Raw genomic sequence first — 278,399 nt, forward strand, 5'->3', positions numbered from 1 at the left:
TTCTTTCTGCAGTTACTGCTTTTGAAGAATTAGCCTGAGAGAAGGAAGGAAAGCACCTGGAAGGGTTTTTATCCTCTGAGGATGGCTTGTAAGTCCTGTGTCTTTGAGGACTAGAATGAGTATCTCATGAGGTGAGTGTAGGAAGGATCAGATTACTCTTGGAAGAGGTTTTCAGTTTTGGATTCTTTGCTCTGAGTTTTATGGATTTTTTTAACTTCTTTTTGCTTGTGTTTGGAAAGGAGATGTTATATTCTTGTTTGGATTTCTTTCCTTATCTTGGGGAGAGGGAAAATAATTATCCAATTAGATGACTTTGAGGATACAGCAAGATAATGCAAAATCATGTAATACAGGAAGTATTCATTCTTGTTGCTGGAAAGTAAGACCACCCCCGTTAAATGACACATGCTTGGAAACTGGGTTCTAGAGAGCGTTACTGGAGAAGGCAATGGCACCCCACTCCAGTACTCTTGCCTGGAAAATCCCATGGACAGAGGAGCCTGGTAGGCTGCAGTCCATGGGGTCGCTAACTGAGTCAGACAGGACTGAGAGACTTCACTTTCACTTTTCACTTTCATGCACTGGAGAAGGAAATGGCAACCCACTCCAGTGTTCTTGCCTGGAGAATCCCAGGGACGGGGGAGCCTGGTGGGCTGCCGTCTGTGGGGTTGCACAGAGTCAGACACGACTGAAGCGATTTAGCAGCAGCAGAGAGGGTTACTGATACTACAGAGGTAGATCAAAATCGGACTGGTCATCGCAAGTAGGAGGGTAAGACTGAGTGCCACCACTCGCTGGGGCTTTGTTTTCATGCTGGTGAGAAGGAAAACTAGTGAGTCCCAGGCTTTTCTATGCAGTCCTGCAGGCCCCTAGGCTCCCCCTCCTCTGTTCTGTTTACAAAATGGAGAGAAGAGTTCAAGGGTCAAACAAAACATGGGTAATGTGAATGATGTTAGAAAGATAACCACCGAGGTCTGTGATAACGAGCAATTGTGTGATCTCTGTTTCTCTGTAGATTAATTAATGATACTTGCCTTCTCTGCTGTTGAGCTCCTGGGAGAAAAACCATCATGTCCAAACATAATTTGGTTGGGCTCTTGTAAGCTCACAAGTCAGATTTAGTAGATTTACATCTTGGCTCCATCACACACATACAAATGACTATAGGCAATTTACTTGGCATTTTCAAGCCTGTTTACTCATAATAAGAATAATAACGTGGAATAATGAAAATAAGGAAACCTGTAAATGGACTAAGTGCTCAAAAGGCACAAACTTACCCAATTTCTTCGACTGCAAACACGCTTTAGTCCAGTGGGTGGTGGTCACGCGCAGCCACTGAGCAGAAATGGTCTGCGCGTGCACGCTGCAAACCTGGCGCCGAGAGCGCGCGGGAATGGGAGGAACGGGGAGGTGCATCCGCCTGAGTGGCAGTCAGCAGAGGCAGGTGGGGGCGGGACCGCTGGAGAGAACTGCACGTGCACAGACACATGTGTATTGGCCTCCAGGCCGAATGCAGAGGGGACATCTCTTATTAATGTCTTATTAAAAGGGTAGAAGCAAAGCAGGACCATGAAATCTGGGAGAACTTAGTCATCCACTTCTCCGTTACCTTCAAACAGAAATTCCAGCCTGAAATCCGTTTTAGAGGGAAAATACACCTATTACAATGGACCGGAGCTATGACGACTATCCAGCCTTTCCGGTTTGAGCCCAAACTATCCCTGAATGTGTAATCTTCATTGTAACTGACTATCACACATGAAAGCCAGTCCTGCCTGGGTTTACTCTGGGCACTCATGCAGCTGGGACCTTCTCACCTGTAGGCCCTGCCAGCACTTCCAGCAGTCATCACTAGAGCAGTTTTGACACGGTCGTACTGCTGTTTTTTATTTTTTGGCTGTGCTGGGTCTTTGTTGCTGCTTAAGGGCTTTCTCTAGGGCCATGCAGGGCAGGGGGTTGCGGGGGGGGGGGGGGGGGGGGCGGTTACTCTCTAGTTGTGGTACACAGGCTTCTCATTATGGTGACTGCTCTTGTTGCCAAGCACGGGCTTTAGAACACGCGGGCTCAGTAGTTGTGGTGCACAGGTTTAGTCCTCCCCCTGCCTCGTGGTGAAGGGAATGGCAACCCACTCCAGTATTCTTGCCTGGAGAATCCCATGGACAGAGGAGCCTGGCAGGCTACAGTTCACAGGATCGCAGAGTCGGACATGACTTAGTGACTAAAGCACCACCACCACCACCACCTGCCTCGTGGAACATGGGGTGGGATCCCTAGTGGATCAGAGATCGAACTCGCATCCCTGGGTGGCTTTAGCTTCCCTAGGAACCTACTGCTGGAGTGGTTACATTCTAGTGGGAAAGGCCAGGTTTGCTGCTAAACATTCTACAGCATACAGGCCAGCCTCCTATAGGAAGATTATCCAACCAAAGATATCAACAGTGCTGAAGTTGAGAAATCCTCTTCCAGAGTGACAGCAACACCTCAATGATTAAGTCTGAATATTCTGAACCACCAGAAATCATCTGGAAGTGACAGCTTTTGCACAGCTTCCTGGTGAAAACTGAGAAACTACAAGAAACTATTAACCACTCTAATGCTTCAATCAAGTATCAGCTGGACACCTACCAAGAACCACACTTTCTTTAAACTGGAATATGAATATATGTATTCTTTATTAGGATGCTCACAAGAATGACACATTAGCACTGTCCTTCTGATGGGACAGAGAATACACATCTGACCCACATCACAGCAGGAGACAGGCCCAGGTAACAGCTCTCAGAGCTGGTACAAGGGTCCACTGAAGAAATTGCCTTTCAGCAAAGCGAGGATGCTTCCTTGGATTCCATCATCTCTGCTGCAGCTTCCAGTCAGTCCTCTGTGATGGGCCCAGAATCCTTCATTCCAGAACCTCTTGCCATGCCTTCAAGACCTAGGTCAACTGGCCCATGTCTCACTCACCCGGGCACCTCTGGAATTTGGCAGCATGTCTCTTTGGTATGCTGCTGCCTGCCACCCTCAGGGGGCAAAGGTGGGAGGTGGGGGGGGGGGATACAATATTACCAAAAGCAAACAGCAGGGGTACATCAGCAACTGACACTTCGATTGTTGGGTACCCAACAACCTCACAGAACATGTGCTTCCTCCCCAAATGATACATAATGCCCTGCAGAGCAAAGGAGACCCCTCAATGATTCAGACACGCATGCAACGATCCTGTACACCAGGAACAAGGGGTACAAGCAGACAAGTTACGCCATCATGCCCTGCACAGTAGGAAGCAGGCACCTGAAAGCTGGAACCAATTCTCTAGGTCAGCTCTTCCCTGCCTTTAAGTGGTGTCATCCAGCCTGTTTCTACCTGTTCTGGGCCTTAGTTCACTTTCCAAAAAGGAGGATAAGATGGCAGAGAGGAAGGGGAGATTAGGGGAGGGGCTGACAACCTATAAAACAAGACAACAATACAAAAATCCAAAAACCAGACTGAGCATTAAAATATTTTATAACAATAGAAGGTAGCTGGAAACACTACATGCTAACAGACAATATGATACATAACTCGGGGTGGGATGGGGGTAGGGGTAGGAGGAGTCAGCCAGGAGTGTGGCCAAGGCCACTTGTTTAGACTAAGAGCCTTTCGATGGACTGCTGGATGGACTGGATCTGCTGCTTCAGTTGTGAGCCCTCTTTGATGGTGACGGAGCAGGCGATGACAGGCCTGGAGACCCCACAGGCTCGCCCCAGAGCCTGCTTGGAGCGCACAAACACATAGGGCACGTTCTTGTCCTCACACAGCAGCGGGAGGTGCAGGATGATCTCCAAGGGCTCTGCATCTGCAGCCATCACGATGAACTCAGAGATGCCTCTGTTGAGGGTTTTGGTGGCTGCAGAGAGAAGGACATGAAGTCAACAGGTGATGGGCGCTGGGGCAGGGAAGCCACAACAAAGTAACTTCCAAGGAAAAGAAACAGGTGCAAGAAAAATGGGCTAAAATGTCCAGGTCTAGGCAATTCTCTGTCCCACAGTGGCCTTCGGAAGAGATAGGGAGCCAAGCACCAAATCCCCAATGCCTTCCTCAAACTCTGTATCAAATCCATCAGTTCTGTCAAAATGCACTCTAAATCCTAAAAAGAGCGCTTCTTTTCCTGTCCTCTGATACCACATTCTTCACGTCACCACTATCTCTTGCCTGGGTGACGGGAACAGCTTTCACCCAAGCTTCAGCAGCATGAAGCAATGCAGTGCAGCACTTCTCCAAGCCTGTGACCAAGGATCAGGAGTTTCCATCCAAATCTGCCATGATCAATACTTTGGGAAGTTCACACCACATGCAACTCACCAAGCAAGTTCAACACCCCACAGCATTGTTCAAATCCTTATTCCTTATTTTGTAATTTTATTTAACTTAGTTTTATTTCTGGCCATTCTGGGTCTTCCTTGCTGCTTGGCCTTTTCTCCAGTTGTGGCAAGCAGGGGCTACTCCTAGTAGTGGTGTGCGGGCTTCTCACTGCAGCGCCTTCTCTTGCTGTGGAGCACAGGCTCAGTAGTCATGGCACACAGGCTTAGATGCTCAGCTGCGTGTGGGATCTCCCCAGATCAGGGTTCTAACTGTGTCTCCTGCATTGGTGAGTGGATTCTTTACCACTGAGCTACCGGTGAAAACCCCTCAAATGCTTATTCCTGACTGCTTATTCTCTGTGACCCAGTGCTAGCCCATAGGCTACACACACTGCTGCTCTTAAGTCCCCATGGTGGGCCTAATCAAAAGCATCCAGCCCTCTTTCCACCTTGGAAATCTAGTCCAGACCCTGGACAGGGACAGTGCTGTTAACACTCTTCCCGGACTATCCTCTGGTTGCCTTACCCTCATTGGCTCCTTTTCGAAGCTGCTTGTAGTTACATGACTGCTGAACGAGGTCCAATAGTTTCTTGGTGAGGTGGGCATCTGCAAGAGGGTAGGCCTTCGGATTGACGTCAGCCTCGGTCTGTTGGGGGGAAATCAGAGCATGAGTCAAACTGAACCAGAAGTTGTTCCAGACAAGTCACAAAGTACTTCAGCCCAAAACTGAGAGGGACAACAGGGAGCTTCCCTACGTCCCCTCCCCCAAACATACACATTTAATTTACTAAATCTAAACAAGTATAATTTACAGAAACCCAGCACAAAGCTCTATTTCCTTTATATTTGAATCTTCAGTTTTCAGTAAAAATCCTAGTTTCCAAAACATCAAAGTATTTTCTCATTTATTCTACCCTGCAATTCACATAAAATGGTTTCAGAGTTGCTATACCAATACTACCTCCATCAACTATAAACCCACCAAGGTCAAAATTTCCTTTTAATCTTACAATATATCCAACTAAAACCATCTAGTCAGAGTACTATATTCAAAAGTTATTCAAACTATATTTTACCTTGTGGCTATCAATCTGATATACAATTAAGGTTCCTTTGTATTTAGTTTGCTTAAAAAATTCTTAGGGCATGGCAACCCACTCCAGTATTCTTGCCTGGAGAATCCCTATAGACTGGGGAGCCTGGCCGGCTACAGTCCACTGGGTCGCAAAAGAGTCGGACACGACTGAGCGACTAAGCACACTGCCTCTCTTAAAGAACAAACCATCTATGATCAAGCAGTCTTGGGGGAAAAGAGGAAAGCTAGCAGAAAAGCTGATCAAGCCTTCCATCCCACCTTTTTTTGCCCGCAGGGCATGCGTAGATCCTAGTTTCCTGATCAGAGATGGAAACTGCGCCCCCTGCAGTGGAAGCGCAGACCCTTCGCCTGGACCACTGGGGAAGTCCCAGCCTTTGATTCTAATACTGCTACCAAATCTAGGTCCAGAACTCAGGTCTGGCTGCTCGAAAGCCAATTCTCCAGAGATAAGTGCTGGTAGGAAAGGAAAGGTTGCTTTACTTTGGAGGCCTGCGGCAACCAGGTGAAAAAGGCAAGGACAACCCACTTCAGTACTCTTGCTTGGAAAAATGCCATGGACGGAGGAGCCTTGTAGACTGCAGTCCATGGGGTCGCACAGAGTCAGACACGACCGAAGTGACTTAGCAGCAGCAGCGGCAACCAGGGGAGAACAATACTATATATTTGATATTAACGAATTATTAAATTTGGGGGTATTGTAGTGGCATGGAAGTTGTTGAAATTTCTCATTTTACAAAAGCATGCTCTAATACCTATAGATAAAATGCAACCCCACAGGATCCATTGCAAAATAACACACATAGAAAACAAACTCGGTGGTGCCTCGCCTATTCCATTCCTCCTACCCTAATTTTCACATCTCGACTTTAACTATTTTTATTCATTTCTCATTTGCTTTCCCTCTGATTCTTTTTACAAATATGTATTTTATTACATACATAACCTGGGTGCAGCCCACATTACCATCCCTGAGCATAAAGCAGTTCACCCGCAGTGATGCGGTCTAACCCTGGGTTTGGAAGCTGGACCGCGGCACGCAGCTTGCGGCACGCCGCACCGCGGTTCGAGGTGGTGACCCATGGGCAACGGCCCAGTGGATATACTCACCATATTAAGCCCGCCTTGATCGTCTCCTGCCTGATCCCCCAAGAGCTTAGAAGCGACCCCCAGCCCAGGAACTGGAAGTGAAGTCAGAGGAAGTGACGTCGACACCCCGCTCGCACCCGGAAGCCCGGTCCCACACACCAACACAACGCACTGGGTCAACCTGTCACGGTCCCAGGGTGATGAGAAATTAGGAGAAGTTCGAGATGTTTCACGAAGTGGGAAAGATCCCTAATTATTTGCTCTTCTTCATACACCCAGGTGGCTCAGTGGTTAAGAATCCGCCTGCAATGCAGGAGACTCAAGAGATGCGGGTTCAACCCCTGGGTCAGGAAGATTCCCTGGAGGAGGAAATGGCAAGCCACTCTAGTATTCTTGCCTGGAAAATCCCATGGACAGAGGAGCCTGGTGGGCTATACTTCATGGGGTAACAAAGAGTTCTACATGGCCAAGCGACTTTAACAGCGACTGAGCAAACACATACATCCTAGAATCAGCTTTTTCAAATTCTACCAAGGGAAAAGAAAAAAAGAAAAGAAAGAAAAAGAAAAGGTCTGCTGGGACAGCATTGATTTGTACATTTAAAATAATCCCAATTAGGATAAAACACCTTTAAGATACAGAATCTGTCAAACCAGTTAAGCATATATATTTACTTAACTGTTTAGTGCTTTTAAATAAAGCTTTATAATTTCTCCAAAAGCCTTAACATCTTTTAGATTTACTCAGATATTTCATTTTAAGAAAATTCACTCTATTCCTTAATAATTTAAGAACTTTTTATAAATGAATTGGCACTGAATTCTATATTTTTGTACAAGATGGATGAGTTAAGACTTTTCTCCTTTATTTTTAAAGTTTTTCTAGTGTTGGTTGCACAAGGTTGTAAATATAAGAACACCCACTGAGTTATACACTTACTTTTTTCCTACTACACACTTGTTTTTAAAATTGATGCATAATTGACCTATATTATTGTTAGTTCCAGGCGCACAACACTGTTATTTGATATTTTTGTACATTACAAAATGATCACCACTGACTTAAAGAGTGGAACTTTATGGTACGAAATTATCTCAATAAAGCTATTTTTTAAAGTAGGTGTAGTGGCTCAGATGCCACAATGCAGGAGGCCAGGGTTCAATCTCTGAGTCAGCAAGATCACTTGGAGAATGGGATCTCTACCCACTCTAGTATTCTTGCCTAGAGAATTCCTTGGACAGAGGAGGCTGGTGGACCACAGTCCATGGAGTTGCAGAGTCAGATAGGACTCAGCAACTAACACTTAAAGTTTTTCCATGTTAAAAAACTTTAGTTAAAAAAAGAAAAAACTTTAGTTTTTCTTACTGAGTTATAATTAACATACAATATTAACTTTGTTTCTTTACTATTATTCAGCCCTCCTACTTTAATTCATTTTGATTCTATTTTTTTCAGGTACTTGTTCCTCTAAGTTTCTGTATTTATAGATATCACATTGCTCATATCCTTTCTTTTTAAAAGTCTGCAGATTATGTCTCCTTCAAATTTATTCCTTACTTATAACTTTTTGCTTATTTTCTTGATTAATCTCATCAGAGGGGACTTTTCAAATACTCTTCTGATTTTGTCCACCCTACAACAAAATATATTTTCTATTTCAGTAATTTCTGCTTTTCTTTCACGTTATTTTGTCCTTTTGATCTTTCCCTAGCTTTTTAATCCCCCCCCCCCCCCCATATCTTAGGTTCCAATACTTTAGTTGTACCGTACATACTCTGATATTTGGTATTTCCATTATTGTTCTGTTCTGTTTTCAAATTTCCCTTATTATTTTCAATTTGACCCATGAGTTCTTTTAAAATGCCAGATATTTTTACTGTAGCTTCCGATCACCCATCTCTGGGAACTAGGATTGTCATCTCTTAATAAACATCAAAAGCATAAAAGGGGGAGACTTCAGGAGATCCACTACGATCATCCGGCCCCATCACTTCATGGCAAACAAATGGGGAAACAATGGAAACAGTAACAGACTTTATTTTCTTGGGCTCCAAAATCGCTGCAGATGGTGACTGCAGCCATGAAAGTAAAAGACGCTTGCTCCTTGGAAGAAAGTGAAGTGAAAGTCACTCAGTTGTGTTGACTCTTTGTGATCCCATACAGTCCACGGAATTCTCTAGGTCAGAATACTGGAGTGGGTAGTCTTTCCCCTCTCCAGGGAATCTTCCCAACCCAAGGATCAAAGCCAGGTCTCCCACATTGCAGGCAGATTCTGAAAAGCTATGACTAACCTAGACAGCATATTAAAAAGCAGAGACATTACTTTGCCAACAAAGGTCTGTCTAGTTAAAGCTATGGTTTCTCCAGTAGTCATGTATGGATGTGAGAGTTGGACCATAAAGAAAGTTGAGCTCCGAGGAATCGATGCTGTTAAACTGTGGTGTTGGAGAAGGCTCTTGAGTCCCTTGGACTGCAAGGAGATCAAACCAGTCAATCCTAAAGAAAATCAGTCCTGAATATTCATCGGAAAGATCGATGCTGAAACTCCAATACTTTGGCCACCTGATGTGAAGAACTGACTCATTGGAAAAGATCCTGGTGCTGGGGAAGATTGAAGGCAGGAGGAGAAGGGGACGACAGAGGATGAGATGGTTGGATAGCATCACCAACTGGATGGATAAGAGTTTGAGCAAGCTCTGGAAGTTGGTGATGGACAGGGAAGCCTGACCTGTTTCAAGTCCATGGGGGTAGCAAAGAGCTGGATGCCACTGAACTGAACTCAACTATGATCAAAGAGGAGTCACTTTAATGGTTTAATAATAGTCAACAACAATGACAACAAAAGTTCCACTCAATTTTAAAACCAAACCACCGACCTTATAAATAGCAACTGAAAGTTGCTTAGGGTGTATTTATTCACCTTTTAATTTTTCCAAGGGTTAATTAAATGACTGAATAAATGAAATCTTACTATTAGACAACTTTAACCCGTAGCTTTATGTCTTTGTTCTCCTCATACAACAAACAGCCAAAACCTGCAAGTTTTGGTTTGACAACAAATAGTGCATGCTCACTCTCTCCATACCAGCCGTAAAGGCAATTAAATGCATTATTAAACTGAGACCACCTGATGCCAAAACTTTCCAAGAAACTCCGAAAGATGAACACTAGTTTAGAAGTTTCAAGTTCCAGACTCAGCAACATACCAACCTCAAAATAGGGGTGGGGCAGCAAGGAAGATATCCATTGTGATCCAAGAACCGTTAAAAGGATTAAACCTCATTATGAAAGTCGAAGTGTTTTTGCAAACTCTTCCCTCCTTACTAAGTGCCGATCAAAACTAGGTACCAAGTCACACGATCTGATTAAAAAGTTAGAGACCATCAAGAGTTTTAGAGGATCCCCGCACGTGGTGCTACCAGAACTTTTGATTTCTGAGGTTACCGCCTCGCAGGAGGAATCGTTCCTGCATTCCAGACTAGGGTTCCCCCAAACGCCAAAGGCCCCTTTAATCCCTGGCATACGTAACTTGCGACAAGCACTAGGCGCAGACCCATGCAGATATCCTTCTCCTGAACCTCAGCAATGGGAAAGGGGAGCTGGGGAGGTTGATTCAAACCCAGGGTTCCACATCACCCTCTAGCGACCCCTCCAAAAGAAATATAAAGCCAATAAAATCAAATTTTCTCATCCGACTTTCTACTCTGTCCCACGTGGGTTGGTCCCTTTCTCCCAGGCCGGGCTATGCCCTCTCCGCTCACCGGAGGCCTTCTGCCAGGAGCACTAACTGCTGACAGACGCTCCATCACAGAATCCGGGACTCACCTCTAGCGTTCTAACCTCGGGCCGGGAGAAAAGACAGTGCTTGGGGCTATTCGGCCGTCCGAGCTCAAACGCTTCGCCGGGCCGGCGACACCGCGCATGTTCTAAGTCGACAAGCTAGTGAGAGAACTGAACGCCGAGTCTCCCACTTCCTGGCTTTTCAACCAGGCGCACGCACTCACCATAGCTGCGGTTCAGTGGTCCCGTCCCTCCTCCAGAAGCACAGGCGACGTCGGAAAAGAACTTTCGGCCGCGAAAAGTCGCAGGGAAGAAGTGGAAATGGCCGCTCGGGGCCGGAAGCGGAAATGACGCCAGAAAGAGGGCGGTTCTCCCCTTAAAGGGCACCAGCGCGGAACTACTTCAGTTCTGGGGGAGGGATCGCCTTTGCCGTAGTTTTAGTATCGTTCAATTACCAGTTATTGGCAGAAACAGTGAGTTCAATATCCAAAAAATAACACACCAAAACAAAGAATTTCAGTGGTGTCATTCCATTGCTAGTTTACTTTGTAGCACATTTATGTGATTTTATTATCATTTTTTTTTACTCTACCTGGTAGTAAGGGAATGGTATGGATATAGTAATTGGTAATCCTAAATGTTTTCCTTCATATTCAGATATCTTTGTTAAATTTTCTAATGAAGTGTGGAGTCCACCAGAAGTGGAATCCACTGAGTAGGGAATTCAGTGGAGTAGGGAATTCTTCTTCCGGTTTGGGGATGGAGGTTGAGTTTCTGGCAGGTTGGGTTTGGAGATGTCTAGGACATACATTCCCTGCGCTGCCCCAAAGTTCCACTATTTAAAGCTAGACTCATGCCTCATTACCTGTAAGACAAGAGGTCCTCCTGGATCCCTCACCACCTCCAAAAAGTTCTCCTGGATCTTTACAGCCCTAACTGGTCTCTCTTCCCAAGATGCCAGGCGTGTCTTGGGACCATTTGGATCTAGCCAAAACTCGGCCAAAGGGGTCAGTTCCAGGTATTTCGTTTGGAAACCTAGAAGTAGAGATCCAGCAGGGCACTTGGGAATCATGAAGTGCAGCTGTTTAACTTCACAGATACTGAGGCCCAGAGTGGGTAAGTTGCTTGTCCGCAGTCACAGAATGACACAATGGCAGAAGCCAGAACCCGACCCTGGGATTTTTGGCTTTCAGCTTGGGTTGCTTCCACCGCATCTGGTTACTATGCTTGAAAAGCCAGATGGATGGGTTTGAAGTGGCTCCAGGGCCGAACTTTTATTACATGAAAAATCCCATCAGACTTCATTCATGCAAATCTATGACTTGTCAAATAAAAAAATTTGTCTCCAAATTAAGAAATTCCCAATGATGACTCCTGTTAAAGAGCAGAACCTGTGATTTGGACCCTGCTCCTCATCTTCCTTGGATGCAGTTTTATATTTCCGTGTTTGTTTTTAATATTTATTTGGCTGCACCAGATCTTAGTTGGGGCTTTCCTTGTGGCTCAGCTGGTAAAGATCTGCCTGAAATGTGGGAGACTTGGGTTTGATCCCTGGGTTGGGAAGATTCCCCTGGAGAAGGGTAAAGCTACCCATTCCAGTATTCTGGCCTGGAGAATTCAGTCCATGGGGTTGCAAAGAGTCAGACGTGACTAGCGACTTTCATTTCACTTCAGGTCTTAGTTGTGATATGCGGGATCTTCAGTTGTAACATTTGAGATCTAGTTCCCTGACCAGGGATCAACCCGGCACCACCTCTCTCCCCCCATATTGGGAGCACAGAGTCTTAGCCACTGGATTACCAGGGAAGTCCCCATATTTGTATATTAATTGAACCTATCAACTACTACTGGAGAAGAGTCTTGAGAGTCCTTTGGACAGCATGGAGATCAAACCAGTCAATCCTAAAAGAAATCAGTCCTAAATATTCATTGGAAGGACTGATACTGAAGCTGAAGGTCCAATACTTTGGCCACCTGATGTGAAGAGCTGACTCATTGGAAAAGACCCTGATCCTGGGAAAGATTGAAGGCAGGAGGAGAAGGGGACGACAGAGGATGAGATGGTTGGATGGCATCATCCATTCAATGGACATGAGTTTCAGCAAACTCTGGGAAATAGCAAAGGACAGGGAAGCCTGGCATGCTGCAGTCCATGGGGTCACAAACAGTCAGACACAACTGAGCGACTGACCAACAACAACAATCAGCTACCACTGTTGGGGAATGTATTATTTCTATTTACAGTCATAGGTGTCATTATCATTTGCTTCTTTGATGTTTTGCTTTATCACAATTTCAGGTGGTTATTTGGCCTACCTGGCATCTTGGACCATTATATCCCAGATCTCCTAGTAATGACTGATAGGAGCTTGGTGTTTTTATGACTGTGAGTAGTGAGACAGTAAACTCAACCTAATTAATTCTGTTTCCCAACTGTATAAAATCAACTCGTTTTCCATGTTCTCATAGGACTAGCCCACCCTTTTGTAGTTTGCTCTTTCCCTTACTATTAAGTTAGTAAATGTTAACATATGTTCAGAATCAATTTGTCTTAGAAATTTGTCTTTTACCACAGTTCTGGGCTTAAAACCCTAAATGCTTGTCATGGCTTATGAGGCCTCTCTCCACTGGTTCTTCCCTTCTCATCCTCATGTTGCAGCCCCCTCCACCTTCTTTCTATATCCTGAGCACACCCCAGTCTCCCCAAGCCCATCCTTCACCCTCTATCAGGAGTGATGTGCTGTGCTCATCGCCTGTTCAGTGAAGACTCCTTGATCACCCAGACCAGGTAATTGCCCCTGCTGGATGGACCCAGAAGCGCCTGCAATTCCCTCTGTAGCCCTCACTGACTCTGTCTTTATTCAGTGTTTGCCGTTCCAAACACACAGAGTGCTTTATGAGAGCAGGGCTTGAAGCTGCGTTGGACACTTTGGATATCTATCTTTTGGCACTGTGTGTGATCCAAAGGGTGTCCTCCTTTCACTGAAGGATCTTTGGTGACAAGCAAGCCGAAAGGAATTTGGAAAAAGACTCTGTAATGGCCAAACTTAGGTCACACCTCCACTCCTTGGCTGTCCTGAGCCTGTGAAAAAGAATCATATATAACCTATGGTAACGTTTAGCCAAGATGCATCGTGTGGTATACTGGGGTTTTCTTGTGTTTTTTAAAATTTCATTTATTTATTTAAGGCTGTGCTGGGTCTTCATTACTGCCTTGGGCTTTCTCTAGTTGTGGCGAGCAGGAAGCTACTCTCTAGTTGCAGTGTGCAGGCTTCTCATTGCGGTGACTTCTCTTGTTGCAGAGCATGGCCTCCAGGACATGCAGGCTTCAGTAGTTGCAGTGCAAGAGCTTAGTTGCCCCATGACATGTGAAATCTTCCCAGACCACGGATCGTGGAATCAGTGTCTCCTGCCTTGGCTGGCAGATTCCTAACCACTGGACTATGAGGGAAGTCCTGGGTTCTTAGAATAGACAGAGACTTTCCAAATGGTTGGTAAATAGGTGACACCCTTCTACTGTAACCCCAGGGTTTTGTGTGTGCATGCTCAGTTATGTCTGATTCTTTGTAACTCCTTGGACTATAGTCCATCAGGTTCCTCTGTCCATGTGATTTTCCAGGCAAGGATTCTGGAGTGGGTTGCCATTTCCTCCTCCAGGAGATCTTCCTGACCCAGGGATCAAACCCTCATCTCTTGGGTCTCCTGCATTGATAGGCAGATTCTTTACCACTGCACCACCTGGGAAGCCCCAGGGACTGCTTACAATCCAGCAATTAAAGAGTTAAGGCCTGGCCCATTCTGATTGGCTGGTGACCCTGCCTGCTGTGTTATTCAATATTTTGAGCATAACCTTTGGATGAAAGTCTTCAGGATAGCATTTATATTCCTATCAACACTGATCCTGAGTTGGGAAAGTAATCTCCCAACAAAAAATCAGGATATGCTGGGTGGATAAACAAGATACACACATGTTCAATAGGGTGTTCATTCAGTGTTTGATATTGGATACCTGAAGGACAAATGGATGAAAGTATCCCGTAGGAAGAAAGAAATCCAACAGACTGCAGTTTCCATCCCTCCATCAACATGGGGGGAGCATAATCTCTTCACTCCAGAGGGCAAGGTGTTTGAGTTCTTCCTTTTAAGTCCTTTTGGGCGGTTCCCCAATGTTGTCCTCATCTGTACTATGGACATATTAGCCAGCTCTGATGTCACGTGCAGCAGCTGGAGCTGAGGCCGCAGCATCAAAAGCCTTTGTGAGGTGGCCTTAGTGACAGGGGTTCTGAGGCAGGGGCTACCCCACCCCGCAGTGGCTAGGTCAGCTGTATCAGCCCTGCCCTCCAACTCCAGAACACCACCTGCCTGACCTAAACCGCGTCATGTTGCTGCCCCTCCTGGGCGCCTGTGCTGTCGTGGGCCCGTTCTGGGGTCCCGAGTGGGAGCCAGTGCGGGGCCTGCTCTCTGAAGATCGCAGCTGCAGGGACCCTCGGTGCTGTGGTAACCTGCTTGTCCTCTGCCTCTTTCTGATCTGGCAGGTCCGGCACTACTGGCATCAGGTCACCAGGACCCACCACAGCGTGAGGAAGTTCCTCAAGGTGAGGGGGTCCCACCCACCTCTTTCCCTCCACACCATGATTGTGTCAGTCATTTGTTACAGGGACCCTGTTCTATGCCCTGTGTACCGGAGATGGATTCAGACTGAACTCTGATGAACTCAGAAAGAGCATTTTCTTGCCTCAAAAAAGAGCATTTTCTTGCCTCAAAGCCAGCAGTCACCCTGGACTTCTCTCTCCCTCATGCCACGTGTTCAATCCACCTGCAAGTCCTATGGGCTTTACTTGCAAACCATATGTCAAATCTGATCATTTCTCAAACCCTCACCATATTCTTCGGGACTATAGGTACCACCTTCTGCCTGGTCCCTGCCTCCTGTCTCAACCAACCATGGAGCTCAGTGGTCCATGCAGCCAAGAGAATGAACTTCTGTCTCTCTTAAAAATTTGTCATCCAAGGATAATGCGTATAAGCAGATTATAAGTGTGAATTTTTATTTTTTTAAATTTTATTTAAAAAATTTATCATCTTAACTACTTAATATATATATGTATATTGTATATACTTAAATGTACATATATTGTATATTTATTTATTTTGGGCTGCATTGTGTCTTAGTTGTGGCATGCGGGATCTTTCATTGTGGTGTGCAGGCTCTTCATTGTGGTGCTTGATTTTCTCTCTAGTTGTGATGCTGGGGCTCAACAGCCCCCCAGGCTCAGTAGTTGTGACAAGCAGGCTTAGTTGCCCTGCGGCATGTGGGAATCTTAGTTCCCACAACCAGGGATCAAACCTGAGTCCCCTGCATTGGAAGGTGGATTCTTAACCACTGGACCACCAGGGAAGTCTTAGATTATAAGTGTGTAGATCAATGAATTTTTGCAAACTGAACACATACAGGTGCAGCATTAGATTAAGAAAACAGACCACTACCAGCAGCTCAGAAGCTTGCAGACACCACTCTGCTGATTTCTAAAAGCATTAGACTGGTTTTGCCCATATGGCATCATGCAGTAAATATTCCTTTGCACCTGGTTTAGGCCTAACATTATGTTCATGAGCAAGAACAAACTTTTCAAAACAGATCATAACACTTTGCCACTCAAGACTTTGCAATGACTCATGGATATACTTCCAGTCAAACTCAGAACAAAAGCTAACTCCTAACCACACTCCAAGGCTTGGAATAATCTGTTCTGCATTTCTCCCTGACCTCATCTCTTTGTGCTGTCTTCCTCACTCACTCGTTCCATTCTGACTACACTGGCTTCCTAGCTGTTCTTTTACAAATGACCCTGTTCCATCCTCAGGGCCTTTGCATGAATGTTTCCTCACCTACAAGATTCTTTCTTCAGATGTCACTTGGTTTGTCCCTTGCTTCATCCAGGTCTCCAGTCAAACATCACCTCCTCTGAGAGGATTCTCTGACCAGGAAGCTAACCCCATCCCTACTCTTGCTCTTATTTCCATTAGAACACTTTTTGATACCTAACATGTTGTATACTTGGTTATTGTGTCTTCCAAGTCTGGAAGACAGCTCCCAACAAAGACTTTGTGTCTTGTCCATGCTGGTACATCCAGGACCTAGAACAGTGCATGGCCTGGAATAAACTCTTTCTCTATCTTTCTTGAGTATTTTCTCTTCTGTAAGTTTAATTAACTTTGCTGTGCTGGGTCTTGGTTGCTGCGTGAGGACTTAAGAGTGGGGATTACTCTCTGGTCGTGTTGTGTGGGCTTCTCATTGTGGTGGCTTGTTTTGCTTCAGAGCACAGGCTCTAGGCACGCGGGCTTCAGAAGCTGTGGTGCGCAGGCTCAGTTTCAGCTCATGGTCTCTACAAAGCAGGCTCAGCAGTTGTAGCATAACAGCTTAGCTGTTCCTGCAGCATGTGGGATCTTCCCAGACCAGGGATCGAACCCACATCCTCTGCACTGGCAGGCAGATTCCTATCCTCTGTACCACCAGGGAAGTGTAAACGAATACTTTCTTGAATGAATATTTTCCTTAAGAGAAGTGACTCCCCATTTCCTGAACCCCAGCACCATCATCTGGATAATGAGGATTACAATCCTGATCTGTGAGGATTAGATGAGATAATGTGAATGCAAAGATTTTTACTTCTCTGTTCTTACCTACAGGTGCCACCACAGAAGTGGGCAGTGCCCTCCATGAGACATGACACTTGTTTCAGGCTGGCCCCTAAATTCTTTCTCAGTCCTGGCAAGTTCAGGGGCTTGGATGCTCATGCCCGACAATGGGCCCAAAGTAAGAGCAGGGAATACTGGAGGAGCCTCGAGGAATCATGGACCCAACATCTGCTCTCTTGTCAGCGCCCATGTCAAGGTGTACTGTGGGATGCCTACACCTCTTCTGATCGTATCTTTTGCACCACCTCCTTTTCCAGCACCAGTATGCTACCTCGGGACAGTTCTTGGGAAGTATGGCAGGTACCCTGGTGTTGTAGTGATGGTCAGACTGACCTGATTTGTAGGCCACGGCCCCCTGCCTTGGACAGGTGCCAAAGGATGGAGCAGCTGTTGGTCCATCCCCAGGAAGAACTGGCACCACTGGAGTATATTGTCAACATGAGATGCCACCCCACCTCCATGACCCCTGTCCCAAACCTCCCTTCAGCTCAGAGCTTGCCGTTCTGTTCCAGAGAGTTCCTAGCAGTTCCTTCCAACCAACAAGTGGGAATGCCCACTTGGAAATCCTGGGGCTGCCCACATGAGGTCTGCGCACCAGGAACGGAAAACCTGACATTAAGTAGAGAGGCCAGTAGAGAGACCCAGGCTCCAGGGTGCGCAAACCAGAAAGAGAGCAGAGGGGATAATGCTTGGGAAATTCAGGCACCTGGAAGGCAACTGCCAATAAACTTTGGGATGGAGGACATGGCAGAGAGTAAGGTCCTGGACTGGGGCAGCCAGAGACTAGTAATAAGTAAGGCTGTTGGAGAGATCTTGACACCATGGTGGGAGAACCAGGACCAGGTGCAAGTTGAAAGTAGGGTTGAAATTCAAGAACTATGGAAGAGAAGTCCGGGGGAGACTGGAGGTGAGAATCTTCCTGAAACCCAGGTGTGTAGAGGAGAGAAAGTAGAACAGTTAAGATGTAAAATTGATGCAGAGACCCAAACACCAATGTGGGAAACTCAGGATAGGAAAAGGGATAAGGATGCTATAGAGACCCAGTCTTTTGAGAACAAGAAAGAGGCCAGAGGAGAGGATGAAGAAAAGAATGAGGCCCAAGTGTTGAGGAAGCAAGGCCAAACTGGAAGTGAGGATGGTGAGGATACCCAGCTCCCAGGGTGGGGAAAACAAGACCAGATTACAGGTGATACTAGTACAGAAATTCAGGCAGAAGAGAGGAGAAAAGAAGACCAGGGTGGAGGTGAGAATGCTGTGCAAATCCAGATATCTGGGAAGGAGAACTTGGGAGAAGTGAAAAATGAGGATGGCATAGAGACCCAGGCCCTGGGGTGGGGAAAGCAGGAATGGGTTCAAAATGAGAATGTTACAGAGATCCAGACACCAGGGTGGGAGAAGCGGGATCAAGATGGAAGTGAGAAAGCTGGGAAGATCCAAGTATGTAGGGCAGAGATCCAGAAACAACTAAGACATGAACTTCAAGTGGGGTGGAGTAATCAAGGCATAAAAAGAGGTGACGATGCTGGGGAAAGTCAGATATCTAGAAGGAACAACCTCAGGGAGATAAGAGAGGAGGATTGGGTGGTGATCCGGGCACAATGTTGGGGAGACCAGAAACCAGTAGCAAGTGAAATTGACAGAGAATTTAAGACACCATGTTGGGGGAGTGAGGACCAGATTGGAGGTGAGCATAGAGCAGAAATCCAGGCACTGGAGAAGAGAGACCAGGGAAAGGACAGAGATGATGATACAAACACCCTGGCCCCAGAGGCAGAGAACCAGAGACAAATAAGAGGTGTAACTTGGGCAGAGACTCATCCATCAGGGATGAGGAACCAGGAGCAGTTTGGAGATGAGACTAGAACAGATATCCAGGCAACGGGGAAGAAAAACCTGGGAGAGGTTAAAGGTGAAGATAGTAAGGAGACTCAGGAACTTAGGGAAGAAAACCAGTACCAGTTAAACAGTGAAATTAATGGAAATATTCACATACCAAAGTGGAAGAATCAGGAACATATTAGAAGCAAGGATGGTAAAAATACCCAGGCATCTGAGGCAGAGAACTGGGGAGAATTAGCAAGTAAAATTGATGTGGAAACTAATTCAGCACAATGGAAGAAAGAGGAGCAGGTTGGAGGTGAGAATGGTGCAGAAATTCAAGCTCCAGAAAAGAGAAACCAGAGAGAAGCTGGAGGTGAGGATGGTATAGAGACCTGGACACCTGGAGAAGAGAACCAGAGTCAGTTAAGAGATGACACTGATGAAAAGACTCATTTGTCAGACAGGAAGAACCACCAGCAGATGGGAGGTGAGAATGAAACAGAAATTCAGACACCAGAGAATACAGACCAGAGAGAACCTGGAGGTGAGGATGATGTAGAAACCCAGAGACTTGAGAGAGAGAATGAAGGACAATTAGATGGTGAAACTGGATTGAGCCACCCACCAGGGGGAAGGAACTGGGAGCAGACTAGAGGAATGGACAACCCAGAAGATCCAACAATGGAGAAGAAAAGCCAGAGAGAGGTTGGAAGCAAGAGTGGTAGAAATATTCAGAGACTTGGGGGAGGGAAGCAGACACTGTTAAAAAGCAAGGTTAATGAAAACTCCTGCCCACCAGAGTGGAAAAACCAGGAGCAGACTGGAGGTGAGAATGGTGCAGAAATTCAAATACAAGGGAAGAGTAACCTGAGAGGGATCACAGGTGATGATGGTAAAGAGACCCAGGCTCATGGTGGAGAATATCAGGGAGAGTTAAGAAGTGAAACCGATGAGGAGATCCAGATACAAGGGCAAGGAAACCAGAGCAAGTGTGAAGAGGATGCTGCAGAAATCGGGGATGTAGGAAGCCAGAGAAAGTGCAGAGCTGAGGATGCTGGAAGTCTTCGAGTGCCAAGGCAAGGAAACAAAGGCCAGGTCAGAGGAAAGGATGCTGCTGAATGCCCTCTCCGAGTTGACTGTTTTGGGGGTGAAGGGCCCCCAGCCCTCACTGGTTCTGACTATGGGGCCATGGATCAGGAACAGGCTATGACTGCTGCTCCCCATCCTGAGATGAAGGCTCTCCCCGACCAGAGCGAACTCTTTCTGCTTGCCAGTGGAGAGGGGGAGCATTTGGCCGGCCAGAGCACGGCCACTACTGCGAAGCCCAGAGTCGATGTCGTCCCAGCTTCCCGGCAAGCCAGACCTAAACCCCAGAGAAGCCGACAGAGGGACAGAAGAGTGGATCCAGGGAAGACCAATGACCGGACTGGACAGCTCCGGAACCCACACTCTTTGGCTGCTCCCCTGAGCTTGCCCTCTGCCTGCCCCTCTGTCTCATGTGGCCACGCCCCGCCAGCCGCCACAGCTCCATTGGGTGGTCCCACTGCCCTCACTGTCCTGCCCAAGTGGCCAGTCCTCAAGAAGAGTCAGCGACAGCTCCTGGAGTCCCTTATGCGGCGGAAGATCGCCCACCTGAAGTGGGGCCTCCCGCAGCGGATCCTAGAGTCCTACTTGCACTTTAATGTCTTAGGACCACGCCCACTGCCTCTTGCTGGGCAGAGGCTCCCTGGGTTGCACATGGCCTGTGAGTTGCAGGGGCAGCAGGAAAGTGAGGCCCAGGGCTCCAGGCCAGGCCTTAAGTCCCAGAAGGTTCGGCCCCCCGAAGGGAAAAGCTCAAAACCTGCTACACAGGCCAGAGCCCTGGAGAAGCCTAGACCGTGTGGGTCGGAGCCAATAGGTGGTTCTATCCCTCCTGTAAAGCCCAAGAGAGTTAGGCCACCAGGGGGCGCTAGAGAATCGCAGGATGTCCAGAAAGCGGCTCCTCCCAGGGTGGAGCTCACGGCTTCCAGAAACCGCAGGCCTGCTGCAGAATCTAGCAGCTGGTGTGGCCAAGAAAGGGTCCAAGAAACTTCCAGTGAAAACAGCAGGGGGAGGAAGATGGTCAGGCTGGGGATCTCGCGGATGGCAGAGAGGGCTTCCCGCAGAGTGAGGGTCTCATACCCCAGGGCAGGCTATGACCACTGGAGAAGGGAACACTCATCTCAGAAGCCCCTCAGAGTCCAGGGTCAGCAGCTCTCACAGAGAAGAGGGAGCCTGGGACCTGAGGAACGCAGAGGGGCTGGGCAGCAGCCTTCCTCCTGTTCCACAGACACCTTCAGCTTCAAGAGGAGTCTCCACTCTGCTGCGGCAAGGCTGAGCATGACCTTTTTGAACAAGAGCTCCCGGTCCCCACACTTGGCCAAGGCCCAGCACTCAGCCCCCAACCTGAGTGTGAGGGATCCTGGTCCTACCCTGCTCCCCAGAGTGGGTGACCCACATGCCAGGGAGGGCAACATCAGAGTTCACACTCCTCTGAAGAGGGACCTTCAGCCACCAGGTCACTGCGGTGCTGGGGCTCCTCTTCTCAAGACAGAAGAACTGGAGGAAATTGAGAACCCACATGGGGCCCTATGGAATCCACCAGCCCCCAGAAAGTCTGGTTTCATGAAATATTTGAGGGATTTTCTGCTCCAGCATGGCTTTAGGAAGTAGGCTGAGGGCACAGAGTCTTCAAAACACATCCAGAGAAGGCATGAGAGTGGCCTACTAACCCCTAAAGGGGATGATAAAATAACCTCTAATAAAATTGGTTATTTAATCCCTGTGAGGGTTCTGCTTTCTTTGATACATGTTTTATAAGTGCCTCTTTTCGGGATGGGATACCATATGGGTGGGATAGCTACTCTATGGTTTAGAAGGTTTGGGGAATGTGGGTCAGCCCAATGCCGCCTCCTAAACACCTGCCCTCTCCAGGTCCTCAGAGGAGGGTTTACTGAAATTTCTATCATGGTTCTGTCCTGTCCTACTGCTGCTAAATTGCTTCAGTAGTGTCCAACTCTTCATAACCCTGGGGAATGTAGCCTACCAGGCTCCTCTGTCCATGGGATTCTCCAGTCAAGAATACTGGAGTGGGTTGCCATTTCCTTCTCCAGGGGATCTTCCCAACCCAGATATCAAACCCACATCTCTTATGTCTCCTGCATTGGCAGGAGGGTTCTTTACCTCTAGCACCACCTGGGAAGCCCTGCCCTGTCCTCAGTTTAGTTCAATTTAGTTGCTCATTCATGTCTGACTCTTTGTGACCCCATGGACTGCAGCACACCAGGCTTCCCTGTCCATCACCAACTCCCAGAGTTTACTCAAACTCATGTCCATTGAGTCAGTGATGCCATCCAACCATCTCATCCTCTCTTGTCCCCTTCTCCTCCTGCCTTCAATCTTTCCCAGCATCAGAATCTTTTCCAATGAGTCAGTTCTTCACATCAGGTGGCCAAAGTATTGGAGTTTCAGCTTCATCATCAGTCCTTCCAATAAGTACCCAGGACTGATCTCTTTTAGGATGGACTGTTTGGATCTCCGTGCAGTCTAAGGCACTCTCAAGAGTCTTCTCCAACACCACAGTTCAAAAGCATCAATTCTTTGGCACTCAGCTTTCTTTATAGTCCAATTCTCACATCCATACATGACCTGTGGAAAAACCATAGCCTTGACTAGACGGACCTTTGTTGGCAAAGTAATGTCTCTGCTTTTTATATGCCACCTAGGTTGGTCATAGCTTTTCTTCCAAGGAGTAAGCATCTTTTAATTTCATGGCTGCAGTCACCATCTGCAGTGATTTTGGAGCCCCCAAAAATAAAGTCTCTCACTGTTCCACTATTTCCCCATCTATTTGCCATGAAGTGATGGGACCAGATGCCATGATCTTAGTTTTCTGAATGTTGAGCTTTAAGTCAACTTTTTCACTCTCTTCTTTCACTTTCATCAAGAGGCACTTTAGTTCTTCGCTTTCTGCCACAAGGGTGGTGTCATCTGCATATCTGAGGTTATTGGTATTTCTCCCTCCTGGCAATCTTGATTCCAGCTTGTGCTTCATCCAGCCCAGTGTTTCTCATGATGTACTCTGCATATAGGTTAAATAAGCAGGGTGGCAATATACAGCCTTGATGTACTTCTTTCCCTATTTGGAACCAGTCTGTTGTTCCATGTCCAGTTCTAAATGTTGCTTCCTAACCTGCATACAGGTTTCTCAAGAGGCAGGTCAGGTGATCTGGTATTCCCATCTCTTTAAGAATTTTCCACAGTTTGTGGTGATCCAGACAGTCAAAGGCTTTGGCATAGTCATGTCCTGTCCTATTATAAGTTAATTCTGATTGAGGTAGGATGCTCAAACAGCCTTTGCTGCTTGAGGAAGGGGTGGTACTTTGCACTGGACTATTATTCAGGTCCTTTTGAAGGACCTGAGGGAAGAGAGCTTGATCACCGAGTAGCTGCCCTTCTGGGATTCTGCTGTCCATGTATAGATTTCATGGAGAAAACATTTATACCTCTTCAGTTCTCAAACACTGGTTCTCAAGTCATTAGAAGCTGGAAAAAACAAGGAACTGTTTGCCTGCTAGTGCCTAGGACTTGCCAGGTGGTGCTAGTGGTAAAGATCCCACCTGCAATGCAGGAGATATAAGAGATGTGCGTTCAATTCCTGGATCAGGAAGATCCCCTGGAGGAGGAAATGGCATTCCACTCCAGTATTCTTGCCTGGAGAATCCTATGGACAGAAGAGCCTGGCGGCCTATGGCCCATAGGGTCGCAAAGAGTCAGACAGGACTGAGCACGCAGTGTAGTCCTGCTGACTTATGGCCTCCAGAATTGAGAGAATAAATTTCTGTTGTTTCAAGCCACCAAGTTTGTGGCAATTTGTTATAGTAGCCATAGAAAACTCATATACCCCAATATTTAGCAGCATAAGGTGACATTAAACATTTTTTTTGGCCACACCATGCAGCACACAGGATCTTAGTTCTCCAAACAGGGATCAAACCCACGCCCCTGCATTGAAGTCCAGAGTCTTAACCACTGGACCACCAGGAAAGTCCACAGGAGCATTTGTTAACTCAGTTTCTGTGAATCAGGAATCCAGGCACAGTTTAGCAAGATGACCTTGACTCAAAGTATCACTTATGTCCTTCAATGCTAACAGCTTGCTGGGCATTTTGGTGCTAATGAAATTGACCGATTTGGCTAATATATTTAATAAACCAATTTTTCTTCTTCAGGATTCCTTCTGGGCTCACAGAACTGCAGGTACTGTGCAGCTTTCTGTGAGGATATTTTTTTTTTCCTGTGAGGATATTTTAAGGGGATCACCTTAGAATCTCTGAGAGAAAGATATCACCTTAGATTGTTTGAGAGAAAGGTATCATGTAAATTTAAAATAATAGTGCTGACAGTTTTTCGATAAAAATCATCAAGATCATTTAAGTTTTTAATAGCACAAATAGATTGTTTCCTTTCCTTCCTTTTTCAAGGCTAATAACAGCGCCTTTATAAATGCTTTTCAACCTTCGGCGTGGTGAAGCCACAAGTTACAAGAGTAAACATCATCTTTTAGGATTTGAAATAGCTCAACTGGAATTCCATCACCTCCACCAGCTTTGTTCATAGTGATGCTTCCTAAGGCCCACTTGACTTTGCATTCCAGGATGTCTGGCTCTAGGTTGGTGATCACACCATTATGATTATCTGGCTCATGAAGATCTTTTTTGTATAGATCTGTGTATTCTTGCCACCTCTTTTTAATATCTTCTGCTTCTGTTAGATCCATACCATTTCTGTCCTTTATTGTGCCCATCTTTGCATGAAATGTTCCCTTGGTATCTCTAATTTTCTTGAAGAGATCTCTAGACTTTCCCATTCTACTGTTTTCCTCTATTACTTTGCCAACAAAGGTCCATCTAGTCAAAGCTATGGTTTTTCCAGTAGTCATGTATGGATATGAGAGTTGGACTATAAAGAAAGCTGAGTGTCGAAGAATTGATGCTTTTGAACTGTGGTGTTGGAGAAGACTCTTGAGAGTGCCTTGGACTGCAAGGAGATCCAACCAGTCCATCCTAAAGGAGATCAGTCCTGAATATTCATTGGAAGGACTGATCTTGAAGCTGAAACTCCAATACTTTGGCCACCTAATGTGAAGAACTGACTCATCTGAAAAGATCCTGATGCTGGGAAAGATTGAAGGCAGGAGGAGAAGGGGACGACAGAGGATGAGATGGTTGGATGGCATCATCACCGACTCGATGGACATGAGTTTGAGTAAACTCTGGGAGTTGGTGATGGACAGGGAGGTCTGGAGTGTTGAAGTCCATGAGGTCGCAGAGAGTCAGACACGACTGAGTGACTGAACTGAACTGAACTGATGAGAGCAAACAGCTTTGAGCTTAGACGTACAAAGTGAGTCCTGAGGCCCTTCACTTGCCTTTAGGTGCCGCTGCTCGCCTGAACTGCCAGGTACTCGGTTTACGCAGGCGCATTACCCTCCTCCTCGTGCGCCTGCGCCGAGCTCTGCCAAGTGCGCTTGCGCATAAACTTGGCGGGAAAAGTGCTGTCGCCGTAGAACGCCAGTCGAGGGATGGCTATGAGGGAGGCGGCGGCCGGCCTTTCCGGGCCCGGGAGGGACGAAGAGGCGGCGCTGCTCTTCGAGAAGGCCCATTACCGGCACGACTCGCGCTGGCTACTGCCCGTGTCCCCACGCTGCTGTCTGGCCTGCGCGCTGGAGCTGCTGCCGGAGCCTGGCGTGTCGGTGCGAACTGGGTCCCAGCCCTAACCTCACCAACAAGGCCCTCCCCTCAACGGAACAGCTCGCTTGAACCTGACGCACCTCTAGGGAAACTAAGCCGGGCCCCCGTATGGTTAAATCTGGCTCCTACACAGGCCCGCCCCTCACCCTGCCCCGCGGGCCGCCCAGCAGCCTCTTTCGTAATGAGGCCCTGACCTTGGCTCAGCGCCTCGTGTGGGCCTACGCTCTCCGCACTAAATCCAGGGCTCTCGCCCCCCCCCCCCCCGCCCCCAAGACTCATTGGCACGCGTTCCCAGCTTTCTTTTTGCCCTCCTCTCAGCTGTCCTGCCCTTTGCTGACCCTCTCTCCCCTTCTCCAGGGTCCAGCCTTCGCTCAGGCTGCCTCCCGCTCGAGCACTCCTGCAGCCTGTGGGCCGGGCGCACACACCATGGGGCCTTATTCCCTTCAGCTTTCTGAGGGAAATGTGAGGCGGGGGCGCCTTTGCCTTTGGCAGCAGGAACAAGAGTGGATGTTATGGGCGGGTGGGAGTGGGCTGAGGGGAGGGCCTTTCTGAGAGGCAGAGCTGGCTGGAGCGTGACCTGCCCTCTCCCTCAGTGTCTGCCCACCTGTGCTGTGAGTTTTTTGTCCATGGACAGTTTCAAGTAGAGTTCGGGAGATAATTTGTTTTTCAGATTCACAGGAGGGGAATTCTTACCGTGGAGTGGGTGGGGAATCAGCTAGTTTAGCGGTTCTCTAGGTTTTGCTCTGGGGATACCTTTCCACTTTTTAAAAGTGTTGAGGACCCCAGAGAGCTTTTGTTTATTTACTGTGCTGAAAGTAACAAAGTTTAAGATACTCATCTAAAAATAATAGTAAATCCATTACATATTAATGCAATTCTTTTTATTTTGACAAAAAATAGTAATATCCCATTTACCATTTTGACTCTTTTAAATGTACAGTTCTGTGGCATACATGATTTTCAAAATGAAAATAACTACTTTCAAAACAAAGCAGATAATGGAAGGAATGTCTGTTTCACATTTTTGCAAATTTGCTTAATGTCTGATTTAATAGAAGACGACTGGATTTCTGCATTTTATCTGTTGTGACATATCTCCTTGGAAAAACTACTCTACACTCAGTAGAGTAAGTGAAAGAGTCAAATAGCATCTTAGTATTATATGGAAATAATTTTCATCTTGTGGATCCTCTGAAAGGATTTTGGGCACCTCAGGGTCCAAAGACTATACTCTGAGAACCTATGGACTAGCTGATAACATCTGTAATCTCACTGAGGCTAAAGTTCTGAGACTGCCATTCTTGGACAGTGAGAGATACAGAGATGAATAAGACAGTAAGGTATGGGAGAAAATAATAGAACACATTTCTGGGAATTTAGAAGCTGGACATGCTTATGGTAAGTGCTGTTTGGTGGGATGAGTGAAATTAAGGAAGTTTTTTTAAGAGGAGGAAGCATTTGAATTATACTTGAAAAGATGGGTGATATTTGGGTCAGAGGAAATGGGGGAGCTTTTTCCAGGAGGTGGGATTAGCAAGGATGAGTTCGGGGAGGTCATCATAATGTGTTTGAAGGGCAGTTGAGGGAGGCACCCAGGGTTGAGATCAGTTCCTTTTAGAGTTTGAATCCAAGCTAAGGCTTGGATTTAATCTAGCAGGTGAAGGAATGTCATTGAAATTTTTTGAATAACTCATTTAGGTCACTGGCTCAATGAATTATGTGGGAGGAACTGGTGAAGTTCGAAAATGAGGGACTTGTAATAGCACAGGTTAGAGGCAGTAAGAGATGCAACTTCACCTTTTATTGAACGTACTTGTCTTAGCTTCAGTTTTCACCGGTTGAAGGGGTAATGTAGTCAGTTTTTCCTGTGTTCATGTTTTATCCTCAGTACACCCTTTTTTTGATCTATCTTTTGTTACTGTCTTGAACACTTTGCACAGCTGCTACCCAGTTCCCTGTATAGGGAGGCAAGTTGAGTGTGAAGATTTATGTCTGCACTGAATGGAAGGATGCGTTTTTCTCTACCTACTTCAGTGAGACTTATGAAGGGTCCCCAGTATCATTCTCATAGACTGTGGAAAAGAGCCTTGGATAAGACCTGGTTGGATACTTAGATTTGAGTCCTTGGCAAAGTCTCTGACTCTGTTTTCTCATCTCCAAAACAGCAATAGTAGTACTTTTTTCTGCTTGCTTTACCAACTCAATTAGGCTTAAATGAGCTAGTATACAAAAGAGTGATTTGTGAACAGTAAAGTGCTCTGTAACTATAGTGTATTAGAAACCTTAGTTCTGGTATCATTCTTTGTTTGATGAATTCCTGTGTATAAATGATGCCTCTTTTCATACTCCATAGTTCAGATGATCCCATTGGTATAATCTTATAATTATATTTGGAAATTATACTTGTTTGGGTTCAGAACAACTGAGACTTGGTTGCTATTGAATATTTTCTTCATCTGCCCCAAGTTGGTGCGCAAGAAGCATGTGCTGTCCGGCTTCCGAGATGCTCTCATGAAGCATGCCTCCCTGGTTGTGCAGCTGGTGGCTCAGGATCAGAGAGTCTGTATCCACTTCATAAGCATGCTTTTCGGTGAGACTAAAAAGGAAACCTAGAGTGAATTTTGCCTGTATACCTTGTACATTTGTTTTTGGGGTCTTGGAATGATAGTTTGCACTGTTTGCAATGTAGAAGTTTAACTCACTAGCAAATTATTTTGTTACAATGGTGAAGAAATGGTTCCCTTCCAAGATACATGATGCATTGTAACTGGCTTTACCATAGCTCAGGTGTTATTAACAGTGTGAAGGTGGATGTGTTCTTTTAAAAAGTCCAGACTGTCTGGTCTTTGAACAGATCTGTCTGGTCAGATCTGGAGTCTGCTGATCTGAGTGTGACCTTGATTGAGTGGGTTCTTTTCTGTACCTTTAGTTTCTTCATGTATAAAATAAGATGAATTAAAAAGTCCCTTCTTTTAATACAATTATAGTGTCCTTTGGAATGAGCCCTTTCAGGGAGGAAGGGAGCCAACTCAAATTGGATGCTTTTCTCTGCTAGAGGCTTCTCAGGCTTTCAACTGCCAAAACTGTCTTTTAAGGGAGAGAGGATGATCCCCAAGGCTCAGGCAGGCCTTAGCTAACAGCTGGTAGAACTGGGATTTTACCCCAGGTCTGTTACAGACTCCAGAACACACAGTTTTTATACTGTGCCACACTGACTATTTTTATCCTTTTAAAGCCAGAGTGCTGTTATTGAAAATCTGGGGTTTGGTGCTGAGGATAGAATTTAGCTGGGACATTGCTTAAAGCTGCTATTAGTCTTAGAATTCATGGTGTGCCTTTCTGTTTCTGTTAACCATCCCCCTCTTCCTTCTGCTCCAAGGACTGTTATGTAATGTAGAGGATGGGAGCATAACAGACCTCTGTATTGAAGGTAAGGTAAAACTCTGTGTTCTCAGCATTTGAAGCTGGGAATATTACCCTGAATTGCAGTTCTGACTATTTGAGACCTGGATGAAATGTTCCATTTTACAGACAGATAAAGAAAACTCAGTTTTTAATCATTGATTCTGCATTTTTTTTTCTTGGCACCTACTCTGTGTCAAGTACTGTATTAGACACTAGTGATATATCTGACATAATTCCTACCATGTAAAAGTTTACAATCTGGAGGAGAGGTTGGTTGGTAAATAGCAAAGGCTGATGAGTGCTGTTACAAAGACACATACAAACTCTGCTTTTTTTACATTAGTGTTGGGTGATTGGAAGTTGTCTGCACATAGATGGTATTTAAAGCTGTGGAAGTGTCTGAATTTACCTGTAAGACTCAAGAAGAAGGAAGACAAGAGCATTGGGATGAAAGGATTCTTGCAGAAAGAACAAGAACTGTATTAGTTAGAATCTAGTGAGGAAACACAAACCACTCAAGTTATTTGAACAGAAAAAAGAACTTTAAAGAATTATTAACTAGGTAACTAAAGGCAAAAAGAGAACCAAGTTTTCACCAAGGTAGCAATTTCTGAAAACAGCTGCCACTCCTGGGACTAGGGAAGCAAAGGGAGAGATTGAAATTATTAAAATTTACAAGTTTGGAGGAAGGACCCCATATATGAAACTCAGACCACTGAGGAGAGGATGCTGCTTGGCTGCTGCTGGGTCCATGACCATAGAGTTAGCAGCTGTAACTGCTAGCAGTTGTAACAAATAAGTCAATATGATCTGTGTGTACTTTTGACCATCTCTCAGTATAGAGAATGTGGATAAACAGATGTCTCACTTGAAGTTCTGACCACTGGCATGGGTGGGGAGATTTCCCTTTGCCATTTTCCTCAAGCCTTCCCTGTTGTTATTGTTTAGTCGCTAAGTCGTGTCTGACTCTTTGCGACCCCATAGACTGAAGCCTGCCAGGCTCCTCTGTCCATGGGATTGTCCAGGCAAGAATACTGGAGTGGGGTGCCATTTCCTCCTCCAGGGGATCATCCTGACCCAGGGATTGAACCCATGTCTCTTGTTTGGCAGGTAGAGTCTTTACCGCTGAAAATGAAAGTGAAAGTCACTCAGTTCTGTCTGACTCTTTGCGACCCCATGGATGATACACTCCCTGGAATTCTCCAGGCCAGAATGCTGGAATGGGTAGCCCTTTCTTTCTCAAGGGGCTCTTCCCAACCCAGGGATCAAACCCAGGTCTCCCAAATTGCAGGCGGATTCTTTACCAGCTGAGCCACAAGGGAAGTCCCAAGGCCACTCTAGAGTGGAGCTATAATCCTAAAGCCATCTGCATCTGGTAGATGCCAGCGTAGCTTGGAATCCTCTGTAAACTTCATGAGGTGGTGAGCACTAGATGGAGATTGCAAAACTAGACGGAGAAGGACTTGCTCCTTCCTCACTATTTCCTGTTTTCTTCCTGCCTTCTTTCTGTTTCTGTCAGTGTTCTAGAATGCTTCTTCACTCTGGGAGTGGTAGAGCCTTCCCTCAGCAGCAGCCAAATCTAGTTTGCCACTTCCCCCACACTTGCAGAGCGAGCCTCTTCTCCACTCCTCATCAAAGACACCAGCAGAAGCACACAAATGATTGTATAGCAGGATAGGTTTGGGGTTGAGTGGTAATATTATTGTGAATTATCAGCACAAGAATTAACTCGTAACTCTTTTTTAGTATATGAAGTAGCAAATTCTAAGGAAGGAAAAAAGTGGAAATAATATAATGGTAGTAGTTTTCAACCTTGGTTTCACAATAGACTTACCTGGGAAACTTAAAAAATATCCAAATGCTTAGACTCTTTCTCTAGAAATTCTGATTTAATTGATCTGGGATGGAATTGAGCAGTAGTTTTTATTTTTTTTAAAGCTTCCTAGATTATTCTAATGTATTGCCTTGTTGTGAACCATTGATGAAAAAACAGTTAAGAATGGAGGAGATAGAATAGACTAATGCCAATTAACACAAGCAGATGACTTTGATTAGACTTCTGGGCCTGGGGTTGTCTTCTGGTAAGTAATGCTATTGTGTCTGTTCAGTCCTTATCCAGCTTACGACTCAGCTGAAGTTGGAGCAAACCATTCATTGCCTGCTGGATGAATGTCACAAAGAGGTCAGTAAGTATCCGTGGGTTCTTGAGTACCTCTTGGAATCCTCAGATGTCAGAGCTGGGTCAGCCCTTCTTTTGATAGATTGGAAGATTGAATCTGGAGAGGAAAAGGGACTTGCCTGAGGTCACTGAATCAGTGGCAGAACCAGAGCTGGGGCCTGGGTCTTCTGCTCCAGTACTCTTTGTAGCTTCCTCCCTTTCACTTTTAGTCTCCCAAAGGCTACCTCCATGTTGGTGAAATCCATTTTCTGGCATAATCATCCCATGGCCATTCTCTATATCCTCCTAAATATGAACAGATTTCCTTGATAAATTTATTAAGGAAATATGTTCACTATGTCTTGGCTTAGTATTTTTGTTTGGTTTAAGTTGTATACAGTATTTTGTACTGAAGGCATTTGTTTTATCAACATCTAAAGTAAGCACTGAATAGTTACATTTAACCTGCTTTCTTCAATGTAGTCAAAGATATCAGTTAAACAAGCAGTTTTTGCTTTGTGTTTAAGATACAGGAATAATATCAGAATCACTTTTTTCTGCAAGAGAAAGACAGATGTTTATTTAACATTAAGAGCATTACCATTAAGCATTAAGAGCAACGTTTAATTAGAAAGTGTTAAATTACCATGTCATTATAATTACTCTGCATATGATTAATGTATAAGATTATATTTATAAATATCAACACATCATTATGGTGATGCCCCTTTCTATACTGTAGGCACTGTGTTGGTGCTTCACATGCAATATCTCATTCATTCTTCTTGACAACCCAGTGAAGTTGGTACTATTACTAATTTCCATCAGAAGAGTTAAGAATCTTACTTAAGGTGCTATAGCTAGTCAATAGAAAAGGTGAAATAAATACTATTGACTCTCCCTGAAAAGCATCAAGCATGCATGCATGCTCAGTTGCTTCAGTCATGTCTGACTCTGAGACCCTATGGATGATAGCCCATCAGGCTCCTCTGTCCATGGTATTCTCCAGGCAAGAATCCTGGAGTGGGTTGCCATGCCCTCCCCCAGGGGTCTTTCCATCTCAGGGATCAAACTCGTGTCTCCTGCATTGCAGGCAGCTTCTTTACCCCTGAGCCACCAGGGAAGCCCCAGGCATCAAGCATAGTACCTGACAAATAGAATGTTCAGTAATAGTAGCTATAATAATGATAATAATAATAATTTTTTACAATGAACTAGAATTCCATTTTTATGATGTGTCCAACTTTCACCCCTCCAGTTTCTGGCTCCATAGGGGGCAAAGTATGCTAATTTTAATTTAGTTTAACAAACATGTACTGAGCTATGTATTGAGGATTCTAAGAGAAATCTGACTTGGTCCCTTTCCTCCGGGGTTTCCCAGTCCAATAGGGGCAGTTGATACTTAGCTAAAGAGGCTGGTTACTAACTGTTGTGAGAGACACAGGCAGTACAGGCTTTGGTGTAGATAGGGCAAGATGAACTTTGGTGGGATCTGTTCTCATCCTAACTTATAGAATGGAATGTGTTCACCTTCTGTAGCTGTGTAGCATGCCCTCCATGCGAGGCAGCCTGGCCACACTGACTCTTCTTGGCAAGTTGGTAGATGCTGTCCCTGCTCTGGCAGACAAACTTGTGATGAAGCACGGTGAGTAACCTCTGGGGAAGAGCTGCTGCTACACTTTCAAGAGCTGCTTTGGTCACACTTCCATCTGGGAGGTCCATTCACTGTGTACACCTGGAAAGACATTACTTTCCTTCTGTAAGGAAGTTTCCCCATCTGCAAAATATGCTTTATATTGGCTAATTGGGGAAAAAAAGTGTTGCTCAACTCTGGTCTTGGGCTGTTTCTATTTATTATTATTATTTTTTTTCTATTTATTATTTTAACACAAAAGAATTAAGTATCTACTATGAGTCTTTCAGATGGGAGGAGGAATTAATTCTGGAATATAAAAGCATTTCTTTCTATCAGTAACAAAATAAGTATCTCATAGAGGATTTCTCCAAGGGTAAATCACTTAACTTCTTTATGCCTTAGTTTTCTCTTTTAGGTTCCCAGAAATCATGTATTGTGGGGGATTATAGGGGATTACTATGACTACCCCATTCAGGGCAGTAGTTTGGAGTGTCATCTAGCAGTTGACATTGTGAGGTTCCCCTGATCCCTTGGTTGTTTTCTGGGTAGGTGACCTGATGGAGCATCTGTTGAGAGGTTTAGTGTACCCCAATGAGGGGGTGCAGGCTTCTGTCTGCTACCTTTATGGGAAGCTGTACTCCTCCCCAGTTGCTGCTGAGATGCTTTTGGGCCATTTCCGGGAGAAGCTGTGTCCTCTCTTCCTTTCCACCATGGATGGTGCCCAGACAAAGGAGCTACAGATCAACTGCTTGGGTAAGATGTGAGACTGGAGAGAAAAGAGAAACCTTTTGAGATTTTTTTTTTTTTTTTAGGATTTGAGATGCAGACTCATTAGCGGTGGCAAGGTTTGCTGTTTTGCACGAGGTAGAAGTCATGGATTTGGGAGATAAGAGGCACAGACTGTGAAAGATGCCTCATGTTGGTGTGGTATCTTAAGAACGTCACCTTTGGAAGGAGAAGAGAAAAAGTGGGACAGCAGTTTTTTTGCCTCTGGGCTTTATTGCCTGCCCTGGTGCATCCTATACTTGCTGCCAAATTAATCTTCATACTGCATAGCTTGCGTCCCTTCAGTTTCCTATTTGGAAAATCATCTATGGCTTCCTCTGGCCTCCAGGGTAAAGTCCAAGTTTCTCTTGTTATTTGAGGCTCAGTGTACCCTTTCAACCTCTCCTGTTAACTTCCTTACATAAATACACAAAATCTATCAAATGCTTTTGAGCAGGGAGCGTTTGTATTTTAGATAGAGCAAATGGGCACTGTGATTGGTGGTTGGGTGCAGACCTGTTTCAGAGCAGGAGCTACAGGGAAAAGCATAGTCTGGGCAACAACAATTTCTTTTCACAATTTGGGCCAAGAGATCTGTTTTGAACAGCTCAGCCATACATAGAGAGTGTTCATTCTGAGCCAGGACCCCTTCTGGGTTTCTACAGATGATTAAACCCACGCTCTATTCTGAAGAAATTCATAGTCCATTGTGGAGGGCAGATGTGGACAATTAAAATTAACTGTGGTGTGCGCTGTCATGGAGATTGCAAAGGAAAAGGTGGGATTCTATTCAAAGTAGTACTCGAAGTCCTAGCCAGAATGATTAGGCAAGAAAAAGAAATTAAAGGCAGAAGTAAAGGAAGGAAGTAGTAAGAGTGTCTCTGTTTTCAGATGATATTACCTGATAGATAGAAACCCCTAAAAACTATGCTGAAAGAAAAGTGAAGTCGCTCAGTTGTGTGTGACTCTTTGTGACCCCCTGGACTGTAGCCTACGAGGCTCCTCTGGCCATGGGATTTTCCAGGCAAGAATACTGGAGTGGGTTGCCATTTCTTCCTCCAGGAGATCTTCCCGACCCAGGGATTGAACCCGGGTCTCCCACATTGTAGGTAGACGCTTTACTGTCTGAACCACCAGGGAAGTCCAAAAATCTACACTAAAAACTGTTAAAACTAATAAATGAATTTAGTCAAACTGTAGGATACAAAATCAGTTGAATTTCTATATGTTAGCACAAACTATCTCAAAAATAAATTAAGAAAACAGTCCCATCTACAGTAGCGTTAAAAATAATAAAATGCTTAGGAACATCTATGGAGAGATGAAGAAACTTCTAGCAGATGTCTGAGGAGCCACCTTAGGTGTGTCGTGGTACCCGTGCTGCTCTTGCCTTACTTCCCCACCCCTTTGTTGTCTAGGTTTGCTAAAGCAGCTGCTGAAGTATGATCTCTTTGTGTCCATGATCATGAACAAGTCTGCGCTGGTGGAAAATACTGAGAGTGTTGAGGGGCCACCAGGAGAGACCGCACTGCCTTTGGTGCTCAAAAAGGTAGTTGTCCTGTGACTCCTGGTCTCTGGGTTCAGTAACCCAGGAACCTGAATCTCCTGGGGCTTTTTCCTTATCCTTCTACCTAGGATTTCCTAAGTACTTTCTCACTGGCCAAAACAACATGCTATTAGAAGATTCAACGTTGGTTTTCTTTCAGTTATGAATCTTTATGTTTGTATCCTCCCCTTGAAATCTGGGTTGTCTGAGAGTGGAGAATACACGCAGCCGTGGAAACAAAGCCATCTCAGTTGTCTGGGGGGTTATTCAAGCTTCTCAGCTTGGTACGTGGAGTCCTCTTTCTCTGGGCCCAGCTTATCCCTTCATCCTTACTTGCCTGTCTCTTCTACCTCACAACCCAGCACTCCAGCCATATGCAACTTCTCCCTGGTCCTGTATATGCTAGGACCTCCTGTCTCTGTGCCTGTGCAGATGCTCTTCCCCTTTGCCTTTAAAGCCTTTTCCTTCTCCTTGGTCTGATTCAGCCTTCAAGGCCTATAGAGCTCCTCTGTCCCCTGGCTCCTTTAGGTAGAATGTGCCCTCTTCACAGTGCTTACCTCGCCATGTTGTGGTGGATCAACTGGGAGCTTCTTTGATCTGACTGAGGATCAAAGGACCTGAGTCTGACTGTCTCTGTCCACAGTGCTCAGCACAGGGCTTGACAGAGCTGTTTATCCTCATCTGATACCAGGGATATCATTCATTGACCAGACTGTGGGTCTCCTTCTGTAAAAAGGAGGAGGTACCTTGGTTAGAAACGGGAAAGGGACAATTGGGATTAGGTAAGGTAGGAATCAAAAAACCAGAGCAAACTGCCCCTCCTAACCTCCCTGGGACACCTCTGGAATGGTCCATGCAGGGCCTTTGAACTCTCAAGAGCAAGTCTTGTGTCTTTGAACCACAAAATCTCATAGTGGGTTAATTTCTGTGTTCACTTAATTGCTGTGTCCTGGAGTTTTTGGTGGTGTCTAGTTAGAACATTGCTCTTGGACTCAGCAGGAGCACAAGGTCTTATGTCCTCACAGTGCACCAAGGCAACATGAGGGTGGCAGGGACAGAGATTAGAAAGCACCTCCCTAGGGAGAGAGCTTCGTGGAGACAGGAATCTTGGTTTAGAGGTCCTGTCCTCCATCCATACGTGGAGACTGTTCCTCTCTTGGCCATTTTGGATGATTAGTGTTTTATTTACTACAAGAATCAGCAAGGTTGGAACTAGGGCAAGATGAGAAGGAACTTGCTTTAGGTGCAAAACTTAAGGGGGTGCTAAAAACTCAGCAATCATAAAAAAAAAAAAAAGAATAAAAAAACCTCAGCAATCAAGATAAATAGTATTTTAATGCAATATTTAAAAAAAATCAAAGTTAATGCAAAAAATTAATGATGAACAAAATATCAAAATTTTAAATAAAGACTGGTCTGTATTCTTCTATTTCCATTCTTTTTTTTTTTTTTTGATCAGTCTAATCCCAACACAATACATTTTAAGCAAGGAATCATTGCTTTGCTTAATGGTTAAATATCATTTTTGTAAGGCACTTTTTAAATACTGTAACAGCTCTGAAACTAGAGACATTTTTACCATTAATGGTATGTCATAGTTTAATTATAGCTCTTCTTCTTTCTTAGTGGTTTGCCTTTTTCACTAGGCATGACTGAAATACATGTCATTTTCTATATAAAAGAGAACAAGATAAAGATTAATATCTAGAAACTGCTTTACATGCAAATGCATTTTAAAGTCTAACGTAACTGGGATGGGTTTAAGTTTGTAGTCCTCAAGAAATGTGCAGCTTGGTCCTTTTCCTTTGAAGCTCTAAAACCATGCAATCCCTCCTCTGTCTGGTGCTATGTTTTGCTCGTCATTTCCCCCCAGAAGGCCAGTTTCTTTTACACTTAAAATCTATGGTTGCATTTAACTCTTTCCTTGATTTCTGAAAGTGTTGTTTAGTTCAGTTCTGTTGCTCAGTCATGTCTGACTCTCTGCGACCCCATGGAAGTGTTTTAGGGACTCCTAATAGCTATGGTGTCTAGTAGGAGTTTGGATGTTATTCAGAGTTCGGTGGAAATTCATTGAAATATTTTAATTAGAGGAGTAACCTGATTTAAAATTTTGATGAGGGAGGCATCTCAGTTGTGGAAAGACTCCTAGATTTGGATGTGGCTGACCTGAGTGTCTGCCTGAGCTTTGCCACTTACAAGCTGGCATAAGGCAACTTAATTTTAATGAGCTTTCGTTACTTCCTCTGTGTGTTGAGGGTCCCGAAGACCACTCTAGTTCAGTGATTCACTAGGAAGACTCACAGGATTCAGTGTACAGTTATATCCACAGCTGTGATATATTACAGCAAAAGAATACCAAGCAAAATCAGCAAAGGGAAAGGTATATGAGATGAGGTCTAGGGGAAAACCAGGCACAAGCTTCCAAGAGTCCTCTCCTAGTGGGGTCACACCAGATACACTTTATTCCTCCAGGTATGAACTGTGACAGCATGTATGAAATGTTTAGCAGGAAAGCTCTTTAGAGTCTCAGTGCCCAAGGTTTTAATTGGTAGCTATCTGATTATGTAGGTACCTTCTGCCTAGCACATACCAAAATCCCAGATTCCCAGAAAGAAAGCAGGTGTGCAGCATAAACTGCATTGCTTGAACAAATGGTTTAGTCACAATGCACCACTCTTATCAGTTCTGGGAGAATTGGGAATCCTCCTGAAATTCAGCTTCCCAGACTCAGTGAGTGGCCAGCGTTGCAGGCAGGACTTTCTAAGGGTACAGTCTCAGGTCTGCAGTGTTAGCTCTTTTCTGCACACTCTGTAAAGCGAGGCTCATAGTAGAATCTTGCCTTGTCACGTCCCAGGCTTGTTGCAAACATCAAAACTGGACAAGGACTGTGAAAATTTTGTCATGAAGGCCAGAGCATTCTTGGGGACAGGTTTAGTGTTGTTGGAATGCCACTGTGTTCTTTTGTTCTATTTCACACCTGCTGCTGTTCATAGAGACTCTTCTCCATAATCCATAGCTGCTCTCCTTGAGTATCATGGTTACACCTGGTGCCAGTGGTGTGGGAGGGATTCAGAGACAATCATGCTCTTGCCCTGAGGCACCCAGGTGCCTCCCTCTGACCCTGTCTGTGTTGTGACTGTGGCACATTTTGCTGCCTGTTTCTCCAGCTTCTTCTCTCCAGAGATGAGACTCTGCAGGTGGCCAGTGCCCAATGTATAACTGCAGTATTAGTCCACTCACCAGCGAAGCACGCCCTGGCCTTCATCCACGCCGACATCCCAGGTGGGAGTCCTCTTCTAACTTTCTCCTCTGAGAACCCCAGAATTCTGACTGGAGACTCTCATGTAGCAGCGGCAGCAGCAGTTTTGTTGGGATTCTTTGTTATGCGTACTGAAAGGATTGGCTGGGGGCATGTTCATTATATATGACGAGTCTAGGAAATACACCTCAGGAAATCTGAATCCTCTTTCTACAGATTTCTAATTGACCTTGAGCAATTTGTTACTGATTTTTAGACCAGTCTAGAAATAAACCATCTAAAAATAAACACCTAGTGTGGGGTGGTAGAAAGACCTGTAGAAAAAAAAGGAACTAATGTGTCTTGACAGTTTGTTATGAGCCAGGAAATATGCCCTGAGGTGCATTGTAAATGTTGCCACATTTAGGTCCTCGTCTTTGCTATTTTATGAATAAGGAAATTGAACTAGAGAAGGGAAATAGCTGGTTTAAATCGACAAGGCTCGGCATTGGCAGAGAAGGAATAAAAAATCAAGGCTCTCTGGCTCTAAAATTTCTTCTCTCTGCATCATGTTGCTGCCCATCCTGAGAATTATGGGACCTAAATTCTAGTCCCTCTTCTACCACCAGCTGTCTCTCTCTGGACCTCAGTTTCCCCATCTATAAAAAGAAGAAGTTAGACAATAAGCCAGAGGGCATTTTCCAGGTTTTTCTGTGAATTAATGATCATGTCTTATGGTGAGGGTATATGAACAGATGAAGTGACAGGTTTGAGATGCTTAATAAATCTAAACCCTAGTATTAGTTGAGGGAGCAATATCACACAGTTTTCATATTGCTTCCTCCTTCTCTCCCTGGCCAGAGTTCCTCTTTGAGCATCTTTCCTCTTCCAGTGAAGTGCTTATCTGGTCCTGCTACAACTGTTTGATACTCCTGGCAGAAGAGCCACTCTTCTTTTCCAAGTGCCACACGGTGTACGGTTGGTACTGTGGATCCTGTACTAGCTCTGGCTCAGGTGGACAGCACCTTGAAGTTAGATGGCAGCAGCAGTGATAGGCGGGTTGGCTTATATTTTGGAGGAAAGTGCTGGTCTGGTCATTCCCATAAGTGCCAACTTGTCACCAGATTTCGCAGGCAAGCAGTGATATCCAAACAGTTCTGATCTCCATTAATTGGTGGAAGTGTCTGTTTAGCGAGAAAAGGACACTCCTATCAGCCACGAGATGAATTCCTGTTGTACCTTACTCAGCCTTGGAGCAGTCTTTTCCTGTGCCCCAGAAGTCTCCCCGTCTGATTAGTCCCCCAACTTTGATTTATCCTTTCAAAGTTTTTTGAAACTATCCCTTCTTCTTTCTTGGTGATACCATCCTTGTCTAGGACTTTTTATATCACATCTAGATTTTTAGACTGGGCACATTCAATTATTCATAGTCTGTGTTCCTATGCTATGCCAGGCATCAGGCTGGGAGCTAGAGATTTAGAGATACATATAACGTGGTCCCTGTCCTCTGGAAGGGGAGGGAGATATAAACAAGGTGGTTAGGGTTATGCTAGAGGGGATGGACAAGAGGTGTAGGAGGCCAGGGGATGCCCATAGCTCTGCCTGAGTAGACCAGAGAAGGCCTGGAGAGTGGAGGTCCGAGCTGATTCTTTGAGGAGAAATAGGAGTGTATGTAGTAGAGAAGATGTAGTAGCCCATCCAGTAGGCACTGACGAAATACCTCGAATGCAGGGCCTGTGTTATGGGTTGTGCTAGGTTTGGGGAGACAGAGGTGAATCAGACAAGGGCCTGCCCTCAAAGATCTCACAGCCCCGCCCCATCAGCTCAACTTGTCAGGACTGCTCCAGGAGGGCTGCCAGCAACTGTGTGCTGTCCAGAACCTCTTCCCTCTCCTGGGAAGGCAGGAAGGAGACTACTGGGCCCTGATCCCTGGCCTCTGCCGTGTCTTTTTGAGGTAGGGATCGAGTCGGTGGTGAGGAGCCTACAGGGCAGCCTGAGGATGAACAACACCGAGCTGCACAAGCAGGGCCTGCTGCTCTTTGCTGAGATCCTGACTCGGTGAGCTACGGGGCAGAGCATCAAGCCTGCAGGGGCCAGACTGGAGAAACAAAGAACTGGAGGTATTTATTCCTGGTGGGGTCAATGACAGGAGTTCACACGCTTATTCTTCATTTACAATTTCTCAGGCAGCCAGAAGAGATCAAGCTGTTCACAAGCTCAGCCATGTGCAGAGATGCTGGCTATGCCCTCCGAGAGGCAGTGAGCAGCCCTGTGCTGGAGGTGGCCGCTGAGGCACTGAAGGCCATTTCTGCCTTTCTGAGGTGAGAGACCCAAACAGACTGAACTTTGCACCTCTGCATGTACCCAAAGGCCTGTCAAGGCCAGAGCAGCTTCCAGGGCATACTTGTCCTTTAGGTCAGGGAAATTTCATTGAATTATTTCTTTGCATTATTCTGCTTGCTCTGTTCTGCCTTTATGGAACTGCCATTTGGATGTTGGGCATCCTGGATTGGTCATCTGGTTTTTTTCTTTTGTTTCTTTTCTTTGTCTGACAGTTTTTCTATCTTTTTGTCATTATGTACTAGTTTCCAGGAGATTTTCTTGACTTTATTTTTCAACTCTACTATTGAGTATTTTACTTCTACTTTCATATTTTAATTTGGAAGAGTTCCTTCCAATTCTTTGCATGTCTTTTAAAATAGGATTTTATTCTGTATTTATTTTGTGGATATAACTTTTTAAAACTCAGTCTTTTTTTTAAGTCTGGACTTTGCCCCCACTTCCTTTCTACTAATTTTTCCTTATGCCTAAAATACTGTTCCCCGTAAATCTTTGCATGACTGGCCTCTTTCCATCATTGAGGTCTCATTCAGAGTGTCCTTTCCTAACTGACCCATTTGGCTATTGCAGCACCTACTTGACAGTTCTTGTTTATTCATCTGTTTTGTGTGTTCTCCACAATATAACATAATCTCCAAGAATTAAGAGATCATGTCATTTTTTTAAAAACTGCTATATGCCTCACTCCTAATAGATAGTCAGTATATGAATGATATTAAAAGGGATGGTGAGACTAAATGATCCTAGGGTCAAAATGGGAAATAATTCCTTAGTAAGATGCTTGATCTTGAAAAAACCAGTGGAGGAAACCCATATTTATTTATATAGAAAATTTTACTTTGTTTCTACATTCTCCCTTTTAAAATCTAACAAAGTAATACATTTAAGCAATAAAAAATAAAACATGCACAAGGTTTATAAAGAAAAGAAAGAGTCCTTGGTCCCTACTTTCTAAAGGAAACTAATTTTAACTCATTTTGGTTTTAGTTCTAGTGACTTATTTCCCTCACTCTAAACAATATGAGTGCAATGCTATTTCTTTGTCCATTTAGAACATTTCATTGACTTGCCAATAGGAAAGACCAAGACTTAGCTATTTTGTCTTCTCTACATTTCCTTGACGTTTTTGTTAGTTAATATTTTGTTTTCAAACTTTTAAATAATATACTTAAAACTTGTATTTCTTGTTCCCTCAACTTGAAGCAGTATCTCTTGACACCCTACTTGGTTAGCTGAGTATAGTAGCACCCCAACTCTTCCTTACCTTTCTCCTCCTTACCTTCTACTACTCAATATCAGCTGTATCTTTAATTTTGTATTGTACTTTTAATTTATATTGTAAAGGTTGTTAACATTTATAGTCTCATCTGTAACCATATTTAAGTCTTTGTCCCTTGCATAAAACTGCTTCTAAAATTTGAAAGAAAGAATAGCATTTACATTATAATGGCTTCAGTTTGTCTCTTTTCCCTTTTTGTCCTTATCTGGATTTGAATCTCTAAATTTGGGGCATGAATCCTAACAAGAGTGAGATGAGTTGAACCAACAGGGTAACAAAGGCCTAGAGTAAGAGCAAGAGTCAATCAGAAGTTCCCAGGCAGAGCTGCAAGCCTCCCAGCAGCTCAGTGTTACGGGGGACTGATAGCACCTTTCAAGCAGGAGACAGTGTTTGAGCTGTGCTACGAGAGCTTCCCTGGTGGCTCAGATGGTAAAGAATCTGCTTGCTGTGCAGGAGAACCAGTTTTGATCCCTGGGTTGGGAAGATCCTCTGGAGAAGGGAATGGCTACCCACTCCAGTATTCTTGCCGGGAGAATCCCATGGACAGAGGAGCCTGGTGGGCTACAGTCCAAGGGGTTACAGTTACAAGGGGTTACATGTTAATAACCTTATATTATTGACTTTATAAATGTTAGCTTTATTATGTATACTAATATATGCATACATAAGGGATGAGGGAGAGAGATTTGTGGAAGGACTGTTGCTGCTAAGTCGCTTCAGTCGTGTCTGACTTTGTGCAACCCCACAGACGGCAGCCCACCAGGCTCTGCCGTCCCTGGGATTCTCCAGGTAAGAACACTGGAGTGGGTTGCCATTTCTGTGGAAGGACTAGGATTGGTCAAAACATGTGGGTGGGAAAATTTAGGGATTACTGAGGGTACAGTAGTCAGTCTGACTAGCAGGTTGTGTGAAGGTAAGTAGTACTTGAAGAAGCCAGAAAGCTGGTTGGATCAGAATTGTGGAAAATTATGGGTAGGGAGCTTATTAGGTTATTAAGCTTATTAATATAAGTTTATATTTATAAGGTTAATATATAAGGTTATTAATTATAAGGTTATTAATCCTTAGATGCTTTTATTTTTGACTTTAATTTTCCTGAATGTTTACTGAGGTGGTCCCTCTGAGGTGGAGTAATTCAGAAGGTCTCTGGGAAGCCCAACCAGAAGGAATGAGGAGTGAGAACTGTTGAAAGAATTTAAAGATGGCAGAGCCAGAGCTTGGCTATCAATGTAGGATAGAAAGTTAGAGCTTCCATTCAATACTGTTCACTAATTGTAACAGATGTGCCACACTAATGCAGTGTGTTAATAGTAGGGGAAACTGCAGTAGGGCTGGGGGAGTATGGGAACACTGCACTATCTACTGTATTTGTTTTTGTAAATCTAAAACTGTTATAAAAAATAAAGTCTAAAAAAGAAAAAAAAAAAAAAGTACGAACTTCCAGAAGGGAAAGGGGAAATCAAGCCTTCACTATATACAGTTAACTGAGCAGTTAGAAGGCCCAACAGATTGCTCTCAGAGTTCAAAAACAGCCCAGAGATGAGGTTTAACATAGGTTTCTCCTTAGTTACTGCACTGGGTTGAATTAGCATCCCTTTAAAACTCATGCCCTTGTTTGGAAATAGGGCCTTTGTAGATACAATTGAGTTAAGATGAGGCCATACAGTGTGGGCTCCTGAATCCAGTGGCTGATGCCCTTAGAAGAAGGGAGTTTGGACACAGACACACACAGAGGGCCATGTGAAGACTGAGGCAGAAATTGGAATCATGCATCTACAAGCCAGGGAATGATAAGGATTGCCAGCAACCACCAGAAGCTAAGAAGCAAGGCAGGATTCTTCCCTAGAGCCTTTGAAGGGTCTGACACCTTGACTGCAGACTTCTAGCCCCCAGAATGTAAGAATAAATTTCTGTTGTTTTAAGCAACACAGTTTATGGTAACTTATCATAGCATTTCTAGGAAATCAGTACAGCAAACTATACCCTGTCAAGTAGTCAGTCATTCATTCCTTTAAATTTTTTTTTTAATTTAGCATCAATTTACAATGCATCTAGCTCTGTTAGGTAAAGTGAAAAGGCAGAATTGGCCCCTGGCCTTTTGGAGCTCACATTTAGACTAGTCATGACTCTTGCCTCTTCTGAGTCTATAGAAATATGAGAGTTCAAATGTACCGTAAGTGTTACTTTTCACATTGTTTCACATTCTCATATTGATTGATTCGCCAAACATAGTTTCCAGTCTCTGTTTATAATCTCCAAGAATGGGGAGCTCACTTCCTCCTAGATACTCCTGTCTACCTCTAGAGATTTTTTCAGCTCTAAAAAAATTTTATTGAAGTATAGTTAATTTACAGTGTTGTATGCCTCTATAGCATTTTGACTCTTAGTTCTTACTTATATTCATTCCTTAAATAAAATCTGGGTCCTTGATAACATTTACCTATTGATCATGACTTTCCTCATCAAGGTAACAGAAATCAAATTTGATTTCTCTTCTCTAAGAGAGCTTGGGATAGGGTGGGGAGGGAGGAGGGAGGAGGGTTCACATGTATACCTGTGGCCGATTCGTGTTGATGTATGGCAAAAACCATCATGATATTATTTAGTAATTACCTTCAATTAAAATAATTAATTGAAAAAATAAGAGCTTATCAGTTATTTGAGAACAGTGGCCATATACATCTCTTGATACACCTTCTGTTCTAGGTAATACGTCTTTAACTGGGAGGCCCTTTTCAGTGAGAAAACCCTCTCTATGCTTAATAACAATAACCATAGTCATGTGTGTGCGTGCATGTGTGCTAAGTTGCTTCAGTCGTGTCTGACTCTGTGCGACCCTATGGACTGTAGCCCGCCAGGCTCCTCTGTCCATGGGGATTCTCCAGACAAGAATACTGGAGTGGGTTGTTATGCTCTCCTCCAGGGGATCTTCCTGAACCAGGGATTGAATCCACATCTCTTACATCTCCTGCACTGGCAAGTAGGTTCTTTACCACTGGTGCCACCTGGGAAGCCCAGGCTTTGTTATAGCTGTCATTTATAAGGACTTACTATCTAGTAAGCACTGTCCTGAGTTCTTGGCATGCATTATCCAATTTGATCCTTAGCATAATTCTATGAGGACAGTACTGTTACCTTTCACTTACTAGATGAGGAAACTGTGGGCTGGAGAGGACGAGGAATGTGCATAAAGTCATGCAGCAGATAAGTGCTGGAGCTGGGATTTTTGTCAGATCAGTTCCTGGACCCATGTTCGGATCCACCACATGCCCCCTCATTGCCTGAGAACCTGAGGCTATCTTGGGGTACCCTGACCTCACCGTAGGCCTACCTTTGTCTCCCTGCATGCAGGAAGGATCATCAGAGTGCGCTACCTGTTCTGTACAAGGAGCTGAAGGCCTTGGTCAAAGCCATGCTGAGCCGGTGTGCAGATCTGTCCCAGACGCCGCTGAACTGGAGGCCCCTGGTCAGTACACAGCAGCTGCTGCTTCTGGAGATCATACTATTCTATGTTTTTAGAAGATAATTAGTACATTGCATTATCTTTATATGCCACTTTGTAGCTTTTTCTTATGCACACACACCTACAACGAGATGTTATTTTTTTACCGTAACTTCAGAGCTGTGAGGCTTAATAATTGTTATCCTCATTAGGAAACCGAAGCTACAGGGGTTAAACAGTTTTTCTCTTAGGTCCAAAGCTAGCAAGGACTTGAGTTTGGTTAGTAAATCCCTGGGCCTACTACATACTTTGTCTTTTATATCATCTAAACAGGTATGGTAAACCCAAAATTATTTAAATTATTTAAATAATTATTTAAATTACAGTAAACTCACAAAATTATTTAAGACTGGATTCACTAGAATCTTAGAATCTGATGAGTGTGCAGTGTGTCATAGTTGTTGGCTTTTAGTGGTCCATAGGCTTAAAATATCAGAGGAAATATTATTAATACAGTCCTTTATGTCTTCTAGATTAACTTTGGAAACTAAGCTCTTTTGCACATGATACAGCGGGGGAATTTGTATGTTTTGGAGCAACTAATATGGGCATTACAGCCATTAGGCTATTGTCCACTAGCCTATGACAACTTTCTGTGTATAATAGAACAAGAACCAGTCCTGTGTTTCACAGGGAGACAAGGGGTTAAGGTTCCCCTTTGTACCATTTTTTAAAGGAGCTACTAGATGTCTGAATTTTTGAGGATATCCCTAACCCCTGGGAAGTGTTAGGTATGTGGGAATGCCAGACTCCAGTGTAGAGGAAGAGGTCTGTAGTCCTCTAAGCAAAGACTGGAACACAGATTAGGTACTTGAGCAGTAGGTTCCCCTCTTTTCTTCTCACCTCAGGGCCATGCCTCCAACAGAAATTCAGAGAGGGCCATTCTTCGAAGAGGGAAGTTCCTCTTGAGCACTCTGGAGGGATTTAGAAATGCCTGCAGGTGAGGAGCTCTTTGCGGTCTGATGAGGTAGTAGTATGGAGGATGGGTGCAGAAAGGAATGGACAAAGGGTGAAGTTCTAGAAGCAACACTTGATTTCTGATGCTTTGCTGCATAATGAGAGGACTTTGGCTGGGGTAGAGAATGGGAATGTGTGTGAGTTTGGAGTGAGTATGTGGAGGAGGTCTCTAAAGGTTCCCTTCTGGTGAAGTTTTTGTTACTGTGCAATGAAGTTGTATCTCATTCAGCTTTGTGCCTTGTCCCAAGTAACCTAGCGCTATATGTGTTCACTGACTGCTTGCTGGATTAATTCAGTTCTCATCAACAAACATTTGTTGTACCTACTGTGTGCCAGCCCTGATGTTAGATCGTGAAAGTAGAAAGATAAGTCAGATCAACTCTTGCCCAAAAGGAGTTCACAGTCTCTTGGGAACTGAGACAGTTTTGTGTATGTGTGTGGAATCCATTACATTGTCACAACCCTGGGGAAGGCGTTCCAAACAGAGAGAGCAGCACATGTAAAGGCAAAGACATGTGAAGCAGCAGACAGCATGGTATGTTGAGGGAAGTATTAACACATATAGTCGGGTGGAGTGTCATGTGTTATGGGAGAGAGGGCAGGGAGCTTGAAGCTGGAGCAGGGGCCCAAGACCAGGTTCTCCCTCACTGAGGCCTCTGGAGTTTTCTCCAGGTCTGTTGGTAGGGATGCTTGCCCTGAGCCCTGAACTCAGAAATCCCTCTAGGAGGATGAATCTGACCTTGTTGCATAGGCAGTAGTAAATACACTCATATTTATTTCTCAGGTTGGCTATGGAATTCCAGAGGGAGCCTTCAGCCCAGGAGAATCCATTCACAGCTCCCAGTGCTGAGAAAGAAGACACCTTGGAGGCCTTCTCAGAATTTCTCCTCAGTGCCTGTGACTCCCTGTGTATCCCTATGGTGATGGTGGGTTGGGCAGCAAGGATCTTGGGGAGGAGAAAGATGTGAAAGCAAGCCAGGCTAAGAGGCACAGGACAGTTACTCAACACTCAGCTAAACCTTCTGAGGGTCTTAGCAGTGTTTTTCTTGCAGCTACTTTTCCTTTGGTTTTAAAATCACAGTACAGTGTTTTGTTGTAAACGATAGATTAATAGATGCCTCTTAAAAAGTAGAAAGCAGTAGTAATAAAATAATAAATAGGTAATGTTTCAGTTCAGTTCAGTCGCTCTTTAGTCATGAGCAACCCCATGAACTGCAGCATGCCAGGCCTCCCTGTCCATCACCAACTCCCGGAGCTCACTCAAACTCATGTCCATCGAGTTGGTGATGCCATCCAACCATCTCATCCTCTGTCGTCCCCTTCTCCTCCCGCCTTCAATCTTTCCCAGCATCACCGTCTTTTCCAGTGAGTCAGTTCTTTGCATCAGGTGACCAAAGTATTGGAACTTCAGCTTCAGCATATGTCCTTCCTGTGAATATTCAGGACTGATTTCCTTTAGGATTGACTGGTTGGATCTCCTTGCAGTCCAAGGGACTCTTAAGAGTCTTCTCCAGCAACACAGATCAAAAGCATCAATTCTTTGGCACATGTTAATGAAGTGATAAATGCCTTATATTCAGAACTTAACCCTCCCATTGACTCTGTGAAATAGGTCCTATAATTTCCCCCAATTTAAAGGTGATTTTTCTATGACTGTAAAGCAAGTATATGACAGTGCTGAGGTTTGAACCCATGTATTTTGTCTGCTTAGTAAAAATGGCAACCCACTCCAATGTTCTTGCCTAAAAATTCCCATGGACAGAGGAGCCTGGTGGGCTGTGGCCCAGGGAGGTCACAAAACAGTTGGACATGACTGAGTGACTAAGCATGCAAAGAGCAACAGTCAATGTGATTTAGGCTTCAGTAAGTAGCACATATGTGAGTTCTGTAACAGGAGAGATGGCTACTCTCAAGAGACCTGGTTTTGAGCTGACTTGAGAAAAAGATGGTAGGAAGATCAGGGCCCATAGTGTTGACTGCCCAGATGACCTTGGGTGAGTCTTGTCCTGTTTGAGTCTTGGACATCCTATGAACAGTCCATTAGTTGGGAAAGGAAACCTCCAAAACGCCCGCTGGAAACAGTAGGTGGCAGCAGGGGAGCGTCTGGCTATGGCAGGAGAGCGCCTCTTCCTTGAAGAAGCCTTTGAGCCGGCATGCCGGGGTCTTCAGGAGGCTAACTCTGGGGCCGTGGGTTACAGCCCTGACTGGCACACACTAACAGTAATAGTCGGGCCGTTCACTCTGGTTTCTTCCCCTGCTCTGCCTTCCTCCTAGATTTATGAAGTGTTAGAGCTAGATCTAGAATTAGATCATAGATTTATTGTTATTCTTGCTTTCTACTTTTTGGTATTTTATACATTTTCTTTAATGAACTTGTATTACTTTTCTAGTTGGAAAAAAACTTGGTTTGAAAACCAAATGAAAAGTATCTGTAAGAACCACATCCCTGAGGCCCTGGCTATTTATACATGAGGAACCGAAACAGTGAAAGGGGCGGGGGTGACTGACCCAGGGCACATAGCAACCTTGTGCAAAACTTGAAATAGAACCCAAGTTTCTCTACTCTGTCTACCACATCAGGCTGCCTCGTGATGTGGTCACATGAAAAATAAACATGAAGCAAGTTTGTGAGCCATATTATTATATGTTAGAAAAATGAATGTCATTCATATCACTATAATGCATAGTTTAGAAGGTGCTTTTTACACATGAGATGTCATTTGTTTCTGCGAGGTAGGACTTTTGGTTATTCCTGGTTTACTCTTCGGTAGATGCCCAGAGTGGTAGTGGATCTTGCATAGTTTATTAAGTGGCAGATGTAAGCCTTGGATGTAACCTTGTGACTTGAGGTCTCTGAGCTTTTTTTGTGTCCATCAGATGAAAGGATTTAGTCTGTCACTGCTAGATGATGCAGTTTTTGCTGATGCTCTTTCTCCTTCAGAGGTTCTTTCTTCCTAGTGGACTGTGCACTCCCTCTTGGTTCTTTGCAGAGGTACTCGGAGCAGGCCACTCACCCAGCTGTGATGGAGGTTTTCCTCTCGGTTCTGCACAGCCTTTTTGTCATCGTCCCTCACATGAAAGAGAAATTCTCCAAGAAGCTCGGTAGGCCGCAAGCAAGTGTGGAAGTTGGAAGGGAGGCTGGCACTTTAGGCAGTTGCTCAGGGTACTCAGGGAGAGTACAACCTGTGGGTGGAGGGTTACTCATTCATTCAGAATCAGCATCCACACTCTGCCTAGTGTTGAGTGGAAGGATATATCACCCAGCAATCAAAAGTCTTTAAAGCCAGTTCTCAAATTAATCGATACATCTCTGAGTCAAGAAGGTTCCAGTTCAGAGCCATGGGTTAAACTGTTGTCTCAGAAAGTTGCTGTGAAACTCTGAGGGGTTAATTCCCTACCAGAAGCCCTAGGATAGAATACATATTATTCCCAACATGAACTGGGGCAGTGGGAACTGTTGTCTAGAATCCTGCTCTTACAGGGGCCTGGGATGAGCAGGACAGTGGTCACTTTTGACAGAGATCTTCAGAGCAGGGTGGAGTGGGAGAGGGGAGACTGGGAGAGTCAGGCAGTGCAGAGGACTGGGCCAGGTCCACCAGCTAATGCAGAATGTTCATCAGAAGAGAAGGTGAACTTTTATTCAGAACTTGCTCTAAGCTAAATGTTTGTTAGATCTTCTATATACATGTATCTTACTTAGTTTCACAGCAGGCTTTGAGGTATAGATATCGAAACTGAATCTCAGAGAAGGTAAGTAAGTGTCTCAGGGTCACGTTACTAGTTAGCAATGGAGCATATTTGAACTGAGGTCTATGTGACTCCAAAACTAGTACCACTCTCTTGGTAATCTCTGTAACAAGCCTGGCCTAAACCACTCTCTGCTTTCTTCCCAATTCTCGCAAGCTGCTTCATCCTTCATACGACTGGCCCTGGAACTGAAGGCTAGGTTCTGCAGTGGCCTGAGGTATGTATTGTCCCAAGGGGCCAAGTGTCCTTCTTGACTGGACAAGTGGAAATTTCTGACTGGTGTGGTTTAGTAATAGGACCATGGAGGGATTGACACAGTGTCAGAATTGTTCAGCATCTGATGATACAAGCTGGATGGGCTTCTCTAGCTTTTACTTATCTGGTTCTGATAAGACTCTCATTTCATGTGATACTCGAAGGGCACCTTTTAGCATCAAAACTGGAGGGGCTCTTAGAGATCATTTGTCTAACCCCTCATTTTACAGACCAGGAAGCTGAGGCCCTCACAGGGTAACTGATGCTGCTTCCATCAAGAGAGTCATGTCCTGGTTGCTTCCAGCCCAGCAATTCCAGAGGAGAGGCTCTCTTATACAGAGTAGAGAGGTTGCTGCTTCAATCTCTCTCATTAGGTTTCTGGAGCAGCCTTCCCATTTCTGACTTGCTACCTGTTTCTGCATTTGCTTGGCAGATTCTACTTATTTCTGCCTACAGTCTTCAAGGTAACCTCAGTGTAGTACCTAGCCCTCCTTCCATATCTCTGGATAGAACAACTGATGTTCAGGAGAGAATACAGGGATCCACCTGGGTTCAGATTCAGTTTTGGATGTTTGTAATTCTCCTGAATCACCCATTTTTGGTTCAACAGCTTCCCCTTTTCTAGTACTTGCTAGCCCCTTCCTGACCCAGGAGCACATTTTGTTCATATGCTTTTATTAATTTCGAGCTTAGTAGCTCACCTTGACTTATTTTTTTCAGGAAATTTTTCGTGCATACCTATATGGGCCAAGTAACTAAGTTACACCTGTGGGCAGCAGGTTCCATATTTATTTTTCACAGCCACCTCCAGACCTTCGACCTTCTCTACCAGGGCCATGGTTAGAATTTCCTTGGGCTCTGGTACAAAGCAGTGGTGCCTCAATACCTGGCAAAGATGATGCTGTCCCAACCAGAGTAGCAATGTCCTCTCTCTTGTTCTGTCTTCCTTTCCTCCCACTAAGTCACTCAGCCCTGAACCAGGTGTGTTCCAGTTTCCTGTACTACATGTGCATCAACCTCCTCTCAGCTCCAGAGAAGACAGGACCACCTTCCCAAGAAGGTATGATGCTGTAGTTTGACCTCTCATGAGGTCCATGGTGGTATCTTAGTGTCTGGATGTCTTGCTGATTGGTTGAGTCATAAGTCAGTACAGTAATAAGAAATCTTTGCCTGAAGCTACCCAGAAGAACCATGGAATCATGGAACAATGGAACTATAAGCTGCTTCCTAGGGAGGGAGGTGAGATAATAGATCAGCTCTCTGCCTATCCAGGTGTGGTCTGGCCTGCACAGGGAATAGCGTGATGACTTCTGCCCTGGTGGCAGCCACGTCACAGCAGCCTCCTGTGCTCACCAGCACCAGTCCCCTGCTGCTGGCCAGTTCTCTCTTTTGTCTGAATAGGAAGAGCCCCACTCTGCCTCCTCAGACCCTGAGACCCAGATATCTTGTCATATCTCAGAGCACCAGAAAGAGCAGCCAACCTTACTTACATGCAGACTGCATCTTTCTTTTACATATCAGGAGAAAGGGAAGGTGGGTGTGTGAGGCTCAAGGATATAAATTTTGTTATGATCACAATGATCATAGTGTGCTTTAGTGGAAAAAGCAATAAGCTAAAACCTGACCTGATTGCTGCCACATCTCAGTGGCACATTCCATCTCACTCTCTACTTGGCTGTAGGCCCATTGCATTGGCAAGATGGACCCTTTCATGTGACCTCTAACTTGGCCCCCTGCTTTCAGTCTCTCATCCTTCAACCAGTCCTCACCAACTGCTGGAGGGTCTATCCGAAAACCAAGTCAACATCTCAACTCCCCAAGTCAACATCTCAATTCCCCTGGCCTTTAGCAGTCATCTCCAAACAGCAGTCTATCAGGCGTTATTTAACAGGGATGGAGTTTTCTCTGGTCTGTCTGTGGTGAAATTTGGAAAGTAAGGGTAATGTAGTGAATTTTCCATGAAGTTGAGTTTATTCAAAACTTAAGCTCTGAGGTCCTTTTCTTTCATATTCTTTCAGTATTCGAATGTTCTTTCTTTTTAAGAATCAGAGCTTTCATAAGAAATGTAGGAATCTGCTCTCAGGTTAATATCCACATTCTATATTCCTCATTCAAGGTCTTTCACAGCCTACCTACAAATTACATCACACAGTTCCTAAACCCGTGACACTCCACATCTTTTCACTGATGGTCCAGTCACACCGAACTCCTTACCACCCCCTAAACACGATGTCCTCTTATGCCTCCAGGCTGCTGAACACCTTGCTTCCTGGCTTGGCAAGCCTCTTCTCTCCTTTCTCTGCCTGATTTCTGTTCACACTTCATGGTTCCCTCCTCTTTGAGTTTGCCCTCCCCATTGCAGGTGGCATGAGTCACTCTCTCTTCCACACTTGAACATGGCACTGATCACATGTCCTGCAATTATCTGTCTCATTATCTATTTTTTTCCCACCAGCTGCCAGCTACAGGAGGTAGGGCCCGTGTGTCACAGCCTAGCCTAGAATAGCCACTCAGTGGACATTGTCAAGTGGACAAATGTATCCAAGTCCTTCTACATGTTACCTTCAGTCTCTCCTGGGAGACTAAGAGAGGGAGAAGAGACTGATTGCCTTTTATCCTGTGTGTGTCCTTGTTGTCCTGTGCAGTACTCTGTATGTACAGACACGCATGTGACCATTACCTGCTCTCTTCTGTCCTTTGTGTGATTTTCTCCGGCCTGTTCCCTCCCCAGAACTCTCTGCAGTGTCTGAGCTCCTGCAGCATGGGCTGCCCCAGATAAGCAGCAGGGGCCCTGAAAGCCTTGCTCTCCTGTCAGATCGCCAGTACGTGGAGGAAGCTGCTCGCCAGAGACAGTACTGCATCCTGCTCCTCTTCTACCTGGCCTACATTCACGAGGACAGGTCAGTGCTCAGAGCTGGCGACTGACAATTGGTTCTGGAATCTACATCTGTAGCCAGGTTCAGTTCAATAACTCTTTATAGAGGCATCCTCTCCAGGCCTGGTGCTGAGCACTGGGGACATGGAGATAAGTGAGAAATGGCATGTATTCCTGAGGGGCTCACATTTTGGAGAGATGGGTAGTCTCAGGAGTGAAAGACAGAGCCTCGAATGCTGATGAGAATTCCTTGATATCCCTGAGGGTGTTGTTTATGCACCAAAAAACAAAAATGTTTTTTGTTGTTACCAAAGTAAACTATGGTTTTAAGAATTACTATACAATTTATTAAAATTTAAAATCAAAGTACTATTTTTCATTAAGCTTTTAAAAAATTATTGAGGTAAAGTTTACATAGCTAAGTTAACCATTTTAAAGAGGACAACTTGGTGGCATTTTTAACATTCACAGTGTTGTGCAACCACCATCTCTGTCTAGTGCCAAAACATTTCCATCACTCCAAAGTAAAGCCTCTCATCCTTTAAGCAGTCACTCCCCATTCCTTCTGCTCAGCTTCTAGCAACTAACAGTATGCATTCTGTCTCTGTGGACTTATCTATTCTGAACATTTCTGGTAGATGTGGTCATACGTTTGTGACCTTTTGTCCCTGCTCCTTCCACTGAGCATAATGTTTTCAAGATTCATCCAGTAAGCATGTTTGCATCTGGCATTGGTACTTCATTCTTTTTCATGGCTGAATAATATACCACTGTGTGTATACACCACAGTTTGTTTATTCCTTCATTCATTGATGGGCATTTGGGCTATTTCCACCTTTTGGCTATTGTGAATAGTAATGCTGTGAATATGTGTGTACATGTATTTGTTTGAGTACTTGTTTACTATTCCTTTTCTGTATATACCAGGTTTAGAATTGAGGAGTCATATGGTAATACTATGGGTAACATTTTGAGGAACTTCCAAACTGTTTTCCAGAGGAGCTGCAGCCCTACCAGCAGTGTTTGAGCAAGGGTTCCAGTTTATCCATATCCTTGTCAAGATTTGTCCATCTTTTTTGATTATGTCCATACTACTGGTTATGAAGTAGTTTTTGCATTGTGGTTTTCATTCAGTTCAATTCGGTCGCTCAGTCATGTCCGACTCTTTGTGACCCCATGAACCGCAGCACGCCAGGCCTCCCTGTCCATCATCAAATCCCGGAGCTTGCTCAAACTCATGTCGATTGAGTTGGTGATGCCATCCAGCCATCTTATCCTCTGCCATCCCCTTCTCCTCCTGCCTTCAATCTTTCCCAGCATCAGGCAGCCAAAGTATTGGAGCTTCAGCTTCAGCATCAGTTGTTCCAGTGATCAAGGTTGACTTCCTTTAGGATGGAGTGGTTGGATCTCCTTGCAGTCCAGGGGACTCTCAAGAGTCTTCTTCAACACCACGGTTCAAAAGCATCAGTTCTTCAGTACTTAGACTTCTTTATAGTCCAACTCTTACATCCGTACATGACTACTGGAAAAACCATAGTTTTGATTATACCGGCCTTTGTTGGCAAAGTAATGTCTTTGCTTTGTAATACACTGTCTAGGTTTGTCATAGCTTTTCTTCCAAGGAGCAAGTGTCTTTTAATTTAAATTTTGATTAAATCTAATTAAAGAAATTTTGGGGGGATGAAATTTGTCTATTTTTTCTGTTTTCATTTGATGTTGAGCATCTTTTCATGTACTTTTTGGCCATTTGTATATCTTCTTTGAAGAAATGTCTATTCAAATCTTTTGTCTAGTTTTGATTCAGATTGTTTGGGCTTTTTTGTTGTTGAGTTTTAGGAGTTATCTATATATTCTGGATATTAGTTACTTATTAGATTTGCAAATAATTTCCACCATTCTGTGGGTTGCCTTTTTACTCTGTTGATAGTGGTTTGGGATGCACAGACTTTTAAAACTTTCATAAAGTCCAGTTTATTTTTTCTTTTATTGCCTGTGTTTTTGGTGTCATAACCAATAATTCATTGCCAAATTCAATGTCATGAAACTTTTGCCTTATGTTTTGTACTAAAAATTTTTTTATAGGTTTAGGTCTCTCATTTAAATGTGTTTCTATTTGGGGCTAATTTTTTTCTATCATGTTAGGTAAGATTCTAATTTCATTCTTTTGCATGTGGAAATCCAGTTTTCCCAGTGCCATTTGTTGAAAAGACTGTCCTTTCCCCATTGAATGGCGTTGGCACCCTTGTTGAAAATCATTTGACCATGTGTATGATGGTACAATACTATTAATTAAACTTTACTCAGATTTTACCAGTTTTCCTGTACTGTCCCTTTTCTGTTCTAGGATACAATCCAGAATACCCCATTGCATTTAGTATTACCTATTTTAAAATGTTTATCAGAGTCTTAATCTGATAGGTGAGACATACCCATGGTAGAAAATTTAAAAAGTATAAAAGGATATGTAGTAAAGTTGGTCTCCTCATTCCCATCTTCCTTGCATGTACAAGTGTAGAAGTCTCCCTTCCCCAGAAAGGAGCCCATTGAGCACACAAATGTTTAGTGATAAATATGAGAAGAGACGGGTGAACTGGCTGTCAAAGCAGGGCCTCCTAAACCCCCAAAGTAGCACCCTTCTTTTTAACACTGCTGGTCCAGCTACCTGATGCTTTACCTTCTAGGTGTGAGTGAGGAGTCTCTGTCCTCTAACAGATCCTTGCACAGAGCAGAACTACATGCTGTGCATGTGTGACAGTGCTTTGTTAAGTATGTACAGCATCCTTTTTGTGCAAGATGTCATTAGGCTGTGGACATGTTGGGACAGATGGGCAGAGGGACGGTGTGGCAAGGCAGGACAGCCATCTCTGCCTTTTTCACTCAGACTGTCCTTGGTTGACAGGTTTGTCTCAAAGACGAAGTTGTTCGTGGCTGTGCAAAGCTTCCTCCTGTCTCTGCAGGACCAGGGTGAACACCCTCCACTCGTCGTCTTCAGAGCATCTATCTATCTACTTGCAATCTGCCAGGACAAAGATGGTGCCTTAGATGAGGTATGGACCAAAACACCTGGGGCTTTTCCTCCTCCTGCTCCTCTTCATCATGGTTCCTTGGAAGACTATTTTGATGTGTGTATAGAGACGCTGGGTGACAGAGAGACAGTGTGTGCTGGGGGACTAGAGGGAGACGCAGTGCTGACACTTACGGAGCTCATGTAACTTAGCCAGTTCTCTCAACAGTTCTGGGAGGCAGAGATTACTATTTCTGTTTTATCGATAAGAAAATCAAGTGCTCGCTTCGGCAGCACATATACTAAAATTGGAATGATACAGAGAAGATTAGCATGGCCCCTGCGCAAGGATGACACGCAAATTTGTGAAGTGGTCCATATTTTTGGAATATTACTCAGCCATTAAAAAGAATTCATTTGAATCAGTTCTAATGAGATGGATGAAACTGGAGCCCCTTATACAGAGTGAAGTAAGCCAGAAAGATAAAAACCAATACAGTATACTAACACATATATATGAAATTTAGAAAGATGGTAACGATAACCCTATATGCAAGACAGAAAAAGAGACACAGATGTACAGAACAGACTTTTGGACTCTGTGGGAGAAGGCGAGGGTGGGATGTTCAGATAGAACAGCATTGAAACAAGTATACTATCAAGGGTGAAACAGATCACCAGCCCAGGCTGGATGCATGAGACAAGTGCTCAGGGCTGGTGCACTGGGAAGACCCAGAGGGATGGGATGGAGAGGGAGGTGGGAGGGGGGATCGGGATGGGTAATACATGTAAATCCATGGCTGATTCATGTCAATGTATGACAAAACCCACTACAATATTGTAAAGTAATTAGCCTCCAACTAATAAAAATAAATGGAAAAAAAAAAAAGAAAATCAAGATGTAAGGACTTCCCCCATGTCCAGTGGTCAAGACTCCATGCTTCCACTGCAGAGGGCATAGGTTTGATCCCTAGTCAGAGAAGAAGGATCCTGCATGCTGTGGACCTAAGCTAATTAGGTCCTAATTAACCTAAGTTATAAAGATCAATTTGGTTAAAGGCTGTTTTCTTAGTACCACCCCTGGTTTGTGCAGGAGGAAAAAGTTGTGAGGTGTCTACAGATAACAGTTTATGAAATAAAATGTATTGCTGGGACCTACATCATTGTTAATCAGGCTGGTCTTGGATTACTTTGATGAGGTTATATGTTACAGGTTTTCTCCCTCCAGCTTCTTTGTAAACTCTTAGGGCTGGAGCAATCATTTCACAATATACACATTTATCAGATAATGATGTTGTATCCCTTAAACTTGAAAGTCCCTCAGTCGTGTCTGACTCTTTGTGACCCCATGGACTATACAGTCCATGGAATTCTCCAGGCTGGAATTCTGGAGTAGGTAGCTGTTCCCTTCTCCAGGGGAATCTTTCCAACCCAGGGATCAAACCCATTTCTTGCACATTGCAGGTGGATTCTTTACCAGCTGAGCCACAAGGGAAGCCCATACCTGAGCCATCAGGGAAACCTTAAACTTATGCAATGTTATATGTTAATTTTGTCTCAATAAAACTAGGAAAAAAGAAGACTTATTAGTGTTTAAATGGCAATACTCCCCAAATTATTCTATAGATTCAACATAATCTTGATCAAAATTCTAGTTGCCTTCTTTTTTTTTTCTTGTCTTGAAATGGACAAGCTGATCCTAAAATTTATTTGGAAATGCAAGGGACCCAAAATAGCCAAAACAATCTTGAAAAAGATCAGGTTTGGAGGACTCACACTTCTTCATTTCAAACTTACTACAAAGATAGAGTAATCAAGACAGTGTGGTTCTAAATATGTCTAGGAGAGACATCCAGATCAACTGAATAGAGTTGACAGTCCAAAAATAAACCCATAGGGAATTCCCTGTCTGTTCAGTGGTTAGAACTCAGCACTTTCACTGCCAGGACCTGGGTTCCATCCCTGGTGGGAGAATTAAGGTCCCTCAGGTCAAAAACCCAAACAAACAAAAACCCCCCAAATAAACCCATATATTTTTATAAGGACAACAAGACAATTCAGCAAAGGAAAGAACTGTCTTTTTAATAAATGGTGTTGGAATCAGCTGCATATCTACATGCAACAGAATGGAGTTGGACCCTTAGCTCATATCATACACAGAAATGAACTCAAAATGGATGAAAGACCCAAGTGAAGTCAAAACTATGAAGCATAAAATCCTGAGAGTAACATGCTCAGGAATTTGAGCTTTGTTATATGTGCAACAGGGAAGAGAGAGGTTTAATAAATGGTTTAACACACCTACCCTTTGCTTTCTCTGTGCCAAGCCCTGTGCCAGGCCACAGATTAATCTGCTGCATTCCCTGCCCTCAGGCAGCTGAAGTCTAGTGTGGTAGGTAGACACATACACTCTGACAGTTGTGACATACTGTGCTAAATGTCATTATAGAGTGGGGTTTCTCAGCCACAGCACTGGTAACATTTTGCACAGTCTTTTCTGTGGGAGGCTGTTCTGTGCATTGTAGGATATTTAGTGGGATTTCTGCTCTCTCACACTAGACGCCACTTGCACTCCCCCAATCAAGACAATCAATAATCTAGACAGTCTGGACATTTTTAAATGTCCCTTGAGGAGTGAAATCACCCTGAGTTGAGGGCCACTGTTACAAGGTAAGCACGATGAGATTTTCTTTTTTTTTTTTCATTTATTTTTATTAGTTGGAGGCTAATTACTTTACAATATTGTAGTGGTTTTTGTCATACATTGACATGAATCAGCCATGGATTTACATGTATTACCCATCCCGATCCCCCCTCCCACCTCCCTCTCCACCCAATTCCTCTGGGTCTTCCCAGTGCACCAGGCCTGAGCACTTGTCTCATGCATCCAGCCTGGGCTGGTGATCTGTTTCACCCTAGATAATATACATGTTTTGATGCTGTTCTCTCGAAACATCCCACCCTCGCCTTCTCCCACAGAGTCCAAAAGTCTGTTCTGTACATCTGTGTCTCTTTTTCTGTTTTGCATATAGGGTTATCATTACCATCTTTCTAAATTTCATATATATGTGTTAGTATACTGTATTGGTTTTTATCTTTCTGGCTTACTTCACTCTGTATAAGGGGCTCCAGTTTCATCCATCTCATTAGAACTGATTCAAATGAATTCTTTTTAATGGCTGAGTAATATTCCATGGTGTATATGTACCACAGCTTGCTTACCCATTCGTCTGCTGATGGGCATCTAGGTTGCTTCCATGTCCTGGCTATGATAAACAGTGCTACGATGAACATTGGGGTGCACGTGAGGTTTTCTTTTTGCTGGAGGGTGCCAGTGAAAATATCCTGGACCCCTGAGAAGCCAGTACATTTTTTTCCCAGTTACATCTTGGCTCTCTCTATTTGTTGGGGATTGGAATCTCTTGGGCCCTCTGTAAGGTGCATTTAGCCTCTTTATTCTTTGCCTCCAGGCTGTGGTTGGCGCCATCAGAAAATTCCTAGAGGACACCCCAGACCTGCACCGAGTCTACACCCACCATCCGCTCCTGCTTAGGTTGTTCCTGCTGTATCCAGAGCTGATGAGGAGGTTTGGGCACCGTGTCCTGGAACTTTGGTTCTCCTGGGAAGAGAGCAGCTGTGAGGAGCTGGACGGTGTCCCATCTGCTGGGCAGCCCACCCTTCCCGCCAGCGTAGCAGCCCTGTTTCACATGCTTAGGAGCAGCCCCAGCATCCTACTCATTTTGCTAGTAGGTGACCACTTGCTCCTTTCTACAGTCAGAGGAGATGGGCCCTCTCTCTCTGGGAGCTGGTTTCCTGAGGTCAGGAGGTACCCACAGCTGCTTCTGCCTGCCTCTGGACTTATCACTATTTCCATGCTAGTAGGAGGTCTTTTCAGCTGGCAGGTGCCTGGTAAATCCATACCCTTTCCTAAGTCTGATGGATGTCTGCTCACTCAGAGATATGTGCCTCTCTAATCCCCAGGGGATATACCTCTGAAATGCTGACCTTTGTCACCATTCCCTCTCGCCTGCCTGTCTTAAGTATGCTCTGTTAGCAAGGGTTTGATGTCACAGGGGACCCCTGGGGCATGTAGTGGCAGATATCTGATTGGCAAAGGGACTCAGCCTCTTTTCTGTCATAACTCTCAAGATAATGTTACATGTGTAACACTCTCCCTTGGGCATACCCAGAATTTTTTTTATCATGAGTTTATTGCCTATTCCAATGATTTTTTTGTGTAAGACATTCCTATAATTTCTGTCAGTTTCATCAGTTAGATAAGGAAGCTGCTTGTTTGCAGTTTCTCACACACTGGCTTTATTCCATCTATTTTTCTTTATTATTATAGAGATAACTGCTATTATTATATATATATATATACATATATATATATACATATATATATATATACACACACATATATATATATATTTAAAGTAAATTATTTACATAGTTGACAATTTGTATTTAGTGACCAATTAATGTGACTAGTGGCAGGTCCCAAACTGACAATGTGGTTTAGAACCCCTGCCTTCAAAACCAGTTCACTTACTTGCCCCCTGTCCCTTAGTCCTAGAAGAATGACACAGCCCTTTAGAGGTGACTGGGTGTTCTTTTGATATTCTTATCATCAATAAATATGATTCCCTGATTTTATTGGAGTGACTATGGTGGAAATGGGACTTCCCTGGTGGCTCAGATGGTAAAGCGTCTGCCTACAATGCGGGAGACCCAGGTTCAATCCCTGGGTCGGGAAGATCTCCTAGAGAAGGATATGGCAACCCACTCCAGTATTCTTGCCTGGAAAACCCCATGGACGGAGAAGCCTGGTAGGCTATGGTCAGTCCGTGGGGTCGCAAAGAGTCGGACACAACTGAGTGACTTCACTTTTCACTTTTATGGTGGAAATAACACCTGCGTATTGTATATCTCACTTCCTTAAGTTACCTACTTCTGTCCATATCCACACTCACACGTACACTCCCCCACTCAGACTTAAATCTTCACCCTCTGTCCCTGAGATCTGTCATTCTGTGAAATCTCACATGTGTTGATTTGATAGGGGCCACATTCATGCTTTGGCTCAAATTCTTCCTTGGATGAGGAAGAAAGGGGAATAAGGAATGGGTTAAAAAATAAGCCATTAGTGCATAAGGAAAGATGGGACACAGGGTAGCAATGGACAGAGCTAAGATGCTGGATTTTCTTTGCCAGATAAAGTATTCAGGGTTAGTTCCTCACACATAAGTATTTATAAACCTTTGCTTACCTGTTGAGTTAGGGATCTGAACAGATCTAAGTTTCTCAAAAAAGAAAAAATTCAGATCTTCTGAGGAAGATACTAATCATAGTATCTTATTTTTTTCTTTTTAAACAGATTAAGAAATAGTTTTAGAGAGATTTGCCCAAGGTCACAAGAGCTAAGATTAAAACCCAGATTTTGATTCCCTGTAATTTTTTCCAGTAAACTGAGCTAAATCTCACGATAAGAGAGAAACCAACCCTGACTCAGGGTTTCATCTAATTAGGAGAGCTGTTTGTTTGAGCACAGGAAAGAATTAGATCTAGTTCCTGGCCCATGGGCCAGTGAGGGACTCAGATACAACAAACCCCTAACAACTAGAAGAAGTCTTCTCTGAGCTTTGGTTTCCTCATGTCTAAAATGGAGATAACATGGGGATAAATGAAAGAATATATAGGAGCACTTGTGGTATGCTGTACACAGTAGACTATCATTTACTGATTCCTGACCGACTCTGAACCAGATAAAGAATCTTAATCTCAGAAAGGCTTACTGAGGGCCTTCCCTTGTGGTCCATTGGTTAAGAATCTGCCTTCCAATGCAAGGGATGCAGGTTTGAACCCTGCTTGAGCAGCTAAAAATCCCACATTCCACCTGACAACTAAGCCTGGAAAGACCTGATACAGCCAAATAAATAAACAGTTTTTAAAAAAAGAAGGAAGACTTATTGAATACTGAAGGTCATATAGCTAACAAAGGTCATGAAAATGACCGGAGCCTAAATTAATGAGTTTTTTACGAAACTAGATCCTAGAAACATCAGTGTTAAGAAAGAAGAGCAAGGAACAACTTTGTTGTTTTGTTCATGTGTATAATTCCTACCATTGCTTCCCAGCTTCTAGCTGCAGGAGGGGAAAGAGTCTAAAAATATGTGTTGGTACCAATTTCTGTTTCTGATATGGGTAATTAACAGCTGAAAACAAAGCTGTTAATTGCCACTCTTACCAACGGGTGGTCTTTCACGTGGGTTGTTTATATGTAAAAAGCAGTGATGTCATAGAAGCTCTGTTTGTTCCCTGCTTGGGCCATGTGCCTCTGGTTGACCCAGTCCCAGAGAGTTCTGGATGACTCTGGACAGGAGAGGCTTCAGAGTGGGCCATGCTCCACCCAGAGCCTCCTCACTAACCCACATGATGGGGTGCACCCCTTCCCCTGGCATTTATCACAGCTGCCAAATATCTAATAGCCCCCCTCCTTTGGCACTTTTAACATTCACTAACTTAGGTTTCTTTTTTTTTTTTTTTTCTATAACTTAGGTTTCTAAGAGACCAGCTTTGGCAGTCAGGCAGCCATGTGCTGGTGAAGGAGCAGAACTAGGAAACTGGTTTGGCTGTGGGTCCTGTGACCTTAGACAAATCACACCTCATCTGGCTTCAGCCTCATACTCTATAAAGTAAAAAGGTTGATGGAAATGAACTGAGATTCCCTTTAGCCTTCTTATTCTGAGATCCTCTCCTTCCAGAGGTGTCTTCTGAGTCTCTGTGTGTATGTGTATGTGCGTGCTCAGTCATGTCCAACTCTTTGCAACCCCACGGAATGTAGCCCAACAAGCTCCTCTGTCCATGGAATTTTCTAGGCAATAATACTGGAGTGGGTTGCCATTTCCTACTCCAGGGGATCTTCCCAACCAAGTCCCTACAAGGTAACAAAGATGAAGCCAACCTCATCCCTGCCTTTCCTTAAATCATAGTGGCTATAGAATTTATAATGCCCCTGCTTTCTTGACAGGCAAACTAGTTAATCTGCCCCAGTTTACTGATTTGAAAAACTGGAAGAGTTATGAAGATACAGATAATGTATAGACAAACATGTAACTACAGTTTAAACACAGAACAATACCTGACATTATTAGGTCCTAACTGAGTGATTGCTATTGATGTTGTCAATAAAAATTAATCAACAGTCTATCTCAGAAGGAAATGGCATATTTATTTGAGCCAACCCGAGAATTATAACCTGGTAGACAGTCTTTCAGAAATCTCTGAGGGGAATTCCCTGGCAGTCAGGTGGTTAGGACTCAGTGCTTCCAGTATAGGGAGCACAGGTTCCATGCCTGGTCCATTAACTAAGATCTTGAAAACCATGTGGTGTGGCCAAAAAAGTAAATTAAGAAAGTAAAATAAAAAGCTCTGAGGACTGTTCTGCCCATAAGAGGTCAAAGCACAGTGATTTAAGTTTTTGAGACAAATGGTTAAATGACATATTATTGATCGTTTACACAATTTAAATCTATACATACAAAGGTAGTAGTGGATCACAGGTCATCATGGTCCCTTGCAGAATTAGGAAGGAAATTATCTCCTAAAGACTTATGAGTTGTGACCGTTGATGAGATTGAGAAAGAATGGTATCTCCTCAGGAGGTCTGGTTAATTCAGATGCACAATACACACTAAAAGGGGAGGAAGAGGCCCAAGCTAGCAAAGAAAAATTTTATGTTTAAATGTTTCTCATTGTGCCATAAAATATGAATTATTTCATCAGTATTATAGTTGTTTCTCTGGCAGCTGTGGGGGTTTTTAGAGAGCCAAGTACAGACGCCCCTGTGCTACCCAGTGATCAGCACGTCTGGGTTTGTCTGGCCGGTTGCCTGTAATCATGGATCTGTGTGTCAGGAGCTAGGAGTCTGTGTGTGATACTGGTTTTGTGGCACCCAGCCCCCTCTGCCCTGCCCAGAGGAACTGGCCTGTTTGAGCTGGAAGGTGCAGGAGCTCTCAGTGGGATAGTCTCTGGTGTAGCTTCTGCTGACTTCCCCTTTAACATATACTCATTAACTCTGAAAGCAAATAAAAAGCAATGTTCTTTCCCGCCTTCTGAAACCAAGGCCTTTACTCCTTGGGGCAGAAATAGCCAGATGCCATGGTGGAGACAGGGCCTGATTTGGTCCTTGCTTCTCTTCCTGTGTCCTGAATCTGTCCTAACCCATCCTGTCCTTGCCCTGTGACATCTCCACCCCCACCCCCTTCTCCCTTAAGGCACACTCAGGTCCCATTGGAGTTGGGAGTGTGTTAGTCACTTAGTCGTATCTGACTCTTTGTGATCCAAGTCCTACCCTTGGGACTGTAGCCTGCCAAGCTCCTCTATCCATGGGATTCTCCCGGCAATGATACTGAAGTGGGTAGCCATTCCCTTCTCCAGGGGAATCTTCCTGACCCAGGGTCTTCTGCACTGTAGGCAGATTCTTTACCATCTGAGCCACCAGGGATTCAAATCCTAACTGTGCCACTTACTGTTTATGTGAGCTTTGGCACATCACACAATCTCTCTGAGCCTCTGTTTTCTCCCATTTAGGATGGATTTATTTGACAGGATGATGCATGGTAGGTCCTGGGTGAGTGCTTCCTTCCCCAGGTTCTGTGACAGCATTATTTGGGGCCCTTCTCCAGCCCCTCTTCTTCACTGTTCAACTGTCCCCAACTATAATGCCCTTTGAGCTCTGGCTTCCTTCTCTCCTGCTCAGGACCTCATCTGTTCCAGTCCCATGGACATAGCCCGCAAGGTACTGATCGTCCTAAAGACCTTTCTGAGGAGGAATGAAGATGTCCAAGTGGGCGGTCTCATCAGAGGCCACTTCCTGATGATCCTACAGCATCTGCTGGTGGAGCATGGGTCCTCCCCCTCAGGAGGTCAGCCTGTAGCTGCTGGGGGCATGTTAGACCTGAAGGAAGGTCACTGAGGAGTGGGCCTCTCTACTGTGATGAGGTCTGCTCTGGGAGAGAGAATCTGAGTTTTCTCTGCAAAAGACAAGTCAGGCCAGTGGGGCATCAAGCAAGAAACTTTTATCTTCTTCCTCTTGTGGGAGAGTGGGTGTTCAGCATACTTGTGTGTGTGTATGTGTGTGTGTTGTGTGTGTGGTTTGAGTGTGCTTATGTTTCATGTCTGCATGGGTGGGTGTGTTTGATGCATGTATGCATATCCCTACCCTGCGCAGCATGTGCTCAGAGAATTTGTCACAAGAATGGCAGTCCCCAGTTGGGAAGAAAGAAGCGGTAAATGTTGGGGAGCTGAGGGAGGCAGCAACAGCCAGCAGGGGCAAAGGGAGGGAGTGGATCTGTGATGGATTGGAAGCTCCTGTTGAGATCCAAAAGGATGGTTTCCAAATCTGGAATGGGACTCCCTGGAGTCACAAAAGCTTGATATTTGGTACAGTGTGAAAGGCTGGGATTAGTTTGGTTTTTCCCCTACTCTTAGAAAGTTGAACTTTTAAATTTTCAAGCAATTAAGAGGAAGTGGGTGGAGAATTATGGCTCACTTGGTCCAGTTCTGTTGAGGGCGGGGGTTTGGAGGCATGTTTAAGGGGATCTCAGTTCAGTTCAGTTCAGTCGCTCAGTCGTGTCCAACTCTTTGCGACCCCATGAACTGCAGCACACCAGGCCTCCCTGTCCATCACCAACTCCCGGAGTTTACCCCAACTCATGTCCATTGAGTTGGTGATGCCATCCGACCATCTCATCCTCTCTTGTCCCCTTCTCCTCCTGCCCTCAATCTTTCCCAGCATCAGGGTCTTTTCCAGTGAGTCAGCTCTTCGCATCAGGTGGCCAAAGTACTGGAGTTTCAGCTTCAACATCAGTCCTTCCAATGAACACTCAGGACTGATCTCCTTTAGGATGGACTGGTTGGATCTCCTTGCAGTCTAAGGCACTCTCAAGAGTCTTCTCCAACACCACAGTTCAAAAGCATCCATTCTTTGGTGCTCAGTTTTCTTTATAGTCCAACTCTCACATCCATGCGTGACTACTGGAAAAACCATAGCCTTGACTAGACAGACTTTTGTTGACAAAGTAATGTCTCTGCGTTTTGATATGCTGTCTAGGTTGGTCATCACTTTCCTTCCAAGGAGTAAGCGTCTTTTAATTTCATGGCTGCAATCACCATCTGCAGTGATTTTGGAGCCCAAAAAAATAGCGTCAGCCACTGTTTCCACTGTTTCCCCATCTATTTGTCATGAAGTGATGGGACCAGATGCCATGATCTTAGTTTTCTGAATGTTAAGCTTTAAGCCAACTTTTTCACTCTCCTCTTTCACTTTCATCAAGAGGGTCTTTAGTTCTTCTTCACTTTCTGCCATAAGGTTGGTGTCATCTGCATATCTGAGGTTATTAATATTTCTCCTGGCAATCTTGATTCCAGCTTGTGCTTCTTCCAGCCCAGCGTTTCTCATGATATACTCTGCATATAAGTTAAATAAGCAGGGTGACAATATACAGCCTTGACGTACTCCTTTTCCTATTTGGAACCAGTCTGTTGTTCCATGTCCAGTTGGCCTGCATACAGGTTTCTCAAGAGGCTGGTCAGGTGGTCTCGTATTCCCATCTCTTTCAGAATTTCCCACAGTTTATTGTGATCCACACAGTCAGAGTCTTTGGCATAGTCAATAAAACAGAAATAGATGTTTTTCTGGAACTCTCTTGCTTTTTTGATGATCCAGCGGATGTTGGCAATTTGATCTCTGGTTCCTCTGCCTTTTCTAAAACCAGCTTGAACACCTGGAAGTTCACGTATTGCTGAAGCCTGGCTTGGAGAATTTTGAGCATTACTGTATTAGTGTGTGAGATGAGTGCAATTGTGCAGTAGTTTGAGCATTCTTTGGCATTGCCTTTCTTTGGGATTGGAATGAAAACTGACCTTTTCCAGTCCTGTGGCCACTGCTGAGTTTTCCAAATTTGCTGACATATTGAGTGCAGCACTTTCACAGCATCATCTTTTAGGATCTGAAACAGCTCAACTGGAATTCCATCACCTCCACTAGCTTTGTTCGTAGTGATGCTTCCTAAGGCCCACTTGACTTCACATTCCAGGATGTCTGGATCTAGATGAGTGATTACACCATCGTGATTATCTGGGTCGTAAAGATCTTTTTTGTATAGTTCTTCTGTGTATTCTTGCCACCTCTTCTTAATATCTTCTCTTCTGTTAAGGGGATCTGGAGGAGCTGAATCCTTCCTTTTCAGGGAAGAAGCCACACCTAACTGATAATAGTGTTTAAGGATCATGAGATTTCTTGAAAACCCATAGTGGAAAGACTGTGAGCCTTGGATTCAGATTTGGGTTCAAGTCCTGGCCCTGCCAGTCACTGTGGGACCTGGGAGATGTCAGTTAGCCTCTCTGGGCCTCAGTTTTCTTAAGTGTAAAATAGAAATGACAGTCCCCACTTCCCATGATTTTAAAGAGGATTAAGTGAAATAATGAATTCTCTTATCCAACCCAGAGTTGGCACTCAGTCTGTCAGTCGCCCCTTTTCCAAATAAAGAAGACAGGAAATAGGGGTGAATCCCAAAGAACTATTTACCACTGGTCGGGTGGTGGTGGTGATCTGTCTGTCAGTCCCCCTGACCAGCTCTTCTTGTTCCTAACAGCCTCCGGGAACCTGCCTTTGCTGTTGAGCCTCCTCTCATTAGTGCAGCTGAGGAATGAGTCAGAGCAAGAACTGGACAGCATGGCCATGAAGCTGCTTCACCAAGGTGCTTGGGACAGTGCCTGAGGGCCCAGGGCTGGGCAGGCTGTGGGTCGACCCTCATAGTGCTGGCCTTGGTCTTTTCTTCCACCCTTTCACCTTTTGGAAGAAGCTGGTGGGTCAGTTTATTCCTGTGGGCTTCTCTCTCTTTTTTTGAGTAGAGAAGGGTTTATTGCAGGGCCATGCAAGAATGGGGACTCATGCCCCCCACAAACCGAGACCCCCCGAAGTTGAATGATTTCAACAAAGCATTTTTAAAGGCAATGTGAGGGATGAGAGTTGCAGGGTATATGATCAGCCCATGCACAGTTCTCTGACTGGTTGATCTCCTATGGGCTTCTTGATAAAGGACCTTACAGATCTTCTGCTCGTCCTCTGGGAATGTTTGGAGAACAAAAACCAAAACAAGTCACTGTGACAAGCTCCAGAATCAAGAAGGCCTGATTTTTGATCTCAGCTTAATCACTAGTTATGCAACCTTGGGCAACCTCTAGCCTTTGTGAGCCTTTGGTTCCTCATAAGTAAGATAACAGTGTGTACTGATTTAGGGTTGATGTAAGGAGTAATTTTAAATGTAGAATGCCACGGGGTGCTTGGCACAGAGTAGGCCTTCAGAGGGTACTGTCTATATATCCTTCATTTTTCCTGGCACAAGCTCTGTTCTCCACCTCACCCTGCAGCTGACTCAGGATCTGATGATCCAGTTCACAGATCTCTAGGCCTTTTCCCTCCCTGCACCCCAAACCTTATTAGGATCTTTTATTGCTCGTTGATGCAGCCATCAGTTCATAGGCAGCACCCTCAGGAAGATTTGTTGAGGAAAGTTTGAAATTAATAGGAAAAATGGTGTGTCTCTAGTCCCTGTGGAGTGTCATGTCCTCTGGCCACAGGGGAGCATGGTTTTTTCCCTGCCTGGAGCCCAGATCTCCTCATGAGAAGATCAGTGTCCAGCCTGGCCTGGTGCTGGTCATTGCCTGCCTGTCTTATCAGGTGACACTCAGCCAGGAGGGAGGTTTGTGTGTGACAAAAACAGCTGTCAAAAGGGCCTCTAACAGGGAGACATGACAGACTGAAATATATACATGAAATGAGTATGTATTTACATATAACCCTTGAATAGTTTTATTTGCGAGCATTGAGAGTAGAGGACTGTGGTTCAAGGGTGGGGCTGTGGTTGGGAGGGGCCTAGCTGTCTAGGCCCCTCATGAGCCATGTAAAGTCAAGTGTGATATGGCTGCTAGAAAAGTGAGTGAGGACTTAGGTAGGTTTATATCTAGGATGGTGGGGGCAGAGGAGCAAGGGCTGGTACTTCCCAGGAGGAAGGGGTTGTGCTCTGTAGACGTCTACTCCACAGTGTTGAAACTGCTCTGGTGAGGCAGGTGGAGTATGAGGAGGCGCTTAACCTTGCCTTGAGAGATTAAGGGAGAATTCACGAGGGAGGTGAAGTCTGAGCTGAATCTTGATTGCTGAATCGGAGGAAAGGTGTTAGCTAGATGGAGTGGTATGAGAGAGAGAATGTGGCAAGTTTAGGGAACTGCTCGTCGATAGCTACAGACCTCCCCTGGGAAGGTGGTGAGTGCCTATTGCTGAAAGAATTCAGAGACTGAATCATCTTTCTGCTGATGGTGGCAAGTTGGCCTACATAACCTCTGCAGACTCTGCAACCTGGAGCCTGGCTGGCACAAGTGCTGTCAGAGGCTGCCTTTTGACCTCCTAAACTTGTGCAGTCTGTTCATACATGCAGCTGTGGGCTGCTTGCCTGATGTTCATTCCGATGGAGAGTGTGAACATGTCTTTGGGTTTTTCACTGCTTCTTTCCATTGGCAATAACATCAGGGACACCTGGTTTGTTCTTGATCCCCAAGACTGACATCTGAAATTAGCCAGTTGAGGGCCATTAGCTTTAAGACGTGTGAGTGCTGGGGCTCCCAAGGACTCTGATCTCTTGCAGTGAGCAAGCTGTGTGGGACATGCAGCCCCGCTGACTCGGACATCCTGCAGCCCTCCTTCAACTTCCTGTACTGCAGCCTTCACCAGACCACGCTGGGCAGTCAGAGAAGAGGTGCTGGGGCCCAGGCTGGCACAGTGAAGAGGAAGGGAGGGTGCTGGGCAGTGTCTGGGGCTCTTGCTGCCCTCAGTTCTTCCATCTTAAAAAAATAAATAAATAAGGGTGTGTGTGGCTGGAACGGATGGTCATAAGGTCCTTTCTGGTTCCAATAACCTTTGGTTTCAAAATGAAGCTGGGACCTCTAGGGCCTCCAGGTGACCCTTTTGTTCATTCACAGTGCATATGTGAAGCACCTTCTGGGTACTAATTGAGCACCACCTGCTCTGCCCAACCCTCTGCAGCTGCTGCAGTGCTTCTGAGCAGCACGGCCCTGATAGAGCTTCTGGAGAAGATGCTGGCGCTGACCTGGGCTGAAGAGGGCTCTCCCAGGACCGGGCTCCTCTGCTCCGCCTGGCTCCTCACTGCCTCCTTCTCTGCCCAGCAGCACCAAGGCAGTCTTCAGGTTAGTCTCTAACTGCTGTAGCTTTGGGGCATGGGTGTCACTCAAAGGAGCAATGAAGATCTGAGTTCTGGTCTCAGCTCTGTGGCTTATTACCTATGTAACCTTAGTGAAGTATTTATCTCTTTGAGCTTCAGTTTCCTTGCCTACAAAACAGGAGAGTAACATGCAAGGCTGTTGTCAGGTTGATTTACATTGATCCATTTAGCACACATGGATCACCTACATGCCAGGCGGTACTTTAGGAACAGAGGAATAAAAAATGAATACAGTATACACCCCACACTTAGGGAACTTGTGTTGTAATCTTTAAGCAAAGCTTTGAAAGGTAAGTAAGACTGTGCCAGGCGAGGGGAAGAGGATGCTAGGCAAAGAGAATGAGATGAGCACAGGCCTGAAGCTGCACAAGTTTAAGACATGATTTATGTATTTGAAGAGTGGTGAGGTATCACATGCCAGGGTGTAGGGAGTGGACTGTCCAGCTGAACGGGAAGGCAGAATCCAGCCATGATCTTGAAGTGGTGGGTGGCAAGCTGTGATGTGCCATATACATAGAGCTGTCATGTGACTGTTAGAGAAGGTGATGAGGGGAACAGAAGCGCCATGGACTTATCCACAGAACACCTTTCCTCTCAGCCCCTCCCCCTTGTATGACCTTGGCATCCTAGTGCCCTGCATGGGCTCCTCTGTGGGCTGCTCCACTTTTGAGTGCTTCCCTTAAGGCTGGCTACTCCTGGTGGATGTAAACCATAGCCTACCCCTCGAGGAATCCTCTCACTGTGCCCAGCTTTTTGCCAACCTAATGCCAGGCAAACACTCACTGGTATAGAATTGAAGTGAGTCTTAAAATTTTGGCTTCTATTCAGTAAACTGGCAGATCTGCACTATAGCAGATCCTCAGGTAGTTGCTAGTGGGGTCAATTTGGGACAGGACCCTCTCCTGCTTTTCTCTATTGGGCCCACCCCTGCCCCTGCAGCCACCTGCCTGGATGGAAGCCTGTACCACGTCATCAGTTCTGCCCTGGCCCTCAGCTCACACCCAGCCAGTCACCTAACTGCCTCTGCTCCAGGTCCTCCCTTCTGCTCTCGTTCAGGCCTGATCATTCGTCCTCAACATCAAGGCAGCCTGTTCACATTCTGCTGGTCCCAGCCTCTCCGTTCCCCTGCCTCTATATCCCCACAGCACAGTCTGTCCACACTTTCCCTCTGCCCACTATCCTTCAGCACCTTTCTGTTTTCTTCATGGCTGCTGAGACCCTACCTACTAGGCCCCCCCTGCAGCCTTACTTCCTGTCATTCTGCCCTCCTCTTCAGAGCACATGCTTGCTCTTCTCCCAGTTCACTGTGCTCTTTCACATTTCCATACCTTGTTTTGTTTGTTTCTGGTTGATTTTTAGTAGCTGTTATTTTTCAGACAGCTTTAGATTTACAAAAAAATTGAGCAGATAGCACAGAACTTGCACACAGCTTCCCCTACTAACAGATTAGTATAGCATCTGAATATCTTTATACAAGTTGGTTCTGCTTAGAACCTGCCAATTCCATCAGCCAACAAGCATTTTTGAGGAAATGCTTTGTGCAAAACGGTGATAGATCCAAGTGGAGGAGAAGCTGCCTAAAGGCAGCTCATGTTCTGGGTAAGGAGAGCAGAGCACACTCACAGCTTTGAACCTGTTGCCTAAACTAACCCCTCACTTTGGTCACTGCTTTGACGTCAAGGAGCACATTCACAGTACTGATCCTCAGCTATTCTTCACAATGGCTCTGGCAGGAGTGAAAGCAGGTGGTACTGTTCACGTTTCACAGGTGAAGGATGTAAGACAGGCTGAGAGGTGCAGGGCAGTGGCTTGTCCACAGCCACTCAGCTGGCAAGTGGCAGAGCCAGAATTTTGAATCTGGGCCATCTGACTCCAGGTCTGAGTTAGGTAGATGGTGGGCTGAGGTGGAGATGGACTTACAGATAAGGCCAGGATCAGTTCCTCCCTGGTGCAGATGCTCTCTGTGGATGGGGGAAATTTGGGAGAAGCAGGGTTCTCCAGGTCTGGGCTTGATTTTCCTCCTCAAGCTCCTGAATCCAGGTGAGGTTCACAAGACCCTGTGTGGCCCTCTCTGTCCTTCTGGGTATGTGTATGAAGGTACACGAGATATTGTGGCAGGTTATTTTCTCCTCAGGCTCCCAGAAAGTGGGGGTTATGCCTTTACCCCATGCTCTGCCAGGTTCATCAGACATTGTCCGTGGAACTGGACCAAGTACTGAAGGCCCTCAGCATCCCGAAGAAAAAGGCTGCACTGCTGTCAGGTGTGGGGCCAAGGGCCTACAGCAGGGAGAAGAAAAACCTTTCCCCTAGATCCTGAGATGGGACCACCCCACCCAGACCAGACTGTGGTCACCCCACTATATCTCCATGGTCTTCCCCCTGTAACAGAGCTGGGCACAGGGAGGTGGGGAATGAGACAGGAACTGGGTGTAAGGATTTTCCTACTTTCAGCTGCCATATTACGCTTCCTGCGGACAGCCCTGCAACAAAACTTCTCCTCTGCCCTGGTTGCCCTACTGCCCTCAGGGGCCCAGTCACTGCCAGCCCCTGAGGACACTGTCCTATCTCCACTGGGAACATCACAAGTGCTGTCCCTGGTCATCGGACTGCAGAACCTTCTGGTGCAGGTAAGGCCCTTGCCAAGTGCGACCCTGGCAGTGGAGCCTGGTTCTCCCAGGATGACAGCAGGAAGGGGTAGCTGCCTGTCAAGACCCTGGTATTCCCACCAAGGCCTGGAGAGTAGCTTGACTGGTTTTAAAGTTACAGTGACAGAAACAAAACTCAAATTGTCTCATAACTGAGAAGTCCAAGGGCCAAAACAGGCTTTAGGCACATCTGGGATCCCAGAGGCTCAGAGAGTGTCATCAGAGCTCTGTCTGTCTTATCTCCTGGCTCTGCGTTTCTCTCAGCTTTCTTCTCATGGGATGGTAGGATAACCTAGAGCAGCTCTTGGCTTATATCCTGTCAGAAAGAAAGTTTCTATATCTCAGTAGCCCCCAGAATTGAATCTCATGAGCCTGGCTTGGTAATGTGCTAGTCACTCTGCTTGAAACATGGGGTGTTCTGATTGGCCTGACTTGTGCCTCTCCTGGAGGATGGGGCATATGGTCAGCTCTCCATAACTCACATGGACTGAACATAAGAGAGGAGTGTTTCTGCAAAATAAAATTGTTCTCAGAAGAAGGAGGAATGGATCCTGGACAAGCAAAAAGTGGCCAATCTTGAGTACCTGGGAAAAAGTTGGAAGTTCCCAACTCTTAACTGGTTAAGAGTTAATTTTTGATTGGAGAAGGAGAAAGGACACAAGGCCTAGACTTGGGGGTTGTTAGGGAGAATGTTTCCCCTGTTCTGCATTTCATTAAGATAGTCACCACTTTTTTGTGCTAACTCAGTGCCAAGCACTCGTTAGATACTCTGTACCCATATCTCATCAAACCCTCTTAGCAACCCAAGTAATCTTTTTATCCCCACTTAGCAAAATTAAGTAACCTTGGCCAGGATCCTGTAGATGGTAAGTAGTCAAGCAAGGATTCAAATCCAGATCTGCCTCATAACTTAACCTCCAGGTTGCTGTGTTCCAAAGGATAGCATGAGGAGAACATAGGATTTTTTTGGTTAGTTTGTTACATTAAAAAAAATCAGTCTTACTGAGATATAACTTACATGTAGTAAAATTCACTGATTTAAGTGTAATTAGATGAGTTTTGACAAATATATACAGTTTTGTGAACACCACCACAATCACGGTATAGGTCTCCAGCACCACAAAAAGCTCCCGTGTATTGCTTTGTAGTCAGTCCCCTCCCCATCCCTGACCCTTGGCAAACACTGATCTGCTTGCTGGCACTACAGCTGTACCATTTCTAGAATTCCATGTAAATGAAATCATAGATTATGTTGCCTGTGTGTCTGTCTTCTTCAACTTAGCTTAATGCTTCTGAGGTTCACTCATGCTGCTGTGTGTACCAGTGCTTTGTTTCTATGTACGGGTGAGTAGCGGCCTATTACCTGGCTCTCCCACAGTCTGTTTATCCATTTACCTGCTGCTTCCTGGTGGCTCATAGGGTGAAGAGTCTGGCTGCAGTGTGGGAGACCTTCAGTCTCTGGGTCGGGAAGATCCCCTGGAGAAGGAAATGGCAACCTACTTCAGTATTTGTGCCTGGAAAATTCCACGGATGGAGAAGCCTAGCGGGCTACAGTCCACAGGGCCACAAAGAGTTGGACATGACTGAGCGACAAACACAACACTGATAGCTATTTGGGACTTCCAGACTTTTGGTTATTTTGAATAAAGACTGAAGTACAAGTCTTTGTGTAAATATCCATTTTTACTTCTCTTGGGTAAAATACCTAGGAGTGGGATTGCTGGGTCAAATGACATATTAGTTTTCTGTTGCTGTGTATCTACACACCACAAATGTAATAGCTTAACACAGCACCCACTTGTTATCTGACAATTCTTTATGCTGGAAGTCTGGGTGGGCTTAACCAGGTTCTTCACTTAAGAGTCTCACAAGGCTGAAATCAAGTTATTGCTCAGGCTGGGTGCTTATCTGGGAGATCAAGGAAAGAAACACTTCTTTCTTAGTTTGATGTGGGGGGAGCTCTTTCATCTCTTTAAGGTTGCCCCTATTCTGTCTTACATGGCCCCTGTATCCTCTAACCAGCCAGTGCATGTTGAGTCCTTCTCCTACTTCCAGTCTCTCTGGTTCTTCTGCCACTAGCCAAAGAAAACTCTGCTTTTAGAGAAACTGGTGTGATCAGATTGGACCAACCCAAACAATCTCCCTTTTGCCATATAATGTAACCTAATCACAGGAGTAACATCTGGGAGCAAAGGTCATGGGACCATCTTAAAATTCTGCCTACAACATATGGTAAGCGTATGTCTATAAGAAACCATCAAACTATTTTCCAAAGCGGCTACACCATTTCGCCTTCCCATTAGGAGTGCACGAGAGTTCTATTTGCTTCACATTCTTGCCAATACTTAGTATTTATTGTCAGTCACAGTTAGCTATTGGTGAGCATGTGGTGTTATCTCAAGGTGATTTTAATTTGCATTTCCTTAATGACTAATGATAATAAGCTCTTTTCATGTGCTTATTAGAGCATAAAATTTTGTTTGGTAAAAGCTTCTGCTTTAAGAAAAAACCTACCCATGCTGACTTAGATAAACTGCGGGGCTCTTATAGCATCTGTAATTTGTGAATTGCTTAAAGGGTCCCAGGGCCCACTCTTTTCTGGAACAGAACAGTCTGTCAAATGTTGGTAAATCATCAGTATACACACTGTGATTTGTGTGTGAGTGAGAGATGAAACCAACCAACGTCTTGATTTTCTACAGAGTCACAATCCCCAATCTGAAATCCTGAAATCCAATTGTTTTGAAAACCAAATGTTTTTTTCTTGGTTGGCAGCAAAATTCATTAATAGTGAAATCTGATGTGTACGTCTGTGGGTTTTGTTGTTTTTTTGCAGAAGGACCCTCTGTTGTCCCACGCCTGTGTCGGCTGCCTGGAGGCCTTGCTTGACTACCTGCATGCTCGGAGCCCAGACTTTGGTACAAACCCTCCCTCTTCTCTGATGTTCTCATGGGGGTGGTTGGAGGGAGCCAGCACCTGCCATGACACCCTCCCACCCCAAACTCCCATCCCCTGTTCTGTGATTCATACCCTTCTTTTTTGGTTTGCGGGATGTCAATTCCCCTACCAGGGACTGAACCTGAGTCATGGCAGTGAAAGCCCAGAATCCTAACGCTAGGCCACCAGGGAGCTCCCTGATTCACATTCATCTTGTTTAATTCTTTTAACAATACTGCAAGGGCACTGCTATGTCCATTATACAGATGAGGACACTGAAGTTCAGGGATGTCAAGCAACTTGCCCCACATAGCTCTTGCATGGCAGAGCTCCTCCCACATATAATGGGATATATGGTCTCCCTGTGCCATGCAGCGTGGGTGGATAGAAGCCCAGGAAAAAAGAAACCCCTGGAGTCAGCTTGTTCAATGCCCTGCCTCTAGTGGAGCAACCCGTTTTTTGAGCCAATAGGAGAAAGTTTTCTTTATCAGTGTTCCACGGCCTTCAGAAAAGCAGCATTAACAACACGATGACTGGTGTTTCCCATAGCCCTCCATGTGGCCTGCCAGCCCTGGAATCGGTTTTTGATGTTTACTCTCTTGGAAGCTGGAGAGAATTCCTTCCTCAAACCTGAAATCTTGAGACTTATGACCCTGGTAAGTATAGAATGGATGTCTTGTGGTCTGAAGAGTGTCATCCTCCAAGAAGGTAGAGGGGCTGGGTGGGCCTTCACCCTACAAGAAGCCTGCTTAGAGAATTCCTCTAAATGCCCACATCTTCTCAGCCCAGAAGACCTGGGCATTCTTTCTTATTCACTCACTAATGAAACATTGACCAGGGCCTGCCCACCACATGCCAGGTCCTGTGCTAGCTACTAAAGATGTCAATGAGCCAACTGTTCTTTCTTAAGGGTCCCTCAGTCTAGAGAAGGAGATAGACAATGAAACTAAGACTTAAAATATGATGTTATTAATGGAAGAGTAGAAAATAATGCTAAGTGCCTAGAACACAGTAGGTATCCACTGAATACACAACAAGGCAGTGAGCCCGTGAATGATAGTGAAACAGATCAATGAATAAGTCAATGGTTGGTGTGGGAACCCAGAGAAAAGTAAATTTTTTGTTGCTGTTGCACTGGGTCTTCATTGCTGCACGTGGGCTTACTCTAGTTGCAGCGAGTGGGGCTACTCTTCCTTTAAGTGCATGATCTTCTCATGGCGGTGACTTCTCTTGTTGCAGAGCGCAGCACAGGCTCTAGGCACACAGGCTTCAATAGTTGCGCCATGGGGACTCTAGAGTGGTGGCTCAGTAGTTGTGGCACACAGGCTTAGTTGCTCCACGGCATGTGGAATCTTCTCAGACCAGTGATCAAACCTGTGTTCCCTGAATTGGCAGGCAGATTCTTATCAGTGAGCCAACAGGGAAGTCCCGATAAAAGAATAATTGTTTCTGCCAGAGCTGGGAGGGACAGTTAATACTTGTTGGTGCTCAGTCACTCAGTCATGTCCGACTCTTTGCTACCCCATGGACAGCAGTATGCCAGTCTTCCCTGTTCTTCACCATCTCCCAGAGCTTGCTCAAACTCATGTCCATTGAGTCAGTGATGCCATCCAACCATCTCGTCCTCTGTTGTCCCTTTCTCTTCCCGCCTTCAATCTTTCCTAGCATCAGGGTCTTTTCCAATGAGTCAGTTCTTTGCATCAGGTGGCCAAAGTACTGGAGCTTCAGCTTCAGCATCAGTCCTTCCAATGAATATTCAGGACTGATTTCCTTTAGGATGAACTGGTTGGATCTCCTTGCAGTCCAAGGGACTCTCAAGAGAGAGTCTTCTCCAACACCACAGTTCAAAATCATCATTCTTTGGCACTCAACCTTTATGGTCCAACTCTCACATCCATATATGACTACTGGAAAAACCAGAGCTTTGACTAGACAGACCTTTGTTGGCAAAGTAATGTCTATGCTTTTTAATATGCTATCTAGGTTGGTCATAGCTTTTCTTCCAAGGAGCAAGTGTCTTTTAATTTCATTGCTGCAGTTACTATCTGCAGTGATCTTTGGAGCCCAAGCAAATAAAGCCTGTCACTGTTTCCATTGTTTACCCATCTACTTGCCATGAAGTGATGGGACAGGATGCCATGATATTAGTTTTTTGAATGTTGGGTTTTAAACCAGCTTTTTCACTCTCCTCTTTCACTTTCATTAAGAGGCTCTTTAGTTCCTCTTCACTTTCTGCCATAAGGTTGGTGTCATCTGCATATCTGAGGTTATTGATATTTCTCCCAGCAGTCTTTGATTCCAGCTTGTGCTTCATCCAGCCCAGCTTTTCTCATGATGTACTCTGCATATAAGTTAAATATGCAGGGTGACAATATACAGCCTTGATGTACTCTTTTCTCAATTTAGAACCAGTCTGTTGTTCCATGTCTGGTTCTAACTGTTGCTTCTTGACCTGCATATAGATTTCTCAGGGGGCAGGTTAAGGTGATCTGGTATTCCCATCTCTTTAAGAATTTTCCACAGCTTGTTGTGATCCATACACTCAAGGGCTTTAGCAGAGGGAGGGAGAGTTAATGCCTATCTATCTTTAATAAAATTAAAGAACCATTCAGTGGTGAAGGTAACATTTTAGCCGAGACTTGAAGGATTAATTGAGAAAGAGAAGGAAAAGTATTACGGGTACTGAGGTGAGAACTGCAGGTATACAAGGACATGGTGGCGGGTTGGTGTGACCACACGTAGTCTAATGTTGAGAGGCAAGGCTGAGGGGCAGGGAGTTGGAGACTGAGGGGTCAGCAGGGCCAGCTCTCAACGTTTAGCAGTCCTCATTACTTCACTGTCCCAAGACACAACCCCACCTGTGTGTACCAGTGCTGAGCTCCTTGAAGGCAGAGTTTTGTGGGCTTCAAATCTATGTCCCCAGCCCACTGCTGGGCATGGCAGGGATACAGGAAGTATTTGTGAATGGAGGAGATGCCGAGTCACTGCATTCTTGGCTTCTCTCCCTGGCCCAGTTTGTGCGGTTCCGGAGCAGCAGCATCCTTTCTCAGGAGGTGGGTCATGTTCTGCAAGGCGCAGCTTCAACCGACCTCTCTACCTTCCCTGCCTCCACACTCCAGGCTCTGCATGGCTTCTTCCTGCAGGTGAGTGGGGAGGGGATGCCATTTAGCCACTGTGAGGCCAAACCCTCTATACCATCTTCTCTTGGGGCGGGGTGGGAGGGGGGAGCTCTAACCACAACAGCCAATGGGAGGTCAGGAGTGCAGGGGGTGGAGGGCAGAGAGGGCCTGTATGGAGTGGGCACTGAGAAAGCCTGTCTTTCTTACCCTCTTTTTTCTCCAGGTCCAGAGCATGGGCCTCCTGACTGACCACAGCATGGCCCAGACCCTGCAGGCCTCCTTGGAGAGTCTTTCCCTCAGGGCCTCCCTGGCCCAGCCACCCCTACAGGACATGCTGTATCCTTTCTTGCATCTTGGAGCTTTGGCCTGGGCATGGTCACCCAGGCTATGGGAGGCCACAGCATCATGCTTCAGAGTAGAGAAGTACCCTGTCTACAGCCCTGTTCTCTTAAGGCAAGCAGGGGTCGGTGAGAATAATTAACAGTGGGAGCAGTGACAATGACTTGTTCTGTTTGTTAAGTTCCTACCAAGGACCAGTCATGTTACATGCGCTGTATCAAATCCTCACAATAGCTAGGAGTGTTAATGCAGTAGTAACTTAGATCAGAGAGGTTAAATGACATGCCTGGATCCACACTGATAGCATCAGGATTTGACCCCAGATTTGACCATCTCCAAAGTCATATCACCAAACTCAGAGGGAGTGACCCCTTCCCCAGGAGCTTTGGAGAAAGTTGCCCAAGCCCAGTTGGCACAGATGCTGCCCTGAGTGTAACATGGGGGATGGTGCTGGGTGACTGGCAGGTCCCCGAGAAAGCCAGGGGCTGTGGCAGTGGTCACCTGCCCTCTGAGGGGTTGCTCTGGTGGTGCTCCAGAGACACTTGGTCTGGAGGTGCGTGTGCTGGGGTGGGAGTGCCTCCTCACAGACTCTCCTCCTTCCCCTTTCCATGGAACGGTTCCCTCCTTGATATATAGTGACTACTGAGCTCAGGTATTCAGGTCCCAAATTTAGAGTCCATCCCATTATTCTCAGGAGCACCTCTGCTCTTGTCTGTTTTTGCCCCAGAAGCGTGGTTCTCCCATGGTTGGCCCTACCTCCTTGCTGTTCTCCTCTCATGGTTGTTGCCAGCTGCCTGGGAGGGGTGTCTGTATCCCTGTCCCACATCAGAGACTGACCCTCCGGCCGGATGCCTAGAAGCAGAGAGAACTGAGACCTGGAGAAGACAGTCAGGGCACAGTGGTTTGGAGGAAATGGATGACAACTGCAGCCATTCATCTGGGGCCATTTACTCTGTCATTGAAACAGAGTCAGGAAATAAAGTGATACACTCAGATGCCTGTGTGGGCTCTCCAAAAACATTTCACTTTGCACTTACCTGGGCTCCCTCCAGCTGGTTCCTCAGCCAGGATGGGTGGCCTCCTCAGGGAGAGAGGGGGTGGACTTGTTCTGGTTACACCAGCATGTCGCGTCAGTTGAAGACATCAGTTAGGCCATCTTTGGGGCAGGAGAGGCAGAGAGAGGCCACATGTTTGGTGCTGCTGTGATGCAGGTGCTCTGGGATCAGTTTATCTACTGCTTTACCTCACGTGAAAGTGGAGAGAGGTACAATTTCCAGGCAAGGAAAGTGGGCAGGTCAGAACTTTCTCAGCCTTCCTAACTAAAGGAAGCTGTTCGGCTCATCTCCTTCCTGGTTGAAGCAGGTCCCCTGTGTGCCTTTCGCTCCTGGCTCTCCTCGGAGCGTATATTTGTGCACCCATGTATGCAGTTCTTCCAAGGTCTGCTCTCCACAACTGTCCACTCCTGTTCTGCGTCAGCTCACCTGGAGTGTCAGCTCCCTTACCAACTGTCTGCCCGGGCTCTCTCGGAAACTCAGCCACTGTTCATTGGTGCCAAATAGTAATAGAAACTTGGAGACAGAGTTTTGGGTGAAGTAGAAAAGAGTAGCTTTTATTGCTTTGCCAGGCAAAAGGAGCCACACTGGGCTAATGCCCTCAAGACTGTGTGATTCACCCTGGAGGGGGGTAGTGAGGAATTTTATAGTCTTCAAGGGGCAGGGCATGATCCATGGACAGTTCTCAGATCGGTTGGCATCAAGATGAAGTTTCAAGTATCATCAATTTTCTGGTTTCAGCTAGTCAAGGGCCTGTGGTTCTTGTGGGCAGCAGTTTTCATTTGGTTGGGGGGGGGTGGTGGTGGTGGTGGTGTGTTTCCTATAAAAACAATTTAGGAATGTGTGTCAGACCTTTATATCTTCCAGGGAACTGGGAGTTGGGTGATTCTGCTATGTGGCAGAATTCTAGTCTAAACTGTTACCAGTTCCCTAGTCTAACAGCTATTCTTTGTTTCTACAGCTTCACCTTTCCCAATCATTAACGCTAGAGTCAGCCTTTTACTTCAAAAGACAAGGATACGGGGTTGTACACGGTTTCGGAGCTCTCCTCGGGTCTGTCTGTACTGACGCTGTACAAAATCAGAGACCAGGGAAGAACCCAACGAGCTTGGTTTAGAATTTCGTGGGTCGAAGCGCGAGCAGGGGATGTCCCAGCTCTGCACTGCACATTACTTAGAAAAAGGGGTTAGTCACGACCCACTAAACTGATTTTGACAAATGCAGTTTGAAAAACACTTAGCTGACAAAACAGTTTCAGGGAGGGCGCTAGGAAGACCGTCCGACAGGGATCACGGCGTCAGTGTGCTGACGCGCCCTTTCAGGCTATTTTCTCCAAACCAACCTTGACACACCAGTGCGCCGGCGGACCGGCAAGGTGGGCGGCACCGGAATCCCACAGACCTCAAGCCGGGCAGATGCCTGCGCTTTCTGGGCGGAGCCGGAAGTGAGGTCAAGGAGCGACAGTCGCGGCCTACGCTCATTGGTCAGGGATGGCACGGTGGGCGGGGGCAGTAATCGGCGGTCCCAGTGCTGCTACTCGCGGGCATTCTTTGAGGATCCACGACTCTGCTGGTTGCCAGTCAGACTCTGTCTGATTCCTGCCCTCCCTCGCCCGCCTGGCCCGGTAGGTAGGGCGAGGGCCGTGGGCAAGCAGACCGCTTTGGAGAGCGGGGGGAGGAACCGAGGGCCCAGAACTGGCTGCAGGGGGTAGGGTGTGGGATTCGCGGACCTCATTGGAAAGACTTTCTCCTTTAGGAGCTCTAAAGACACGGGTGGCATCCCTGGTCTGCAAGCCCGAGTGGCCCGCTCAGAACACACCACCAAGTCACCTCTCTCATTTCCCACTTCTTCCCCTCTTCAGTCATTACCGGCCATCTGATAGTCCCTGATTCCCAAGTTTCACCTTAACCAGAGTTTGGTTCCCTTGAGTCTGGAGTATGACGGTGGAATGTAGGGCTCTGGTTGAGCTTGAACTATTTCCTCACATTCTGTAGGCTTCAGTTGTCTGATCTGCACGGGACAGAGTTGGTTCTCTGATTGACCTCTGTGAGCGGTCACTGTCCATAACTGAGCATCTCTCCCCTGGGGCAGGTGTCCTGGTAGAACAGTGGCCAGCTCTGAGATAGCCTGTTCATTAAGACTCTTAGCTTAACTGGAAAATCTGTGAGTGATCTATAAGTGATTTGGGCAGTCACCTCATTTTTCTGTGCATTCATCTCCACGTTGGTAAAATTGGGCAGCTGTCATCTGAGTAGATGCCTCCTCTGACTGCTGTTTTTAATGTCACACTTTGCTGACTCCCTCTTATCCTTCTGTGCTTGTTTTACAACTTTGTTGGTTGTCTCTTAACCCTACTAGAGATAGAAGTACCATTGTGCGGGGAATGTTGTTCCTGCTGTATTCCTGGCTCCAGAACATTCAAGGAACATGAAAGTTACTCAGTAAATAGTTGGGGAATGTTGCCTAGATAGGAACATGTGTTGCTTGTGGTGCCTAGGAGAGTAACAGCCGTCTTACCCCAGGACTGCCTTGCCTCCTTTCCCACCCAGCACCCCTTCTTCCTTTCTGATGACAGAAGTCAGGAAAAGCAGGAAACCCTACAGGTTTCATGTTTTTGACTGCCGGGCCTCCTGGAAGGCCAGGGTGGGGGAACTGAGGGGGAATAATGTTGACCCTCCTTCCTCAGGCACAGTGCCTCACCCAGGTCTTTGTCTCTGCAGCAGGGAGATGACCTCCTTATCCTTTTGCAGTGAGGAAGATGAAGATCAGAGAGGCTGAGCAATTTGCCTTCTGTAGGTCACGAAGTCAGGCAGAGCCAGGGCTCCAGTGCAGGGTTCCAGACCTGTTCTCTAAGCATCCCTGCTGTGCTGACATTTATCTTTCTTCCTCCCATCATCCCATGTCGTCACCGTGTGTCTCTTGGTCCCTGGCCCTGGGCTAGGGACTGGGGCTTCAGTGATTCTGAAAGCTGGGTTCTTGGTATTTGGAGGCTGTGTCATGTCAGGGGAAGTTGCTTTTCAGTTCACTTTCTGTTTTATGTAACACCAAGCTCTGGGTCTCACCTTCTTTCACTGGGTTACTCTCTTAGCTCCAGAGTCTTGGATATGGACCTTCTTCAGTTCCTGACCTCCCTGTCTGTCCTGCTATTGTCTGGAACAGGAGTCACAGACACCCTGAGGACCTCCCTGGACCCGAGCCTGGAGATCTGTATCCTTTGGGGTTGGAGGTATTTTAGAGGGATCTATAAAGAAGGTCTCTCTATACCCACAGTTGCTTGGGGGATTCCAGGGTAGAGCAGGACCTGCCCCCCTCAACCAATAGAAATCGGGGAGAAAAAGTAATGTGTTCTAACCAGATCTTGATCAAGTCAGTTCTATTCTGAGCCTCAGTTTCCCCATACAAATTGAGAAGGCAAGGCATATATTTCAGTACCATGAGGACCCTGAGGATTTTGCATGTACCTACCACTTTCTGTGTGAGACCCTGGGCGGAGACCAAATCCTGGCATTTTGGGCTATCTGCTAAAAAACCGGGCCTTGAAAGAGTGGAAACTCATAGAGAGGGGTGGGAAGGCACCCCAGGCAGAGTGTACAGTGTGAGCAGAGAAGCGGAGGTTCTGGGAACAATGAAGGGTTGTGGGAGATGGTGGAAAGACCACAGGGATGGGATGGGAGGGCAGAAGCCAGGTCCTGAGGGTTGTATTCAGGCTGTTGGGTGTGGAATCCTCTGTGAAATAATTATACGTTGTGGGATTTGTATGCTTCTCAGACAGCTTATTCATTCCCTGGGAAGTCCCAGCCATGTGCATCTATGCCCCTTGTAGAGACTTGCTGGCCAGGAATGGGCCCTCTGGATCAGGACCACTGGATTATCCAGGCAGGAGAATTGGTGCCAGCTCCTTAACTTAATGGTGCTCAGACAAGAAGATGTTTGAGGTGAAGCGGCGGGAGCAGCTGTTGGCACTGAAAAACCTGGCACAGCTGAACGATGTCCACCAGCAGTACAAGATCCTGGATGTCATGCTCAAGGGGCTCTTTAAGGTGCACACAGGCAGGGGGCAGCTCATGGTAGGCCTGGTCTTTGATCTGGGCACTGATGGATGAGTAGGAATTCCCTATGGGGATGGTGTTCAGTGAAGGGGAAGTGAATCCACAGAAGATTTGAAGTAGGGCATCAGTAAACAGGGCTGGGGCTGGTCTGGGAAGACCTTGGCAAAGCCACTCAGCCCAGGCGGGCTTCCCTCAGGTGCTGGAGGACTCCCGGACAGTGCTCACTGCTGCAGGTGTGCTCCCAGATGGGCCCTTCCCCCAGGACGAGAAACTGAAGGATGGTATGGTCTTCCCCGCTGCAACCTTGATCTTCTCCAGCTGCTCCTTCCCTCTTGTTCTTGTCACTCTTCTTTTCCTCTCTGGAAGTGCTCTCTTGCAGCACCTTCAAGGAGTCTCTTGGGTGGTTGGGCACTCAGTATAAGATTCTCCGAGTGTTTCTGGGCTCGTTTCAGAGCCAGTTTCTGTGTCCCTGATAGACATACATTATGTAGTGCTGTCCTGTGCTTGGGGCCGGGGAATCAGGGAGGAGCCTTTGCCTACTTCCAGTCCAGCAGTCCTTGCCATCACCACCCTGACCCTTCTGGTAGAGATGGCAAGGATTGTTCCCATTTATAGAAGAAAAAAACTGAGATCTATTGAAGTGACTGGCCCATGGGAGCAGTTACCAGCACTCTTTACTGCTATTCTAAAAGCCTCAACCTCCTTAAATCCTTTTTGAGACAAGGTGGGACCAACATAAATAAAAGAATATTCTGTATCCTTTCATCTCCTCTTCCAGGAATTTCTCTCCAGTGGTAATGTCTTCCCATTAGCTGGTTACATTCTAACAATAAAGTATGTTAGGTCACACTGTCTGAGCCAGGACAGAAGTAGCCTTTACATATTGAATGCTGGGCAGATACCAGCTCTAATCTCCACTGTAACTGAGGAAGGCACCATCACCTCCAGTTTCCAGGTGAAAGAGGACAGGTGGTTTGCCTGGCTCTTACCTATAAACCTAGTGAATTCCTGAGTTCTTTGTGATTCAGGATTATTCTGCAGCCCAGAGGTCCCTGCCCAACTTGTCTCAGACCCAGGCGAGCATATCTTTGGAGGGGTCCCTTTCTCTCTCTGTGTGACCTGGCCAGTGCTGATAAGGACGTGGGCCTTATCTATGGGGGTCACTCAAACAGGGCCCCCCACCCCAGGGCTGGGTGTATAGTTACTATTCTTTATGCTAGCCTGTCAGGGGAACCTGCCACCTTAATGGACACTAAACTCAAACTGATCTATTGACTAAAAGATACTGGTGGAAAAACTGACCAAAATCAAATAAGGTCTATGGATTAGTTAATAGTATTGTATCAGTGTTAATTTTCTGGCTTAGATGGTTTGTACAATGGTTATGTAAGGATGATAACATTAGAGGAAGCCGAGTGAAGGAATTTTTTGGTGTATTATGTAAGTCTAAAATAATTTCAAAATAAGAGCTTAAGCATTTAAAATAAAATTGGACATATACTAAAAAGAAAACAAGCCCTGATGTGTTCCCTGGCCATCCTAACAGAACTGACCCCTCACAGACACTAGTTAACACCAGAGCCCAGCTCTGGACATTATGGTACCAAGTTGGGGAGGTTAGGCCCAGCAAAGCCTCATGGGATGCACATGCCTCCATCTGCGCAGTGGCACCCCTGTGGTCCCCACGGCAAGCAAGTCTTCTGAGCTGCGAGGTACGGGGGAGGAAGCATGTCCTTTGGAGTCAGACAGACCTGGGTTTGCTGCTCACTACCTGTCAGCTTCCGTGTCCCATGTGTGAAATGGGAATTACAGCCACATCTCCGTCTGAAGGTAGTTTTGATGATTCAGTGACATAAACCCCTCAGCACGAGTTGCACGCATGGTCAGCAGCCTGTATGCAGCAACTCTGCGCCCTTCTCCGGCTCGTGGGCTCACTGCTGCCCTTTGGAGGGTGTGCAGAGCCGGCCGCGAGGCTGCAGGGGGCCGTCTCCACCAGCCACTCACCAGGGTCCTCTGCCAGCTTTCTCCCAGGTGGTGGAGAACACGGCCTTCTTCGGTGACGTGGTGCTGCGCTTCCCAAGGATCGTGCACCACTATTTTGACCACAACTCCAACTGGAACCTCCTCATCCGCTGGGGCATCAGCTTCTGCAACCAGTCGGGCGTCTTTGACCAGGGCCCCCACTCACCTATCCTCAGCCTGGTAAGGACTGGGGCGGAGGAGGTCTGGGAGCCCTCTATGTGGTTGTACTATGAGCCACCATGAGCCTGCTTCAGTGGGGCCTGAATGTCCCCTTGGTTGCACTTTCTGTGATAAGCCTCGGGCCACCTTGAGGTACCATTTCAAGGGGTTCTCTGCTGACCTTGGTGCCTGGGGGTCATCACCTGGCCCACATCTGTCCCAGTCTTGGAGGGAATGGCCTGCAGGTGAGCAAGATGCGGGAGAAGGCAGAGGATGACTAGCTTTTCCTCGTCCGCAGATGGCCCAGGAGCTGGGGATCAGCGAGAAACACTCTGACTTCCAGAACCCATTTAAAGTAGACCGCACAGAGGTGAGCTGCTGGGGCCTGTGGCCCTGTCTGCACTGCGTCTGCCAGGCCCTGGGAGGCCAGGGGCTGCAGCACCTAGAGTGGAGTGTGAGGGCTTTGGACTTGGAGCCAGAAGTACCTGGGTCTGGGTCTAATCTACCCTGGTACCTTTGGGCAAGCTGCTGGCCCTGTCTTAGCCTCAGCTTCCTCTCTGTCCATGCTGGGTGAACCTCAGCTATGAAGGGCAGTCAGGGGCTATAAACACATCCATCCCAGTGCACAGTAGGCACTGTTCACTCCAGGTGAATGGTAGGGAAGCCATGGGAGGTTAGGCCCTGCTTCTCTGCCCGTGAGCCTCTGAGCACCCAGCCTGCCTTCTGTCCCTCATTTCTGCACATGTTCTCATCCTAGAGCTGAAGTGGGCTTTAAGGGCTGGAGGCTGCTGGGGGAGCAGGACAGACAGCAGAGGGGCGGGTGAGGTCAGAGTGGCCGGGCAGGAAGGACTGGAGGACTGGCCTCCGCAGAGGACAAGCTCTCCCCAGGCATCAGGGGGTACAGCTGAAGGTCTAGGATTTTGCTGCTGTTTCATGGATGCTGACAGGTTAGAGACATCAGAGTTCATTACAGTGAAAGCAGTTGCTGTTGACCTGGTCATGCGGGTTTCCCTTATTTCCCAAGTCTTGGTTGGGGGAGAGGGGTGAAACAGAGGGGTTCAGACAGATGTCAGTGGGTTTGCATCAAGTTGAGGAACACCAAGCTTGGGAAATCCACCACCTTTATACTGACCAGAAGCAAACCTGGTCTTTGTTTGTAGACAGATATCACCTCATCCTTCAAGGTTGCTTTCTGTAAGCACGACCTGAGAAATGACCCAGGTACAGAGGGGTCAGGTGTACCCAGCAAGAATGTGTAGGGACGCTCAGGGCCATAGAGAGGATTCCGCACACACACACCACCCCCCCACCACCACCACACATACACACAGTCCCTCCATCAGCCCTGTGTGTCTTGGCTTAGCTCACATTTCTACATGAATGCCTTATTCCGTATGATAATCTGATCAGTAGAGACTAGGACCACATTTGTTTAGTTTGTCTCAGACTGCTGTCAGTAGGACTGTAACTAGCAAGATGAGGCTACCTGCAGTGTTGATCTTAACCATATGCTCCAGGGTCCTGAACTCAACCAGCTCTGATAAGTCCTAGGGGATCAGTAGATCTTATATTAGAAAATCAGGATGTCATTTGAGACCAATCTATTATCTCTCACCATGCACACAAGAGTTTAGACTGAGCTGCTGATCTTCATTGTCGTTGCTAGTGGCTACTGGGGCCAGTTTGTGTGTGTGTTCAGTTGCTCAGTTGTGTCTGCCTCTTTGCAACCCCATGGACTGTAGCATGCCAGGCTCCTCTGAGCATAGGATTTTCCAGACAGGAATACTGGAGTGGGTTGCCATTTCCTTCTCCAGGGGATCTTCCCAACCCAGGGATTGAACCTGCATCTCCTGAGTCTCCTGCATTGCAGGCAGAATCTTTACCACTGAGCCATCAGGGAAGCATGATCCTGGGGCCAGTAGGTCGACCCAATGCCATCTGCGTCTGCATTGGAGAGGCGTTCCATGGTCCACTGTCTCCCACTTGATTTGGGTCACCATTGCGTTCTTTGACTGAGCTAAACAATGGGGGCAGTGTTACCATGGAGTTGCTCAGTTGCCTCAGTTGCCCTATGTGGTATAACCCAAGGTTGATAAGGGATGAGGACAGGCGGAAGGATTATTACCAAGGTTGGACTGAAGCAAGGTTGTACTGGCCTGTGTGTCTGCACAAGGTTACTTCGGGAGCTGCCTTTGATGGCAGCAGGCAGAGCCACATAGTTCAGCAGTGACCTCGTCTGTGTGGATTTTCCTGTCACGTGGTTGAGAATGACACGCTGGACAGTTGGTCTGACTCAGCTGCAGCTGCCACTTGGCCTGCACGGGCCCTCGATTGTTTGGCCAGGCGGCAGTGCTGGCTGTAAGGGACAAAGAGGATTAATTGTTCCACATGCCTCCTGGGGTCTAAGGCAGTCCCTTCCTAGAATATTGCTGCAAAATCAACATGTCACACCCCAGGACCTATAATTTCACTTTTCTCCAGTTACTCCCTACTTTCACCTAGACTTTTTGTGTGAAAGGGTTAGAAGTGAGTGGAACAAGAGCATTTTTTGCAAAGTTTTCACAGACACCTATCTCCCATCTTGGCCCACATGGGCCACTACAAGGGGACTTGGCAAGGAGTGTACTTAGCCAAGTGGTCATTATTATTTTTGCGGGGGAGGGGAGCGTGCCATGTAGCATGCGAGATCTTAGTTCCCTGACCAGGGATCGAACCCATGCCCCCTGCAGTGAAAGTGTGGAGTCTTAACCACTGGATTGCTGGGGAAGTCCCCCAAGTGATCATTATTCTGATGATCTTGGGCCATAGTGTTCCATCCAGGATCTCTAGGTGGTTGAATTGGAGATTCAGAGTCCTCTGCTTTATGTCAGTCCATGGTGGCGGGTGTACTGCCATATCTAGTACAGTGACACATATAGGTGGCAGTGCCAGTCAACTGGGCAGTGTCGGCTCGATCAGGAGTTTGATGCTGGTTAGTCTCATCAGAGAATTGGCTATGGGCATCTAAACGAGTGACCCAGACTGTCCTGTTGTCAGCCATGGTTTGTTTCCACAGTTCATGGCACCCGAGAGGGATGGCCGTGTGTGACCTGCCAGTTTGCAGCCTGCTCATCTGCCAGACCAGATGGCTAGGATGCTGACAATAGTCAGTAAGAATACAGCATGCCTGGTCACTAGAAATACCATCTAGGCAAGAGTCACAGCTTTTAATTCAGATTGTTGTCTTACTGGGCTTTATGACAGTTGGTCTCCCAGCATCATCCTTGGGGCTGGATGGCTGCTGCTGCCCATAGAAAACACCCCCAGGTTGGTGATTTGCTGGGAGGATTGAGTCATTGGTTAATGCTCCTCATGTGTCATTGTCCTCAAGGCTCTGATTTATTACAGTGCAAGGATACACATAAAATCAGCAGTAAAAAAAGGTAAAAGACTCCTGGGGTGAAGTCTAAGGGAACCTGGACACAAGCTTCGACGTGTCTCTCCCAGTGGAGTCACATGGGGCACACTTTATTCCCCCAGCAACAGGTTATGAAAACATGTGTGAGAAGTCTATTAGGAGAGCCCGTTAAAGCCGCAGCACCCAGAGTTTTTACCAGGGACTGGTCACGTATGCACCCTCTGCCTGCTACTGCTGCTAAGTCACTTCAGTCGTGTCCGACTCTGTGTGACCCCATAGACTGCAGCCCTCCAGGCTCCCCCGTCCCTGGGATTCTCCAGGCAAGAATACTGGAGTGGGTTGCCATTTCCTTCTCTAATGCATGAAAGTGAAAAATGAAAGCAAAGTCACTCAGTTGTGTCCGACTGTTAGCGACCTCATGGACGGCAGCCCACCAGGCTCCCCTGTCCATAGGATTTTCCAGGCAAGAGTTCTGGAGTAGGGTGCCATTGCCTTCACCCTCTGCCTAACACATACCAAAATTCCGGACTCCTGAAGGGAAGCACGTGTTTGTGGCATAAACCACACTTTTGTACAGTTTAGGTGCAGAAAGTGAAAGTGAAGTCACTCAGTCATGTCTGACTCTTTGCGACCCCATGGACTGTAGCCTACCAGGCTTTTTCATCCATGGGGTTTTCCAGGCAAAAATACTAAAGGGGGTTGCCATTTCCTTCTCCAGGAGATCTTCCCAACCCAGGGATTGAACCTGGGTCTCCTGCATTGTAGGCAGTCACTTTACCATCTGAGCCACCAGGGCGCCACTCTTATCAGTCAGGGTGATGGAAATCCCTCCCAGAATCCTGGTTCCGAGACACCAGCCAAGGGCCGGTCTTAGACGCAGGCCCTCCAAAGAAGAGCAGTCAGGCCAGCTTGGTTAAGAGCACCATTAGCGCTTCATTCAGGTGAACAATCAGTGTAGTTCCTGAGTAATCTCTGACTCTTGAGGGCCCTGTTGAACTAGTGGCTTTGCTTCAGGTGACGGAGTGGGTGATATGGTTTTTCACACTAGCATAGCTGCCTCCCCTTCATGTGAAACCAAGATGACACACCCTGCACGGTGGCTTGCTGCCACCACAACCCTAATAAACAGCCTGGATAAGAGCAGCAGGGCTGATTCTTGGTGTACCCAGCAGGGACATGCAGGCAGGCTTCAGGCCATGGCAGGTCGCCTTTCCCAGCGCTGGCTCTCATGGAGATGTTTTCCTGCTGTGATGCTGGCTCTCCTTGTCCTGCAGATCATGAAATGAATGCGTCTCCTGCAGGAGGTGGGCCTCAGACAGAATAGGCTCCAAGAGGTATGATTTAGCATCATCGTAATGTGCTCTGCTTGGATATAGGCGCAGAAGCAACACACTTCCCTTCTCATCAGCTGGGGATGGTGCCAAGGTTTTACTCACTTTTCAGTATCCAGTGTAGACCCCTCTGCCAGTAAGGTTCAGAGATGCCCTTTTCTTTAAAGGTCATCTGTGCTCTATTGCGCAGCACCGGCCCCTCGCAGAACCTGTATTGTAGGGATCCTGGGAGGCCAGCCCCTGCCCCGACTCCAAATACCCCAGTCATGCCTGGCTCCCAGCCTGGTGCAGGGTGGATGGGCTGGGGGACCAGAATTCCTGTCCATGAAGTCCACGCTGGACTCAATCCTGGCCTCCTGGGCCCCTGGAGGCTGGACAGAGTGGGCGAGGTAAGATAGGAGAGCCCCATCAAGTTCTCTGGGGCCCAGGGCCTATCCTGGCAGTTTCTTTGAGGTTTCCACTTGGGGAGGCCAGCAACAGCCCAGGTTTGCTTAGCTCCCCCCATGCACTGCCTCCATACCAGTGGGTGTTCTGGGAGGGCCCCTTCTTATGATACTAGAGCCAGCTTGTATCAGGCTTTGGGCTGGCCACTGTCCCCATCCAGAGGGAGCTGGCCCTATCCCTGCTATTCAGATGCTCACAGACTGCTGGGGAGGGTAGCAGAGGAGCACAGTCCCAGTCGAGCGTGATCACTGGAACCAGTAGAAGACGGAAGCGTCATGAGCCACGGGACCCATGAGAGGAAGCCTATGGAAGCAGGTGGCTGAGGCTCTGGAATAAGTAAGAGTTGCCGGGTGGACCAGCTCAGGGAAGACCTTCCAGGGAGAGGGACTGGCTTGCATGAAGGCTCAGAGGCAGAGTGCATGCCTTCATTCAACGTTTAGTGAGCATCTGCTGATCCCAGCCACCAGAGAAGCTCTCCGGCTCTGCCCACCTGGGAAAGGCATTCTGGTTGAAGGAGACAGTCAATAAAAAATACATGGTAGGTGGTGACAAGGGCAATGGAGGAAAAGGCAGAGGCACGTGGTTAAGGAATTTCAGGGATAAGGTGAGGATATCATTGCTGTTTCATGTGACTTTGACACAGGAGGTTCTAACTGCAAAGACCTGAAAGCAGCAAGTGAGCCAGCCCTATCTCTGGGGGGAAGAACTTTCCAGGCTGGAGGGCAGCGAGTGCAAAGGCCCTGAGTTGGAAGCATATTTGGAAGGGCAGGAGCTTGGGAAAGGGAGGTCAGAGTCGTAGGCCAAATCGTAAGATCCTTGCAGGTCTTCTCCAGGGCTTTGGCATTTCCTCCGGGACACAGAGGAGCAGGGCGAGGGGCTCTGACTTAGCCCTTTAAGGGGTCAGCCTGGCAGCTGCGTGGCAAACAGTGTGAGGACCAGGGTGGAGACAGATCCTGGTGAGCCCGCTGTGCTGGTCCATTTGGAGTTAACAGTGGCTTGAACCAGGGTGACAATACTGGGGCTGTTGGGAATGCTGAGATTTTGGTTCTGTTTTGAAGGTAGAGCCAGTAAAATTTACTAAGGAAGCAAATATGGAGCTAAAGAGGCATTAAGGATGACTTGACAATTTTGGAAGAATGGGGCTGCTATTTTCCACCAGATGGGCAAAGTGGTGGGGTGAGGTTGAGGGCTGGATTGGGGATCAACGCCTTGTTTCTAGACCTAATGGGCATCTGAATGAAGATGTCAAGGAGGTAACTGATTTTGACTTGACTGATGTCAAGGAGGAGGACTAGATTTCAGGGGAGAGCTTATTAAAGCCAGAGCTACAAATGTGGGAGTTGTGCCAATGACAGACCGTGTCCCATCACTCCAGGGGGCAGGGGGACGGGGCAGATAGAGCGGTGGTCTGAGGACCAAGGCCTGGGATATGCCTGCAGTTAGAGATGGGAGAGTGAGGAGGAGCTCACAGAGCACCCCAAGAGGGATCAGTCAGTGGAGTAGTATCAGACCCAAGAGGGAATCAGTTCCCTGAGGCCGCGTGACAGGAAGGAGGGAGTGGACGTGCCATCGGATGCCCCTGGAGGGCCAGGAAGGTGGGGCTGAGAATTGGCTGCGGGACTTAGCAGCATGGAGACCGGCCCTCAGAGAGCTGGGTAAAAGCTCTTTTGGTCAAGTGGTGGGGATAAAAGGCTGAGTTTCAAGAGAACAATTTGAAAGGAAGTAGACTCCCATCAAATACAGGTGACCCTTTTGAAAAATTACTTTTTTTTTTAATATTAGTTTCAGGTGTGCAGCATAATGATTCAGTATTTTTACAGGTTCTACTCCATTAAAAGTTATTACAAGATAGAGGCTGTAATTCTCTGGGCTGTACAGTATATCCTTGTTACCTATTGTAAAGAGATGTGTTTTCAAGGGGAGCAGACCCAACAGGAGACTAGCTGGAGGAGGGTGTGGGTTCCAGGGGAAATCTTAGTCGGATGGGAAAGACCACACCATGTTTGCATGTTGAGGGGACCCACCCATGGTGAGCGTGGGGAAGAACCCCTGGTGCAGGGGTAGGAGAGTCGCTGGGGCCTTATCCCTGAGGACGTGAGGAGGGAAAGAGAGGCGAGCTGGTGCCTGAGGGAGGGGTGGACTCGCCTGGAAGAGCAGTGTGGGCACAGCAGCGTGGGTCCGTGGGTATGGCGGCGAGGGCTGGAGGAAGCTGTCTCCTTAGCATCTCCATTCTCTGTGAAACAGGAAGCGAGGTCACGGTCTGCGAGTGAGGAGGGGAGGAGAGATGGAGGCTCGAGGAGAGGGTCTGTCTAGGAGAGCAGGACAGGCAGTGGACCAGGGCAACATCCTGGGTTGCCAGGCAGCAGGGAGGGCCCGCTGGAGGTCAGCATCCGAATTTAAAGTAGGCATTAGCTAGGCCCAGCCGGGAGGAAAGCCAGGAAAGGACTAGGCATTGTTTCTCTGCTGACCCAACCTGTTGGGGCTGGAGGGGCCAGGATCTCTTGACTGGTCCTTCCCCAGCCAGAGCCAGAGGATGGGGTCCTCTGTGGCCCAAGGGGTCTCCTGGCTCCTCCTTGCTTCCCAGGAGGATCCGAAGTAATTGGTAGGGATAGGAGGCAGTGTGATCGGGGAAGCATGGGGCAGGGAGCTTAGGAGGCTTGGGGGCTAGTCCCAACTGGGACTAGCTGTGTGACCTGTGCAGATCATTTACCCTCTCTGGGCTGCACTTCTCTGACTTCACCCCATCTTCCAGACTTGTGGTTCAATCTAACACAGTAGGTGGATTACTCCACAAGGTGGAGCTCCTAGTTTGTTTTTAACGTCTGCCTTGACCAAACATCAGATTTACCATATGAACAAGTAAAAGGGGCATGTTTCCCAACAGAGTTACCTGAGTTGTGGATATTACTGTATTTCATACTCTAACATGATTCATTCATTCATTTAAAAAATACATATTAAGCGCCACCTGTTGGCCCATCAGACCGCATTGGGGGCTTGTGTCACAGTGAGCGGCACCCCACTATCCACCTGTCCTCGGGGAGAGTGTGATCCAGTGGGGGCAACAAGCACGAAGCAGGTGTCACAGAGGCAGGTGGTCGCAGGGGAGAAGCACTGAGGAGGAACCGGAGGAGACAGCCCCAGCCGGGAGAATCAGGGCAGGAGTCACCCCAGGGATGGGGACCGCTGAACTGCAGCTACTGTGACAAACAGGGTGGGGGCCGGGAAGAGGGTTCTGGGCCTGGGGCACAGCATGTGCAGAGAGCTGGAAGTGGGCACAAAGGAACCCAGGAGCCAGAAGTGAGGAGGGAGGAGGGGTGGGCAGGGTGCGCCTGCAGATAGAGCTGTGTGGAGAGTCAAGGACGGGTTTCAGCAGGAGTCCAATTTACATTTTGAAAATATCTGACTGCAGTGAGGAGAATAGCTTCAGAGGGACAAAGTGGGTATGGAGAGACCCTGAGAGGTGCCGAGGTTTATCAGGAAAGGTGTTGGGGGTTGGTGATGGGGTTAACGATATGATAGGTGAGACAGAAGAGACGGGTTTGAGACTTAGGAGTTAAAATGGGCCAGACCTTGGCACTGGACTGTGAGGGGTTTCAACCTGCAGCTGGGGAGTTGGGGGGCGGGTGGGGGCGATGCTTTGTCTTTGCACTACTTGCTGACTGGGATGTGGGACTCTGCTCATGAGGACACGGACTCTGGAAGGGTTTTGGGGAGATGGAGCCATGCTGAGTTCGGGGCACATGTGCACACATGTGGAGGTGTCAGACAGGCCTTTAGATAGGGAGATGCAAATCTGAGGGGTGACGGACTGTAGAGGTGCGACAGAAGCCCTGGGTTCAGAAGAACCGGTCTGGAGAGTCGGGGAGGAAGAGCTGAGGGCCTGGGGGTTGCCCCGGCCAAAGTCCCATTCTCCTCCCGCCCAGCACGCCCTGTGTTTCTGTCTTCTCACTGTGCACCACCCTGCACCCACTAGGGAAGCCACAAGCCTGGGCATCGCTGTCATATTCTTTCCATCTCTTTCCGGGTCTGGCAGTTTAACCTCTGATCCAGCTGCTTCCTATATACTCCCTTGCCTATAACTTGCAGCTTGTCCGCAAGCAGTAGGACCCCTGTTGTCTTACTCTCGCTGACTGTCCCCCTAGTTCAGGGCTCTGGGGGCCCGAGGTGGTCTTGGGCACTCAGCCTCCTTCACCCTGAGTGCAGTCTGTTGCTTGTTTCTCAAACGCGCCATGCAGGTTCGACGCCTGTCCTTCTTGGAGTGTCCTCTTCCCTCACCCTGTTCACTTGGCAAGCTCCTGCTTAATCTTTTGAGACCCACTCAGCAGTTTCTCCCGAGCCTATTTACTAGCTGCATGTCTGTGGGCTCCCCCGAGGCCAGGGCCTGTGTCTCAGTGACCTTCCTGTGCCCACAGCAGCCTAGCTCAGAGCACACACTTCGCTGCCAGCCGACCTAACAGATGGCTCTGCTTTTCCCCTCAGTTCATCTCTAGCACTGACCCTTTCCAGAAGGCCCTGAGGGAAGAGGAGAAACGCCGGAAGAAAGAAGAGAAGCGGAAAGAGATCCGAAAAGGCCCTCGGATCTCAAGATCACAGTCTGAGTTATAGCCCTGGAGCGGCCCAGGGCTCACGGGACCAGGAGGCGGCCAATTGGGAGGAAAAGGAGAGTGCAGAAGCTTGACTGATGGTGAGCACTGGCGTCTTCAGAGAGGAGGCCAGAGTCTGCTTGGCCCCTTGGGGCTGGCTCCGAGCCCCCGCTGAAGGGACTGAGCCACAGAGGGCTGGACTTCCTCCCAGGGACCTCCCTGGAGGGGTGCCAAGGGAGCTTCCAGAGGGCGCTGTGCTGCAGACCTAACCCTGTGGAGATGCTGGGGGAAGCAGAAGGGATCCTGGGCTGGACTCCCCCCGCCACCACCGTGGGTTAGGACCGCTGGCCGGCTGGTGGCCGCTCCTCATGGGGAGGCAGCAGAACTAGGCTCTGAGCCATGTGCAGAGAAGTCATGCCTGCTGCTGGCCCTGCTGTGTCACTGAGATGCCAGGCACAGGTTCCAGCCCCCTGCAGAGACAAGAAAAGCCAGCAAATGCTCTGGGCTGACCAAGGCTGGTTTGGGCCCCAGGGAGATGTGAGCCTCTCCACGGAGCAGGTGAGGGGGGCCTGGGCAGGGGGGTCAGGGGCCCTCAGCTCTAGAGACCATCTTAGAGAATGTTCTGCCTACTCAGGAGGAGCCTCAGGCCCTGGCAGGGCAGCAAAGCAGAGGCTTGGCTTCAGCCTCCTATTCCCTTCACAGCACCGTCCTTGATGAGGGGTCAGTGTTGGGAAGGGACCACAAGTGTCCTTCCTGGGAGGGTGTTTAGCTCAAGACAGTCTTGGAGCAGTCTGATCTCTGTCCTTAGGTATCGAGGGATAGTCATTGAGCAGGCCCAGGGAAGAATCAACTTGTACTCTCTGGCAGTGCAGGGTGCCCCTGGGCCTCTTGGGGGCGCTGTTGGGGGACAGGCTGCAGCTCTGCAGGAGGCTCTACTTTGTTGTGGAAGGGCTGCTCCCTGGATGGATAGGCCGGACAGCAAGCTCCCTGTGTCAGGAGGCCTGTAAGCAGAGACCAGGGCCAAGGGGGCCGGGAGCTGCAGAGGGACTCAGGCCCTGAGTAGGCAGCCGCCCTTCAGTCATGCCCCTCCCAGGCAGAGAAGGGAGGGGCTCTGGGGGGGAATTCTAGCTCAGTCTCTTGACTTTGCCAAGCCAGGGGAGAGACACACAGCTGTCCCCAATATCCCACCACTAACAGAGCCCAAGGGAGACCCAGGTTCTTAGCCCATCAGACTTGCTGAGTGACCCTGGCCCACCCCTTCCCTGTGCTGCGGCTTCACTGGTGTAATGAATTTGATAATGCCTGAACCCTCTGCCCAGCCCTAAACTGCTTCTCTGATGTTGGGGCCTGGCTTCTTAGTGACAGGAGCCCTTCTCTGATGGTTCTTCATTCATCCCAGAGATGTGGTGAGCACCCACTGTATGCACAGCCAGAGAGAGAGGGACCCAGTCTTAGCCAGTCTTCACCTCTGCCATATTTTAGCACCTTTAGCTTCTGGGACTCTTCCTTCTATACCTTCACTTCTCTCCATCTCAGTTAATGCCTTCCTCTCTACTCGCCAATGAGCCCACATTTTCCCTTCTAACACCTTGAAAGGTAGAAACAGAACCACTCTGCCCTCCTCCCTGGGCAGGTCTAGCTGGGAGCTGAGGGAGCAGCTGCAGAGTGGGAGGCACTTTGCCAACTTACCTGACCTGGTGCTCAGGCAGCCCTCTGCAGTAGCTTACTGAGGCTCTGGGATGGAAGGGCATTGAAGCCAAAGTGAAAGTACGTGATGTGGTGTGCCAGCAGACTACCCCATGGTGTGGGAGCCCTGCGAGAGCCACTGAATGATAGAGTTGAAGGTGGCACTGTCCAGCTCAGCACCTGGCCAGAGCAGGGCAGCAGGGTTTGGTTTTCTGTTTCAAGGTGAGACTTCTATCATCTATATCAACTCTCCTGCATGTAAACAATGAAAAGAACATTCATGTCTCCCCCACTCCCCCAATAAGGTACTTTGCTGTACATACTGATTATAAAATGTAATTTTAAGTAACACTGAAATGCCAAGAAGTATGATTCACCCTAATCTCACCACTCCGTAACCATAACTGATGCTCACCTGTTGGACCTTCCATCCTTTTCGCCCTCATGTGCACACAGATCACATGTAACTTTTCGGTTATCAATACAGCAGCTGCCTTGTATGAGCTCTGTGTCAGGCCTTATTCATGTGCCGGCTTGCAGCAGCTCCTCCTGCCTCAGGGCCTTTGTCTGTATTGTGTGTTCCCCTAGCTATACCAGATGCAGTTGTCACCACAGAATTTTAGGTTTCCTCTTAAATATCAATGTATGTTTTCTTCAACAGACTGGAAGCTCTCAGAGGGCAGGAACTGTCTCTTTGCCTGCCACAGAGATGTTCAATAAATACTGTCAAATGAGTGTGCAAGTGATCTCACTTCATCTTCACCACTCCAAAGGGGCACTGTTCCCCTGGTTTTTTAGAGATGACAAAAATGAGAAGGGAAAAAAAAAAAAAAAAAAAAAACCCAGAAGTTATTTAACCAGCCCAAAGTCACAGGGTTCATAAGTGGATCCATTATGTCCATATGGTTACCTCCACCCAACCTCTGAACTCGATTTTAAGTTTTGACCACCAAGCAACTGCTGTCTCACCGACTAGTGAGACAGCTTTTCCCTTTTAACAATATATTGTGAAAGTCTTTTGTCAATAGATACACGTTTAGGAAACGATGCCATGGTATTACATTGTGTGGATGTAATGTATTCATCAGGTCCTTATTGGGCTTCCCAGTGTTTCCAGGTTACAGGGGATTCCGTGATGAACACGGAACACTGGAACACTGGAACACTGATGAACATGGAGCACTGTACTTCTATTCCTTAGTATAAATTCCTAGAAACCTGCACATTTGTTTACGTCGTAACCAGCTGCGAGGTGGGGAAGTGAGGTGGTTGAAGAAGTGGGAATCCATGGGTGGGTTGCGCCTCAGAATCTCTGCGGAACTCTTCGTCAAAATGTCGTGTTCGCACCGCACCCCAGAAGGCCTGTGGTGGTTCCGGGGCACTGGCACTATCTTAAAGGACTGCAGGAGATTCGGAGGTACCCAGGAGAGACCGCTGGAGTAAACACGTGGTCGCGGCAGGTGCAACGGCGCAGAGTTTGTAAAACAAACGCTCCTCACTCGGGCAGTTCGCGAGTCTCTGTAGAAAGGCTTGGAAGGAACGCGATTAGAGAGCATCTCCAAACTCCTCGGGGGCGAGGGGGGGTGGGTGGTGGGCAGTGTTGGGGGTCCAGTTTTGATTCTGCCCGCCCCAGTGGGCTGGGCAGCGAGGCGGGGGTCGGGGGAGAGGAGGCTGACAGCTGGGAGGATGACGTAATGTGCTCTCGGCCCGCTCCGGGAGGTGCCGAGCGGACGCGGGGCTGACGGCGTTAACCCTTCCACCCCTAGCAGGTGGACCGAGTTAGCTCGCGGAGCCGAACCAAGAGAAAAGAGAACGGTTCCTTTAAACTTGGGGGGAAAGGGGGTTGGTCTCAGGACCCGGGGGGCCTCTCTCTTCGCATTCACTTAAGAGCCGCCAGAGGCGGGGCCTCGCTATGCAAATCAGAGCTGCTGATCGTCGACGCGCCATCACCCCACGCGCCGGCCCGCGCGCCGATTGGCCACGACCAGCCTGGTCCCATTGACAACAAACAAGGGAGTGCGCGGCTCGGGGGGCGGGGCCACGGAGGGCGCGGACTGGGGGCGGGGCAGAGCCGCCCCGCCCCCCTCCCGCGCGGCGCAAACATGGCGGCGGCTGGCACCGGCCGCTGAGGCGGTAACCCGGCGGGGGCTGTTGGGTGTCATGGGCGGCGACGGCGGCACCGCCCCCGCGTCTCCCTAAGCGGGACGGCAGAGGAGGCGTGGGGCTGGGGAGGGGTGGTCTTCTGCGCCGAGCCGGGCGATGGACGGGAGCGGCGAGCTGGGCGGTCTGGAGACCATGGAGACGCTGACGGAGCTGGGCGACGAGCTGACCCTGGGGGACATCGACGGTGAGTGGTGGGTGGGGTGGGGTGGGGTGGGTGGGAGTGCGGGGGGCCGGGGGCGCGCGCGGGGAGGAAGGGGTTACGGCGGCGCGCGCGGGTGCGCGTGCGCCCACCTTCTCCTCACACACAGCCCGCCACCGGGCAGCCCCGTCTCACGCGGGAGGAACCGGCGCGCGCGGTCGCCGCGGCGGTCCGCGACCCTTCCGGGTGCTGCGGGCTTCAGCCCCGCCCGGGGCTCGGCTCCCGCAGGCCGCGCGGGAGCTGCTCCGGGGGCGCCTCGTGTCCGGAAGCCCAGCGAGGGTCGCGGGGTTGGGGGGGGGGGGTGCCTGACGGGAGCGGCCCGCGGAGAGCGCGCGGCCGCTGCCTCCGTCTCGCGCCGTCCGAGGTCCGGCTTTGCCTGCCAGTCCAAGCGGCTCCGCGTCGCATCTGTCACTCCCCGCCGGGCCGCGTGGCCGACCCTGGGAAATTCCCGCGGCCGGGCCCCCAGGCTCCGCGTCCTCCCGCTCCGTGGTCTTCCCGGGGTTGAACCGCGGCCGAATTCTCCCGGCGCTTGGGAAAACTTAAGGGGGCAGCGAGAAGCTTAGTCGCTGATGAAGCGAGCGGTGGCGGCGGAGTGTTGGAAGCATCTCCCCGCTCTAGAGACCCAGGCGCTCCTGCTGTCGCGCTGCAAAGGGACTTGAGCCGCAGGAATTTTGGGTTGTGCTCCCCCTGACTCCCTCGGGGACGGGTTGGGGAGCGGGTGGCCTTTGTTCCGGCCACCTTCACAGCGGAGAGGAAGAGCTGTAGGAGACCAGGGGATCATTTTGTGATCACGGAACCCAAAGTTTGGAGGTCAGAGACTTACCCAAGGTCACCCAAGCTGGTTACAGCACACAGTTACTGGGGCAGTGTTGCCGTCGCTGCAAACAGTCTTTTCACCTGATCTTTGGGGGTGAGAAGTCCAATGAGTGGATTAGTCCTGTCCTAGTAATAATAATAACGCCCAGCAGTTGGGCTCTTCTGATAGTCTAGGCCCCAAACACTTAACATTGTTTCACTGGTTCCTCACTACAATCCCTGAGATAGATATTCTTACTGCTCTGGTTTTATAGGGGACCGAAGTCAGGAGATATTAACTTGTCTCAGGTCACTCCCTCTAGATTCTCCAGAACCCATGCTCTTAATCAGTAAGTGACTCAGGTGCATTGTGCTCTGGAGTTAACAAAGTGCTTTCTTGTGCCAGGATCTTACTACAGCCTTGCAGGCAGGTATGAAGGCTTCGTCTCATTATACAGATGAAGACACCAAGGCAGTAGAGGATTCTCTTCCAGGGGAAGAGACAGTGGCAGCAGCTAATTGAAAAGGATCCATTTCTTATTTTGCTTCTGTAACAACCCTGTGGCCTGACCTTGTTTTCCTATTTTGGTCATCCAGGCAGTGTGGTAAGACTCTTAAATGAAGCCCTAAATCTAACCACAGACTTTTTCTGTTGGATGCTCCCAAATACAGAGGTGTGTTGACAAATGGAGGGAGGGAGGTTCTTGGAACTTAACAAGGACAGCTAACATGTCATGAGCACTTGTGTGCCAGGCACTGTGTTAAGCAGTTAGTGCGCATCAATGTTCTCAATCCTTAACAAGTTCCATCAAGTAGACAGTGCTTGTTATACTACATTAATCCCTTTTTTATAGATCCTGAAACTGAGGCTCAAGGCAGTTGATTAACTTACCCAGGCTTACACAGCAGTAAGGAATATGTGTAACTGCCTACCAGCAGCCTCACACAAAGATATTTGTGTGGATTTTGCATTCCCATTCCGAAACTGATCCCTGTTTGTTTTCATTTATAAATTTATAATGTGTTAAAGTGTGTGTGTGCATGCTGAGTTGCTTCAGTCGTGTCTGACTCTGTGACCCTATGAACTATAGCCTGCCAGGCTCCTCTGTCCATGGGATTTTTCCAGGCAAGAATACTGGAGTATGTAGCCATGCTCTTCTCCAGGGTATCTTCCCGACCAAGAGATCAAACCCACATCTCCTGTGTCTCCTAGATTGCAGACGGATTCTTTACTGCTGAGCCACTGGGGAAGTCCACTGGGTTGAACTACCTGGTGGTTAAGTAGTAACCTTATCCCTATAGATTGTTGAGTAAAATGAACATTCTGGGAACTCCTGCAGTGGTTAAGTGGCTTCACAGGGCTCCATGTTAGATTTGGGGTAAAGTGGTTCCCTGTCTTCATTGATCAACAAGTATTCACATGCCAGCTGTAGTTTCTGAGCTATAGGGAACCTGAGAAGATAGGGAAAATAGAATTTTATGGCTTTGTGGAGCTTGAGATAAATGATGATAAAACTGTAGTGTGTGTGTGTGTGTGTGTGTGTGTGTGTGGTGTGCACGCATGCCCAGTTCTATACAACTCTTTGCAACCCCTTGGACTATAGCCCACCAGGGTCCTCTGTCCATGGAATTCTCTAGGCAGGAGTACTGGAGTAGGTTGACATTTCCTCCTCCAGGGGATCTTCCCGACCCAGGGATTGAACCTGCATCTCCTTTGTCTCCTGCATTGGTAGGCAGACTCTTTACCACTGTGCCACTTGGTAAGCATACTGAGTGTAGAAGAGCTCAGTTATATAGGGCAGTTAGTGAAAGTCAGTGAGTGTGGATGGAGCTTGATAAATACTGGCTTACCAGGAACCACACCAAAGAGATGGCCCTAGACTCAGGTCTTAGAGCAAAGTTGAGCAGGCTGAAGACCAGTGGTCTGCAGGTATCCTTGAATGCTCACCCATACACCCCCCTCCAGAACATCAACCCTATGAGGGCCAGGACCTTTGTTTTGTTTCTTTCACCTAGAATTAAATATTTGTGGAATGTTTGAATGAGTCCAAGGACTTCCAGCTACGCAGGAGTCGAATAATTAATATTAGGCTCAGCCCTTGGTGTTGGATCAGATCAGGGCTAGATGCTTCTGGGAGCTAGTCAGCTGAAGAAGAGACTCTGTGGGTATGAACACATATTTTTTTTTGTTTGTGTGTGGTGGGGTAGAGAGGGTATCTACCACCTAGAGAACTCATGCCTGCCTCAAGGAGACAGCCATCTGGGTGTGTGATGCCGATCCTAAGAGAGTGACGGGATGGGGAGAGGAAGTAGCCATTGTGCAAGGTGCTGGACATGACAGGACTTGGCCTCAGTGAAACTTGGTCCTGAAGATAGAGCAGAGGTGGAATTTAAGTTCCCATTTAGGCTTTGATGTAGGGCATTGGGAGGGTTCAGAAGCTAGCAGGAAGAGCTGGTTTGGGGAGATGATGAAAATTTGTCTTTAAATGGACTGAAATTGAGGTGCTAGTAGGAATAGAGAGACGTACTCAGGAGAACATCAAAACTGGGGGTGGAGATTGAAGACTAGTCACTCAGATTGATGAGTTGAGGACAGAGGTGAGAGGAAAAGATGGAACTGGACAGGTGAGGGAAGTATAATAACCTAAGAGGAAGTGAGCTTTTTGAGGAACAGTGGATGATGGAGACAGGGCTTTAGAAGACAGCAAGGATGACAAGGCTCTGAAAGGACTCGTGGGATTTGGCAATTAGGAGATCCACTGGATGAAGTGATTGGGTGAAGTGGTCTAAGGCTAGGAAAACGAGGACATAGTCAGGAGGGCAAGTGGGGCAGCGGTTCTCAATGGAGAAGGTTGGAGAAGCTTTTCAGCAAGCTAGTTTACGTTCTGTCCTTGTGAATTGGCCTGTTCTGGACATTTCTTGTGAAGGGAATCATACACTGAGTGGCCTTCTTCACTTAGTATAAGATTGAGGCTCATCTGTGTTGCACCAGTGTTCCCTTATATGGATACTCCGTGTTTTATCGATTCATCACTTGTCGGACATTTAGGTTGTTTCCACATTTTGGCTATTCTAAATGAAGCTGCTGTGAGCATTCGTGTACAGATTTTTCTGTGGGCATGTTTTCTTTTCTCTTGGGTAGATCCTCTACAGTTTTTGTCACTGTTTGTTTTTTCCTAGGGTTTATAATAGCCCCATTTATTCACTTGCTTACTTTCCATGTTCCCATAACTAACTTAGTCCTAAATCTTGTGACAGAAGCTCAGTTTGGTAGTCAGTTCTTTTTATTCCCCTTGTTGATGTCTCTTCTGAAACTTTCCCTCTTTTTGCTGTGTCTGATGGTTGGTTGAGGTCTATTGTTCCTCGTTTATACTGGAGCTACCCTTGACTATCAGCTGGGGTCAGGGGCATGTTGAAGCCTTATTCCCTTATTTTTTTGGTATGTGTTTTTTTTTTACTCCCTTGTTTTGATGGAGCACATCCTCCAGTACCTCCCTAAGAAAGAGTACATTAGAAGTAAATTTGAGGGGAACCTTACCTCTCTAAAAATATCTTTATCCTAATCTCTCCAATTTGATAGTTTGGGTGAGTTTAGAATTTCAGGTTGAAGGCATTGCCTCGTTGTTTGCTCGCTTTCAGTAGTTGGGCATCTGATACCATTTTGACTCCTACCCTCTCTGTGTGACCTGTTTTCCCTGGAAGATTGTGGGCTCTTGTCTTTATCCATGGTGCTCTGAACTCCACAAGGATGTCCGCTGATGTGACTGAGCGGTCGGTCTGTGCCTGCTCGGTGGGCTCTGAAGGGCTCGCAGAGTCAGATACCTGCCTGCATGCGGCCCCCCTGCTGGCCACCCAGCCTGCCCCCCGTTGGCCGAGAAACCTGCGGTTCCTGAGCCTTTGGGTGGCATTGTCTCTCGGGCCTCTGCTGGCTTCTCCCGGCAGACAGTTCCGTCTTGGGCAGAGTCCCTGGACACTACCTGGCACTAAAGAGGCACTCTGTAAAGGTGTGTCTAATGAGGAAAGGAAAGCGCTTCAGGTTCAAGGTGTTGGGTGGGCCCCTAGCCTGGTGTCCACATCACTGGGAAGGTTGGAGTGGCCAGCCTGGGGTGGGGGAGGAGGTGAGGAGAGGGGTAGAAACTGACTCCATGTCTCTCCAGTGAGTCATGCTTTGGAAAAACTGCTCAGAGGTGGAGCCTCCATCTACCTCTTACCCCATTTTCAAGATGTAAGCTTTGTCTTGACCCTGAAGTATGTATCACTGGTGCTAGTATCTGGGTTGAAAGAGCTGCTGTTGCTCTTAGCTTGTTTATTTTCTATGAGTTTTTAGCTCCTGGTTTCATCCAGTTCCATTTCCTGGGATACATCTTCTGGGCTTGCTCACACCTCCGATCCAGTCTCCCTGGGTTTCTCCTCCTTCCTGGGTCTGTTTGGTCTCGCCCTTGACAAATGTTGTCATGCTCACTCCGGGCCTGTGGCCCAGTGTTCTGATCGCTGCCTGCCTCTCAGTCTTTTCTGTCATCCTCATACTCAGCCCAGACATGGCTTTTTTTAAAAAGTGAATTTTTCCTTCGGTATCGAATAGATCTTTTCTTTCCTTAATTTCATAATTAATAAAGGAACTTCTTAAGCAACTTTATTAAAATAGTGCCCCCTGAATATCAAATTGTCTCCCCTGCTGGGTTTGTGTATGAACTTTATATTAAAGTGCACATGAAACATTATAGCATTTTCACTTACAGGTTGCTGTACATGGAAACAGTTGAGGTGTAATTGTCACGTGATCCAGTGTAATTCATCTGAGGAAGCAAACGCCTATTCAGGCCCCTGTGGAACATTTTCATCATTTGCAGTTTTTTCATTAACCTCAGCACTGTTGCTCTGAACACAGATGAGCAAATCACTTTGGAGTTAGTTCATTGGTGTGTTTTTCTTATCAAGGACTCTTCAAGTCAAGAGCTGGGTGATAGCTCTTACACACTGCCAGCTGTAGCCCTTTCATTTAAAAAAAAAAAAAAAAACTTTTTCAATATGATAAATTACTGTGGTGATTGGAACTTACCACTTGGAAAATATTTTTTTAATGATACATTCATAAAGCAAAATGAAAAATATGAGAGGGATACTATGGAAAGTCATCATCTACTTAGGGTCCATAACCCCCAGGTTATTCATTTTTTCCTTTCCTTTACATCCTTCAAAACTTAATGCCGATAGAAGCAAATAGAATGTATGGATTTTCACTTTTGCTCCCCTTTTTATTTTTCACAAATAGCTAGCACGCTATAAGTTTTTGTTGTTTTTCTGCCAGTGTTGATGTTAGAGATCCTTCCAGTCTTCTTCACTGTTGCATGATTTCCCATTATATAGATGAACTGTAACTCATCTGCCCAGTCCCTTTTTGGTGGACATTTGAGGGTGTTTTCCAGTCTTACTATGAAAAATGTGCTGGTGTGAATAGCTCTGTAAATTCATCATTTCACACATGTGCAAGCATGTGTGCGTGCTCAGTCGTGTCTGACTCTTTGAGACCCTCTGGACTATAGCCCACCAGGTTCCTTTGTTGGTGGGATTCTCCAGGCATGAATACTGGACTGGGTCACTGGTTCTTCCCCAGGGAATCTTCCCAACCCAGGGATTGAACCCGGATCTCCAGTGTCTCCTGCATTGGCAGGCAGATTCTTTACCACTGAGCCACTTGAGAAATCCATGTGCAGGTGTAGGCGCAGGATGAATGACTGGAGGTGGGGTTGCTGGCTCAAGGTGTGGTGGTGATAGCTACATCACAGTTGCTGCCAGAATCAAAAGAGATAAAACATGAAAGGAAGGGGCAGGAAGTAACATCCTCTTCTGACTCCTTTGTGGTTTCGATAGGTCCTGTCCAATGCTCTCCACGCTGGATGGACCAGTTTACTCCCCCACCACGGTGGAGCAGAAGGCCTGTCCTCCTTAGCTTCCAGCTAGAGTCTGAAACTCTGGTCCCTTTATTCTGCCTCTCTCTATGCTAGTTTAGGGCTGATGCCACGCAGCCCCCCCAACAATGCACAGATAACAGGCTCCTTTGTCCTGGCCTCCTGGTTCCTCATTTGCCTTTCCTGTACTTGAGACCACTGGACAGTCAGTGAGCAGCCACCAACTTCCTGAGCAGTCCCTTCGTGTGCTTCTGATGTTCCCTTTGCTTGCCCAGAACCCTAGTGGTTGCAACTCTCTTACTCCTCTGCTCCACTTGGTTTCTTGGAGTGATCCTTCTTCGGGTTGGCTTGCTCTCCGTACGTTTAGAATTGCTCTAAAGGTACAGCAGTTCCTTATTTTCAGCCCTCCTCTGCCTTGGGGGACTTGATAAATGACTTCTTGTTTTACATTGTGTCATCAGGACTCTCTTCTGTCCGAGTTCTCTTTATTCAGTGTGTTGGTGGCAGCCCTGTCTGCTGCCAAAAGTGTGACTCCTCTATCCTTGCATAAAAGTTCTTTGGGACTCTGTATTCCTATAATGTTCTTCGTTCTAATTCTCTTATGACTACTTTTCACCAAAATCTGCAGATATTTTAGGAAATGCCCTTTGGTTATGAATAGCCTCACCTCTCACAACACTTTCCTTTGAACTGTTAAAAGTCAACGGGGGTGGTTTTTCTGAGCTAGACGGGTGGACTTTCTGTGATTATTTGTTGGGCAGAACCGAAATTGACATGCAATAACTGTTTCCCATCATGTGATTCTTCCTACAGACGTACACCATATTTGATAATGAATATGGGACCATTTCATCTTGATCTTACAGAGGTACTGTCATTTATCCTGAGGTGCATCAGGATTTACCTAGTTCTCTAGGTAAATGTGACTGTCTTATTCTTTAATTATTGACTCTCTCTGCAGTCGCCACTTCTTTTCCATCCTTCATCAGGTTTTGAAATTACACTGTAGGCAGCATCCACTATGTGCTCAGCACAGTGTCTGGTTAGCTCTGCAGTCGAGACCGTTTCAGAGGGCCTGTGTTGTGCTGGGCTCTGGCTATAGCCCTGTCAGGGTGAGCAAGGTCCTTGCCTTCACACCGTGTGTATGGCCTTTTACCTACACTGTCTTTTTGCTTTTAATTCTTTCTCCAGTTGCATGGTATGTTACAGATGAAGACACTGAGGCCCAGATCAGAGCTAGTAAGTTGTAAACTGGTGACCTCAGTCCAACTCCAAAATCCATGTACTTTTCCTCCCCCTCATGCCAAATCCCCATCTGATGTAGGGGGCTTCAGATTTGTGAATACTAGGTGGGTGGTGGGCTGGGGCTGGAGAGACCAGCCTCCTCTGCTCAGGTTTCCCTTCAGTCCACATGTGTTTATCAGGAAGGGTCTGCCCTGTGCTGGACGCTTCAAGTGGCTTCCGTGGATCCCACAGCACTTATCTAAGCCTTCTGTCCTGCTGCAGAGCAGGGACTGGGGCTGTCTGTGTCACAGGTGCTCTGAGACTTGCCTGAAGCTACAGCACATGCATGGAAGAGGGCAGGGAGTATAACATTCTCTTTGACTCTTATCTGAGAGTGAACAAGTAGCTCCAAGTTGCAAGTGGACTCTTAGGACCAAGGGCCCTTTTTTTAGAATACAGTTTTAAAATGTTTATTTTTTCCTTTTGAAAGGGCTTCTGTAGGTGTGGTGGGTGGACACAAAGGAGCAGTCACAGAACAAGGTCAAGTGTTCCATCTCTGGACCACAAGCCTCATGGGTTAAACTTTGTTGACATGATGGAATTTTTTAAAGAGTAGCAGGATCCCAGAGCGAGGCCTCAAAGGAAGGATCTCTGGGGAAACCTCTGTTTAGAAACTAATCCTCAACCATTGAATGGCTTGGAAGCTGGAAAACAGAGCTCTTTCTGCATCTCTCAGGCCTTCGGAATTGCTAATGAACACATGTCTAAATGTCCCTTATAATGTGGCTTCTGCATCTGTCCCTTGGAATTGGTCTGTTGGGTTCAGGGACTAGATTGGATCAGTGATGAAATTCTGGCTGCTGAACCAGATGTGGAACTGCCTTGTTAAACTGGAGTCTTCTTGGGTTAGGTCCTCATCATCCCATAGCAACTCATGGAAATACTGCTTCTTCCTAAGTGTAAACATTCCTGCGAGGCCTAACACGTTACAAAAGTCCCTTTGATACATTTGTCTTCCTGACAGTGCTGGGAGGTGCTTGATTTTATTCCCATTTTGCAGATTAAGATGTAGAGATAGATAAAATGATTTGCCCGAGATTTACTGCTCTGATGAAGTGGCGTTAGTAGTCAACTTGGGCCTTCTGAATTGAGCTCATACTCTTCCCTACTCTGTGGGAATGAATTGGGAGATGCCTTTACTCCGGAAGCCTGTCTGGGAACCCCTGTTCTGGTCAGAAGTTGTTTTAAATTTTTTTAATTTAATTTAAGAAATTTATTCATCCCACTTCTGCCTGAGTATCCACTATGTTCCTAGCTCTGTGCTACGTATCTGTGCTCTGTGCTGGGTCCCACACAAGCTAGCATATCACTAGACTCAGGTATTAGAGATGAATGAACAAGTCTCAACTTTCAGGGAGCTGACATCTAAGCAGCCAGTCACAATACAGAGCAAAATGCAACAGAGACCGGAACAGAGAAACAAAATCCCAAGTTTTTGAAACACTAAGGAAGGGGAGTAGGAAAATCTTCACAGAGACTGGCATTTGAGCTGAGTTGTGAAGGATGAGTGAATAGCATTTTAGAACAGAGAATTCGGAAAGGCAGGGTGTCAGGAATAATTTGATACGTTTGGGAATATGTGATTCATTGTGGCCAGAACATAGTGTAGGACCGAGGGTCTCAAACTTTAATGTGCCAGGGCCCCACCAGGGTACACCCCCAAAGATTCCAGTGTGGAAGGTAAGATCTGGGGTAGAGTTCAGGAGGGGCACCGGCCAGGGGAGCAGGCGCAGTAGTGTCCCAGGCTGAGCAGACGGCCGCTTCGTAAGGCTTGCCCACCATGCTCAGGCAGTTTGCAGGCTGTCCTCTTGATAGCTTGTTTTGTGGCCTTCCTCAGACGTAGCTTTGATCAGGCCCCTCTCCTGCTCCCATGTGCTGTCAGTTGGCAGGCTTGGCGATGAGCCCCAGAAGCTGGCTTTGAGTAGCTCAAGTAGAAAAGGAGTTTATTGGCAGGACAGTGCGTGGACTAATCAGAGAAGCAGGAGAGCCAGACCGGGAGCGTGGGCCAGAGCCAAGGGCAGCTCAGCAACAGAGTCCTGCTAAGGAGAGGCCAGAGCAGCCTGTTTAGGACCCGCCGCCTCGGTGGCCTCTGCTTGTCCCTGTTTCCTAGAGTCACGTTCCTGGTGGGCGCATGCATTCCTCAGAGCCGCCTGGCAGGAAACCTTACTGCTGAGAACCCAGCTTGGGTTCTCCAGAAGGAAGATCAGCGTGCATGGGAGGTTCGGCTTGAAGGATGGCAGACAGAGCAGAAATGGCAGACGTCCGCGGTGTTTTCTGTGCCATGGCAGGCGGCTTCAGTGAGGCCCTTCACAGCTCAAGTGTGGGCAGCTCCGTGTCTCCACTCTGTTTCACGTGCTCTGCCGAAGCTCCTTCCAGAACATTTCTTGGTGCTATGCTTTTGCTCATACCGTTCCCTTTGCCTGCAGCACCTACCCATGCCTCTCTCTAAGTCACAAACGTCTCTTCGCCCTTCGAGGCTCTGCTTTCCTTGCCTGCCAGGACAAGTCAGCCCTTTCTCTGCTTTCTGACAGCCCTTCCTCTGTGAGGCACCTGTCTGTTCACCCTTGTCACAGTTTCTGGGTTGCTTGAGTTTCTTCCCTGTGAGCTTGCTGGGTGGGAAGGGACCTGGCACTTTGGAGTCTGTGCTGTATGCGGGTTCCCCGAGCTCCCAGCACCGCAGTGCACAGTGGGTATGAACATGCTGGCTGGTGATTTGTATCAGGGGTTAGTAACCTGCTTTGGAAGTATTATTTTTGTCCTTAGTCTGAGGGAGATTTGGGGGTGTGGTAATGATTTGGGGGAGGGTAGGTTGATGAGTCACAGGTCTTTCACTTTTGCCTGAATGACTTTTTTAAAATTAATTTTTCTTGGAGTATGGTTGCTTTACTGAATGTTTTAAGGACTGGGAAAGGCTGAGATCCCAGCTTTGGAACTTTGCCCCCCAGGAGGACAGTTAAGTGGAAGAAGTGGCTTTTGCCAGACTTCGTGGACACTCGGTCACCTGACACTGTGCAGCGCCACCCCCCGAACAGGCTTGTGCAGGGCTGTTCCTGAGAGTCTTCCTCTCTGCCTGTTGTTCAACCTTCAGTCTCTGTGTTGCGGGAGAGAGAGAGACAGCAGTGCGATGAAGGGGCAGGAGGTGCAGGACACCTGGCACGACATGCTTTTCCTTCCCGAGCTGGGGTTGTTTGTTCCCTTTCGAGAACAAGGCTCTGTCTGGTGACATCCACACAGTAACAGAAGCAAATCATCAGTCCAGGGTGGTGGCTGAGAACTTGACTCTTCAGTCCCAGCTCCATCACCTGCTGACGAGTGACCCTGGACAAATTCCTTAACCTCTCTGTGCCTAGTGTTCATTGTGTGTAAAGTGGAGGTGATGAAGGCACCTATCTCAAAGTGTTGGGAAGATGAGGTGATGAAATCCATGTCAAGTGCTTAACGTAATTGCTACCACGTGGTAAGAGCTCAGGAAATGTGAACAATTGCTATACTATTTTTATTATTACTGCTAGTCATTGACTTAAGTTTTTTCTTAATTGTTGTTCTCAAAATCTATTCTTGATCTGTTTCTAAAAGCATGCATTTCAAAGGAATAAAGAAACAAGATAGACAGCCTTTCAAATGTGGGCAGTCAACAGATCTGATGCCTCTGATATGGTCTTGGGTAAGACCTGGGTTCCCAGCTGGGACCCAGGGTGGAGCTCTCCCATGGGTGGGGACAGTTGCTGTGAGGTGGGACAGTCCCAGGGGTGGAGGTCTCCTGAGAGGAAGCCCCCCCAGCGTGCTTGTTGGGGTGACGTCTGGAGCAGGATGGAGCCTTTGTGGACTCACCTGCCTAAGACCCCTCATTGGACTTGGGCTTATTTCTTCCAGTGTAACAACCCCCACCACCATCACCACTTTCAAGCACTTCTGTGCCAGACACTGTTTTAAGTGCTGTGCATATATTAACTCATTTAAAAGAATGCTTAAAGCTACCTCACAGGGTGATTTGAATTGTATACCATGATGAGTGGAAGTTTGCGCAAGCAAGGTGTTAAAAGCAGACACAACTGGGTGACACTGCCAATGAAGTTCATTTCTAGTAAAAAAAAAAAAAAGGCAAAAGATCACATTTAACCTTTGTCTCTAAGTGCTCACACACAAGCATGAGATGAATTGCAGTAAAAATCAACAACAGAAGCTTTTTAGGAAATGTACTCTGACAGTGTCCTCCTGCATCATGGACCTTTTATCCATGGACCCAGCACACAGCACCTGGCCCTGGCAGGTGCTCACACAGGGTTTCTCCGCCAGAACACGTGCCTCTTGATGTGTTCAGTTTTGTGTCTGGCTGGCATGCTGTACACTCAGTTAATGTGTGTTGAATGCAGATCTTAAGGGATGTGTCTTATTGGTTTGTTCTTTATTTGAAGAAAGAGGGGTGTTCTGGAAAGGAGCATCTTGTCAAGGCAGAGGGTCTTATCTGGAGAAAGATTTACTACTTTGGAAGGAAAGTATGCTGGCAAAATACAGTCAGGCAAAAATCTCTATCCTCTACTCCCCCATGAGTCAGTTACATGAGTGTTACCCTGAGCTGGATCTTCTTTCATTAAAATTGAACTTAGTATTGGGAGTCATGAGGCGGGTTACATTAAGTGCCCCCTTTCTACCCACACCCAGATTGCCCCCAGACTTTATTGTTGCTACAGGTCCATCTTGCATCTTTCTCCCTGGTTGTAAAATCCAAGAAATGTTTGTTTTGTGGGGGGAAATAGAGTGCATGGAAGAGATATGCAGACCTCAGTACAGATATAAATTCAGATCTTGTAGCTTATATGAAGGGCTTAAGCAAATAGTTTAACTTCCCTGAACCTCAGCTTTTGTGACCTGTAAAGTAGAATAGTAATACTAGCATCGAGGTTTGTGTGAAGTAGTAAGTAGGTATTAGTGACAGCTATTATTATGTTGTCCACATAGAATCAATAGGAAGTGAATTTAATTTCAGTCATAACCACCTTCTCTGCATTTGAATAAAATATAAATATGATTTCTAGTTAGAAAATAAGTTTATTAGCTTTTTCACTGAGTCGTTTTTGCTTTTAAACATCAATAGTGTGACTGCTGGCTTTTATTCAAAGATTAAATTGGTCCAACTAATAAAAATAATTGGAAAAAAAAACAATGATTAAATTGGAAGATAACCTACAAATAACCCTTTTTCAAATGTTAGATTAAAAAAGAAACTGAAAAAGTCAAAGACATTTTAGTATGTGCTGATCATATCCCTGTATGTTAATATATATCCATTGGAGTTTGGATTGTTCCCATATTTATAAGTAGAGAAACTGAATCTCGGAGAGATCAGTTATTTTCCCAGAGGCAGCACAATTACATTATGAGAGTTCCAACCAGCCTTCTGATTTTCACACAGAAAGCCCTCTTTGAATTTAAACTTGGGAATCCCCATTCTCTTTGGTCTTCCAGTTAATTCTTGGTTTAACTTTTCAACATCCTGCTTTTCTTTTTTAGTATGATTGTTTGCCACGCTCCCTTCACACAACCCCTGAGATAGGTGGCCTGTTTCCTAGTTTTCGTACATAACTGGAACTTTCCTTTGGGGACTTCCCTGGCGGTCCAGTGGTTATGACTCCACATTTCCACTGCAAGGTGTACATTTTCAATCCCTGGTCAGGGAACTAAGCCCTCATGCTGTGTGGCACGGCCAAAAATTTAAAAAAAAAAACCAAACTTCCCTTTAATCGATTTTCAGAAGTCTCTTCCTCTGTTGATAAAGTTACTCTAACTTTTGTTTTAGCTGTTTAGATATTCTCCTCTCAAGTCAGAACTCAGCCCTACGTCTTTGCTCAGAATGATTCTTAATGAACATATGGTGTCTGGGGACTCTGGGCAGGCCAGCAGCCCCCTATATAAACCAGAGTGAGCAGGGTTGAGCTGCAGGGCTCCCCTTCCTAGAGCATTGCTGGACTGCTGACTGTAGCTTTTCCTTCTTTAAGAAGGAGAGAGACCAAGTTCATTACCATGAGCTGCAGACCCCTTCAGGATTTGGTCCTGACCACCTGCCCAGCCTGGAGCCCTCCCGCTGCCCACCATGCAGCTCCAGGCCTCTGAGCCGTGATTTACAAGATTCCCTGGGCCTAGAATTCCCCCGGTATCCTGGTCAGCCTTCATTCCAGCTTCTTGAGGAAGCTGCTTGACTGGCTGGAGTCAGTGATTTTATCACATCCCCTGTGTTGTCCTCGTCTGCTGTGACTGTCACCACCAGATCTGTCACTCTCACTAACTCCTTGAGGTCTAGGGGTGTTTTGTCATCTCTGCGCCAGCACACAGTGGGTGTTCAACACATTTAAAACCTTGCATTTATATACCTACTTCACCAAAAGTGGAAGCTTTGTGGAAATTGCAGAAATTTGTCTAGATTTTCCTGAGTAACCCAAATTTCAAAAACATCTTGTCCCATCATGAGGCGGTGTCCTTTCCGCTTTTGGTTCAGAAAGCATGTTTGCTGTTTTTATAGAGTGCATGAAGGTTGCATGTGAGGGCATCTCAGTGAATTGATATCAAGTCTTTTAACTACCGGAGCGCTGTGAGCCTGGAGAGGCCCAGGGAGTAGAAGGTTTTGTCTAGGTGCTTGTGGAGCACAAGATCTAAGGAAAGTATTAAAAAATATGTCTTACTGGATGTAATATGACAAAATAAACTTTTTAATGTTAGAAGCATACTCTTATGCCAGTATATCATTAGTATGTACTAAAGATTTATGAAGATTACTGAGGAAAAGAGCAGGATGACAAAGGTGGATTCAAGGAGAGTGCAAGAAACTGATACTCACATAGTAGGAAAGAAGTAAGATTGCAAATTTAGATACATATCTGGTTAATGTCCTGCAGGGCAATAAAGAAGGTTATCTTTTTCTCCAGACAAGCCATTTGCAACTTGTTTATTTTCTACATGTGAACATCTCAGAATGTTTGCCTGATGAGTAGTAAAGAGGAAGTCAGACCACTTTGTGTTTCTGGAGAGCATCAGATGACCTTTAGGTAGACAGGTAGGACTTTAGAGACACTGTACTTTTTTTTCCCCCACTTATCTTCAAGTTTTGGACAATTTTTTTTTTTTTAAACAAATCACAGCTGGGTTCAGGAGCTAAAAGATGGCTAGACCTGAGGTAGAAAAGTGTCCTTGGTGAAAGAAATTGTAAGTCGTTTTGAAATGGAATTGTGCAATTAAAAGGAAGAAGGCTGTAACAAGCAGAAAGGGTGAGGCAGGTGATCGCATTCGGAGAAAGAGCCCCTCCTCCCCTCCCAAAGGCTTGTGCCGACAAGGAAGGGAGTGGGTACTTTTCCAGGGTGAATGACGAGCTAAAGTGAGTGGGAAGTGAAATCCCTTGGAGTCGGAGGGAGCCATTGGTGGGAACCTATGAAGCTCCTGCTAGAGAAGTTTGATTTGCTTTGAAAGATTGTTGGCCCAACAAGATACTCAGGACGATTGTCACCAGGTGGAAGGCTGTGGTTGAACTCAAGGCAGTGGGGAGCAAAGAGATAACCCTGTGATACTGTGGAAGGAGACCTGCCAGAAATTCATAGTGAACTCACTACAGAGGAAAGAAGAAAAGAGCAACTGAAGGTCTTTCGATTGGAACTCAAGAGCTGGCTCGGGTTCTGTTGGCCCAGAGACAATGGCACCGGTCAGCTGAGCCGGGTCTTCTGGGGCTGCCCCTGATGCCCAGCCTGGGCAGGTGGCGAGAGAGCCAGGGCAGACCAGAGGCCGTCCGATAATGACTTGCCTTCCCTTTGTGTTTTCTCTCTTAATCCTTCAATGTATTATTTTGTTATGTAATACTCGATATGTGCAGAGGAGTGTGTGACACATTTGTGTGTGTTATGAAACACAAGCATTTGAGAACCTCCACCTTCCTCTGTGGTTTCTTTGCCAGTAAAGAGTTCACTCATCCCTCGCTTAAAATATAGGATACCTGGGTCACCCGCTTGTCATCCTGTGTCATTCAGCACCTCCTCCAGCCTCCCTCTTCCCCAGGACTGTGACCCAGGATTCCCCTGAAGTACATGATTCTAACCCTGTGCTCTGAGCTTCTTAGCAAATGAATGTGCCTCCCTGTGTTTGAGTGGATCAAATTTTTTTTTTTTTCAGTTGAGAGATCTCTAGAATAATTTTATCTGTAGAGCTGCCATAGCATATAATTTCAAAGAATATCTTGAGGATATTTCATTTCTTGAGTACTTATTTTCAAGAAATTTCATAAGTGGTCACATTTTCTATGGAAATATTGACTCCAAGTCACTAGATTTGGAGGGTACTTGTTGTCAGATCACACATTTACACAAAATAATAGTTGTACAAATAAAACCTTATTAATTTCTCTAACAGTCCTAATATTCCCTTGGGTGGGGCAGGAGCTCATTCTGCTAGTTGTCATCTCTCAGTTATTGTAGTTTAAACTCTCAATTTTTCACAATTCAGTCTTTTTTCTTTTCCCACCTCCCTTTGGGTCTTAAATGCGGCATCAAGGGAAGAGTTCTGTGGCATATGACCCAAATCCTTAGAGAGTCTCTTCTTGAATTATCAGTGGGTTTTGCCACGGGTGACTTGTCTCTTCTGATTCCTGGGCTGATATTTGTTGAGGTGCAACGGGACCTGCCTTGCTTTCTGAATTGTCTTTCAGGGTCTAATTGTTGGCCCCTGCTGGAGAGCACACTCAGGCTTTCTTGTCACATGTTCAAGCCATTGCCACACATCTCTGAACCACAGGGGAATTTTGGTATTCTCCAGAAAACAGAAGATCTTCAGATTTACTGTGTGCAAATGCTATCTTTCCAGTGCACATTTAATAAGACACCATGGATTCATGAGGCTTTTAGAGAAATGCCCTACCCTAATTGCCGCACCTGTAAAATAGACTCATTCATCCTTCTCCTGATGTTATCAGATTCTCTGATAACTCTGTGTGCTCAGTCTCTTAATCGTGTCTGACTCTTTGCAACCCCATGGACTGTAGCCTGCCAGGCTCCTCTTTCCATGGAATTTTCCAGGCAAGAATACTGGAGTATTGCCATGTCTTACTCCAAAGTGGATCGATTTTTAAGGCGGCAGTTTGCCTGTTGTAGCTGTCCCTCTGTTCCTTCTGGTATTGTTTACACTTTAGGGCTTCTACGTTGAGGGGAGTGGTCGCCAGCCTAGCTCCTTTACTGCTCCTCCAGGTGACCTGAATGGGGATCATAGATGTTTCAGGTCCTGAGAAGCAAGGGTGATCACAAATAGCAAAATGGTGGACAAATGAAAAGTTGCCTTACCACTGACCTTTAGGTTTGATAGGGGTCTACATTGGACTTTTTTTTTTTTTAAGATTCTTTAATTAGGGAAAAAAAAAATCCTAGGAGGGGAGACAGGTTCATCAGCTTGAAAGCAGGATATGTTTTGGGGATTAGATTTTGTGTTTACCTTCTTCTCCCCCACTGGTTATGTCCTCGTTCCACATACATCACACGCCATGCTTCTGTTGGGCAGGTCTAATGTAAAAGATGAACAAAAGAAAGTGAAGAAGGTTTAGGTCAATATCCTTATGAAGTTGGGGATGAGGAACAGAAACCAGGTAATTTTACTACACAGGATTAAAATTGTTCTGCTGTAATGCAACATACACATTACTAAAAAGTACTGCACTATGCAGAATTCCACAGTAAAAACCACAGAGCTTATGGGGAAAGTGGGGTTAGGTTCTCAACACTCAGAAATTTCGTAGGAGACCAGAAAATACAGAGAAAAAATGAATAGGCATTCTGGAAAAAAAAAGATAGGGAGGTACAAACTACCATGTATAAAATAAACGAACCACAGGGATATATTTATTTATTGTGCAGCACAGGAACAATAGCCAATATTTTATAATAACCTTAAATAGAGTATATATAGTTTATAAAGATTTTGAATCATTGTGTTGTAAAACTGAAACTAACATTTTGTTAATCAACTATAGCCCAATAAAAAAATTAAAATTTAAATGCTAAAAATAAATAAGATAGCAACCCCTAAAACGGTTTTACAGATGTTAAGTGGCTTGGAGATACAGCACTCTACCTTGAAAAAGACCTGAGGTTTGCTTGTGGAAGTGGGTGTTGGAAAGTTATAGCTCATGAGTTACTGTGAATTGATAGAAGAAGGGCTATCTGAAGTCCAGTGGAAATTCTGACCCCAGATGTGGATGGTTATAACTCATAATACATGCAAGTGACCTGACGAAGCTGTTAGATGTTTGAGGTGTGTACATTTTTTGTTTTTCTCTGTGGCTCATTTCAGCTGGGTGTGGTTTTATGCATTTTTTTAGTGTTTCTTTAATGCATAAGTAAACACAAAATTTATGCCCAAATTATTCCCTAATATATCCAGTTCTGAGTTTTCCAAAAATAAAATAAAGTCAAAGCAAAACTATCAGAAACCACTATGTGTACATGTACTAGCGAATACTAAGTGCCAGGCACTGTGCTATAGATTCTGTGGATTATCTCTCAACAACATGATGAGCTCAGTATACTTGTTAGCCACATTCTATAGGTGAGAAGACTGTGACTCAGAGAGGTAAAACTTACCCCAGGTTACAGGGCTAGGACAAGGTGACTCTCCTGACTGTGCCATTCTCTTTTCCTGAGCAAAAACAAATAAACCAACAAAGCGGGGCAAATATTTAAGGAAGAGCAAAATCCATAATATGTAAAAGTTTTTCAAATCAGTAAAAAGAGACAAATAGCCCAGTAGAAAAATGAACAAAGGTCAAGAGCAGGCAGTTTGCAAAGAAGGAATACAAATGGCCAGTGAAATGGGGGAATGACATTTAACCTCATTTAATACTCATTCTTGTCAATCAGAACAATTAGTTGTTTTTTTCCCACTATCAAATGGACAGAAATAAATGTGGGAAAACACTGGTAGGAATATAGATTGTTATAACCTTTCTGAAGTATATATAGAATAGCTGTCTTTTGACTCAGCCATCTAATTTCTAGAACTTTATCTTAAGAAAATAAATAATCAGATAAGTGGGAAAAGATCCTTGTTCAAGATTTTTGTAAGAGTTGTTCATCATGCCAAAAAGATGAAAGCATTCATTCATCATCACCAAGTGATTAACCAAGTGGTTAAATCCTGGTACATTAATACAATATAATACAATTCAGCACAGCACAACACAATGCAGTATGAATGTAGGACTCTCAAAAAGGATGATATTCTGTCCGTAATGGTTGACACTACATACTCTTTGTGTTTTATTAAGCAAAAGAAACAGGGACAAAATAGCATCTTCCCAGTGTGATCCCATTTTTGTAAAACCATCCCACATGTGTGCATGCTTGTGTTTGCAAGCAAACCTTGAATGGGAAGAAGCCTAGAAAGATACACATCAAAACATTGATGGTAGATGTCTCTGGGTGATGGAATTGCTGGATGATTTTTTTTTTTCATTTAATTTTTTTCTAAATTTCTCTGTAGTGAATATGTTACTTTTATGGTTTAAAAAAGAAAATTATTTTATTTATTTATTTTTAAGAAAATTATTTTAAAACATTGTCTAGGGACTTCCCTGGCCACCCAGGGGTTAAGACTTTGCTGTCCCATGCAGGGGTTGCAGGTTCCACTCCTGGTCAGAGAGCTAAGATCCCACATGCCTCATGGCCAAAAAACCAAAACATAAAGCAGAAGCAACATTGTAACAAATTCAGTAAAGACTTTAAAAGTTGTCCACATCTAAAAAAAAATCTTTAAGAAAACATTGTCTAATCCAAGATCCATAATAAATACAAAATATAAGAATAAATGACCTTTAAAAAAAAAAAAGAATGACCTTTGTAAAACAGTTCTAGCACCTAACAGGGCTCAGTAACAAACACCCGCAGAAAGGATTTTTGACCAGCTGCAGTATTGGAAATGATGTTACCCCATTTGGAACTTCAGATTCTTTATTTCTGACTGAAATAAATCTGATTGGATTTCAGGTTACCTCATTCTCAGGTAGATGCCATTGGATCGAGCCAGACACAGTGGCTTATGTTACCTCCAGGTCCCAGGCCCTGTAAAGTACATGTGAACTTGGGGTCTCTTCAGATGAAACCTGGGACTGTCAGGCACAGGTGACAGCCGAGGCCTCTAATTTTGGTTACATGATCAGAACCCACATGTCGTTTCTTGGGGCCCAGCTTACTTTATCAGGCAACTTGAATCTTAGTTTATGAAGCAGCTAAACACAGGAGGGTAGCTTGGTGGGGAAGGTGACTGACAGGAGCGCCCCTGCACCCTACTCAGTGAGCTGGGGTTTGCACGCCTCAGGCGGTGGCCCAGCTCCAAGGAAGCCCGTGTCTGGTCCTCCATGTCTTGCCCAGCTGCATTTTCAAAGCTCCATAAAAATACCCAGACTTCCCAGTGGCTCAGTGGGAAAGAATCCACCTGCCAATGCAGGAGACACGGATTTGATCCCCAGCCTGGGAAGATCCCACTAAGCCCGTGAGCCACAGCTATTGAGCCTGTGCTCCGCAACAAGAGAAGCCACTGCTGTGAGAAGCCCATGCACTGCCACTAGAGAAAAGCCTCACAGCAAAGAAGACCCAGCACGGCCAAAAAGAGAGAAGATTATTTATACAGAAAACAACAAACTGCCTTCTCTTAGGCCTCTCTTTTCCAGGTTTTGTGGCTCTTTGTGGACATGGGAGCCTGCGTGACGTGGCACACGAGTGATGGGAGCAGGGAGGCGCCAGGAGCTGCGGGGCGCTCCCAGGGGGTAGCCCCGGGGTACGGAGCAGATCTGCACCTGCGCGGCCTCCCCTTCTGTCCCTGCAGCCAGCTGGGTCTGGGGAGGCCCAGCGCGCCTGCTGCGGCAGTGGCTCCCAAAGCCTTTTCCTTACTTCTTTCTTCAAGTGCTTAGTCTCAACAGCCCCTCTGTGCCCCTCAGCCCAGTGCCCGTCTGCCTGGCTGGAAATAGCTCTGCTGGAGCTCATCATATGTGGGTTGAGAAGGATTTTTTTTTTTTTAATTTAAGCAGTCACATTCCATCTGCCTACACACACCCTGCTTTGTGAGCTAAGCTGTGTGACCTCTGCACGTTACTTTTCCCCAGCCAGCCCAAGTGTCCCCCCACAAAAGTTTCTGGAGAGCACTCGACAGGGAGCCAAGCACCTGTGTACTAGGGCTTCTGATCCCACTGATAGCGATCTTTGTAAGGATCAGCCTCTCACCAAGCACTTTGCATACATTATCTTATTAATCCTTACCACAAAGAAGCCAAGTCTTCTTGTGGCAGCCTCTTGTGAGGAAACGGGGATGTGGAAAGAAGTGACTTGCCCATGATCACACAGCAGATTAGATTGGAGATCCACCTGGTGTCAAAGCCTGTGCCCATCTGCCCTCTGGCCTCTTTAGCCCTCCTTCACTTTCCATGGATTAGGACAGTTAGTGGAGGAGTAAGAGTCTTATGGCTCACAAAGTAGTCCTCTGTTGATTCCCCAGATATTATGGGAAGGGTCAACAAATTATTAGGTTTCTCTTAATCACTTTCTTAAAGCATTTTAAGAAATTGTGCTTGGAACGTGTCAGCACTGAATCATTTTGTTTAAATTTTGTGCTGAATTTGGGGATATTTCAATAATCATGTATGAGAAATTGGAATTAGTTGGTGCAAGTTAGTTATCTGTGGTATTCTGCCCACTCCTCCCTCCCACAGGTGACGGGCTGAGTGGGGACGGAGCCGAGTTTTGAGGTGTTGGTAAATAACACCACTGTGTAGTCATTTAATCTTGTGAGGTGCTGTTTTGCCAGCAGGTTGAACTGACTGAACACTAAATGTGCTGAACTGCTAGGTCACACTAGAAATCCCTGGGTAGCTTTCTGCTTGCCTATCATAGACTCTTCATAGCCTAAATTCTCACACGCATGATGAGCACATGCACACACACAGTTAGAGACCTGGGAAGGGCTTGCTGGTGGAGGTTTGGAGAATGGTTGGAGATAGTGCTTAAGGGCTTTTGTTTGTTTTTCTTTTTTCTTTGTGTGACCAGATCAGAGCCTCCTGCCACCTTGAGAGTTTGAGAGGAGGATGCCACAGTTTAGGAACAAGCAGTAGTTTCTTGGGAATATATTGGAAAGGAAAAGGGAGAGGATGTGGACCGGGTAGAGGACTGTAGATCTGAAAATACCTCGGACACTGTTGAGGCTCCAGACTCCCATTGGGAAGCAGCCCTATGGGGTGGGAAGGAGTCATGAGAGACGAGTTGCTGGTCGTGGATTAAATTCGGTTTGGGTAAACCTTTGGGAGGATGAACCAGAGGAAGAGGCCCTGGAAGCAAGCTTGAGCCCTCAGGGCTGGGAATTTAGGGTACCAGGTACTTAAGAGCATGATCTAGAAGGGGGGCATGGTCTCTATTGGACACATGCCCTTAGCCCCACAGACTCCTTGCCCAAAGGGAAGGGGCACAGCCAGAGAAGTCCAGGGCCCGGGTTGTTCTGCCCTGACCTTCTGATGGTACAGTGGAAGAAACTTGAAGGTGGGAGGCCAAGAACTGGTTCTAATCCTTGCTGTGCCCTGATGTGCTATGTGACCTTGGCCGAGTGATTTCCTTGTTCTCGACCTAGTGTAAGATCATTCCTTCAGGGCCATCACCTTTGTCGTCCTTGCAGGTTCCATTGCCCAGGATGGCGGGAAGGCCTAGAGCCTGCCTGTGGTGAGGAGAGTCAGGTCTGGCCAACTCCTGCTCTGCTGTGGGGAGCAGTGCTGGCCGGGACTGAAGGTGGCCTCCCAGTGCAAGGCTGCTGAGCCCCAAAGACTTAGGGCGGCGACTCCCCCAGCTGTAAAATGGGGCCAGCAGTCCCCTCCAAAGGCAGCACTCACCCAGCACAGAGGCGGCTCCTATTAGACCTGATGCAGACAATGAGGAAAGGGGGCAGGGTGAGCCTGGAGGTGGTGAGGAGGGAGAAGAACAGGAGCCAAGTGAAGTCCTGTAGCGCTAGCCCATGGTCGGCCATGTTGGCCCCGTTGAGTCCCCACGCGAGAGAGAGGTCACCCGTCTCTGCCCTGGTCTTGGGAAAGCTGTTGGATTTTCTCACGCCTCAGTTGTTGTTCAGCTGCTAAGTCATGTCCCAGTCTTTGTGACCCCGAGGACTGCAGCACGCCAGGCCTCCCTGTTCCTTCCCATCGCCTGGAGTTTGCCCAAGTTCTCATGCCTCAGGTTCTTAAGCAAATTTAAAAGTTAATCAACATCTTGTTTGTTTATGATGCCAAATACTTTTCAAGTTTCTTTAATTTTTTAGATCCAAAGCTATACACAAACAGGTACAACCTAGACATTTTATCACACGTTTACCCACTAGACGTTTTGGACGTCAGTAAAATTCCCCCTCTCCGTGTGTTCACAGAGATGCTGCAGTTTGTCAGCAATCAAGTGGGCGAATTCCCTGACTTGTTCTCAGAGCCGCTCTGCGGCTCCTTCCCCGGCGGTGGCAGTGGCAGTGGCAGTGGCGGTGGCGGCGGCGGCGGCGGCGGGGGCAGCAGCAGCGGTGGTGGAGTTGGGAGCGGGGACCCCTCCGGGCAGCGGCCTTTCAGTCAGGTCCCGCTGCCGGCCTTCTCCCCCTCGGCCACCTCCCCGCAGGCTGCGACCCTCCAGGTCAAGGCGCCCGCCGCCTCGGGTCCCACCCAGCCAAGGGCGGCCCCGGTTCTTCAGCCCCGCCCCCAGCCGCAGCCCCCGCCCCCTGCCCCGTTGCCGCCTCAGACTGTCATGATCACCCCGTCCTTCAGCACCGCTCCGCAGACGAGGATCATCCAGCAGCCCGTCATCTACCAGAATGCAGCTACCAGCTTTCAAGGTGACTCGAGAACTCAGATGCCATAGCCTTTAGTGGGTTCAAAAGTTTTCTGGCCAGTCTGCAGGCACTGCGGAGGCAGATCGTGAAGAGTTCTGCCTCCCTGGGGATGACAGAATCTTCCTGATCTGGCCCAGTCTGAATGAGGTTTTGGTTAACTGAGCCTCGTGGTGCAGGATCAGGTTCCCGCTCTTCAGATACCTTAATGTCTGTTGGGCCTGCTTCAAGGATTCGTGGTCAGAGACTCCTGACAGGCACAGTAGGCTCAGGGGTATCCTGAGAACTAGAGGTGGAGATTTGCATGAAATGGGTCTTGAAACTTAACCCAGGCCCCAGGAGGATCACAGCTCCTGTAGGTTGAGAACCCGGTATCCAGCCAACATCTGAGCATCCACCACGGAGAGGCACGCACCTTTGACGTAGGCACCCTGTCTCTCGAAGTGGTGGGCCTCGGCTGTGTGCGGAGTGAACCAGCAACTTTCTGCGCTGTGTCTGCGCTTGCAGTGTCCCAGCCCCTTTTCTTGGGATTTTTCTCTGACCCTCTGGGGAGCCCAGGGTGGGATTAGTCCTGCTGTACTAATTTATTTCACAGGATCTGCCAGCTCTTCAGCGGGCTTCAGGGATTTCGGGTCTGGGGAAAGGTGACAGAGCAAAATCCAAAACAGTCATCCTAAGGTACACTTTCCATCCATTTCCTGGGAGCCAATGAAGCCCTGGGAGTTGGTTCTAACATCTGTTAACTCGCTCACTGGGGGCAGCCATTTGCTGTTTAGCCCCCCTTACCTCCACTCCAGCACCTGGAGTAATGAAATAGCTTCTACTCATTAGCTCAGAAATTGAGGCAGCCCTCACGGGATCTTCTTGTCCACTTGACCAGCTTGTGGACGGCTTTCCATATCCTCTCCAGAAGCAGGCAGGAAGCTGGGGTCCTTCTGAGGCACTCGGTTACAGCGCAGCTACAGTGACAGAATGCATTCCTTGTCTATGTGACTTTTCTTCTCTCTTTCCAAGTCCTTCAGCCGCAAGTTCAGAGCCTAGTGACCTCCTCCCAGGTGCAGCCAGTCACCATCCAGCAGCAGGTGCAGACGGTGCAGGCCCAGCGGGTGCTGACGCAGACGGCCAATGGCACGCTGCAGACCCTGGCCCCGGCCACGGTGCAGACAGTGGCTGCGCCCCAGGTGCAGCAGGTCCCGGTAGGTGGCTGGCAGGAGTTCTGGGAGGCCATGGTAGGGGCTCTCAGCCAGTCTGTGATGGAGGATGGGGTCTACATACCAAGCAGGGCCAGCAGGGTGTGAGGGAGCCACTGGTGGGGGCAGGTTGGGGCCACTGAACCTTACGAAGCACCCGTGAGACCCAGCAGAGATAACATATGTAGGTGGACACTGGCACTCATATAAACTCAGTAAATGCTGGTGTATTAACTTATTTGCACATGTAGTGAGTATAAAACTGAAAACAGATGTGCTAAAATGTTTTTAAGACATGCAACAAGGTGGACTGTATTTCTAACTAATGAAGTAATTTATCTTAAAAAAAAAAAATCCAGGTTTACCATTTTTGCTTCTCAGCCATGTTCCTGGCATTCCTAAGTTTGTCCATAATCAGATCTCTTTCCCCTCCACAGTCCCTCCGCACCACGTCTTCTTCTCACTAGCTAGGCTCCTGGCACTGCTCGCATTGAAGCCTTTCAGCCTTCCATCCCAACACCCTCTTTGTTGTTGTTAGTTAGTCGCTGAGTGGTAGCCGACTCTTGTGACCCCCATGGACCGTGGCCTGCCAGCCTCCTCTGTCCATGGGATTTCCCAGGCAAGAATACTGGAGTGGGTTGCCATTTCTTTCTCAGTGGGATCTTCCCGACCCAGGGATCTAGCCACGTCTTCTGCTTGGCAGGCAGATCCTTTACCACTGAGCCACTTGAGAAGCGAAGCCCCAAACCCTCTTTAGCTGTGCTCTTTCTCTCCCTCAACCCAGTAGTCAAGCTACATTCTCAGTTTTATGAAAATTTTATCATTCTTGTCTGGAGGGTCTTTGCAGCAAGAAGTAACGCAAAATAGAAAAATAGCACTGCCAGGACTTCCTTGGTGGTCCAATGGTTAGGACTTTACACGTCCACTGCAAGGGGTGTGGGTTCCATCCCTGGTCTGAGAACTTAAGATCTCATATGCTGGATGGTGCAGCCAAAAGAGGGAAAAAAAGAAATACAGTGCTACCTTCCTTTTCCTTTTCTTCGTTTTCCATGCAGGTCCTGGTACAGCCTCAGATCATCAAGACAGACTCCCTTGTCCTGACCACACTGAAGACAGATGGCAGCCCTGTGATGGCCGCGGTCCAGAACCCCGCCCTCACTGCCCTCACCACCCCCATCCAGACAGCTGCCCTGCAAGTTCCGGTAAGAGCTGTGCCCCCTCTTTCTTGGGGGTATTAGGCCTCAGAGATGTTAACAAAACCTCCAGACACTGAATGGATGCAGAAACTCTATGGAATGTGTCAGTCAAATTGCAAAATCACCTCTTTTTAGTTTTTTTTTTCCCCTTGAGAAGTACCAGCACTGAGTGTTATGTGGGAGTCCTAGGGTTTATGAGGAGCAAGGGAGGGACCGCAGAGGAGCTGCAGGTCCACCCAGGACCATCTGCCTCTTAGGTCCTGCTGATGGAGGTTTAGCTTCTGAAGGACCCTAGGCAGGGAAGGGCTTCAAGGTGGGGCATGGAATATCCCTCACTTAAGGTGTAGGGTCTTGGTCACTGTCTGCATCTTGTGACCAGAGAGTCTGACAGAAAAAAGTGATCAGAAATCAAAAGTAAGCATTATTCATAAAAGCCAAGAATCAGAAACAACCCAGCTATCCATCCAAAAAGAACTATTGATACATACAGCTACGTGGCTGACCTTCAGAAATAGTATGCTTAGCAAAAGATGCTGATCGCAAAGAATTCATGCTCATGTTTCCAGTGTATGAAGTTTAAGAAGACAGTGATAGAAGTCAGAGCAGTGATTACGAAGACAGGGAAGGAGCGTACGGGAACTTTCTTGGGAAATAGAAAGGGTCTGTGTCTTCGTCAGGGTTACGTTGGTTACATACACTGTTCCATTAAGTTGTACACTTGAAATGTGTGCTTTTGACCGTGTGCAAATTATTTCTTGATGACTCATACATTTGAGAAGCGTTTTATCTGCTCATTGGCCATTTGGATATTGAAGCCGTTTGTTGAAGAAAGTAAAACTAAAATTAGTGACAATAGAAACAGAGGAGGAAAAGCAGATCTGAGGGGAAAACAGGGGGATGCCTCCATAGTTGGTGTGTTTATTTAATATAATGGCTCTGATTGTCACTTCTGCCCTTGAGGTTTTTGATGGTCAAATTGTATAAGGAAACCCAATAAGTTAGTTCTCTGTCATGTGAGAAGAAAACATGTGTCACACACAGGAGAAAGTTTTGTGGTTGGTGCAGCATTGTACACGAGCTCAGAAGCAGCTGATGGGTTGAAAGCGAAGCAGAAACTGTAGACATTTTCTGGCATCCTTAAACCAAAGGTTGGCATTGATCCACACTAATGCTGTTGTGGCACAGGCTAATCAGCAGTGACTCTGAAAGGGCACAGTGACCAAGATACTGTGGCTCCAGGGCTTCCAGACTTGATTATCCCAAGCAAGGCGTCAGACCACACAAAGCATTTTCAAGTGATGCCACATGGCCAGGGCCAGTGGGTTCGTGACCTGAGGTTGCTTTCCTTAATGCTAACCAGGCAGTCATTCTGACCTTGTGTCTGTTCTAGACCCTGGTGGGCAGCAATGGGACCATTCTGACCACAATGCCTGTGATGATGGGACAAGAGAAAGTGCCCATTAAGCAGGTCCCCGGGGGAGTCAAGCAGCTCGAGCCTCCCAAGGAAGGAGAAAGGCGGACGACACACAACATCATCGAGAAGCGGTATCGCTCCTCCATCAATGACAAAATCATTGAGTTAAAGGACTTGGTCATGGGGACTGATGCCAAGGTGGGTGCCAAGCAGAATGTTGTCTCATGCCCCATCATCTCCCCTCCGTCTGTCTTTGCTCTGGGAATTTAGGGAAGACCCAGGCCCAAGTGAGTGAATGCAGGAATAGATAAAGGTGCTTTCTTATTAAAGCATCTTGATGTTTTGAAATTCTACAACGTTTAGCTGTTGGGAGTTGGTCAGGCAGCAGCTTGTGTGGCCCTTTGACTCTGCTCTGCAGTGGTGGCTACTCACTGCCCCCCACAAGCACCACCACCACGCCACAAGCTCCTGCTGCTCACTGATGGCCAAGCACAGGACCGCGTGCACCTCTTAGTCAGCTGATGGCAGTTTTGGCAAGTGTTTAATCATATTCAGGGATGACTAGCAATATTTTAACCTTTTAGGGAGGAGATAAAATGTAGATTGGGTCTTTGACCAAGAACAAATAAGAGGAAATTGATTTTTCATGTACTTCTGGTGTTTCAATTAATGTATCTTTTGGCTTTGGCATGTAGATTTTAAAATCTATTATCTGTTTATCTTTACCTCTATTTACAAAGAAAATACAGTTTTCTTGGTAGCTTACAAATCTGAAAGGTACTGATATACTTTTATTTAAGATAACCATCCAACAGTGCTCTGGTTTTTTGTTTGTTGTTTATTTTCCTTAAAGTTTGTTTTGGTGCAAGGATTATTATAGGAAGTAGGAATAACAGCTAATATTTAATGCTACTATGTGCCAGGCCAGAGACTAAGCCCTTTATACATATTATCTCTTTTAACCCTCATGGCAAGCCTATGACTCATATACTGTCATTATCCCTATTTCACAGAGGAGGAAAAGTGAGGTTCAGAGATGTTGAGTAACTTACCCTGGGTTGCACAGCTAGTTAGTGGAAGAATCAGGGTCTGAACCCAGCAAGGACCTCCCACTCCAGAGCCTGAGCTCTGGGCCTCTGCTGCCTTCACTGTGCAGGCTGGTCTGATGCTCCTGTGTTTCTCACCCGTCTTCCTTCCCAGATGCACAAGTCTGGCGTTCTGAGGAAGGCCATCGACTACATCAAATACTTGCAGCAGGTCAATCATAAACTGCGCCAGGAGAACATGGTGCTGAAACTGGCAAATCAGAAGAACAGTGAGTGTGCTCCTTATAGCAGAAGTCCTGTGTTGGGCACTGGGGAGGGTCCATGGGTGTGTGTGCTTCATGGGTGAAGTAGGAGCAGGGGCTGTGTGTCCCTCCTAGCCCCGCCCTGGCCCAGGTCAAGTGTTGTAAAATGGACCGTTTGCCAGGTAGCGTTTTCTTTACAGAGCTCCTCAAGGGCATCAACCTGGGCAGCCTGGTGGACAATGACGTGGACCTGAAGATCGATGACTTTAATCAGAATGTCCTTCTGATGTCACCTCCGGCCTCCGACTCAGGGTCCCAGGCCGGCTTCTCCCCCTACTCCATCGACTCAGAGCCAGGAAGCCCTCTATTGGATGATGCAAAGGTAATGAGCTTTTGAAATCCCCTGACTCTGGGAATCTCTCCCATCTCCTGTAAGTTAATAGTGGGGAGATTGCAGACAGAGGTCCAGGCCAGGTGTTCAGAGGCCTCGGGCTGGAGAGGAGCAAGAATTCTGTGAAATTAGGCACATGCTGAAAACTAAAGAAAAAGAAGACTGACTCTGTGTGGGGAGACAGCCCCTGATTTTATTGGTCTTTGCTGAATGGGCCCATCAGAGAGGAATAAGGGCTGAATCCAGAATGGGGACACACAGCAGCTGTCACGCGGACCTAGGAGTTGCTGGAGGCGCCTCATTGCTTTCCTTGCTTGTAATGAGCCTGGCAAGACCGCTTTGTGAGGTTGATCAGTTGGGTTAGGATGAAGCTGCCTCTGGGTCCTCTTCAGGAGATGATTACAATTTGCAGCCTTAACAGATAACATTCCTACCAAGGGCCTTTAATTGTGGAAGAAAGCCCCTGGCAATTGTTGTTTAATGGAGTTAGTTAGAAGAGAATTAAGCCTAATGATTTTCCTAGGACCCTGTGGAGACCACTGGGTTTTGTACTGTATTTTGACACTGGCAGTTTCTGGCTTCAAAAGCACAAAGTTTCCTTCTACCATAAGTTGTTGATCAGACTATTTATTGCAGTGCAGCATCTGCTTAATTTTATTAAGGAAGCTGTATTTTTGAAATATTTTATAAGTGTGGTTCTGTTTGGAAACACAAATCCATATGACATATACCTTAAATTGGATAAGTGTCTGAATCGTCAGAAGAAATTTTCAAGTGGCTTAAAAATATTGAAGAGGAATGACGTGGTATGTAATACAGTGGGAGTCAGGGGAGATCCGACTCTAGTCTGGTTCCCCAGGCCGGCAGAGCGTCTGCCTCCAGTTCTTCTGTAAAATGGGGAGAAAACAATGTTGTGGGTTTAGAATAGGTAAGCTTCTGAAAATAGATTCATACTAAAGTATGGTCTTTAATCAACTTGGAGGTATAAGTTATATGTGATAAAATACACCTGTTTTACTGTATTGTACAATATGTGCTTTCATAAATATATACACTTATGTAACTCACAATAATCATGATATAGAGGAAAGAACTGAAAGTATTTTTTCTAAGATCAAGTGGAAGACAAGAATGCCCAGAGGAATTCCCTGGTGGTCCAGTAACTAGGACTCGACGCTTTCACTGCCAGTGGCCCAGGTTTGGTCACTGGTCGATGAACTAAGATACCATAAGCAGCACTGCATGGCCAAAAAAAAAAGACAAAGATGCCCGCTCTTGCCACTTTATTCAACATAGAATTGGAAATCCTAAAAAAGAAATTAAAAGGAATCCAAATTGAAAAGGAAGAAGTAAAACTGTCACTGTTTGCAGATGACATGATACTATGAAAATTCTAAAGATGCCACCAAAAAACTACTAGATTAATAAGTTTAGCAAGATTGCAGGATATAAAATTAATATACAGAAATTGGTTGAATTTCTGTACTAACAAAGTACCAGAAAGAGAAATTAAGAAAACGATCTCATTTGCAGTTGCATTGAAAAGAATAACGTATCTAGGAATAAATCTGAGTAAGTAGCTAAAAGACCTTTACTAAAAAAAACTGTAAGACACTGATGAAAGAAACCTATAATGGTGATGGACACAGACGGAACGATATACCGTGCTCGTGGACTGGAAGAATTCATACTGCTAAAATGACCATACTCCTCAGGACGGTCTGCAGATTCAGTGCAATCACTATCAAAATACCAATGACATTTTTCACAGAACTAGGAAAAAGAATCCTAAAATTTATATGGCAACACACAGGACCCCAAGTAGCCAAAACAGGCTTGAGAAAGAACAGTAGAGCTGGAGGTAGCAGGTTCCCTGATTTCAGTAATCAAAACACTATGATATTGGCACAAAACAGACACTTAGATCCATGGAGCAGAATAAAAAGCCCAGAAATAAACCTACTTAGGTGTTCAGTCAATCCGTGACAAAGGAAGCAAGGATATATAAAGGGGGGAAATGACAGCTTCATTAGTAAGTGCCGCTGGGAAAACAGGACAGCTCCATGCAAGAGAATCAGATGTACTACTTTCTCACACCATCTACAAAAATAAACTCAGAACAGATTAAGGACTTAAATGTAAGACCTGAAACCATAAAACTCCTAGAAGAAAACACGCAGTATGCTCTTTGTTACTCATCTCAGCAAGGTTTTTTTGAGTATGTCTCCTCAGGCAAGGGAAACAAAAGCAAAAGTAAACAAATGGGACTACAGCAAACTAAAAAGCTTTTCCAGCAAAAGAAAATATCAGCAAGATAAAAGGGCCACCTACTGAATGGAAGATGGTATTTGTCTGATGAGGAGTTAATATCCAAAATATGCAAAGAACTTATAGGACTCAAAATCAGAAGAATAAACAATTTAAGAATAAACCTAGGACATGAACATTTTTCCAGAGAAGACATACAAATGGCCAACAGGCACATGAAAAGGTGTTCAGCATCAGTAATCACCAGGAAAATGCAAATCAGAACCACAGTGAGGTACCACCTCGCATCTGTCAGAATGGCTATTACCAAAAAGACAACAAATAAGTGTTGGTGAGAATGTGGAGAAGAGAACCCTAGTGTGTTGGTGGGAATGTAAACTGGTGCAGCCACTATGGAAAGCTTCCGTGGTGGCTCAGACAGTGAAGAATCTGCCTGCAGTGTGGGAGACCCGGGTTCATCCCTGGAGAAGGAAATGGCAACCCACTCCAGTGTTCTTGCTTGGAGAATCCCATGGACAGAGGAGCCTGGTGGGCTACAAGCCATGGGCCCGAAAAGAGTTGGACACCACTGAGTGACTAACACACACACCATGGAAAGCAGTATGGAGGGAGGTTCCTTAAAAAAAGGTTTAAAGTAGAACTACCACCCAATTTAGCAGTTCCCCTTCTGGGTATTTTCTGAAGAAAACAGAAATACCAATTTGAAAAGATATATGTACCCTTGTGTTTATTGCAGCCTTATTCACAATAGTTAAGTTATGAAAGCCACCTAAGTGCCTATAAATAGATGGTTGGGTAAAGAAGATGTGGTATATATGCAATGAAATATTAGCCATTAAAAAGAATAAAATCTTACCATTTGTGACACTGTGGATGGACCTAGAGGGTATTATACTAAAGTGAAATCAGTCAGACAGAGAATGACAAGTGTTGGCGAGGATATGGAGAAAAGGGAACCCTCACCCAGCTGTTGTGGGAATGTAGTTGGTGCAGCCACTATGGAAAGTAATATGGAGGTTCCTCAAAAAGTTTAAAAGAGAACTACCATCCAATTCAGCAGTTCCTCTTCTGGCTGTTTTTCTGAAGAAAAAGCCATAAAAAAGAATGAAATTTTGTGACAACCCATATGATCCTAGAGGCTATTATGCTAAGTGAAATGAGTCAGACAGAGAAAGCTAACCACACATAATTTCACTTGTATGTGGAATCTTAAAAAAAAAAAAAGGGCAAAACAGAAGCAGATGCTTAACAAATGGGTAATTGCCAGAGTGGAGGGTTTTGGAAGAGGAGGAGACTTAGAGATACAGACTTTCAGATAAAAAATAAATGAGTCAGAGGGAGGAGCTTTACAACATGGGGAAAATAGTCAGTAATGTTGTGATAATTTTGTCTGGTGACAGATGGCAGCTAGATTTATTGTAGAGATAGTGTCATGTATGAAAATAATCCAGGCTCTGTGTTGTGCACCTGGAGCCAACATAGTATTTGTAGGTCAGTTATACTTTAATTAAAAAATAATAATAAATGAATAAGTCCTTTATAGTTTAAAAAAAATGATACAGAACATATTTATCTCCTGTGAACGTACACCTTTGCAGGAAGTTCACCCATGTCTCTCCAGGCTCAGATTTAACTTCTGATGTTGCCTTTGGTTGCTTTAGATCAGCTTGCCTGTTGTGGAATTACACAGAAGCAGAATCCCTCAGGGTGTTCTCTTTTGTGTCGGAGCACTGTGGTGCTCCGGTATGTAGAACGTGTTCTTCTCCCAGGTGGCAAGGGGGCAAAGGCTCCCCGTGCCTGAGCAGCAGTGGGAGAGGCATGAACCTCTTAGTTCCAGCCTGAGTTTATTCCCATCCAGCTTCATGGTCTTGAATTGAAATCTCAGAGTCCCGATTCCGATATATATAAAGTAAAATGCTATAAAAACCCACACAAGTCTTCCTTCTCACCTCGCCGCCCCCTGTTTTGAAGGTCAAAGATGAGCCAGACTCTCCTCCCGTCTCGCTGGGCATGGTGGACCGCTCTCGCATCCTGCTGTGTGTCCTCACCTTCCTCTGCCTCTCCTTTAACCCCCTGACCGCTCTGCTGCAGTGGGGAGGGGCCCACGAGGCAGACCAGCACCCGCACTCAGGCCCTGGCCGCAGCATGCTGTCGCTTGAGTCAGGTAGGTGGAGGGCGCCTCCTGCCACCTGTGCACGAGTGGGCTGCTGTGGCAGGAGAAGGCCCTGCCCGCAACCCGCTCGGCTTGTCACCAGGTCCCAAAAGGCTTTCGAAGGGGGCCTCTGCCTGCTTGCTTCTGATAGCAACTGGCATCAGTTGCATGCACAAGTAACAGGGCAAACCTAAGTTCAGTCAGAAATAGCAAAACAAATCAGGACCCTGCTTGGCTGTAATTGGGGTTTTGGAGGTATGCCTGTTTGGAGGAGGATGTGGTCTACTGCCAGAGTCTTTAAACCAGCTGCCGAGCCCTGCCTTGGCCAACAAAGATTTGTGTGGCATCCTGCCCCACGGTGACAAGGGCTCCAGGGCTCCTATTGAGGCTGTGGAATTGTCCCAGATTTTCTAGGCGTGGATTAATTGCATGTATTTATTCGTGCCCTAGGCACTTAGACATTGTTACTAAATGAAACAATCACATTTGTTCCAAACTTGAGGGAGGAGGCTGCTTCCTGTCACCCCGAGCGGTGGGTCAGGTGCCCCGTAGTTCCCCCAGGGCTGCCCTCCGTGGGGGGGCCCTCCCTTCTGGGCTCAGCTGAGCCGCTCCTCCTTAGGCTCCAGGGGCTGGCTCGACTGGATGATGCCGACGCTCCTCCTGTGGCTGGTGAACGGTGTGATCGTACTGAGCGTCTTTGTGAAGCTGCTGGTTCACGGGGAGCCAGTGATCCGGCCGCACTCGCGCTCCTCAGTCACCTTCTGGAGGCACCGGAAGCAGGCAGACCTGGACCTTGCCCGGGTGAGTCTGCGCACCAGCTCAGAGACTGTCATGCTCAGAGCGTGGGCATCCTCTGTCCCTCTTCTTTAGGGTCCTCTCTTCTCAAAGGTACAGGAGGGAAGGTTCAGGTGTCATACCCATTGCATGATGGGAAAGAAGAGTGTTGACCCCAGTTTCCCAAGTGTGGCCTCCAGGAATGAGAAAAACACAGACAGGGTCTTCAATACAGGGCAGTAGACTATCCACTAGGCCCTCTCAGATTGGCAGAGACATGTTCAGATCCTCGGTCAGAGTAATTTGACTGCATATTTGTCTTAAACTGTGGTTCTCAAACTTCAGGGTCATCAGGACCACCCTGAGGGCCCACCCCAGAGGTTCTGAGTCGGTAGCGGGTAAGGGATGGGATGGAAAACCAGGAATTCACATTTCTAACAAGATCCCAGGGACTGATGATGCTCCTGGTCTCTGGAGACCACACTTTGAGAACCGAAAAGCCTAAAAGATCACATGGTTCATCGTCTCCATCCATGTTATCATCTTATGTATGAAAGGTACTGTGGGAAATTCTGCATAGAATATTTGCTTAAAGATAGAATGCGGTACAATCCCAATTTAGCAAAAAGGCTGGGAGGAAGTATATCAGAATGGGAGCAGTCATTCTAGGGGATAAGATTCCAGGTGATTTCTTTGTACTTTTCTGTAGCTTTCTGAGTTTCCCAGATTTTTCTTCACTAAGCATGCATTACTCTGATAACCTGGGGGTCTGAAGAGAAAGTAAGAGTTTTCACTAAAGCTAAACTAAACGGCTGCCCCAAGGCCGGCGAACATTACACCTTCTCACTTCCTGCCAGGGGGACTTTGCGGCGGCTGCGGCCAATCTGCAGACCTGCCTGTCGGTGCTGGGCCGGGCCCTGCCCACCTCCCGCCTGGACCTGGCCTGTAGCCTCTCCTGGAACGTGATCCGCTACAGCCTGCAGAAGCTGCGCCTGGTGCGCTGGCTGCTCAAGAAGGTCTTCCAGCACCGGCGGGCTGCCCCAGCCACTGCTGCGGGCTTCGAGGAGGAAGCGAAGACCAGCGCCCGGGACGCAGCCCTGGCCTACCACAGGCTGCACCAGCTGCACATCACAGGTGAGGGCTGGCAGCCGCGGCCTGGCCTGCCTCCCAGTGCCCTGCGCCATTGCCCCACCTGGGCTCAGTTTGGCAGTTTTCTGCCCCAGATGAACAAAGTCCTCTTTACAACACTTGTTGAGGATGGTTAGACCAACCTTCCACCCACGGCCATGGCTGTGAAGATTGCAGTTCATCATTGTGCGTGCTTAGTCACTCAGTCGTGTCTGACTCTTAGCGACCCCATGGACTGTAGCCCACCAGGCTCCTCTGTCCATGGGATTCTGCAGGCAAGAATACTGGAGTGAGTTGCCATACCCTCCTCCAGGGGATCTTCCCAACTGTGGGATCGAACCCTGATCTCCCGCATTGCAGGCAAATTTTTTACCATCTGAGCCACCAGGGAAGTCTTTCATCATTATAAGACACGTGTTTTTTTCACTTTAACATCTCTGCACCAGGCTGTGTCCTTTACACATTGAGTGTCATGGTTGAGTTGGCAGTGCTTTCTCCTTGGTGGTGCTTAAGTTAATGGAGAAACTTAAAATTGATGGCGTCTTAGAATCAGTGAAACATGATCCTTTATTTCATTCCATGAAGTCCTGCTGTAATAGAGAAGCAGATTGGTCAGCAGGTGGATTACAGTTCAGTGTGGTTTAGGGGTCACAGGAGAGTTGGGTTTCAGCTGGGAGGGGAGGGGTCCCTGTTAGGTAGGGCCCTGGAAGGCTTCATGTCAAATCTTGGCTTTGCATGGAAGGAGGCGTTGGAGCTCACCAGCTCTGCAGAGGGGATATGCCTTCCGGGCCGGGGGATGTGTTCCCAAGGAGAGGCTCCGCTGTGTGAGGGGAGGGTGACAGGAGCCAGCGCAGTGGGGGCAACAGCATTGTCAGGCCTGTGCTCTGAAGCCGAGAAGATTCGCTCCAATGAAGAGGCTATCTTTGGGAGGCGTTGTGGGAGCCGGTGCAGGTGCTGAGAGGACACACAGAGAGGAAGGAGCAGGTGGGGTTGACAGGCCTTGGGGACTCATTGCCTGGGAAGGGTAAGGGGCTTCCCTGGTTTCTTGCTTGAGAGTTGGGGTGAATCATGTTGCCACCAATAAAGGTGGGGAGAACAGGAGACACACAGCTTTCTCGGGAGGAGGTGAGACATCCATCTCGGGACCCTTGCCCACGAGACACTGAGGAGGGCTCTTCAGTGGTTGGGGGCCGCACCAGATCTGCCATCCACGGAAAGGAGCTAGGTCTCTGGTTTGCGGGTGAAGATGAAAGCCATGGGTGCTGATGAGAGGGCTTGTGATGAAAGGGCCCCTCCAGGGCATGTGGGAGGAGACCCACACAGAAAGGACAGGGAGTGGGGCAGAGGCTGACCTAAGAGGTGATCAGGCAGGAGAGGCCGAGAGGCTTGGTGTGTGGGGAGGAAAGGGTTCAAGAAGCGAGGTTGCTGCTGGGATGTGGGTAAGACGAGGGCAGAGAGCAGCCGTGGGTGCAGTGACAGGAAGGCCATAAGCAGCCTGGTGGCTGGGGGAGCTTCACCCGGGGGTGGGGCGCTCCCAGGCCCCAGGGGGATGGAGGTGAGACACTGGGGCAGCCGTGGGGCTGGAACACCTGTGGCCTTGTAGAGCTCTCACAGTGGGGCCCCATGTGCAGACCTTCCCTGCTTCCCTGTCCAACCTGAGCCTCTGGGGATGGAACAGGCTCCATCCAGGTCTCTGATCCGGAAGCTGCATCTGTTGAGGAGAATTCCAGCTGGGATATTTCACACCGCTCATCCCCCACACTCAACCCAGCACTCGGCAGGCCTGGCCCCGAGCAGGGCCCCGAGAGGACAGAGTGACCGAGAGACTACATGGTCCCCACACTGCCTTCCCCGCAAAGGAGAAAGCCCAGTTGGTGGTTCCTCCTGGGAAGACCACAGTACCTAAATGTCTGTGCCAAATGAATTCTGGGGCCTGATATGAGACCAGAGAGGTTGGGTGGGGTTGGGAGGCCTGGCTGGCCACCCCCACAAGGGTCAACCTGCTCCCCGCCCCCAAAAAAAAAACAAGGCAACTGCTTGTGCTGGCCACCTTCCCTTGCTGTAGTGAGGACCAAGGCAGGTGTCAGTATGAGAGCCTCAGAGCCTTGACAGTGTCCTGGGGTCTGGTCCCAACCTCAGGGTCACCGCGGGTGAGCCGTATGGCTCTCACGGGAGAGTGCAGTAAGCATCTCCTGGCTTTCCACCTCCCTGCCAAGATGTGTCCAGCCGTCATGGCTCAGTTTTGTGTAACTTCCTTCCCTCAAAAGGGTGTGTGTTTATAGACTGGGATCTTACTGAAGCAAGATAAATTCAGATTCAGCTTTTACTTTTTTAACCTTTCTTGCACCATTTGGAAACGTGGGACTGTATTAGCGGAACACGGCCATGCTGTTGACACTGTTTGGGAAAATGCTGCATCCAGCCCCCCAGGATCCTGTCCACTCACCCGCAGTCCTGACCACTTCTGTTACCCAGGGCTGGGGCCGCGGGCCAGGCGTTTGACCTGTGCTTTCTCTTGTCCTCAACCACCTGTGAGGTAGAAGGGAGCACAGAGCTACTGGGTCGCAGGGCTGGCGCCCCATCCAGGGCTGCCTGATCACAGAGTCCACCAGCTTCCTTGCCATGGTTCTGTCCTTGTTCTGATGGTGCTGGAGGAGGCAGGAGAAAGCATGGGTTGAGGGCCTCTGTCAACATCATCATCCCGTTTCTGCCGCCATAGGCAAGCTTCCCGTGGGATCTGCCTGTTCTGACGTACACATGGCCTTGTGTGCGGTGAACCTGGCTGAATGTGCCGAGGAGAAGATCCCGCCGAGCACACTGGTGGAGATCCACCTGACCGCTGCCATGGGGCTCAAGACCAGGTGTGGAGGCAAGCTGGGCTTCCTGGCGGTGAGTGTCCTTCATTTCCCTCCCTTGGACCTTCTCAGAGCACCCTTCCCAGCCAAGTGAGTGAGTGAGTGAAAGTTGCTCAGTCATGTCCAATTCTTTGCGACCCCATGGACAGTAACCCTCCAGGCTCCTCTGTCCCTGAAATTCTTCAGGCAAGACTTCTGGAGTGGGTTGCCACTCTCTTCTTCAGGGGATCTTCCTGACCCAGGGATTGGTCCTGCATCTCCTGCATTGCAGGCCGATTCTTTACTGTCTGAGCCACCAGGCAAGCCCTTCCCAGCCAGGAGCCAAGATGTAAAACTTGGTGTGGGCCCTGCCCTCAGTTGCTGGCCACCTTCAGGGGTAGATGTACACTCAGTGGGTCATTCCACAGATACTTGGCAGTAAATAAAATAGACAAGAATTCCCCCCCCCGCCCCCCGAGCCATTTTAAGTGGAACGAGGCATTCTAGTGCCCTGAGTGTTGCTTCAGTGATAAGAGTGACCTTGTATTCAAGAGGCTAATATGTGACTCTTCTGCTTAGAATCTGCTGGTCCTGTCTCCTGATTCTGTTATTAACTGAGAAGCATTCTGTTTGGTACCTTGTGTTGATCACAGCTCTGTGGGTCTAGAAGTGGAAAACACTGTATGTCTTGTGAGGGGCTTGCGTCAGACTCCGGGTGGAGACCATGGTTTCCTCCAGTGTGCCTGGCACAGGGCCAGCCTCGGGCACTCTCAACTGGATAAATCACAGACTGTGTTGCCAACTCGTTCACAGCCTCTGCTGACCTCAGGCTTTCTCTTCCTCTAGCAGACACAAGCATGTCTTATTCAGTGTCGGCTTTGGGTTGGCTGCCTAGCACATCAGCTGTGTTCAGCATAGAATGATCTTATCCCCCCATCCATGTCCATATCTTTTAATAGCACTGATGCGCTAAGAATGAGCAGGAATGTACCCTGTGCTGACACTGATGTGCTTGAAGTGTGTCACCATAATCTGGGTGACAGAGGACACGGGAGAGGAAGACCGTGTTTCCAAGACCTGTTCATTCAGCAAAGGTTGCTGAGGCCAGGCACTCCCCGGGGAGGACGTGCAGTGGCAAGCAGGACTCTCGCCCTGCCAGGGGTGCTCACAGTTGGACAGGAACCCAGATCAGGCCCAGGTCTTTGGGTCAGCAAGATGAGGTGGGGTCTGGATGGCTGCCTGGAGAGCATGCTGAGCTCCCGACCCTGTCTTAGAGGAAGTCAAGGCCTCTCTGGGCTGGGAGCCGTCCTAGTGCCTTGGACAGCTTCAGCACATTTGTCACTTCTCTGCCCCTCAAGAAGTTTTGAAGGCATAATCAAAATACAACATACACACAGAAAAATGTGTCCATTTTAACTTAGCAACTTGATACATTTTCACACAGTGAACTTATCCACTTAACAGCCACCCAGATCAAGAAGTTGTGTGTTCCTGCCACCCCCAGAGGCCTTCACCCATGCTGCCTGCCCCAGAGGTGACCGTCGTTCTGGATTCCCTCACTGTAGTTTAACCTCCCTGCTGTTTGTTGTTCCTGGAAGCTTTTTATTAAAGTACAATATGCCTGTAGAAAAGGATGCAAATTATAAATACACAGGTCAGTGACTTCACAAAATGAACACACCCTTATAACCAACAGACAGATCTGGAAACAGAACATGACCCAGACCCCAGAAGCCTTTCTTGGGGCCCTTGCCATCAGCAAACTGCCACTCCCCACCCCAAGCCCCCCAGCCAGGTAACCGCCATCTTGATGACCTCAGATGTTTTGCGTCTGTAAACTTCATATGAGGAGAGCCACACGTGTGTCCTGTAGCTGTCTGCCCTCTTCCGCTCAGTGCCATGTGTGAGGTTCATTTATGTTGTGTGGTTCCAGATTGCCCGTTCTCGTCACTGCCATGGGAGTCCACTGTATGACTGAACACTTCCAGTGGACTTGGGGGCTGTCTCCTGTTTTGGTTACTGTGAATAGTGCTGCTGTGACCATTCCTGTTCCTCTCAGTGGGCGTGTGCCTGCATCTCTGGTCTGGCGCTGCTAGCTCAGAGGTTTTCATATGCTCAGCTTCAGTATCCACAGCCTGGTGGTTTTCCAAAGTGGATGAACCAGTTTTCACTTCACCAGCAGTGTAGAGAGCTTCAGTTCTGTACCCTCAGCAGACACAGGATAGTTTTGTGTTTCTAGTCCTTCTGGTGGTATCTCATAGTTTTCATTCACAGCTCCCAGGTGGTTAACGCTGTGAGCCCCTTTCATGGGCCATCTGTATGGTCTCCATTGTGAACACCCTGTTCAAGTCTTCTACCTGTTTTTCATTTGTGATGTCCGTCTTTCTGTTGGTTCGAGGAGCTCTCTGCTCGGATCCTCTGTTGGAGGTGTGCTTTGCGTGTGTCTCCTCCCACTCTGTAGCTTGCTTGTTCTCTCATAAGCACAAGTTCTTAATGTTCATGAAATCTAGTCTGTTCTTTTCCTTAACAGATATATCATGTCCTCTTTAATATTCCTTTATCCTACCTCAGTGTCATGAAAATACTCTACTAGGTGTCTGATAGACCCGTTAGTTTTAAATGTCACACATGGGTCCATAATCCACTTGGAACTGGTTTTTCTATGAGTTGGAGGCAGAGATGCTATCTACTTTCTTTTTCACATGTCTGTCTCCCTGTCTCACAATCTGTTGTTAAAATGACTGGCTGCTCACCGCTGCGCTCAGTGGCCCCTTTTGCATAAATTAAATGTCTGCGTGTGAGGACTCTGCTTCTGGACCCTCCGGTCAGTTCTGTTGTGCACCACCAATATCACACAACCCTGGTGACCATATATCTAATACATCTGAAAGTGTTGGTCCTCCAGCTCTAGTGACTAGTGTCTGCTGTTTACCTTCCCGTAAACATTTTAGGATCATTTCCATCAGCCCGGAAATCCCAGCGGGGTTTTGATTGTCCTTGTTGCTAAGATGCAGCTGCTCTGTGAGAGGGATTTGTCCGTTTGAGGAAGGCATGTGTGTAGCAGCTGAGGATGGGGGAGATGGTCCCCCAGTGAGTGCCCCACCTCCCCGAAAACATTGTGTGTGCCTAACAAGCAGTGAGCAGTTTTTTGTTACCACTGTTGTTTTGTTTTTTTTGCCACACAGCACAGCATGTGGGATCTTATGTTTTTGTTTTTCTCTTTTCTTCTGGACTGTACCACGCATCCTTTTCTTTTGGTTTCAGGTAACCATCTCCAGGTTCCCCTGAGAGAGCCAGCCTCCTTGGTCCATGTCCTTTGAGTGGCACTTTGGCAGGGCTATTTCTGACCCTGGCATTCAAATCTTCTGAGACCGTCACGTTAGCTGATGGTGCTCAGAGCCCAGTAAAGGTCAGAACTGTCAGGCTGAACCAGCAGAGGAAGCAGCCTCCTGGGTTGTGAAGGCAAGGCTGCCGTGTGACGGGTGAGGCCCAGCCCAGCAGCCGCTCCTCCTCTAGGCTCCCTGCACTGTGCTCTTCTCTCTCCCCTCCATCTTTCTCTGCTGAATTTCTCATTCAGATTGTACTCTATCAAGTGGTTTTAGTGGGTTTTAGAATAAAGATTTGTTGTTGTTCACTCACTATGTTGTATCCAACTCTTTGTGACCCCGTGGACTGTAGCATGCCAGGCTCCTCTGTCCTCCACTGTCTACCGGGATTTGCTCAAATTCATGTCCATTGAATCAGCAGTGCTAACTATCTTATCTTCTGCTGTCCCCCTTCTCCTTTTGCCCTCAGCCTTTCCCAGCATCAAGGTCTTTTCCAGTGAGTCAGCTCTTCACAACAGGTGGCCAAAGTATTGGAGCTTCAGCATCAGTCCTTCCAGTGAATATTTAGGGGTGATTTCCTTTAGGATTGACTGGTTGGATCTCCTTGCAGTCAAAAAAAATGACACAATTTCTGAAAACATGGATGGACATCATTGTCCCTGCAGGTTTATCCCTGGGCACTGGAGTGATGTTATCTTATGGGCAGAAGAGGGGCTTCGGAAGCAGGAGCTCTCTAGTAAAGAGGCTTTCAGAGTCTTTTCCTCACGAGACCAATGTTCTCATCAAGGGCTCACCCAGGGATGGCAGTGGCGGGGGGGGGGGGGGGTCTCTCTCTCTCTTTTTTTTCAATATTCATTCATTTATGTGCTTGGCTGTGTTGGGTCTCAGTTGTGGCACATAGGATCTTCATCACTGCACGTGGACTCTCTAGTTGCAGCGTGCAGGCTCAGTAGTTGGCAGCACATGAGCTCAGTTGCTGCACAGAATATGGGATCTTAGTTCCCCAAACAGGGATCAAACCCGCGTCCACCTGCACTGTAAGACGGCTTCTTAACCACTGGACCACCAGGGAGGACCCTAGGGGGTTCTCTGGAGGGTGGACAAAGCCCTTGCCGGACCAGCCTTGAGGGAGGGGGATCACGCAGGCCTGCTTGTGTCCTGGACAAGCCTCAGGGCGGCCCTCTCACTCTGGTGCTTCCTAGACTGATAGCGACCGTAAATGACAGTCGCCGGCCACTTGCCGGGTGCCTGTTCTAAACTCTTCACACTTGGAGGTGAAAGAGATGAAAATGAGTCAAAGCAGAACACAGTTTTACCTAAAAATACTCTGAAGATATGTAATTAAAATGGTAGATGAGAAAAAGTCTCAGGACCCAGGGGGCCGCCTGGCTGGAATGCAGGGTTGGACAGGGTTGAGGGCGGGCGTGCTGTGGGGGGGCAGGGGGGCCTGGGAGAGCCTGGCTCAGCTCAGCAGGTTGGATGCCAGCACGGCCAAGAACAAGATTCAGGTCGGGTTGGGCAGACCCAGCAGGACAGGGTACAGCCGAGTCCCCAAGGGTGCCTTGAGCCCCTAACCCCTTCCCTCTGGGGTTTGTCATTGAGCCTGGCAGGTTCCCCTGGAGCCGTCGCCCTGGTTTCTGTGGGGGTGTCTACTTGCAGGCATGAAGGGTCCCAGCCCTCCTGCTGGCCACCCTTCCCTAGCCTGCCTCCACCGCGGTGGCACTTTCTGATGGCCTCTGGCTGGCCGCAGCTGGTGTCCACCAGCCCAGTGTCACAGTGGTCCTTGTCCTTCCACAGAGCTACTTCCTCAGCCGCGCCCAAAGCCTGTGTGGCCCCGAGCGCAGCGCCGTCCCCGACTCGCTGCGCTGGCTCTGCCATCCCCTGGGCCAGAAGTTTTTCATGGAACGGAGCTGGTCAGTGAAGTCGGCTGCCAAGGAGAGTCTGTACTGTGCACAGAGGAACCCAGGTGAGAATGCCTTGGCCCCGGGGGGCCCCCGGTGCTGCCCCCAGACATGTGGAGACACAGGGTGCCTCGGCCGTGAGTTCCTTACACTCAGGAGGCTGTGAGCCTGGTCGCCAGCGAAGCTGGGTTTGCAGCTCGCCACTGGGCCACTCAGCCTTTGATCCTGACATCAGTCACCCCGCCACACATCTCCAAGGGTGACTGAGCGCCAGCCGGAATCTTGCCCTTGTGCCGGGCGCTGTGGAGACTCAGCGGGTGTGGAGGAGCTGCTCACTGGCCCTGGTCTCCCGCTCCCCCGCAGAAAACAGACAGACATAGACGGAGCAGTTAGGGAACAACAGGCGACAGACGGTTGTCAAGTGCTCAGGGTGGTGGCAGAGACAGCGCTCCGGGCGGCAGGGGAAGAGGCTGGCTGGCTGGCCCTCGGTTTCTGACAGTGATCAGAGTCGACTAGCCCAGCCTCGGAGCGGGCGGGAGAGGCCGGTCAGGTTGCCCCAGGCTTGAGCAGCCAGCGGCTTTGTGCTGCCTGCACTTTCCCTCTCTCTGAACTGGGAGTGTGGGGAGTCAGACGTGGTCGGCAGGTTCAGGGGTATGTGTCAAGCATCTTGTGAAGAAGGCAGGGTCCACTGTCGTTTCTTCTCAGTAATTCTGTTGTTCAAAGTAAAAATGACGCACGACCCCAGAGAGGAAGGGCAAAAGCAGAAGCCATCATCAGTCTCGGATGCATGGCCAGGCTGCTGTGTCCGCAGCGGAGGCTGCCCCTGGCTCTCACGCCTCTGGTGGCTCTGGTTCTAGGCCTTGTCACCCAGAATATATTCCCAAGTGTCCTGCCTCCCCGTCCTTGTCAAGTTGAAACCCACACGTCTGTGGTGTATGCATGAGGGGAAGGGCCTGGTGACACCCTGTTTGGGGCCTGCCAGTCGGGGGACTTGGTGACAGGCAGCTGTCATTGCCAAGCATTGCCAGGCCTCTTGTTTAATCAGCTTGGCCAGACAACTTCTGGCCACAGGTCTTGTGTGAAAGCTGTAAGCGGGAGCTGGCTCTTCCTCAGCCTGTCAGGTAGGGGCCTCGGTGGCCGTGCTCCTGAGCCGTGGGAGAAGGGGTGGCCTCTGAGACTTGGGGTGGCTGTCCATCTTCCCGGTTTCTGTTTGCTGACGAGGGTCGTGGCCACCACCTTACTGCTCCCAGCCTTGAATGAAAGGACTGACTCTTGTGCCAGGAGACACAGCACCCCTCCTGCCCCCAGCTGGAGCCAGTCCAGGACTCATGTAGTCTTGGACTTGACCACCCTCCCCCTGCCCACCCCCCCGCTTCTGACTGTTCAGCAAGCAGTTCTGGGGTTTGGTTGGGGAGGTTTGGCCCCATTCAGTGGGTCCCTCCCCCACACTCTGTTTTCTCTGTAGGACAAACTGAGCTCATACGTGAGCCCCACTCACCCCTCTCCTGGCTTTCTCCTCTCTTAGCCGACCCCATCGCCCAGGTGCACCAGGCCTTCTGTAAGAACCTGCTAGAGCGAGCTGTAGAGTCCTTGGTAAAACCTCAGGCCAAGAAGAAAGCTGCAGACCAGGAAGAGGAGAGCTGGTACGGACCTTGGATATGCACCCCCCCACCCCGCCCCTGCCTCAGGCTACCCCCCTGGGTAGCACAGATGGAGCTCTGAGATCCACCTCCCTTAAGGAAACGAGCCCCAGTGTGGCCACTGCAGGGAAATCCAGTGACTCTTTGATGTTGATGTCTCAAGCCTGGCAGCCCCATGAGAGCCCTCTGTGGGCTCAGAGCTGGCTTCTTTGCTTCTTGCTGCCCCACCAAGTATATCACTTCCCCCTTTTCTCCTTTCTACCTGTCTCTTCACTGAGTGGAGTCAGTTTTTGGAGCAGGTTGGGGATTTGATTTTTTTTGCTTTGCCCTTTGGCAGGGGGAGGGTGGCCTGTAGAATGAAGCATGGGAAGCTCAGCAGAAGGCAGACACCTCTGGCCCAAACATCTTGGGGACCCAGACTTGTACTGAGAGGTCAGGTGGTATCTTATTCTTATGGAGTCACCGAGCACAGTCTCCTTCACAGAGTCAGACCTGAGAGGCAGACAGGTGCCAGCATCACTCTCATTCAAGGCCCAGGTCCTGACGAGAGTCCACCTGGGCAGAGAGGTGATCTCCTGCCTGGGGGATCAGAAAACTTCTGGGCAGAGACCATGGTTGAATTGGGTCTTGAAAGGCAAGGGATGAAAGAGAAACCTTGCTCTTCCTGCAGTGTCAGAAACAATGTCAGGGTAGCCTGGGGTGAGCCGGAGTGGTTGGTGGGGCAGTGTTCGGGGTGTGCCTGGCCCTGTGGGTCTCAGAGCTAGGGGCTGACCAGCCAGGCCATGAGTGAGGTCCTTGTATACATTCTGATGTGCGTGGGACCCTTTCTTTTCTTTGCAGTGAATTCTCCAGTGCTCTCGAGTACCTGAAATTACTTAACTCTTTTGTGGACTCCGTGGGGATTGTGACCCCCCCCTTCTCCAGCAGCTCCGTGCTCAAGTCGGCCCTTGGTAAGCACCTTGCAGGCAGCTCCACGGGCCTCAGGTTGCTTGATTTAGTTCTTCACAGCCCTTGTGTCTGGGGGGTCCAGGGTTAGTTATGAGTCTGCCATTCAAGAACCTTCCCTGGCTCTGAGGTGTGTATCTGCAGTCCCCACATCACCCCCATCCACAGTTCCCCTCGCTGGGCTGTGTTTTGGGGACAGGAAATCACGATGCTACTAGAAGTGGGACGATGAGTGAGTCTGTGATGCTGCCTGGGCCCTGGCTGGCCAGGACAGGTCAGGAATGCTCCCAGATGCTCAGAATGGGCAGCAAGTGGTCCAGGCCCGGGGGCTGATGGGGGGACTCACCTTTCAGTACACAGTGGTCCCTGGGGCTGCTCTTGGGTCCGACACTCTCTGCCAGAGAGGCCTTTCATCCGGTGTCCGTACTGCTCCGGCACCCACTGCCTCGGGTGGCCACACAACTGCTGACTGAACTGGCAGCAGGACATTCTTTGCTTCCGTCTCTAAACTGCCATTCAGATGACAACACGAGAGCTGCCGCCTCTTGTGTGGCTGAGGCTGCAGGAGAGAGCGTGGAGCTCCCTCTGACGGCTCTCCCCACGGAGGGCAGGATCCCAGGGAAGCAGCCTCCCCATCACAACCTCTGACCTCATGGCGTGTCTCATTTCCAAGTTGAGAAAACAGTGCGCTCTTAGGCATTTCATGTGCAGGTTCACTGAGAAACTAGGCCTGAGAGAGGAAAACACTAGAAAGATTTTACCCGCATCGTTACTATACATATTCTGGAAACACTGTTTTTCACAACTGTTGGAAGTTTGGGTTGTTTCCAGTTTCTTCCTTAAAAAATAACACCACAGTGAATGTCTTTTTTTTCTCCATTTAGGCTCATTTCTTTGTGATGGATTTTCAAAAATGAGATTCCTAGGTTAATAGGAATGAACATTTTTAAGGCTGTTAAGGCAGATTGCCAAACATGTTCTGAGATGGGGCTGGTGGGTGTGAGAGGGCAGCCCACAGGCCCCAGCCTGTCGTCGGGAGGGGGCGACAGGAACGGGGGCTGTAGTTTCTGCAGTGCTCGAGCGGTGTTTGGTTCTATTTGCCTCTAGGCCCAGACGTCGTCTGTCGGTGGTGGACATCCGCCATCACCATGGCCGTCAGCTGGCTCCAGGGAGATGACGCCGCTGTGCGCGCTCACTTTACTGAAGTGGAGCGAGTCCCCCAGGCCCTGGAAGTGACAGAGTGCGTAGCCCTCCTTGACCTCTTGCCCGCTTCTCTCCAGGGGAGCCCCCGGTGCCAGCGGTGCCAGGCTCCCTGGGTTAGTGGGGGCAGGGAGCGGGTCTGTGTGGCCATCAGCGTGAAAGGTCAGGCAGCCTGGGGACAGCATGACAGATGGAGAGATGAAGCGAGGGGGCAAGGGCGCCGCGGAGACTCCAGACATGGCGGTGTGTGTGTGTGTCTGTGTGTGTGTCTGTGTCTCCAGATGTGGCGAGGTGTGTGAGTGTGTGTGTGTGTCTCCAAACATGGCGAGGTATGTGTGTGTGTGTGTGTGTGTCTCCAGACATGGTGAGGTATGTGTGTGTGTGTGTCTGTGTCTGTGTCTCCAGACATGGCGAGGTGTGTGTGTGTGTGTCTGTGTCTGTCTCCAGACGTGGTGAGGTGTGTGTGTCTGTGTCTCCAGACATGGCGAGGTGTGTGTGTGTGTGTCTGTGTGTGTGTCTCCAGACGTGGCGAGGTGTGTGTGTGTGTGTGTGTGTGTGTGTGTGTGTCTCCAGACATGGTGAGGTATATGTGTGTGTGTCTGTGTCTCCAGACGTGGTGAGGTGTGTGTGTGTGTGTGTGTGTCTCCAGACGTGGTGAGGTATGTGTGTGTCTGTGTCTCCAGACGTGGCGAGGTGTGTGTGTGTGTCTGTGTCTGTGTCTTCAGACGTGGCGAGGTGTGTGTGTGTCTCCAGACGTGGCGAGGTGTGTGTGTGTGTGTGTGTCTGTCTGTCTGTCTGTGTCTGTGTCTTCAGACGTGGTGAGGTGTGTGTGTGTCTCCAGACATGGCGAGGGGTGTGTGTGTGTGTCTCCAGACGTGGCGAGGTGTGTGTGTGTGTCTTCAGACGTGGCGAGGTGTGTGTGTGTGTCTTCAGACGTGGCGAGGTGTGTGTGTGTGTCTTTCTGTCTATCTGTCTTTCCCCATGCTCCCAGGGCTCCTCACATGGGCTGATGGGCAGGGAGAGCTGGTGGCTCCTTCTACTACAGAAGGTCCTGGTGGAGCCCGGCAGGCCAGCGCTGGCTTCTGAGGCCCGGGGATCCTCTCATATGCCAGCACTGAGTCCCATTTCCTCTTGACCACCCTCCACCCACCAGCCATATCACTAAAAAGGCCTTTAGCACAAGGCATCACCAGAGAGCTTTTGACATTCCTCCTGGGGACTCACGCCTGCCTCTTGGGGGCATTTGGCCTGTAGTGGCAGGCAGCCTGCCAACACCCTGGCTGCTTCTGACTGGATCTGAGTGTCCCTGACATCTTCTGCCGCTTGAAGAAATTGTGAAATGGCCCAAGGCAGGAAGGCCTCACTGGGGCTTTCCTTAGAGCCAAGGCTGTCGCATTTCCCGCCAAGCGGGCACTTACCCGGGAGAGCAGGAGGGAGCCGAGGAAAGCAGGTTTAGGCAGCTTCACCACTCCCAATTTCATTTAAGTAACCCCCTTTTAAACTCTGACCAGTGAACGCCTACCCAGGGTGTGTTGTCTTCCAGCTGACGCACCCAAGCAGACTGAGGCCCAGCAGGAAACCGTCTAAAGTCATCTCACTTCTAAGAACAGGCCCTGGGGTGCAGCTAAAACCCCTGCAGGCATTCCCTCCCCCCCAAATTCAGCCACCCTGGGGCCCCTTTGCTCTTTGGTTGTGGTGATGCTGTGGGATGCCCCCCCACCCCAGCCTCCCCACTCTCTCCTTGATCTGCTCCATGAAATGAGGCTGTTTCTCCAGAGTTTAGCACGCGGCCTGTGCACCTTAGCGAGTGGGTGCAGATAACAGGGCCGATATCATATGTCCCCACAGGGAGCGGCGAGTGGTACTGTGGCTCTGTAGAGATGAGTAAACTGACGCACGGATTGTTTTTTTTTTTGTTTGTTTGTTTTTGTTTTTTAACTTAGTGCTCTTCTACTTTTTTTTTTAACTTTTTATCTTGTGTTGGAGTATAGCAGATTAACAGTGTTATGATAGTTTCAGGTGAACAGCAGAGGGACACAGACATGTACCATCTTCCCCCTGAGGCACAGATTATTTAAGTGACCATCTTGGGTGACTGCTGGTGGTGGGGCCGGGGTCTCTGATCCCTTCCCCTTGGTCACATGCCACATTTGGGGGTCTCCTGCACCCCTCCACGATTCCATCATCCACTCAACAAGTGCTTAGCTGAGGGCGTACTTGGTGTCGGTTGAGTTCTAGGTTCTGGGAGGCCACAGTGAATGAGACAGTGAGTTATGGCCATGAGCAAATAGATAGTGGCCCGCCCCACTCAGCTCTCCACTCTGGGAGCTGTGGCCTGTGCCGGGGGCCAGTCTCGGCTCCCAGGAAGCAGGCAGCCCATCATGGGAAGGCGTTCTGGGCCAGAGGCAGGTCAGTCTGCAGGAGTTCACACAGCTCCTGTTGAGGGCAGGAGGCTCACAAACCGACAGCCGGTGTCGGGGGAGCAGGGGGCCTGAGTCAGGGGGCAGCAAGAGGAGGCTTGCAGGGGGCCGGGCAGGAGAAGGCGGACCAGAGGGCCAGCGGGTGAAACAGGTCTTGGGAACAAGTGGGGAATGGGTATTCCAGGCAAAGGCAGCCGCGTCAGCAGAGGTGAGGAGTGAGGAAGGGAGCAGAGATGAGCTCCGGTTCCCTGGAGCCTGGAGCTGGGTCAGAGGCTGAGAAGAGCCTCGTTCAGCGCCTGCTCTCCTCCACTCCCCTCACTTCCTCCTGCAGCCATGCTCCCGCCTGGATGCTCTCACATGTGTCAGACACTCAGGGCCTTTGCACCTGCCTTGCCTCTTTCCAGAACCCTCCTCCCTAGAAATCCACACGCCTGCTTCCCTCGGGTTCCTTTTGCACCAGTGTCACCTTTTCCGTGAGAACGTCCTTGATCATCCTTTATAAAATTCCATGCCCTGGCTCTAGGTGACTTTCCTTCATGGCCCTCGCAGCGCCTGGCTTTACACAGTCAGTATCTAATGTGTTGATCATCCGACTCCCTCACTAGGAGTGTGCACATTTCTGGAGTGAAGAAGATGCTTAGGGCCAGGGAGCCTCCCTCACTTAGGGCCGGCATTTCCAGTCTGGAGCTGGGACCTAGAACCATTATGGCGGCCTTTGGTCCAGCAGACCCACATGTCACAACAATGTGGGGATGGCAGTGACTGGCTTGGGCTCCCAGCCTTCATTCTGCCCAGGTGATGTGTGCTGACCTCTTGCCTCTCACCTCTGTCACCACCCAGGAGCCCCCTGGTGAAGGCCATCTTCCACACCTGCAGAGCCATGCACGCCTCGCTCTCCGGGAAGGCAGATGGGCAGCAGAGTTCCTTCTGCCACTGCGAGAGGGCCAGTGGCCACTTGTGGAGCAGCCTCAACGTCAGTGGGGCCACCTGTGACCCCGACCTCAACCATGTGAGTGGGGGCGTATCTGGCCCCGGGGATGGTGCTCATCTCTGCTGGGAGAGAGCACTCTGACCTGCCGTGAGCCCACCCGGCCTGTGGGGCTGCGCGAAAGGCAGGCCAGGTAGCAGCCCCTCCCCCAGAGCCTGGCCCGGTGGTCCCGGGGTTTTCCTTTCAGTACTTGGGACCAGCATGTTCCCATCTGGGTCCCGGGTCCTGCGGCCCCTCAGCTCGGTCAGCCCCAGGTGGCCCTCAGCTGGCCAGGGCACGCATCTGCTCCGGCCCCCACCCCTCGCGTGCACACCCTGGAGCGGGCGGCTGTGGTGCATTGTAGTTGCATTGCATGTTCTGGTGGTACCCGTGCAATGTTTCCACAGTGCATCACAGAGGCCTGCCCGGCCCTCGAGAGACTCCCCCGTGCCTTGTTAGAGGGACTGTGTCACTGCTGGGGCACGAGGCAGGGCTGTCCGGGGTCCGGGGCAGGGGAGGGGAGGCGTCGTCTGCTCACCAGGAGGAGCCTGGTTCACTCCGGAAAGGGAGGCCGGAGGTGTGTCCTGAGGGTCGGACTCCGAGGCCCTCACTAGGGTTGGTCTGGCACCTTTGGCTGAGGTCGTCCCTGGACCTGGACCCCGCGGTGAACCCGAGATGACATGCCAGCCCTGCAGGACAGGTGCGCCCACAGGGCCCGAGGCTCGCTCTGGGTGGTTCCTCTGCTGGGCCCAGTAGTGTTTGTCTTCATGGAGATGCAGATGAGTGTGAGGAGGAGAGAGAGGCTGCAGACACCTGTGTGGGAAAGTGCGCCTGGAAGAAGGGGCCCCCACAGAGGCTAGCGTCCCTCAGAGGGCAGAATTCAGCCCCAGGCTGCTACCTCACCTCTCAGAAATGCTACCTTTGGTCGAGGAGAAGGGTCTCATCCATGTTGTCCACCAGTGCTGTCAGCAGCCAAAAAACCACTGTAGCCGAGGGTCAGGCAACATACAGGTGTGAGGCAGGGTCAGGGGTGGGGGGTGTGGGGCAGCACCCTGGAGAAGGGGACGCCAGGCTGGATGAGATGGGAACGGCCTGGAGGGGTCCATCGGCGCCTGAGGGCGGCACATGAGCCACCTTGAGAATCACTTTCCCTGGCACTGAGGGTGAGCTGGGCCACGCCAGCTTGGGCTGAGGCCAGTGCTCCTTTGTGACTCTCCTTTGTGACCCTGCAGCCCTGTGTGGTCCCCATTTTGTGGGTGGGGAAACAGGCTCAGAGGTGAGGTCATGTGTCAGGGCCACGTAGCTATGGACAGGAATCCGTGAAAGACTAGACCAGTAGATCCAAACCCCAGCATTGAGCTTCTCTGCAGGTCTGCCTTCTTGGGTTCCTGTCTCCCCCGCCCACCACAGAGGCCACTAGGACCAGACCTGGGCCCCATCTGTGGAAGCGAGCCTCTGATCCCTGCTCCTCCATCTCCAGGCTCTGTCTGATTGCCCTGCAAGGACAGGGCCTCTAGACTACCCATGGGCTCCCGGAGGTGGGAGGGGCTCCCGGAGGTGGGAGGGGCTCCCAGAGGTGGGAGGGGCTCCCAGAGGTGGGAGAGGCCGGCGACTTCATGTCAGAACCACCCCGGTTTTATTCCTGCCCTCCCCACTGTCTCCTCCATGAGGCGCTGCCCCTTTCTGAGCCTCGGCTTCCTCACCCGCTCGATAGAAGAGCAGATCTCCCTACAGGGGCCATGGGAGGAACTAGATGACATGAACTGAAGCTCACATCCTGGCGGTTCTCTTGCTCCCTGATTTTCTGGGGCTCCCCTTTCATCCCAGAGCTGCCAGGTGTCTGGTTGGGGAAGACCTGGTGGGTGCAGGGACCCTTGCCCTGATGACCAGCCAGTCACCTTCTCCTTCCTCATGGCCCACCCCGCAGGTGGTCCAGCTGCTGACCTGTGACCTGCTCCTGTCGCTGCGGACAGCGCTGTGGCAGAAGCAGGCCGGAGCCAGCCAGGCCCTGGGGGAGACCTACCATGCATCAGGCGCCGAGCTGGCTGGCTTCCAGCGGGACCTGGGCAGCCTGCGCAGGCTGGCACACAGCTTCCGCCCGGCCTACCGCAAGGTAAGGCCCAGCCTGCTGCCAGGGAGGGTGGATCGAAGCGCCAGAACCCAGCCCAGCTCTGGCGTGGGGTCGTGGATTCGGCTGACATGTCAGGTCCTGGGCTGGGTGCCGTTCATCCCTTTGGCTCGTGCTATGTGTGCCCAACCCTGGAGCGTGGCAGTGAGCAGTCCACATGGCACAGACAGGCCAGCAGAGAGCTCGCCTTACCAGTTAACACGAGGGAGCGAGAAGGGGCCCCTAGTCTGTGTGAGGAGGGGTGGGACGGCCACGAGGGAGCGTGGTGGGTGTCAGGATCCCCTAGAAATGTGTTTAATGCTTTTTCTGGGCCACTGGGGCTTTAGTTCTGTGCTTGAGAACTCACCACGTAACATCCCCTTGGCAATGAGGGCAGTTGTATAACCCACTTAGTGGACTCAAATTGTTCCCATGTTTACCTTTATTGCTAATCAGGAGTAATACAACTCAACATATTTTCCCTGAATTGTTTTCCAAAAATTCAAGTGAGAAGGCCAGTGTTAGGGGTGGGGAAGGGCTGTATTTGAAAACGTGCAAAAAAGAAGGGTTTGGGGTACAGCTGCCCTCACCCTCAAGTGCTCTGGGACCCTCATGGGGTTGCACCGTGCCCCCTGTGTGCAGCGAGCCAGGACAGACACTGCAGACGAAATAGTCATGTGAGAACCACCCCCTTCACGGTGGAAAAGAGGAAGTGCACCCAGGGGCGGCGGCCTCCCCACAGGCCTCCTCAGAAAACCCTGCCTCTCCCTTCCCCGCCTCCACCCTGGCCTTCCAGGGCAGCACCACCCTCCTCACACCCTGAGGTGTTGGGGTGTAAAAGAAACTAGAGACCTAGGGAGACCCCTTCTGCCCTCCCCGTCCTCGTCGGTGACTCCTGTTGACAGAAGAGCCGCAGGTCTTCCTCCTGGAGACCTTCTGAACTCTGAAGAAGAGATCGTTTCTGAAGAAACCAAAGGACACAGGGCCCCAAGCCGCCTCGAGCTGTTCCCCTGCCTCTCCTCTGTCCTGTTTTCAGGCTGGAGGCAGCCTCCAGCATCGTGAGGGTCCACCCCGCCTACTTGTCCTCACACCCCGGAGCGCACATCGGTGCTCTCCGTCACCGTCCGCAGAGGTGGCCCTTAGCCTCCCTCTCGGTGTGCGCTCTCGCTCCAGCCCCACCAGCTGGCCTGTGCTGTTCCCCTTTCCTGCCAGGCGTGTGTCCGGGGTCAGAGTGAGGACGGGAGAGGTTGTTTTCAAAGGGTGAGCAGGGCAGGGTGTCGTGAAGAGGAGAAGGGGTGTGGTCAGGGGGCAGATGTGATGCTGCAGGGAGGGATGCCCCCAAGGACAGACAGGTGAGGACGCCGGGCTTGTGTCCCTGGGCCCGCCAGGTGTTCCTGCATGAAGCCACCGTGCGCCTGATGGCCGGAGCCAGCCCTACCCGCACCCACCGGCTGCTGGAGCACAGTCTGCGCCGGCGCACGGCTCAGAACGCCAAGCACGGTGAGCCGGCGCCGGCACCCGGGCGGGCCGCTCGGGGCGGGGGGGGGGGGGGGGGGCAGCCCGAGGCTTGATTTGGTGGGGAGCCAGGGCGGCTCCGAGAGGCGTTGTGGGGCTGGACTGGCCTCGGTCAGGTTGTTGTGGGTCCAGCCTCTCCAGAGTGAGAAGGGGATGGTGGGGGTGTTGTCCCAGCGTGGGAGCTGGGCCCCATCTCAGCCCCATCACAGGATGATAGAGTAATGTGTGTGGCGCCCGCCAGGGCCAGCTCATCTGTCTGTTGAGCTGAACCTCCCCTGCCTGGGGGTGGGGGACTTAGATACACAAGTTCTTACCGAGCCCTGGGGACAGCACCGCGTTGTAGCGGGCTCTCAGCAGGTATGTGTGTCTCCTGGTTCCCACAGGAGAGGCGGACGCCTGGCCCGGGCAGCGAGAGCGGGCCACTGCCATCCTCCTAGCCTGCCGCCACCTCCCCCTCTCCTTCTTGTCCTCCCCGGGCCAGCGGGCCGTGCTGCTGGCCGAGGCTGCCCGCACCCTGGAGAAGGTGGGCGACCGGCGCTCATGCAACGACTGCCAGCAGATGATTGTCAAGCTGGGAGGCGGCACCGCCATTGCCGCCTCCTGACCACGGGGCTCTGCCCACCTCGGCTACCGCCTCCCTTGGTCACTCTCCAGCTCCTTCTGTCTCTGAGTCTTCTGTCTCTGAGTCTCTCCCTCCTCCCTCTCTCTCTCCCCCTCCTCCCTCTCTCCCCCTCCTGCTCTCTCAGTCTCTCCCTCCTCTGTCTCTCCTTCCTCCCTCTGTCTCTCTCCCTCCTCCCTCTCTCTCTCTCTCTCCTCTGTCTCTGAGTCTCTCCCTCCTCCCTCTGTCTCTCCCTCTTTGTCTCTCAGTCTCTGCCTCATCCTCTGTCTCTTGTGTCTCTCTCCCCTTCCCTGTGGGAGCTGAGGGACAAACCTTGGCTTTGGAGTGGTCACCTGCCGAGGCTTCTGGACCACCTCTGGCTAGTGGGCCCCTGGGAGCTGCTGCGGAGAGAGGCCCCCAGCCCAGGCCCCAGTGGGCCAGAGCAGGGAAAGATAGGGCAGGCAGGAAATGGGGGTTCCCTGACTTGAAAGTGGCAGGGGGAGCTCCCAGGCTGCCCAGTCCCACCTCTAGCCCTCCCAGGACTCTTCTTTCTTCTGAAAATCTCCCCACTCCCTTTTCCTGCTTCCTTGTTTTTTTTTTTTTTTTATCAGGCTTTCCCTCTGCGGGACATAGGTCTCTGGGCACCATGCGCTCCACCCGTGGCACTGTGCCCAGTACGCCCCCCTTTTATATGAATGTTTTTATATCTGTGTGCTTGGAGTTGCCGTGATGCAAGGCTGAGTTGCTGTGGCATCTTTATTTCTCTCCCTGAGTCCGCGTCCCCTCCCTGTATCTGACAAAGCGAGTTCATTGTTTTCTCCTCATTACACAGGACAGCCAGGGGAGGAGCGAGCCCAGCCCTGGGGAGGTGGGTGGGAGGCAGGGGGCAGGCTTGGGGATGGGTGAAATTGTGTTGGCATTATTTTTTAATTTTTTTAAAAAATAAATGGTCTTACTTAATTGTCCTGTTCCTTCCCACTCCCTGGGATGTCAGCCCAGTCTCAGGGTATGCCCCCAGGGGGGCTGGGAGAGAGAAAGTCACCCACCAGGACTGAGGACCAGGAGCCTTCAGTGTGGGTTCTCCGCTCTCTTGGGCTCCCTCCCACCCCAACTCCTACCTCCACGGTCTATTTTTATCCCTAATTCTTGACCTGAACATAAGCCAGGCTGGCGGGGACCAGACCCCAACCCGTCCCCAGACAAGCCCCTTTTTGAGATGGGCACAGTGTTGCCCACGGTGGGTACTAGGATCAAAGCCCCCTTCCTTGAGGGGGGGTCCTGTGAGGAAGAGTGGCCCCACTTTTCCGGATGCCCAGGCTTGGCATCTACCTGAGGCCATTTCTCCTGGGGCCTGAGGGCTGCCTGGCACCCGGGGCCTGCGGGGAGGCCAAGAGGGGCTGCCCTCCTCCCTCCCTGTGCCTCTCACCCCCTTGGGCTGGTTGGGGCAGAAAGTGGGCAGGGGCCCCAGCACAGACTGAGGGTACATACAGCAAGGGCTCCCCTCATGCCGAGAGCAGGCTTCACCCACGAGCTCGGACCTCACCCAATTTTTCTCTTCTGCCCCCACCTTAATTTATGGCCCCTGCCCCCTGGGTGAGCCAGCCTTTGTGTCATGTGTATATATCGTGCCTTTTCTCATGATGGTTTCAGGGGGGGAGGGGGTGGGTTTTTCACTGAAAAGTGGGCGATGCCTGTGGCTTCCTTGATATGGAATCATTCACTGTGTCCTGGATGTAGGTTATTGAATAAACAGATTGGTACCACCCGGCGTGAAGCGTGTGGGGTCTGTGGCGTGACTGCTGGGGTGACCGGCCAGGCGGCTGCATGGCTCGGCCTCCAGTGGGTCCGGAACCAGGGGTCGTCTCTCCCCCTTTGCCAAGAGGTCCCAGGGGCTTTGGGCTGACAGACCTTCCTTGCCTGCCCATGCTCCTGGCCCCGTCCTCCCAGCGCCAGCTCTCTGGCTCACACTGCAGGACTGGGACAGACCTGGGCGAAAAGGGGTGTTGGTGGTGGTGTTGCTGGGGTCAGAGGTCACCGAATGCAGGACACAGTGCTGGCAGCTTAGCAGACGGCAGCAGTTCTTTGGGATTTGGGGTGCTAAGCCCTCCTGGGTTCACCCCTGAGAAGCCTCTCCTCAGTTGGGTTTCCCCATCTCCTTGGAGGCAGAGAGCTTCTGAGATGTGGCTTGCAGGTCACATCTGAGTCCAGCTCCTGTGCTTCCCAGCCAGGTCCCCTTGGAAGTGCGGGTGGCAGGGGTCGGGGGGCGTCCCTTCAGCCTCATGAGCCTGTGTGCAGACAGCCAACCCCTGCCTGTGGCGCACATGAAGTACCAGTTTGTAGGGAGGGCTGGGGAGGGGCCAGGCCGCAAGGAGTGCGGGGGCTGTGTGGGCAGGCGGGTCAGCAAGGCCCATGGGGATGAGTCTGGGGGCCGAAGTGCGTGGTCCATAACCCAGCCCCTGGCTGAGAAATGGGCCAGGGCCCTTGAGCCATCTAAGCCACTCCCTTCTCTGAAGGACATACAGAAGGCCACTGTCCCAAAGGCCAGAACAGCCTGTGGGGGTGAGGGGTGGGGGGGGCTGCTGTAGTTGGTCCTTGTCCACAGTTACTAGAGTAGCATTTCCAGTGGAGGCCTGGCCTCCTAGGATGGAGATCCAGGGCCCCTTGGGACTGAACAAGCAACGAGGGCATGCCCACCTCCCAGCCCAGAGTCTCCAGGGCCTGTGTCACCAGGGTGGGTGGCTGTGGGTGGCTGATGTGTGCCCAGGAACCCAATCCTCTTGTGAGTCTCTACGGGATCCGTGACTCAGCACCCACCCCCCTCCCCCAGCTCCATACAGCTGCAGGATCCTCTTGGGGGCACCCCACCCCCGCCCTGGGTTGAGGGTGTGAGAGCCACCTTCCCTGTGAGCCATGGGGGTCCCCACTGCAGGCGTAACCATGGACCCTGGGCTCTGTTCTGACCTGGCGCTTCTGGGCTTTGGTTTTCTCAAGAGAATGTAAGAAAGGGCAAGGTGGACCCTCCTACAGGTGAAGAGCTGGAGGGTTTGGGGGCCTCAGGGCAGCCCAGCCAGCAGGAGGAAGGCCGGAGACTGGCTGGGAGCATGGGGCGCCTCTGCCAACACACACTGCCATTCCACCACCAGATCCACGTGCCGGCAGAATACGGAAGAGTCCTAAACTGCCGTCAGTTGGGTGACCTTGGCATGGTACTGAGGTCTCAGGACCTCAGTTTCCTCATCTGTCCAGCCACATGCTCATGGGGCTTTAGTGAGGATTAAATAGAAGAAATAGCAAATGGCAGCCATTGTTATTAAAACAGTACACCATGCCTAAGATATCCAGTGAGGGGCATAACCCAGCCCTCAACCTTCCACTAGTGCCTGGCACAGAGGAACTTAATGCACGCAGGGTGTTGGCAGTGCCCTGGGCCACAGCCAAGAAAAGGGGGGAGAGCTGGCAGTGCCAAGCCTGAGGGGGGGCAAGCACCCTGGTGGGGGCACTGCCAAGGCTCTGGGTCCAGCAGCCCTATCCCCGTTTCCCCCAGAACAGCCACTGGGAGCAGGCTCCCCCATCCTGAGTACCAGCTGTCTCCCGGCCCACTGCCCACGCCCATCAGGGGGGTGGCCCTGGGCCAAGCTGGCCAAGTGGCCTGCAGCCCAGGGGCCGGCCCAGGGCCAGACAATGTCAGTGAGGATCAGCCAGGCTCAGCAAAGTCAAGCAGGTGACTGGCTGGAGGGGCTCTCCTCCGTCCAGGGGCATGGACCCTCGGGGGCCCACCAGCTCTCTCTCCTGTGCCAACCTCCAAGATGGCTGGGGCCTAGCTGCCCCCTCTCCCATGGCGGCTCCTGGTGTGGACATTCCAGCTGGCTTTCAGCCCTGACCACCCTCACCAGCTACTGCTCCCCAGCTCCCAGAGCGCTTGCCCACCAGCTCTCAGTCCTCTGCCCTTGCACATGCTGTGCCCTCTGCTGGCACTGCCGTCTGTCCAGTCAATGACCAACACCTCCACCATCAGTGCCTCTCAGAGCCAAGCTGGGGCCCCTTTATTCTCAGGGATGGGAGTCACAGAAAAGGGTTTACTTACACAAGGAGCCCCCAGGACAGAACCACTGGCCTTACCCAGTGGACCTCAGCCCTGCAAGACTCCAAGGCTTCTCCTGGTTCAGTCTGGGCAGGCAGAAGGGCTGGACTTCAAGGCTGGCACCCTTCCTTCTACGGACTGGGCCCACCCGATCAGGCCCGTGGCAAGTCTCCCAGGCAGAAGAGGGCTCCCGGCGCTGCAACGCCTCCGAGAGAATCGGCAGCCCCTTCTTCACACGGTGACCTCAGCTTTGCTGTTGGTGCTCAGGTGCCGGGGTCCGCGGACCGCGCTGCCGTAAAGGCCAGGGGCCTGCGGGCTGAAGGCCTCGGGCAGCTTCTCCACGCTGAACTGGCTCCGGGGCGCGTGGCCCGGCCGTCGCGGCGCGGGGGAAGCATGAACCGCCAGGTGGCCGCGGGTAGCTGCCCGGACGGGGCGGCCGGCGGTCCAGGCCTTGTAGTGGCCCGATGGGGTGGAGCCGGCAGGGGGACGCGTAGCCCGGGGGGGCCCAGGGGCAGGCGTCGAGCAGCTCAGGCAAGTCCTCGGGAGGCCTCCGGGCTCGCACCGGGAGGGTCAGCGGGGCGGGTTCCGTGGCGGGAAAACGCTGGTAGAAGTCTGGCGCGGAGGCCTCTGCGGGTCCAGAGAGCCTTGAGTCGGGGTCGGGGCCGACCTAGACCTCGGGGCGTGGCCAGGGCCCAGGGGCGGGGTCAGGACTAGGGGCGTGACCAGGTCCCCGGGGGCGGGGCCTCAGCGCCTCCCGGCTCAGATCCACTCAGGCTACGCTCCCGCCCCAGACCCGCGGCCTGATCAGAGAGGGGTGCGGTGCTGCGGCGGCGCGGCAACCGATCGGCGAGGGGGCGATGCGGTCGCTGGCTGGAGCGCCGGGAACTTTAGAACTGGGACGCCGAACTATGCAATCCAGACGCTTGCACCTCCGCGGGTGCAGTGGGCCCGGCGCTCCCCGCACAAACCCGGCCTCTCACCTGCGGCCTTGAGCGCGGCTGCCTTGAGGGTGGCGTACTTGGCGAAGTCGGGCTGCAGCGTCAAGTTGCCGCCGCCCTGCAGCCGGGGTGCGCGTGGGGGCCCCGCAGTCACCGAACCCAGGGGCACGTTGTTGGGGCGTTTCTTATCTGGAAGGAGGAGATGAGACTCGGCTCGCTGACTGTAAGACATCCCGCACCTCTTTGCAGCCCACTCCCCAAGGGCAATTAATGATAACTTGTGAGATGACTTAGGAACTTATTCCTCCTCTGTCTCCTGACGGCAGAATCTACAGTACCTCGGACAGGGCCTGGCTCAGAATAAACGTGAATAATAGCACCCAGCCCTGAGGGGGTGCTCATCTAACGGATGACTTGCCAGCTTGTTCGATCGGAGCGTGGCGCTGGGGCTCAGAATCACTTCTCCCAGAGAGGAATAGAATGTTTGAGGATTGGAACCCCTAGTGGGGGGAGGGGAGGTGCTGTCAAGCCTGTGTCACCAGCAGGAGTCCAAGAAGGAGGCACCAGCTGGAAAAAGGCCCATGAGAGGCCACAGACACAGGCCAGTCAGACCCCAGGGCTCTGAGCCAGAGCCCAGGACCAGGCAGAGCCAGAGTCTGAACTGGGCATCCCTGAATCTGGACTCTTCTTCACAGAGTCCTAGAGGCTGGAGGTTGCAGGACCCCGGGAGGGACGCTGTGCACCACAAGGAGCTGACTAGTTGCCTCACAGAAGCTGACTAGTCCCCTCACAGAGGCGGGAAGCTCACTTCCATCTGGGAAATGGCGCACAGCCTCAGCGCCTGGGTCCCCTGCTCCCAGGCCCTCCTGACAAGACAGCTCTGTGCTGTGGATCAACAAAGGCCGGTCCACCAGCCGCCTCACCTGTGCTGTTGTGGGGGGAGCCCCGGGGAAGGCCATCACCCATCTGCACCTGGACACAGCTACCCAGAGGTGGGCCCAGAGGTGGAGGCAGTGGCTCCTGGGGGCCGGGCTGCTTCAGGAGTTCTGTCAGTGTCCTGTGGGGAGAGAGTGGTGACAGGCAGCCTGTTTCCCTGTCAGCCAGGTCTGGCCCATCAGAGGCAGCCCCCGCCATGACTTCTCACTGTGTGGCCCTGGGCAGCTCTTTCAACCCCTCTGGCCTCCCTTCTCCCCAGTGATTAACCTCAAACATCTAGTTTCCCCTCCCAGGCATGACCCTGTAACCCCAACATAGCCGACTCTCAGAGCAGGTCAGGAAACTAATGTGGTCATGTGTAATCAGGACCACTTTATTTTCCAAAGGCTCCCCCCCTCCCCTTTCTGGAGTCTACTCCCCAAGACCCTTCATGTTGCGCCCCCTCTCTCAACACAAGCATCTGGGCGTCTCTGGTTCCTGGACTTTGTGCTACTCCTTCTCCGTCTCCTCTGGGAAAACTCCTACTCATTCTTCAAAGCCCACCAGAATCCTTCCTCTACCAGGAAGCCTTTTTTTTTCACCTGCCTGCCTTCCTCCCCTCTTGCCGCAGAGGTTTCTGCTGTGTTCCAGGACTTAGCTGCCAGCACAAGCAGGGAGGATGGACAGTGCGGGGAAGGAGGAGCCAGGAGACCCCGCAGTGCCAGCCCGGCACCAAAGGCTGTGTGACCTTGGTACCGGGACACCCAGCCCCCACCCAGCTGTGACGGGATCTGACTGAGCCTTCCCCACAGACAGCCAAACCCAGCCTTCAGCCCAGCTGCCTTCAGAGTCCAGAACCCATGATTTTCTCCTCGCTGGGGCCTCAAATGACAGATTCATGCTGAAGCCTACGGAGATGGGACACCTGGGCTGGGCGCAGTTGGCTGCAATGTGGCAGGAGCTGAAGGTCTCCTAGCGGCCGCCCGAGCTGATCCGCGTGCCCTGCTCCTCCTTGGCTGCTCACCCCTGTGGTCTCACCTCTGAGCACCCACCAGCCAGCTCTCCCAAATACCTGAGCGATTTTCATGCCTCTGAGCCTTTGCACAAACTTTCTCCAGAGACAGACTCAGACTCCCCACCAAGCCGTCTGAGAAACCTTCCCTGACCAGCAAGCTCAACAAAGCAGAATTAAGTGTGTGACTTGAGGGGAGGAAGGCAGGGGCTCAGAGCACACCCACACACAAGCTCCAGGTCTCCCCAAAAAAGAAGTGGAGTCAGGGCACATAGGAGCCTAAAGCCCAGACAGAAAAAGGCACTGGCCCACGTGACACAGCACATCAGGGGTGGCCCGGCTCTTCCCAAAGCATCACTAGACCTGCTTCCTGGTCCCCTGAGGACAAAGTGGGTCCCGGGTGACTGTGTCCCTAGGCTGCCACAGCTGTTCCCCTCCACCATCATGGCCCCCAGGTCCTGCTGCCCCGCTCGGACCAAGGACAGGCCCTGTCCTCTCCCCCTCACCCAGCTCCAGGAGGCTCCAAGCTCAGGAGGCCCAGGCCCTGCTCCGGAAGCATCCAGCACCCAGGGTGAGAGGCACCACATCGCACGCGGCACAGGGCTGAAGCCAGGGTTCCAGTCCCGGTTCCAGCCTACAGCTGCCTTACAGCAGGTGGGCTGTGTGGTCTGGAGGTGAGGGGTCCCACAGAGTGCCAAGGAAGCCCTCCTGTCTCTGAGGGAAGTCTAGGAGCGGGGCGGCATTAACACCTAGCCCGCCCAGGCACGGGGGCCTCTCTCTGCGATCACTTCTAAGTACCAGCCTGTCGCACACTGTGTCCACAGCCCACACACCCAAGGAAGCCGGGCCTGGATGAGTGAGAGAGGAGGGCACAGGCCCCAGGACATGGGGTGACTGGGGGCATGTGAGTGTGTGTTGGGGTATGGGGTGTGGGTGAGGGTTTCAGGTTTGGGACACGGAATCCCAGAGTCCCTTTCCCAGCTGAGGTAGGGAACCTGGGTCCTGTGACCCCCACTTAACACAAAACTCAGAACTCAGCACCTGTCCAGACCGCAGCCAAAATGAACCTGTACCGCTCCCAATTCGGATCCCCTTCTAGCCAGGGGGCACTGAGTGGGGTGAGATGGGGAGGTCTTCTAAGAACACTAGGGAAATAAGGTCAGGCCTGAGTCACAGCTTTGGGGGTGGGGTGAGGGGTGGGGAGTGGGAAGGGAAGCAGGAGGGGAGAGATTCAAGGGAGCCACAGAAAATGTCCCTTCCCTGGGGACCTGAGATGCCCGATGCTACGTCAGTGCACAACGCCCAACCCCAGCGCTAGTTGGGCTCGGGCCCCAGGCCCCCTCCCCTAAGCACGGATTTTGTGCCCTCTGTCGAACGATCTGCCCTCCCCCCAACTCCGGAGGAGGCGGGAGCCGTGGGGGAAGGCGGCTCAGCACCCAGCTCCCGCAGGAAGGTCAAGGGGAGACGGCGCGGTATCAGCTGTCTCCCTCCGTGAAGGGGGGATGGGGGGAGAAACAGACCTGGAGACAGTCAGAAGCGGGGAGGCAAAACCTGGAGGAGGGGGCTGTTGAGAGGACCGGAGGTCCCAGAGGGTCAGGAAGAACGAAGGATCGCAATGGGGAGCCCACCCGGCAGGCTGGCCGTCCAGGGGGTGAGGAGGGGGTCCCGGGCCTCGGCCCCGGGCCGCGCGCGCTCACCTGGTCACGGTGCGCCGCGCGCGGGGGCTGTGCGCCCTCTCCAGGCCCAGGCGCGCCCCGATGCCCGCTAGCACCAGCAGCGCGGCGACGCCGCACACCGCGTAGACGGCCGTGTGGCTGCGTTCGCGGCTCGGGTCCCGGGGCGCGGCGGCGTCGCGGGCGCGCGCGGGCGGCCGGCCAGTCTGCACCCAGGCAGGCGTGTCGTAGTTGGAGCAGCGGCTCTGGTCCAGGCGCCGCGGCCCGTCGTGGCAGCAGAAGCGGTAGCCGCACGTGCCGCAGCAGAAGTTGTAGGCGCCCGAGCTGCAGTTGAAGGGCGGGTCCCACTGGCCCATCACGTCGTAGTAGCCGCGGCAGCGGTCGCCCCCGGCTGGGGCCGCTGTGCCCGGAGCCGCCGGCTCCTGCGCCTCGGGGGCCCCCGCGCGGCCCGACGGCGGCCGCGCCAGCAGCAGCGCCAGCCAGAGCCCAAGCCCGAGCCCCGGCAGCCCGCGGCGGCCGCGCAGCCCCAGCACCCCGGCCCGCTCCATCGGGCCCGCGCCTTCGGCTACAGCACCCGGCGCATGGCGGCGCGCCGCGGCTCCGTCCCGCCGCGCTCCGGGCCCGCTGGTCCGCGCCCGCTGGGATCGCACCCGCCTCGCCGCCCTGCCGCTGGCTCCTGGAGGACACCGTCTGTGTCGTCAGCCTCCCGCGAGGACCCCAGGTCCTGGGGCGGGGTTCGGTCTGGGCCTCGCGGGGCCGCGTCTCCGGTGGGCGCGTACTCTTCGGAGGCTCACCTCGGACCCGAGCCGGCCAGTCGGCGCCCTGGGACTGCCCCCACCCCGGGCCGGGCGGCGGGTCCTCGCCTGCGCGCGGTCCCGTCCGGCGGGTGTGCGGGTCCCGGGCCTAGCGGGGGCGGCGGGCCGCCGGATACCACTGCCTTCCCGCCGCCCTCTCCGCGCTGCCCGCGCTCTGGCTGCGGCTCCGGCTCCGCGCGGGCTCGGGCGGGCGGGGGAGGGAGGGAGCGGGGGAAGGAGGGCAGGCGGGAGGGAGGCAGGGCTGGGGGAGGAGCACGGCCGCGGCGGCGGGAGGGCGGGGGCGCGGCGGGCCCCGCACCGGCGGAGCGCCCCACCGAGACCCTCCCCGAAGGCCCGCCGCGAGCGGTCCTCGGAACGGGCGCTCCAGGGCACTCAGCTCAAGGCTCTCGGTACTGTTTCTTCGGACTCTAGGCCCGCCGCGGGAGCGCTTGTGTTTACAGGTGCGGGGACTGAAGGGACCGGGCAGCCCTGGCGGGTCGCTGTTGTACCCCATCCTCCCCGTGCCCTCTGCCAGTTCCGATCCAGACACAAGTGTGGCTTAAGGCAGGGCCATTCCCTTCTGCGCGCCTCGATTTTCTGGCTGTTAAATGGGAAGGAAACTTCCAGCAGAGCCGCAGCAGAGGGCCAAGTTTAGGTTCCCTCCAGGCCGCCTCGGATTCAGTGTTAACCCTGGGACACGAACCTGGGTCCCAGAACTTCCTGGAAGCTGGACTGAAGTCCTGCGGTGACCACACGCCTATGAGCGATGGACATGGCCTAGTCCGGCGCTCCCTGGATCTCTCCTGCCATTCCAGGTGAGAAAGGGAGGAGATTGGTTTAGCCGCAGGGACTCCACTTGGGGCAGAGCCCTGGTCAGACCCTTCGCCCTGGTCCCCACTGGACCCTCAGGTCCTTTCTCAAGCCTGGGGGGTAGGGGTAGGGCCCGGGAGGGAACCTACTCAAAGCACTACTCAGTTATGATTTTGAAGTTGGTTTTAACTGCAGAATGTGATCCGAGCAACCCAGCTGAGGTGCCTTGCTTTTCCCTGCCTCAGTTTCTCATTTTAACATCAGAAACTGTCTCTTCTGGCAGGGAGGGGTCAATATGGGGCCTCCCACTGTCTAGATGAGAGCACCGACTGAGTGGGCCAGTTCCCTGGTGTCCCAGCAGTACAGACTTCTGCTACATCTGCTGAATGAATGAAGTGACTCTAGCCTCGAGTTTCAGATGAAGAATTTGAGCTCCTTGGGTCCTTCCTGCTCCCCCTTGCATCCTGTCTTCACTCAGTAACTGGGATCAGCTTATAAAAATGGAGGAGGTGGAGGCAGGAAGGAGACAGATTTACATTTAAAGGAGGATCAGGTTTTCTGTTGATGAGATGAGGGGCTGACAGGCTAATTTCAGGGCTAAGACAGGAAGGAGGGTGACCTCCCTACAAAGCCCTCCCCCATTCCTTATGCCCTGGCCAAAAACAGACTGTTCCTTTCTCCTCCACCCACAAACATGCTTTGGATCCAGCCCAGAAGACCCTACCCTACTAAAAGGGTTTATTACAATTTTAGAGAAAAAAGGAAATAGATGAACAAAGGAATAAAATGAAATTGCCTTAGTCCCATTACCAGGGAAAACTGATGCTTTACAAACTGCTTTGTAACTGGTTTTTCATTTACTCTTTGCTGTCAAACCTTCCGTATATTATTCTGCTTTAGGACTTCGTGTTTTCTGGTGCATCCTTTGCTGCTTTCTTAGCTGGTATTCCTAGAAATGGAATCCATGGCACAGACTGCCTAGTTTGTATCTATGCCCCCAGCACACACTGCCAAGCAGCCCTCTGGGTCACTGAGTCTCGGTGGGTGACTGCGTCTGCCCTCTTTCCCGCCCTATTGCTGGGCACTAGATTTCAAGAGGCTTGTCACTGCTCCCCGGGACTGTGACCTCTTCCTGAGTAACATGACCCTGTTGGACCCAGAGCAAGTCTTCCAATGCTCTACTCCTCCCTGGGCCCCTCTCCTGCACCTACTCTCTTGGCATCATTGGATGCCCTGCTCAGCTTCCACCCCAAATTGACTGCAATCAGGATATAAGTCTCCATTTATCCAATGAAGGAGCTGGATTCCAGGCACCCCGCTACCATAGCCTCAAGGGACTGATGTCCAACCTCCAACTCCTCCCCACACCCATGGTTTCCTCCCCATCTCAGTCTGGCTTAGGGGTCAGCGAGGAACCATAGATGCCCACATCTACTGGGTCCGTGCCAGGCACTCAATGCCCTCTCCATGTGAACATTCAGCCTTGGGATGGAGGATGACCCAGAGAGGGCAAATGCAAAGAGAGACCACAGCTGACCGGCGGAGCCTGGGGTCTGACCGTCCACTCAGCTGACACCATCCCCCAGGTGCCCAGCCATGTGCTGGGCAAGGGGATCTAGAAATGGAGCAGTCCAGTTAAGGGGGGAACCCCTTGTCCAAGCTGCCCTCCCTGGACCCTGGGATATCTCTCCATGACAAGGCACCAGAGCACCGGCCCCTCATCTCCACTGCCCGCCGCCCCCAAGCCTGTATCACCAAAAGTCATCCATTGATCCAGGCTTAAAATAACCCCTGGCATCTGCAGCGAGCCCCACGCGGCGGGCAGAGGAGCCGACTCTCCGTTCATGAAGGGCACCTGCCCTGCCCCCAGCTCTGAGAGCTGGAATCTGGAGTGTGTGGGTGTCTGAGTGTGCTCGAGAACATGAGTGAGAGTGTACACGTCTGGGGCTGGCATGACTGTGAGGGCCTTCACTGCACGTGGGCATGTGTGTATGTGTGTGGCAGTATGAATGTGCCTGTGCACAACCCTCCCTGTTGAGTCCTCACCTGGTGCCCAGGTTTGGCTGGGCAGGGCTCAGGGTCCTGAGAGGAGAGATCCGGGATATACATTAAGAACCTGGCCTGTGCCTCAGCCTCTGGATTCTAGGTGGTAGGTAACCAGTCTGCCCAACCTTCCTAGAGAGAAACCCAAGACCCCAGGAAGGGGAATGACTTGGCACACAGCCTGCAAGGGCCGGAGTCTGGCCTGGAACCTGCACTGTGTGCCCCAAACCTACCTTCTGACCAGTTCAGTACAGAGAAAGCAGCTGGAGGCCCCCGGCCCAGAGGCCCGGCAGTACCCCCAATGCCTAACACCTGGCACATCAACTCCTCCATGAAACCCTGGGCCCTCCCACAGGTTGTTTCTCCCTGGAATGCCTTTCCAGCCCCTCACACTGAGAACTCCTATTTATTCTTCACTTTGGATCCAGACTAATATGAGTTGGAATTCTGGCTCTAATAAGACTGATCAACATTTCTGGGCCTCAGTTTTCTCATCTGCAAGATGGGCTGCTAGTTCTTCCGCAGGGCTGCAGGGAGCGGCCAACAAGGTCTCCGGTTGAAAAACATCGGAGTCTGCAGCCTTTTGGGAGCCCCCACCACAGCTGTGCTAAGAAGACGGTTATTCCACCGTGGGTGCCCTCCGTGATGAGTCATTGCCAAGCCCATCTTGCTCCCATTTCGTCTATGGTGGAAGGTTACCCAGGATGCAGATATTGCAGGGGACCATGGATTCCCTGCTAGTGCAGATGCTGAAGAATGTACCTTGGGGGGGAGGTCTGCAGGGGAGGACCCGAGGCTTTGTGTCCCTGAGAGGCAGTTCGTGACTCAGGCTCCAGCTGCCTGTGGGAGGGACGGGACGCGCCCGGGCTCCTGAGGTCTCGAGGGAGCGGGGGGTTTGGAGGTGGGGACTGGCGCTGGGTGCTGGAGCTCAGCTTCCCTTCGCAAACCCATGTGCACGCAACGAAGGTGCAAGTCTGGAGCTGCCCACCGTGACCTTAGGCCCAGAGAGGACATGTGTTCGGCGGAGGCCATAGCGCGCGTCCACCCCGCACAGGTGCTCTCTAACACTGCCAGCATGCCGGTTCCTAGGACAGAGCTCCGAGGTCAGCTCCGAGCGCGGAGCGCCGAGCCGGAGGAGGGGGACCGAGCGGGGTAGGCCACCTCTTCCGAAAGTCGGGGACAAGCCCCTGCATTTGGACCCCTTCCGGCTCGGGTCGCGGTCCTCGGGCCTCGTTTGAGGACGGGGACCCCGCGTGAGCGCGGCGGTCCGGAGTTTGGAGTCTACAATTATCTCGGTACCTTGCTCCTACAAGACCTGCCTTTTTCCCTGCAGGTGGGCCTCGGACCCACCCCTTCTACCAGCTCCTGGCCCCGCCCCCTTCCTGATACCCCGAGGCTTGGAGTTCCTCAGTCCCACCTCCCTCCTTGACCCCGCCCTCGCCACGCCTCTAGCCCTGGCCCCACCCCCTCCGTCCCGCAGCCCCGCCTTCCGGTGCCCGAAGGCAGGCGGTCCAGGTGCCCCGGGTCTCGCTGACCGCAGGAGCCGCCGACATAGACTTTCACCTGCGCCGGAGTTGCAGGCACCGTCCTGGATCCATGTAGGACGCCCGGGGCTGGTCCTCAGATTCTCTGCGCTCAGGGGAGTGAAGAGATGCTCAAGAAGCCCGGTGGGCCCCGGAAACCCATGCAGAGTCCCCCGAAGAGTACGGGCCAGAACACAGATGTCTGTGTCCTCCTGGCTTCTTCTCGACTCTCCTTGTGACCCTTGGCAGTTGTTCCTACCACCCATCCCCCTGCAAGCCCCCTTCCCCACCCCCAGTTTAGGATCAGACAGCTGGGGAGCCAGCAGATAGGGGAGAAAGGTCAGATTTCGGTTCTGCGCAACAGAGAATTTGGCCTGAGTCATCCACAACAGAGAAGATGGGAGTGGGCTCCCACTTTGTGCCCAGGGGAGGTCTATAGGGTCTGGAGGTGACAGAAAGGGTGAGACCAAGCGATGGGGCTGATGGAGCGCCGTGCTCCCAGAGGTGGGTGCCCCTGGGTGCCACAAGGTGGGAGTGGCCACAGGGAAGGTTCTGACAGCCTCACCTGGCACCTAGCAGCCATGAGCCCAAGTCTCCAGCCCCTCCCCCTGCCCCGACTTCTCTGCACCTTTGCACACAGCTTCCTGGGCCAGGAATGCCCTTTGTCTGCTATGTTCCAGCAAGACAGCTCTGCAGGCCTCGGGGCATATCTCCTACTCTCCAAAGCACTCTACATGCTGAATTAACATACATACACACACCCGCATCCCCTTTACCGCGCCCCCCTTACCCCTCTCCACCCACCACCGCACCTACTGGGGGCATTCCCTGGCTCTGGCCGGGATCACCCTGTCCTGTGGTCGTGTCCTGCTCTCTCTCTCCCACTGGAATAGGACCTAACGGCGGGGTCTGAGGCTGATCTCCTGGCACTGACCAGCATGGTTCTGGCACAATGCAGGCCTGCTGGGAACTGGGATCAACAGGGCAGTAAACAGATGACAAAGGGAGATGGGAGTGGTAACCCCTGAGACCAGAGCCTCAGGCCAGCTCTGGGAAACTCACATGGGCTGGGGGGGTGGGGATGAATTTCTGAGGGTTGGGGGGCTCTGGGCAGAAAAGTGTCTGCATCCCAGAGAAAGAAGTCAATAGAGGCATTCATGAGGTGGAGCCCCTACTTGCCACATGGCCTCTTTAATCTTGGACAGTTGGTTGCCCCTCGGGTTCCATTTTGCATGTGGCAAACAGGCCCCAAGAGATGCCACAGCTTCTAAAAGCAAGAGCTGTGTGGGACCATCTCTGCCGGGACAGAGGGAGGTTAGGGGTCACGTTCCTCCTCCTGGCCTCACCAGCTGGGCCTCCCCACCCCCACCTTGAGCCAGGAGCCAGGGCTGTCAGGCAGGAAGTGAGAGGTGCCTGCAGGAAGCCCCAGGAGGAACTGAGACTTCAGCCAGCCCCGCCCCCACCTGCAGGGCCCTGGGGACCTTGGGGACACCTGACTTTGCACCAGGAAAATCTGGCCAGAAACAGGCTAGGGGGAGGAAGGCTACTTCCCTGGGTTCCGATCCCAACAAGCAGCTTTCCCAGTCTATCTTGGATCCTTCTTACTGCAGAAAGAGATCAGTTGGGGAGGGAAATCTTTGAGTCGAGGTGAAAATAAAGAGCAAAGCCTGGAACCAATGCCTGGGGTCTGCAGCTCCCTGGTCTGCTCCTGGAACCTTCTGGCCAGCAGGTGCCCAGGTCTAGCCCAGCTCCACCACTGCGGATTGTATCTTGGGCCAGATCCCTCGACCTCTCTGGGCCTCTTCTTTCCTATCTGCAAAATGAGTCATATAATCCCTGCTCAGGGACAAGAACTGGTCCAGATTTTCAGGAAAGCAGTTTGACCAAAAGGGCTCTAAAAAAGGTCAAGGCCTTTTTAAAGCAACAACTCTCCTTCCAGGAAACAGTCTGTGTTCTCATCTGTGAACTGGAGGTGAGGAGTGGGGATGCTCTAGGTTTCCTTCCAGTCCTTGGAGGGCCACAGGCCCGGAGGAGAGCTTTGCACCCAACCCCCACCTCCATTTTTCAGAAAAGGAAACAGACTGGACCAGGGGTTCAGTGGGGACACAGCGGTGCCAGAGGTTTGCATGTCTGGGCCCCAGGGGGCTGCGCCCACTTGTGTCGCCGCCAAGGCCCACCCCCCTGGCTGTGGTAGCAAAGGTGGGGAGGGGATGGGGGTGGCCGAGAACAGCTCAGGCTCCCCCAACTCTGAGATGCAGAGAAATGGAAAGTTGGGCCCATTCTGGGCCTGCCCCTGACCCTCCTGCCTACAGCCCTTACCCTGACCTCACCTCAGCCACCTGGTGGCCGGGGGGATGGGGGGAGGCATCTGAGATGTGTTCAGGATGGAGAGAAGAGACTCAGAAGTGGCTGTCCGGGTTCTGGGGGCACCAAACGTTGCTGGCCACTGACTATCTTCTGAGCTGGGAAAGGGCTGGGCCGGAAGTGCAGGTGTCTACTGGGCAGCTCTGATGGGCAGGTCAGGGACAGATGGACAGAGAGCAACTGATGCATAGAATAGAACACGGTCAAGGTGGGGATCCTCTGGCAGTCCAGGGATTACGACTCCAAGCTCTCACTGACAAGGGCCTGGGTTCCATCTCTGGTCAGGGAACTAAGATCCCACAAGGTGTGCAGCATGGCCCAAAAAAGAGAAAAGAATATGGTCAAGAACATACAAGGAGGACAACATGGTACTCAGCATACCATCTTCTGACTTCCCAGTCCCTTGCCCCTTCCAAGGGTGCTAAGCTGTGACAAATTCCAAGGATACAGTCCAGGGTCGAATCCAGGTCAGGAGGATCTAATGCTCCTGATCACAGGAGGTTGGGCAGGAAAGCCAGTGGCTGACTGAATGCACAGCATGGTCTAGAACTGGGAGCCAGGGTCTTGGTTCCAGGCCCCAGGGCTGGGGGCACCATGGTCAGAGGAGCAGTTCTGCTGGGGTGGTGGATGCCTGACTAGGGGAGGACAGGCCACAGAGTGAAGGGCACTCAAAGGACACCGGGTCCAGCTGGTTCAAGGCCACAGGCCTGCTCTGCCTCCTAAGTAAGGAGCCTCCTGCTGGTCCTGGCCCTGCCCTGGATATAGCTCCGGGTGCCCCGGAGGCCGCTCGGACTCCAGCTGGGCTCATGCGGACACGCTGTCCACATGCCATCGTGTGCAATTGCAGTCCAGCCCCACAGGCTCTAGACTTCCTCCCAAGTGTGAGCCTGGGGCTCTGGAAGCTGCCACCAGGGCGAAAACAGCATCACAGATCTTAACAGATTGGGCCAAGCTCAGGGGTGACCCTAGGATACAGATACCCACGAACCAGCACAATTCAGGCTATTTCTTAAACTCATCTTGCACTAAATCCCAAAGCAAACCGGTCAGGATCAGTTGGTTACTCACTGCTGCCATTTGTATTGGTTTAAAAGCGGGACAGCTCCGAGAGCAAGTATTGAATACAACCCAGCTACAAATAAAGCATCCTCCTACTCAATGCTTTCCTAGATTCATTCTGGTTTATGGTGGTTTCCCCAAGCTTAAAGAAAAACTCAGTACTCAGAGTCTCCCAACCACTCAAAAAGCACAGAACCCAGCTATGACCTTTAAGGACAACGAGAGGTGGTATGAATTTATTTTGTGTGTTTGTGCTCACTCAGTCATGTCCGAGTCTTAGCGGCCCCATGGAATGTAACCCGCCAGGCTCCTCTGTCCATGGGATTCTCCAGGCAAGAGTACTGGAGTGGGTTGCCATTTCTTCCTCCAGGGGATCTTCCCAACCCAGGGATCAAACCCACCTCTCTTAATGTCTCCTGCATTGGCAGGAAGATTCTTTACCGCTAGCGCCGCCTGGGCAGCCCAGTATGAGTTTAAGCCAAATGCTAACATGCCATACAATGCCACGCAGTCCAAGCCCTGTGGTCTGGGTGCCTATAGCTCTGCAGGGTTAGCTGGGGAGCAGGTGGGCTCCCAGAAAGGACAGTGGGCACCGGGGTGAAGAACTGAATTCAACCTCCAAGTCTGGCTGGTGGCCCATAGAGAGGGCGGGGGCCACCTGCTGCCCTCCTCAGTCACTACTGTAGCTCAGGGCCGGCTGTCTTGGTGGTCACCAGTTCAGTGGAACCCAGCTCTGTGGCTGGCACAGGGACGCTGTGGGCAGGTGGGGTGGCCGCCGGGTCTTCACTGGGCGGAAGCCAGATGGGTGCCAAGGCATCCAGGGTTCCGGGGGAGAGTGTGGTGTCAACGTCCAGGGGCTCTGGGGAGGCGGCGGGGGGGGGGGGGGTGTTTGTGGGTGGCGCAGGGTCAGGATCGGCTCACAGCCGTCCCCACCCCCTGTTCTGGAAGCCTCCCTGGAGGGACAGCCATCTGACTGATGGGAGAGAAGTCAGTTGATAAAGCCCCACTGGTGGGATGGGGAGGGGTGGCACGTGATGGGCCCTCAGGACGGGAAGTTTCTAGAGCTGGCTGGCAAAATGCCAGTGCTGACAGAGGGCAAGGAGAGGTGGGAACCGGTCTGGCTGTCCCAGAGAGAGGGCAGAACAGGCCACCCCCCTCACCCCAAACCGGGCTCCCCAGCCTTGTGTCTCTTCCTCACACAGGTCTGGGGCGCTAGAGCTGTGTCCCCCGCCCTGGACTGAGGGGTCTCTGGCAGGACTATTTCTCTCCACTCAGCCTTACCTCCTTCAGACCATCCCTACTCCTTCACCCAGCCCCCCTTGGACCCCTCAAGGGCCATGTCTCCCCTCCGACGTCCCCCAGCCCTCTCGGGTCCCCTAGACGAGGAACTTACTGTCTGGGTCTCCGTCCGGGGCCTCTGGGACCTCCGGGGCCTCGGGAGTCTCAGGGGCCATCGCCGTGCCCAGCCTCCGTCGCCGGCGGCGCTTCCAGGTCACCAGCCCGAGCAGGGCCAGGGCCAGCGCCAGGCCCAGCAGCGCGGGGGCTCCGAAGAGCAGCGCCGGGAGCGGCAGCGCCGCCTCGGCCTCCGCGGGGGTCCCCGGGCCCGCCGACTCCTGCGGCTGCAGCGCCGTCCCAGGCGCCAGGCTGCTCGGGCCGCCTGCTGGAGGGGACGGGCATGGGGAGCAGGGGGTGGTGGGGAGGGGGGCGTGGGGAGGGGGAGGGCCGGAGGAAGGTGAGGCTGGGCCGCGGAGGGTGGGGACGGCCGGGCGGGGCAGCGCAGGCCGAGGGGGCGAGAGGGGGCCGTGAGGGCCACGCGCCGACGGCTGGTCCCCCCTCCTGGCCCCCGGCTCACATTCCCCACCCCACCTCGCCAGTTAACCCGAGGCCCCTGCCCCCTCCCCACGTCCTGGGCGGCGGCGGGTGGGGGGTGGGGAGGGCATGCCTGCGACTCCTGGCATCACCCTCCTTCCCGCTCCAGGGCTGCCCCGCGCGCGCGCCATGCGTCGGCGCGGCTCGACTCTTACCCGGTCTAGGCTCCGTCGTCCGGAGGAGACTGCAGGCCACACAGTTGCGGACCAGCGGGTCGAAGCACTGGGTCTGCAAGCACTGCGTGGGTGCCGGCCGGTCCTTGCCCCGCATGCTTCTCCGCCCTCGCTGCACGCTGCCAAAGCCTCTAGCCTTCTGCGCGCACCCCGCCGCCCTCCGGGCCGACTCTGGCCTCTGCGGCCCCGCGGGGAGGAAACCGGGCGGGGCGCCACCCACTCCGCCCCAGCCCGCCCTCCTGCCTGCTGGAGTGGGACCTCTCTTAGCCCGTGGCCCAGCACCCCAGACCTTCTCTCTGTGGTTTCTCCATTCAACCATCACCCCTAGACAGCCACTGGGCGGGCCCTTTTCTGGGCAGTGAAATCAGGTTGGGACTGAGACCCAGGGCTTTATCTTGGGGCACAGAGGATGGGCCCCTTAAGCAGGACACAGAGCTCTGGGGTGGCCTCCTCCGTCCTGCCCCCCAATGGCCAGCCTGTGGTCCCAGGCCATCCTCACTGGCCCTCTTCCCCTTCCTGCCTCCTTCTCCGGGGAGCCCTCCTGTCCTTCTCAGGCAGCGCTGGTCAGTTCATCAAACACAACCGGAGTGCCCACACTGTCCCAGGCCCCCTGGGGACTCCCGCACTGGGAGGTGGTGATGGGGGAGGCAGTGCCTCTCGGCCACAGCATCCCTGAAGATGATCCCCACCGAGGGGACGGGGAAGCTTTGTGGACAGGGAAGCTTTGTGGACAGGACGAGCAGGTGTTCGCTAGATGGAGTGAGATCCACTGGAGCAGGCAGTGTAAACAAAGGCCTTTGGCCAAATCCGAAGGCCAGGTAATGCTGGGACTGGGGGCGGGACTGGGGCTTTAACTGAGAGAAGCCAAGACCCTGGCTGCAAGGGCACTGGGGAGCCATGGAGGGCTTTCAGCAGGAAGTGTCCCAGTCAGACCTGCCTGTTAAGCACTGGCTGGAATGGAGTGCGCGGATGGGGTAGATCCAGGCACACCTCGATCTCTAGCTCTTAAGCAAGAGGGAGACTCAGACCAACCGATAAACAGATAGACAGACCAAGGCCCAGGAGGCAGTATGCAGGCCACCCACATCGACTTCTTTTCCCCAGGGCTGGGTGTGTTCAGGCCTGCTCGCCCCTGTGTCTCATCAGGGCCCCTCCTGTCTGACTCTACTCCCTAGTGTTTGGGGCTGCCCCTCCTGTCTCTCACCTGTGTCTCTCGGACCGAGTCTCAGGCAGACACACCAGCCCCCTTGGCCTTCCTGGACAGATGCTGGACCCCCTACCTGGAGCGGCCGGGGGAACGGGGCCAGCAGAGAGCCTCAGGAAGGAGCATGGACGTGGTGCCCTCGTGGTGGGCCGTACCAGACCCCTAAGCACTCAGGGCTGGAGGTGCACAGAGAAAAGAGTAACTTTCCGGGGGGCAGGGAGGGGGCTCAGGGCCAGGAGTAGCTCTTTAGCGGCTCAAGCAGGAGGGAAATCTTTCAGACAGAAGGTGGGACAGACTAGTTCACAAGCAAGAGAGGGGCAAGGGGAAGCTTGCCTTGGGGACTGGCTTGGCCGCTGCCTTGGGGGCCCAAGGCTGCGGATGGGCTGGGCCAGGCCTTGAGCCACAGGCCCTGGGGGGTGAGGAGCCTCAGGAGGTGTTGGAGTGGGTGAGATTCTCTGAGCTGTGCCTTCAAAGGGACCCTCTGCCCGCTGCTGTGGAGTTGCAGCCTGGCCAGGGTGGGCAGCACAGTGAGGAGCCTGGCACCACAGCCCAGGGCTGGGGAACGAGCCAGCAGTTGTTTCGGAGGAAAGAGGGACGTGATGGAATGAGGGGAGCAGGGCTAGCCCCCTCCCAGGTTTCTGGCTCCGGAAACCCTGAGATGGCCGGCCTTGAGGAGCCCGGGGCCCACTGCCTCTCTGTCCCCTGCCCACGGGCCAGCAACTCCGTGGCAGGAAGGTGTAGGCGGTGGGGCAACTGCAAAGGAGAAGTGGGTCTGGGGCGGGGGTGTGGGTGTGAGTGTGGGTGTGTGTTGAAGGGGTGGGGGAGCCAGGAGCCTGCACAGGAGCCAGGGCAAGGCAAGCCCTCCTAGGGGCAGAGGGGCGGGGGCAAGACTAGAAGACTGGGTCCCCCTCCCCACCCCATCACCACTGATGCCGCTATTACCTGTTAGCCGTGGGAAGGCCGAGCCCTTAGTAGCACCAGGCATGTCTTCTAACCTGTGTGTGTGTGTTTGCGCACGCGCGCTCAGTCCGTCTCTTGGGGATCCCATGGACTGTAGCCCACCAGGCTCCTCTGTCCTTGGGATTTCCCAAGCAAGAATGCTGGAGTGGGTCGCCATGCCCTCCTCCATCCAGGGACTCTTCCCGACCCAGGGATCGAACCTGCATCTCCTGTGTCTCCTGCCTTGGCAGGTTTGCTCTTTACTTCTGCGCCACTTGGGCAGCCCCTTCTTTGAAGCTGGGTGCCGGACAATTGGGCAGAGGGAGCTGAGTCTCAGGAAACTTGGGGAGAACCTACGCCTAGGGGATGGGAGGCCCGGGTCTGGGGTCGTGTACACAAGCTTCCCCTGCACGGACGGCCCTGGGCCTCTGTCTTACTGCGGCTGCTCTGACCCTGGCAGAGAGCAGGGGAGGTGACCAGCAGGGCCTCGGGCCGTTAGGGGACAGTGGCGCCTGGTGGTGCAGGCCTCCTGGAAGGAAAGAGGTCCTCGTTGGACACACAGGCTTCCCGGGCGCCTCCTGCATGCCCGCAGAGGCAGGGGCTGAGGACAGGCAGATGGAGCCTGCGAGGGCCTGACTCCAAACCTTTTCACTTGTGCTTCCTAAATAGGGAAGCGGGGAGACCTTGAATCTCTGTTTGGATGACTTAGGGGTTAAGAAATTTCGGGACTTTCCTGGTGGGCCAGAGGTTGAAACTCTGAGCTTCCACTGTAGGGGGCATGGGGTTGAATTTCTGTTCAGGGAATTAAGATCCTACATGCTATGTACTGCCACAAAAAAAAAAAAAAAAAGAAAGGCGAGAGAGCGAAATTTCACCATCAGACCATATGGTAGAAGTTTATTCCTCAATTATTTTTTCATATCCTCTGAAGTCAAATTTATTACTTTTTAAAATTCACCTTCTGTATCACTTTTTAACTGTGAAATATGACCAAGAGGGTGGAGTTAAGTTTCTAAAATCAAATGTGGTTCAAGCAAATGTCCCCTGTGCTCTCCATAGCTTTTACTTTAACTTGTATCATTACTCTATGCATGCGCAAGTAGAAAATTAGGGACTTTGTTGCTGAAAAACCCTTCTAATTGAATCTATTAGTGTTCTCAAGTTTTCATTCACTGAGTTTTGTTTTGTTTTTTAAATATGATTAATTTGAGTCTGTCAGGGAAAACGGAGTCTCCTTTGATCTGTGTCCCCCAAAATACCCCCCAAAACACCCTCCCCATGGTTCTGACACAGGTGCTGTCATGATGTCATTTTTTTTCAGATGGGGAAATAGGGGCTGTGAGGGGCAGAGGGATGACCCTGTACCTCCGGGGCGGGGGGGCTGACTGGGGTTATGTGTCCTGTGCCCTGCAAGCCTCAAGGACAGGGTGGGGAAGTGAGGACGTTCTGCCTGGTGGACAAGCTCAGTGTCAGGGGGGTGGAGAGGAGAGGCCCCAGGGGCAGAGAGGCCCAGCCCCCAGATCTGGATGTGAAAGAGCTCTGAGACCTGGGATGCCTGTGTTCTTTACCTAAAAATTAGTTTTATTTGTAATTTTGTGAGTAATATCTGAACATGTTCTCATGAAAAAAACCCTCACACAATACTGACGTGGATGAGTAAGAAGGGCATTTCTCTGCCGTTCCCCAGAGGGGGTCCGTTTTCACTTTGTTGAAGTCTTTCATCCCAGTCTTATTTTTATGCCTTTACATTCTCGTCTACGCGCATTGAGAAAATCAGGTTTTGTGTTTCATAGAGAGGGGCCACGGGCTGTGAACTGACCTGTCGGTCTGAGTGCTTGTGTTGGCTCTCTCATCTTCTTTTTGGGGGCCAAGCCACATGACATACAAGATCTTAGTTCCCTGACCAGGGTTCCAATCTAGGTCCTGGCAGTGAAGGCGTGGAGCCCTAACCGCTGGACCACCAGGGAATTCTCTCTCATTTTGTCACAGCGGCCAGCGCCCCCTGAGTCGAGATTCCCTTTGCCTTTTTTTCTTTATTTTTTGGCTGCACCGCGTCTTCACTGCTGTGAGAGAGCTCTCTCTAGTTGCGGTGTGTGAGCTTCTCATTGCGGCGGCTTCTCTTTTTTGTGGAGTGAGGGCTCAGTACTTGTGGGATGCAGGCTTAGTTATTGCTCCGCAGGTAGAATCTTCCTGGACCAGGGATTGAATCCATGTCTCTTGCCTTGACGGGGAGATTCCTATCCACTGTGCTACGGGAAGCCCTCCTTTGCCTTTCTCATGTATTGGGTTGGCTAAAAAGTTAGTTCAGATTTTTCATAAGATGTTATGGAAAAATCCGAACTAAACTTTTGGCCAACGGATGTCATTTTAGCTCTGACATCCAGGACACTGCCAGAAGGTCTCCTTTCCTACCAGGAAGAGTGGGAAGGGTGTGATGTGGGGCCTCTAGACACAGGGAAGTGTTGGGAGAGGCAGGGAGGTCAGTTCAAAGTCCTAGTGAGGCCAGAAGTCCCTCTCCCCTTGAATCCAAGTTACACAAGGTGAGGCCGTGGAACAGGGGGACAGAGGTGGGAGTGCTCCCTGAGGATGTCTGTCCGGGAGGCAGTTAGGAAGTCCTCACCCAGGCTCTCGGGCCCCTCAGCCTATCCTCAAGGCCCCATCCCTCCCCCAGCCACCAGCTCACACAGGTGCAGTGCAGGGCTTCCTGACCAGGGCAGCCCCAGCAATCTCTCAGCCTGGCCCCTGGCTGGGGGGTGTGGGCCCTCCACGTGAGGTCCGAAAGGAGACCCGGCCCCTCAGCCTCACAGTGAGAGGCGTCCCCCACCCTCTGGGGCCAGGCCTCCAGGTGTGTAAGGTGGGCAGAGGTGCCGAGACTTGGGGGATGGGGTGGATGGGGAGCAGGATCTCCCCCCAAGGGGCCAGCTGTCCCCAGGCCTCATTCAGGGCACCAGCCAGGAGGCACCGGGGACGTACCGTGGGTCAGGCAGTGTTCTAGGTTCTGGGGCGACAGCAGGGAACCAGAGACGTAGGCCCAACACAAACCACAGAGGAGGTGGGGAGGTGAGACGTGCTGGGGAGGAAACGTCAGGAGCGCAGGGCGACAGGGAGTGGCCGGAGCCTTGGGAAAGGCCCGGTGCGGCCTTGGAACAGGAGGACAGAGGTGCGAGTGACCCTGAGGATGTCTGGGGAGGAGTGGGCGAGGCCCAGGGACCCACCGGCCGCAGCAACCAGGGAGACGGGAGCGTGCACGCCCACCATGGCCTGGCCCTGCACCCCGATCCTTCCTTTGCAGAGAACAAAGCAAGCCCAGGAGGAGGGATGAGTTCAGGCAGCCCCTCGGGCCTGAGCCGTCCTGCCCCCTCCCCTCCAGACCACTTCTGTTGGTTGATGACATCGACGGTGGGTGGGGGAGGGGGGTCTAGTCCAGCACGGAAGAGGACCAAGTGCGGGGGTCCCCTCTGAGCCTGGCCGGGGAAGGCTGTTACCCAGACCAAGCACCCGCTACATGTTAGCTCCCAGAGCCCCCCAGATGTCTTTGGCACCCCCCCACCCGACACCACATGGGTCACGGGCACCAGGGATGGCCACCCGCTCTCCCGCCCAGAGTGGCTGTTCAGGGACCCCACCCCCATCCCTAGGGTCACACTCGAGTGGGCCTCACAGCTTTGGGGTGCAGCAGGCTCTGCAGCCCCCCCGCCCCCGCCTCCCCCGGCCTTGCCCCATGTCTGTGAGAAGTCCTTTCACAATGATTCTCTGCTTGCACGCTTGCAGCCCCAGGGGAGGCTGAGCGGCGCAGGGGCAGTGGGGGAGGGCTTAGGTGAGCAGGCGTCTTCTGGAAAGGGTCCCTTTGAGCTGGAGTCCGGCCCGGTACCAGGTGTGTGTGGGCAGGGACACCCCACGGCGGGGCTTTAGTTCAGTTACCTCCTGCGCTCACCTCGCACTCCACACCCCTGGGCACAGCCAGCCAACCACCCACCCCGTCCACCCCCAAGACCACCATCTGCGGAGGACGTGGAGGGCCAGACCCCGGCAGGTGCTGTGCCCGGCCCTTGGGTTTCTCTGAGCCTCTCGAGGACCTCGCCAGGCCGCGGGACCCGGGGATGGGAAGTGAGCTGCCCCAGGTCATGCTGCAGGGTGGCCGCAGACCCTGAGGCAGTGGGACGCAAAGGCCGGGTCCTTTCCCAGTGCATCACTTCCCCTCTGTGGCCAGGCTGCCCTGTCTCAGCCACAGCCCCAGGCCGCCCCTGCCTTCTTTGCTCGCTGAGGGGTGGCAGAGATGCAGGTGCCAGGCTCGGAGCCCCCTCCTGGGTGGGGAGGGGAAATAGCGTCAGCCCAGGGCCGGGATGCCTGGGTCTGGGCCGCCTTCTACAGAGCGCCTGAGCCCCTCGGGCCTGGGCTCAAGGGCTGCCTGCAACCAGGTGCCCTGAAGACCCAAAGAAATTTGTGCCCCTGAGCAAGCCCTGCCCCTCTGGCAGCCTCAATGTCTCACCCACACGGCGGGGGCCCCGACGCCCCCTCCCTCCCCTTTGGGCTCTCAGGGAGCATGGTGCCTCGGGCTGCCCACTGCCTTGGGCCTGCTGCCCAGGGGTCGATGCCCACCATCAGTAACCACCTCCGACGTGACCGCCCCATGACTGTGGCCAGCCTGAGGAGTCTTCCACTAGCTTTATTTTTTTGTTTAACATCACAGCTTCTCCCTCTCGGTCGTCATGAGTGGCTGGGAAGAGGCACTTAGCCTGGGAAGAGAGGTCAGTTAGCCTGACCCCAGGCTACAGACGAGGAAACGCAGGCTCATCGAGCATGAGGGGCCTGCCTGCGAGCGTGTGACCCGTCAGCAGTCAAGGGCAGCCTTTCCCATCTCCCGCCCCGGCACCAGGCACCTGTGCCAGGCACCACAGGGGCGTTGAGACAGGCCTTCCGTCACTTCCCTCTGTCACACCAGCTCCCGGGTCCGGGGGCTCGGCTCCGCTGTGAGGCAGAGGCGGGGTTCCAGGGTTCTGGGGCCCCACTGAGCTCGCTGGAGCCGTGAGAGCACGGTGCTCCCCCAGCGCTTGGAAGGCTCCCAGGCCCGCGGCTGGAAAATGTGGTGCCATCTCTCTTGTTAAATGGCACCAGGTGGCGAAAAAAATGTGGCACAGGGACGAGAGGGAGCGAGCGAGCCCCGTGCTGACTGGGGGCGGGGCGGGGGCTCGGAGAAGGACCCCATCTGACGCCAGCCCAGATGTGGCAGGCAGGGCGTGCCCTCACCCCTGCTCGCTCCTGCTCGGACACCTCAGCCCGTCGCCCTCCTCTCCCCTCCCTTTATGGCCCAGGCTTCCGAGGGGCTGCAGACAAGGCCGGTTTCTAGGACCCCAGGTCCTTCCGGGAAGCTGACCTCCTGGGCCTCAGCTGATCCTGTCCATCCCTGCAGAGACCTCCACCCTGACCTCGGCACAGAAGGGGGCCTCCCTCCCCAAATGCTGAGGGAGTTCTTGGCTCAAGCCCCAGGCTCCTACCCTGCTCCCCGCCCTCCCCTCCACGAGGCCTGCCCCTGAGCTAACGGGGCCCCAGCCAGTGGGAACGGCACTTCAGGAGACCGTCTTTCCACACGGGCCGCTTTCTCCCGCACAAGGCCTGCGTGTCCATCGTTTCTGGGTTCTTACTGCCCAGCGGAGATGACCAAACCCCTGTTCAACGACTGGGCACACAAGAGAACCACCAGAGAGAAAAAGCAGAGAACTGCGGCCAGGGGTGGGCTCTGCCTGATTACCTGTGTGACTGTGGATATGCCTCTGATGACAGCACTCTCGGTTTCGTTAAATGTGAAATGGGGAAACACTGTCAACTTCACACAGGTCTGCGGGGAGGGCAGGCGGCAGGAGTGACTGTGTGAGAAGCGCTCTGTAAAGCGTGAAGCTCTGCGGAGGTCGGGTGACGTCTGAGACCTGAACCGAAATCGCCACTGCTGAGGTTCTCGGTGGGGGCAGCCTGGAAGACCAGCCAGGCCTCGGCAAACCTTACCGAGTGAGCACGGGGTGGAGAGGAGCCCAGGCAGAGGAGAAAGGTGGGCCCCATCCTCATGACGCCTGCACCGAGTTTCAGGTTGGCCCATCCGTCAGTGAAGCGCGTGAGCTGTGGCTGCCATGGTGACGTCAAAGCAGAGGCCCTGCGGCATTGGCAGTGCCAGGGCATCAAGCAGGGCCCATCCTGAGGCCTGAGGATGGAGGGGGTGCTGGGAGGGCGCTGGCACGCTCCAAGGGAACCAGGATCTGGCTGTCTTCCTCTCCCACCAGACCTCCTCCTCACCCATGCTCCCACGGGAGTGTCCAGCCAGCTACAGGGGCACGGCTGCAGCTCATACCTGGCTGCCAGGAATTCTGCAGCCTCATCTCAGCATGGCCACAGATTCTAATTAGACCCCGAGGAGAAAGAAAGCAGCCGTCATCGCAGTTTCTTGCGGCCAGCCCAGAAACCAGCCTTCGGTCAGGTTCTCTAGCTTGACTTCGTGGTGTAATACCTGGATGTGCACCAGTTTTGTAACTTAGCTCTGTGTGATTTCACATAATAGTTCAAGTAACTGTTCGTGGAGTGCTTATCTGGTGCCGTGCAAGCATTCACACATTTATTATGAGATACATGGAGCACCCAAACAAGCACAGGAGTAATACAATACACCTCAGGCACTTCACCTTTACCACCATGTCACTCAACCCTTACGACGCCAGCAAGGTAAGCTGAACAATCTCCATCTAACACCTGGAGAAACTGAGGCTCCGCAGGTCCTGTAAGAATGGCAAGGCCAGGATGTGGAGTCGGACTGGGCTCATAGAGTTCAAGCTCCCACTGCCCAACTCTTTTAAAAATATTTATTTATTTATTTGGCTGCACCGGGTCTTAGTCGAGGCATGAAGGATCTTTAGTTGCAACATGTGGGATCTAGTTGCCTGACCAGGGGTCGAATCCGGGCCCCTAGCATTGGGAGTGCAGTCTTGGCCACGGGACCACCAGGGAAGTCCTTACCCGCTCTGACTCTTTAATTGTTTGGAGTCAGTTGCCTCATCTACAAAATCAAAGTGGTGGATGAGTTCAGTGACGTTCTTTCAGCCACGGACCCTTTGTTCAAACAAAGTCTTGAGAGGTAACAAGTCAGATCAACGAAGACCTGGGGCTCTGCTGGGGTGGGCATGAGAGGGGTAGGGGGCTGGAGTCCCACCAGCTGGACTGCTCCCCGCCGCCCCCCAGCACTTCCTGTTGAAACTCGAGGACTTTAGGCCCTGAGGGAACTGCCCACTGACCCAGGCCTGCCAAGCCCTGGCACGGTCTCCAGCAACAGTGACTGCTGGCCCGGGCACCCAGCTGCGGGGGAGGGCGGCCGGGGGCCTCACAGGTCCTCCAGGGAGGGGTTCTCGGAGCCCCTCAGCAGGGACAGCAGGTTCAGGGCCGAGACGCCGGGCACATGGCCCGCGCAGATCTGCAGCAGGCGGACCAGGCGCTGCGCCATGGTGGCGCGGAAGTCTTCTATCTGCAGAGGAGACAGGACCGCGGTGAGGCGGTGGCCAGAGGGGAGCTGGGGGCTGAGACGTGGGGACAGCTCTGGGCACCGCTGCCCTCAGGGCCATGCCCCATCTGCGCCACACCTCAGCTTATGGAAACCCTTCAGACGCCCTCCAGGGGTACCAGAGATGCTGACCCTACTCCAGAAGAAACGAAGGCTCAGCAGGCGGGGCTGGCAAGGTCAGGGACGCCGTCCAGAGGCCCGGTGAGCGACTGTCGAGCTGGGGTCTGAACCAGGTTTAGTCCCAACCAATGCTGGGGCGGCACCCACTGGGATCTCTCTGAGACGAGCACGCCCAGGTTGGAAAGGAGGGGTGGGGAGAGTGGCCCTCACGGAGGACAGGGACGTGCCATCAACAGACGGTCCCTACACCAGGGCCACGGAAGGGTTAGTGGGCCCAGAAGAGCCGTGGAATTAGGCAGAGGTAATCAGACTGTGCGAAGGCCCCAGCTGGTGAGATGCTCCAGAAAGGAAGAAGAATAAACAGTGATGCTCAGATGGCCTCCCAGCTCCTCCTCCTTCTCCTGTTCCTTCTCTAACTGGGGAAAGGGCGCCACCATCCGCCCAGTCACCCAAGCTAGAGCCGGGCCGCCTGAAGACCCCTTCTCTCATTCCACCTTGTGACTCCTGGGTTCCAAGTCCAGAGGCGACCAGTCCTCACACACCGGCCTCCTTCTCAGTGGGTACTCTTAGTGGAGTTTGAGGCAGCTGCTCCCTCCCTGGCAGGCCTTTTCTCCGGCTCCCAGGACCCACCCCCACCAGCTAGTCCTCCCACCTCTCAGGCCACTCCCTCCTTTGTTCAACACCTCACTGCTGGGGTGGGGGTGGGGGGGCAGGGGCGGGGCTTCTCAGGCTGAAAACTCCAGAGTTGACCCTGACTCTTCTTCCTCTCCTGTCTCACAGGCAGGCCATCTGCACACCTGTCAGCCCCACCCTGGAAACACCCAGCATCAGAGACCATCCCAGCTCCCCCTTCCCCGGCCACCACAGAGCCCAGACCACTCTGAACTCTTCCAGACACAGTCCCCAGGCCCCTCTCCCTATTCCTGCCCTTGCATCCCTCCAGTCTACTCTCCTCCAGACAGGCGGAGGGGCCCCGTTCAAAACCCAAGTCGGGCTGCGGCCCTCCCTGGCCCCACACCCCTCCGCTGCCCCAGTCTAACAGTGAAAGCCACCACGCCTTTACTGCGACCCACAGAGCCCTGCTGATCTGGCCCCAATGTCAGTGCCGCGCTCTGCTCCAGGCGCCATGGCTCCCCGTGGGCCTTGAACATGGCAGGCAGCGTCCAAACTCAGGGCCTCTGCACTTGCAGTTTCTCCAGCCCCGTGGGCTTCTCCACCAGGAGGCTCCATGGCACCTCCCTTCACATCTTCACTTAAAGGTCAGATTTTCAGGGAGTCCCTGCACCCCCTATTTAATCCTGTTGCTTTACCACCACCTGACATGTCACATCTCCATGCCCTAACACACCACGCTTTCTACTTCCCATGTTTCCTTCACTAGAACAGAATTGGGAGTGTTAACACTGCTTTGCACTACACTGACTCCCTAGAGCCTAGAACAACACTGGACAGGCCGTAGGTTATGTTAAGAAACATAACCTATTCCTGTTCCTATTCAAGGAGTCCTCTGGGTGTTGCGGCTGTGGCCTCTGAGTGGTCCCTCCAAACTGCCGCTGCTCTCCCAAGGGCTCCACGGCCTGCTTCCTGCAGCCTCGTCCCCGGGCCTCCCGCCTCTGGCCGGGCCTCCTCCCATCCACACACCCTACTCCAGAGACGTGGCCCCCAGACATCTGAGCCCATTGTGACTGCCCCGACGCCCGACGGGAAGAATGGCTGGATTCACTGCCTGGCTTCCAAAGCCCTGCGGATCCTCCTGCCGCAGCAGGCGTGACGTGTCGGTCTATTTCCCTCCGTTCTGAGGGGCAGGGCCAATGTCGAGGTATCTGGTCCTCAGGGACTTGCACAGAGCCTAGTAGCGGAGCTGGGAAATAACTGCACCGGGCGAATCCTGCACCTCCCTGGGCGTGTTTCCTGCCCTGTAAAACCGGGCCAGTGTTTCCCGCCATGCAAAGGCCTCAAAACACAATGAGGCTCCAGCTCATGAAGTTGGGGAGAGGACCCTGGACAGGACTGCACAGGTACCAGGCCCGCTGGCTGTCCAAACACTGGGTGCCTTGGATGAGAGGATGCCAAGCCCAGGTTCTCAGCCCGCCGGCTCCAGGCTGGAAATAGAAAGTCAGCCATAGACCTTTTTCCAGTGGCTCAGATGGGAAAGAATCTGCCTGCCAAAGCAGGAGACCCAAGTTCGACCCCTGGGTTGGGAAGATCCCCTGGAGCAGGGCATGGCAATTCACTCCAGTATTCTTGCCTGGAGAATCCCATGGACAGAGGAGCCTGGCAGGCTACAGTCCATGGGGTCGCAGAGAGTCGGACACCACTGAGCAACCAACATTCTCGGGCTAGAGGACAACGTAGGACCTGGTACAGCCTGCCACCTCCTGGCCACGCGCAGAACTGCACCACCACGCGCCACGCAGCCAGCCTGCTCAGCCAGGAGAGTCAGCGGCACACCAGCCTGGCTCTTCTGCTGACTTGCCAGCCGTGTGACTGTGAGCAAAGCCGGGTACCTCAGGGTGCCTCGGGTCCTACCTGTGAGATCAGAGCCTTGTTAGGGTCCGGGTTCTTAAAATAGTCGTGATCAGAGGTGAAACACAAATCTGTGACAGAGCAGTGTGCGCATTAAGCGACGCACTGGGTGAGAAGACCGAGGTCTAACAGCTTCTGCAGAATCGCAGCAGTCATGAGGTCCGACCCATCCCCATGGGACGTGCCAGTGTCTGGCGCTCCTGTGGCTAACAGTCAGAGACTCTGCTAACACTACTGTCGCCTCCCATCTACATTCATAATGCTAAATTCCTTCTAGAGGGTAGTGGGAAAAAAAGTAATTTTTTTCTTGTCCAAAGCCACAACTCCCCTGAATTCTTCTCTCTTCGGACCAGAGGGGTCCATAGACCCCAGAGTCAGCACCTCTGGTCTAGATGGTAATGATGGAACACACGCTGACTCACCTCCCTCTGCACCACATCACTTGGCCTTTGGGGACAGGCGTGAGACCCAGAACAGAAACACAAATCTTTAAAATGAACCTCAAAACCAATAAACATAACCTATATGGGCAAAGAATCGGAAAAAGAATGGATACATGTATAACTGAATCACTTTGCTGTCCACCTGAAATGAACACAACACTGTAAATCAATATACTCCAGTGTACAATAAAAACAACAAAAAAATAGAACCCTAAACCACCTGAGCAGGTTTGGTGTGCAGGTGGGGCAGCCCAGGACCCAGGAGCCCTTAGCAGACCCCCAGAGAGGGGATAGAATCAGCTCTTGCTGAGAACCCTTTAGCAAAATGTCTTCAGGCGCCACACTGCACAGAGAGGCTGAAGGGCAAAACTCATCAGCAAAGCAGAAATCTGTGTGTTGCCCTCACAGCTAGGATTCACCTCGTGAGAAACCCCGAGAGAAGCGAGTCAGGGCAGGACCAACATCACATATATCCAGTCAGCCATCTATCCACCCCCCAACCTCCATCCTTGCTGCCTGCTGGACCCCCTGCCCTGGGCTGGGACCCGACAAGGTCTGCAATCCAGGCAGCTAAGAGGGAACGGACGGCATCCTGACTGCTGGTTAATGACAGACAGGATGCCTGGCCTCACAGCACTTACACCCCTGCGGAAAAGCGAGACATTCACAGGGACCCATAGACACACACACAAGACTTAGCCATGAGTACAAAGAAAAATGTCAAAGCAAGAGGTGATGGCACCCGGTGTACAAATGGAACTCAAGATGTGTCACCCCACTTTACAGGGATGCACCCAAGGCTTACGATGACCCAACCAAGGACAGAGACTGGAAAAGCCAGGATTCTAGCGAGGATCTGGTCTCCACATCAGGAGCCCCTTCACTCAGGTTCTCATGATCCTCCAAGAAGCACCCTGCCATGCCCTCTGTGCTCTGACTGTGCCAGCCCGCGGCCCGCGTGTGCAGGTCCTTACCTCCAGGTCACAGAAGAGCAGGGGGCTCCGGTAGGTGTGGGCCAGCCTCACCACGGTGTTCCGGTGGATGCTGCAGTGGCTGTCCCGCCCAGCTGCAAGGAAGCCACGCCGGTCACCTCCACTTTCCTGGCTGTGATGAAGGGAGCACTGCGCCCAGGAGGTCACGTCCCCTCTCTGGGCCACAGTTTCTACCTTCTTTGGGTGACAGGCCTGTTGTACCTTCTTTTCAGGGCAGTCAAGATCATCAGATCAGAAAACAGGCTGAAGAGACTTGATAAGAGTCGGACTAAACACATGAAGTTTCCTCATCTAGGAAATGAGGATCGTAACAGCACCTTCTCCGCTGAGTTACTACAGTCAGTGAACGAATACACAGATGGGGCCTGGCGTTCACTTCTCCACCAAAGCTTATTGAGAACAATGTGAGTCAGGAGCTCACATGCAGCTGGTGGAGGGGGCAGACACATCATCAGCGTCGGCAGAAGGGTGAGGAGTCTGACAGAGGCCTGCATGGACACCCCGAGGGCCCAGACTGCAGGGCTGGTCAGGAAGGTGTCCCCCAGGGGGCAGAAAATTGGGGTCAGCCACATAAAAAAGGAAAAAAGTATTTATGAGAAGCCACATGGTACAATCATTAAAGGCATGGGCCCTGGAATATGACCAGCTAACTATGAACTCTGCTCTACTACTGTCTAGCTGTGGGGCCTTGGACGAGTTACCTAACCTCATGAGCAGCTTCCTTCTCTGTAAAAGAGAGACAATCTTACCTACCTCAATAGTACTTCTTGTGAAAATTAAGCGATACAGAAACAAAGAACTTAGAAAAGAGTCTGGTCTATAGTGAGTGCTCAATATAGGTTAGCTATTTTTTAAGATTTTTTTTTCTTTTTGATGTGGATCATTTTTAAAGTTTCTATTGAATTTGTTACAGTATTGCTCCTGTCTTATGTTTTGATTTTTTGGCCAGATGGCATGTGGGATCTTAGCTGCCTGACCAGGGACTGAAGCCTTACCCCCTGCATTGGAAGGCGAAGTCTTACCCACTCGAATGCCAGGGAAGTCCCCGAGGTTAGCTACCATTATTTCCACTGCTAATATTAGAGTCTTGGAGAACTATCTGAAGAGTAACAGGAGATGAGCCGCCAGGCACCCCAGGGCAATGATCTCAGCAGAATTAACCTGGCAGAACAATCAGCTCCGACTTACTTTATGGAGACAGACAGCAGTCAAATTCCAAAGCCCACGGTCTCCCCATCACCCAGGCTGCCTCTGCACGGAGTCCACCACGGGCCCACCCACGGCAGCAGGCAGGGGAGGCACTCACCTCCCGTGGCGAGGAAGGTTACCTTCCCCAGGAAGAAGGCTGCGTCCAGGTGGCACAGGGACTCCTCCACATTCTGCAGGCTGGGGCGGCCAGGCCAGGGCAAGAAAACAAGCAGAAGACATACCTTACAACAGAGAAGGCAGAAGCAGCCCCCGCGCCTCTGATCACAGAGAGGCCAGGGCATAAGACAAGGGTGATGGGAGACGGCCCTGGAGGAACACTTTGTCCTTTTGTAGCTTTAAACTTCTTCTAATTATACAGTGAGTCAAGTTTGTGAAATGATCAAATAGTAAATAGTGGTGTATAAGTAAAAAGTAAAACTCCCCGTCTCCAGCACCACCTCTAGTTTTAACTCCCCAGAGATGACGCCACAATAGTTTGGGGTGTAATTCTTCTGGAATTTTCTTCATGTGCAAATACAGGCAGTGATATGTATAAGCAGCTAGTTGGGTCTAATTGAGTTTGATGTCTCTGTTACAGTCTTTGGAATGACCACACCATACCCCAAACTAACTGCTTGCCCTGTGGTGGACATTTAAATGGTCTCCAGTTTTTCACCATCACAAAGAACGCTGCATGAATATTGTTTCCTACATCTCCTACTAAGCAGATGTTTCTGTAGAACAGATGCTAGAAGTGGAAGGGCTGGGTCACAGTATGTGTCTTTTTTTTTTTTTAAGTATGTATCTTTTTAAAGTGTGGATAACTATTGCTGAATTGCCTTTCAGTAAGATGACAGCGATTTTAAGTCATATCAGTTGTATGAAAACACTCTCTTCCTCCAAACAAGGGCACCTTGACCTGCTGGGTTGAGGCCTTCACTCACTGGTATCCAGGGAGTGATTGAAAGACTCTGTTGTCTTCCAGGCCAAAGGCCATCTCGGTCTGGCTTCGTGAATGAACAAGGCCTGAGACCAATGGCCCTATTGCTCAGACGGTTCGTCGGTGTCCCTTCTGGTGAACAGAGAGACCTCACCCGAAGAGCAGCAGCCCTGTGAGCCAGGGCGCCCGCGGCAGGTCTCAGCCCTTTCTTGCCCCACCCGGGCCTAAGTCCCTGCTGACTGGTTCCCAGAGGTCAGGTCGTGCGGTCTGGACTCGATCCCGGTGTCTGGTGTCTCCGTCCCCCGGTTCTCAGGCGTTTCCACCACAGCCTTCCCTTAACCCCACCACAGGACCAGGTAGGTGTCTGCCCTGGTTTCTGTGCTGGACCCTGTGTCCTGTTCTTAGCCAGCTGTCCCCAGGAAGGAGAGGGGAGACCTTCCACCTGTATTCCCTAGATTGGCTACAGTCCTGACCCCAGGGTAGCCAGCACTGTGGGGAGGCCAGGCCAGGCCACCAGCATCAACATCACCCATGCTGCCACTGCCCCGGCCCAGAGTGGACTGGGCTCTGAGCCGGCCCAGGCCTGGACGGTCCTCCACACATGCTGTGCTCCTCTTGTCTGTACACCAGCCCTCCACCTGGGACATCCTGCTTACCGTCATCCCTGCCTGGCTAACTCCTCCTCATCCCTCAAGTGTTTTGTGTGTTATTTTAACTGACTGAGTGTCACGTGTGGCTTCTGCGCTCTTAGTTCCCGGACCAGGGATTGAACCCAGGCCCCCACAGTGAAAGTGCTGCGTCTTAACCACTGAATCACCAGGGAATTCCTTCCGGCATCTATGTAGATGTCACCTCCAGGAAGCCAGGAAGTCTAGCTTGACCTGGGTCCTAAGAGTCAGAGGTCTTGTTCGGGCTCTCACAACCCCAGGATTCCCCTTTGACAGTACACATCACAGGTACTCTAATTGTCTGTTCAAGTCGATTCCTCCCCAAATGGACCTTGAGAACAAGGTCCGTTTCACTCACATCTGTGCTGCTGTCAGGGAGGCAGAGTGGGCCTCAGAGAGCATTAGATAAATGACAGATGACACCGCTGGCATTTGTCAGTGTCTTTTAAACATTTTGCTTTGGCACTGGCTCCTCCCTCCTCACCCTCTAGGTTGCCCCCAGGCGGCCTCTCCCTGTCTCCTCTCCTTCCCAAGTGAGGCCACCGTCCCAGCACAATCCTGAACCGCATCTGGGCACTGACAGCCCCATCCCCTGGCTCTCACCTGTGTTTGCTGTGAAGGTTGACCACAAACACAATCAAGTCAATTCGGGGCCGATTCACGCTGCAGGGCAGAGGGAGGGACCTTGCTAAGTGGCTGAAAAACAAGAGATCGCAGAATTCAAGATACACGTACCCACATCATAATGACTGTTCACACACTACCCTTTGTAGGGAAAGAGGCTGTCAAAAGCTCCTCCCCTATTCACCTGAAGCTTTTGTGTGTGTGTGTTTTAAAAATATTTATTTATTTGACTATGCCAAGTCTTAGTTGTGGCACATGGGATCTTCGATCTTTGTTGCTACATGTGGGATCTTTGCAACCTGCAGGAATTTTTTTTTTCTTAGTTGTGGCTTGTGGGATCTAGTCCCCCAACAGGGATCAAACCCGATCCCCCTGCATTAGGAGCATGGAGACTTAGCCACTGCACCACCAGGGAAGCCCCTACAGGAAGCTTTTGTGGGCAAGACTCCTCAAGTGAACACAGGGGCAGGGCAGAGCTGATCTTATTCAGATTACACCTGCTTTACTCTCCCTGCCAGAAAGTTTAGTAACTCCCTTGGCAAAAGGGGATTTTGGATATAAGATGGCTTCTAGCCATCTACATTGAATGCTGGGAGGGAGGCCAGGCTCAGAAGGGGAGAGGAAGGTGTTAGACTATGAATTTAGGGGTTAAGACCGAAGCCCTTTGGAGTGAGATAGAAGTGGGTTTAAATTCCAGCCTGCCAACTATCAGCTGTGTGACGTTGGGCAAGTCACCCTCAACACTCTTGTGTGTACTTGGTCTCAGATTGTTAAATACCCACCTGAAGGGTTTTTGTTTTTTTTTAACCCTTTATTTCTGCCCACTTCCATTTATTCCTATTACTCATCTGCCCCACCCTTCAGCTTCTAATTCAAGAATACCAAAAAGTTTACAAAACATAACAAAAGTTAAAACACACACACACACTCCTAGAAGTTCAGTTACCTAAAAATTACTACTATTAATGTTAGAACATTTTTCTAAATATCTTTCCATGTACAAATGTATACACATTCAGACACTAGAATACAATAGATGGAATCTAAAAATAGGATAATAGTATTTCCTTTTTTGGTAATGATTTCCATCTTGCTCAAGGAAGGCGATTTTGTCCACATTTTCCTTTTACTCTGATGCTAATTAATTATTTTTTTATCTTTTCCTATTTCTGAGCTACGGGATTGAGATTATCAGTGATGGGGTTTGGTGTTCTATAGCCTAAGAGCCTGGTAAGACGGGTAGGGCACAGGTGGATCTATGAACAACCTTTATTTCGAGGGAAAGATGATGTTCTCTCTAGGAAGGGGCAATTCCAGTTCCCATAAAGGAAATACACTCTAGATTTAGATCATTCAACTTAGACCCCTGGAGCTTGTCTTTCAATCAGGGAGAATGACACCCACATATATTCAGTCACGTGACTCCTGCCAACAGCTGTTTCTACTCCCTATCAGTTAGAAAAAGGAAAGCAAAATACACTTTAGTCACCTTTTCTCCAAATTTGGGGAGTATATGAGTAACTAAATATTCTGGGCCAAGTACTGCTCAAGGCAATGGGGCTTCTTCACCAGTCAGCAAAAGTCAAAGTCCCTGCCCTCAGGGGGCTAACCTTGGGGTGCCTCAGGGTGGCAGACTGGAAACAAGAAAACAAACACGTGAACAAGGGAATTTTTTAAAACAAGCTGTGGCCAGTTTTATTAAAGAAAAATTGTACATGATTTACTTTTCACCAGTCTGTTCTGGCATGCTTCTAATTATATCAGAATCACCTGGATCAATGACAGCCAGTGTGCATACTCTGTAGTACTTTCCACATGCTGTGCCCAGTTCAATGTTATTGCCACTGGAGTGATGGATACCAGTTTTGGCCAACATGGCATAATATGAAAATTTCTTTATAGTGACAAGTGCTAGAGGGAAACAGAAAAGCTGGCGAGACAGAGAAGTGACAGAGGATGCTTTACACGGGAACAGATAACGGGTCAGGACGGAGACTCCGAGCGGTGGGTCAAAACTCGCCCCACCTGCACCGGCCTCTCTGGCCTTCCGCTCCACCCCCACCCACTCCACCCACCTCCCCCCTCCCTTGAGCCCAGGCCAGCGATCGGACATCTGCAGCGCAGGCTACTTACACCTTCAGCTCCGAGGTGCAGTCCTCCTTGAGCATCGAATCGGCCAGTTGCTGCAGAAGAGCATCCTCCGTGCCCACTAGCTGCCCAGAGAGAGAAGGCGGCCAATGGATCCCTGGATACAGCAGCCCCGTCGCTGGGCCCGGAGGGCCGCGACCCCAGGATTCTGGCTGTAGCGCGCGAGGCACTCTTTACCGAGAGGACTACGGCAGGCACGGGTGAGGGTCTGAGGTTTGCACTCGCTCCGGCTCCATTCACTACCTGCCCACCCAGGATCCTCCCTGGGACAGCCTCGTTTCTACCGGAGGCCTGGCCCGGATACGGGGGGAAAAGCACATCTTGGACCGCCTGCATCTACCCTGCGCGCGGGCGCCCGGCCCAGCCGCTCCACCAATCAGAAACTCAGAAAGAGCCCGCCGCGCACTTATTGGTGGAGACATGGGCAGCTAACTCTGACTGGTTCAGAGAGGCGCTCTCCCACCCACCACACTCCCGCCGGAGCAGCCCAGGCCAGAATCTGAGAGGGCCGCAGAAGGCCTGGCTGCTGAGGCGCGGCCCAGGAGGAAAGGTGGGCGCGGGAATCGGGGCTGCTAACGCCTACCAAGATGGTGGCCGTGTTCAGGCCTGGCAGCTTGTCCAGCGGCCGTAACGCAGACATCCCCGGTAACTGACAACTGCCGCTCGCTGGGTGCGCGCAGGGCTTTCAAACCTTCTTCTGGCCCGCCCCTTATGCGTAAGAGCGGGTGACGTGACACTGTCTGGGCGGAGCTTCGTGTGGGGTGGGGCCGAGCAGGGCCTTCTTAAAGGAGACACTACAGCTTTTTCTTCTCTTTTAAAATTTTTTTTATCTTTTATTGGGGGATAGCCGATTAACTGGAGAAGGCAATGGCAACCCACTCCAGTACTCTTGCCTGGAAAATCCCATGGACGGAGGAGCCTGGTAGGCTGCAGTCCATGGGGTCACTAGGAGTTGGACGCGACTGAGCGACTTCACTTTCACTTTTCACTTTCATGCATTGGAGAAGGAAATGGCAACCCACTCCAGTGTTCTTGCCTGGAGAATCCCAGGGACGGGGGAGCCTGGTGGGCTGCCGTCTATGGGGTTGCACAGAGCCGGACACGACTGAAGCGTCTTAGCAGCAGCAGCAGCAGCCAATTAACAAACCATGTTGTGGTAGTTTCAGGTGAACAGCGAAGGGACTCAGCCATACAAACACACGTTTCCATTCCTGTCCCTCCAAACCCTGCTCCTCTCCAGGCTGCCATTTCACACTGAGCAGAGTTCCACGTGCCAGACAGTAGGTCCTTTCTAAGGGGAAGTTTTCCACGGCTGGCCCCAGGCACCAAAGGTGCTGCCTGCGAGACAGGACTTTAATTTTACTCCTGGGAGAAAGACGGTCTTCAGTGATTTGTTTACTCATTTTTCCTTCACTCATGATCATTCCAGGCGCTCTTGTTGTTCAGTCGCTCAGTCAGTGCAGTTCAGTTGCTCAGTCGTGTCCGACTCTCTTTGAGACCCCATGGACTGCAGCACGCCAGGCCTCCCTGTCCATCACTAACTCCCGGAGTTTACTCCAACTCATGTCAGTTGTGTGATGCCATCCAACCATCTCGTCCTCTGTCGTCCCCTTCTCCTCCCACCTTCAATCTTTTCCAGCATCAGGGTCTTTTCAAATGAGTCAGTTCTTCACATCAGGTGGCCAAAGTATTGGAGTTTCAGCTTCAGCATCAGTCCTTCCAATGAATATTCAGGACTGTTCAGTCATTAAATCATTTTTAACTCTTTGCGACCCCATGGGCTGCAGCATGCCAGGCTTCCCTGTCCTTCACAGTCTTTTGGAGCTTGCTCAAACTCATGTCCATTGAGTTGGTGATGCCATCCAAATGTCTCATCCTCTGCTGCCTCCTTCTCCTCTTGCCCTCAGTTTTTCCCAGCATCAGGGTCTTTTCCCATGAGGCAGGTGGCCAAAGTAGTGGAGCTTCAGCTTCAACTTCAGTCTTTCCAATGAATATTCATGGTTGATTTCCTTTAGGATTGACAGGTTTGATCTCCTTGCTGTCCAAGGGACTCTCAAGAGTCTTCTCCAACACCACAGTTCAAAAGCGTTGATTCTTCAGCCCTCAGCCTTTTTTATGGTTCCAACTCTCACATCCATACATGACTATAGGAAAAACCATAACTTTGACTACATGGACCTTTCCTGATAAGTGGTATCTCTGCTTTTTAATATGCTAAGTTTGTCGCCTCCTGCTCAGTTGACTCATTCCTTGCAGCTGCTCAGAACAAAATCTTGGGTCATTCTTGGCTCCTTTTCTCTGCACCTCACAGCCAATTTCTGGTTCTGTTCTTAAAATGCATCCAGAAGCTGACCGTTTCTCACCACTTCCACCCCTCAATCGAAAAGACGCTGGCATGTCTCACTGGGTCTACCGTAATAGACTTCTTACAGGCTCCCTCTGTCCACACCGATCTCCGGGGCCACTGGCTGTTCTCATACAGCAATCAGAGTCTTCCTTTTGAAGGAGAAATCAGAGCAGCCCACTTCTCTGGTCCAAACCCACTGGTAGTCCCCCTCACTCAGAGTACATTGCGAACGCCTTGCATGACTCTTGAGGCTCTGTGTGTTTTGGCCCTTGATGGACTCCCCAGCCTCATCTTCTGCCTTTCTCTCTTTAAAACCTGCTCCCGGGGGCTTCCCTGCTGGCTCAACTAGTAAAAAATCCACCTGCAATGCGGAAGACCTGGGTTCTATCCTTGGGTTGGTAAGATCCCCTGGAGAAGGGAAAGGCCACCCTCTCCAGTATTCTGGCGTAGAGAATTCCATGGACTGTATAGTTCATGGGGTCGCAGAGTTGGACAGGACTGAGTGACTTTCACTTCATTCACCAGGACCTTTGCCTCTGTGGTTCTGACTGAAATGCACTTCCAAATAGTCACTTGGCTTGTTTCCTCACTTTATTCATGTATCTGCATCAACGTCACTTGATCAGAGGAGGCTTTCTGAACGACCTCATCTAAAATAGCTAGCATGGAACTTCCCTGGTGGTCCAGTGATGATGACTGGGCTCCCAAAGCAGGCGGCCTGGGTTTGATCTCTGCTCAGGGAGCTAGAGCCTGCATGCCGAGACTAAATATTCTGCATGCCTCAGTGAAGATCCTGTGTTCCGCAACAGAGACCCGGCACAAATAAGTAGAAAATAAAAATAAAATAAAGTAGCAAGCCCTGGGATTTCCCTGGTGGTCGAGTGGTTAAGACTCTGAACTTCCAATGCAGGGGTCCTGGCTTTGATCCCTGCTTGGGTAACTAAGATCCCACGTGCTGTTCAGCTCAGAAAAAAAAAAAGTATATATATATATATATATATATATATCGAGAGAGAGAGAGAGAGCAAGCCCTCCCATAATTTCTCTCTCATCTTTTCTGCTCAGTTTTCTCAAAAGCACTTCACATATTGCTTACAACTGTACAGCATCTGAGATTTTGCAAACTAATAAACGGTTTCTATTTATTACTGTTTAGCAATAGTCTTTTCATGGATGCTGCAGGAGACATGGAACTCCTGGACAAGGGACAAGGGACATTATTATTACTCATGGTAAAAGCAGTCGCCGATACTTTATTTTTGTGTCATTTTCCCCCCATGTCCCCCAAGCCCTGCAAAGGACCCATTGTGTTTGTCTGTATACCTTGTGCATGGCATTATGGGAGAGGAACACAGAAATTAATACTGCTTTTATAGTGAGTGATAAGCATGCTTGTTCTTTTTCCAGGAGGAGATGTTACCTCATCCCTCAACATTGCTTGTTATAAACACAGCCCTGAGAAATGGCCTGGGTAGGCAGCTTTCAGGGCCTTGCTCTCTTGTCTTGCCCAGCAAGAACTTGCAGGGACTCAAAGCTCATGGAAGACTGCTTCTCCTAATAGTTATATAGTTACCAGCTCATTGTCTCTCTAACCAAAATATAAAATACAAAGGACAAGGATTTTTGTCAGTTTTGTACATCCAGCACTTTAGAAAGTGCTTGGTAGGAACTTCCCTGGTGGTCCAGTGGCTAAGACTCCATGTTCCCAATGCAGGGGTCCCAAGTTGGATCCCTGGTCAGGGAACTAGATCCCACATGCTGCAACTAAGAATCTGCATGCTGAGACTAATGATCCTGCACTCCACAATGAAGACTGAAAATCCTGTGTGCCACAACTAAGGCCTGCTGCAGCCAATATCAATAAATAAATATTTTAAAAAGGAATGCCTTTCTTATTCATATAATAAAAATACTTTTTAAAATAAATAAAAGTACCTACACCTACAGAGTAGTTGCTCAATAAATATTTGTCAAATGAGTGAGTTGATTGATTTACATCCATTCGTTCATTCTCAGCAGTGATTCGTTCACTCATTTCCTAGGGCAGACCCAATGCCCTACCCTGGGAACACAGATGAACCAGACAGGACTGACCAGCTCAGTGTGATGGAGAAGTCAGACAGTGATCACACAGTGTGATATCTGCAAGAGCAGGGGGCACTTCCTGTCTAGTCAATCCTTCCCCCCTACAGATCAAATGAGTTAAACCTTGTTTAGAAAGAGCAGGAAGGTACACGGCTGCGTGGAGCTCCTGCCCCAGCGCAGATGCCGCTTTGATTCCCCATGGCCTGCGGCATAGAGGGGAGTCCCTGACAGCCAGTTAGTAGTTAGTACTAGGAAAATAAAGCAAGGCGTCCTAGGAGTTAGAACGGGATGGGCTGGAGGAGCTGCTTTAGGTTGGAGGGGGCCTTGCTAAGAGGGTTATGTTTGGGCAGATGCCTGAATGCAGTGATAGAGGAGCCAATTAAACGTAGTGAAGAAGAGGATTCAGGCAGAAGGATCAGCAAGTGCTAAGACCCCAAGTGGAGAGCATTCCTGAGGCTTCTGAGAGGCAGCAAGGTGGCCAGTGGCTCAAGCAGGTGAGGTGAGGAGTGGAGATGAAGTAGAGAGGTGATGGAGGCCCAGGTGACTGAGGCCCTTAGACAGTCAAGGAAAGACTCTGGACCCTGCTCATCATCTTCCAGGAGGGGCTGAGCTGAGACCCATTCAGTCCCAGCTGTGTGGAGCGCCTGCCTGGGCTGGGCCTGATGCTGGGCTGACCCGGGCACAGAGGTGTCCTTCCTGCTGTCCGGAGTTTTCAGGGTGGACGGACAGATAACAGCAACGAAAGGCAGCACAGTGAGTGAGAGTCACCCTGGCAAGCAGCTGCAGCCCAGATGAAGGTGCATTAAAGCTCCCTGGGGAGAGCCCCGTTACACTTTGCTGACAGTCGGTTGAGGCATCAAGGTGAGTTGATGCTTGTCCCCCTTGCAGGTAGTGCAATAGAAAACAGTGGTGTGTAAGATCCATCCTGTGATGAAGGGTAGAGATTGGTAGGAAACCCAGATCCAGGCCTGGAAGTTCTTGTAGTAATATCAGAACCCAGAACTGGAAGGGCCATCAGAGACCCTCTGGGCCAGTGTGTTTTGAACTGACTTCTGTGGAACCCTGGGGAGATGCTGCCTTGGTGGGCAGGGGTGCACCGTGAGGGGTAGGGGGAAGCTGAGTGGGTGGGATCGGGAAACCTCATCCCACCTTTTAACAGAAGCAGCTCTGGCTTTATCTCTATTGCATATTGAGCTTCCCACCAACTTTTGTGTGGGACTTCCCTAGTGACTCAGTGGTAAAGAATCTGCCTGCCAATGCAGCAGACAAGGGTTTGATCCCTGATCCGAGAAGACCCCATATGCTGCGAAGCAACCAAGCCTGTGTACCACAACTATTGAAGTCAGTGCCTTAGAGCCTGTGCTCCTCAATAAGAGAAGCCACCACATAAGTTTGCCCACAGCAACTAGAGAGTGAGCTGGCGCAGCCACCAAGACCCAGCACAGCCAAAAATAAATGGCTAAATAAAAAGTATAATAACCTTTTGTGTGAACAAAGAATCATGTGACTAGAACAATATCCAAGGGCCACTGATCACTTTAAAAAACAGATTTATTAAGGTGTCATTGACATGTAATAAGCTACACATATTTAATGTGCACGATTTGATAAGCTTTGACATAAAGATACACCCAGGAAGGCACCATCCCAATCATTTTATAATGAGCATATCCATTACCTCCAAAGCTTCTCTGTGCCCCCTGTGTCATCCTCCGCCACCTCCTCTCTGCCCTCACACTCCAAAATGTTGAATAGCACTTTGGCAACTTTGCTCATCAGAGTCCAACGTTGGAAATGCCCCAAATGTCCTTCTGTGGTGAACAGATAAACAAGCTGTGGGGCGCTGGTACAGGCAGCATTTTCAGTGGAGTGAGCATTGTGCTGAGCAGCAGAAGTCAGACACAAAAGAGCACGGGCTGTGAGATCCCATTTATGTGAAATGCAAGCCCAGGAAAAACTGATCTATGGTGACAGAAATCAGATCACTGAGAGCCTGTGGGAAGGTGGTGTTGACTGGCAAGAGGCAGGAGGGAACTGTCTGGGATGATGAAAACACCCTAGACATGATCTGGGTGCTGCTTGCAAAAGTGTATACACAGGTAAAAATTCATCACTAGGTTTACATTTTACAGGCTTCAGTTGGGCTTCCCTGGTGGCTCAGATGGTAAAGAATCTGTCTGCAATGCACGAGACCCAGTTTGATCCCTGGGCCTGGAAGATCCCCTGGAGAAGGAAACGGTAACTCCAGTATTCTTGAATGGAGAATCCCATGGACAGAGGTTGCCTGGCAGGCTACAGTCCATTGGGTCGCAAAGAGTCAGACACGACTGAGCAACTAATACTTTCACACCTTATATCTTAATAAAACCCCTCTGGAGGACTTCCTTGGTGGTACAGTGGATAAGAATCTGCCAGCCAATGCAGGGGACATGGGTTCGATACCTGGTCCAGGAAGATTCCACATGGTGTGGAGTAATTAAACCTGTGTGCTACAAGTACTGAAGCTTGTCTGCCTAGAGCCTGTGCTCTGCAACAAGAGAGGCCACCGCAATGAGAAGCCTGCACAGCAAGGAAGAGTAGCCCCTGCTTGCTTCGACAAAGACCCAGAAGAGCCAAAATAATAATAACAAACATTAAAAATTAATTTAAAAAGTCTTTGAAAAGTTGCTCAGTCGTGTCTGACTCTTTGTGACCCCATGGACTGTATAGTCCATGGAATTCTCCAGGCCAGAATACTGGAGTGGGTACCTTTCCCTTCTCCAGAGGATCTTCCCAACCCAGGGATTGAACCCAGGTTTCCCACATTGTGGGCGGATTCTTAACCAGCTGACCCACAACGGAAGCCCAATAATACTGGAATGGGTAGCCCATCCCTTCTCCAGCAGACCTTCCCGACCCAGGAATTGAACCAGGGTCTCCTGCATTGCAGGCGGATTCTTTACCAACTGAGCTATCAGGGAAGTCCAAAAAGATGTCAACGTTATTTAAAAAAAAAATCCCTCTGGAAACTCAAACTCACTCCCTTTGGATATAGGGGAGAGGACCCTTGCAGGACTCCCAGGTGGTCTCAGAGCTGGCAGGGTGTGTGTGGAATGGGGTGGGGGACCCAGAGACCCAAAACCATTTTACCTATGGCCATTCCCACATGCCCGTCCTCAGCTTCTGGAAATGGACTCCCCAGGGAGACGGTTCCTCTGAGCCTCTTCCTTGTCCTGTGGGCCTCCGGGGCTGCTCTCTCCTCCTGAGACAGTAACCACTGCTGTTCACTGAATGCTCACCAGGCATGTGAAACTCTGCACACACTCTGTCTATAGCACAGGAGGGAGGACCCAGGCTTGCACACGACCCTCTCCCACCCCCGGCCCCTCTGGCTTTGTCACTGAGAAGCTGAATGATCTTGGAGAAGGAGACGGTAAGCTGCTGCACCTCTCTGAACTGAAGCTGCATCATCCCCAAAATGGGCTTCGACACCCACCCAGCTGAAGGAGCAAATGAAGTGATGTGGGGGCAAGGCCTGGATAGCCAGGGAGGGCTCGGTGCCTGAAAGCCACGACCACCTCAGGCTGCGCCCCAGCCTGGGGGACTCTGGGGCTGGTGAGGAAGAACCCAGCCCCTGCGAGGGAGCCTGCAGCCCAGGCTAGGGCTCTGACCCTGGCATTGAGACTTTCTTCCCATGTGACCTTGGAGGACCAACAAATGAGTTAATATAAACAAAGCACTAAAGCAGTGCCTGGCATATGATAAACACTACATCGGACCAGTGTGTCCAGACTCTCAGTTTTGGTTCTTCCCTCTTTAGCATATGACCCTCATTGGCTTTATTTGCTATTGCTTTGGTGTTCCACCCCCATGCCAGGGACCCCAGTCTCTCCGTACCCTCAGAGGACAAGCCTACAAATCATCCTACTTATCTCGGTCGGGGCCGCTTCCTCTTGGGGTCCAGCAGCCTGCTGGGTGACTCCCATCCGTCCCAAATTTATCCTGCCCTGCCTGTCATCTCTGTACCACGTGCACAGTGCGGGGGATCCAGAAGCGAAGGCTGGTTGCCAGGGCAACGGAGGATAAAGCCCTTGCTCTGCCAGGCTGCTGATTGGCTGAGGCGGGTCCCACCTCCTGCTATCCTGAGGGTGGGGGGCAGAGGGAAGGGTCTCCAATGGGCGGGGAGAGGTACAGGCTGCCCAGCCCAGGACCTCCCCCCTCCGCCCAGGCAGAGCCCCTGGGCCTGAGAAACTGTCTCTCCTGGGGGGGGGGGGTGTGTGTGTTGGCCTCGCCCCTTCTCTGCTTCCCGCACCCAGGGCGGCTGCAGATGGCAGCATCTCTGGGGACAGCAGCTACGACTGAGTCCACGGGCCGACACTGAGCTGCTTGGGCCGAGGCGGTGCGCTCAGCCCAGAGCCCCCGGAACAGGCTTCTGCAGGGCTTGAGGTGGGTCTGCGGGTGCGGGGGTTGGGCTGCCAGGTTGAGAGGTACCAGCGGCTTGAGAGGCAGGGAAAGGAGGTCTGCAACGCTCGCATTGTCCTGGATGGGACTGTTGCTGGAATGGGGGCTAGAAAATTCCTTATAGGTCATCTGGTAGCCCCCATGCCTACCTCGTCATTGTGCAGGGACACGCTGAAGTTCAGAGAGGCTGAGGAGCGACCCAAGGTCACAAGGAAGCCAGTGGAGGTTCTGCTTCAGCTGAGCCAGTCCTGAGAAGCCAGGAGAAGGTCTGGGGTCCTCGGTTGCCCCAGAATGCCTGGGATTTTCTTCACAAGGCTGGAGAGGGTGGGAGACCCAAATCACCTCTCCACAGGCCCTCGGCACTGAGGCTGAAACGGCTCCTGCTCTGTCCAAGTCCTCCATCCTCATGTTTAAGCTCGAAGGAGCCTGGGGTCCTGGGTGGGCCAGGGGAGGGTGCAAAAATCTCTCGGTCTCAGTCAGGCTAGTTTGGAGCAGACTTCCTGCTCGTAGGTCCCCTTCTCCACCTCCCCCAAACCCAGGCCACACCAAGCAATTCAGAACCCTCTCTTTGGCTCTCCAGAAAGGCAGATGGTTAGGAGGACAGGCTCTAGCCCTGACTCTGGGCCGTTAGCACACTCTTCATTTTATTCCTCCGTGAAGAGAATAGGGCACCTTGAGACACTGTGGTTTGGAGCGGCCAGTGGGGACCTTGGAGGGTGCAGGAGGGCTTCCGGGTGGATGCAGGATTGGGGAGCAGCACCTCTGCCTCCCCTGGGGCCATAGCCCTCCTCGGAGACCCACCCAGCAGCAGAGGGGCGAGAGGACTGGAGTCTGGAGCCCGAGGTCTGAGAACCTGGGGCTTCTCCTCAGCCAGCCCTGGAGGTCACTCTTCCCTCCCGAGAAGACAAGGTGGGCCTTGGCTCATTTCATTCAGCTCAGGTGTCTTTCCCCACCAAACCTCAGGACATCGCTGAGGGACTGGAATCCAACTCCATCACTTCTCAGTTGGGTAGCTCAGAGCAAGTTAGCAAGCTTCTCCAGGCCTCAGTTTCTTCATCTATAAAATGTGAACAATGATACTTACCCCAGAGACCTGTTATAAGGTCTGTGACTCCATTCTGACCGTGGTCTCCCTGCCTGGCAGGCAGAGGTGGGGCTCCTCACCCTACCCCTTTCTCATACTTCAGGAACCATTCGAGGCTGGATTAAATGGGTCCTGATTTGTCCCATGCCTGGAGGAGATAATCTGTGGTGTGCCTTTTGAAGTATGTATAGGAGTTTGCCAGATGAACATGAATGCAAAGGACATTCCAGGAAAATGAAAGCACATGCAGAGATAGAGACTGTATCACATGCAGGCACACGCAGGTGACTGCCAAGTGGTTCCCTCTAATGGCGTGGAGTGCGGGAGATGAGGCTGGCAAGGTTGGCAGAGAGCAGGGGTGGACCACTCTAAGGAGCTAGATACATGTAACACTTGTGAATCACCTTAAACCTGCCAGCTTCCATTTCCTGCTCTCCCTACCTCTGGTGCCCTGGAAATAACATCAGCTAGTATTCATCAAGTGCTGATTCTGCTCCAGGCAGCATGATGCTAAAGGCACTTTAGGCATTGTCTTGTTAAACATTCACAGAGACCTTAAGAAGTGGGTCCTACTTCTATGCCCATTTTACAGATAAGAAAACTGAGGCTCAGAGAACAAGAACAAAGTACTATGTAGCACTCAGTAAGCATCAGGCACTGGTTCCGAGCGTTTTATATAAATTATCTTTTTTAACAGTCACAACAGCCCTATAATTTCCCGTTTTTATGGATGTGGAAATCAAGGCCCGTCTTTGGGGGCTGCTGCCCTTGTCCATGCTCTTATAATTATGACATGGGGCACGGGCCTGAATTTAGGAGCCTGTGCAGACCTTGTTGATATCAACCAGGTTTCCTGGGGATGGGTGGCTGTTCACCACGCTTTCACCAAGCAACCCCTGGCCAGGATGTACGGGTGGCTGGGGACCCACTCATCTGTGAGGGGGCTGGCAAGTGGCAGCCTCTGCAGACGCTTCAGAGCCGGGAGAGGGGGCTCAAAGGAGGACTGACCGAGTCGTCCTTTACTGAGAGCTCTGAGAGGTCAGTCACCTCACCCCGTCCCCTCAAGTCTCTGGTAGTTGTCCCCCCTTCTGCCGGGGACAATGCTGAGGCCCGGAAAGGTTAGGCAACTGGCCTGAGGCCACAAGTTCTGTTGAGGGACTGAGGCATAGGGGGCCCTCCGCTATAAGCTTCCTTGTGAGTAGGAGCTGGGCGGGCCCCTGGGTGGGTGGCTGGCTGGCTGTGTGCCTGCTCAGAGCCCAGGGTGCTGAGTCACTGCCCCCCACTCTCCGGGTGTCTACCCACCTGCGAGGTGATGTTCTGGCCACCTGGCTCCGTGAAGACCGCGGGTGCCCCCTCTGGGAGGGAGGGAGGGTGGGTGGGTGGACGAGCCGCCCCTCTGCTGGTTCTCACCGACCGTGTCTCAGCAGCCAAGGCCGCCGCGATGCCGCACTTCCTGGACTGGTTCGTGCCTGTTTACCTGTTCATCTCTGTGCTCATCCTGGTGGGCTTCGGCGCCTGCATCTACTACTTCGAGCCCGGCTTGCAGGAGGCGCACAAGTGGCGCATGCAGCGCCCCCTGGTGGACCGCGACTTCCGCAAGACGCTGATGGTCCGCGACAACCTGGCCTTCGGGGGTCCCGAGGTCTGAGCTGACCTGTGCTGGCGGCGGTGGCGGGGCGGTGCCCTCTCCCGCGCCGCCAAGCCTGGAGACCCTGGGGCAGAGGGAGGCCACCCCTGGTCCTCCGGGCGATCGCTCTGCAGCCTGGCTCCTTCCAGGAGGAGGTGCTCCAGGAGGACCCGGCTGTGCAGGGATGGGGCACCTGGGTGCCTTGAGATGTCGCTGCTGCTGATGGCCCTAGGGCTTGCTCTCCAGGTCAAGCCTGCTTACCCCACGCCTGCCCTCCCCAGCTCCGGGGACACCATCCTGCTCCCCCCAGTGCCTTTGTGCTGCCCGGCGCTCCTGGCCCTCCACCCAGAGCCAGGCACTCTGCCGGTCCTGAGTCTCCAGGTCTCCCACGTCCCTTCAGGGTCCTGGGTGACACTCAGCTCCCCGCTCCTGCCGATGGTCTCGACCCTGCAGCTCCACGGGCCAGGCTTCAAGTCTGCTGAAAGGAAAGGGCCCCCTTTGGAGGGAAGTCAGCTCAGGGCAGCCCAGCTCTACTGCTCTGGGCCCAAACTTAGCGTGGATGAGTGTGTGTGATGGGGCGTGCCAGGGGCCAGACCATAGAGGAAGGACGTGTGTGTATGTGTGTGTGTGTCATAGAGGGAGAGAAAGTTTTGGAGGAGTAAGCAGCCTTGGAGACAGCAGGGTGGGGGGGAGAAGCATGTATGTGTGAGAGGGAGAGGGGGGCCCCAGGCAGGGTGAGAAGTGGGGGGCGGGGTGAGTTCCGTGGGCATTATGGGGGCCACCAGCAGCAGTTCCCGCCCCCCTTCCTTGTCTGGACTTCCCCCTTTCTCTCCTTTCCCAAGACTGAGGCTGCTGGCAGAAGCCCTGCCTCCTCTCCTGGTCCTGTGCTGCCCCCCCAAGCCCACCCTGGAGCCCCTTCCTTTGTGGAGCACCACCCTTCCTTTTTGGACATCTGTTGGCCTCACTCCCCTTCTCTGGGGCTTCCACCTTAATTTATTGCAATAATAAAGACTCCATGACTATCTCAGCAGGACTGTCTCCTTTCCTAAAAGTAGGCTCATGTCTGTCATCTCACTGGATCCTCATAAAAAACATGATAGTTCAGGGACTTCCCTGGTGGTGCAGTGGATAAGACTCCTCCTGCCAATGCAGAGGACATGGGTTTGATCCCTGGTCTGGGAAGATCCCACATGCCACGGAGCAACTGAGTCCATGCACTGCAACGTCTGTGCCCACACTCTAGAGCCGCAACTACTGAGTCTAAGTGTTGCAACTACTGAAGCCCGCGTGCCTAGTCTGTGCCCTGAAACAAGAGAAGTCACCACAGTGAGGCGCCCGAGAACCACAACAAAGAGTAGCCCAGATTTGCCGCAACTAGAGGAAGTCCGTGCCCAGCGATGAAGACCCAGTGCAACCAGAAACAAACAAAAACAAACAAAAAACCCCATGATCGTTCAATATCCCCCATTTGGGGGATGGGAATTGAATTGCCAGAAGGAAAGAGCAATTTCTCAGCGGGTGTATCGTTGACTTTTTGGATGAGATCATTCATTCTTAGCTGTGGGGGGTTGTCCTGTGCGTGCAGTAGGGTGGTGAGCACCTCTGGGCTCCATGCAGTAGAAACCAGTAGCCCCGTGCCCTCCCCTGACCTGGGACAACCAAAAATGCTAACTGGAATTCCTGGGGTAGAGAACCAGTGAGGACATAAGTTCAGGCACAGAGATGCAAAACAATACAGCCTGATACCAAATAGAACATCCTTTCTTTCTCATGGTTCTTTCATATGGAGGTTATCCAGACTGGTCTGGTGGCCAGGCCCACGCAGTGTTCAGGGACCTGAGTTGCTCCTCTCTTGCTGAAGGGATGTTGTTGGTTGGTGCACCCCCCCCCCGCCCACAGGGGGGTCTTCTGTACCCTGAGGAGCAGAGTGGAAGGAGGTTGGAAGTGGTCACCTGCCCTCTTGAGGGATACTGTGGCTGGCTGGACCCTTAGTTCCCTTTACACTTCACCGGCCCATACTTAGTCACATGGGTACTCCTAGCTGCAACGGAGTCTGGGAAGAGCTGTATCTTCATTAAAAAAAGTCCCCCTCCTTTAGAATTTTGGTTTGACATGTACATACTGCTATGTTTAAAATGAATAACCAACAAGGACCTACTGTCTAGCACATGAAACTCTGCTCAATGTTATGTGGCAGCCTGGATGGCAGGGGAGTTTGGGGGAGAATGGATTCATGTATTAATATATGTATTGCTGAGTCCCTTCGCTGTTCACCAGAGCAGAGTTAATTGGCTATACTCCATATAAAATAAATAGATAAAAAAAGTCCTCCCTCCTTGAAAAGGGGAGAACACATGGAGGCAGCTGGCATTCCATCTTTTCTTTTAAATTTTTGGCTGTACCCCACAGGATCAGGGATCCTGCAACCAGGGATCTTAGTTCCCTAACCAGGGATTGAACCCATGCTACCCACATTGGAAGGCAGAATCTTAACCACTGAACCATCAGGGAATCCCTGCCATTCTGTTTTCATAGGGATTTGCCAAGGGCACAGGGCAAGGGGCTGAGATTTGGATCAGATCTCCTTACCCCAGGCCTAGGCTTGCTCTTGAACAAGCCCCATCTTAGGAGTCAGCCAGGACAAAAGCTATCTTTTCTTACCTTGAGGGTGGGGCTACCCTCCCCCCTGGAGCGAACCCAGGAATTGCAGGGGCTGTCTTGCAGAACCAGGTTAGAGCGAGGCAAGAGGGGCACCAGTGCTGGGCACCTCTCTTGTCTCAACCCAGCCCAGCTCTGTTATTTCTGAGTTTCACCGCCCTGACCTCCGTCTGACCCAGCAGAGTGTTCTGTAGCTTTCAGAGACTCTACCACACTACCGCCCAAGACTCTTGCAGCCACAAGGCACCAAACTGAAAACAGCTGCAATAAAAGGATTTGCTCCTAGACTCAGGTTCGGCTGGACCCTGGGGCTCAAGGATGTCACCAGTGCTCCATAGAGCCATCCTTCTCTCTCCCCATCTCGCTCAGCCCTGTGGGCTTCATCCAGGTGGATTTTTCTTCTCCATGAGGTGGTAAGTTGCCCAGACAGTCCCAGGCTCACACAGCCCTAGTGCATTGATCTCAGGAGGGAGCATACGTCGTGTTCAAGCAAAAAGTTCTCATCAGCCCCCGGGTTCTTGAGCCCAGGGAATGGGTGCGCTGATCACCAGGCAGCTCCAGCTCCAACCACAGGGGACAGGGCTGGAGTTGCTCTGCTGATCTCATAGTCTGAGGGGTAGGTTGCAGCTGGAAGGGAAGGAAAGGGAAAGGGAAGGGAGGGGAAAGGGAAGGGATGCTGGGTGAAAACCAAGAGGGACTGAGGCTGCTGCTTTATGGAGGAGGATATAAGGGTGGAGAGAAGTGAACCAGGGTGACCCAGGGGGTTACCAGCACCTGGGTTTGAAACTGGGAGTCTGGGATGGGGAGAATGGACGGAAACCCTCAGAGTTTGGTGGGTATGTGAGTCGGGGCTCTCTGTACGGACTTTCAGGGCAGGCAGGGCATGGCAGAGGTAGGTGAGCAGGTGAGTGGGTTCTGTGGGGACCCACTGGAGGGCAGGGCCCTTCCGGTGTCTTTCATCGCCCCACACCAGAAAGAGGGGGGACCCAGCACCACCCCCACCACCCTCTCAGTAGCCAGTTCCAGACGCCTCCATGTCTCTGGCAGCGCCAGCCCCAGTGTATTCTGAGCTTTCTTCCCTGAAGGGGGGGTGGTCATGAACGTCTTCCTTTACAGGCTGAGTGGGTAGAGGTGTGAGGCAAGGGGGACGGGGCTGGGAGGCCAGGACTAGGAGCTGGGTGCCGCCTCTGTTTATCAGGAAAGAGGAAAGTGCCCTACAGAAACCACGTGCATGAGTCAGGACCAATGATTGCCAGGGACAGAAAAATCCCGACTCACTAACTGACTTGGGTAAGAAGGGGAAAGTTATCACAAAGACACTGGGGTGGTCCAGCCCTGTAGGACAAGAGAGTGGCAGGGACTCAGGACAGCTAGACAGGCACTCCCCCTTAGGACTCTCTTTCAAATCTTTTTTTTTTTTTGGCTACATCATGTGGCCTGTGGGATCTTAGTTTCCCAACTAGGAATCGAACCCATGCCCCCTGCAGTGGAAGTGTAGAGTCTTAATCACTGGGTCACCAGGGAAGTCCCCTCAAACCATTTTTTATTCGTGTTTCTGTATACCCATTTCACTAACCACCCCTGCTGCCCCCCATCATGGAAAATGCAGTAGCCAACTGCTGGCAAATTTTATGTCTTACAGCTCTAGGCACTGGAGAGAGAGTTACCCGTCCCTCTCTCTGGCTGCAGGGCTTCCCAGGGGGCGCTTGTGGTAAAGAACCCGCCTGCCAAAGCAGGAGACATAAGAGATGCACGTTCAATCCCGGGATCGGGAAGATCCCCTGGAGAAAGAAATGGCAACCCACTCAAGTATGCTTGCCTGGAGAATCCCATGGACAGAGGAGCCCGGTGGGCTACAACGACTTTGCACACACGCACAGTCTCTGGCTGCAAGCACATATATCTCGGGAAGGATTCATGGCTCATCCTAGGTCAGATGCCCATTTTAAACTCACCACCTGAGACTAGGGCAGGGTCCTCTGTAAGGTCCAGCTTGGAATAGGGTCTTCTGGACCCACCCACATGACCTGAGCTCAGGTCCTCTCAGAACCTGACTCCGGCTCCTGCCATCAGGTCTCTTGGGATGTTACGGAAGGAAGCCAGGGCTCAGAAGGAATGATGGAAATTTCCCTTCACCCCTGGTCCAGACTCATCAGACAGTCCCTCTTGGACTATTAGGCTTAACTGACTGAGTCAGGGAAGGCCTCAGACTCGATCTGGCCTGCAGCCAAGTTTGAACAAATGCAAATTAATTGGCAACCTTTTTAAGTCAGGAGATTTCACATGAAAGTCTTTTTCTGACTCCCCCCGCCCTTTTTTTTTTAAGCTGCACCACACTGCTTGCAGGATATTAGTTCCCTGACCAGGGATCAACCCCATGCCTCCTACGTGGGTGGAAGCATGGAGTCCCAACGACTGCACTGCCTGGAAAATCCCGATTCCTCTTTAAAAATAAAAATCCTGGCCATCCTGGATCTAAAGTGTGAAGGTGTTCAAGGTTACGAGCTTCACAGCCTGAGCGGGGTTGGGCGGGTAGTGAAATGGGTGTACAGAAACGGGGAGGTTGACTGTGACCCCACCCGAGGCCTGAGCAGTGGCCAGTCTTCACAGTAAGGCTGGCTGTATCCACGAGTCTTGGCAGAATCTACCATCTCAGGTTGCCAAGGAGACTGAGGCTGAGAGGGTAGGGGATTTACCCAAGCTTTCTGCTCTTAAGCTTGGATCCTTTCCCAGTGCTCTCCCCAGGGCCTATCACATTAATATTTATTTATTTAGTCTTTCTTTTTTTTAATTGGAGGACAATTGCTTTACAATGTGTTGGTTTTTGCCATACATCAGTGAGAATCAGCCATAATTATATGTGTGTATATATATATCTCCCCTCCCTCTTTTTGCTGTTGTTGTCATTAAATTGTGTCCAACTCTTTGTGACCCCATGAACTGCAGCACGCCAGGCTTCCCTGTCCTTCACTATCTCCCGAAGTGTGCTCAAATTCATGTCCACTGAGTCAGTGATGCCATCCAGCCATCTCATCCTCTGCCGCCCCCTTCTCCTCCTGCCCTCAATCTTTCTCAGCATCAGGGTCTTTTCCAAGGAGCCGGCTCTTTGCGCCAGGTGGCCAAAGTATTGGAGCTTCAGCTTCAGCCCTTCCAAAGATCCTTCTGCCCCTTTAGGTCATCACAGAGCACCAGACCGGGCTCCACGTGTTAGGCAGCAGCTTCCTGCTAGTTATCCACTTCACACGTGATCCTGTACGTGCGTCAACGCTACTTTCTCAATTTGTCCTACCCTCTCCTTCCCCTGCTGTGTCCATCAGTCCCTTCTCCACATCTGCATCTCCATTTCTTCTCTGTAAATAGGTTCATCAGTACTATTTTTCTAGATTCCATGTATATGCAAGTATTTATTTATATGTGCTCTTCCCATAAAGGACCTAAGAAGTTTCAGCTGAAGGAGCCACGTACACGGGGGTGAGAAGGAAATATTCTGACTCTGACTCCTGCTGTATTTTTGCTCCTTGTCTTTGAGCTTCCTGGCAGCCAGAGGGAAAGAGGAAACACAAAGAGGTCATTTTATTCCCAGTAGGTGATAGGAGGGAGAGGTCGACCCTTAATGAAAGACAAGTGATCTGGTTCTAAATATTAAAAAGAAATGTCTCAAATGGGATGTTAACAGCAACACAGTAGATGGCGACTTCAGCGTCACTTTTACAAGGTTGACCCAGATGGCAGAGGTCACAGACATAGGCCAGAGTCCATGGAGGCAGATTTTTCCATCTGCCAGGGCTTCCCAGGGAGCAGCTTGATGTCAGGGCCCGACAACAGTAAATCCTATAAAGCTGTTCATTTAAATTGTGTTTTTAGGGGGACTTCCCTGGTGGTCCAGTGGTTGAGAATCCTGCCAATGCAGGGGACACAGGCCCAATCCTTGGTCCGGGAAGATCCCACACGCCAAGAAGCAAATAAGCCTGAAAGCCACAACTACTAAGCCGGTGCTCTAGAGCCTGTGCTCTGAAGCAAGAGAAACCACTACAGTGAGAAGCCTGTGCCCCACAATGAAGAATAGCCCCTGCTCACCGCTACTAGAGAAAACCTGTGCACAGCAATGACCCAGTGTGACCAAAAATAAAATAAATAAAAATCAGTTACATTTTGGGGGGCAAGTTTCCTGTTCTCACACACACAACTGAGTTCACCAAGCACTTCTGTGTACCAGGCACAGAGATTTCATAGATGTTTAAAACTCAGAGAAATGCCCCCTGCAGTGCCTGGCATTGTGCTCGGCTCATGTCAGGTTCTTACAGCACCCTGGTTATTTGTATATTGCTCCCACCCTGCCTGCCTCACTGGGTCATGGCAAACGTCAAAAGAGATAGTTGGCCAGAAAGCAGTGTATGAATGGTATACAGAATATAGCTCTTCTCCTGAACCCTACAGAGGCATGTCACATACCTGCTCGAAGCCAGCACTAGGACTGGCACCAAGAATTCAAAGACAAACAGGATATAATCTCCCAATCAGAGGAACTCACAGACTAGAGGGGCAGATGGATATGGAAACAAATAACAACTGTAATTGTAGCAAGAGAAGGATGGGTGAGAAACTGAAAATAGAACTGAATCCCAGGGAAGGGGTTTATCAAGGAGGATACGACTGCCGATGTGGGTTTTGAAGGTTGAATAAGAGTTTTCCCTGTAAAGAGAAGAGGAGCCGGCAAGTGCAAAGCCGTGGAGGTCAGGGAGGACCCAGTCCTTTTTGAGGATTGTGAGGGGTGTCACGTGGTCGCGGCACAGAATACCAGTGCGTAAGTGGTGGGAGAGGAGGCTGAACAAGCCGAAAGTTGTGTTTCAAGTAAGGCTTAGGTCCAGGGAGAGAACCTGATCACTCTCTAGTTGCCACCTCCTCCAGGAAGCCTTCCCTGACCCCACCAGCAGCTTTCCCCATTTCGGCCCCAGTCTTGTGCTGTGATTTTGTGCACGTGTCTATGGAGAGCCGGCACAGGGCATCATGCTTGTTGGATGAATGGCACCCATCTCTGTATTGCCAGGGGCTGCTCAGCTGCTGAGAGACAAAGATTTTAGAGAGGCTTGGAGGCTTCTTAGAGGTCAGGTTGTTATGAAGGTTTTAAAAACACTTTGGGAGGTTTTGAAGCCTGTGGGCTCTCCTTTCCCACCATCTGGTTGCTGTCAGGATACGGTGGGTGTGTCTGGGCTGGGCCCAGGACAGGAGGCGGGAATGTGCAGGGTCCCTGAGTAGGCTTGGCTGCAATGTTTGGACTCTGGCCCCGGAGGGTGGCATAGGCTGCTCATTGTTCTGCCCCCTCGTTCTCCACTTGGACTGAGTGAGCCAGCCTTGCGAAGGCTTGAGGGACCAGCTTTGGGAGGAGAGTGGCAGCTATCCCCCCACCCCACCCCACAAAAGACCATCACACGGTCAGCCAGCATCCTTACCGAGAACCCTGGGAATGCAAAGCCCCTTCTCCTACACCCCATCAAGTGAGGGATGCGGGGCTCAGAATTTGGAGCCCTGGAGACATGGGTGTCCAGCTACTCGTTCATCGGGTAAAGCCTGACGAGTCCACTACCCTCTCTGTATCTGCAGCTGTAAACAGCTGGAATTGATGCAGAGGTCCCTGGAAATCACAAGGGTAAATAAAAGAAGAAATCAGAATTATGAGCAATTATTTCCTTTTTTAAAGAGTTTTTTTTAAAATGTAAACTGTTTTTAGAAGTCTTCACTTTGTTACAACATTGTTTCTGTTTTATGTTTTGGTTTTTTGGCCACAAGGCACATGGGATCTTAGCTCCTCAGTCAGGCACTAAACCCACACTCCCTGCATGGGAAGGGGAGGTCTTAACCACTAGACCTCCAGGGAAGTCCCCAAGACAGTAATTTCAATGGTGAAGGACTCAATTCATTGTGTGATGGTTAATGCGTTGGCACTTCTCACTGCATCCTCATAGCCGTGCGTGTGGGCCAGCAGTGCTGCTCACCAAATACTTCTGGCTGCTCAGTTCTTGCACACGGTAGGGTTAATCTCCTTGCTTCCTGGTAATGGCTGGGATCATTCGACTAGTTCTTGCTGGTGAGTTGTGATCCGAAAAGTCCAGGCCAATGCATGTCATAGCTCCTGCACGCTTCACCACTGTTTCCTTCCTTTTGCTTCAATGACCAGCCCAGCTCCAGAAGGTGGCTGCTTCATCAGCCTGGGTCTCTGAGATGACACGGAGCAGACCCAAACCACAGTGGACCCAAACCACAGTGGACATAGGCATGAGTCAGAAACAAGCATTCAATATTACAAGTCATTGAGATTTTGGAATTGTTTGTGACTGTGACATAATTTAACCTGTCTTGACTGATACAGTTTCCAATTCAGAGATGAAGAAACAGGAGCTCAGAGATGACTTGTTCAAAATCTTGGACAGCTGTAACACACCCAGGTTGGAGACTCTAGAGCTCGTGTCACTTGTCTGGGAGGCTACCACGAGGATTTTTTGCTTGGGTGGTTTGTCCTTTGAGGCCGCTTTCAGACCTGTCAATCTTTCCTTTAGTGGCAAAGAAACGGGTACAGGCACGGGGGGGGGGGGGGGGGGGGGGTGGGGGGGTGGGGGGGTGGGGGGTGGGGGTGGGGGGGGTGGTCATTGCTACTTTGGGCCACTAGAGGGCAGCTGAACCCAAGCTTGCAATTATAGGGCAGGCAGTTTTCTCTAGGACCCTCAGAACGGAAGAGCGAGCTGGGGAAGATGGGCAGTAGGAATACCGAGATGAACAAGACTCATACCTTGCTTTCAAGGCCCTAACATTCTGGCACGGAGCAAGATAGAGGAGTTCTAGGCCTTCAAGAGGCCACATGAAGGCATCTGGTCCCTATTTAAAAAGGCAACTTGAGGCCCAGATGGGCAAGAGATCTGATAGAAGCTGCTACTGAGTCACTGGCTGAAGAGAGGAGAGAAGCTAAGACCCCTGACTCCAGCTTGGGGTTTCTGCATCTCAGAGATAATGCGATCCAGTGGGGTGGGCAGTAAAATCTGCCCCCACACACAACCTATCCAGAAAGAGCTGTGCCAGCCCCTCCCCCAGCCTCCTCTGTTCTTCCGGGAACCAGGCTGGTCCTCAGGCCTCAAAGGCAGGGGAGAAGCGGGGAGAACTCCAGGCAGACCCCCTCCTCTATCCAACTTTCCAGCGGGTTGCCCTGGCAACCAGAGCACAGCCAAGTTTGAAAACTTAAAGCTGGAGGGGGAGAGAATGGGTAAGAAGTGGGACAGTTCCTAGGTCCACATATCCGCCATTCATTGAATCATTTTTTTCCTTTCATTCATGTATTCTACAGAAACTTAAGAGGCTAATCCTTGCAGGCCCTGGGGGAAGACCCAGAGAAGAATAAAATCCAGGTCCTTCAGAACTGTGCTGTCCAATATGATAACCATAAATTAAAATGAAATAAACATTCAGTTCCATGGTCACTGTAGCCACATGGTAAGTGCTCACCAGCTGCGTGTGGTCAGCGGCTATCACATTGGACAGCACAGATATAGAACATTCCCATTATTGCAGAAAGTTCTATTGGCCAGCGTGGCTCCAGAAGCTCGCTGGCTAAGGGGAGCAACACACAGGAAGATGGGCCAGACCACACAGGATGGTGTGGGCCACAATGTCCTCATCAGGAGAAAGCAGAGGATGAGGCAAAGAGTGAAGGAGATGCCGGAAGAATGCTGAGTCTAGTTCTTGGCTCGGGGTCAGTTCTCAGACAATGTCGGCTGTCACTGCCCTACAGTGACTGTAAGGATTGTTTACATCATCTCTCTGAGCAGGCTGCATGCTTCTTCCCAGCCCTGATGTAGTGCTAGCACATAGTAAGTGTTCAGTAAATAGTAGCTATCATTAGCACCATAATTATTATGACTATTCCTATGACTCATTGGAAAAGACCCTGATGCTGGGAAAGACTGAAGGCGGGAGGAGAAGGGGATGACAGAGGGGGAGATGGTTGGATGGCATCATCGACTCGATGGACATGAGTTTGAGTAAGCTCTGGGAGTTGGTGATGGACAGGGAGGCCTGGCATGCTGCAGTCCCTGGGGTTGCAAGGAGTCAGACATGACTGAGAGGCTGAACTGAACTAATTCCTATGAAACAGACAGAAGAAGACACCCAGCCCAGCCCAAGGGCCAGGGTCTGCAGACAGCCCGCAATGCCAGCGCCAGGCTGGAAGGCCTTGTAGGTTTCCTCAACCCCAGGGGAGGGTCATCTTCGCAGGCTCAGGGGCTCAGTGCAGGGTCCAGCTGGAGTGAGCACAGGCTCAGGGGGACAGTTGTTGAAGCAGATGGCCCCTGCTTTAGTCTCCAGCATGCTCCACAAAAGACTTCAGACGGGTGGGCAAGATGGTCTGAGGGTCAGAGAACTAATCAGGGTGCGTGGCAATGCAGGCAGAAGAGAGGTCAGCTCTGGGGCCACCAGAGTGTGGCCGTGTTTGGAGTCTCCCTGTTCCTACTGCAGACATCTCTCCAAGGGTCAGAGTCTGGGGGAGACAGAGGAGATTTGGGGAGGGCAGACAGAAGGGCACCACCCCCCAGGTGCCCTTGAGTCTAGGGCAGCCCAGCCTTGCCGTTAGGAGCCTCCCATGGCCCTTTGGGATTCCAGAGGCTCAGAGCAGCCATTCACTGACGCCCACTGCCGAGAAGCCAGCCCCTCCCTACCCCGGAGCCCAGCCCAGCCGGGGACGTCGGTGGCGGGACAGGTCAGGAGAGTGCTGGGCCCTGGGCCCAAGACCACAAGCCTGGACGCTGAGCGAAAGCCCGTGAGGGGACCAGAGGGATGAGGCCCCTGAACCAGTCGCCACCTGAGCTGGCCAGAATCTGGGTGCAGAGGAGGTGAGGGCCCTGCCCTGGGGTCCGCTTCCCAGACCGAGAACCATCAGACCTTCCTTGTTCTCTGATCAAGGCGGGTGAGTGTGGCTGGGGGGAGGACAGGACCAAGTGATTGATGGGGGTTGGGGGGAGGCTCAGTGAGGGGAAGGGATCTGGGGACGTTAGAACAGATTCAGAAATTCTGTCCTCTGGCCAGCCGCGTGTGTGTGTTCATGTGTGTGTACACCGAGGGTAGATGTTTGTGGTTAAGTGCAGGGTAAGCACGCCTGTGCCCAGGTGCATGTCGTTGTGAGTAAGGGCCCGCAAGCAGGGCTGCGGGGACATGCCAAGTGGGGAGGTGATAAAGGCCGGGACAGCCTTGGGGACAAATATGCGACTGGAGGGGACGCGGGGCTGGGGCGCTGCCGTGAGGGATGATGAAGACCCCTTGGTGTCCTGCCCTGTCCCTGCTCCAGACCTTAGGGTCTTAGCCACAGAGTCACACTCCCTCGTGAACCCTGCTATCAGCCCTGCACCCCCACCCCCCAGCATCACATCCCTGCCTGCTGTGTTGAAAGCAACAGAAACAACTTTGTTCCAGAAGGAGGGTTCCATTGAGCCCAGCGTGTGCACCAGCTGGCCGTCTGGGCACTCAGGAGCTCCCCTTAGGGGGTGGCTCACCCATGCAGACCACCAGCCAGATTCCTGGATGCCCCCCACCCCTGCCCCTACTCCCCGCGGCCAGGTGGTCCCTCTGCTTCTTCCTCTGTGCCGCTCAGCCTTCTCCAGACCCAGCCCAGCCCACAGAGAGGCATCTTTCCTTGCCGTGCAGCTTGCAGGATCTCAGTCCCCCCGATCGGGTTGAACTGGGGCCACGGCCGTGAAAGCAGCACACCCTAACCACCAGACACCAGGGGACTCCCTCTCTGCCTCCTCTTCTGTTCCCCCGGTCTCTCGGCCACACAGCCGCAGAGTAACCACCTGCAAGATCCCACCAGGTCCCCTTCCAGGGCCCGAGCATTGTGGTGGCCTGGCCCAGGTCCCAGCACACCTGCAGTCTGGCCTCCCCTCTCCCCCAGACACAGCCTGGAAGCCCCATGGAGGGTTTTTAGAAAGATGCCACGTTTCCTTGCCCTTGGGTCCTCCGTGTGAATTCCCCCAGCTCCAGGTCAGCCTCCCTCCTTGAACCCCAAAGGCTGAGCTAACGCTTCCACCACAGGGCTCACCTCTGATGTAGCTCGGCCTTCTTCGCTGCCCTGCAACTCTGGGGACCACAGGTTCCCTGGGGAGGGGACAGAGCTGTGTTCACCAGACGAGTCTCCCGTGAACGCTCGTGACTTCTGCACTTCCCAAGCCTCCCCTCTTCCAGGGCCTGCTTCAGCTCCAATTACGGCTCTCATTTCGGCTCCAGCAGCAGGCAGCCCCGGGCTCTTCCCTGGTTCTGGGAGGAGCCCCAGATCTGACCCTGTTCCCAAGCCAAAGGGGTCATCTCAGCCTCCTACCTGGACGCTGGCACTCCTATTTTGGGGGCTGTGAGTGGAAACCCAGAGTCCTCTAGCTCCTTCTGGAAGATGCAGACAGGCCTCCAATAACCACTGTCCTCCCCTGGGGTACCCAGACATGTATATGTGACCTCCACGGAGCTGTCCACAGAGAGAGGGGCCCAGGTAAAGAGAGAGGTTTCATCCATCATGCCAGGCAGCATGCTCATTGGGTGCCACTTTCACCTGGCGTCCAGGTAGGGGTGTGTGTGTGTGGCGTGTGCAGGCATGCAGCAGTGGGAGCTGTAGGAAGGGATGCATGTACCCCACTGAGGACCTGACCGCCCCCTCCAAATAAGGCCCCTTAAGAGAAGGGCTAGCAGCTGGACAGGTGGGGAAGGGCCGGCACCTCCAGGCTTGGGCACCTCACCCCTGCTTGGCCCCTTTGCTCTGTCGATCAGGGGAAGGTGGAAGACCTGGATGGACCACGACTTTGAGATGCAGCCGCATGTGGCCCCCGGCCCTGGAAACTCCTTCTCCCGTAGCCACCTGCTGGGCCGCCCAGCCCGCCCCTCGAAGCTCCCCGGTGGGGTGTCGCCTCTCACCCCTGTTCTCAGGAAGACCTTCCATCTGGATGCTTTTCCCCCGAGCCACATCCCGCAGGCTTCCAGCCGGTCGGGCCTCGGGGCGAGGGCCTGGAGCATGTCCTCCCAGGAGACTGGCAAGAGCCTGGCATCCAGGAAGTTCAGCTCCATCTCCTTAACAGTCCATCCGCACAGACAGGCACGGCCCCTGGGCCCCCTACCTTCTCACTGGGAAGAGCTGTCCAGCCCGGGCAAGGAGGCGGCCACCCATGGAGGAGGGAGGCTGCCCACAGTTGGTTCTTCATCGGTGACCCTAGTGCCAGGGGACAGGGTCCACTCTGAGGGCCCAGGGAACCCAGGTATGGCCAAACCCAGCAGGATGCCCACAGTGGAGAAGCCCCTGGTGAGTTCATACCTGACCCTACCGTTCCAGTCCCGCTTAGCTCCGAGTCCACCAGGTCCTGCGGGGCCGGGCTCAGTGGGTCCGAAGCTCCCTGTCCCAGTGACTGCACACGTGCCTGCCAGAGCTTCTCCAGGAAGAGGCAAGCCCCGGTGCAGGGGTATTCCAAGACCCCGGCTGCATCTCCAAAGGGCCTCCTCTACCTCGGGGCCCACAATGGCCATGGACTTGGCTGCTCTGGATAAGAGGCCAGGCACAGCCAGCCGTTTATCCACAAGGGCCACCAACAGACCCGGCTTGACTGTCAACTTGGCTACACCAAATCCATCCAGACTGGACACAGGCATTGAGTCCGCTGATCTGGATACCAATCTGGGCTCTGCTATGGATGTGGCTACAGCAGGCACAACCAAGCCCGGAGGGGGCATGGACTCGGTAACCCCAGACCCAGACAAGGTGGGCAAAGCCATAGCTACAGCAGGCACAGCCAAGCCAGAAGCAACCACAGGGGGTGCAGCCATGGAACGGGCAGCCCCAGATCCAGTCAAGCTGGGCACAGCCAGGCCGGACACAGTCATGCTGGCGAACACAGCCAAGCTGGGCATGACTACGAATTCTCCAGCTCTGGATACAAGCAGGTTGGTCATAGCCATGGGTCCAGCTGTGCCAGTCACCCCAGACCTGGCCGCTGGCGAGACCACACTGGACAGTGTCATTAACCTGATGACACCAGACGTTGCCACCCACGCATCAATGCTGAGCCAAAGCACAGACACAGTCCTGGGCCACCCTACAGCAGATGCTGCCACGGACTGGGCCACAGAGCTGGACCGGGCCAGAGAAACCAAAGGTAAGTGCAAAGAGCTGGGCTGGGGAGGCACCAGACTGCGGTGGGTGGGGGTGGGGCAGGGGTGTAAGGACCCGGAGATAGATTATGCTTGGCTAGATCTGGAAAGGGAGGGCAGATTTTTTTTAAGGTGAGAATGACATTTCTTTTAATATCTATGTATTTAGTTTATTTATCTGGCTGAACCGGGTCTTAGTTGTGGCACATGCAACATGTGGGATCTTAGTTCCCTGACCAGGGATTCAACCCCTGTCCCCTGCATGGGAAGGTGGATTCTGAACCACTGGACCACCAGGGAAGTCCTGGGAGGGAAGATTTTAACTCTTAGTTGCAGCACGTGGAATCTAGTTCCTTGACCAGGGACCAAACCCAGAACCCTTGCATTGGGAGCTTGGAGTCTTAGCCACTGGGGGGAAAGCCCTGTTAGCTGTTGCTTAAAAAGTGTCTTACCTGGAATTCTTTCTTGGTCCCCGAGCCCCAGCACTGTAGTCCTACAGTCTGAGTTGGAGATTTCATGTTGGAAGTCCTACACGGAACTATAAACAGGTCAACACAGGGCCAGAAGTTCATTCGGTCTTCGAGAGGCTGTGACTTGCCTACATCACATAGCTGGCATGTCTAAAGTGGCAGTAGTGGTAAAGAACCCGCCTTCAGTGCAGGAGATGTATAATAAGAGAATCGGGTTTGATCCCTGGGATGGGAAGGCCCCCTGGAAGAGGGCATGGCAACCCACTCCATGGGCAGAGGAGCCTGGTGGGCAATAGTCCATAGAGTCTCAAAGAACCGGACACGACTAGAGCAAATTAGCATGCACCATGCAAGGTAACGGCGACCTAGGGATTGGAATTCTTCTGGCAGTCTCATTCCCAACCTTGCAAAAGCTCAGAGATTCTGGGTCTGGCGGATGCTCAGAAAGCATCTGGTCCTGTGGCTTACCTGGGGTTGGGGGTTGTCAGCCCCCTTCCCGTTGCACTCTGCACACTCCATCTGGGGAGCCCACTCAGGCTCTCGTCTTCCCTCCTCCTTCCAGCTCTCTCTCCATCTTCAGCCCAGCCCTCTCTTCTGAAATGTAGGTGTGGACAGCCAGCGGCCTGCCAGACCCCTCCACCCAGACGGCTTCCAGGCAGGTTCAAAGGCAGCCCTTTACTTCCTGACTTCGGCCTTGCCCCACCCCACTAGAGACCCGGGCATCCTCCTCTTTCTCTCTCCTTCATCCCAGCCAGTCTGATTCCAATTCTGTGGCCCAACCTCCTCAGTCCTAGGCTCTGCGTCCCTTTCTCTCCATCCCTCTGCCCCTGCAAGGTCACTCGCCCCCTTCAACTGGCATGAGATGAGGGACTCATCTCATGGGAGCACTTTCTGCTTAACAGCTGTTGGTGGCTCACCATTATCTTCTTTTAAAGTCCAGCTCCTTAGCTTGACTCCCAAGGCTGTGGACTTCTCTTAGCTCTGTATCCCTGTCTGGAATTTTCCCTGCTTCTTTGCACCCAGGAACCCTGTTGTCCCCAGCACCAGGCAGCTCTCACCTCTGGTCTCCTCACCTCAGCCCTCTTCTCTCCATGGAATGATTTCCCTTCTTCCCTCCCACCTACATTTGTCTTTCCATCTCGGCCCTCACCCCCTCCAAGAAATCCTACAAAACCCCTCTCCCCAGGGTGCCCACCTCCCTGCACCCATAGTTTCCCTGTGCATACCCCACTCTCTGTATGAGGACAGTCCAGCTTTCTGTCTTACCCCACCAGACCCAAAGCTCTTTGAGGACATAAACGATGGTCCTCATTCCTGTGCCCACCTGGCCTGGCAATATGCTATCCATTCATGTGGATTAAATGCAAGAAAGATATTTTTTTTCCCGACCGGTAAATTGAGGCCCAGGAAAGAAAGTTCCTGACCAGTTCAAGGTCATAGGGCTCGTCATCCCAGAGCCAGGCCCGGGCTCCTGAATCAGGCAGGGTTCTACTGGCACCCACGCCTGGGCAGAACCCCACGGAACCAGCCCAACATCCCAACCACCGCGTGACTCACGCTCGCTCGCGCACCGCATCCCGCAGCTGTCACTGGTCTCCCGCGCCCCCACCCCACCCCAGCCTCAGAGAGTTAGAGGCCAGGAGCGGATCCGGGCGGAGGGATGGGATGGGGGCGCCGCCCCCCGCCCGGCATCTCGAGACTGCGAGGCCCAGCGCCCCCGCTCAGCCGGCGCTGGGTGCCCGCGCTCCCGCGTGCGGGCGGGCGGGCGGAGAGCCGGTGCGGGCGCCGACGCCGTGGGAGGGGGAGGGGCCCTCGGCGGGGCGGGCGGCGCGCGGGTCACGTGGTGCGGGTGGCAGCAGCGGCGGCGGCGGCGGCGGCGGCATCGGTGCGCGCGGGCAGGGGCAGCGCGGCGCCGAGCCACGGAGTCGAAGTCTCGGGCGGGCGCGGCGGCGCGGGGCGCAGGGGCGGCGCGGCCGGGCCGCGGGCCGGGCGGGTGGGCGGAGAGCGCCGAAGGGCGAGGCCCGGCTGCAGGGGCTACTCGGCCCAGGAGGAGCCCGCGTCCCGCTCAGCCTTGCAGCCCCGCGCCCTTGAGCATCTTCCCGGAGGAAACGGAGACAAAGGAGGATTCATGTCCAAAGGTAAGGAGGCCAGCCGGGCCATCAGCGCGCGCCGGGAGGCGGAGGCTGCGGCCCCTACCAGCCCAGCTGGAGATGCTACCAGGGGGAGGGTTGATGCACGAAGGAGCCCACGCACGGTGACATATGTGCACGGATACACACACGGGGGCACACTCCCCAAGATGTCCAAGCCCGGAGAAATGCACAGACGGGAAGGCGGAGAGACACGGAGACCCCCGAACACGCAGGCGGGCACCGCGATGCGCGCTGGAGCACACTAAGACGTGCACACACATGCACACCGCGCACAGGTATCGGGACCACCTACGGCCGGGCTCAGAGACCTGTGCGCTGACACATAGACCCCTTCCCCCACACACAGGGGCGGCGGGCGCACGCTGAGACAGGCACCAGCTGGTGGTCTCCAAGGGAACTCGCTGGCCTCCGGAGGACTGGGATGGAGGAAGGGGTATATATCTCAGGGTCCTTTGGTTCTGTGAATGGGAAAGTACTAAGATAGCTTTTGTGATTTCTCCTGCTGAGAGCCAGGGGCTGGAGCTAGGGGTGGACTGAAATTGCCTCTGAGGGTGGGGGTGGAGTCTTAAAGACTGCTGGGGTCTGGGGGTTGGGAATGATCTCCGGCTCCGGAAGGAAGAGCCTCCCCACCCCCTGGGTCCCCGAGAAGCCAGGAAGGCAGGTGCTATTCTGGAAAGGTCCTCTCTGCGGCCACCTTCCCAGCAGAGGGGTGGGGTCCTTCGGCCGGACAAAGACAAAGCCCATTCATTTCCCTGTAAGAGAAAGCACCAGGGCCCTTGCTTGTCAGGGAGGTGGGGTGGGGTGGGGGGAGAATGTTGCCATTTCTGTGGGGACTAAGCCAGCGCTGAGCAGGGGGTGGACAGGGTCTCTCCCCAGAGCACGGTTGGGGCAGGTGGCTCCCAGCAGGAGGTGCTGCAGGCAGGGCTGGGAGAAAGCTGGGAGCTCAGAAGGAGCCCCAGGAACCACGTAGGCAGGATGGCATTTTTGAGTTACATCCGGCTGTGAGCCCATCCGGAGCTCTTCCCCACCCCTGGGGACCCCCTCCTCCAATCCCTGTTGTGGAGGGGGGAGAAGGTCTCATAACAGAGTCTGTCTCCGTGCCTGGGGCCCACCCAAGAGCCATTTGCTGTCAGCCGCTTCATCAAGGGAGCAGCATCCAAAGGAGGAGAAAGGTGATGGCTCTGAGTAACATCAGCCTTGCAGTGAGGCTTGAATGAGGCTTACCTTCATTCATTCATTCATATTCCTGAGTGAGGCTTGCATTCATTCATTCATTGCTGAATGCCTTGTTATACTAGGTATATCGGGGCACAGAAATCCATAAGACATGGCTCCTGCCCTGAAGAAGGGTGGCAACTGGCATGTGTTCAGTGCCAAGTTTGTGCCCACAATTTTGTGTAAGCATCAAAGAAACCCAGTGAGGTCGGGACTGTCCCTGTCTTCCTGAGAAGAACACTGAGGCTCCCAGAGGCTAGCCGGCTGGGAGTCAAGGATGGGCCAGCTGCCCATCTGGAGCTGGCATGGCCGGACCTGGAGGGGCTGCAGGGGCAGAGGAGGGAGCTACAGAATTCAACTTTGGAGCTGTCTACACCCTGTGCTCTGGAGGTCTCCTCACCAGACAGTATGAGGCAAGGACCTTGTCTGGGGTCTAGCAGTGTCCTTGGCATTTAGTCTAGGGTTTGGCTGGAGTCGGCTCTCATTGGAGGGCCTATAGAATGGCCCAGATGGGATGGAGTGAGTGAATGAATGAATGAATGAATGCAATGATTACAGAGGTACTCAGGGGGCTGAGGCAGCACAGAAGGGAAGCATCCATGTGAGATGGGAAAGCGGAGGCTTTCCTGTATAGTGAAGGAAGAGTGGGAGGTCTCCAGGGGCTAGAGCGGGCAAAGGGTCTTCCAGCAAAGGCCATGACACTGTGACCCGCTGCAGATTTGCAATGCTTGTGGCTGATGGGTGGTTGTCGTTAGCACATGACTGGCATGTAATCGCCGTGTGGTTGGGAGGGACATCTTGCCAGCAGGAGCTCTGTGGGTGGTAACAGGGGCTCGATGAAGGAATAAAAGTGGACTCTGCCCCTGGCCTGCTGGAGCCCCTTGAAGTTGGCCGGGAATCTGGTCAGCTGGCCTCTTCTCCAAACCGGGTTGTGTTTGGGGAGTGGTCTTTGAGGATGCTGCGGTTGACAGGCCGGGGCTGAGCAGGCTGGGGTGAGGATACAGATTTTATAAAAACCCTTATAAACACTCCCGTAAATAAATACCAGACTCATTTCCAGATCTGTAGAGTAAGACCCTGCCCCCCCCACCAAAACACACAGATGCACACAGATGGCTCCATCTCACAACAGTGGTTGCGGCGACCCAGTGGGCTGGCCATAGAGGCGTCCGGGGGATGAAGAGGACCGGCCTGGTGAGCAGCTGGACAGGGAAATCGGGGCACTGGCCCCAGTGCAGGTGTGCTGAGTCGGGCCCGGGAACCACGTGCAGAGTGGAGGCGCAGGCCAGGCTGCTGATAGTCAGCTGCTTCAGGCCTGAGCCAATCTGGGTGCCTTCTGGAGCCGCCTGGCTGGCAACAACTTCCTGGGAAGCAGGAGGGAACCACGCCAGGCCCTGGGGAGGTCCCGAGACTCCGTCAGATTTGGCTGTGCCCGCGGATGACAAGGAAAGAACGGTTTCCAGTGGGGAGAGAAAGTCATGCCAGGACCAGGGAAGGGACCAGGTGGTGGGGGTGCAAGAACAGACTCCTGGCTGGCTTTGCGGGTGGGGGAGGCAGGTGCACCTGTCCCCTCTCTCTCTTTCCCATCTGCGGCTCCATCACTTCTCCCTGGGAGCCAGAGACCCTGCAGGGGGTAACCAGGAGCCATAGGATTCTAGAATGGCCAGGCTGGAAGGGGGCCTCCAGAGAGCGTGGAGTCCAGTGACTGCGCTGGGTAATTAGCATCTAGGGCACCTCCCTTTAACAAGTGCTTTCACATGCACCACTTCATTCCCCCTCCTGACTGTGAACCGGAAAGGGGCAGGACCAAGAGGGTTTGCAGCAGTGAGGCAGAGCGGGGGGGGGGGGGGGGGGGGGGGTGCCTTTCACATGCGGGGCTCCCCACAGCCTTAATCACTATCCTAAGAAGTTTACAGAAGAGGAAGCAGGCACATGGGGCAGGCGGCTCACCCGAGGTGGAAAAGGCAGTCACAGAGCCAGGCTCCTCCCACGTCACCACACACCTGCATCTTATGGGGAGGGAAGTGGAGATGCCATGTCCCGAAACCCACCTGGAGGACAGTGCCCTGATGAACACACAGATTTCTCATGCATATGAGCATACCCATGATGTGCCAGACCTGGAAGGATGTTTGCCTTCCTCCCCCGGGGAATGGCTGTGATCTCAGGCTTTCCTTTCTCCTGTTACCCACCACGCCAAGAACACAGAGTGTCATGTCATCTTAGGCCCGTGACTGCCCCTACTTGGGCCTCATCCTCTCCTCATTGGTCAGCAGGGGAGGCTTATTCCTCCTCAGACTCAAAACTACGGCTTGTAGAGGACTTCCCTGGTGGTCCAGTGGTTAAGACTCCGTGCTTCCACTGCAGGTGGCATGGGTTTGATCCCTGGTCAGGGAACTAAGGTGCTGAATGCTATGCGGTGCAGCCAAACAAAAAATCTGAAAGCAATGAACAACTTAAAAACTAAAAATAGGGTGTGGAGGCTGTCTGGGACTCCTCAGGGCACAGAGACCCCTACTTTGCAGCAATGCCAATGGAATAGAGGTGATATTGAGACTGGGAGACACGAGTGATGCTCACTCTGCTGAGTTGAGGTAGCCCCATGTGCTGCTTTTTTAAAAGAAAATTACTTTGTTGCATCAGGTCTTAGTTGTGGCATGCTGGATCTTTCATTGTAGCTCACAGGCTCTCTTTGCAGTGCGCAGGCTTAATTGTTCCTCAGCACGTGAGATCTTAGTTCCCCTACCAGGGATCAAATGCACATGCCCTGCCTCGCAAGGCAGATTCTTAACCACTGGACCACCAGGGACGTCCCAGACCCATGGGTTTCTAAAAGACAGAGCAACTGGGTCAGGGACAGGCAGTCAATAGATGTTAGGTCCAGAATCCTAAAAGGTCTTTGTTTTGCCCTTTATTTGGGTGAGGCAGGACTCAGGTTGGAATAACCCCAGACATCTCTTAGGTCAGTGGTTCTCAACTATTGGCAGTGCCAGCCAACATTTGGCACTGTCTGAAAATACTTTTGGTCATTAAATTGGAAGCTACTACTGGCATCTATTAGTGGAGAAGGAAATGAAAACCCACCTATTCTTGCCTGAAAAATCCTATGGACAGAAGAGCCTGGTGGGCTATAATCCAAAGGGTCGTCAAGAGTCAGACACAGCTGAGTGACTAAGCATGCACTGGCAGCTAGTAGAGGCCAAGGATGTCATTAAATGGACTGCAATGCCCAGGACAGCTGCCTACTCTAATTATCTGACCTAGCATGTCAGTAGTGCCAAGGCAAAGAAACGCCTGGGTTAGAGACACAGATCTGGTTCTTTGGAGCAGTGAGGTGCATTTGAAAGTACCCCAGCAACTGGAGGGTCTGGGTACTGGTCCAGATTTTGCATCTGACTTGTTCTGTGTTCTCGGGCGAGCCCTTACTACTGCCTCCCACCCCCAGGCCTCAGTCTCCACATCTGTGAGATGGGATACCTATACTGGAGGACATCCATGGTCCCATCCAGGCCTAACTCTGTGTAATTGTGTATCCAGAGAATAAAACTGTGGTGTCCACATGACCTCAGCCTGCCTCTCCCACCTTGGCTTTGCAGGGCTCCCGGAGACCAGGACGGACGCAGCCATGTCAGAGCTAGTGCCTGAGCCCAGGCCTAAGCCGGCAGTGCCCATGAAGCCCATTGGCATCAACCCCAACCTGCTGGGCTACATCGGCATCGACACCATCATCGAACAGATGCGCAAGAAGACCATGAAGACCGGTTTTGACTTCAACATCATGGTGGTCGGTACGGAGGCCATGGGCTCCCTGCAGACCCTGGTGGCAGGCAGTACCCTTTAGAATCCCACTTCTTTCTTTAGGATGGCCTCAGCCCTGGCTTCTGTAGAATGAGCTCTTCCTCAGAGGAAAGATCTGAGCGTGCTGATCACAAAGGCCTGACTCCTCTCTCCCCACAAGGCTGGCTGCTCTGAGGGTGGGAGATGTGGGTGGATGACGGTCAGTCTGGCCCTATCACCCCCCGTCTGTACACAGGCTGCCCTATAGCTGTGCTCAAGGCCTGGGAGCATCACCCTTGTTCTTCCCCACCTTCAAGTTTGGGAGAGGATCAGAGGAAGGGTGGTCTTCTATCTGATCTTTGGTAGTGCTTTCAAGATTGAAGAGAATTTTCAGGACATTGGTCACTAAGTAGGGTCACTGGGCCACAGAGTATAAGAGCAGGGAGGGACCTTTGCCTTTGATCGTAGTGAAATATTCTCTCAGTTACTGAAACTGGGATCTGGGAATCATCGTTCTTCCTCCTTCTTTATCCCCAATCCAGTCAGTCATCAAATACCGTCAATTTTACCTCACAAATATCTCTCCGGTCTGTCTACCCTCTCCATCTCCACTGGCAGCACCCTAGGCTACCAGCTGCTACTACCCTGGGTTACCACGGTCCCCTGACTCAGAGCTGCTCATACATCTGGGCCAGAGTGTAAATCATCTGGCATGTCTTGCTCTAAAACACACTGGCTAAACTAGACAGCGTGTGTGATGACATAACTTCTCTTTCTTCTGGTTCTTTGTCTTCTTCAATCCATTGTCTACCAGTGACTGAATAATTTTTCCAGCCTGCAAAGCTCATCATCACCCATCCTACTTAACAATCTTCATAAGTTTAAGGGTTTGAATTCCTAGCTTGGCCTGGTACTACTTCTCCACTCATCTCTTAGCACTTCCCATGTAGCATCTTTGTTGTCGTTCAATCGCTAAGCCATGTCTTACTCTTTGCAACTCCATGGACTGCAGCATACCAGGTTCCCCTGTCCTTCACTATCTCCCAGAGTTTGCTCAAATTCATGTCTATTGAGTCAGTGATACAATCTAACCATCTCATCCTCTACCACCCCCTTCTTTTTTGCCTTCTTTCCCAGCATCGGGGTCTTTTCCAATCAGTTGTCTCTTTGCATCAGGTGGCCAAAGTATTGGAGTTTCAGCTTCAGCATCAGTCCTTCCAATAAATATTTATAGTTGATTTCCTTTGGGTTTGTTTGATCTCTTTGCAGTCTGAGGGACTCTCAAGAGTCTTCTCCAGAACCACAATTCAAAAGCGTCGATTCTTCACTCAGCCTTCTTTATTATCCTGTGATTCTTGTGCATGTTTGAGAAACACTGCTCAGACCAGTGGTTTTCACCTATCTTTTAGTTGTGGAGCTCTTCCTTGGAGTGAAATCTTCTTCAGAAGTGCAGTGTCAGTATGTAAAGTAATTCCATCTTTAAAGTGTGATTAAAGACTAAAAACTTAGGTCAAGCAAAAACGAAATGGAAAACCAGTACACAAGTGCAGAGGTTGCCCCTTGCCCACTGCTCCCAGGGCTCCAGAAGGAGAGAGTGTGCAGTACGACTGACGTTTCCCCAGGTCCTTCATCAGTAAGTAGGAAAGCATTCCCACCCACTCGCTGTCCCTGCTCGGCCTCTAGCCTCTCCAGTGAGCATTCAGTCAAGGACCTGGGTCACAGCTCTAGAATTCTGTAAGCTCAGGGGAGAGATGCCAGGCTTGGGAGCTGGGCCTGGGGTCTCCCGGCCTTCTCATCCTCCTCCTGTCTTGCTGCAGGTCAGAGTGGGCTGGGCAAGTCAACACTGGTCAACACCCTCTTCAAATCCCAAGTGAGCCGCAAGGCCTCCAGCTGGAACCGGGAGGAGAAGATTCCCAAGACGGTGGAGATCAAAGCTATTGGGCATGGTGAGGACCCGGCAGGGACCCTGATGGGCATTGTTCCAAGGGCCTCTGCCAGAAAAGGGGAAGAATGGGGCATCTGGGGGATGAGATAAATGAAAAATAACCTGAAGACAGAATAGAATTAAGCCCTTGAACACGATGGAGCCAACTCTTTAGAGTTCTGTAAGTCCAGAAAAGGGGGTGAGGGAATTAGAGAGGAATGAAGTAGGATTTGAGTGGGATGATAAAGCCTAGTGGATTTTTTTTTTTTAATTTAAAAAAAATACTTTTTTTTAAAAATTTGGCTGCAACAGGTGTTAGTTACAGCATGAGGGATCTTTAGTGGGGCGCACAAACTCTTCGCAGCATACATAGTTCACATCTGCAACCCTAGTTCCCTGACCAAGAGTTGAACCTGGGCCCCCCTGCATTGGGAGCATGAGGTCTTAGCCACTGGCCCACCAGAGAAGTCCCAAGACTGGGTAGATTTAGACAGACAGAAGGGGTAAGGAGGGCATTCCAGGTGTAGGGAACAGTATGAACAAAGGTGTTGAAGTGTTGAGGACCCTGAACTTGATTTTTCCAGTCATTGGTCCTGTAGAAGTAAGGAGCCCAGGTCTCCCCAGTGGGTAGGCAGTGGAGCACCTGGCTTCAGCTGGAGGAGTGACCCCCTGGGTGCCTTTTCTGTTTGCTCCCCAGTGATCGAGGAAGGTGGTGTCAAGATGAAGCTGACTGTCATCGACACCCCGGGCTTTGGAGACCAGATCAACAATGAAAACTGGTATGTCTGCCTGTGTGTGAGACCTCCACTCTAAAGACTGCAAGGCAGACACTGAATGCGGAGCAGATTCACTCAAACTGAGAACCATCTGTGCCCTCCATGTTGAGGGCTTAAGTGGCAAGACTTGCTGAAAGAGGGGAGGGGGTTTGTCAGGAAGCAAGCGGAGAGGACCAAATGGGGCCCGGGCATGAGGACAGAGGGGACAGAGCAGAGGCAATGTCAGCCGAGGCATTGCCTGGAGATGGGAGCGGGTCAGGAACCGGAGCGACGGAGCAGGGAAACTGGGGTGCAAACCCAGGCGGACCTGGATGTTGTGGCAGGGAGCTTGGCCTGAGGGCCAGGTGTTGGCCACCTGGACAAACAGGATGGGAGGAAGACAAGGGGGAGGGCAATTTCCATGAGGAGAGAGCCTCTGGGGATCCAGTGTCCAGCCAAAAGGGTGGAAGTACACTGCCCAGTTGAGGATGGAAGTGTTGGCTGCGAACAGAATGCACAGTGCCTGCCTCATGGTGCAGCCAAAAAAAAAAAAGAAGAAAAAGCAGAATGTAAGAGTTCTGAGTTGGGTCTTACTCACACTCTTACTGAGGGCTTCCCAGGGGGCTCAGTGATAAACAATCTGCCTGCCAATGCAGGAGACACAAGAGACGTGGGTTCATTCCCTGGGTCGGGAAGATCCCCTGGAGAAGGAAATGGCAACCCTCTCCAGTATTCTTGCCTGGAGAATCCCATGGGCAGAGGAGCCTGGCGGGCTGCAGTCCTTGGGGTCACAAAGAGTCGGACCTGACTTAGCAACTGAGCACGCATGCACACACACGCTGAGGACTGTAGCCTGAGAGCCGGCCTCCCAGATAGCTCGGAGGACCTGCTCTGAAAAGGTGAGTGGAGGCCAGTGTACGAGTGATTTTTGACGGGATGCGTGTAGCCAAGCATACATCTCAGCAGAAGGCTACTGCCAGTCAAGAGGAACAGAGATCTCTGTTAATGATTTTAGTGCTTTTCTAAATAGGGGACGGTGCAAGAATTTGGGTCCAAATTTTTTTTTCCTGAAATACAACTATTGAAGGGCCTCTTTCCCCAAAGCACGGAGAGCCTTATCTTGTTCCTTCCAGGATATATTGTAGGTCAGTGACTACAGTGGCTAATGACTTAATCCTTGTAAAACCAGATGGCAAGTGACATTCTTTGCTTTACAGAAGGTTCTGGGCAGAAGTTTGCTCCCAGACAGGGATGAAGACAGCTGTACCTCTGTGAGGGAGCCTGGGGCTGCCCCAGACAGACAGGGCCTGTCAACAACACACCTTGGAATTGGCTGTGTTGATCTTAGAAAGTGGCTGGTCACCTTCTTCTCTGGCTATCCACATACTCCTAGACAGGGAAAGGTTACTATTATGGCAACAGCCATGACCATGATGAATTATTGTGCTGGGGTTATTGTACGCCTATGATTATAATATGAATTATTATAATGCCAGGATTGAGCACTTTCTATGTCCCATTTCTCTGTTCTGTACGGTATTGTTGTTGTTTAGTCCCTCAGTCGTGTCCACTCTTTGCAACCCCTTGGACTGTAGCCCGTCTAGTTCCTCTGTCCATGGGATCTCCCAGGCAAGAATACTAGAATGGGTGGCCATTTCCTTCTGCAGGGGATCTTCCTGACCCAGAGATAGAACCTGCATCTCTTGCATCGCAGGCGGCCTCTTTACCACTGAGCCACCAGGGAAGCCCCGTTTAGTATTAAACCTCTGTTCTAATTCTTACATGAATCTCTCTAGGCACCTGTTGTTACTCTCTTTTCACTTATGAGAAAAGAGCTTCAGAGAAAGGCAGAGACTTCCCCAGAGTGGCCCAGCTAATAAGTGATGGATGTGGGGAAAGTGTGCACTGCTCTCAGGAGTAGGGTGGGGTTCTGCAGGTTCCCATAGGTCAATCAGAGGGCTCGGACCCCAGAGGAGTTCTGCCCTTGATAACAGGGAAAGCCATCCATGGGGGCCGAGGGAGAATAATCAACAGGTCACCTAGAGCCCTCGGGAGGCAGGGAATGAGATGAATGTAAGAGCCTGACTCCTGACCCTGGTAAGAGGAGCTCCCAGGTCGTGTCCTTCTGGGACCTCCATCTGCTTTCTTCCCCCCTCCTCTAGCTGGGAGCCCATTGAGAAGTACATCAATGAGCAGTATGAGAAGTTCCTGAAGGAGGAGGTGAACATCGCCAGGAAGAAACGCATCCCTGACACTCGCGTCCACTGCTGCCTCTACTTCATCTCCCCGACCGGACACTCGTATGTATCAGTCCTGCCCCCGTCCCTGGGCCTGCCTCTGGTTTGCATCATTTGATCCCAACCCATAGTGAATGACAAATATCTAGACTCAGCTAGGGAGGTCAGGTGGGCCCCCACATAGTCATGGCCCTGGGAGTCCCCAGAGATTCTTGACGGGAGAGAGAAGCTGACCACCTTCAGCCCCCATGCTGCCCATCCGTGTGTTAGCACCGTAGCATGACTGTGCCAGCAAACAGAAGTTGGTTGCTGTGGGCAAAGGGCTCCTTGTTTGTTCAATAGATACCTGCTTTGCAGAGGCCTGGGGTCAGGGGCAGCAAGAAGGATGAGATGGGGAGGGCCTGGGCTACTGGGTTGGGGCTGGTGTTTAGGTAGAGGTGGGGAGGGGGGACCCAGCTGTAGGCATTTGGAGGGTGGCGAGCCCAGCAAGAGGAGCCAGGTGTCCAGCGATGAAGGCTGACAACCAGCAAGGCATGCTGGGAACTCTGGTTGTGAGTATCAGGTGGGGCTGAGCCATGCAAATGGACTAGCAGGCCACCTTCCTGCTGGGGAGGTCTCCCAACTGTCACTGAGCCTGGCGGCTAGGCAAGAATTTCATTCTTGAGACGATGGCACAAGTGCGGCAGGCCCTCAGTTTTGGAGGAGCCAGATGTTCAGCAGGTTTTCGACGGTGCAGGTCAGGAACTCAGCAGGAAGGTTCGCGTTTATCCCTCCCTAGAGCCTGGACCCAAGGTCAGAGCAGGCCAGCAGGCAGCCTGACTTAAATGAGTCTGGTGGACTTCAAACTACAGCCAGATCGGGGCCCCAGAGTCCAGAGGCCCTTGGGGAAGTGAGGGGCCAGGCCCCAGCTGGATCCCTGCAAGACTGCTTGGGGGCCAGGGGGAGGCCTGTCCAAAAGTGCTGTCCCGTAGGCAGAATAGACACACGTATAACCATGACATGAGGATGCATGGGTAGGGACAGCAGTCCATGGCTGTTCCCAGGAGAAGGAGATCTCAGGTCAGAAAAGGTGTTGTGAAGGAGTGGTTTGAGTGGGGCTTAAAGAAGCCAGGATATGCCCCAGAGCCAAGGGAGAGAGAAATGGAGTTGGTGGACCACGTGTGGGTAGAGAGTTGGGTTTTGTTCTGCAGACAGGAGATGGTGGCTACCCAGCCAGTTCCCAGCCCAGTCCTCCTGTCCCAAGGGTGCCCCTGGAGTGGTGGCAGAGGCTGAGTGGGGAGGGCCTGGTGGCTCTGACACCCCGCCTTCTCTGGGCCCCAGCTTGCGACCTCTCGACCTGGAGTTCATGAAACACCTCAGCAAAGTTGTGAACATCATCCCCGTCATTGCTAAGGCTGACACCATGACCCTGGAGGAGAAGTCTGAATTCAAGCAAAGGGTGAGAAGGCCTTTTCTCCTTTTCCTGTCCTCATGCTTGCCTCTCCCCTTTGGGTCCAAGCCCTCTCCTCTCCTCTCTTACCACATCCACCTCCTACCCCTTCCCACCCGGCTCCTACTCAACTGTTAAAGAGGCGAGACTGGTGGAGAAGAGAAGTTAGTGCGGCTCCAGCCTTCTCGCCCTCCAAACTTACCTGCAAATACCACTAAATGCATAAATCACCTCAAACGTGAGAAACCACTCTACACTGTTAGGTTGCTTGAAGGACAAGATTAATTAATCAACCACTTACTGGTTCTTTATCGTTATTTTGCATAAGCTCTGTCCTGTGCTGGACACACAGGGGACTGTGTTGGGGAAATGACGGAGAAGTATAAAGACGGTTGATGCCTTTAAGAAACTTCATCAAGGAGATTGCTGAAAAGCACTGGGTGGCTTCCTGGAGGAGGAGACTTAAGCTGAGCTTTGAAAGAGGACAAATGGGGAGAGGCTGCGGGTGGCGAGCTGGGCCTCTCTTCCCTGCCAAGAGGCGTGAAACAAGTATGGCATGAACACTGCCCACGTGGAGTCTGTTCTCAGTGGTCCTGCTTGTCTGGATCCTGATCTTACAGACCCCGAGGGGAACAGACCACATCCCCAGATTCTTCCTCGTGGCAGGCTGGGGTGGGCAGTGGTAACTGTAGGGCTTGGGTGCCCATTCATTCAGGATCCTCCGGCTGCCCAGGGCCTCAGAGTTCAAAGATGACCAGACTGCCATTTACCCCTCTGGCTTCAGTGTGCACACATTTGCACACGCATGCCCATGCACACATAGCTCTCTCTCAATCCTGATGCTTGGCTACCATGCTTCTCCTGCCTGCCTCTAGGTTCGAAAGGAGCTTGAAGTGAATGGCATTGAATTCTATCCCCAGAAGGAATTTGATGAGGATTTGGAGGACAAGACAGAGAATGACAAAATCCGGGTAGGTGCCTAGGACTCTGTTCATCGCATAGATGCCCGCCTTGGTCCCCCTGGGATATGTATCATGTACCACTTCTGTTTTGCCTCCTGCTTTCCCCTTTCCAAACTCCATGCCCCACTTTGCCTGACCCAGACCAGAAGTGGCATGGGAGAGGATGAGGACTGGGGGCCCTGGCCGTGACTGTGAATCCTGCACCCAGAAAGCCGAATTCTCCTGTTCATGCCCAGAGCCAACAAAAGCCTCTAGTTCCCCCACTGGGCCAAGCAAAACCAGAGTAAGGGGTGGTGGAAGAATACAGGCAGGAAAAGCTTCAGGCAGAGCTCCTCCTCAGTTTCTCCTTCTTTAAAATTCAGAGATCAGGCTAGATGAGTGGCTTATTGGCACTTTTGCTCCCCTAGAAGAACCCTTTAGAAAGAGCTAAGTGTCAGACTCCAGTATGTTGTTTTTCAGTCGCTTAGTCGTGTCCAATTCTTTGCGATCCCATGAACCATAGCACGCCAGGCCTCCCTGTCCTTCACCATTTCCTGGAAGAAATTGCTCAAATTCATGCACTGAGTAGATGATGCCATCCAACCATCTCATCCTCTGCTGCCCCCTTCTCCTCCTGCCTTCAGTCTTTCCCAGCATCAGGGTCTTTTCAACCCTGCCTTCTGAGCAGCCCCTGAGGTGTTTCCTGGGAATCTTAAGGCTTCATGAAACCTGGCTGGGAAACCCCTGACCTTTATGATTTCCAAGATCCCTCTCAATTCTAAACTTCTACTGTTCTGTGATTCCTCATTAGAATACTGGGTTCTAGTCTGAGCTTTTCCACTAATCACTGTAACCTGGGACAAATCCCTCACTTTGGCCTTGAGTCTCCTTCTCCATCAAGTGTGGTAACCTAGGAGAAGCCTGATATAGTTGAGACAGGTAGTTCATTGAAAAAATCAATTGAAGAAATAATTTTAAAAATGAAGCATACAAATCTTAAATGTTTTAAAATAGATGTTTTACTGAATTATTAAATTAAAATATCAAAAACACATCATGTTCATTAAGCATTCTTTTTATATAGAGACAAGTCCTCTTTGGAGATAAGTCCACTATTCTGTGCTTTTTAAAAAAATAATAATACATTTTTTACTACATCTAGTCTTAGTTGTGGCATGCAGGCTTTTTATTGCAGCGTGCGGGCTTCTCTCCAGTTGGGGCCAGAGCACATGGGTTCTGTAATTTGCAGCATGCAGGCTCTCTAGTTGAGGCGCTTGGGCCCTGTGGCATCTTAGTTCCCTGACCAGGGATCAAACTCACGTCCCTTGTGTTGGGAGGCAGATTCTTAACCACTGGACCAGTAGGGAAGTCCTGCTAAATCCACTCAATGCAAAAGGAACTCAGCTTTATCAAGTCTTTCTGAAACATTCCATTTTCAAAGAAACAGATCTCCACACTGATATGTCCTCAGCTTATGTAACAGTTAACTTATCCAGATGCAATAACAGCACACACCAAGCAGATCAACTTGGGAACAGACACCTGCTGGCATAGAGGAGCCTAGGTACATCAGAAAGTGGCCTTGGAACTCTGGCAGGGCAGCAGGTATGGGCCTCTGCCAGTGTGGGAGACCATGTAAAACTCATTACTTTGGTTGTCCACTGGGTGGGTGTTGTCTAAGAGGTCTGTCTTTCTTGGCTAGCTCACAAAGTTGTTCCAAATCAAACCGAACCTCTTAAAAGTGCTAAAGAGTACAAAGCATTCTCCAGTTGTGGGAAAGCTGACTTACTGAGGTTAACCAGCCAGGCAGGGGAGTAATCAGGTCTGGATCCCAGGACTTCAGACTCCCAGTCCAGTGCTCTTTTTCAGAGACAAGAGCCTGGCCTCTGCCATCAGTGGGATCACTGAATGAACTTCAGAAATGTGCAGTTCAAGGTTAGAGACCCAGGACCGTATGCCATCCTACCCTTGGAGGCGCAAAGAGTAGAAGGATGACATGCGTATGTGTCTGCTTTGTCAGCAGGAGAGCATGCCTTTCGCTGTGGTGGGAAGTGACAAGGAGTACCAAGTGAATGGCAAGCGGGTCCTCGGCAGAAAAACTCCCTGGGGCATCATTGAAGGTAATTCAGTGCATCTTCTTGAAGAACTGGTTGCCAGTCAATTATGCTTATTAATTAAGCATCTGTAGGTCAAAGCACAGTCCTAGGATGCAAGATATAAAATGAATGCCAGCCAGAGCCAGCCAGACCCTGCCGTAAGGGGCTTACAGTCTAATTGAGAAGCTGAGACTCATGAGCAGGAAGCAATAAAAGATGGATTTAGCACCTGACCGGGAGGCACTAGCTCGAGGGTCAAAGGAGCTCAGAACATGGAGAGATTAATAAGGATCAGAAAAACCAGAGAAAGGTTTTCACATGAAAGGAGGCATGATCTGAAAAGCTGCTGAAGGGTTGTTCAGATGTTTCCATTTTCATTTTATTAGGAACGATGTGACCTTGAGAAGGTCACAGTGATTCTGAGAGCTCTCAGAGAATCACTTCAGTGATGAATTCATCATGATACCCTTGGAGAGGGGCAGGGTAGGCATGACTGTTCTCAGATCATCCTGCCTGAGGCACTTGGGTATCAGATTAAGTGTCCTGCCCAAGATCATGTGACTTATTAGTGGTGAAACCTGGATTTTAGACCTGGATATTTTGATTTCAAAACCAAGTTCTTCCCATTATATCATGTTGTCTCTCATTTTTCTATCCTTTGTTGGGATTTTTTAAAAATAGCCTTTTTCTCATCATTTGCATTGAATGAAATTATAAGAATATCTGTCCTACCCATAGATTATGAGAAAGAGGGCTCATGACTTAATTCTCTTCGGTTTCCATCATCTTTGTCAAGTGATTTGCAGTTAGTAGGCACTCGATCTATGTTGAATTAGATTTATCAAGCCATCATGACCTTTTTAAGATGGCTCGATTATTTTGTCTGTGTGTTTATTGTCTTCTAATCAGATTACAGGCTCCTGAAAGATAGAAATTGTGTCTTTGGCCTTGGGCAAGTTTCTTAGACTCCCTGTGTATTAGTTTCTTTTCCTATAAAATGGGGAATATAATACTACATATAAGATATTATTCCACAGAGTCTAGAATAGTATTGTGCCCTTGTCGCTGCTTCATGAATCCTTGTTCAATGAGTAAACTCCAGTGCACTCAAGTGCCAAGATGAGCACACCTCTGGAAGGTGACAGTGGCCCGGCCCATGGCTCAGTCCATGACCTGAACAGAAATTCACCTGCTGGTATCTGCATTAGTGAAGTGACCACCTGTTTTTGTTTGTTTGTTCACAGTGGAAAACCTCAACCACTGTGAGTTTGCCCTGCTTCGAGACTTTGTCATCAGGTAAGACACACCCCTCCCATCCAACGACAAGTTTAATTATTTGGGGTCCAGAGGCCAGTTGTTCAGATCCAGTTCCTCGGTCCCCAGGTCTCTCTGACAGAGCTTCTGCCGCAGTCCCAGCTCTCATCTTGAAGGACAAGGGGCTCAAGAGGTGTCATTGGCTCTCTGGTCCCAGTCATTGGGTCCAGACCCTGGAAGCGACGTGTTGACCTCAGACGTGGGTCCTCTCTCCCTCCTCCTGCCCCTAATCTCACCCCTCTTTCTCTTGCCCTGTGTCCTTCAGGACCCACCTCCAGGACCTCAAGGAAGTAACACACAACATCCACTACGAGACCTACAGGGCCAAGCGTCTTAATGACAACGGAGGCCTCCCTCCGGTGAGCGTGGACACAGAGGAAAGCCACGACAGTCACCCATGACGACCCTTTCTCTGTATCATCACACATACCCACTTCTCCACACACACACATCCTCAGACCACCACCCACCCCCTTCTTCCTTTCTACTCTGTCCCACAGGCCTGTCTGGTAATTGTGGAGCATCTTGTCTACAGTGTGCGTGTGTGCTGTGTGTGTGCGAGAGATGAGTGTGTGTGTGCGCGCGCTCATGTGTGTGTATGTGTGTGCGCCCGTGCAGGGCTGAGGTGTTTATACTGCCTCCCTGGAAAGTTCCTAGTAAGTTTGCTTCCTCCATGGCTGTCCATTATCTGTCTCCTTTCCTTGTGTCCCAGAACAAGGCGTGTGCCTCACTCAAGAGGTCTGGGGGAGGCTTCATTTAAAAATGATGGGAGCAGGTGAGCCTCAGGTAACGCTTTCTTATCTCTGAACCCACCTGTGAGCAGGGACCACAGAGATTCTCCAAAGACGGTCTGTGGAGCTTGACCTGGGATTGGGGGGGGCGGGGGCGAGTTGAGGACTTAACCCTCTCTGTAAGCCCGGTGATCTGTGGTGAGGCTAGGACTTTTTGGGAAAAGAAAGATCAGTGGAGAGCAGAGAAGTTGGCCAGCGCTGGGCTCCTGCAGAATTAGTGCCTACATGTGGAGGAGAGAGCTCCACCCTTCGGTCTGTGTGGCATTCACTGTCCAGAAGCTACCACCTGTCTCTGTCGCAGACTGCTGCTTTCCACATATCCCGCCCCCCGTCCCCCGCCTCACTCTCCTCTGCTCCCACCTTCTCTCTTTCTCCCCTTTCCCTCCTTCCTTTGTCCTGCCCCCTCTGACTTCTTTCATTTCCTTTTAGCCTAATCCACTTGAGCTGCACTTCTATATTTAGGATTTATGTCAAGTTTACTCCAAAAGTGACTTTAGGCCACTTAACATCCCCAGTAAAGTCACAGGACAGTAACAAAGGAGATTACAAGGGGAATCAGATCTGTAGAAAGGCACGGGAGACAAAGTTTCTGCAGCTGAGTGATGAAAAGGGCCCTGAGCTTGTGGGCAGCCCAGCGAAGGAGCAGACACAGTGAGCTATGTGGTTCCCACTGTCTGCTTAAAGAAACACCTGTGCTGGTCAAGCGAGACAACCTTTTTTCTAGGTGTTAGGTCCTAGCAGAACTGAGTCTAAAGAAGTATCAAGAACAATATACAGTGTTTGTCTTTCTTGGTCGTTTGGCTTCAGAGACAGTTTTGAACCTCATCTCCCTTCTGTCCATTAGGATTCTTCCTCCTTAAAGCTGGCTTCTGTTCTCCTCCTTCTTGTATATACTTGACCTCCCTTTCCTTCTCTTCTATTCTCTTTCTCGTGTTGAAGCTACTTGCATTTTTGTCTGTCTTTCTCAGCTTTCTGCACTTCCTCTTCCTCACCCCTTTAGACATGCCCAATGACACTCACAAGCCTACATGTAGCCTTTTCTTGCCTTCCCCTTCAGCCCCATATTTATTAATGCATATATTTTCCATGTTGTTTGACACACAAGTTACTCTTTCTCCTTTAGTCTGTAAGGTGGCTAAAATTTCAAGCTGGAGAAACAATTTAGCCTCAGGCAAGGGGAAAATTGACACAGTTTACAGTAACCTCTTACAACCTCCTGTTTCATCTCCTGGTCCAACCCGAGGTGTTTTACTGGTCCTCTACAAATCCCAGCATTTATAGGCCCTTATCACTCAGGTGCTAGGAAAACATATAGACTTAAGACCAAGATTCAGCAGACCAGGAGAAAGAGGTGGGTGATCAGATTGCTAGTGGCCCCAAACTCACGGTCTCCAATCTTTCCTGGAAGCTCATTACCAGTCCAACCCCCATCTTCCCTCACCCACACAGTTATTCCAGGTTAGGCACCAGTCAGAGCAGAACAGCGCAGAGTTAGAGTCCAGAGGTTGCTAAGTTTCAACAGAAGAGGGACCCCTGGCTTATATGAAGACGTGGGACTAGACACCTTGACCTCACAGGGAAGATCTGGGGTGGGAGTCGGGGGGCACTGGTGAGGCTGAGGAAGAGAATAGGAGAATAATGCTTGGTGCTCCTAAACCACGATCTCAGCCTCCCTGGAGAAGCTGTTCTGTATGTCTGCTGTCAGCTGCCGGTCTCCACACCCTCAACCGTTCTCAACCCCCCCTGCAGGGAGAAGGCCTCCTGGGCACTGTCCTTCCACCCGTGCCAGCCACCCCCTGCCCCACTGCCGAATGAAGGCCATTCCAAGCACCGCTCCTCCCTCCATTCCTCAGCTCTTCTGGCTGCAGGGCCATGCGCTCTTTAGTGCTGTGCGTGTCTGGCCCACCACCACAGCCCCTCTCAGCCCTCAGCAGATGGGAGGGGCCAGCTGCCTCTTTAGGACAGTCGCTGCTTCCATTTATCCACACCACCCCTCTCCTCCCAGTTGGAATGGAGTTCCTGCCAGCATTGCCCTCCTCCATCGTCTGTGTCAGCCGGTCCTAGCCCATCCATAGGGTGAAAGAACTCACCAAGAGCTTCTTCTGCCCTTGCAAACCCATATCAGCTACTTGTGACCATCTCCAAGGGATATGGCGTTGCTCCCTGTCCATTCATCTGCATGAGCTGCTCTTGACTTCCTTAAAGGGTCAAGAAGGCAACTTTTCTGCTTGTCGGATTTGTTGACGTCAGCTGTGTGAGCCCCAACGTGGGACAAGGGTGTCTCCTTCACTGCTTAAAGCTTATTTGTAAGGATGGGTCACTCCAGATGTGGGGGAGCAAGGGCTAGGATCACTTTAAAAAAAAAAAAATCACTGCTGGTGACTGGCCCAGAGTGCAGCCACACTCCCTCCCTACCCCATATAGCAGCCATTTAGGAATGGTGGTTTTCCTGAAGCGACATTCCTGGAGTTGACTTCCTTATCCTTAGATTTTTAATAAGAACTAAACACACATACCGAATTCCAGAAGCTCACGAAATGTGAACTCTAGGAAGGAAAAAAGCACCCTTCTGTCCACTTAGCAATAAGAGGGAATCTTTTCCCACCTACCCTTGCTACTCCTACACCCCACCCCTCCCCTACTCCATTAATGTGAGTAATGAATTAGCCTGGCCACAGTCGGTTACTGCAGGCTAGTGGAAAATCCCCAGTGGAGGGCAAAGCCCTCCCATCAGATGCATGAATGTTTGCGAATGTCGGCTGCCACTGCCCACCCCTGCACTGAGTCTTTATGGACTAACCCTTGCCCACTGCCCAACCACTTCCACCTGGACACAACTTGCTCAAAGGCTGGTGACTTGTGGGCCATTCATCTACAACCAGGTCCTGATGGAGCAAGAGGCCCAAGCCTAGGGGATGCAAGAACGACCCATTTCTTAAATGTTACCAGTCCCAGCCAACCTTTTGGTGACATTACAGTTAATTTTCCCAATTGAAAGTAAGCCAACAGACACTCAAACTGGTTGTGTAAATGTTGCTAGACTTTATGTGTTGTACAACTAAACATTGCTCTTTAAACAATAACTGTCTGAACTGTGTTTTATTTGTGCTCCTCATCCTTGGCCAAATTAGCTATTACATCATCTCACTCATGTGGAGGGTGAGACAGGACCATGTTGGTAAGAAGCAGACACAGAAATTAGAGATGGAAAAATTTTGTTCATCTTCAGTTGGCAAGAAGTTGGTCACCAGGCATTATTCCCCGGAGTTTTGTATCCAAAATGAGTTATAGATCTTTCACATGACCTTGAGGGATGTGGTATAAAGGTATAAAACCAAAGCTGTGAGAGGAGTGGATCCATCTTGCTAGAAACCTGCCTATTTTGCACTGAAGACTTTTTAAGAGTTAAGAATTTAAACTAGCTTTTCTCTTGTCTTTTTTGAACTTAAATCAGTCTTCTTCTCTATGATGTTTACACTCTCTACTATAGCCAGCAAATAACACAACTCTAACTGCACATTATTTCTCTGAATTTGAATGTGACAACCATATGCAATTGTGTTTGGGTCCTCAACGTTCTGTACGATGATCTTAAGGCATAAATGAATGGTGGGGGGTCAAGACTAGAGGAAGTGAGGTCAGTAGGCTCTTGGCAGTCATTCAAGTTAAATGACGAAGGCCGGAATTAGAGCTTCAAGGAGATGGAGAAAAGTGAGATTTGAGAGACAGTTTGGCAAACATAAAATATTACAGCTGAAAGAAACCTAAGAGTTCTTCTAGTTCTTTCTTCAAACAGATAAGGAAACAAGTCTAAGAAGCATGATCATATTGCCCAAGGTTATATACTTAGTTAACAGTGCAGGACAGGACCTAGAGAGCAATGCGCGATGTTTGTTCCACTGCTTCACACCATTCCTATGGTAGTCATACTTAAAAATATATGTATACACATATATATTTCTGAAATCAGGATACATCTTACAATAGATGTCAGTTGATTTAGCAGCTTTTCCCCCTTAGAGTTACACTTTAAAATGGTGCATATTATAACTGTTGTTTAGTTGCTAAGTTGTATCTGACTCTTCACAACCCCATGGACTGTAGTCCACCAGGCTCCTTGGTCCAGGGGATTTCCCAGGCAAGAACACTCAAGTGGGTTGCCATTTCCTTCTCTAAGGGGATCTTCCCGATCGAGGGATCAAACCAGTGTCTCCTGCTTGGCAGGCAGTCTTTACCTCTGAGCCACCTGGGAAGCCCCTATTTTATAACTGACAACATCTTAAATTTGATGAAATATATGGTAGGTAATCCAGATGTTAACATCCTTTTGTTGGAAGACCTCTGGTGCTATTGGTGAAGTTCAAGGAAATAAGCAAACACACATTTTAGTCTTAAAAGCAACTCTGATAAAATGTATCACCTGATCCTCACAATCACCCTTTGGAGGAGGCAGGGCAGGTATGATGGGAGATACAGAGACAAAGGCTCTCTCCATCTTGGAGCTGGAACGGACTCACTCGGGGTCGAAATCACCCCTTGGATTTCCTCAACCAGCTCTTGCACCATTTCCTGGACGCTGCCTCACAAAAAATCGGCTCTGATTTCAGTCTTTACCTGGGGGAAGAGAGTTCTGCTCCTCTCAGGAGAAGTGAGGAATCATTTCGAACTCTTTCTCCAAAGGGCAACAGTTTTCTGACCTGGGTCAGGAAGGGCGTAGGAAAATCCCGCTTTTAATTTTGATTCCTGACAGGACCAATTCAAGTCCATACTCGTGGGCAGCGGGGCTGCTAGGCAGGGGTGACAAAACAGCGGCCAAGACTGCGGCTGGCTGTGGCGATCACCGCCTCATCCCTTACTCCTCAGCGCTCTGGGGGCGGAGCCAACCCCCTGGACCCGCCCGCTTTCCCACTTTTTCTGTCTCAACCTTGACTCTGTGGGGTCCTCTGACGGAGGCCCCTCACGTGACCAGCGGCCTCGTTCACTCACTCCGGGTCCTTGCGCCACAATCTCCGCCTCCCCTTCAGAACCCCACCCAACCGCTTGGCGCAGGCCCCGCCCCTTCCCATCTGCGGGGCGGCAGGAGGGGGCCTGGGCAGGATGGCAGTGAACCAGAGCCACACCGAGAGCCGTCGTGGGGCCCTCATCCCCTCTGGCGAAAGGTGCCTGAAAAGAAGCCTGTGCAGCTGTCAGAGTGAGGAGAGGCCAGGAGAATTGGCGGCGCGCAAACTCTCAGCCAATCAGAGACTTGCCCGCCTTTTTTGCGCTCACGGCAAGCGTAGCTCTTCCCCGACCGTTAGGGACAGTGCTGCCTCGCGGGTGTTCTAGATGTGAACGTGGTGGAGGCGGGAATAGGGGTGTCGCACGTGTAAAGGGCACGTGCGCAGGGAGTGAGCCGCGTGCTGCCTCAGAAAAAAGTTGAAAGTGCAGTGGCAGGAAAGGGAAGTCACACCGACCCTCGGGGTGGCATGCGGTGCCGTTAGGAGGGCGCTACCGTTGTAGAGTGACGGCAACAAGATCCCAGGCTTCTGGGAGGTAGAAGAGGCACGAGGGTGGATCTTTCTAGAAAGATCCTGAACTGTCCGGGGCCTCTCTTCACCCTCAGAACTTCAAAAAGCCCTCTCTCTTCTTCGCCCCCAACCAAGGAGATGACTGGTCTTACTTTTTTGAAAAGATGGGGACCAAAAGAAGACACGTCTGGGAAGAGTGATGTTCTCTCATCTCCCATTACGGCCCTGGGGTTTGCACCCCTGGCTTTGTGTGGTGCTAGCAGTGCCTGCTGCTCACCCGTTTCCTCCAGCTTCTGTCAGGTTCAGCCCAGAGTTGCCCATTTTTACTTCCCTACCCAATACCTCGGCTCCTGCCTCACTCCCCTCCTCAGTCCCCTGCCCAGGCTGTTAGAGTCCTGTCCGAACTCCCCAACAGTTCTTGAACATGCTCCTCTCTCTGTTCAGATTTGCCATCCTTTTCCTTTGCTCTCACCTAGCTGTGAGATTCTGAAGCACAACGCATTGCTCAGGTGAGGCAAACCACACCCAGATTGCTTTGAATGCATCTGTCAGGAAGATCCTTGAAGACAGTACATCATGCTGATGTCCAGATCTGTTTTTTTCTGTTTCCTTGCCCAGAATATTTTCTTGACAGATTTATACGCTCTGTCAAGGCTGTACGTCCTCCCTTGACCCCGAAGGACCGCTGCTAGGACCGTTTCCCTAGTAGGGAGATGATTGCCCACCATGCTGACTCCCTGCACGCTGGCCTAGAGAACTATGACCTCTGTGCCTGTGGCTCTGTGCCTAGAAGCCACTTCTAATCTGGTGTTTGGATGTCTTCTCAGCTGGGCTACGGGTTTGTCTCTCTGCTTTTCTGTTTGTGTGCTGGAGGCAAGGAATGAAGCGTGGTCTTAAAAAAATTATAACAAATATTGATTTTATGTCAGTTAATTTTGTGGAGTCCTTTCTGTACTCTCCAATGGTTGATCTTATTGGGGCACTGTTCTAAGAGCTTTATGGTTATAACTGCCGTATCTGCAATGAGGATCAGTACTATTTTCCTCATTTCATAGGTGGAAAAACTAAAACAAAAAGTAATTTGCTTAAAATCATATGGTCAGTCATGTGGGAGAGCTCTGAATTTTGGTAGTGTGTATTCATGTCTCTAGGCTGGCTGCCCCTCGAAAAGGATGAAGACTATGTCTCTTTTTTCTCCTCTGCAAACAAGGCTCTGTCAGTGCTCTAGCTTTTTGGGTAGAAATTAATTTACAGAAATAGCTTGAGAGGGAGAAGATTGGTTATATTTTAACTTCTTCTGAGTATTCACAATACGCAGTTAAGAAATTCATAACAGCTTGGCTATGTTGTGTGGAGATATTTTTTTCTGATCCCAGCTGAAAAGTCATAAATGTATGAGCCAGACTGTATTGGTAAAAAGGAAGATACTGGCTGAGTTTTTTTTTTTTTAATCTGTATTCTAAAATGTGCAGGTAATACCATGTAGAAAAATTGGGAAACATTTAATTACCCCAAATTCTTACATTCAGTGCTTTTTATATTTTGATATGTATCCTTTTGTACGTCCTCCTGTGGAAATAGACACACCTTCCCTTATCAGACTGCTTTGTAACTTGTTTTTCTCATTTACCAATGTATTGAGAATGCTTTGCAGTATTAGCATCTATTAATACATCATTGTTTTCAATGTCTGGTACTCCAATATGCAGACATTTTTGCTCAAGCCACTATCTGGGACAAGTCTGGTTTTAATTTGTCATTGCTATAAACATTGCCACAGTGAATTTCTTAAAGATTTATTTTTGGTCACCTGTCAAAATGTTTCTTTCATACGTATTCCTGAAAGTGAAATTGTGGGGTCAGAAGACATAGACTTTTTAAAAAGTATTTATTTGTTATTTATTTAAATATTTATTTTTATTTATTTGGCGGTGCCGAGTCTTGATTTTGGCACACAAACCTTTGTTGCGGGCTGTGGGAACTTTAGTTGTGGTGTGCAGGATCTAATTCCTGGACCAGGAATTGAACCCAGGCCTCCTGAATGAGCTGGCAGTTTTAACTGCTGGACCACCAGGGAAGTCCCCAGAGGACAGAGACTTTTAAAAATTTTTTATATATTTATAATATAAAAATCCTTGTAAAAATATTTTAAAATATTACACATATCTTATATTTAACTTATTTATAAATGGAAATATATTTATTGCAAAATCCCCCTACAATTTCAGTTTCAGTTCAGTCACTCAGTCATGTCTGACTCTTTGTGACCACATGAACCACAGCATGCCAGGCCTCCCTGACCATCACCAACTCCCGGAGTTCACCCAAACCCATGTCCATTGAGTCGGTGATGCCATCCAATCATCTCATCCTCTGTCGTCCTCTTCTCCTCCTGCCCTCAATCTTTCCCAGCATCAGGGTCTTTTCAAATGAGTCAGCTCTTCGCATCAGGTAGCCAAACTATTGGAGCTTCAGCTTCAGCATCAGTCCTTCCAATGAATATTTCAGGACTGATTTCCTTTAGGATGGACTGGTTGGATCTCCTTGCAGTCCAAGGGACTCTCAAGAGTCTTCTCCAACACCACAGTTCAAAAGCATCAATTCTTCGTCACTCAGCTTTCTTTATGATCCAAGTCTCACATCCATACATGACTACTGGAAAAACCATAGCTTTGACTAGATGGATCTTGGTTGGCAAAGTAATGTCTCTGCTTTTTAATATGCTGTCTAGGTTGGTCACAGCTTTTCTTCCAAGGAGCAAGCATCTTTTAATTTCCTGGCTGCAGTCACCATCTGCAGTGATTTTGGAGACCAAGAAAACAAAGTCTGGGAAAAAAAAAAGAAAACAAAGTCTGTCACTGTTTCTGTTGTTTCCCCATCTATTTGCCATGAAGTGACGGGACCGGATACCATGATCTTCATTTTTTGAATGTTGAGCTTCAAGCCATCTTTTTCACTCTCCTCTTTGACTTTCATCAAGAGGCTGTTCAGTTCCTCTTCACTTTCTGCCATAAGGGTGATGTCAGCTGTATATCTGAGGTTATCAATATTTCTTCCAGCAGTCTTGATTCCAGCTTGTGCTTCATCCAGCCTGGCATTTCCCATGATGTATTCTGCATGTAAGTTAAATAAGTGGGGTAACAACATACAGCCTTGATGTACTCCCTTCCTGATTTGAAACCAATCCGTTATTCCATGTCCGGTTCTAACTGTTGCTTCTTGACCTGCATACAGATTTCTCAAGAGGCAGGTCAGATGGTCTGGTATTCCCACCTCTTTCAGAATTTTCCACAGTTTGTTGTGATCCACACAATCAAAGGCTTTGGGGTAGTCAATAAAGCAGAAATAGATGTTTTTCTGGGACTCTCTTTTTCAATGATCCAGCAGATGTTAGCAGGTTGATCTTTGGTTCCTCTGCCTTTTCTAAACCCAGCTTGAACATCTGGAAGTTTTTGGTTGAAGCCTTGATTGGAGAATTTTGAGCATTGCTTTGCTAGCATGTGAGATGAGTGCAATTGTGTGGTATTTTGAGCATTCTTAAGCATTGCCTTTCTTTGGGATTGGAATGAAAACTGACCTTTTCCAGTCCTGTGGCCACTACTGAGTTTTCCAAATTTGCTGGCAAATTGAGTGTAGCACTTTCACAGCATCATCTTTTAGGATTTGAAATAGCTGAGCTGGAATTCCATCAACTCCACTAGCTTTGTTCGTAGTGATGCTTTGTAAGGCCCATTGGACTTTGCACTCCAGGATGTCTGGCTCTATGTGACTGATCACACCATCGTGATTATCTGGGTCATTCAGATCTTTTTTGTATAGTTCTCATGCATATTCTTGCCACCTCCTCTTAATATCTTCTGCTTCTGTTAAGCTCATGCCATTTCTGTCCTTTATTGTGCCCATCTTTGCATGAAATGTCCCCTTGGTACCTCTAATTTTCTTGAGGAAATCTCTAGTCTTTCCCATTCTATTGTTTTCATCTGTTTCTTTGCATTAATCACTTAGGAAAGTGTTCTTATTTCTCCTTGCTATTCTTTGGAACTCTCCATTCAGATGGGTGTATCTTTCTTTTTCTCCTTTACCTTTCGTTTCTCTTCTTTTCTCAGCTATTTGTAAGGCCTCCTCAGACGACCATTTTGTCTTTTTGCATTTCTTATTCTTGGGGATAGTTTTGGTCACTGCCTCCTACACAATGTTACAAACTTCCGTCCATAGTTCTTCAGGCACTCTATCAGATCTAGTCCCTTGAATCTATTTGTCACTTCCATTGTATAATTGTAAGTGATTGGATTTAGGTCATACTTGAGTGGTCTAGTGGTTTTCCCTACTTTCTTCAATTTACTCATCTTACATAACTCTAAATTTGTATCCTTGACTAACATTTCCCCATTTTCCTCATCCCCTCAACCCCCAATAACTACTGTTATACTCTTTGCTTCTATGAATTTGATTTTGTTTTAGATTCCACATGTAGGTGAAATCATATAACTGTCTTTGTCTCTGTTATTGCACTTAGCATAATGCCCTCAAGGTTCACCCATGTTGTGGCATGTGACAAGATTCCTTCATTTTTAAGACTGAATAATATTCCATTGTATGTATATACCACATTTTGTTTCTCCATTCACTGATAGACTTTTAGATTGCTCCCTCCTCTTGGCTATTCATATTAATTATGAATAGTGCTGTTATGAATATGAGTGCACAAATATCTTTTTGAGACCTTGCTTTCAATTCTTTTTGATATATACCCAGAAGTGGGATTGCTGGATCATGGAGTAATTCTATTTTTAATTTTTGAGGCAACTCCATACTGTTCCATAATGCCTGCACCACTTTACAATCCCACCAAGAGTGCACAGAATTTCCAACCTGTCAATATTCTAGGCCACAAACACCTAGAATATCTTTTCCAATAGTAGTCATTCTAATAGGTGTGAGGTGATATCTCATTTGTGGTTTTGATTTGCACTTCTCTGATGATTAATAATGTTGAGCATCTTCTCATATTTTTTTCTATTTATATATCATTTTTGGCGAAATGCCTATTTAAGTCCTCTGTCCATTAAAATTTTTTTTTCTTTTAAACTTTTTATTTTGTATTGAGGGATAGTTGATTAACAATGTGATAGTTTCAGGTGAATAGCAAAAAGACTCAGTCATGCATACACATGTATCCATTCTCCCCCAAACTCCTCTCTCATCCAGGCTACCAAATGATACTGAGCAGAGTTCCATGTGCTATACAGTAGGTCCTTGTTGGTTATCCCTTTGTTCATTTTTAAATCAGATTTGTTGTTGTTGAGTTGTAGGAGTCCTTTATATATCTTAGATGGGCTGTGTGTGTGTGTATGTGTGTGTGCGTGTGTGTGTGTGTGTGTGTGTATGTGTGTGTGTGAGCCAGTGTTTGTCACTCAGTCAGGCAGTGTAAAACTGTCTTAATTTTCACTTCCTGATTGGGCACAGCCTCATTGTCAGCCAGAGGTAACAGTTCTAGAGCCTTCTCAGGTTTCTTCTGAGCATGACCCCAGCCCTGATGTGTGAAAGCACCCAGTCTGTGATACTTTCTAGATTTCCATGAACATGTCGGAGGTTTTCAAAGACTTTATTCCTCAAAGCATCTCATTCCCCAGTCTTTTCTTCCTGTCTTTTAAGTTTTTTATTGTTTGCCCCCCCAAAGTCATCTTTTGCCCCACTTAACAGCTCTCACGCATTTTGAAATGTTGTTTAACAAATGTACCCTGGGTAGTTGCCTTAATCCTGAGGGAGTTCTTGAGCTAGTCCTCCAGGGAACCCCTGGACAGGTCAAAACAGAAAACCACAGTAAGGTCTGTTCTCCTCCCCTCACCCCAGTACTTTGTACTTATACTGAGAACGTGGGTGGTTGTTTTCAGAGCTGTGCCAAGCTAGGGAGTGGAGGAGTACCGGGGTAAGTTGAAGTGCACAAAGCTCTTACTGACGCTCTTATTTTTTTTTTCTTGATTAAACATTCTGCTGTAAGCTTCTGATTAGATTCTAGAGTTCTAGACTGACTTCTAGAGTTCCCTATTCCACTATTGTTGCTGACATCCATTTTTTCATAGTCTCTTTTCTTTTTTGGCTTGGTGTCTTTATTTATTTATTTTTTTCCATTTATTTTTATTAGTTGGAGACTAATTGCTTTACAATATTGTAGTGGTTTTTGCCATACACTGACATGAATCAGCCATGGATTTACATGTGTTCCCCATCCTGAACCCCCTCCCACCTCCCTCCCCATCCCATCCCTCTGGGTCATCCCAGTGCACCAGCCCCGAGCACTTGTCTTATGCATCCAACCTGGACTGGCGATCTTTTTCACATTTGATAATATACATGTTTCGATGCTGTTCTCTTTTCATAGTCTCTTAAGCACTTTTTAGGCATATACTATCACCCTAATTCTAGTTCTTATTACCTCATATCAGGACTATGTCAGTTTTTAAATGGAGCCTTCTGACATATCACCATTTCCTTGGTCATGTGACTTACCTGCTGAGACAGCTGCAGGTCACAGTTTTGCCTTGCCTGTTGAATGGTGTCACTATCTCTATTCCCAACGTGGGTCCAGCTTTATCTCACTATTCCTCCTAATCACACTTCCATGATGTTTTGATAAATTCACACAGGTAGGCTGCTCCCAAGTATACAGTGTTCTTTCCACTGATGCTGCTCCTGCACTTCCACTAATGCTGTTTGCACCCCATCAGGACTGTCCCCTACCCTCACTTCTGCCCACTGAAACACTATTCATCTCTTAAGAATCAGCTCAAATTTCAACTTTTCTATAAAATCATTCCTTATTACTTCTACCAAGAGCTGATCTCTATCCGCCATGATATTTTTTCTGCTTATGTGATGCATATCATGTTTTTCTTGCATTATTACTTATATTCATGTTTTCATTCATTCATTCTTTCAATAAATATTAAGAGTATATATATATATATATATATGTATATATATATATATAACTAAGAAAGGGAAAAAAACCCAATAGGATTCTGTAAGAGTAGGATGAGTCCAGGTTTTTCAGGTTAGGAGTGAAGGGAGAACATGGCAGACATGTCAGAGGATTCTGTAGCACACTTCATATGTCTCACCTTCTTTACCAGAGTCCAAGAAACAGTTTCATTAACACAGTGCTTTATATAAAATGCGCAAGAAGTATAAGAATTAGTGGACTTTAAGAATAGAATTAGGTTTGCTAAGAAAGAAAAAAAAAAGAACCCAGTGATAAAGAGGAAGTCAAGCAAGTGTGAGTTGTCAGAGAACAAGAGCATTTCAGTTCCTTTCTATTTTAATAAAATAGTAGCAGTAGCACCAGTAGCAGCAAATGACGTTTATTAAAATCTCCCTCCAGGCTAAAAACTGCGCGGAGAGCTTTGTTTGTATCTTTTTTATATATCTCCTAAGCCGTGTGCTGTCTGCCCTTTCTCTTCTGCAGTGTCTTGAAGCAGTGTGAGGATGTGGACCTCTGCTTCCTACAGAAACCAGTGGAATCCTATCTCTTTAATGGTACAAAGAAAGGAACGTTGTTTCTCACTTCATACCGGGTAATTTCCCTCTTTTTCATCTAATTTATTTTTTGTTTTTTTCACGGTGCCGGGTCTTCATGGCTATGTGCGGGCTTTTTCTAGTTGTCGTGAGTGGGGGTTACTCTGGAGTTGCAGTGCTTGGGCTTCTCACTGCAGTGGCTTCTCTTGTTCAGGAGCACAGGCTCTAGGGCACTCGGGCTCAGGAGTTGTGGCACACAGGCTTAGTTGCCCTGTGGCATGTGGATTCTTCTTGGACTAGGAATCGAACCCATGTACCCTGTATTGGCAGATTCCTAACTATTGAACCACCAGGAAAGTCCCATACCAGGTAATTTCTGCTTCTCCTTTGAACTAATTAACTCTACGTTTGTCTCCCTTAAAACGGAGAGAGGTTAAACCTTGACTTTCAAAATGTTTTGAAACATTTCCACTTGGAGATTTTCCCTGTTGAAGAGTGATAGAACAAAATCGGTGATGTTTCTCAATTAGGCCAGGAGCCAAAGCAGCCTTGACTTTAGAATTGCTCTTCTATGTCTCAACCCATGGACGAATTGCATTCCTTTCCTAAAGTTTCTTTCCTTTCTTAGGTGGTCTTCGTGACGTCACACTTAGTCAATGACCCCATGCTTTCCTTTATGATGCCGTTTGGCCTGATGGGTGACTGCACCATTGAACAACCAATTTTTGCCCCCAACTACATTAAAGGAACCATTCAGGCAGCTCCGGGTGGTAAGTGTCCCCCTCAGAAGTGTATTTTTTCTCACAAGCTTAGAGAAAGTTGAAGACTCAGACTTCACTGGGTGGTGTCTCTCTCCGTGTTTCTGGCAGCGCGTCTGTGACCGTGCGCCAGCCTCTCAGTGTGCTGTTTCTGCCCCCAGGTGGCTGGGAAGGACAAGCTGTTTTTAAGTTATCCTTCAGGAAAGGAGGCGCCATCGAATTTGCCCAACTCATGGTAAAAGCTGCCTCTGCTGGTGAGCGATGCTGAGAAAGATATCGAGTGCTTTGGAGTTTGGGGACCTGTATAACTGGAGTAGGACTGTTAACTGGTGAAGACTTCTGGCCTCTGTGGTCAGGACGTTGGTATTTGCCCATGTTGTTGTTGTTTAGTCAGTAAGCTGTGTTCAACTTTTTTCAGCCTCGTGTACTGTGTAGACTGCCAGCCTCCTCTGTCCACGGGATTTCCCAGGCAGGAATACTGCAGCAGGTTGCCATTTCCTTCTCTAGATTTCACCTGTATTCAGTGGGTATTTCCTGAACCTACTGACTATGTACCAAGTACCCTACTACATGCTAGAAACATAAGATTTGGTCCTTCCTTAACCTGAAGGAGTTCACAATCTAGTGGGAATTTACATTCAGACACCCGAATGATTATCCCTGATAGTCTCTTGTCCATTTAAGTGGCTGTATCATTGATACTCTTGTTTTTGGTAGAGTTATCTTGGCTCTTCTTCCTCTGGCATGCCTTCTTGTCTTCTTTGCTTTTCTTGGGTTTAATTCTCATTTTTCATGGGACTAAAGCATGGGAAGAGATACTGTTAAGTCCTGCAGCACTGATCTAACAGATGTACCAGAGGACTCTTTCAGACTTAGAATACAAGTAATCTTTTAATTCAATGTAGCTTCACTTTATATCCCTCACTCTCAGTTTTTATATTCTAATTCAACTGGACTGCTTTGCACCTTGCTCTCCCATCTCTGAGCCTTCAGGCTATTTGTTCTGTCTGGAATGCTCTTCCTCTTTCTGTCTGGAATGCTCTTCCTCTTTCTCCCTTGCTTTCCACCACCAACTCCAATCTAGTTAAGATGCACACGGTCTAGTGGAAATAGACATATGCAAGAATAATACATTGTCCTATCTTATGGTGGGGCTTCCCTGGTGGCTCAGAGGTAAAGAATCCACTTGCAATGCAGGAAATACAGAAGTGGATTTGATCCCTGGGCTGGGAAGATCCCCTGGAGAAGGAAGTGGCAACCCACTCCAGTATTCTTGCCTTGGAAACCCCATGGACAGAGGAACCTGGCAGGCTACAGTCCATGGGGTCACAAAGAGTCAGACACAACTGAGCACATCCCACCCAGTTAAGATAATGCTAGCTATTGAAACAGATAAACCCCAAATTATCAGTGACTTAAGATAATGGTGGAGAAGGAAATGACAACCCATTCCAGTATTCTTGCCTGGGAAATCTTATGGACAGAGGAGCCTGGCTGGCTGCAGTCCACGGAGTCACAAAAAATCAGACACAACTAAGTGACTAAACAAACAACAATAAGGTAATGGATATTACTGCTTATATAAAGGCCAGTTGGGAGCTTTTCTGACAGTTCAGTGGTTAAAATTTCCCCTTTCATCACAGACAGTGTGAGTTCTATCCCTAGTCAGGAGCTCAGACCCCACATGCCTCGGGGCCAAAAAACCAAAGCATAAAACAGAAGCAGTATTGCAACAAATTCAATAAAAACTTTAAAAATGGCTCACATCAAAATAAATCTGAAAAAGAGGCCAATCAGCAGGGGCTAAAGGGACCTCTGTTCCACACAGCCCTTCAGGGACCCGGGGTAGTAGAGTCTCATCAGTAACACATGGCTTCCACTGCCTCTTTGGGTGGCCAGCAGAGTGAGGAAGAGAGTCAAGATCTCACTTTGGAAGTTTTCGTGGGCCAGGCATGGAAGCTGTGTGCATCGCTTCTGGTCATATGCCACAGGGCAGAAATTGGTGTGGCAGGCTGACAATGGCTCTGAAAATATAAGCCTGAGAATCTTTGAATGTTACTTTGTAAAAAAAGAGGAAAAAAAAAGGCTTTTCAGATATAATTAAGGATCTTGAGATAAGAGAATTACTCTAGATTACTCAAATACCATCAAATATTAAATACCATTAAAGTGTCCTTGTAAAAGAGATGCAGAGGAGACCAACAGAAGCTTTCTTTGGTAATGCCATTGTTGTTGTTCAGTCAGTAAGTCATGTCCAGCTCTTTATGACCCCATGGACTGCAGCATGCCAGGCTTCCCTGTCCTTCACTATCTCCCAGAGTTTGCTCAAACTCATGTTCACTGAGTCAATGATGCCATCCAACCATCTCATCCTCTGTCGCTCCCTTCTCCTCCTGCCCTCAATATTTCCCAGCATCAGGGTCTTTTCCCATGAGTCGTCTCTTCACATCAGGTGGCCAAAAGTGTTGGAGTGTCAGCTTCGGTATCAGTCCTTCCAATGCATATTCAGGGTTGATTTCCTTTAGGATTGACAGGTTTGATCTCCTTGCTGTCCAAAGGACTCTCAAGAATCTTCTCCAGCACCACAGTTCAAAAGCATCAATTCTTCGGTGCTCAGCCTTCTTTATGGCCCAACTCTCACATCCATACATGACGACTGGAAAAACCACAGCTTTGACTATATGGACCTTTGTTGGCAAAGTGATGTCTCTGCTTTTTAAAACACTGTTTAGGTTTGTCATAGCTTTTCTTCCAAGGAGCAAGCGTCTTAATTTCATGGCTGCAGTCACCACCTGCAGGGTACTGCCATTATGTTGGCCTTTAATGGAGTTATCCTGACAACTTGATATAATCTTCACTTGAAAATTTTTTTCTGAATCCCTATTATGGTGGGTATTATGCTAGGCCTTCAATAAGCATAGGAAAATATACACAATCACTGTCTTTAGGAAGCATACAGTTGAGGACAAGGACAGTGTATATTTTAAATCTTGTATCCTGGGAGCATTGCCGGACACTCATGTAACATGTTGGTTAATACTTTGTTAATTATTTGGTTGATAGTTGCTGTATATCTGTCTTAAAAGAATTAAAGAGCCCTTATTTTGCCAAATTTGTCTTCTCAGCTGCCAGAGGAATTCCACTTGGAAGTGTAAATTACTGGTTCGACACTTCAGGACTGTACATAATTACTGTCCCAGGGGCTGCAGTGTGCTCCCCACAGACATCTTGTCCAGGTAAGTATGGCAGGGAGGTTCTTCCTGGGAGGTAAAAGGGTGTGCCCAAGGCTCGCAGATCTAATCGCTGAAAGCTTGCCTCCAACTCTGCTGCAAGAGAAGCAGCAGAGTTTTGGGCGTTGGAAAATAGTTGAGTCCATGATTTCATTTCCAGATTCAAACCCAGTGGCAAGTCAGTAAGTGACCGGCTTTCCCTTTCAGGCTTTTTTGTTGTTGTTCAGTCACTCAGTTGTGTCCTACTCTTTGCAATCCCATGGACTACAGCACGCCAGGCTTCCCTGTCCTTCACCATCTCCCAGAGCTTGCTCAAGCTCGTGTCCATCGAGTCGGTGATGCCATCCAACCATCTCGTCCTCTGTCGTCCCCTTCTCTTCCTGCCTTCAATTTTCCCAGCATCAGAGTATTTTCTAATGAGTTGGCTCTTCGCATCAGGTGGCCAAAGTATTGGAGTTTCAGCTTCAGCAGCAGTCCTTCCAAGGAATATTCAGGAATGATTTCCTTTAGAACTGACTGGTTTGATCTCCTTGCAGTCCTAGGGACTCTCAAGAGTCTTCTCCAACACCACAGTTCAAAAGCACCAATTTCAGGCTTACTTTGATGTACAAATATGGAGGATATTGGGCAACTCTCATCAGTAGGAAGTCACTTCTGCTTACAACCTGAGCAGAAACGTGTGCTCTTGCATACCTCCCCCTTCCTCTCTCACACAAGCACAGCCGTCACGCTTGTGCCACGCCTTTCATCCTCACTGAGGTCTCCAATCCTGGACTTTGTGACCTGTGCCCTTTCCTGTAGCAGCTGTATCTGTCCACAGATGCTGAGCCATGTTCCCCAGAGATGTAGATCAGTATTCTCAAATGTAGTTCACAGTCTGTGGGTGGACCACGAAAGGTCTCCTGACAGGCTGCCAACAGACCCCAGATGCAGGCCATTTCTTGGGTTTTCCTTGGAGCATGATACGCATGTCCATCAGCATTTAGTTTGTATACAACTGATGGGTAGTTACTTCTGGCCTTTATAGTTACCTTAATTTTTAAGTGTTAATCAACTGACATTCAAAATTTTGAAGTAAGTATTGCTAAGGCTTTATAAAAATGTTTTTAAGTTGAAATTTGTATAACATACAATTAACCATTTTAAAACGTACAATTCAATGGTATTTAGTGAATCACAATGCTGTGCAGCCATCAGCTCTCTCCAGTTTCAAAACTTTTCCAGGACTTCCCTGGCAGTCCAGTGGTTGACTCTGCCCTGTCACTTAGGGGGTTCAGGTTTGATCCCTGGTTGGGGAACTAAGATCCTGCATGCCGTGCTGCACAGTCAAAAAGCAAACAAACAAACAAAATGGAAAACTTTTCCATTACTCCATAAGAATACCCCATACCCACGAAGTAATCATTCCTTGTCCTCTCTCCTTTGTCTCTTGGTTTCCTCTAATCTGCTTTTTTGTCTTTTTGGATTTGCCTGTTCTGTGTATATCACATAAAAGAAGCCAAGCAACATGTGACTTTGTGTTTGGCTTATCTCACTTAACATGATGTTTTCAAGGCTCCTCCAAGATGTAACATGTATCAGTACTTCACTTTTTGTGTCTGACTAGTACTCCATTGTATATATCATAGTTTGTTTATTCATTCGTGCATTGATGCACATATGGCTGGTTTCCACCTTTTGATTATTATGAATAATAGCTGTTATAATCATTTGTATATAGGTTTCTCTGTAGACATAAGTTTTCATTTCTCTTGAGTACGTACTTAGGTTTGGAATTATTGGGTGATATGGTAATTCAATGTTTAACTTTTTTGAGAAACCACCAAACTCTTTTTCCGCAGCAAGTGCACTGTTATTTTACTCTCACCAGCAATGTACAAGTTCCTATTGCTCCATATCGTTGTCAATGCTTGTTATTTTCCTTTCTTTTTGCTTGTTGTTTATAGTAAAGTCATCCTAGTGAAGTGAGGTGATATCTCATTATAATTTTAATTTGCATTTTCTTAATGACCAATGGTATTGAACATCTTTTCATGTGCTTTTCGACCATTTGTGTATTTTCTTTGAAGCTGTATCTTTTCAAGTCCTTTGCCCATTTAACAATATTTGTTGACTCATTTTTGGCCACACTGTGTGTGTTGCTGCTCTTGGGCAGCAAGCAGGGGCTCCTTTTTTGCACTGTGCGTCCTTGCAGGCCTGTCATTGCAGGGGCTTCCCTTGTTGCGGAGCAGGGCCTAGAGAGCGCTGGCTCCAGTAGTTGTGGTGCACAGGCCGAGTTGCTCTGCAGCGTGTGGGATCTTCCTGGACCAGAGACTGAACCCATGTCACCTGCACTGGCAGGCGGATTCTTAACCACTGGACCACCAGGGAAGCCTGAGTATGGTGTTTAATTTCCAGAAATTTGTGAATTTTCCAGTTTTACTTCTGTTGTTGGTTTATACATTAATCCCTTTGTGATCAGAGAAGCTACTTTGTATGACATCTACCTTTTAAAATCTATCCAGACTTGATTTGTTACCTAATATATGGTCTATTCTAAAAATATCACGTGTCCTCGAGAGTACCAGCGTCCCAGGTGGCACTACTGGTAAATAATCTGCATGCCAATGCAGGAGACATAAGAGATGAAGGTTCGATCCCTGGGTCGGGAAGATCCTCTGGAGAAGGGAAAATTCCATGGGCAGAGGAGCCTGGTGGGCTGCAGTCCATGGGGTCACAAAGAGTTGGACACAGCTGATCAAGTGAGCATTTGAGAGTAAGATGTGTTCTGTTGTTGGGTAGAGTGTCCTGTGTTTGTTAGATCCAGTTGACTTGCTGTGCTTTTTCAAATCCTCTGCTTTCTTATTTATCTTCTCTCTGGTTGTTCTATCCATCAGTGTGAGTGAGGGATATTGAAGTCTTCAACTATTACTGTGAAATTACTTCTTCCTTCAATTCTGTCAGTTTTTGCTTCATATATGTGATGGTCTGTTATCAGCTGTGCAAATGTTTATAATTGTTATATTCTTTTGCTGAACTGAACATTTTATTAATATGTAATTTTCTTTATTGCTTAATCTTTTTGATATAAAGTCTATTTTGTCTGATATAATATAGTTATTTTTGCTCTCTTTTGGTTACTATTTACATGGAATATCTTTTTTCATCCTTTACTTTCAATTTATTTATGTCTTTGTATCTAGAACAAGTCTCTCAAACACATAGCATGTAGTTGAATCATGAATTTTCATTCATTCTGCAATCTCTGTCTTTTGATTGGGGAATTTAATGCATTTGCATTTAAAGTAATTACTGATGATGGGAGCCTTACTTCTACTGTTTTACTATTTGGTTTTTATATGCCTTATAGCTTTTCTGTCCCTTATTTTCTGCATCACTGTCTTCTTTTGTGTTGTTTTTTGATAGTGAAAAGTATGAATTTCTTTCTCATTTCCTTTTGTTTATATTTTATAGCTTTTTTTTTTTTTTTTTTGGTGTGACTACCATGGGGGTTACATTTAACATCCTAAAGTTATAACACTGATTTGAATTTTACAATCTTAACTTCAATAACATACGAATATTCTGTACCTTTACAAGCCCTCCATCTCACTCCTTTTATGATGTCACAAAACTGTATTTCTATACATTGTGTCCCCAAACACATAATCTAATATTTCCTGTAAATGCATTAGTCTCTTAAGTTATGTAGAAAACAAAAATGAAATTACAAACTTTTGTTATAATAATATTGACTTTTATAATTGGTCCATGATTTACCTTCATTGAGATATTTATTTCTCATTTGGCTTCAAATTATTATCTAGTGTCCTTTCATTTGACTCCCTTCAGCACTTCTTGCAGGACAAGTCTAGTGGTAATCAACTCCCTCAGGTTTTGTTTATCTGGAAACATCTTACTTTCTTTCTCTATCTGAAAGGAGTTTGGCCATATATAGGATTCTTGTTAGATAGTTAATTTCTGGCCTCCAACATTCCTGAAGAGAAATCTGCTAATCTTCTTATTGAGGATCTCTTGCATGTGATTATTCACGTCTCTCTTGCTGCTGTCCCCTGGACTGCAAGGAGATCCAACCAGTCCATCCTAAAGGAAATCAGTCCTGAATATTCATTGGATGGACTGGTGCTGAAGCTGAAACTCCAATACTTTGGCCACCTGATGTGAAGAGCTGACTCATTTGAAAAGACTCTGATGCTGGGAAGGATTGAGGGCGGGAAGAGAAGGGGACAACAGAGGATGAGATGGTTGGATGGCATCACCGACTCAATGGACATGGGTTTGGGTGAACTCCGGGAGTTGGTGATGGACAGGGAGGCCTGGTGTGCTGCAGTTAATGGGGTCGCAAATAGTTGGGCATGACTGAGCGACTGAACTGAACTGAACTTGCTGCTGTCAAGATTCTCTTTTTTGTAAGTTTGACTATAATGTGTTGGTGTGGATCTCTTTGAGTTCATCTTATTTGGAGTTTATTGAGCTTCTTGGATGTTTATATTCATGTCTTTCATCAGATTTGAGAAGTTTTCAGTCATTTTTTCTTCAAATACTTTCTCTACATCTTCCTCTCTTTCTTCTTTTTCTGAAACTTCCACAATGTATATGTTGGTCTCCTTGGTAGTGTTCCACTGGTCCCTTGGGCTCTGTTCACTTTTCTTCAATATTTTTCTTTCTATTCCTCTCTATCTACAGTTTTTGTTGTTCTATATTCAGGTTTACTGATTCTTTCTTCTGCCTATTCAAATATGAATTTGAATCCCTAGTGAATTTTTCATCTCAGTTATTGTACTTTTCAACTCCACGATTTTGTTTGTGTTGGTTTCCTGTTATGTTTTCTTTCTCTTTATTGCTGTTTCTATTTTGCTCATATATCACTTTTCTTGAGTTTATATACATTTTTCCTTTTGTTCTTTGAGCATCTTAATGATGATTCTTTTAATTTTTTCTAGATAGCTTAAATATTAAATATGGATTTTAGAAAAATAAGTTGACAGTTATCCATTCACATTGACACAGTTAAATCATTTTGGGAATGTAGCCAAGGAAATAAATAAAACCCATGTTTATTATAATATTAAATGGAAAGTTGGAAGCAACATAACTCCCTGACAATCAGGTAGCACTTATCATAAGTAGCATTTATCCATATGATAAAATATTGTCCAGATTTTAATTTGTGAAATACGTTAATGATATAAAGAACTTTCTTGGCAGTCCAGTGGTTAAGACTTGGCATTTTCATTGCTGAGGGCCAGGTTCAACCCCTGGTTGGGAAACTAAGATCTCACAAGCCATGCAGAGCAGCCAGGAATAAAAGAAAAAATAATATAAAGAACATTCTCACAATGTCAAGTAAAATGAGCCAGATTTTAAAAAATTGTATGATTGTCATAATCATGACTGTATAAAAAATATTAACAGAGATCCTACTTATAAATATACCAAAATAATAAGTTTTCGTCTTTGATGATGGAATTATAGATGACTTTTAAAAATTTATCTCTTCTCTATTTTCCAAATACATATTCCTCATTGAGCATTTTTTTATGATCAAAACAAACTTTACTGAGTTAATATGTATCTGTGTACAACTATTAGTATGTAGACATTTAACTATAGGTTATTTTCATGTTAATTTTAATTCCTCCACAACAGGAAATGTTAAAGCATCCAACTGGTGATGGCTGAAGGATAAGGCTTTTGCATTGTTCTGTCTGAATTCTCTTCCTATTTCAGTCTGCTTCAGTATTTTTTTAATCTTCCACCTCCTTCTTACTTATTCCTTGTCTGCTCTAAAAAATGAGTAATTGATTTTTTTTTCCTTCTCAGCATATCCAATTGTGATCTATGGACCCCCACCACCAGGATATGGAGTCCAACCAGGGGAATATGGAACTCCACCAGAACGATATGGAGCCCAATCAGGGGGATATGGAGCCCCTCCTGGGGGATATGGAGCCCCACCTGGGGGATATGGAGCCCCTCCTGGGGGATATGGAGCCCCACCTGGGGGATATGGAGCCCCTCCTGGGGGATATGGAGCCCCACCTGGGGGATATGGAGCCCCTCCTGGGGGATATGGAGCCCCACCTGGGGGATATGGAGCCCCTCCTGGGGGATATGGAGCCCCACCTGGGGGATATGGAGCCCCACCTGGGGGATATGGAGCCCCTCCTGGGGGATATGGAGCCCCACCTGCAGGATATGGAGCCCCACCAGTTGGAAATGAAGCCCTACCACCAGCATATGAAGCTCCATCTGCTGGAAATACAGCTGCCTCTCACAGATCTGTGGCAGCTCAGCAGGAGACTTCTCTTCCCTAATCTTCTCAGGTCCATTTACCACCTTCTCAGAGTTAAACCTTGAAGACTCACTAAGCAAAGGGCACCCTAAAACTGAAGTCACAGTAAGAAGGAAGACTCAGGTAGGTGGTTGAAGTCCCATCCCAGATAGTTGTCATACCCTTTGGAAGGGCAACCTTAGAGGGAAGATGAAGCTTTACTTCCACGCCTAGATTTTAGAGGCCAAGTCAGTTCTTGGCTGGGCTTCCCTGGTGGCTCAGTTGGTAAAGAATCTGCCTGCAATGCAAGAGATGCAGGTTTGATCCCTGGGTCAGAAAGATCCCCTGGGAGAAGGAAATGGCAACCCACTCCAGTATGCCTGCCTGGGAAATCCCATGGACAGAGGAGCCTAGCAGGCTACAGTCCATGGGGTTGCAAAGAGTCAGACACAACTTAGTGACTAAACCACCACCACCACCACCAATTCTTGATTAGATGGGCTAAAGGAGAAGTACATTTGTACAGCTAATTCTCCAACAATTTGGTTGATATTGGCTGCATTTTTTTAATTACATTTTTTTAAACATGCCTTGTGTCAGTTTGGAAAAACTGTTCTGCATTTTCCCCTCTCCAATTCAAGAAACATCCATTATGCTAAGTTTGCTAGGAACTAAGATATATGTTAAAAATATCAAGTTGAGGGATTTTCCTAGAGATCCAGTAGTTAAGACTTCATGCTTCCAATGCAAAGAGCATGGGTTTGATCCCTGGTTGGGAAACTAAGATCCCACATGCCATGTGGCATGGCCAAAAATTTTTTAAAAATCAAGTTGAACACTTATTTTTCACAGCATTCTTTATATTAGTGAAAGGATATAACAACTTAAATTTTCAGTAGTAAGAGAGAATTTCACAAATTATACAATGAAATGTTGTGCAACCATTGAAAATGATATCTAAAGGTAGGCGAGGCCTTCTTTAAGAAGACAAAAAATAATGAAGCAATAAAGGAAAACAGTGATAAATTTGACTATATCAAAATTTTAAACTTCTGTATGACCAAAGTTAGAAGCTAAGCAATAGACTAGGAGGAACTAATTGCCAACGTACATATTAAACAAAAAATTTGTGGTCAAAATATAAGAAGAACTTTACAAATCAACTCAAAAGAAAATATGGACAAAAGATGTGAATTCTCAATTAACTGAGGCAATAGCCTCAAGAAACATTTGAGGACTTCCTTGGTGGCACAGTGGATAGGAGTCCACCTTCAAATGCAGGAGACATGGGTTCAGTCCCTGGTTTGGGAAGATTCCACATGCCACAGAGCATGAAAAGATGTTGAACTTTTGTGTTAGATAAATGAAACTTGAAATGAGAAACAATTTTTATCTCTAAAGATTCAGAAGCATTAAAAAGATTGAGACAGTCGATGAAGTGACTTCCACCTTGGGCCTTTTCCCATGCTCCTTGTTACAAACTGCTTGTGAGTGGCATCCATCCAAGTGAGAAACTGGTATAGGCTGCCATGGAAATCAGTGCACAAAGGTAGCCCCGGCTGGTAAGGGATGGTCTTGGTTTCTGGACTCTGTATTTTTCTAGTAAAGGAACCCAGCTCTTGCAGGTCTAAAACCATGGCCCATGGACCAATAACATTCAGGTATGTGGCCATAGAGTTCTTTCAGCATAAGTTGGAATTTCTCAACCTTGTTCCAAAGTTGTACTGCAATGAGTAACTTGGTCTCACTGGGCAATTCCATTTCTTTTTGAAATACTTATTTATTTGACTATATTGAGTCTTAGTTTTGGCATATGGAATACAGTTCCCTGACCAGGGTTTGAACCTGGGGCCTCTGCATTGAGAGTGTGGAGTCTCAGCCACTGGAGCATCAGGGAAGCGTCCCCAAGTACCTTTTGAAAGTTAAAATATTTCTACTCTTGACTTAGCAGCTTCACTCAATATCCATCCCTAAGAAAAGGAAAGATATACCCATTTGAATGCAGAGTTCCAAAGGATTAGCAAGGAGAGATAAGAAAGCCTTCCTCAGTGATCAATGCAAAGATATAGAGGAAAACAATAGAATGGGAAAGACTAGAGATCTCTTCAAGAAAATTAGAGATACCAAGGGAACATTTCATGCAAAGATGAGCACAATAAAGGACAGAAATCGTATGGACCTAACAGAAGCAGAAGATATTAAGAAGAGGTGGCAAGAATATACAGAAGAACTATACAAAAAAGATCTTCATGACCCAGATAATCACGATGGTGTGATCACTCACCTAGAGCCAGACATCCTGTAGTCAAGTCAAGTGGGCCTTAGGAAGCATCACTATGAACAAAGCTAGTGGAGGTGATGGAATTCCAGTTGAGCTATTTCAAATCTTAAAAGATGATGTTGTGAAAGTACTGCACTCAGTATGCCAGCAAATTTGGAAAACTCAGTAGTGGCCACAGGACTGGAAAAGGTCAGTTTTCATTCCAATCCCAAAGAAAGTCAATGCTTAAGAATGCTCAAAATACCGCACAATTGCACTCATCTCACATGCTAGCAAAGTAATGCTCAATATTCTCCAAGTAGGCTTCAACAGTATGTGAGCCATGAACTTTCAGATGTTCAAGCTGGATTTAGAAAGGGCAGAGGAACCAGAGATCAAGTTGCCAACATCCATTGGATCATCGAAAAAGCACAAGAGTTTTAGAAAAACATCTATTTCTGCTTTATTGACTACCCCAAAGCCTTTGACTGTGTGGATCACAACAAACTGTGAAAAATTCTGAAAGAGGTGGGAATATCAGACCACCTGACCTGCCTCCTGAGAAATCTGTATGAAGGTCAAGAAGCAACAGTTAGATTAGGACATGGAACAACAGACTGGTTCCAAATCAGGAAAGGAGTACATCAAGGCTGTATATTGTCACCTTGCTTATTTAACTTATATGCAGAGTACATCATGAGAAATGCCATGCTGGATGAAGCAAAAGCTGGAATCAAGACTGCTGGGAGAAATATCAATAACCTCAGATATGCAGTTGACACCACCCTTATGGCAGAGAGCGAAGAACTAAAGAGCCTCTTGATGAAAGTGAAAGAGGAAAGTGAAAAAGTTGGCTTAAAGCTCAACATTCAGAAAACTAAGATCATGGCACTTGGTCCCATTACTTCATGCCAAATAGATGGGGAAACAATGGAAACAGTGACAGACTTTATTTTTGGGGGCTCCAAAATCACTACAGGTGGTGCCTGCAGCCGTGAAATTAAAAGTTGCTTACTTCTTGGAAGAAAAGTTATAACCAACCTAGACAGCATATTAAAAAAGCAGAGACATCAGACATCACTTTGCCAACAAAGGTCCATCTAGCCAAAGCTCTGGTTTTTCCAGTCATGTATGGATGTGAGAGTTGGACTATAAAGAAACCTGAGTGCCAAAGAATTGATGCTTTTGAACTGTGGTGTTGGTGAGGACTGTTAAGAGTCCCTTGGACTGAAAGGAGATCAAACTAGTCAATCCTAAAGGAAATCAACCCTGAATACCTCATTGGAAGCACTGATACTGAAGCTGAAACTCCAATACTTTGGCCATGTGATGCGAAGAGCTGACTCCTTGGAAAAGACCCTGATGCTGGGAAAGATTGAAGGCAGGAGGAGAAGGGGACAACAGAAGATGAGATGGTTGGATGGCATCACCAACTCGATGGACATGAGTTTGAGTAAGTTTGGGAGTTGGTGATGGACAGGGAAACCTGGTGTGCTGCAGTCCATGGGGTTGCAAAGAATCGAACACGATTGAATGACTGAACTGAAGAAATACTTGCACATGTGCACAAAGTTGTATGTGGGAAGATTTCATTACATTCAAAGTTTTTAACGGCACCAAATTAAAAATATCCTATATACCTGTTAATAGTAAATATTAAATAAACAGTGGTTAAGGCTCTGTGCTTTCACTGCAGGGGGTATGGGTTTGATCCCTGGTCAGGGAAATAAGCTCCTGCATGCCACTTGGCAAAAATAAATAAATAAATAATTTCTTGAACTGAATAAAAATGAAAATACAACATACCAAATTAAAAATTTATATGGGGAAAGTAATAACTTTTTTAAAATTAGAAAAAAGATATAGAGAGCAGCTGGCTGCTGCTTTTCCTCTTTAAGTTACCAGCATTGAGTCATGTATGAGTCTAGGAAACTGGAACGTCAGTAGCACAAGGGAATTACAATAGCACTGCCAGTATGTCCAGACTGGCACATTATGCTCCTTAATATTGAAGGCCCTGCACGATCTGGCCCTTCCAGTGACCTCTCTAGCCGAGTGATCCAGCAGAGCATGACCTTTGCCTCTTCCTTCCTCTCTGCCTGTTCTACTCATCTCTCAAAAGAGCCCAGAAGAGCTTTTTCTGAACTCCCCTTCTAGCATAATTTGGCTTCCTTGGTGTCTCAGAGGTAAAGAATCCACCTGCAGTGCAGGAGATATAAGAGACACACGTTCAATCCCTGGGTTTGGAACATCCCCTGGAGTAGGAAATGGCAGCCCACTCCAGCGTTCTGCCTGGGAAACCCCATAAACAGAAGAGCCTGGATGACTAGAGTCCATAGGGTTGCAGAGTCGGACACAAATGAGCGCACGTGTGCGCGCGCGCACACACACCCCCCCTCCAGGATAACTGCACTTCTGCTGAACTTGTATTGTAACCCTGGAGTGTTTCTCGTGAAATACCGTGTCAATCTTAGTGGGATCGTCTGTGTGCTCATCTCCTCCATAACCTGTGAGCTCCTTGAAAGCAGAGTCTGTATCTCATTGCAGGGGCCCCGAGCAGAAGGCACAGCCTACAGAGGGTGAATAAACATTCCTAGAGTGAATAAAGACATAAATAAATTGTGTTTCTTGATTTATGATATACACATACAATACATTCATACCTTCCTGAGTTCTGGTCATCAACTGAAGACTATAATTTGCAGAATCAGTTTTGCTCGGCAGACAGAGAGGATTAGAAATTAAAATTTCAGGGACTTCCCTGGTGGTCCAGTGCAGTGACTGAGACTCCAGGCACCCAATGCAGAGGGCCCAGGTTCCATCCCTGGTTAGAGAACCAGATCCCACATTCCGCAAATAAGAGTTCTCATGTCACAACTGACGATTCTACATGACACAATGAAGATCAAAGATCTTGCATGCCTCAACTAGGACCCGGTGCAGCCAAATCAATAAATATGTTTTAAAAAGAAATTAAAAATTCAGACTTTGTAACAAGTGTTGGTGAGGATGTGAAGAAAAGGGAACCTTCATAAACTATTCGTGGGAATATAAATTGGTGCAGCCACTGTAGAAAACCATCTGGAGTGTCCTCAAAAAACTAAAAGTAGAACTACCATATGATCCAGCAATTTCACTCCTGAAATTTCATTATCTGAAGAAAACGAAAACACTATTTCATAAAGATATATATATGCCAGTGTTCATAGTAGAATTATTTACAGTAGCCAAGATATGGAAGCAACCTAAATGTCAATCAACAGATGAATGAATAAAAAGGATGTGATACACACACACACAATGGAATACTATCAACCATAATAAAGAATGAAATGTTGTCATTTGCAACAACATGGATGGACCTGGAGGATATTATACTAAGTGAATTAGGTCAGACAAAGACAAATACTGTATGATATCACTTATATGTAGAATATAAAAGATAAAAATATAAAACAAATTAGTGAATATAATGAAAAAAGAAACAGACTCACAGATATAGTGAACAAACTAGTGATTATCACTGGGGAGAGGGGAGGGGAGGGGCAAGATAAGGGTAGGGTTCATACTACTATGTATAAAATAAGCTACAAGGATATACTGTACAGTACAGAGAATTTAGCCAATATTTTATCATAACTATAAATAAAGTATAATCTTTTTTCTGGGCTGTGCTGCATGTCTCGTGGGGTCTTAATTCCCCGACAAGGGATTGAACCAGGGCCCTGGCCTTGAAAGTGCCAAGTTCTAACTACTGGACCACCAGGGAATTCCCAAATGGAGTATAATCTTTAAAAATTGTGAATCACTATGTTGTACCCCGAAACATATAATATTGTAAATCAACTATACCCCCAATTAAAAATTAGTAAATAAATTGACAAACAAAAAAATTATTTTTTCAGATTTTGAAGAAAGCTGTTCCCTCTCTGGCCGACTGAGCTAAACAGTCCTGAAGGTATGATGCGTTTCCCTCCTTCCTACCTCACAGCCATAGTTTGTATGCTTCCTACTGGCCTAAGCGACCACTGGTGAGGTGGTCCTATAGAACTCATCTGGTGTTTGCAGATGACCTAATGAGGTGCCAGGCACATGCTAAAGCACTTCAGAACTGTATCTCACCGTAAAAATCCAGTGAGGTGTTACTATCTTCATGTTACTACTAAGCACAATGAAGCTTGGAGAACTTAGGAAACCAAAGAATCCCAGCTGTTGAGCAGTGGAGGCAGGACATGGGACCCTAACCTCTGACTTGGAAACTGCTCTTTGAGCATCTCCTTTTCATCCCACAGGTGCCCAGTGGTAGGAGGTGTTCGTGTGCATGCACACGATCTTCTCCACACACCTGTGAGGTCCTGGTGAGCTGAGTTCCTTTCCCTGCTGCAGACCTGATCGGAGGGCTTAGAAAATCGAGTGTGTCAGAGGTGGTTTAGCAGCTCAAATGAGGGCTCAGATTTCTCACGGGACCAGAAGACTGGTTCCAGATCTGTGGCTGCCATGTAACTGAGAGCTGAGAGTCTGGGGTCAGCTGCCCCTGAGTCAGCTTTACTAGCCTAGGAAAAAGAGAATCCCGAGATCTTTGGCAATTCACAGCCTCATGCCCTCCTGCCCTCATCACAGCCTCAGAGTTGAAGGCTCTAATGCATTAATTGCCTCTGTGATGGCCCTGAGTAACGGGTACTTAAAACAGATGGAAGGTGAAGAGCTTGAGAGGCAGTAATTATATCAATTGGCCAGAATGGTTATTAACTATCTCTCCATGCCTAGCATCCTGACAGGCACTTCACATGCATAATCCAGTGAGGTGGGTGTCTCATAAATGAAGAAACTGCAGTGAGGGAGAAGCAAATTGCCAAAGGCACACAGCCGGCTAACAACTGACAGGGCGGGATCTGAACTTGGGTTTCCCTTTTCATTCACACGCTCGTTGGTTGCGTGCTTGTTGTGTGCCATTTCTTTGAGCTTTGGTGGGGGTGGTGTAGTCACTATGTCGTGTCCGACTCTTGTGACCCCATGGAGTGTAGCCCACCAGGCTCCTCTGTCGTGGGATTTCCCAAACAAGAATACTGGAGTGGGTGGCCATTTCCTTCTTCAGGGGATCATCCCAACCCAGGGATCCAACCCGAGTCTCCTATATTGCAGGCAGGTTCTTTACCACTGAGCCAACAGGGAAGCCTTCTGTGTGCTTTGTATTCAAGAAAATGAACGAAAATTCCTGTTCTTTTGGAGCTAACATTCTAGTAACACTAAAACACTGTCTATATGTATATATACTATATAGTATATAATGTGATGATATAACCAGGCATATCATATTCAAACTGCAGAAAAAGCAAAGACAGAGAACTTATTGAGAGCTGTGAAAAATACAGAGCAAGGTAAGGGAGATTGGGAGCCCTGGGGGTTGGCCGAGGGAGCAGATTGTACCTTGTTGAGAAGGTGACATTTCAGTAACGATCTGAAGGGTGAAGGAGATGAGGGAGGTGGCCATGCAGGTATCTGGGGAAGAGTGCCCTAGGCAGAGGGAGCAGCTAGTGTAAAGGCAGCTTAATTCCAGGTGCCTTCCCTTATGCCTAGTGCCTCAAAACATAGATGAAGGTGAGAAGAAGACTCCTGTTCTCAAGGAAGGAAGATGCTTGAAAACAGATTACAAGCCAACTAGAATGAGAGAGATGTGAACCGGCACATAAAACAGCTTGGGGATGGAGACTGACTCTCTTTAGAGAGTCAGTTTTCTAAACAGGCCTTCTTCCTGCCTCAGACCTGAGCAGAAAAGAGAAGTCGCTGGAACCAAAGAGGCTAGGGTCACCCTGCTTAGACAACCTCGATTAAAGCCTGCTTGCTGTTGCATACCTTGGCCATGGCCCCGGCTCTCTCTGTTTCTGAGGGCATCTCTGACATGCCTCTCCTGGTGCTAGTCCCTTGGGGCCTCCCAGGAGGGCAGCTTGGATGTACCCAGGCTCTCAGGTTCAGGGTGGGCACCGCACTTGTCTGGTTCCCAGAGTTGGGTCTTAGTGCTGAGGTCTCTGAATCCTCTTGATGGAGCACTTGTCCAAGTCAGGGAAGCCTATTCCCTGACTCTCCGTGGAGAGGAGGGCCTAAGTAAATTGTGGGGTGACCACCTGTTTGTTGTACTGCCCCATACTGTATTGCCGTGGGCTTCCTAAGGATCAGTTCAGGTTAAGTACGTACTGAGGTTGCTTTCTGCCAGTCCTGTTCTCTAAGGAATCTGACATGGCCTGATCTTGAGGACTACACCGACTGCTCCAGAGATAGATAATTCCATTACATTTCCCAAGTGTCCACCTTGTCCTGGACTCCACCCACCCCTAAAATGTAAGATGGAAACAGGTAGGTACTGCACCCTCTCTGTGGTCCCCCTGGGGAGGTTGTCTAGACCTCCCCCTGTTGGCTTGCTCTGCTGGTCTTATTTTCCCTGGTCCTCAGACCTCTGATATGGCCTTGGCATACCTCAATATAGGAACTATTTTAGAAATATTTCTGCTCAAGCTTGGGTTTCTCCCTTAGACCCAATTCTGGCATAGACTCCTGGCTTTAACCTGATGACCAGTAAGAGAGACACTTCTAATTCCAGACAAAAGTGCAGTTGATAGAGGTCTGCACAGGGTTTGGAGGAGGAGTTCTGGCCAGCTTGAGCTGGCTTTGTAGGCTTCCTGAAGAAGGGGATGCCTGCGTTGTTTTGTTTTGTTTTTTTTTTAATTTATTTATTTATTTGGCTGCATTGAGTCTTAGTTGCCGCATGCAAGATCTTTCAGTTGCAGCACACTAACTCTTAGTTGCAGCATGTGGGATCTAGTTCCCTGACCAGAGATTCAACCCCGGCCCCTTGCTTTGGGAGCTTGCACTCTTAGCCACTGAACCACCAGGGAAGCCTCACCTGTCTTGTTTTGATGCCCCAACCAGGAAGGCCTTTGTGGTCTAGTCTTAGTAAGGAAGCTAGTCCATGTACAGGGATAAGAAAAATCAATATTGTCAAGATGTCAGTTCTTCCTAATTTGATCTATTGATTCAACATAATCCTAATCAAAATTCTAGCAAGTTATCTTGTAGATATCAACCAACTGATCCTAGATTTTATATGAAGAAGCAAAAGATGAGTAATAGCCAACACAATTTCAAAGAACAGCAACAAAGTTGGAAAACCGTCTCTATCCAACTCCAAGACTTTATATAAAGCTACAATAATCAAGACAGTATGGTGTTGGTGAAAGAATAGACAAACATCAATGAAACAGAATAGAGAGCCTAGAAACAGACCACACAAATGTAATCAACTTATCTTTGAAAAAGAAAGACAATTCAGTGGGAAAAGGATAGTCTTTTCAACAAATGGCACTGGAAAAATTGGATATGCACATGTTAAAAAAATCTAGACATAGATATTTTACAAAAATTAACTCACTATGCATCAAAGACTTAATGTAAATGCTAAATTATAAAACTCCTGAAGATAACATAAGAGAACAACTAATGACCTTAACTTTGCAATGAGTTTTTAGAAACAACACCAAAAATCACTACCCATGAAAGAAAAAATTGTTAAGTTGGACTTTATTAAAATTTAAAAATTCTGCTCTGTGATGGACACTGTTAAGAAAATGAAAAAAGCCACAGACTTGGAGAAAATATTTGCAAAAGACATCTGGTAAAGGACTAATATCCAAACTATATAAAGAATTCCTGCAGGCAGTCCGCCCCTGACCCCGCACTGGCTGGCTTCATGAAAACCCTAGGCGGTGGAACTTGGGGGAGCGAAGAGAGAAAAGCCGTTTGCAAGGTTCCTGGGTGGAGCTCCCCATGAACGGCAGCAATGGCAATGATAATGGCAATGGGAAGAATGGGGGGCTGGAGCACGTGCCCTCCTCATCCTCCATCCACAATGGGGACATGGAGAAAATTCTTCTGGACGCACAGCATGAATCCGGACAGAGCAGTTCAAGAGGCAGTTCTCATTGCGACAGCCCTTCCCCACAAGAAGATGGGCAGATCATGTTTGATGTGGAAATGCACACAAGCAAGGACCATAGCTCTCAGTCAGAAGAAGAAGTTGCAGAAGGAGAAAAAGAAGTGGATGCTCTGAAGAAAAGCGTAGACTGGGTGTCCGATTGGTCCAGTAGACCTGAAAACATTCCACCCAAGGAGTTCCACTTCAGGCACCCTAAACGTTCCGTCTCCTTAAGCATGAGGAAAAGTGGAGCCATGAAGAAAGGGGGCATCTTCTCCGCAGAGTTTCTTAAGGTGTTCATTCCATCTCTCTTCCTCTCCCATGTTCTGGCTTTGGGGCTAGGCATCTACATTGGAAAACGACTGAGCACGCCTTCTGCCAGCACCTACTAAGGGAAGAGAAGAGTCCCTGGGCCAGCGTGTGACTTGTGAAGTGGTGTCTTGTCACAGTAGTTTATTTGAACTTGAGACCATTGTAAGCATGACCCAACCTCCACCCTCTTTTTACATATCCAAGTTCCAGTAACTCTCAAATCCAGTATTTTATTCCAACTCTGTTGAGGCATTTTACTAATAACCTCATTCCCCTTTTGGCCTGTAAAACACTTTAGAATTTCCTAATAAGAGTTTACTGTCATTTAGAAATTTGCAAGGGCTTCTTTTTCGCAAACGCCACCAGCAGATTGTAATTTTGTCAAGAATGCCATTGTCTTCTCTCAGTACCACCAGATCTAGGCCTGCACCATTCATGGTATAAATCTTCCTCTTGCAAGATAACCCCACCTGTCTCTTCAGATGAGACCAGGTTACAAATGATATGAAAGCTTTGTTGTTTTGTTTTCCAAGACAAAGGCAAGCTTCCCTAAGCTTGAATTTATAGTTATGAAAAAAGAAAACAAAAACAAATAAAACAGACAAAATACAACACAAGGGAAAAAAATATCCTGGGCAATAAAAAGTTATTTTAAACCAAAAAAAAAAAAAAAAGAATTCCTGCAACTGAACAATAATAAGAAAAATGACCCAATTAAAAATGGGCAGAGAGAATTTTCCTGGTAGTCCAGTGGTTAAGAATCCACTTGCCAATGGAGAAGACACAGGTTAGATCCCTAGTCTGGGAAGATCCCACCTGCCATGGAATCCTGTGGAATCTTCCAAGTGCCGTGCACCACAACTACTGAAGCCCTAACACTCTAGAGCCTGTGCTCCACAAGAAAAGAGTAGCCCCCACTTGACACAACTAGAAAAAACCCGTGCACAGCAATGAAGACCCAGCACAGCAAAAAAGAAAATGGGTACAAGATCTGAACAGATATTTCACCAAAGAAGATATACGGATGGCAAATAAGCATATAAAAAGATGCTCAGCATCATATGTCATTAGGGAATTGCAAATTAAAACAATGAGTTACAACTACACATCTATTAGAATGGCTAAAATTCAAAACACTGTCCACACCAAATGCTAGCAAGGATGTGAAGCATCCATTCATTTTCTGGTAGAAATATAAAATAGCATAGCCACTTGGAATAGTTTGGTAGTTTCTTATAAAACTAAACATATTTGGGACTTCCTTGGCAGTCCAGTGGTTAAGACTCCATGCTTATACACTAGGGATTTGGGCTTGATCCCTGGTCGGGGAACTAAGATCTTGCATGCCACGTGACTTGGTGGAAAAAAAACCTCTACAAACAAGAAACAACTAATCATACTTTACCACATGATCCAGCAATTAAGCTCCTTGATATTTATCCAGATGAGTTGAAAAACTATATCCTCACAAAACTCAACATAAATGTTTATTACTATAAACATAAGTTTTATTTGTAATTGCCAAGATACAGAGGCAACCAGATGGCTGTTCTTGAGTATTCGAGTGGATAAACAGTAGTACATCCATACAATGGAATATTTTCAGCAATAAAAGGAAATGGGTTATCAAGTCATGAAAGCATACCTTGAAGCAAATTGCCAAGTGAGAGAAGCCAGTCTGAAAAGGCTACATACTGTATAATTCTAATTCTCTTTTTTTTCAAACAAACAAAAAAAATCTAATAGCATTGACTTTTATTCTTTCATGTTGTCACTTGAAATGATATCTACTGCCTTATTCTTTCATGTTGTCACTTGAAATGATATCTACTGCATTTAAATGCTCATTAATATAATGGCTGAGCAAATCCATTTTCATGGATATTCAATCCATTAAAAAAAAATTCAGTATCCACACAGTTGCAGTCACTTCAGTTCACTACATTCTGGAAAAGGAAAAATTATGAAGACTGCCAAAATTACGGAGACTGAAAAAATGGGTGGTTTGGGGGCTGAGATGGGGGTCAGGAGGGGTGAGTAAACGGAGCACAGAGGAGTTCAGGGCAGTGAGACTGCAGGACTGTGATGGTGGCTACAGGTCAAGACCTATAGAGCAGACAACACAAAAGGTGAACCCTAATGTAAATTACGGACTTTATTTTTATTTATTTTTTAAAATTGGTCCACACCATGCAGCTTTTGGGATTTTAGTTCCCCAGTCAGGTATTGAACTCTGGTCAGGTCAGTGAAAGCACCTAACCACTGAGCTACCAGGGGTTCCCTCAAGGACTTCAGCTAGTTGTGCATACCGGTGTCATCACTGGTCACAACAAAGCACTGCACTAAGGCAAGATGCCAGCAGTGAGGGCACCGGAGGAGCCCTGAGTTTTCAGTAAGCCTAAGATTGCTCTTTTGAAAAAGGGGATAGCGGGGAGACATGAGGAGTGGGAAACCCATTAAGAGCGAGAGCCTGTCACTTCCCAAGGCTTCCCACAGAGCTCTTCTGGGCTTAGTGGCAAAAACCACAATGTGGAAACGTCAGGCCTAAATAATGACTTATTCAGGTGCCCTTCTAAAGTGCTTTACCTGAATGATCTCATTTTATCCTATAGCACAGTCCTACGAGGTAGGAACTATTAACAGCCGCACTTCATAGAAGAGGAAGTGGAAGCACAGAGAAATTAAGTAACTTGTTCAAGATTGCTGTAAGTGGAGCCAAGATTTAGATCTAGATACTAGAATATATAGCTAAATCACCATATGCAACTTTTTTCTCATTCTATAAACTAGACAGTCCATTTTAATGAGGCAAATCATCCTAGTTTCTTATTTTGCACATCCTGATTCAGTACAAATAACCTCTGTTCGAACCTGGGCAGTATAGGATCTCTTTCAGCTGGGAGGTCAGTCTTTGCAGGACCCCTCCCATATACAGCCTCTCCAGGGACTGAATGGGGAAATAGTTTCTGAAAACGGGTTGAGTTTCTTTAAACAGGAATCCAGTATTATTGTTTTTGGAGTCTAGAAATGTTAAACTGTTGCTAGAGGCAGTGTTATGAAATAGGTAATTTTCAACCACTCCCTAACACTTGTCTTTATTTACCACCAGTGTCCCTTGCCCACTGCCACTGCCATGTGGGCCTGGCCAGCCCCTCTTTCTTCATCTTCACTACAATCACCCCCGTCCCTGTCTTCCTGTCACTCACCTGGACCTTTGAATGGCCAGTTCCAGGCTTCCTGGGTACCTGTCAAGGTCCAGCCAGGAATCAGAAACCACACCAGTTACTTGAAGAGAGACCATTCTGCTGGTCCACTGACACTCTCTATTGAATTTTTCGTTTCATTCGTTGTATTCTTCACCTCCAAAATTTCTGTTGATTCTTTTTAAAAATGGTTTCTGTCTCTATTAAACGTCTCATTTTTTCATGTGTTGTTCTCTTGATCTTGCTGAATTGCCTTTCTGTTTTCTTGTCACTCATTGAACTTCCTTAAAACAGCTATTTTTTTAATTCTCCATCAGGTAAACTGCAGATCTCCATGTCTTTGAGTTGTTATTGTTATTATTCCGTCATTCAGTCATGTCTAGCTCTTTGCAACCCCATTGCCTGCATCATGTCAGGCTTCCCTGTCCTTCACTATTCAGAGTTAGCTCAAACTCATGTCCATTGAATCAGGGATGCCATCCAACCATCTCATCCTTTGTCATCCCCTTCTCCTCCTGCCCTCAATCTTCCTCAGCATCAGGATCTTTTCCAATGAAAAGATTTTTACATCAGCTTTTTGTATCAGGTGAAAAGAGTATTGGAGCTTCAGCTTCAGCATCATTCCTTCCAATGAATATTCAGAGTTGAATTCCTTTAGGACTGACTGGTTTGATCTTCTTGATGTCCAAGGGACTCTCAAGAGTCTTCACCAACACCACAGTTTGAAAGCATCAGTTCTTCGGGGCTCAGTCTTCTTTATGGTCCAACTCTCGCATCCATCCATGACTACTGGAAAAATCATAGCTTTGACTATATGGACCTTTGTGGCAAAGTGATGTCTCTGCTTTTTAGTACAACGTCTAGGTTTGTCATAGGTTTTCTTCCAAGGAGCAAGCATCTTTTAATTTCGTGGCTGCAATCACCATCCACAGTGGTTTTGGAGCCTAAGGGAATAAAATCTGTCACTGTTTCCACACTTCCTCCGTCTATTTGCCATGAAGTGATGGGACTGGAGGCCATGATCCTAGTTTTTTGAATGCTGAGTTTTAAGCCAACTCTTTCACATTCCTCTTTCACCCTCATCAAGAGGCTCTTTAGTTCCTCTTCAGTTCAGTTCAGTTCAGTCCAGTTGCTCAGTCATGCCTGACCCTAGCCACCCCATGGACTGCAGCAGGCCAGGCCTCCCTGTCCATCACCAACTCCCGGAATTTACCCAAATTTATGTCCATTGAGTCAGTGATGCCATCCAATCATCTCATCCTCTGTGGGCCCCTTCTCCTCCTACCTTCAATCTTTCCCAGCCTCTTCACTTGCCACCAATAGAGTGTTATCATCTGGATATCTGAGGTTATTGATATTTCTCCCAGCAATCTTGATTCCAGCTTGTGCTTCATCTGGTCTGGCATTTCACATGATGTACTCTGCATATAAGTTAAATAGGCAGTGTGACAATATACAGCCTTGATG

General features: G+C 49.5%; 11 protein-coding genes, 4 long non-coding RNA genes, 1 other non-coding gene and 1 pseudogene across 48 annotated transcripts; 10 read left to right on the forward strand and 7 right to left on the reverse strand.

Moving 5' to 3' along the window:
- Positions 1–2,656: 2,656 nt before the first annotated feature.
- SNU13 (small nuclear ribonucleoprotein 13) lies at positions 2,657–10,634 on the reverse strand. Of its 2 annotated transcripts, none has more exons than XM_020877007.2 (3): positions 10,528–10,634; positions 4,867–4,987; positions 2,657–3,886 (listed from the first exon to the last, which is right to left on the reverse strand). In XM_020877007.2, the coding sequence occupies exons 1-3, from the start codon at positions 10,528–10,530 to the stop codon at positions 3,624–3,626; spliced, it is 387 nt and encodes a 128-aa protein (XP_020732666.2). In that variant the 5' UTR covers positions 10,531–10,634; the 3' UTR covers positions 2,657–3,623. The 2 variants fall into 2 exon arrangements, with proteins under 2 accessions (XP_020732666.2, XP_070309533.1); XM_070453432.1 differs by lacking the exon at positions 10,528–10,634 and adding an exon at positions 6,545–6,646.
- A 3,954-nt stretch (positions 10,635–14,588) lies between these two features.
- Positions 14,589–21,620, forward strand: LOC110126938 (uncharacterized). Its single transcript, XM_020876879.2, has 2 exons — positions 14,589–14,898; positions 16,994–21,620. The coding sequence occupies exons 1-2, from the start codon at positions 14,683–14,685 to the stop codon at positions 21,512–21,514; spliced, it is 4,737 nt and encodes a 1,578-aa protein (XP_020732538.2). The 5' UTR covers positions 14,589–14,682; the 3' UTR covers positions 21,515–21,620.
- A 3,797-nt stretch (positions 21,621–25,417) lies between these two features.
- On the forward strand, positions 25,418–80,635 carry MEI1 (meiotic double-stranded break formation protein 1). Of its 5 annotated transcripts, none has more exons than XM_020876896.2 (31): positions 25,418–25,595; positions 28,060–28,183; positions 28,973–29,023; positions 31,107–31,180; positions 32,696–32,801; positions 33,342–33,545; positions 34,976–35,106; positions 38,271–38,385; positions 39,203–39,319; positions 40,300–40,399; positions 40,528–40,662; positions 45,312–45,426; positions 46,311–46,402; positions 47,204–47,345; positions 49,410–49,521; positions 50,323–50,383; positions 51,384–51,481; positions 53,153–53,321; positions 56,196–56,343; positions 59,771–60,046; positions 65,062–65,227; positions 67,958–68,062; positions 70,007–70,117; positions 70,405–70,565; positions 72,780–72,861; positions 73,052–73,227; positions 76,082–76,163; positions 76,732–76,838; positions 79,197–79,325; positions 79,525–79,637; positions 80,431–80,635. In XM_020876896.2, exons 1-31 carry the CDS (start codon positions 25,425–25,427, stop codon positions 80,474–80,476), a joined length of 3,819 nt encoding a protein of 1,272 aa, XP_020732555.1. In that variant the 5' UTR covers positions 25,418–25,424; the 3' UTR covers positions 80,477–80,635. The 5 variants fall into 5 exon arrangements, with proteins under 5 accessions (XP_020732555.1, XP_020732556.1, XP_070309534.1 ...); XM_020876897.2 differs by having other exon boundaries at positions 53,237–53,321; XM_020876898.2 differs by lacking the exon at positions 25,418–25,595 and adding an exon at positions 26,293–26,991.
- LOC139030735 (U6 spliceosomal RNA) lies at positions 56,579–56,685 on the forward strand. The gene has a single exon (XR_011483138.1). It is a non-coding gene; the product is annotated as a U6 spliceosomal RNA (small nuclear RNA).
- Positions 77,130–82,119, reverse strand: LOC110126948 (uncharacterized). 2 transcript variants are annotated; one of them, XR_002310595.2, is made up of 4 exons: positions 82,035–82,119; positions 80,678–80,796; positions 80,397–80,492; positions 77,130–79,319 (listed from the first exon to the last, which is right to left on the reverse strand). It is a non-coding gene; the product is annotated as an uncharacterized lncRNA (long non-coding RNA). The 2 variants fall into 2 exon arrangements; XR_002310594.2 differs by having other exon boundaries at positions 80,678–81,512.
- On the forward strand, positions 81,503–99,101 carry CCDC134 (coiled-coil domain containing 134). 3 transcript variants are annotated; one of them, XM_020876911.2, is made up of 8 exons: positions 81,505–82,316; positions 83,781–83,899; positions 84,611–84,732; positions 84,938–85,022; positions 86,762–86,943; positions 87,221–87,292; positions 91,594–91,653; positions 96,577–96,627. In XM_020876911.2, exons 2-7 carry the CDS (start codon positions 83,797–83,799, stop codon positions 91,603–91,605), a joined length of 576 nt encoding a protein of 191 aa, XP_020732570.1. In that variant the 5' UTR covers positions 81,505–82,316; positions 83,781–83,796; the 3' UTR covers positions 91,606–91,653; positions 96,577–96,627. The 3 variants fall into 3 exon arrangements, with proteins under 3 accessions (XP_020732568.1, XP_020732570.1, XP_020732566.1); XM_020876907.2 differs by lacking the exon at positions 91,594–91,653 and having other exon boundaries at positions 81,508–82,316; positions 96,577–99,101; XM_020876909.2 differs by lacking the exons at positions 87,221–87,292; positions 91,594–91,653 and having other exon boundaries at positions 81,503–82,316; positions 96,577–99,101.
- Positions 99,102–100,425: 1,324 nt separating this feature from the next.
- SREBF2 (sterol regulatory element binding transcription factor 2) lies at positions 100,426–157,585 on the forward strand. The gene is made up of 19 exons (XM_020876904.2): positions 100,426–100,713; positions 124,128–124,574; positions 125,583–125,764; positions 126,814–126,960; positions 128,345–128,566; positions 129,569–129,683; positions 129,857–130,038; positions 134,287–134,479; positions 135,087–135,268; positions 136,099–136,375; positions 139,089–139,258; positions 144,327–144,495; positions 145,956–146,073; positions 146,911–147,020; positions 148,123–148,255; positions 151,476–151,644; positions 153,530–153,715; positions 155,098–155,209; positions 155,608–157,585. The coding sequence occupies exons 1-19, from the start codon at positions 100,626–100,628 to the stop codon at positions 155,826–155,828; spliced, it is 3,423 nt and encodes a 1,140-aa protein (XP_020732563.2). The 5' UTR covers positions 100,426–100,625; the 3' UTR covers positions 155,829–157,585.
- Positions 157,586–159,837: 2,252 nt separating this feature from the next.
- Positions 159,838–165,483, reverse strand: SHISA8 (shisa family member 8). The gene is given in 5 exon segments (XM_020877008.2): positions 159,838–160,389; positions 160,391–160,530; positions 160,884–161,030; positions 161,765–161,898; positions 164,466–165,483. Coding segments are annotated over 5 exon segments (1,200 nt in total). The 5' UTR covers positions 164,990–165,483; the 3' UTR covers positions 159,838–160,134.
- A 36-nt stretch (positions 165,484–165,519) lies between these two features.
- Positions 165,520–166,947, forward strand: LOC139030564 (uncharacterized). Its single transcript, XR_011482934.1, has 2 exons — positions 165,520–166,050; positions 166,329–166,947. It is a non-coding gene; the product is annotated as an uncharacterized lncRNA (long non-coding RNA).
- A 6,290-nt stretch (positions 166,948–173,237) lies between these two features.
- On the reverse strand, positions 173,238–177,307 carry TNFRSF13C (TNF receptor superfamily member 13C). 3 transcript variants are annotated; one of them, XM_070453437.1, is made up of 4 exons: positions 177,223–177,307; positions 175,059–176,456; positions 174,428–174,691; positions 173,238–173,893 (listed from the first exon to the last, which is right to left on the reverse strand). In XM_070453437.1, exons 2-4 carry the CDS (start codon positions 175,393–175,395, stop codon positions 173,712–173,714), a joined length of 783 nt encoding a protein of 260 aa, XP_070309538.1. In that variant the 5' UTR covers positions 175,396–176,456; positions 177,223–177,307; the 3' UTR covers positions 173,238–173,711. The 3 variants fall into 3 exon arrangements, with proteins under 3 accessions (XP_070309538.1, XP_070309537.1, XP_070309536.1); XM_070453436.1 differs by having other exon boundaries at positions 174,428–174,694; XM_070453435.1 differs by lacking the exon at positions 177,223–177,307 and having other exon boundaries at positions 174,428–174,772; positions 175,059–175,270.
- Positions 177,308–183,790: 6,483 nt separating this feature from the next.
- Positions 183,791–195,122, reverse strand: CENPM (centromere protein M). Of its 7 annotated transcripts, none has more exons than XM_020876963.2 (6): positions 194,989–195,122; positions 194,391–194,470; positions 192,237–192,329; positions 190,144–190,223; positions 188,820–188,911; positions 183,791–184,720 (listed from the first exon to the last, which is right to left on the reverse strand). In XM_020876963.2, exons 1-6 carry the CDS (start codon positions 195,043–195,045, stop codon positions 184,580–184,582), a joined length of 543 nt encoding a protein of 180 aa, XP_020732622.1. In that variant the 5' UTR covers positions 195,046–195,122; the 3' UTR covers positions 183,791–184,579. The 7 variants fall into 7 exon arrangements, with proteins under 7 accessions (XP_020732622.1, XP_020732621.2, XP_020732624.2 ...); XM_020876962.2 differs by lacking the exon at positions 194,989–195,122 and adding an exon at positions 194,583–194,889; XM_020876965.2 differs by lacking the exon at positions 194,989–195,122 and adding an exon at positions 194,583–194,911 and having other exon boundaries at positions 184,633–184,720; positions 188,820–188,949.
- Positions 195,123–200,370: 5,248 nt separating this feature from the next.
- Positions 200,371–205,789, reverse strand: LOC110127001 (uncharacterized). Of its 2 annotated transcripts, XR_011482936.1 has the most exons (3): positions 205,664–205,789; positions 203,427–204,334; positions 200,371–202,958 (listed from the first exon to the last, which is right to left on the reverse strand). It is a non-coding gene; the product is annotated as an uncharacterized lncRNA (long non-coding RNA). The 2 variants fall into 2 exon arrangements; XR_011482935.1 differs by having other exon boundaries at positions 200,371–204,334.
- A 13-nt stretch (positions 205,790–205,802) lies between these two features.
- Positions 205,803–207,015, forward strand: SMIM45 (small integral membrane protein 45). Its single transcript, XM_070453442.1, has one exon. The coding sequence runs from the start codon at positions 205,803–205,805 to the stop codon at positions 206,007–206,009; it is 207 nt and encodes a 68-aa protein (XP_070309543.1). The 3' UTR covers positions 206,010–207,015.
- A 5,172-nt stretch (positions 207,016–212,187) lies between these two features.
- On the reverse strand, positions 212,188–223,154 carry LOC139030565 (uncharacterized). 6 transcript variants are annotated; one of them, XR_011482942.1, is made up of 7 exons: positions 221,744–223,154; positions 219,976–221,343; positions 219,582–219,873; positions 218,998–219,138; positions 218,722–218,777; positions 214,640–215,194; positions 212,188–214,278 (listed from the first exon to the last, which is right to left on the reverse strand). It is a non-coding gene; the product is annotated as an uncharacterized lncRNA (long non-coding RNA). The 6 variants fall into 6 exon arrangements; XR_011482938.1 differs by lacking the exon at positions 212,188–214,278 and having other exon boundaries at positions 214,317–215,194; positions 221,744–221,869; positions 222,833–223,154; XR_011482941.1 differs by lacking the exon at positions 212,188–214,278 and having other exon boundaries at positions 214,317–215,194; positions 219,976–220,908; positions 221,258–221,343.
- On the forward strand, positions 219,442–242,990 carry SEPTIN3 (septin 3). Of its 4 annotated transcripts, none has more exons than XM_070453444.1 (11): positions 219,442–220,810; positions 228,240–228,431; positions 230,238–230,366; positions 231,042–231,123; positions 233,262–233,399; positions 234,657–234,774; positions 235,641–235,736; positions 237,727–237,826; positions 239,047–239,098; positions 239,382–239,475; positions 241,657–242,990. In XM_070453444.1, exons 1-11 carry the CDS (start codon positions 219,457–219,459, stop codon positions 241,720–241,722), a joined length of 2,421 nt encoding a protein of 806 aa, XP_070309545.1. In that variant the 5' UTR covers positions 219,442–219,456; the 3' UTR covers positions 241,723–242,990. The 4 variants fall into 4 exon arrangements, with proteins under 4 accessions (XP_070309545.1, XP_020732578.1, XP_020732576.1 ...); XM_020876919.2 differs by lacking the exon at positions 219,442–220,810 and adding an exon at positions 223,258–223,413 and having other exon boundaries at positions 237,730–237,826; XM_020876917.2 differs by lacking the exon at positions 219,442–220,810 and adding an exon at positions 223,261–223,413.
- A 1,951-nt stretch (positions 242,991–244,941) lies between these two features.
- On the forward strand, positions 244,942–271,308 carry WBP2NL (WBP2 N-terminal like). Of its 8 annotated transcripts, none has more exons than XM_020877022.2 (10): positions 245,134–245,923; positions 252,880–252,988; positions 253,558–253,699; positions 253,849–253,941; positions 256,813–256,923; positions 263,244–263,335; positions 269,357–269,409; positions 269,744–269,809; positions 270,779–270,829; positions 271,029–271,308. In XM_020877022.2, exons 1-7 carry the CDS (start codon positions 245,553–245,555, stop codon positions 269,390–269,392), a joined length of 954 nt encoding a protein of 317 aa, XP_020732681.1. In that variant the 5' UTR covers positions 245,134–245,552; the 3' UTR covers positions 269,393–269,409; positions 269,744–269,809; positions 270,779–270,829; positions 271,029–271,308. The 8 variants fall into 8 exon arrangements, with proteins under 8 accessions (XP_020732678.1, XP_020732676.1, XP_070309548.1 ...); XM_020877016.2 differs by having other exon boundaries at positions 245,145–245,923; positions 262,741–263,335; XM_070453445.1 differs by lacking the exon at positions 269,744–269,809 and adding an exon at positions 246,033–246,252 and having other exon boundaries at positions 245,839–245,923; positions 262,741–263,335.
- A 1,858-nt stretch (positions 271,309–273,166) lies between these two features.
- On the forward strand, positions 273,167–274,406 carry LOC110127014 (BCL2/adenovirus E1B 19 kDa protein-interacting protein 3-like pseudogene; annotated as a pseudogene).
- Positions 274,407–278,399: the final 3,993 nt, after the last annotated feature.

This window comes from Odocoileus virginianus, chromosome 23 (assembly GCF_023699985.2).
Source record: "Odocoileus virginianus isolate 20LAN1187 ecotype Illinois chromosome 23, Ovbor_1.2, whole genome shotgun sequence".
In the NCBI taxonomy this organism is placed as follows: domain Eukaryota; kingdom Metazoa; phylum Chordata; class Mammalia; order Artiodactyla; family Cervidae; genus Odocoileus; species Odocoileus virginianus.

Coding starts and splice junctions, on each gene's coding strand:
- SMIM45 (XM_070453442.1), top strand. CDS start 205,803: ATGCCGCACTTCCTGGACTGGTTCGTGCCTGTTTACCTGTTCATCTCT.
- SREBF2 (XM_020876904.2), top strand. CDS start 100,626: ATGGACGGGAGCGGCGAGCTGGGCGGTCTGGAGACCATGGAGACGCTG. Junction 153,716..155,097: donor TCCGCCCGGCCTACCGCAAG/GTAAGGCCCAGC, acceptor TGGGCCCGCCAG/GTGTTCCTGCATGAAGCCAC. Junction 155,210..155,607: donor GGCTCAGAACGCCAAGCACG/GTGAGCCGGCGC, acceptor TGGTTCCCACAG/GAGAGGCGGACGCCTGGCCC.
- CENPM (XM_020876962.2), bottom strand. CDS start 194,741: ATGCAGGCGGTCCAAGATGTGCTTTTCCCCCCGTATCCGGGCCAGGCC. Junction 188,912..190,143: donor AACCTTCCTCGCCACGGGAG/GTGAGTGCCTCC, acceptor GCTTCCTTGCAG/CTGGGCGGGACAGCCACTGC. Junction 184,721..188,819: donor TGCTCTTCTGTGACCTGGAG/GTAAGGACCTGC, acceptor TCTCCTCTGCAG/ATAGAAGACTTCCGCGCCAC.
- CCDC134 (XM_020876907.2), top strand. CDS start 83,797: ATGGACCTTCTTCAGTTCCTGACCTCCCTGTCTGTCCTGCTATTGTCT. Junction 85,023..86,761: donor GGACGAGAAACTGAAGGATG/GTATGGTCTTCC, acceptor GTCCTCTGCCAG/CTTTCTCCCAGGTGGTGGAG. Junction 87,293..96,576: donor TTAAAGTAGACCGCACAGAG/GTGAGCTGCTGG, acceptor TTTTCCCCTCAG/TTCATCTCTAGCACTGACCC.
- TNFRSF13C (XM_070453436.1), bottom strand. CDS start 175,395: ATGGTTGAATGGAGAAACCACAGAGAGAAGGTCTGGGGTGCTGGGCCA. Junction 174,695..175,058: donor GACGACGGAGCCTAGACCGG/GTAAGAGTCGAG, acceptor CGTCCCCTCCAG/CAGGCGGCCCGAGCAGCCTG. Junction 173,894..174,427: donor CCCGGACGGAGACCCAGACA/GTAAGTTCCTCG, acceptor CCGCCTCCCCAG/AGCCCCTGGACGTTGACACC.
- SNU13 (XM_020877007.2), bottom strand. Junction 3,887..4,866: donor TCGAAAAGGAGCCAATGAGG/GTAAGGCAACCA, acceptor TTCTCTCTGCAG/CCACCAAAACCCTCAACAGA.
- WBP2NL (XM_020877016.2), top strand. CDS start 245,553: ATGACTGGTCTTACTTTTTTGAAAAGATGGGGACCAAAAGAAGACACG. Junction 253,700..253,848: donor CATTCAGGCAGCTCCGGGTG/GTAAGTGTCCCC, acceptor TTCTGCCCCCAG/GTGGCTGGGAAGGACAAGCT. Junction 253,942..256,812: donor GGTAAAAGCTGCCTCTGCTG/GTGAGCGATGCT, acceptor TTGTCTTCTCAG/CTGCCAGAGGAATTCCACTT.
- MEI1 (XM_020876896.2), top strand. CDS start 25,425: ATGGCTATGAGGGAGGCGGCGGCCGGCCTTTCCGGGCCCGGGAGGGAC. Junction 35,107..38,270: donor TGCCTTTGGTGCTCAAAAAG/GTAGTTGTCCTG, acceptor CTGTTTCTCCAG/CTTCTTCTCTCCAGAGATGA. Junction 47,346..49,409: donor TGTGTATCCCTATGGTGATG/GTGGGTTGGGCA, acceptor GGTTCTTTGCAG/AGGTACTCGGAGCAGGCCAC.
- LOC110126938 (XM_020876879.2), top strand. CDS start 14,683: ATGTTGCTGCCCCTCCTGGGCGCCTGTGCTGTCGTGGGCCCGTTCTGG. Junction 14,899..16,993: donor GCGTGAGGAAGTTCCTCAAG/GTGAGGGGGTCC, acceptor TCTTACCTACAG/GTGCCACCACAGAAGTGGGC.
- SEPTIN3 (XM_070453444.1), top strand. CDS start 219,457: ATGGACCACGACTTTGAGATGCAGCCGCATGTGGCCCCCGGCCCTGGA. Junction 220,811..228,239: donor CCGGGCCAGAGAAACCAAAG/GTAAGTGCAAAG, acceptor TTGGCTTTGCAG/GGCTCCCGGAGACCAGGACG. Junction 234,775..235,640: donor AGTCTGAATTCAAGCAAAGG/GTGAGAAGGCCT, acceptor GCCTGCCTCTAG/GTTCGAAAGGAGCTTGAAGT.